Below are 267,056 nucleotides of genomic sequence, written 5' to 3'. Positions count from 1 at the left end.
CTGCTGGGCTCTCACACAACCTGCCTGGCCACAGTGCCCCGCAACTCACGACTCAACCGAGCTTGCCTTCTGGAGGTATCTCCAAGATAATCCTTGGTTATTATTTGAAGCCACTAAGTGTTGGGTCATTGGCCATGTGCAGTAGATAACTCATACCCATAGCACTCCATCCTGGCCAGGGCTCCCGGAAGATCCCAGGGCTCCTTGCACAGCCAGTCCTGGATCTACTGTGTCAGCAAGCTTGTGTCACCAGCTTTTGGCAAGGACTTTGTAGGCACAGTCAGGGAGAACTGGCCCGAGAGACTGGACTTCCTTGTCTTTGTAAAGACGTAGAGTGGTACACAGGGAGGGGAGCCCTATACACTGGGGTCTATTGGGGGGAAATAGGGGAGGGACAGTGGGGGCGGGGAGTTGGGGAGAGACAGCATGGGGAGTAATGCCAGATATAGGTGATGGGGAGGAAGGCAGCAAACCACACTGCCATGTGTGTACCTATGCAACTATCTTGCATGTTCTTCACATGTACCCCCAAACCTAAAATGCAATAAAAAAAAAGACGTGGAGTGGGCTGGCTATTTCTATCTCATGCCTCTGAGGGAGAATGAATGAAGCTTGGGAGAGTAGAGGAGCTGAGAGAAAGTTGTCAGCGGGAGGGCCTGAGCTGGGTCTGGCCATGGCATCCTATTGGCCTCTGGGAAAGGGACGGGGCCTTACTTTATGCCTCTGTGCTGGGCTCTGCACTTTGTAGATGTCATTCTGAGCCTCAGGGTGACCCTGCAAAGTGGAGCTTGTTGCCCCTGCCTTACCAATGAAGGAATGGAGGCCATGACAGGTGACCGATGTGCCCAAGGTCACACTGGAGCCAAGTGGAGAGTGGAATTCTTCCCGACTCACCTGGCTGTGTGTCTCCAGCAGCAGGTGGGCTCTCAGTGGCACCTCGGAGCTGGATTGTGCCAGTCATCATGCCCTCCACTCTGCCTTTTCTTCCAGCTAACCTGACGCCGTGTTTAGTGACTGAGAGCTGTGATCCTATGTAGTCCTCATGAGAACTCTGCAGGAGAGGCTCTGTTGTCCCCACCTGATGGACACCAGGTGGCTGAGCTGGATTGGAACCCAAGCCTGGCTGACTCCACGTCTGCATCTTCTCCCACTGACTAGGTCTTCTCACCCTAGAGAATCTTCCATTGGCTGAGCCCTGCAGGATGACACCCAACAGTATAGCTGAGTAACACAGAAACACACACGGAGTTCATTTACACAGTCCCCACCCAGAGTCAACAGGAAAGTACCTGGTCGGCAGGACCCACGAGATTGCCAAGTCCAGCCCAGATTTGTCCTTGCTGCATGCCCCATAGCCACCTTTATTTACTGTTTACTGATCTGCAATGGCTTTTCTCAATGCATCGCTATCCTCAGGAGAGGGTCCCACTGCCAGCTGACTAGGAATGGGGCCCGGGACTTTGTGGAGCCTAAAATGCTGCTCAGTCAGACTTCGCCTGAGCTCTGGGCTCTCTGCCTTGTGGGTGCAAGGAAGCAAGCAACCTCCACGTCTGCAGTTTCCCTTTTTCATCTGTTGTTTTTGTCTGTGCAATTTTCATAAATGCACTGAGTTGATCCTCTTAGCCTGTACTGACTAACTCACATTGATAATCTCTCCTTGCTCCGTGAGACTAAATCTTCTGGTCAGCAATGCTTACCTTGCGATTCATATGTCCACCTTCCAATCAATATGGCCCACCCTTGATGACAAATGTTTGTCTTTTTTTTCCAATTAAGATAAGCACCAAGATGAAACCCCCCCTCTACTAAAAAATACAAAAATTATCGGGGCATGATGGTGGGCACCTGTAATCCCAGCTACTCAGGAGGCTGAGGCAGGGAGAATTGTTTGAACCCGGGAGGCGGAGGTTGCAGTGAGCTGAGATCAAGCTACTGCACTCCAGCCTGGGCGACAGAGCAAGACTCTGACTCAAAAAAAAAAAGATAAGCACTATGGTAGCAATAAGAAGAATAGCTACCCTTCGCTGCACTCAATACACTGCAGATGGTAAAGATTTGTAACTATTTCTTAATCCCTGCATGGCCCTTGAGAACAAGTACTAGTATTAACTACTTTTTATAAATAGATCCTCCAAAGTAGACAGAAGTCATAAGCCGTCCAAGGTTACATGGGCCTTCCCTCGTGTTGAGTGAGTGGCAGAACAGCCTGTATAAGGCCTTGTTCTGCGTACGCCCAGAGCGTGGCTCCTGCCTCTAATGCTATCTCTGCTACTATTGAATTTTAGTACAAAAGGTCAGCAGGTCAGGCTGGGAGAGGCCTCAGTTTATGTGACAAAGATCTCAGATTGCAGATGAGCAGAGAGGCTCAAACAGTTGACCAACTCGCAGGCTATGTTCCTAGGACCGAGGGTCCGTATCACAGGCCCTGGGGCTGGGTGAGTCCAAGCAAATCCAGGTATCACTGCAGAAGCTCCAGCTCCAGGGGGACAGGCCCAGCCCATTCAGCAGAGTATCTAGGAGGAGGGGACCCAGCCAATCAAGGGTTTTCAGAGAAGCTCCAACTGAGACTGGTCATGAGAGAAGTGGAGCAGTGGACACAGTGCCCTCTCTAGAGAGATGAAGGCCGCACTGGGGCAGAGGCCACAGTGGGGCTTCATGGTCCTGACCAGGATGAGCAGGAACCAGATCTCGGTTCATTTAGACAGAAAGCTTTCTACCAGTCAGTGATATTGCAGAATGATACTTTGAAGTAAGACTCTCCCCATGGCTGGAGCTGTGCAAGACATCAAGCCGGGACGCCACAGAAGATGCCTGCTTGGAGTAAGTACAGGGGGGCAGGTGACCTGTCTGGCTCCTTCTGGTTCAGAGACTGCGATTTAGACCCTTTAAGTTGAGGCTGCTTGGAGGAACAGAAAGTGCAGGGTGAAACCTCAGAGTTTGGGGGTTTTTTGTTTTTATTTTTTGGAGACAGGGTCTTGTTCTGTTGCCCAGGCTGGAGTGCAGTGGCGCTATCTTGGCTCACTGCAACCTCCGCCTCCCGGGTTGAAGCAATTCTCAGACCTCAGCCTTCTGAGTAGCTGGGATTACAGGTGCATGCCACCACTCCTGGCTAATTTTTGTATTTTTAGCCGAGACAAGATTTCACCATGTTGGCCAGGCTGGTTTTGAACTCCTGACCTCAGGTGATCTAACTGCCTAGGCCTCCAGAGTTATTTACTGGCATATCGGTGAAAAAAATTCAACATGAAATCATACAAGCCAGAAGAGAATACTGATATATGGTTACCAGTTTCAAAGTGGTCAAACTTTTCTAAGCATAGAAGCAAATTCAAGGAAGTGTAAGGAAAAATAGGCAACGATCTGGTGGCATCCCTGGCTTAAACCTCTGCATTTCAGGGCACCACAGGCACAGTTGGGCAGAGCAACCTGTGTTTCTCTACTTCTCGCAGCCCTTTCCCTCCATGCTTTGGGGCAGGCAGGCTTGGGAAATAAGGACAAAGATGTCAGTACTTGGCTTTAAGTTTTTTTTTAAAAAAAAGTTAGGATACTTGCCAATTGGTTTAGAAAATACAAATGATCACTCAGCCGATCTTCCCTCTCAGACTTGACCTTCATTCACCCCCAACCTGCGAGAGACCCTCGTGGTTAGAGGAAGAAGGGAGTGGAGGGGAAGCAAAGGAGTAAGACCCATCGGGGGATGTGGGAAGCCCCACATGAACTCCAGGAACCCCAAAGCAGAGGCATCCTGAGCTGTGTTTCTCAGTAGAGCCAAGGAAAGGAGTAAGAACCCAGAGCCAGGCCCTTCTCTGCTGGGGAATGCATTTCTTTCTTTCTTTCTTTCTTTCTTTCTTTCTTTCTTTCTTTCTTTCTTTCTTTCTTTCTTTCTTTTTCTTTTCTTTTCTTTTCTTTTCTTTTCTTTTTTTTGAGTTGGAGTCTTGGTCTGTTGTCCAGGCTGGAGTGTAGTGGCACCATCTTGGTACAATGTAACCTCCACCTCCCAGGTTCAAGCAATTCTCCTGCCTCAGCCTCCTGAGTAGTGAGGAGGCCTTGAGAGGACTCAGACTCAGCCACCATCTGACTGCGGCCACCTGAGAACCCCGGGTGAGAACCACCCAGCCGAGCCCAGTCAGTGCTAAGAACTGTGAGAAAGGATGATGATAAATGAGTGAGGTTGCTTCACACCACTAGGTCTGGGTGATTTGTTACACAGCTGGAGATAATCAGAACTCCTGTTGAGGGTGTGCAGTGGATTCCTGATGGGGTTGACGGCAGCCTGGCTTCAGTCTGGGCTCTGTCCATGTGGCGGTTCTACAGAACCCTCAAACACCATAGCCCTGTGGAAAGTCATTATCCTTCCCCATCTACCCCACCTCTCCTTCTAGACACCCATGTCAGATAACAGTGTGACTACCCACCCAGGCGCCCCAGTACAAACTGGGTGTCATCTTGCCATATTTGGCTGGTGCATCCCCATGTAACTTTTTTTTTTTTTTTTTTTTTTTTTTTTGAGATTTGGTCTCCTTATGTTGCCTAGGTCAGCCTTGAACTCCTGGCCTTAAGCACTCCTCCTGCCTCAGTCTCCCAAAGTGCTGGGATTACAGGCATGAGCCACTGTGCATGGCCCCCCATCTAATTGACTCCTATCCTTTAACAAACCTTCATGGAGCACTCACTGGTGTCAAGCTTTGTGCCAAATGGACCTGCTTGGTCCCTGTTCTCAAGGAGCTTACAGTAAAGCAAAGAGAAACGTCAAACTATTCCTTACAAATGCAGCCAAAAGTCTCAATAACTGTCTACATTAATTAACCTAAATACTGTGCTGAGCTCTTCCAATTCATTCAATCGAGTACCCATAGTAATCACATGAGGAGGAGATTATTAATCAGAGATCATTAGCTTTGTTTCATGAGGAGGAAACTGAGGCACCCAGAGTTTGAGTGAGGTTATGCCGTCAGTGGGCGGTAGCACAGAGGTGAAGTTTCCTTCCCATTCCTTCCTTCTGCCGCTGCAGTAGCTGAGGTTCTGTCCTAGGGTCCTGTAGGAAGCACAGGCTGAGATATAGCTGAGAACCCACGTGGTTTACAGGGGAGTCGTGCCTGGTGAAGACCAGTGGCGAAGCAGGGCTGGGCAGGAAGAGCCTAGACAGCGATACAGATTTTCCCAGGCCTGGGCCAACCCAGCAGGAGTTCCTGAGCACAGGTGGCCATGATCGGCATCCCCACTGAGCTCAGATGGCCAGGCCTGCTGCTCTCAGTATTCGCTGGGCTGCCCAGAAGAGCATGGTCTCTTCTTTATGGTTGAGGCCACTCCCAAAGGGGCTGCACTCTTTGCAGCTGAGCAGCAAATTATTTCCTAAAGAGACCCGTGGGCTACCCCCATGGCTGCTATCCAGACTGTCAAACAGCCTTCTCTCTCATCTCTCCACCTCTGGGCACAGCCCTCTGCCCAAATTCTGCGTCTGGAGTGATGGCTCTAAAATGCACACCCTCCCTGGGTGATCCACCAGCCAGTCCCCATCTCCATCAGAAGGAGGAACAGGCTCCCTCTTCCCCCAACACCTCTTCGTGCTATGCGGACTCTGGGGATCAGAGAGCCTGGGCGCACACCTGGGCTCCCCACTGATATATGCTGTTAAGACTGGTAACTCCTCCAGAATTGCTATGTGGTCCAATGAGATGCCACAGGGAAAACGCTTAGTGTTAGCCTGCCACAGAACAGGCCAGAAATCACCTCCTTTAGGCCAAGACCTGCCTCTGGGTCAACTCGGCCACTGAGCCCAGGAAGCGCTGACTTTCAGCCAGAGTGTCTTTGTTACCCCTAAGTTCAGAGGGAAGAGGCTCTCTGCCTGGTGGAGGGAGCAGAAAGGTGGATCCAGTCACCCCTGGCAGGAGCGGGTGTGGTTCCCCAGGGCTGGAGCTGGCAGGGTGACTGTAGGGAGAGGGGCTGAGCTCAGGGGAGGGAGGGGAGAGGGAGAGAGGAAGGACTCTGCATGTGGGGCGTGCAGGCCCTGCTCACCCTCCCTGGTCCTGACCCGGGCTGCAGCCCCATCAGACTCAGCAGTTGAGCCGTTGCTCCAGGACTGGTCTTGCCCCCGCCAGGCCACTGTATAGAAGGCTTTGTGTGCTGAGGCTCCTGGTCTCGCCTGGCGCCAGCCTGGCCTGCTCAGCTCGGCCCCTCCTCAAGGCTGTCCCCACAAGCCGTCTCTTCCAACAAAGGGTCTGTGTCCTCAGGAGGTCAGGTGCTGCCAGGCAGGACCGCAGCCAGGCCTGCTGGGGAGTTCTGGGCGGTCGAATCTCAGAGGAGTGACCAGGGCCTGGCTATGTTGAGGACAGGGCTGGCAGCATCTCTGCTGTTTTTGTTGGTTTTGAGCCACTGCCCCTAGGAAGAGGTCAAGGTGAGGCAGGCAGAGGCGAGGCCTTGGGAGCTGGGGTACCTCTGCCCAGTCTGTGGCTAGAGTCCAGATGGGGGCCTCCCAAGGAGGGGTACAGGCCTCGTAACCTCCCTGCCACTATCCCGAGGCCCCACGTCAAGACCCTAGGCCAGGCGTCCCCAAACTTTTTACACAGGGGGCCAGTTCACTGTCCCTCAGACCGTTGGAGGGCCACCACATACTGTGCTCCTCTCACTGACCACCAGTGAAAGAGGTGACACTTCCTGAAGTGTGGCGGGGGGCCGGATGAATGGCCTCAGGGGGCCGCATGTGGCCCGCGGGCCGTAGTTTGGGGACGCCTGCCCTAGGCCCCGTTTGACCTGAGACCCAGCAATGACGAGCCAGAATCCACCCCATTTTCAAGCCAGGAAGGAGACTACCTTTTAGTCTGATCGCTTATACCCACCCCCATTTTCCTCTCTGCCCACTCTGCCAGCCTGTTGAAACTCCTGCTGAGGCCCACTGCCTGCCTCTGGGCTGCCAGACTCTGGGCTGCCTGCCAGTCCCACAGAGCCAGCCTTCAAACTCTCACAGCTGGTCAGTCAGCCCTGGGGGAGGTGGTCCCCCCAGAGGGGGGACACCTCTCTGAATACAGGCTGCTCACAAGCGAAATTTAAGCCAGGGCTGGCAACCATCTCAGGCCACATCAATAAAGGCGAAGTCTCTATAACAAGGGAGGTTAGGTTTTCTCTTTGCAGCTCAGGCCTGTAGAACTCAGACTGTCTACACATACTGGAAGGAGTGTCACAGAACGAGTACAAATAGATGAAAGTTTCAGAGAGTAATGAAGAAAGCTACAGACTTCAGAACAACTTAAGGGTAGATAAACATCTGTCAAGGATTTGTGTATACTGTGCTTTTCCCATCAGATCCTAAGCTCCTTGGAGGTCTTGTTCATCTCAGTAACTCCTCCACCATCTCAGGCTCTTAATACCTGTCATCACTCAGCTCACAATCATGGCAATAAATATTGGTAGATCAGTGGGTGGATGGATGGGTGAATGTATGAATGGTGATAGAGTATGGATGGAGGTGAGTGGGTGGGTAGATGCATAGGTGGGCAGGTAAATTGATGGACAGATGGCTAGGAGAGTGAATAACAGACTGACTTCTACATTGGAGCAAGGACAGAATGGAAGCTGGCATAATCCTTGCCAGCACAAAACTTAGGCTTCTCAAAGATGTCTTACAGAGACTGCAAAAGGCTTGAAATGTAAGAGAAAAGGCAGTTCATCCAGACTTCATTAGCGTTAGCAACTTGTGTCCATCAAAAGACACCATTAATGAAACGGAATTAAGAAATGAAGCTACAGGCTGGGTGCAGTGGCTCATGTCTATAAACCTAGTGTTTGGGGAGGCCAAGTCGGGAGGATCCCTTGAAACCAGGAGTTCAAGACCAGCCTGGGAAGCATAGCAAAACTCTGTCCATAATAAAAACTTGAAAATAAGCTGGACATGGTGGCATATGCCTATGTATAGTTCTAGCTACTTAGGAGGCTGAGGCTGGAGGATTGCTCGTGTCCAGGAGTTCCAGGTTGCAGTGAGCTAGAATCACACCACTGCATTCCAACCTGAGCAACAGAGGGAGACTCTTGACTCAAAAGAAAGAAAAGGAAGGGGCCAGTCTCAGTGGCTCATGCCTGTAATCCCAGTATTTTGGGAGGCCAATGCGGGCAGATCACGAAGTCAGGAGTTCAAGACCAGCCTGGCCAACATAGTAAAACCTCATCTCTATTAAAAATATAAAAATTAGCGGGGCATGGTGGCACATACCTGTAGACCCAGCTAATTGGGAGGCTGAGGCAGGTGAATCACTTGAACGTGGGAGGCAGAGGTTGCAGTGAGCTGAGATCGTGCCACTCCACTCTAGCTTGGGTGACAGAGCAAGACTTCGTCTCGGAAGGAAGGAAGGGAGAGAGGGAGGGAGGGAAGGAGAAAAAAGCTACAAAGACAAGATAATCACAATACGTCTGACTAAAATTCATGTTCAGTACATACAGAAAACTTACATCAATCAATAAGAAAAGGTAAACAGCCCAATAGACAGTGGTCAAAAGACTTGAGCAAGCATTTCACACACACACACAAAGGTATCTAAATGACCAATAAGCATATGAGAAGGTAGACAGATAGCATCTTTAGGCATCAGGAGAAAGCGAATTAAAGCCCCGGTGAGGTACTATTATATACCCACTAGAATGGCTAAAATTAAAAAGGGTTGCTGAGGATACGGCATAGCTGGAGCTTTCATACGTTGTTAGTGGGAGTGTCAGTTGGTACAATCACTTTAGAAAACTGTTTGACAGTTATCTACTAAAGCTCAAAATATGCTTACCTATGACCCAGAAATTCCACTCCTAGGCATATATTTAAAAGAAATGAGGGCCAGTCATGGTGGCTCATCCTTGTAATCCTAGCACTTCCTTGGGAGGCTGAGGAAGAAGGATCACTTGAGCTCAGGAGTCTGAGACCAGCCTGGCAACATAGACCTTGTCTCTATTTTTAAAAAATTAAAATTAAAAAAAGAGAAATGAGCATATATGTGTGCACAAATACTTCATATGAATATTCATAGGTGCCTCAAACTGGAAAAAATCCAAGTGCCCATAAGCAGTAGGGTGGACATATGCATTGTGGTACATCCATACAGTGGAATACTACTCAGAAATAAAAAAGAACAGCTACGGGTGCAGGCAGCAACATGGATGAATCTCACAGACATTATATTGAGAAGAAACAAAAATCCTGGGGATATGCTGGATGATTATGGAAAGTGCAAGAGTAGGTGAAATTAATCTGTGATGAGAGAAGTCAGAATAGGGACAACTTTGGGGGACAGGGTCACTGGAAGGGAGTACAAGGGAGCCAGCCTTCTAAAGTCCTGGAAATGCTCTAAATCTCAATCCACATGGTGTTCGTTAGTGTATATTTACCAAACTCTACATTGATGATTTGTGTATTAATATTTTTGTTATACTTCAATAAAGCATTTTAAAAACACACATTTCCTTTATTCTAGAAGAGTTCAGTGTGCTGGCATAGAAGTGGACCCCAGAAGATGTGTTATCTCATCCCCTTCAAAGAAGCTTGGTTCTCAGGGCTCAGCATAAGACATCTCAGGGGAATCGAGAAGGGGCTCCTTGTCTGAGACAAGGGGCCTGGGCCAGATGACAAGGAGAAGATGCTCATATGGGGAAGTCCCCAGGGTGGGGTAGAGGACAACAGGATGACACCCGCCTGGGACTTTCCCACCAGCTCTGCCCAAGGCCACTGCACACTTGAGCTGCTGAGGCACTCTGGGCCGGCTGAGGGTGTCTGTGCCTCCCCACCCTAGTGCACTGTATTCAGATGGGGCATGACTCCTGGGGGCTTCCCACCACTGCCCTCCTATGGTCTCCAGTGTGGGCCACTGTGCCAGCTGCAGAGCTGAAATTGGAGGGAGAAGATAGGAAGAGGGAGGGCCTGGAGCTACCTCCTGCCCTCTTGGGCCTCAGTCTTCTCTGTAACACAGAGAGGTTGTGCTACACTTCCAAGGCTGTTCTCAATGCAGGATCTGAAAGTTCCCTGGGTACCCCAAGCCACCCATGAGCTGAGGTGGGTTGCCAAGCACATCTGGAGAACCAGAGGGCTCTGTCCGCTGACTGCACAAAGCCCAAGTCGTCCGGGCTTCTCATCCCATGAGTCAGGAAGCATCACACGACGCTGACAGGTGAGTCTGTGAGGTCGGCCGACCAGGGCAGGGCACGCCTCATGGTCAGAGGTGAGTCAGCTGGGGCCTGGCTTCACTCAGCCAGGAAGCCCATGGGATGGAGCTGGACCAGGCTGAGGACTAACCCATCACAGGTGCCAAGAGATGAAACTGAGTCACCCTTGCCCGCTGTCTCTCCCACTGACCCCACCCCTGCCCATCAGGCACCCACCCTTTCCTCTATACCTCCTTATCATCCCGCTAGTCCCTCCTTCCTCCCCATTCTGCGGCCCCCTACCTTAGAGACTGCAGTAGCCCCTCCCTGTCTTCCAGTCCTAGCCCCAAAGTCCAGTCTCCTTCATTCTTCCAGGTGGATCATTTCCCCCTCCTTTATTTAGGCATAACTGACATTCAATGCAATGCGTGGATCTTAAGAATGGAGTTTAGAGTTTTAACAAATGCTGGCCCATCTTGGTGGCTCATGCCTGTAATCCCAGCACTTTGGGAAGCTGAGGCAGGCGGATCTTGAGCTCAGGAGATCAAGACCATCCTGGCTAACACAGTGAAACCCCATCTCTACCAAAAATACAACAACAACGAAAAAATTGGCTGGGTGTGGAGGCAGGTGCCTATAGGCACAGCTACTCAGGAGGCTGAGGCAGGAGAATCATTTGAACCTAGGAGGCGGAGGTTGCAGTGAGCAGAGATCACACCACTGAACTCCAGCCTGGGCAAAAGAGCAAGATTCCGTATTAAAAAAAAAAAAAGGTTTTGATAAATGCATACCCCTGTGCAACCAATACCCAGTCACATCAAGGCATAGAATATTTCAATCACCTTGGAAAGTTTTCTATACCCCTGCCTCCAATCACCCAGCCTACATCCAAAAAACCTCTGTGCTGACTTCTGCCCCCCAGAAATGAGCTTTGTGGGCTCTTAAGCTTCATATAAAATAGAATTTTCTAATAATTACACAGTAATACTCCTTTACCTCTGGATTCTTTCACCCACTGTGCTTTTCGTCTTCATCCATCTTTTGTGACTTTCATTGTTGGATAAGTTTTGATTTTATAAACATAATTCATTTATTCATTCTTATGTTAATGAACAACTAGGCTGTTTCCAGATTTTACCATTATGGATAATGCTGCCCTGACCACTTGTGTACATGGTTTTGTGTGGCTATGTCTTCATTTCTCTTGGGTAAATTCCTATAAGTTAAATCTCTGGGATATATAGTAAATATCTGTTTATCTTTATAAGAAGCTGCCAGGTTTTTCCAAAGTGGTTGTACCGTCATGACGCCCAGCACTAATGTATGAGAGTTCCGGTTGCTCCACGTCCACGCCAGCACTTGGCATTTTTAATCTTTTTAATTTTAACTATCCGAGGATCTTTTTAAAAACCACTTCTAAACATCCCAAATGTCCATTGACTGGCAAATGGACAGACAAAAGGTAGTACATCCACACAACGGAATACTAATTGGCAATAAAAAGAAGTGAGGTACTGTTACATGACAGGAACAAACCCCGAAAATGTTACACCTACTGAAAGAAGCTTGTCACAGAAGACCACCTTGCGTATGATTCCATTAATATAAAATGTCCAAAATAGGGAAATTCATGCAGACAGAGAATATATTGCTGCTTTTCTAGGGCTGAGGGGATGGGAGGTTGGGGGATGGGAGGTTGGGGGATGACACCCAGTGGGTGTGATATTTCTATTTGGGTTGATAAAAATGTTCTGAAATTTGCTTGTAATCATCTAATCCCTTTAATTGACAAAAAGATTTTAAAAATGTTCTAAAATTTATTGTGGTGGTTCACAAATCTGTGAGTATACTAAAAACCATTGAATTGGACACTATCTGAAAAACCAAACCCATCACATCTAATTAGCAGGCTACCCCCTACAGCTCCCTAGTTTCCTCAGAGTAAAGACCCAGATCCCCAAACCCAGATTCCCTGACTTCGTCTTCCTCTCCTGCAGACCCCGTGGAAATCACCACTTCCAGATACACTCTCTGCCATGGGCCTCAAGTGCCCGCACCTCCTGTTCCTGCGTCCTAGACTGTCGGTCCCACCTCACCTCTGACTTACCCTTCGTGGTTCAGCTCACCTGACAGCCTTCCTTCCCTCTCTTTTGTTCATTCATCCGTGTATTCATACAATAAGCAATTATTAGGCACCTCTTGTATGCCATGCTCTATTCTAGGCACTAGGGACACAGCAGCAAACAAAACAGACTCAATCCCTCATGGCATACAGGAACTAGTATTAACTGAGGACTCAGTCAACCTGAAGTGCGCTGCCCCAGCCCCTGCCTGCCGGCCTTCTCCACACTCCCACAGTGCTTTGTAAACACTTCTGTTTCAACACTAACCCATCTGGACTTCCGCAGGTCAGCAGTGGGTCTCCCTGACGAGGCTGGGACTTCGTGAGGGTAAGGGCCAAGCCTACCTCTCCTGGGCATCAGAGCAAAGGCGGTGTGTCCTCTGTACACACAGTCCCCCACAGTCCATAGAGCCCTCTCACAGCCCTGGTCTTATCTGCTGGCTCACCTGCTCTGTTCAGCAAGTGGGGATTGTGGAGAGGAGATGTGAAGGCAGGATGCTCACCGCCCCAGTGAGGCAATGAGGCCCTGAGAGTGCATGAGGCCACATGGCTACAGAAGCATGGCAGCTGGCTTCTTTCACTCCCTGCCCTGGGCAGGCTCTAAGGGCCCAGGATTGATGTCACCATACCAGGAAGTGATTCTAGGCCCAGCAGGAACCACATGGCCCTGTGGGCCACCATCTCAGGGCGTTGCCTGAGTTTCCATCCCTTGGGCTGGGCAGCATGTGGCGGATGGTCAAGGAGCAGCAGCAGGTCTCCCCAACCTCCTTCCCTGCCCTCGGCCCAGCTCAGGTGAGTCACCAGCACCTGATCATGAAGTCGTCCTCAGAGCTCCCTCTCTCGGGAGGTGTGCTGTCACAAGGGAAGTGCGGGAGGGGAACCTGCGGGGCCTCCTTAATGGTATGACTAATACGGGGTGATGGTGGCTCAAAGCCCTTGAGGTGACACCTTCCTCCAAGGCCTGACACACGCATGGCTCCTCTGCGCTGTATCCTTCTGGTCTAGTCCGACAGCAGCAGAGACGGAGGCTGATCTTCAGCAGGCAGCATGGGGCCACTGGGGCCTCTCTGGCACCTACATCCTCAGGCCTTTCCAGCGTCTTTCTTCGTGAAGCCCCTGAGGACTGATGAGATCGCCCACCTGGAGTTACTGTTCCTATCTCCGGCTTTTGGCAATGGCCAGAGGGGAGGGTGCCCCATTATCCAAATGGCCCCAGTGGCTGCTGGTGCCCTTCCTCTTCCAGCAGCACCAAGCCCTCGGCCCTCCAGACAGAAGGAGCCCTAGTCTCCTTCCAGCCCCCTCTGCCCCTGGAGTCAAGGAGGTCGAAGGACATGTTCTCATTTGTCCATCTGCATGACACTAGGGGCAGGAGCCCTGCTCAGCTCAGAGGCCACAGCAAAGGAGAGGCTGCCTCCTTTCTGGACCCAACAGAACCTCTCCTCAACTTGTAGCTCCAGACTCTCTCCTACCTTTCCCCAGGATGGGGCTGGGTGATAGTTTTTTGTTTTTGTTGTTGTTGTTGTTGTTGTTTTGTTTTGTTTTGTTTTGTTTTGGTTTTGAGACAAGGTCTTGCTCTGTTGCCCAGGCAGGAGTGCGGTGGCACAGTCATGGCTCACTGCAGCCTCAAAGTCCTGGACTCAAGGAATCCTCCCAACTTAGCCTCCTGAGTAACTAGGACTACAGTTGCTTGCCACCATGCCCAGTTTTTTTTTTTTTTTTTTTTTTTTTTTTTAAGTTTTGTAGAGACAGGGCCTCACTATATTGCCCAGGCTGGTCTCAAACTCTTTCTTGGGCTCAAGCCATCCTCCCACCTCAACCCCCCAAACTGCTGGGATTACAGGTATGAGCCACAATGCTCAGGCTTGGGTGATGGTTTTGAAGTCTCAGAGACTTTGGGGCTAGGAGGAATTGGTCAAGGTGCCCATCCTAGCACCAGAATGCTCTCCTCACAAACAGGAGGGTTGTGTCCTCTGCCAGGTGGATGGTGAGGACCTTGTCACACCCCTGGAAAGCTCTCCACAGTTCCCTCCCACTGCTTCCATCTCTTCCCACCATCCATCTTTCTTCTCTTCCCCGGGACACCCCACCATTCCCTGAAGCCGTGATGAAAGCCTGGGCCCTTCTGGGTCCTCACACTACCACTGAGCCCAGTCATCCTGTTTGGATGGTCCTCGGGGTTCCCAGGAGAGGATGGAGAGGGTTCACCCCCATCCCTCCGTCCCTCGAGCCTGTGCTCTTGACAAATGTCTGCAGATGCAGCACATCCTGCACAGCTGAGACGCGTTTCCTCCAAGACGGTGGTTTGTGTTTCTATTGCTGCACGTTGAGCTAGTCCAGAACAGCAGCTTTAAACCATGACAACTGCAGATTCTGCTCAGGGATCTGGAGCTGGACTGGACTCAGCTATATGAATCTTCCTCGAGGTGGCACACAGCCAGACAGTGGCTGGGCTGGGGTCATCTTGGAGGTTTCTTCCCTCACAGGTCCGAGGCCCAGGCTGGAAAGACTCAGCCTGCAGGGCCCACTGAGCATCTCTCCCTTTCCATGTGGTCACTCCATGAGATCTTTCTACACAGCTGCTTCAGAGAGCAGGACTTCCCACATGGTGGATGAAGGTGACCAGATCTATAAAAGATATTCATATTCTCCATTTTACATCAACGTGACCCTTTTTCTGACAGTAACTCTGACTTTCTGCATTTACAAAGCTCCCACTCCTTCCTGCTCTGAATTGCACTGCAAAGCATTGCTTCCATTAACCAAAGACAATGAAGAGCATCCTGTCCAAATCATGTCACCTTAATTCCTGGGTTTCCTCCTAGATGGCAGAACTGGTGGGGAGACATCTCAGTTTGAAGACACACACACACACACACACACACACACACACACAGAAACACACAGAGAGACACACGTGCACAGATACAGACACACATGGACACACAGAAAACAGACACATATACACACAGACACACACACACATGGACACACAGACACACACATAGAGACACACAGACACACATAGAGACACACCCACAGAGACATACAGGTACCCATGGAGACACAGACACACATAAACAGACACACACAGACACACACAGAGAGAAACACAGATACACAGAAAGACACACACAGATACACAGAGATACAGACATACAGATAGAGGCACACACAGACGCACAGAGATACACTTACAGAAACTCACAGACACAGAGACACATACACAGACACACACAGATACAGAAACACAAAGACACACAGAAACACACCCACAGACACACAGATATACACAGAACCACACACACACACACAGACACAGATACACACAGACACACAAACACACAGATACACACATAGAGACACACAGACATAGAGACACACACAGACACAGATACAGAGACACACACACACAGAGACACACACAGACACACACACACAGACACATACAGGGAGCCCTCCTGACACACACAGACACATACAGAGACACAGACACACGCACAGGGCATACAGATATAGACACACACAGACCGCAGATACCCACATGGAAATACACACACACACACACACACACACACACACACACACACACACACATAAACTCACACAATCTCAGCCATCTCTGGCTTACCTTCCTGTCTTCCTAGATCAACGTACTCAGAAGACTAAGCCCTACTGTATAAGCCAGGGGTCTACACACTTTTTCTTAAAGGGCCAAATAATCAATACTTTAGGTTTTGTGGACCAAGAGGCAAAATGGAGGCTATGATGTAGGTATTTATACTATCATTTAAAGTGTAATCACTTAAAAATATAAAATCGATTCTTTGTTCAGGGGCCCTAAGAACAGGAGCTTGGCTGGATTTGGACCCCAAAATTGCAGTTTGCTAATCCTTGGAATAAACTAAAGGGTCCTTGAGGCACCTTCCACCAGACCCTTTCCACTCACCACCAGTGAAGAAAAGGTCTGTGGGGTGGGGGGCAGTGTATCTATGCCCTCAGCTTGACCAACCAGATGCTCTCTGGCAGGATGTGACACCCAGAATGGGAAAAAGGTGGACTTAGTTCATTCTTTCCGATATCAGCGCCAGATAAGGCCACCAGATCCTGCTGCTAAGCCTGTCTGGGGCAGGCTCCTGCCCATTCGAAGCTTGTTTTCCATGTTTCCCTCCACCTCTCCACTCACCCACATCCTACAAATACCCTTTCTCCTTCCCTTAAGGTGATCAGGATTGGTTTCTGTTGCTGGCACGCAAAGCTCCGTGACTGACAGTTACACTGGTGATCTCGCTCCGTCCAGCCACAGTGGAATCTTCTTAGCATGCATTCTAGGGGGCAGGGGCCCCAAAACCGCTCAGGATCCTGGGTCCCCATCACCAACATTCCTGGGATGGGTGCTGTGGTCCCAGGCCCTGACCCTGCCCAGTTTGACCCCAGAGTCTCTGAGTCCCAGGGTGGACACCAGGCAACTCGCCCCTCTTCTTGGAGTGGGATGGCCTGGCAGGGAGAAGGGCCAGCTAGGCCTGCCTGTGTCCATATTTCTCTCACAGCCCTTGAATCAATCCCATGTCCATCAGTCCATCAGTTGCACCTTAGGCTTGCCAACCAAAAATTAAGGAGCTGTATTTGTCAGATGTTTCTCCAGAGCAGGCGTCCCCAAACTTTTTACACAGGGGGCCAGTTCACTGTCCCTCAGACCATCGGAGGGCCGCCACATACTGTGCTCCTCTCACTGACCACCAATGAAAGAGGTGCCCCTTTCTGAAGTGCGGCGGGGGGCCGGATAAATGGCCTCAGGGGGCCGCATGCGACCCGCGGGCCGTAGTTTGGGGACGCCTGCTCCAGAGGCTAAAGCAGTTGTGGTAGAAACCCAAGTCAAATGTGGGTCTCTGTGAAAGGAGATTCACTGGCTCATGTAACTGAGAAAGACACAGGTGTGACTGAGATATACTAGCACCAGGATGGAAAATCCTAGGGATTGGTGCACACCCCCGCAGACCAGTCACCGTGGTCTGGAAGGCAGGGCTGTATTGGCTCCCGGGGGACTAGGTGGCAGAGACTGGTTGTGACAGGTTGCAGTTGTCTGCCCTGCGTTTTTCTTCCCCTTATTCACGCTCCTTGCAATGTGATGCCGTAGCTCCCCTTATCAAGAGAAGTCTGTTTTCCCAGGCCTTGAATCTCAGCTTGTCTTGGGACTTGTTTTGACCAATGAAATGAGGTGGAAGTGACGCCGTATGATCCTGAGCCAACCCTCTGAACGAGCCCAGGCTAGCCTGATGGCTGATGAGAGACAGATGGCTTGGTTACCATATCGCTCCAGTTAACTGCAAGCCAGCTACCAAATATGCGAGCGAGGCCATTCTAAACTAACCTGCCTGCTGGCCGCAGACACACGAGTGAGCCCAACTGAGATCATACGAGCCTGGCCCAGATTGACAGAACTACCTACTCAACCCACAGACTCAGAGGAAATAAATGAATAGCTGTGTTAGGCTGTTAATAATAAACAGCTGTTTGTTTTGCAGCAAAACCTAACTGATACATTGGCTAAATGTTCACTGAATCCACGGGAGCTGATACAACTCTGCCTTCCAGTTCAAAATGACCGGCCAGGGAGTGGATACAGAACCCAGCTGGACCAAACAGAATCTTTTTCCCTAGGACTCTGTCTCCTGTCTAGGCACAAAGCTGATCTGTCTTTCCCTGGGTCTTTGCCTTCTCTTTGAAGGCCTTCCCTGCTACCTTTGCAGTTAGGTGTAGCTAACTGTGAAATTGTAGGTCAATCATGTCATGAGATTGAACTCTAGCCAAAAAATGTGGGCCTGGCCCTAAACTTACTCCCTGTGGGATACTCACTCCTCCGGTTTTCCTCATCTTCCAGACAAATGCAGACAATTTTAAGGAGGGCAGAGCTCCCAGATGAGAAGGGCTTGGGTTAGCGAGTGACCCACCAGGGGCATTCACACTGGGCTGCGTCATGCGCATTGTCCTGAGCCACTGAGAGTTCAGTGCTTATTACAGCAGCATAGCCTGGTTCACGTATCAGAGAGGGGCAGGAAGAGGGGTAGAGCTATCAAAAGGGGGTGCATACGGTTCCCCGAAGAAGGGAGGGGTGCCAGGCAGGCAGGATGTCAAATGTTCACTCCAGAAGGAAGCTGTGAGTGTCAGGCTCCAGTGTCAGACTCTAAAACCAAACCACAGAGAGTCTGGGGAGCTGCCGAAGACGGGACCTGCAGTCTCTGTGATGTCACCAGCAGCACTCAGGCTGGGCTGGTCAGTCTTGCCCCTCAGGGAAGACACTAGCTCCAGGGAAGACTACTAGTCCCTGGTGGTGAGGGGACAGCACCGGGCCGGCCCTGGGTGGTGCAGGGAAGATGCCAGGCCCTGGATAATAAGCAGTAGAAATAAGTAGAGAGGGCTTTCAAGACCACCAAAGCTAGGCCCCTGTCTCTGTTTGACATATATTCCCATTATAACTGACATCCTTTCAGTTAAAAGCGAATAAGCTCCCTCCTTTTGTTCTTGTGACAAGGTCGACAGAAGACTTGACTTTTGATATAAGCAAAGTCATCAAAAGAGAAAGGGAAATCATGCAGCCTGGAGGGGAGGGAAAAAGTCAAAGACAAAGACTGAGCCTAGTCACAGAGATCCGTGGAGAGCGGGGAAAGAGTTCAGAAGGCAGGTCAGGCCTTAAATCCAACCTGGGCCACAATGGCCAGCTGCAGTCTTAGTGCCTCAGGCCAGATTCTTGACTGGGATAGGGGTAATATGATTGGTCACTGGCCAGCTAGTCCTTCGGGACATGTGTCCCTCCTGGTCTAATGGGCTGAAGTCAAGGAGGGTTTGGTCATGTGGGTCAAACATGGCTGCCCTTCTGCAGAGGCAGGTGGCAGTTTCCAGGGAAGGAGGATAAGGGTGCGCAGGCATTCCCAGAAGTCTAGAGTGGTATTCCAGGAGGAGGGGCAGGCATTGGCAAAGATATGGACATGAGAACAGGGTCGTGTGCTATGGCGGCCAAAGACAGTACGTCCAGGGCTGGGGATGGTGCAAGACGGGTCCGGTCCTGGGATCTGCAGACCATGGGTACCTCTGAAGGGCTTTAGGCAGGGACTGATCTGTCCAGTTAATCTACAGGTATAGAACTTGGTGGTTAAGCTCTGGAATCTCACGGGGCTGGGCTGCCTTTCAGTTCTGCCACTTAAACCAGCATGTGGCCCTGGGTTAGAGGTCAGGGACTGGGGGCCATCGAAGCAGATGCAGCTCACATCTGGACTTCACTTGGGCCATAGGTGTCTGTACCTATTTTTGTTTGCTTATTTGCAAGAAAACCCTGCGTTTCTAGATTCTCTTGGAAAATCAGAAGGTCTAGCAACAGCTGGGTCTGCATCCTCACCTGGCAACAAACACCTAGAGAAGCAGATGTCCCTTGGTCACAGCCAGTGCCCTCTAGTTGTCACACTCTCTGCTTCTCTCAGTTCCCTGCCCATACTGCTGCCCTTGCATCATTAGCTCTCAGCAGCGGCTTTTGGTTCTGTTGTGTTCAGCAGAGAAATACTTTTTTTTTTTTTTTGTAGCCAGGTGAAGCTGATTTATTCACTGAAGGTACTACTGCCCAGAAACAAATCTGTAAGAGTGAGAGAAGCGGGGTAAGGAGGGGGAAGAGATGAACAACGAGAGAGACTTGGGGAGAGGGTACCCTTGGCTGGATCATGGCATAAAGGCTTTGGAGCATAAGCCAGATCCTTAAAGCAAGAGGGCAGGCACTTTGTGCTCTAGATTAGTGATTTTTTGTGGACCACATCCGGAGGGTGGAACTTCCCAGGTCAGACAGCTCTAGTCACCTCAGGGCAATTCTCCTGAGAAAGGGAGCTGCGGCTGTGAGCTGTGAAGAGCCAACACTCACAGCCGCGGAGGGGCGGGGGGGTGCATCGCCCTGCAGAAGGGACTTGGGCAGGGTGCCACAGCATCTACTACAACCCACCCCTTGCATGTTCAGATCCACTCACTTCTCATATTAAGCTTATTTCATCTATTGATGGGGAATGGGGGTCATTGATTTAGTACATATAGGGCAACCTGAAGGATAGCACCCCATATCCTTCATACTGACAAGGTGTGACACCCAGTTGGTACCTCAGCTGTGTCTTTAAGAGGCAACCTTATCCCCTATAGATTGGCAGATCCTAGGTGGTGTGAAATGTGTAAGGACCAGTAGATCTTACAGTCACCTGCCCACTGCCATGCAGTCCTCATGGTGACTCAGCTCTCTTGGTCTACAGTGATGTTGACTAAGAGCCCCAGTGAATCAGATGCTTGGTGAGCCATAGTGCCAATGGCCTAAGGCTCCATTGGAAAAAGAGGCGAACCCATACGTAGAATAGGCAGGCATCCATCCTGTCAGGGCAAATCACTGGCTTTCCCATGAGGGAAGGGGTCCTGCGTAATCAACTTGTCACCAAATGGCTAGTTGGTCTCATCCTGGAATGTTATCGTATCAGGGCTCAGCTTGGGTCTCTGTTGATGACAGGTTGGGCATTCAGCAGTGACAGTAGCTAGATCAGCCTTGGGGAGAGGAAGCCAAAGCTGTTGGGGTTATATATAACTTTGTCCCTGTCACCATGGCACTGTCATGAGCCCATATGGTGCAAGCACTGGATGGAGGATGACGGGTGAGGACAGACTGGCTGATGTCCACTGGCCCCGTCATCCTGTCCACTTGGGTGTTTGGTGTTGCTTCTGCAATGAATGCTCTTTGGTGTGTGTTGAAATGTGATATGTGATCGCCACACGTTTTGCCACTCTCCGAGATCCGCCAGCCTCTTTCCCAGTCCTCTTTGTCTCTGAAAATCCAGTCTTGTTTTCCCAGGCCTCCGACCGATAAAGAGCTCAGCCATTCACCACTACCCATGTGTACGTGTATATCCTTATTTCAGGTCTCTTCTCTTGCCATGAGATGACCAGGTGCTTTGCCAGAATCACTGCGTATTGGAGGGATTTCCTCTCACCAATCTTTCAGGGCTACCCTTGGATGGGGCTGTAGTGCAGGCTCAGTCCATTTTCGGCTTACACCTGCATGCCAAGTCGACCCATCTGTCACTCAAACTCCAGAATCTCCTTTCTCTGTCAGCTGGTTATAATAAACATTTTTTCATGAGAGACATTGGTGTGGCAATTCTCATTCCAAGTCTTGGTGTCTCCTTCTCCACCAGGGGCCTGATTCGGGTATAGGAGACCTGCATTGATGGGGAATTCAGTCTTCACTCAACTTCTGTTGCTCTTGCAATGAGTCCTCTGCCTGACTGTCCCTCCATTTGCCCTCTGGCTGCAGAATGTAAGTGATTTCCACTGCTTCCTGCCAAGAGGTTTCCTCTGACTCTCATGCTCTAAATCGCCATTGTATCTGTAATTTTCTTTCTTCAATGCATCGGTGACATTTAGCAATAGCCACATTTAGCAAGTCCATAGTCTTCATAGTTATTCTTTGATCATACCTCTCATCTGCCAGAGACGTTGCTGCCGCTGGCGTAGCTCCCTCACCTGTGTCCCATCCCAGTTCACCACAGGTGCCCACTGCCACCCGATTCCCGCTTTCCTCATTGTCATCTGGTCAGTGCTACCTCCTCAGCATCCTATCCTCGGGGTCTGCCTCCCAGACCCATTCCCAGCACCCGCTATCTTAGATCTGGATAGGAGCAGAGCCTGGGACAAGCACGCATGTTCCAGGATTTATTGAGGGACTTATCTTGGGAGAGACCTATGAGGGAGGCAGGCAGAAAAAGGAACGGGAGAGAGCGGAGTAAGCAGGTGGCCTCAGGTAAAGTCTAGCCCCTGACCTGACCCACAGGGAGGATTCGAGAGCACCAACTATGCCCCAGCAAAGAGGCCTTTTATTTCCTGTGGCAGTCAATTTTGGCTGTGGGCTGCCTGGCAGGGGTGTGTGTTGCGGATAGGGGGCAGGTAACCTGTCAGGCTGGAGGCTTCCATGTGCTGAGGGACATTCTCTGATAAAGGGACACACTGTGGGCTGTTGGCAGCCAACACGCATGGCAGTGGCGGAATGGGTGGGCCAGCTGGTGAAGAAGATCCTGACGAAGCACCACAAGGACCTCATTACCATAGGAACCTGCGAAGAAGACAAGGACGACACAGCCAGAGGAATGCAAGAACTAAAGACATGAAAGAGGGAGCGGCCGCGGAATTCAGGTGTCTTCCTCTATTTTCTGTTGCTGTAACAGAATACTCGAGACTGAGTAATTTATACAGAAAAGTGGTTTATGCAGCTCATGCTTCTGGAGGCTGGGAAGTTCAAGATTGGGTGGCTGCATCTGGTGAAAGGGTCTCATGCTGCATCATAACATGACAGAAGGCATGGCATGGCGAGGAGGGCAAGCGCGTGCCAAGCTAGCTTTTATAACAGAGCTACCCGTGTTAACCCATGAATCTACCAACTCACTGATCCATCAATCCATTAATGAAGGCAGAGCCCTTATGACCCAAGGGCCCACCTCGTAGTACTGTTACAGAGGATGAAGTTTCACCATGAGTTGTGGAGGGGACAAGCATTCAAACCATAGCACCAAGAGAAGAGTGCTTCAGTGAAGAAACGGCACTGTCAGGTGCAGCTGTGAGGTCATCTCAGAAAGCAGCATGGAACAGCAACCAAGAGGCCATTGGTGAGCTTGCAGGAGAAGTGTCAGGGAACCGGTGGGGCGCAAGCCAGGCACATGAGGGGTGACAGACAAAGAGAGTGAGCGGTGGCAGCTTTATGGCTGGGAAGCCTGTGTGTGTGGGAAGGAGCAGACTGGCCGTCGAGGGGTGGAGTTGAGCCCAAGCTGAATCCCACAATGCCAGAACCTGGGCCACTAAATCCGGGGAGGCAGGAGGCAGAGGCACTGTCAGGGTTTGCTAGCTGAGAGTGAGGTTTCTTGCAGAAGAGAACGGGGTGATGGTGTAGGGGGCTGGGGGAGGGGTGGCCCCTACTGGGGAAGGGACACCACATCCTCTGGGCCTGGGTGGAAAAAGATATGGCCAGGGTGGATGGAGATAGGTCTGTGGGTATCAGTGGGGACAGTGGGGAGCTGGGTGAGGGTAAGGTAACCTGCCGAGAGCAAGGTGGGCGTGGTTAGCCGGAGGCTGGAGCAGAGAGAAATGGTGGGGGGCCATTAAACACTGAGTACCTTAGCATTCAGTGAGGCTGGGGACCCCAGTGTGTCCTGGCATCAACCTGTGGGGCTGAATGACCTTCCGCAATAGCACCCCATGGCCTTACGTGAATACAGTCAGTGGATTCAGGGTGGAGGCTCTTTGCAGCGTGCTAGAAGAACAGACTAAGGTGATCCATGACGTCTGGCCCCATGTGCAGGGAGGCTCAGCTGGGAACTGCCTCAAGCCAGGCCCCCTGCTGGGCTTTTGGGGTGGGGGTGGATATTTCTCCGCACAGGGTTAGGGCCACAGAAGGAAGTCACCCGCTTGGGGAGGAGTTAGCTGGGATGGGGCCGGCTGTCTCCATGCAGCCTTGTGGGGCAGCCACAGGCCGGTATCCCAGGTTCAGAGTCTCCAGCTGAAACACCAGAACGTTTGCTTATTATCATGAAGTTAGAGGAGCACACTGCCCTTCCTCCCTTCCCCTGCTCCCCTGTCCACTTCCTGCCTATAAGGCAATGGCATTCAAACTTTTTGTTTTTAACCACAACCCACAAGAATTAACATCATGACTCAGCGCGCGCGCGCACACACACACACGTTTCTTGATACAACGATCTCACTCCTGTTATTTTCTACTGCATTCTTACCTGTTTTAATTAAGTGCTGGTCGAGTCCCACCACACTGGTCTAAGGCACAGACAGCTGGGCGTATCTCCCTCGGGAAAGCTCTCCCGCACACTAACCACCCTCCTCTCTGTTCAGACAAGGGGATGCCCGTCCTGGCGATGCTGGCAGAAGGCAGTGCCTGCAGCTGAGCGGCGGCCGGTGTTCCATTATTCGATGCAAAGCTTTTCTCCTCCTCACCTTCCATCTCCCTCCAAAAGGAGAAACTTCAGACACCTCGGAGAGGCCCCAGGAGCGGGGACTTTGGGGCACCCAGCCCCCTACGGGTAGCACCCTGTGGCCTCTCCCCCACCGCTGGCTCCTGCACACGCCCCTCACTCTCCTGACACCTCCCATTCATCTGAGTGGAGGTCTCTGGGGTGCCGTCCTGGCCCCTCTCCCCTCCGTGGACAGTCCATGTGGAGGGAAGGCCGTGGCGGCCACACTTGCTTTCCTCCTAAGATCAGGCTTCGTGGAGGGAGGGCAGGGACTGGCTTGGGGTTATGTCAGATGCATGTCCCTAAAACTTTAATCCGAGACATGCCAAGTGCTGTGTTTATGTCAGTGCTGAGGCTGGAAGGATGGTTAGAATCATGGCCTGGGCAGGGCCTGTGAGACAGAACCCCATGTAAAGCATGCTCATGGAGTAGGCAGAGGCCAGGGACGCTGAGACACCAGCAGGGAGCATGGCTGCAGTGAACACGCACTCTCCATGAAGCCACACTCCTGAGTGCTCTCAACAGCACCCTCTGTGGCTTAACATGAGTAGGCTCCTGCTCCTTAAACCCAGCACAATCCACAAGGGACCATCAGACGGGCACATGGCCCCGTTCAGCTACCCTCATTCCCCACACCATCCAGCCGCACATCGCACTTGCCTCACCAGGAGCTGGTTCCAGGGACCCCCAAGGACAGGGGCTCCTCCAACTCCACTCCCAAACCACGTGCCTGCTTTCTTCTTCGTGTGTGCAGAGGGTAACGGCAGGTGTGGTAGTTCACAACAAAAGCAAAAACACCCAAACCACTCCTTAACATCCACAAAATAGCTAATTCGCCAAACCTTCGTTTTTGTCCATTTATTTAGAAAAAAATTAACATGGGCAAATGAGATACCTCAGTGTTACAACAGAGTATAGAAATGTCTAGCAATAGTCAAATAATTTGATCTTTAAATACAAAATAACCACATGAACACCTAATATACAGGTTTCATCTGAATACATATTTATTAGATAAATATTAGAGGTTGTCACATCATCTAACTACATACAGCTTTGCAAGACTAGAAATCACAATTAGTTTTTTGACCAGTTTAAAGTATGAAATGATTGCATTGTACATACGATGTACAAAGACAATGATGCTTTCTGCAGGACTTACTTCAGGCTGCACTGGTGGGTGTGTTTATGTGTGTACGTGTGAATCACCTGTGATCATGATATCAAAAATTATACAAAGTATGAATTTGGTTACAATTTTCTTCTGAAATCCCCGTTTCTTTTCATTATTTCCATAGCACCCTAAAAATACACAGGTGGCAGGACTAGTACACTGAAGCTAAATAGTACATGTAGGTAAAATAAAAACAGAACAAAAATCCCTTTCCACGCAGGGTCAGAGTATATTACATGAGCGAGAGAGACAGACGTGGAGAACTCACAAATGCTATAACCAACAGGATCTAGTTTTTCCACGTGATGGAGTTCCAAGCTCTTTTTTTGTTTTGTTTTGCAAAATAAAAACAATACACATTCCGAGAGAAATGAATGCATCTGTTGACACGTCTCTATTTCTCATTTACATATATACACACGTCCCTTGAGTCGCTGCTGCTGACACAGCCCTGTGTGGACGAGTCAGGCCCGAGGCCCTTCGGGGGCAGACCTGTAGCTCTCTGGGGGGTCAGGGCTTCCATTAGGGAGAAAGTATTAGCAGTTTCTTAAAAAATAAAATGGCTACAGGGAACATGATACATGGATAAAGCTTCAAACCAAGAAGATGGGGGTGATTGCCTGTACTTGGCCCTTCCCGCCTGCCTGCTGGCTCCCTGTCCATCTCACGGAGTGGTGGCAGAAACATGCCTGTGTGCCGGGTGGATGCTTGGCATGGAAAAGTGGCTTGCAGAGGCGTTTTTGCTGAGGTTACTTATGGCTCCAAGTAGTCGTCCAAAAGGATCGGGGAAGGATCTCTCCAGAGCTCAGGACCATCTTTGCTTATGGGCGTTGTCTACCTGCATCTGTCATCACCTGGGGCTTGCTCCCGCCCCGGGTGCTCTGCACCTCCCCCACACCCTGGCCTGGCTCCAAGAGCACTCCCGAAGAGCTTGTCCCCGGAATGTGGGCTGTAGGCACCACGCACAGTTCAGAGCCGGCCAGAAGGGAAGCTCTGGGCTGAGCTTGCTGGTGGAGGCTTGCTGGAGAGGGGACCCAGGAAACCCGCCTTAGGTGCCGAGCCGAGATGGTTGTGGGAGGTGCCGGGGGTCTGGGCGGCAGGGAGCATCTCCACTCTGCACTGGAAAGCTGTGGATTCGCCTGTGAGCAGAGTGTGGACACACCCTGTTAAGAACCAGAATGAACCCCAGGCCTTTCTGGGGCAAAGTATCAAGGCAGGAAGCAAGAACTCCTAAGGAAGGCATCTGTAAGTCTGTCTGGAGCTTAATTCCCAGATGGTCCGACACAGAGCGTGGCCACTTGCCAGGCCACAGACACTGGGCAAGGGTGGCCACATGCTACCTGGCGTTGGCTCGTCCCTGCCAGCTGACTGAGGGATGGCTCTGAATAGCGGCTGCCGGGTCTTCCAACTCCCGGTATAGCCACCCATTCTGTTCGCCCCTTCAACTGTACAAATAGCCCTGGTTGCTTTTTTTTTGTTTAAAAAAAAAAAAAAAAGACTCAGTCTTTGTCACTGAGTCTAGGTATTTTAAAAACACCAGCAAAGGCTATAACCAGGTCATGAAAATGTTGAATATTATCAAAGACGATACTAAAATATTCACAAAGATATTTACAAAAGCGATTCTTAAAATAATTGATTTGCATATTGAACAACACGCTATTTGAAAAAACCTCGACGACAACGGGACAAAGGAAAAAAAGGGGCTGGGGCAATGGCAGCTTTCCTACGGAAAACCTTGTGTCGTCTGGGACAGTGACTGGAAGTCCACAGCTGGGAGCTGCCTTTCCGGTAAAACCCACAGAGGAGTGCTGGGGACCACCCACAGCGGCCGGCTGGGAGAGCAGGAAAGGGCCCCAGGCAGCAGCCGGGAAGGACGCAAAGAATTTACAGACGGGACCCCAGTGGTGGGACAATGTGGCACCACCCCAGGCCATGCGGCTCACGGGGCACAGACCAGCCTGAAACAAAGTGAACACAGGACAAGCTCCCCAGGAGGCCCTGGAGAGCCATAAGCCAGATGGAGCAAATCAGTGGAGGGAAAGCCAGAGGCTGCTTTTGCTTCAATGAGCAGGAGTGTGGGTGGGATTTTGGTGGAGAGGTGCAGTGGGCAGGTGAGACTGGCAGCCAAGGGCAGTGTCTGGGGCAGGCCCAGAAACACACTCCCCTCCCCCATGCCTGCAGGTACATACTGGTGCATGGCGCCACAGCCTGGGCCTCAGCCAGGGGCAGCTGGAGCACAGGGACAGAGGGAGGGGCCGGACAGACACCATTGCCCTGGGCTCCAGTTCCTGCACCTCCCCGGCCTTTCCACGCACTGACCTTGCTGTCTGATTGGACAAAGAGAACTAGGACACAGCGGGAAGCGGGTGTCCCACGGAACAGTCTTGGAGAGGTGGCAAGAGAGGGACTAGGAGTAAAACAGAACACAAGGAGAGAATGGTTTGCTTGCTGTCCAAGCGCAACGTTCCTTTTCTCTAGGTGACTTCATAGCTTTAAATTGTTGCTGTTTAAAAAGAGTGGCTTGGAGCACAGAAGTTGCCGCTCCTGTTGGATTCGGATAGGTGACATGCTCCGCCCCACAACCAAGGGCACAATCACTTAGGTTGGGAGCATACCTGCTCTCTCTGCCCACAAAGGCTGGGCCCTGTCTGAGCTTGGAGGTGGAGCCTCAGAGATGTCCTGGCTTAGGGAGGCCCTGGCCCTCTTTGCCACCAATCCCAAAGCAGGAATGGCGGACCCCCCTCTCAAACACAGAATCTTGTCCTTTTTCTCTGCTTTCTGAGAGAGTGTGTTTACGGGGTATCTTGGCTTAGAGGTCAGGGGTCAAACTGATGAACCCCGGCCCCCGAGAGATGTTGTCTTTCTTCCCCAGAGGTTTGTGCTTTTCTGTGGTGGGTGGTGGTGGGCGGGCCGGTCTCACTGCCACCAACTGTCAGCGTTTCTCCAAGGCTTGGGGCCCATGCTGGGGCCCAGGGGCCTTCTCAGGCTCCACAGTCACTTGAAGGAGGCTCCGGGCCGGGAAGCAGGGAGGCAGAGTTACAGTTTAGAAGATGGAAGAGCCTTGGGGACACTGGAAGGTCGCCTGGAATCGGCACACGCAGAGGGACCGGGAAGCCACGTCGGCGTGCGCCCTCTTACTGGGCCGGTTCCTCTAGGGAGGGTGGTCTTCAGGCCCGCGCTGGGCATGGGCCCAAGCCCAGGACCTGGAGGCGGGACGTGGGCTCCAGACCCACGCAGCTTTGCACCCTCTCTGCCCCTCCGTTCTGAGAGGGCTGCAGCGGGGGAGGGCTCCCCACCCCACAGCCCATGGCTCTGGTGTGGGACGGTCTGAGGGCACAGGCTCCCAGGTGGCAAAGTGTGTGGGGCGGGTGGGGCAGGAGGCAGAGTGTGGAGGGATGGCCCCGACCGGGTGGCCTTCAGTTGTTCTCAAACAGAGACAGGAGGTCATCGTTACTATTGCTCGGCAGGTCGGGGGGGTCCAGGTAAGACAGGAGCTCATCAGGATTTGTGAGTTCGGGAAGGAGCTGGAAAAGAAGCAGTAACCAAGTTCAGGTGAGGCGTGGCCGAGGCAGGCTCCGGGTGGGGAAGGCAGGGCGCCCTGGCCCATCCCCCTCCACCTGCCTCTCAGGACTCTGGCCAAGAGGGAACGCGAAATACCTTGGGCCCGGGCTTGCCGGGCGGCCACATACACCCAGGCCACTGCACCGAGTGTGGGGCACTCTCATGCTCATTTCTAGCCTGGGGAATGGGACCCGCAGCCCACCACCTGACCCTTTTCAGGTATGGACTTCAGCCCTAGGTGCTGGGGAGGCCCCATGGCGGGCCACTTGGGCCTCTCAACTGAAATCACATGCTTCATGTGTAAGCACAAGGAGGTGGTCCCTGCACCCCTGTACCCACCATCCCTCTCTTGAGGGCTCGCCGCGCTCCTTGGTGAGCCTGTGCCTGGCTGGCAGCCATCCTTCCCCATGGCCCAGGAGGGGCTGCAGACTGTCCCTACCCTCTGCTGAGATGTCCTTGGAGTCTGTCACATGGGGAGCCTCATGACTCTAAAAGCAGCCCCACTGGCCTGGTCTGGGGGTGGGCACTGAGTGAGGACCTGAGATGGCTGCACAGTGAGTGAGTCCTATCTAGCACAGAGCCCTCTGATGCTGTTGGGGGTGAAGGGCAAGAGTGGCCGAGGACAGGCCTCCTCCCGAAGCCTGGCACCAGTTCTGTGGTGGGCATGGGAGGGGCTGGTGCTTGGTCCCATCCCACCAGCCCTGCCCCATCATCCAGGGTGACCCCCGGACCGCCTTCCAGACCTCAGGGTAGAAGCCCTGGCCCTCGCTGCTCACGCTGGCTTGCGGCCCCTGGCGGTGACCCAAGGCTGTCCCAGCTGCCCCCACCTTCTGTCACCCACAGGGGGGCCTCTCGAAGTGAGCGATGGAGCAAGCGGAAGCAGGGCATGGACAATACGCGGACAAGAAAACTGGAGACAGACACACACCGGCGAGGCAGACAGACAGCCTCTCCCTCCAGCCCTCCCCGCCCGGCCAGCTCACCATCAGGGGGAGGGCAGGGACCCTCCCGTGCTGCACGAGGGACCCTGCAGGGCCTGGGGAGAAGGTGGGTCAGGGCCGAGGCTCAGGACTTTGGCCAAAGGGACTAGGGGGACGGGGGGGGGGCCAGCAGGGCGGGGACCCTCAGTGGTGACACTTCCCCATCGTGGGGCTTCCTGGGCTGGAGCCAGGCCTGCCTGAAGCCCTCCCGCCGCCCACCCACCTCCTCCCCTCGGGGCCTCGAGCCCTCACACCCACCCCTTCTCTCGGGCAGGTCCCGGCGCCAGGCCTAGCCCCAGGCCAAGGCGAGTGGCGACCCCAACTTACATCCAGCGAAGGCTCCGGCATGTCGGATGCTCCCTGCGCTCCGGCCTGACCCTCTAAGGCTGAGGAGGGGTTAAAGGTCAGGTCGCTGTGTGGATGGCTGCTGGGAGCGGCCTGTGGCGGCTGCCGGGGAGGCTGGGAAGGAGGAGGAGGAGCCCCACTGTGATGTAATGGAGGCCCTGACTGGCTGCTGGGGTGTGGTACGTGCAAACCTTGTTGTATGGAGGGGTGGGGCTGGTCAGAGCTGCCAGCGTGTGGCATCTGTGGAGGAGGAGAGAGCGGGAGAGAAGAGAGGTGAGGTGAGGAGGCACGGCAACAAGATGCCTGGAGAAAATGAACCCCAACACAACCAGGGAAGTCACAACCCCCGAAATGTGGCCGCCCGGTACGGTTACAAGGCTGAACGTTGTTTCTGGGCAGAGAAACAAAAATCTCTCCCCCAAAACTGCCCGTCGGGGAGGCTGCAGGGGGACGGACGGCGGGGACCTTCCAGGCCGCGTGGGGCCCCGGAGGTGGGGAGAGCTTCCTCCACACAAGCACAGACACAGGGAGCTGGGCCTGGGCATCCCCCCAGGCCCCTCCACCTCCCCGCCCAGACAACGAACAACAGTGAGGGCAGGATGGAGAAGCAGAATGGGCATGTTCTGGGGAGCGGGAGGCGGGAGGGCGGCGGCCGCAGTGTGGTGCAGACCCCAAGCCGGGCGGCGGCGAGCAGACACAGACAGACAGCATCGGGCAGGCGTGTGGCTCAGGACTGGGTCTGCACCTCCCAAGTGGGCCCTGGGCAGGGGTGACACTGGGCACGAAGGCACCTCTGCCATCCCAATGTGTGCAGCAGCTGGAGCCCTGGCACAGTCCCTGTGGCCTGGCTGGAATTTGGCTGTCAGAGGAGCAGGGCTGGGTGGGCAGCTGGCCAACCTGGGCATCTTCACACCCTGCCAGACCCTCTTCCTAGACATCCCACTTGGTCGGCACTAGCCCTCAAAAACAGGGTTGTGAGGGAGGCAGGCACCTCTGGGACTCCAAGGACAAGGGGACCGAGTGACGGTTTGCCAACGGTGGCTGCCTTGCAGACGGTGAAGCTGGTGATGCCTAACACACACAATAGAGGACCTGCACCCTCTCGTGGGCATGGGCACTGAAAACTGCGCTGTGGTCCGGTGGGTGAGATGTGAACATTCCCCTGCTAGCCTGTTTGCTGCCCCAAGCAGACCCTCCTTCAAAGTGAAAGGCCGGGGAATCCTCGCAGACCAAGCCCTGATCCCGGCTGCAAGCATCCCTGACAGCCCCCCAGCCGCACTTTCTCTCTGCCAGTCTGTGGGAGCATGGCTGCTCCAGGTGCTCCACTGGAACAGCAGCCTGGCCCACACTTCCTTGGTCTTTTCATCCCCTTACCCCGTCCCATCCTTGGGCGGCCGCACAGAACACACTGACATGTTCTTCCGGTGTGTGTTTAGAACGGGCAGCCACATCATCCTCAGTTTTTGCCAGACCTCTGCTTCCTCTTCCTGTTTCTCCTAAAACTACTTCCCAGGCCTTGCTATGGGCTGGCCTCTATCCACGGTCCAGGTGGCCTCTTCTCAGGGTGCCGGGCCCCACCCCGATGTGGCCCTAGGGAGCACATTACCCTTCTAGCCCAAGCCCCAAGAATGGGATGACCTCACAACCATGATGTTGGAGACCTTGGTGGACCCATTTATGAAACGCACACAAGAGGCGGCTGGAGGAATGGGCCACCACCCATGGTCAGCGAGAGGCCAGATTGGGGGCTCCTGCTCCTGTAGACGCCCTCAGTGCCCACCCTGGGACAGCAGGGAGGGGCTCCGCACTCCGGCAGTGCAACCCAGCTCAAGACGGACAGTTCCTGGATCTTCAGAGGCAGCTGTGCCTCTCGGCTCCGTATCTGGCTGGAATGTCTCTGGCCTGGAAGGGCAGGTGCTGTGGGAGCCCTGCTGACACACCTGTCAACCTGCCACCAAGTACGGGCAGTCTGTGGGGCAGCAGCATCTGGCTGGAGTGCTCTGGCCATTCCTCAAGGGCACAGCAGTGCCTCCCAGCTGTGTGCGCAGCTGGGGGTGTGGCTGCCTCCACCTGGGCAGGTATGGTAGGAGTTTACCTGTGACTTCCCTGCCCCACCAGCCTGGCACAGCTATACTTCTATGTCTGCTTGCCCTTTAGTGAGAGCTCAGAAATGGACAGGGTCATCTCTAGAGCATATTAAGGGGCTCTGAGGTCAACTCATGGGCTCAGGTTCCGCCACACAGAACACAGACAGCAGGGGTCACAGGAGGCAGGAGTTGTCAAGAGGAAGTAAACAGCATTCCTACTCCATATTCCTGTCAGGGCTCAAGGGGTGTGTGTGTGTGTGTGTGTGTGTGTGTGTGTGTGTGTGTGTGTGTGTGTGTGTGTGTGTGTGTAGGGCGGTGTGATTTTGATGTCTTCTGGGAATGGGATGCCCTCAGAGCTGAGGAAGGGGCACGAGGAGAGAAGCCCTGCCAAAGTCACAAGCCCCACAAGGCAGAGTAACTTTCAAAAACGTGGCCAAAGATCCACAAAGCATCTATTTTCGACTTGGACTCCTGGAGTCCTGAGTTTGGAAAGTGGCTGCTCCCTCACCTAGGGCCCTGCTGCTTAATTTCACCCTCCACGAGTTAAGAGTGGCTCTGGCAATTCCATGTCAGGTGTGTGGAGGGCAGTATAATCCGGAGGCTCCTTCCTGTGCAGGCCACCAAGCCCACTGCCAGGCACTGGCGGGACCTGGGTCCTCTCCCTGGCTGATGTAGCCCAGGATCCACAGCCATGGGTTCAGCGACGGCCCCTCCTCCCCAAGATGAGAGCCCAGAATGACTGAGACCTCAGACACACCATGTCAGCCTCCGGAGGCCTCAGTTTTCCCAAACCCCATCTGTTCTTCCTGTATCCACACACTGCCAGTTTTGCTCCATTAGTGTATGGCCTGTCTTGCTTATACCTGTCACATAGCCCGTGCAGCGCATGGCTCAGAAAACGTTTGTTAAATTGAGTGGAATCATGTGGCACTCACTGGATGACTCCAGAGGACAGGAGGGCCTCCTGCCACTGCCACTGGGGCCACAGGAAGGGAGGGCCTGTGGACAGCACAGGACACCTTACCCCACGAGGGGCGTCCTCAGCCACAAAGGGTATAGGTCCATAAACGTGAAACAGATTGAGAAGTGAATGCTTTTCAGATAATGAGACTTCATAGTATTTCTGTTGGAGGGGGTAACACCCTGAATTCAGATCCTTGGGGAGTTAAGTGCCTGGGTTTGGAGCGAAAGTCAAGGTGGCTGGAACCGTGTTAGGTGAGTGTAAGAGTGTTCAAGTGGGCGAGGGAGAGGGCTGGTGGCGTGTTCATGCACGTGTGTGTGTCCGCACGGGGGTGTGTGTGTTTGAAAAGCCTGAAGCTTCCCGCATCTCCAGAGAATCCGAAGTCCTAGGTAAAACAGCCAAGTCCAAGGATGCTGAGAGGCCACGACCCAGCCTCAGGCAGATCTCTTATTCCCTTCTGAGCCCACACACTCAATTCTTCATTCTCCCCACTTGCCTGGGAGGGAACACAGTATCCAGATCCCAAGGCTTCAACCCCAAAGGCTGGGGAACGGGGTGGGGCGAGGAGGAGGTACTCACAGTTTCCTGCATGGGGTGGCTGAGGGGTTTCTCGAGGGCGGCCATGTTGTTGGGCATGTCTGGAGGGTGGGAGAGCTGGGGGGGCCCATGCATGAAGTCATTCATGGATGTCCCTCCGGGGTTCCCGTGGGGGAAGTCAAAGTTGCCATGGCCTTGGTAATTGTTGCCTAGGAAGGGATGAGATGGGGAGGGGAGGGGGTTCAGCCAGAGGGAGAGTGGCCCCCTCCAGGGGACACAGATTGTGTAAAAATACAAGCCAAGTCCTTTTCTTCTTGCGAGGCTGCAGTTGCCCCAGCAGCCTCCCTCCCGGTATAGGATGGAGCAGCAACACAGCCCTGTCCCGTGTTCTGTGCTATCCCAGGGCATGTGCTGCTCTTACTGCTAGGGGCAGAGTGGGAGAAGGGGGGTGGGCAAGGCTTCCGTGGGGAGTGGAGGGCATGGCCTGAGCCTCCAGCAGACCTGCTGGGCTACTCCCCAACGTGGCCACTTGTCACACCCAGCAAGAGCCAGGCCCGGAGTGGGTGCAGGTTCTGCCAAGGCCGCAAAGAAAGCCACACCAGACTCACGATGATGCCCGCAGAGGCCAGCTGTCCAGCATCTCTGGTCACTGTGCCCTCCACCGTGTGGTGATGGCAAGGGTCAGAGGATCAGCAGGCTGGGCGGCTTGGCCTTGGTACACTATGGGAGTCTAGCTAGGTGGCCTAACCTCTCTGGGCCTCTCCCAGGGACCTAAGAGCAGGAATGCCAGTGAGGGATGTGCCACTCAGGGAGGGTACTTTCCAGGAATCAGTGGGAGTAGGGGTAAAACTTAGTCTGATAAGGGCCAGTGGGTGACCTTGGTGGCCAAAGGCTGAGGCTCCAGGAGCCTGTACTCTGTCCCTAGGAGAGCAGGAAAGTTGCAGGGACAATGTAGATATCACAGAAAAATACGGGAGGGCAGAGGGTAAGGCCAAGAACTCGGGTGGGTGTGTGCCACTAGTAGCCCAAGAACACTGGCTGGGAGGGGGCAGCAGGGGTATCTCCCACCAGGGCAGGCTCTGAAGCCCCTGGGCCAGGCCCATGTACCCTCAAGTCTAGCAAACTGGAGATTGTTTACTGGGGGGGTGGACTACTTCTCTCTCTTCAACCACGCCCCCCACCCCTGCCACCATCAGCTCAAAATTCTGTGCCCCTGCAGGGACTTGGGGCTGCCCTCCTCCCTGCCCCAGCATCACCCACCTTGGCTGCTGTAGTCGTTGGAGTTGGTGCCCCCTGGGGGAGGCGGGAGTGGGTAGGGGGACGGGCCAGGGCCCAGGGCTGCGATCATCTCCATGACGTTGGGCATGATCATCTGGCTGGGACTCATAGTCTTGAACCGCTTGGAGGGGATGCCATCAGGGTCGTCCTTGATATGCAGGTCCGACTTGATGGGCACCGGCCGCCAGCTGCACGTGGGGTCGATGGTGACCTCTTCAAACTCGGAGCTGGGGGAGGAAGGGTGGCAGAGCTGAGGCTCGGAGATGCCTGGCTTTGGGCATAAAAGCACCTCCAGACTGGACACTCAGGTAACCCTGTTGAGGCCCCCACCCCCACTGTCACCACACTCTGGACAAGATGGAAGCCTGGCAGGGATTTCTCTATCTTTGACATATGGGGAGACTGAGGCTAGAAAAGCAAGTGGCTGGGCACAAGGCAGCTGGCCTCAAGGCCTCTGCCTGGGGAGCAGCAGGTGGAGGGTGAGGGGGCACTGTCAGCCTCCTGCTCTGGCTGAGTTTCATCCTTTCTGGGAAGTTCTTTGGCCCCCAGGCCCAGAGGCCCCCGAGAGTAAGGGACAGAGAGGCGGGTCGCGCCATCGGCTCGTCTGGGAGGGCCGTGTCTAGCGCTATACATGGGCTCAACTTGCTCTAACCCAGACCTTGTCCCCCCGCTCCGCTGCCCCTCACTGGGGACCCACTTACTGTTGGATGGCATTCAGGATCCCCCACATGTACTGATCCACCTCCAGGCCCTCCAGCAGAGCGGTTTTACTGGAAAAAGAGAAAGGGAGATTGGCCTCTGCTCTGGGACCCAAGGAGGTGGGGTCCCACCCCTCCTGTTGGTTACTACTGCAGCCACCAGAGAGGGAGACTCTGGGACTGCTTGAAACCAAGGGACCACCCAGAGCCCCCATCACCTGAGCCCCTCTGCCATGTTTGGGTTCTGGTTTGCTTTTAGGGCAGGTGGGAGGTATCTGGGCCTCCCCTGTGTGGTTGGCAGATAAGGGAAGCCCCCTGCCGCGGTGGGTATCACTCACTTGCACACAGGACACCTCCAGGTCCCTCTCTCGCAATTCAGCTGCAGGTACGACTCCAGGTCAAAGCACTGCAGACAGACAGATAGGCGAGACCAGGATTGTCAGAAACTGCCTAGCTGTGCCTCAAGGACCCTTGGGATGACTTTCCCACCAGAGAGAAAGACAGGCTGTGGGAGAAAACTGAGGGCTGGGGCTTGGGTGGAGTGGAAGCAATGCCACCTTTCTGTCACTTGGAGTCCCGATGCCTCCGTCCCAGCATCCTTCACACCACCTCCCATGCCCAAATGACCCTGTGCCTACATCCTCTGAGAAGCCTTCCTGGTCCCCACCCCCAGCCGACTCTCAGTTTTTTGTCCTGTAACAGCCCCTTTCAACGAGGCTGGGGGTAGCTCCTTCAGCCCAGCCACCGAGGACAAGTCTGATCAAGTTCATCCATCTGTGGCAGACAGATAAGGTGACTAGTCCATCCTCTTGCCCACAACATTCCACTGGGGGGAGGAGGGAAACCTCCTGTTCCATTGCACCCTCAGGACCAGCTGCAGGTGACGGCCCTGGGCTCCCTCTGCACGCCCACACCCAGGTTCCACAAGACGGCTCCTTGCTCTTCTCCCAGCTGGGCTGCCCACCTTTTATTCATTGCTCTGTCACTGCCTGCTAAGACTGAGACAGTCACTCATACCAGGGCTACTTCTTAAACACCTGCTTGGGGCAAGGCCCTGGACAGAGGCATGAACTCAACAGAGGTGTCACCCTGCTCTTGGGCCCTCAACCAGCCCTGCCATGTGTGGAACCTCCAGCTGGCATCTGCCATCTGCCAGGGCAGGGGCTGTCCAAACCCATTTCTCTAGCCCCTCTGGCCTGAAGCATACAGAAAAGATGCTCAAAGATAAATGATGGCTGAAATTAATGAGTGACACTGGCTGCTGATCGCCATGACGTCGTCAGGACAATGTCTACGCAGGTCCCGTTGCCCCTCTGCCTACCCCTCACCGTCCCAGCCAGCGTCTAGGTGGCTCGCTGGGGCTGTGCTTTCTGGGGCCGCTCACCTGGACATGCTTGCAATCGTGTCCTCGAGCAGGCAGCTGGATGCGCCGGAATGTGATGGGGCACTTCAGAGACACCTTGATGGCCGTCTGCTCCACGCCATCCTCCCCGTTGAGGGTCGTGTTGCCCGAGGAGGCAGCCACGCTGCTGAAATTCCGCTTGACTGTGGGGCAGGAGGCACAGACAGGTGAGGATGGCAGGGCAGTCTCACAGAGGTGGGGGTCTGCACATGCTCCCCACTTCCTCTTTCAGCTGAGGCACACCCTGGTGCTCCCCCTAGCCTGCACCAAACACTGAGAAGGCCCACAGTGTGGCAATCAGAGGGCCAGATGCCCAGGCTGCCGCCTCCACATGGGACATGTGTGGTGTGTGTGTGCCTCAGGAGGCGGCCATGGCAGTTCCCCTATCTCGGCAGAGAAGGCCCTGCCTTCAGCAGGAAGGGGGACGTCTGCAAAGCTCATGGAAAGCCAGCCTGGCACTTCTCTGATTTACTGGGTCATTACACTTCACTCTTCAAGTTGGAACTAGAAATGGACAACTGCGTGCTGGAATCCCAGGGCAGCAACGTGAAGAGGGGCCCTGTACCTCCTGCACAGGGCCCTGGGTCCGTACCCAGGGTCGCCTTCAAAGGAGACCCCAATTTTTTTTTTTGTGGCAGGGTCTTGCTCTGTCGCCCAGGCTGGAGTGCAGTGGTGGCTTGATCATGGCTCACTGCAGCCTCGACCTCCCTGGCTCAAATGATTCTCCCACGTCAGTCTTCTGAGCAGCTGGGACCACAGGCACACACCACCACATCCAGGTAATTTTTAATTTTTTTTTGTCGAGACAGGCTCTCACTATGTGGCCCAGGCTAGTCTTGAATTCCTGGACTCCCACCCGGCCTCCCAAAGTGTCAGAATTACAGGTGTGAGCCACTGTTCCCAGTCATCTCTTGAGTTTAAGCATGAGCTATTGAAGTGGGAGGAATCTGGAAACCACCCTCCACGCCTTCCATCTGATGAAGATCCCCTCTTTTCTAAATCCTCCCATCCTTTAAAGACCTGGCTCAGGTCATCACCTCCTCCAGGAAGCCTGCTTCCTGGCACTTTGATCTCCCTCATGTCCTGTGCTGCCGTTGCAGGGACGCCTGTCCTGGCTCCCAAGCTGGACCTGCCAGCCCTTCCCCACAGGGCAGGTTCCAGAACCCACCCTTATGGAACCCAGCTGGTCTGATCATGATGACGGTCCAGGAGGAAGGCATGCGCCTGAGGATGGGACATGCTCAGGAACTCTCTGGGCCTAGTGGTGACGTGCACGGAGGCAAAGGTCAGTCCCAGGTAAACACTGACCACTTCTCAGTCCCAAACTCAGGGTGGGCTGGGGTCTGGCCCTCGCTCCCTGTCCCCGGCCTGACTCACTTTTGGTGATACAGTGCTCAGCGGGCAGGAGGCGCTTCTTGAGGAGGCCTTGCAGCACAGAGCGGACAGAGGGCCGGTGCACCAGCTGCAGCACGAAGAGGTGGGACTGCAGGGAGACAGCAGACACTCAGTTCCTGCGCACTGCCCCCCACGCCCCGCCCTGCTTGCAGCTCCAGCAGCCCTAGACTGCTCCCAAGATCCCACAGCCGCCCTAGGAGAGGCTCCCAAAGGGTGTGTCCTAGGACGTGTGAGCCTGGGCACTACTCTGGAAAGGCTGCCTCTGCTGTAGATGGACATGGTGGACTTTGAAATACTCCTTGGATGAGGTTATGGGACATGCAGCATTAGGCCTGGGTCCTGCTTTGCTTCCTAACCTCCCCTACCACTGCCTTCCTATCACGTGTCTTCAGCCCTTCCTGCCAGAGGGCTCATCCCCGACTTCACTTCTCCAGGAAGCCTTCCAGAACTGCACACCCCGAACATCCACCCATCAACCGCCTCACTCTGACAGCTGCGCAGCCTCGCACAGCTCATCACATTCCCCAGCCAGAGTGTGACGTGCTGCCCAGGTCTGTGCCCCCTATCTCTGTGTGGCCTCCAAGCCTCTAAGCTCACAAGGGCAGCATCAGAGTGTTTCCTCCTCTGTGACCCCCGAGAGAGGCCAGTGGAGTGGGGCAGGCCATTTGCTTCCGCTGGGGCCTGAGCAAGGCCTACACGTCGGGCCCTGATCTTCAGGGGACATGAGGGTAGCTGAGAGCTGGTACAGGTTGGAGGGACCCCAATACATGACTCTAAGACAAAAGGCTTGGGAAAGAAGGGAATGAGTTAACTCCAGGTTTGGGGGAGTTGGGTCTGGGGAAAGAAGGGGTGACAATGACAACTGTTGGTGAATGAGGCAAGCAGGACATGGCTTTGAGGGACGCGGACCAGAGAATGAAGGGTAGCGAGGAGGGGCCGGGAGGGGTGAATTGGAGGTGTGTGTGGAGAACAGATGGAGGCTCAGTGTCCAGGGGAAGAGGCCACGTCTGAAGCCAGGGCACAGTGGCTCTGAAGGCCCAGCGGTTTGAAGGTTATAGCACAGGCCCTGGGCGGGGAGCAGGTAAGGGGACGCTGTATCTTTGGTGGCTGTGGGCACGGGGTGGCGACCCAAGGACAAGGCTGAGGACCAGAGGGGGGCCGAGAGCCCCACACTCCCACACTGCGCCACAGGCCCCGCCCGTGCCACCGCTGCCCCTGGCCCGCCACACTCACGCAGCAGCAGGCCGTGACGGTGATCTGGATGGTGTTGCGGCCCGGCTGGCACACGTGCTTCAGGTGCAGGGGCTTGTGGGAGGTCTTGTTGTCCCCACGCTCGATGGTGAGGGGTGTGGCGTTCACGCTGACCTGCACCGAGGCCGGCCAGTTGGTGTTCATCTGGCGGTCCTCGTGGTGGTAACACTTGAACTGCAGCTCCAGGTCGGACCTGGGTGGGGCACGGTGGGAGTCAGGGCAGCTCTGCCAGGGTGGCCATCTATGGCCTCTATGACCCCGAGGCGAGGCCACACACCTCTAAACGCACAACCTCCGAGACCTTCAGGACCCCACCCCTGGCCCCAGCGGTTCCCCCAGCCTGAATTCTCCTCTCCCATCCTAGATACTCCCTCCACACCCAAACTGCCCCCAAGACTCCCACAGCTCTAGCTCCCATCTCCCTGGACTCTCCTCCCTGCAGGGGTAAACTCCTGGCTTCCCAGGACAGAGACAGAGGGACAGAAGAACAGGCCCTGCTGTGAGGCCGACCAAGCCCACCTCCAGACCTGCTGGGAGCTGTCTGCCCAGGCCACGGCCATTTCTGGTTCCCAGCACTCCCCAAGGAGGCCCCGCAGGACATACCTGAGGAGTAATGGGAACCAGCAGTGACCCCATATGCATGACAACCAAGCCAGGAACAGGAGGCCTCCCAGATGAGGACACTCTCAGATAAGGAGCGTGGGTAAGCAGGGTGCAGGCGGGCGGCACAGTGGTCTGTCCCGTTCCAGAAGCCTCTGCCCTCCTGCCTGAGTGTCACAACTCCTGTGTCCTGAACGCCCACACCAACTATCTGGGACCACCTCGCCCAGCCTGCTCAGCATGCTCAAGAAAACAGCCAGGCTGTGTGCACATGTGCCTGGCACAGACCCAGCTCCTGCCCCTGGGATGACCACTGGCCAGTTGAGGGGCTCTGAGTCACAAGCACAGTGAGACAGTGTGATCTTGCCTGAGGATGAAGGACCGAGGGATGGAGACTCCCAGGGTTGGTCCTGGCATCCTGGAGACCCAGGCCCAAGTCCCAGCTCTGCCCCTGGCTAGCTGTGAGAACTCACAAGCCAATTCACTTCTCTGGCCTCAGCTTCCTCCTCTGCCAAAAGGGAAAGTGTTGCTCATTTTCAAGATCAAAGTAGGTCACATGTAGAAGGTGCTGAGCATGGGCCTGGCTCAGCAGACCTCCCAACCTTGCGTTCCAGCATGCGCCTAAAGTGTCTGAGCAGCAGCCCTGCCCGATGGTCAGACCCCTGCAATAGGCGACCTGGGCCAGGCCCCTGTGCCAGCCTCATCTCTGCATTCCTGGCTCTGGCCACATGAGTCACACTCGAATTCTTGACTGTGTTCTCTCTTGTCAGCTCATGGCCTCAGATGGGAAACACAGCTCCCCAGCCTAGGTCTGAGCCAGCTACCTTTTCCTTGGGGGGTGAGTGACAGCTGCTCCCTTCCCTTGGACCATAACACCCTGGCTGCTCATCCACCTGTGCACCTGCAGACTTCCCATGATGGCCGCAGGACAGGGCCCTGTCAATGATGCTGAACAGGTGAAGATGACAGAAGATGCTGCTACCACCTGCCCAGGGCCACACTCGGGTCCAAGGGAGTCATCGTGGAGGGCCTCCGTCAGCTTGCCTGGGCTGGCACCCCTGCCCTGACACGTACCTCCACATCAGCGTCTGGTGGACCGTGGGCCGCAGGTGGAACACGTGGTTGCTGACAGCCAGGTTGTGCTCCAGGCGGAAGGGCTCCAGCACCACGCCATCCCGCACAGGGAACGTGAGCCGCAGCTCGTCGTTGTGGTTGGCTGGGGTGAGGAGAGGAGGTGAGTGAGCCACAAGTCCCAGCCGCCATGGGTTCCAGGCCTGTGGATGGGACTCGCTCACCCTGGGCTGCACGCTCAGAGGAAGGCAGGGGTGTGTAAACAGGGCCAGGCCAAGTGCAAACCAGTGAGTCATGGCTTCGACTCTACAAGGCCCCACCCCAGCCTCTCATCCCTTCTTCTTCCACCCACCTCCCTGCTTCCTTCCCTAGCTGTTACAGATTTCCTCCCAGCCTCCAGGCACCCAGGGAGCAGTGAGGAGGCCTGTGGGCAGCCCACCCCCACCTTGAAATTGCCCCTGGGTATACATCTCACCTGCTCTCAAGTCTCTGCCCTTTCTGCATGCCCACCCAACAGGCAGCCTGACTGCTAAGACCCCTGCTCCCAGCCCAATGAGGGGGCCCAGGAGGAGCTGCCTGACAGAGGAAAGGAGGGCCCTCACCTGGGGGTGGCGGCAGAGCGCTCATATTTGGCTTGATGTCAGGCGGGAAGGGTGGTTTGACGTCCTGGCTGGGGGACAGGTAGGGAGGGATGCTGCTCCCAGGGGTCATGGGGGGCGTGGGGTTCCCTGGAACTGGTGAGTGGGGATAATTTGCCACAGGAACTGGCCTGGGAGGCTGGAGGGAAAGAGAAGCCACACATAGGTTATGGGGTTACAGGGACAGAAGGGGCCTTGGCTATGGACATATACCACACTCACCCCAGGGGCCCGAGGCCATGAACTTTGCGGGGCAGAGCCTCCCCCAGGGAAACCCTTCTCTCTTACAGGTCTCTGCCCACCTCGGAACACAGTCCTGGGAAGGGCCTCCCCAGCCTTCATCTGGGTCTCACCACTGAGGCTCCTGTGTCAGGTGCATGCAGAGACCCTTACCCACTGGTGTGGCAAATGGGGACACAGAGACTCAGGGTGGGAGACTTGCTCAGCACAACCCCTGGAGGGCAGGACAGTGGGAATGAAGCCCAGGCCTCCTGCCACCCGGCCAGGTGGGCTTCCCACATCACAACTCAAGGCCATACCTTCTAAGGCCACCCCATCAGGGTCCCCAGATGGAGTTGGGGCCTGCAGAATCCGGGGCCCGGGTTCCCCAGGAGCCCTTCACCCTCTCCTTGTTTTCCAGACCAGCAAGGCTGACACTGTACTCTGGGGCTCACCCCACTGAAGCTGTGGATTTTCAGTCCTGGGCATCTCTGTGACCCAGGACAGAGGAGCAGAAGTGCACCCCCGCTCATGGGCCCCTCCAAACATCCAGACAGGCTGGAGCAGGAACAGTGAGAACCTTTAGAGGCAGCAACTGCCTCTGACTTAGGATTTTTAAATTAAATTGGAACATACCCTGTTGACATTCCCTTGGCTGTAGTTACTGTAGCTGCTTCCCGAGAACGTGTTATTTTGTCCATTAAACTGTTCCGGCTATTAAAACAAGATAAACAACGCTGAAATGGGGGCGGGGGGGGGGGCAGAAAAGCAATCAGAAGCCCACTCTCCCTCCAGACAGTAAAATCTGCAAGGAGCATGGGGATGCTACCAGTCCCACCATGCTGGGCTGCGGAGTGAGTGGGGTGGGACAGCTACTCCTCAGGAATAGCGTTGTGCCTCTCTCTGTCCCTAGCTATTAATTTAGGAGAAGTTACAAAAATAGCAATACCTAGTATGCTGAAGTCGGGGCAAAACTGGTAAACCTGTTTGCTGGATGGCCATTAAGAAGTTAGTATGATTTTTGGCAAATAAATGTAAAACAGTAAAGCGTCTTCTCTACTCCCGAGAACATACTTTACAAGAATCCTAAGGAAAGGAAAGGCTAGCTGCCTCAAGATACTCATCATAGTATTATTTCTAAAATGAAAAATCAGAGGCAACCCAAATGCCTAACAGAGGGAATAATAAAATACGATACGGTTATCTCAGCAGAATACTAGGCAGCCATCAAAAGTAAAAACCACAGAGACTCTGTAGCAGGAAGTACCATCCTTACTATTTCATGTTAAGTGAAAGGTACAGATTGAAAGTTACAGCTGTAGTAACAATTTTATAACATGTGAGTACCCACCTGCACATAAGAGACAAAGTTTAGAATGAAATGTTAATATATACAGAGTGTGTGCTTTTTTAAAAAAATAAAATATATTTCTTTTATTATTTTGTGAGTGCTATGAAGAAGAAAAGAAAATGAAAACGAAAACATATCATCCAAGACCAATGAGAACACGAACTGAGAAAAGCCAGTCTGATGTCCTGGCCACTGAACTTAGCCCTGAACACATGGGGACATTCAGAAATCACCCATCCCTTGGTGTCCTTGGGCAAACGCACGCAGGTCAGCGATCCCAGCGGAGTTAGGGGTGTGAGGTCGTTAGCAGGGAGGGGAGCCCGTGGGTGGTGGCGAGGCTGGGACTCACCTTGTAATACTGCCCCATGTTGACCGTGGGGGGCGGGTACTGCCCGGAGCTCGGCTGGCTGGGCATCCTCTGTCCCGGGTAGTTGGGGGAGGTGAGTGGCCTTGGGGGGTTGGGAGCCGGGTACTGGCCTGGCTGGGTGGGGAACTGGCTGTTGGGTCCATATTGCTGGTTTCCATAGTTGGGCTGTGGTGGCAGAGAAGGGAGAGGGGAAACGCGTTCAGTGTTGCCCGTGTCACACAGGCAGCTCACCCAAACACCAGGACGGGGCCCACCTCCCATTTGCCCCTGCTGTTTCCCACCCACAAAACCAGAGGATGCCTGGGCCCCTTCTTGTTCTGACATCTGGTGACATTGTGAGGGGGGACACTGTAGCTGCTTCCCGAGAACGTGTTATTTTGTCCATTAAACTGTTCCGGCTATTAAAACAAGATAAACAACGCTGAAATGGGGGCGGGGGGGGGGGGCAGAAAAGCAATCAGAAGCCCACTCTCCCTCCAGACAGTAAAATCTGCAAGGAGCATGGGGATGCTACCAGTCCCACCATGCTGGGCTGCGGAGTGAGTAGGGCGGGACAGCCACCCCTCGGGGATAGCGTTGTGCTATCCTCCCCTGAGGCCATTTTTCCTGGAGCACATGGGCCCCCTGAACTCCAGGGACACTTTCAGAGCCTCTTGCTCACACCATTAGGAGGGGCCTGATTCTAACTCCCCAACCTTTGTGACTCTCCTAGCGCCTGGTTCAGAGCCGTGCTCCCCAATCTGTACCCCAATGTGACAGGGGAACTCCCCCTGTACCCCCGCATTCTGAGGCTGAAACTGGGTGGCACTGTCCTCCTAACTCCCCTCTGAGTAGAACACACACCTGGTGTTCAGTTCTGGGCCATCAGCCACCTGCCACCTGTGCAGGGGCTGGGAGAGCCAGCTTGGTGAAGGGGCAAGACCACTTCTCCCAGGAGAGGCAATTTAGAGGCGAGGAGACAGCACCACCCTCCAGCCACCTTCCCTGTCTGGAAAATCAGGTGACCCTCAGGGCCACATGACATCCTGTGAGTTAGTGGTTTCTTCTTCCCCATCTGAGTGTCTCTCTTGCCTAGAAGTCCTGTTGGTGGCTATGACCCAGTGCCTGGCAAAATGCCCTTAATATGCTCAACAAATGAATGATGAACTTGGGGATAAATGTCAGGGAGTGTCAGTGTGAAAGAATCTATAAACATGGTGGCGGCTCTGGGTGACAGTGAGACACCCACCATGGGAGGTGCAGAAGTAGCTGGTGCCTACCTGCCCAACCAACCCATGCCCTAGGTTTCCAACAATTCAAAGACCGTATGAGCAAGCCACGGCAAGGGGAAGGCAGGCCAGTCTTCCCAGACGAGGTCAGGTTGCACAGGATGCTACCACCCAGTGCTATAGCTGGGGAGCAGCAGCATTCTACGACAAGGATGATTAACTTAGCAAAAACAGAGAGCCTTTGGTGTGGTCTCTTCTGGCAGGCAAGAGCCAGGAGCACAGCACTTGGTGCTGGTGCAGGGTGACACTAACGACCAGGAATTCTGCCACAGCCTCCTCCGAGATTGTCTCCTTTGGCGTGGGCTCACAGATGCACCCAGAGCACAGCCAGTGGGACACTGGGATTTTGAGCATGAGGTACGGGAGCCCTGAGGGAAGGCCTAGAAACTGCATGGGGGCTGTGTGCCAGGAGAGGTGCCAGCGGCTTGAGGTTCCTCCAAACCCAGGACCTGGGAGCCAATGGTCCTTCTCTGGCCCCTCCCTGAACTAGTGTCCACCAGGTGGAGGTTGGGGCTTGATGCAGCCTCTTGGATGCACGAGGAAGCCCCTGACCTCTCTCTCTCTCCCCGCTCCTGGACTCAGGACACCTCCGCTTGTTGCCAGGCCTCCCAGCCCATCCTAAGGTGGATACTGAGAGCAAATGTGCAGATTTTCAAGGAACTTAAGGTCTTTGGGATCTGAAGCCACTGTAAGCCCAGGCTGAAGGCAACAATGCTGAGAGGAGCTTGGAGGAGAAAACTGCTCCGAGAGGGGTCATGCAAGCAGAGAGCTGGGCACACCCTGCTCAAAAAGGGGCTTGGTCATGGAGAGCAGCCAGGGCAGGCTTCACAAGGGGCATCTGCAGAGCCACATCCCTACATCTTTTGCAGGTAAATGAAATCCTTACCTGGGCACCCCAATGGGCTGGCTCCTGCCAGCATCATTTTCTGAGCATTCAGCCTTGTGACACCCCCTCCAGGAAGCCTGCCTTCTCTGACTCACACTGAGTTCCGTGCAGTTTGCTGCGCATCATTCATTCCCTGGGGGGGTGTCTGCTCAAACCTTTCCTTTCCTGCTAAAGCCGCACTTCCCAGAGGGTAGGAGGTGTGGTTTTTACTTCCCTAAATCTTCCCCAACACCCTGGCTGAGCTGGGCTGTGCAGCCCAAGGGGCAGTGCCACTTCCTACACAGTGACCAACTAGACGGAAGCAAGAGCTAAGAAGCATGTCGCCTGTCCTCCACTCACTTCCCCAACGGGTCGGCCCTGATAGGCTGGAAGCATTTTGTCTCAGCTGTCTTTCTTGGAGAGGAGTTGGGGAAACCCTCATGTGGGCAGGAGGAACTAAACCCAGGTCACCCAGCTAGTGGCTCAACCGAGGCAAGGAGTCACTACAGTTAAGAGGACCTGCTGCTTGCCGAGTGCCTGCACACGCCAGCCCAGGGCGAAGCATTTCGTGGATGTCCCCTCTAGTCCCTCAAGCAGCCCTAGGAGGCAGGGTGACTGGCTCCAGGCCATCTAGTTGGGAAACAGCAGAACCAGGTCTCAAATCCAGCAGCACCCAACCCCCTAAGGCCCTGCCTCTTTGAGTGTGCTGGGGTCCAAGCCACCCCCCTTCCAAGGCCGTATCCACAGCCCATATCTGCAAGCCCAGGTGTCCCAGCTCCCATCGCCCAGCCTCCTGCTGCTGTACTCACCTCTCCAGGGTATGGCCTCTTTATGTTCTGAATAGGAAGGGACTGGGGCCGGGGGCCCGGGTAGGTCTGCTGGGGCATCCGCTGCCCGTGCGTGCCAAAGGGGCTGATGCCGGGCGGCCGGGGCTGGTTCATGCCCATGGGAGGGCCGCTCATCCCCGAGGGCGTCATGCCAGCCGCCATGCTCGCGGGGTTCATGCTGCCCCCCATGGAGGCCGGCCCCCGTGGCCCCGGTTGGTTCATGAATTGGCTGTTATACGCCTGGGTGGGACCCATCTGGAAAGAGGAACAGACCTTCAACAGGAGAAGAAAAAAAAAAAAAAAAAAAAAGAATAAAATGCCACATGCATTGAAAGTGCGGGGAGGGAAGGGTGGGGGAGGTGCAGGGGTGGGGAGGGGAGCACTGTCCTGTGCGGCCCACCATGACTGGGTACCAACCAGGCCCAAAGGGACCAGGATCCTCCCAGGCTCACTGCTGCCCTCTGCAGCCGCACAGGAGAGATACAGCTCAGGGGTGTTACGGGGTGGGGTGGGGTGAGGCAGTCACTCCAATGCACAGGCAGCATTTCCAGGGAGGGAGGCAGGCAGAAAACGAGGAAAGGGTGCAGGGATGGGGAGAGGCATGGGAGGGCAGAGGTCGATGAGAGTGGAGGCAGGAGCCTGAGTGAGGCTGCAGCCCCTTTCCTGGAAGCCCTGGCCCTGCCCTTGGTCCTGGGCCAGTGGAGGCGCACCCTCCATCCACAAAGGCAGCCTCAGCCCAGCTTCCACTTCTGCCCCGCTGCCCTGTAGTCCCCCCTCCTCGGCTCCTGTTCTGCATTCCTATGGGGGCCCCCCCTCTCCTCAGCCCCGAATCCCATCTTTCTGAAAATCAGGGAGCAGCACCGAGGCCTGGGCAGAACCATGGAGAGGGTGACTAGGAAGGCACTGGCCTCAGAGCCAACCCAGGCGACAGACCGGTCACCAGACTGTTTTCAGACACTGAGCCCACTCTTTGGTAAGTAAGGGGCCCAGAGAGCAATGTGGAACCTTTTCTCCATATGTAGTCACACACGAGCCACCAACACACACCGAACAAACACCACACCCACACGCCCCACTCTAAACACACAAACCTTCACATGCTTCCATAAAAGCCCAAATGTACCCTAATGCAGTCAGCTCCCCCAGCACACGTGGCCCCACAAGCACCGACGCCCCAACTCTGGCTTCCCAGGGCTGTCTGCCTGGCTGGCTGGGCGGGGCTGGACCAGATAAGTGGGAACCTTACCGGTCCATACTGGTTTATATCCTTGTTCTGTGTCTCCTGCAGGGCTGCCACAGTGGCCGTGGCTGTGGCCGTGGCTGTGGCCGCCGCTGCTGCCACTGCCGCTGCTGCAGCGGCTGCCGCAGGCTGAGTGAAGTCAGCAGGCGGCCTGGTGTGCGGAGGGATGCCCATGCCTGCGGGGGCATTAGGACCCCCAGGGTAACTGCAGGGAGATAAGGGTGGAAGAGTTAGATACTGTCCGCATCTGAGGGGAACCCAGGGCAAGCTGTGAGTTGGAAGGGAGAAGATAGGGCTGTACCCAGAACCTGGAGGGGACGGGGCCTCTTGGGACTGGCAGCCATTCATTTGTGTCACTTGGCAATGACCATGCCACTGTGCTCCTGGAGCCCTCAGGGGTGCTTATACCCTCACTGTATGTTCTTGGGACCCTGGTGACACCATCTTCTGAAGGACACTGAGTCTCAGAGAACCTGAGTAACTTGCCCAAGGCCATTCAGCAGTGATGGTGGGGCTGCGGCTGCGGCTGAGGGTGTTTCTGACACCTGTGTTTAACCACCAGGTCACACTGCTCTGTCCGCCCCAGGCCAGAAACCCAGCCAGGGCCTTTGAAGGTTGAGGCCAAGGTGAGAGACTTGGGCAGGGCGGGGTGGAAAGAGAATGGGTGCCTCTGCTTGCCTCACACCCCTCCCCAGAGCTCCATATCCTGGGAGTCCCTGCCCCTTTCTCCCAAGCCAAGGGAATCACAGTCTCTGCAGAGCTGTACTTTCACCAGTCAGTGAGGCCGAGCAGATCTTTCCAGACTGCTTCAGTGTCTCTGGGCAGCTGGACCCCACTATACCTGCTCTTCAATGTTCCCAATCCAGGTTTTCTCAGTATCTTCCAAGTTATTAAAGACACAATTCAGAGAAGGGTCATTTTGAGGAATGAGAATGTCACCCTTCTATTTCCACGAGCCTGAGGACTACTGGAACACAGGCCAGCTGCTGCGGCGCCTCATCTGCAGGCCAGCCCTGGGAGCCAGGGATGACTGGGCCCCTCCCACCCATGGGACAGCAGAGGATAACTTCTCAGGGTGGAGTGCAGAGCTGGGATTTAAATGGGATCTTCCCCGCTGGAAGGAGGGAGAAGGGCGGGGTCCACGGCTTCTACTGCAGGCCAGCCCCCTCACCTGGCCCCAAAGCCTCCGCTGCCGGGGTAGTTGGGCCGGCCGTACATGCTCTGCTGGATGTAGGGCTGAGCCGGGCCAGCCTTGGCTGAGAACTGCTGCTGCTGCCCTGCGAACTGCGGGGAGTTGAGGCCGGGGTTGCTGGTGGTCATGCCCGACGCCATGGGGTTGCCGCCTGGATTCATGGGGTTGTTGGCACTGGCCATAGGGTTCCCAAGGACCTGTGGGAAGAGAGAGAGGTTGTCACCTAAGGTGCTACCCCAGGCAGCGTGGAGAGGAAGAGGGATATGAAGAGGAGAAAGGGAGAAAGAAGTGGAGGCAGGGCATCAGGGAGAAGCATGGGGAGTGATGACCGATTCTGAGTATACCGGTGACAAGGGGCAGGCCTGGGTGGCAGGTGGAGCAGGGCATAAGCACGTCAGCCTTGTCATGAAACAAGCTGAGGGCAAGACCAAGCCCCATAAAGCCAGCTCAAGAGGTCCCAAGGGGGTCCCCAGAGGCTGTGCCTGCACCAGGTGGGCATGGGGAAAGCCCTGGCTATGCAGCCTACTGCCTCACAAATAAGCCTGGAGGCCAGAGTCTTGCCACACAGGGGCCCCGAGGCCCCCAGCTGCTGCTCTGTGAGGACCAAGAGGAACCCACCCTGCTAGCTCTGGAGGGTGGCAGGAGCTGACGACAACAGGTCAGCCCAGAGGTTCCCTCCAGGGCCACCGGCAGCCCTGAGCCTTCCATGTGGCCACGGCCCAGGCTGGCAGAGGTTAGACGGGGGGAGACCCGCTGACTGGACAGAGGAGGAGCGGAAGAAAGAGGAAGGAATGAGAGGGAGTGGGGGAGTGGGGCTTGACTAGGGCGAGGGGGGGTAGGGAGCTGTCAGAAGTCCAAGGCACAACAGTTTGATGAAATTTAATTCAGGCCATCCATTTAGGGCCGGAGACCGCAGAGTTTGGATCCCTGAGGCCAATAACACAGAGAAAGTTCTTCTGCTATCCAGAGCAACTGTGGGCTAGGGAAGAAGCCCTTGCTGTCTGTCAGACAATGCCACTCCCCCAGAAGGGCCCTAGGATGGGGAGGGTCCACAGAGGCTGCCCTCCTGAGGTGCGTGAGAGCCTGCCAGGGGTAGAGGCGTGTCCACAGCTGGGTATGCCCTGGAAGCTGGTCTTCCCCCCCGGGCAGGGCCTGGGAGGGCGAAAAGGGCTGGTATGGCTCCAAGGGTCAAAGGACACTCCCGCCTAGAAAAAGATGTGGCTGAGGGCAGTATAGGCTCTTACCTGGCTCTGGGATGTGTTGGTCACTCCCCAAACCGTGGTGACCACGGAGAGGGAGCCGGGAGGCTGGTTGGTGTTCTGCTGCCAAGGGACAGAGTCATAGGGGAATGACCCATCACTGCAGAAGGAGACAGAGGGAGATGCTGAGGGCCGGGAAGGCACAGGCTCAGACGGGCCATGCCCAGCACCCCACCAAGCGACCCGCGGCTCCCAGTCCTAGGTAACCCCCATCTGAGTCAGTTCTGGACCCCTCAGGCCCATCTCAGTGCCCAGTGCACAATGTGCCCTGCATGGTGACAGGCTGTTCAGAAGTGGTCACCTTTCCCCTGATCGCTGCCGAGAGCTACTTCCACGGCTATGTGTCTCCCCTTAGCCCCAAGTCCACAGCTCATGCAACAGATGAAGTGGTGTGAACTGAGGCCCAATCTGAGCTCCTCCTCTACCCGGACTCTGACTCCACGTGGCTCTCCAGGAAGAGCCTGGGCTCCCCCAAACCACCTTCCCCTCGGAACTGCCCGGTCCCTTCTCAATGCAGGCTGGAAGGGTCCAAGTCGGAGGGTATCAGTTCTTCCCTCTGCCTCCCAGCCGTTCACAGCAGGCTGGCTGCCTGGGCCGTGGGAAGGCAGGCTTTCTTCCAGCACCCTTCCTTCCCAGCCCCCAGCAACGTGGGTACAGCCTTACCCGCGGAGCACCCTCCCCTGCCCCCACCCCAATCTCTCGTGTACATCCCCCCCTGAGTTAATCTCCCTCGAACACCTAAGAGCCTGGCACAATCAAAGACCTTCAGTGGCTTCCAGTGTTTACAAGGCAAAGTCTAAACTCTCACTTAAGAGTGACTTACTCCTCTGCTGGACCCCACCCTTCCCTCACCGCGCTTTGGCTCTGTCCTCTGGCGGAGCTGCCCCTAAACACTGCCTCCTCTCTACCAACCAGGACCACGTTTCCCCCGCTGCCCTCATCAGGTCCAGCGGTACCAAACACATGTGTGGACATCTCCCCAAAGAGCTCTCACACATCAGAAGCAGGGAGTCAGCCTTCAGCCCCACCCCCTGTGCCTAGGCCTAATGAGTGTCCAGGGACACTTCCTACTGACTGCTGGCGTGCACAAGAGTGAAGCCAGCAGATCCCAGAGAAGGGCAGTCCATGAAGACCTGCCAAGGTGCCAGCTCCCAGGAGTGTGGGGCTGAAGCTTCCTCTCCCCCTAGAGCCTGCACTGGCTCCCTGGCACTACCTTCTCACCAAGCCACAAAATTCTAGATGTGGAACCAGGAGGAGCAGAAAAGCACAGCAGCCACAGCTGTGGCACTGAGGAGGGCTGGGCAATAGGAAAGAGCCTCATGCCTCTGTCTGGCTTGTGTCTTAGTCACAGGAGACAGCAGATGGCAAAGGCTCTCAGTCACACCTGGAAGGCTCACATCCCGGCTGAGGGGCCAGTCCAGCCCTAGCAGCTGGGCGAGTGGGGATAGAAGTGCTGGGGAGGTACCTCTGGGGATGCAAGGAGCCCAGCCCAGAGGTCAGGACTTCCCAGAAGGAGGTGGAGGCCTGCGTGACCCGCGGGCAGCAGGGACCAGGGCAGCCAAGTCTCATGCTCTGAGCTTTGCCCGGTTGAGCTCTCAAGTTGCACGGGCTCCTGCAGAGGTGACCAGCCTAGAGAGCAGGACCACGCCACTGTCTGCTCATACCTGCCCCTCCCCTGCCTGGTGGCCCTCTCCCCTAGATCTCTCAGCCTGGCCAGCCCCTCACTCTACGAGATCACTGAAGGGGCCTCCCCTGCCCTCTTCATATAAAAGAATAACTCCTACCCCACACCACCTGCCCCTCACCCGGGCACTGGAATTTTCCCCCCAGCACTCCACCACTGTCCTAATTACATATTTATTTGATTATTGTCCATCTGCCTCTAGCACAGCTTTGTGATGGCAGAGACGGACCCTGGTGCAAGTTTCTGCACTCAATCTCCTCATCTGTAAAATGGGCATAAGATACCTCCACTCTACTCAGTGTTTTCCAACTGCGGGTCACAGAACCTGAGTGGGTGATGACATCCAACCAGCAGGAGGGAAAAACTGTCAAGCAGAAAGTGACTGAGTGTGAGCACAATAAAGATGAGTACTAGTCCTCGAGTGTCTTAGTTTTATACACAAATACACGTGCACCTTGGGTCAAGGTGTAATATGTGCATTTGTATTGGTCTCGGTCAAATCAGCTTGAACACTGGTTCAGTCACCTAAGTCTGAAGTGGCTCAAAGAGGAGAGTGCATCAAAGGGCTTTCCCAGCCGGGCACTGCCCGTGATTTCTGGGGAAACTGCAGGACTCGCATTTGGAGTAGAGGAGCTGTAATCAGGACAGTCAGCTGGCCAGGCACGATGACGGGTAGTGGCCCGTTGGAGACCCAGATGCTTGGGCCAAAGGTGACAGATGGTGACAGACTCTGCTCTCCAGGTGGCGGGTTAGAGACTGAGAGCCCAGAGGGAGTGGACAGTGCAGAGAGACAAGGAAAGTAGCAATGAGCCTGCTCCTCAAGAGAGGCTGCACTGGGAGGTCACTGGGGACCTGGAACACCACCTGCTCCCAGAGCTGGCACACCCAAGTCTCACAGGGAGGCTCTATAGGTCACGCTTCTACAAAACAAAGAGGAGACCCCCTGGACACCTGGCGTCCCCAAGGCCCATGTCCTAGGTGTGCTGGGGTGCCTACAACTGAACAAAACGCAAGCCTGAGCGCCTCCTCTGCCCAGGCCTTCTGCCCCACCAGTTCCCGCCAACGTTCCAGGCTCACGGCCTTCAGACCGAGGTGCCTGTCCTTTGAGAACAGGCCTGACCAGACTCAGGAAGTGAACCCCCATGGGAGCCCCCAGGGGCCGGCAGGGCCCTGCCTGAGACCAGGGAGTGAGCAACTGCTGCCTCCCCGCCTCAGCCGGGGACGCTCCGCAGGCCCACAAACCAGCTCCCTTTGCCCCGCAGCTCCGTGTGTGGGCCTTGCGGGCGGAAACCAGCTTCTTCCTGTTTCGTCCCCTCTGCCCCAGACTTGGTGAGAAGCAAAGCTAACCAATGTTCCCAAACTGGGCATCCCACTGCCTGGCTGGCAGGTTCGCTGGCCCAGAGCAAAGACGCACACAGGCGTATGGAGGACACGTCCACGCACATACACGGGCCCTGCCGGCATGCCGCCCGTGCGCTGGGGAAGAGAGGCGCAGCGTGTGGGACGGTCTCAGCACGAGCTTGCCTCCACACGCACCTGCTGCAGAAGCAGAAGTGGCAGCCGCACCGACGGGACTGTGACTCATCTCATTCTGGGGGAGACGGGCTTCTGCTGTCACAGAGAAGGCTCTCGCCCCCGCAGGCCCTCCCAGCAGCCCTGCTGAGGTGATGCCACTGTCTGGACTCAGATGCACCACCGGGGGAATGCCCGGTCCCTGTGCCCAAGGATCAAGGACCGGCCAGACCCCTGGGCTGCTACCAGAAAGGCAGGGCCTGGCTGGGATGGAAGGAGGGTCTGGAGGGTGCCTGAGAGCCCTTTTCCCCACCCCTGCCCCGGCAAGCATAGTTTAACCTGCAGACATGCTTGGCCTGGTCACAGGTGCCTGGCATTTTTTAATAATTCTGCCACGCTCTGTACCACCTTAATCCAGCATGGCCTGCCCAGTGTCACACACAGCACAAGCCACATTCCTATCCAGCCAAAACTGCCCCGACAATCCTGCTCCATCCACAGAAGCATCAAAGCCAGAAGCCACCTGCAGCGTCAGCAGCCACCGTTCAGCTTGGGAAGTGCTCCCAAATACCGGGGCCTCTGTGCCTCTTCTCAGGCTGGCAAGTTCCATCCCACCTTGAAAACGCCATCCATCCTTTCCAGGCTCTTCCAAAGGCCACCTCCTCTGGGAAGCCCTTGCCCAAGGTACTGAACTCCAATGGCTCTTCGCATTCTTGGCAGAAGTGAGAACCCTCTGCCTTCTCCGTTCTGCCTCAGGAGCTGTCACCAAATTCTTGGGCTCCCTGGGCCAGGCATGTTGTTTTCACACACCCATAGGGCTCAGGAAGCCTTTGATAAAAAAATGTGGCAGGGAGAAAGCACCTCTTTGCTCTCCTCTTCGGAGGGATGCTAAATGTGCGTACGCCCATTTCATTAAGCCTGACACTCAACCACCTACACAGTGTGCCTGTGGCCACCTAGCCACTGGGGCCCAGGAAGTGAGAGAAGGACACAAAGGGAAGCGATGAACCCACTGCTCACTCTCTGTATGCCTCAGCAACCTCATCTGTGAAATGGGGCTGATTCGGCCCCTCCCTTTGAAGGCTGCCATGAGGATTAAGTTTAAGTGCCTAACAAGTGTGAGGCCCAAGGAACAGAGTCCTGCACATCTTGGACACCCTGAAACTGTTGTTCTGATTTACTGAGTGACTTCTAGATGCAAGGAATTTTGTGAAGTGGCCTTCACTTAACTCATTCGGTGCCCTATTAAGTGGGCCCCACAGATGCCCGTCTTAGAAGCTGGGGCTCACAGAGGTAGCAGAGCCAGTCATGGGCGAGACTGCCAGGTCACTGGACCGTTATCAGGCTACCACCGTCTTAGGAACTTAGGATCCAGCAAGGCAGCGTTCCCTGTCCAGTGATGGCCACTAGGAAAGGGAGCACACTGCAGAGGCCACCAAGAAGCCACAAGAATTCCAAGAAGGGCTGCATCTTCCTGGAGGTTCTTGGGGAAATCGCCTAGCATGAAGGGACAGGATGGGTGTAAAGACAGGCCTCAAAGGGCAGCTGCAGAGAAAATACAAATCGTCTTCCAGGGAAGAACTTCTTTATGCACTAAAATCATCTGCTTTGACTTGGACTGGGTGCGCTGGCAAAAATTCAGGGACCCCTTTTTGAGGTTGATATTCAAGCTACAGAGGGAAGCGCACCGAGAGGTTCCCTCTATGGGCTCTGGAGTTAACTCTTTCTGGAGTCAAACTCTGGCTCTGCCACTGAAGCTTTCTGTGGCCTTGGACATGTTACTTTCAGTCAGCCTCAACATTCTTATCTGTAAGGTGGGCCTAACACTTTTCTGGTAAGAAACACGAGAAAAAAGTAAAGTTTAGCACAGAACCTGGTAGAGAGACCCTGCTCAACTGTACTTATACCTCTCTCCCCAGTTCTCCAGCCAGCCATAGCATACCCCTGTTCACTTGAGGATACAGTGAAGGTGGCTTGGGAATTCTTCCAACATGCTACCAACGGGAGGCGCCACTTCCATTCCTGCCTGTCAACTAGGAAGAATGCGTTTCCCAAGCCACTGAGACTTTCTTCATTTTTCTTCTGCCTTCTCTTCTCCAGCCAGCAAACTTCTATCTATACTTCAAAGCCCAACATGCATACTCTCTTAAAGGACTCTCCTCAGCAGAACCAAGGACATTTTCCTCTGTTCCCTCAGCACTTCTCTCACGGGTGTGATAGAGAGCTCTCTGCACTGCAGTCACAGGAGACAGTGTACGCGTCTGTACCAGCTCCACGGTCACTGCTCGAGGTTTTGCTGAACCTGAGAAAACCAGCGCGGCCTGGGATAAGGCAGTGATGATTCCTGGCTCCCGCGTCCCCGCTGTGGCAGCATCTACGCACACATTCATGGAAGGAAAGCAGGGGGAGGGCTGAGTTATTTCCTCCCTTGCACTTGTAATAGCTGCTTTATTTGGGAGAAATAACCAATTCCCATTAAGGGTATTGTCAGACCTTAATTAATTTCCCTGATCCAACCATATTGGTCCTGTCTCCATGCTAGGCTGTAGTGTTACCGCTAATGAAATGCCAAGCCAGGGAGGAGCTGAAGCTCCCACCCTCTTTAATTTAGGGGAACCATTAACAACGTTCTCCATCATCACAATTACTGGGGCCTATTTCCTTCCCTCCCTGCGGTGAAACTTAGAGAGGAACTTGTGCGGCTAACTGCATATTAGAGGGTGTTAAAATTTTTCAATGGGAAGGAGGAAAGGAAAAAGATCCTTTCCATCTTGGCCATCTGGAGCTGATGGTACAATGATCTCTGGGTCTTTTAATTCTCCCCTTTCCTTGTTTTTTGTTTTAAAAATGTTCTTGGGGCAAGAAGGGCGTAATAGAAACTGAGCTTTGGTGAAGCTATGCAAAAATGAGCTACAAATGACAGCTGTGGAGACGGTGGGACGTGGCTTTGGGTAGACCCCTTCTTTCTTGTCGGGCCATAAATGCGCACCTAAGACTTTAATGGCACCCGGCTGAGGGGCAGGGGAATAATGACCGGTCCATGGGCTCCCAGTCTGCCAGGACCTGCAACAAGCACACAACTCCTGCCCCTGCTGTTACTCCCCCTCTACAGATGAGGAAACCAAGGCACAAGGAGGGTAAGTCACTGGCCGGCTACCCAGCTAGAGTATGGCTCGGCTGAAACTCAAGGCCCGGCAGCCTGGCTTCAGGCCCTGTGTCCCCCCACCTGCTACACCCAGGGGACAACAGGGGTCCTCCCGCCCAGAAGCCTCTCTGTTGGGGTTCCTAAATCCCACACCTGGAAGGAGGAGGATGGCACCTCTCAATCTTGGAGGCTTCCCCAGCCCTAGCGAGTTTTGATTGTAATCAAATTAACAGCATAAACAAGATTTATTAGGCTCTTAATTACCTTTGCAACACTGATTTGCATAAGGACAATGTGCTAATCACAAATGGCTTTTTTAGCCACTCATTAAAAATCTGGAAGAAGGCAGAAAGGCTTCATTGGCTTCAAGTCCAGGTCACTGCAGGGACTTGGAAGCTGTCCTACTTGCCCAGCCGCTGGTCTCAGACCTTGCCAGGCGGCCCTCTTGTATAGCATCCTGGGCATCTGTGAGTATAGATGGCAGCCCCACTGCAGCCAGTGATCAGGACAAAACAGGGAGCAAGGCTATAGCCTTTCACAGACTGAAGATAATTAGTATTCCTTGTCACCACTCTTGCCCTCAGAAATGGCTGCGGGGCTGTGGCAGACTGACCCTCTCCTGACTTACTGCTCACGCAGCGCCACGTCACCCATCGGCGGGGAATCGTGAGGCCGAGGGGTCAAAGGCCTTGCTGGCAGCCACAGCGTCTGCGTGGAAGAACGCAGGCCCTGACTCACAGCCTCATGCTGCAGCACCAGACCTCGGCAGCCTGCAGCAGATGTGACTGTGACACCCGAGCTCTCCAAATATGACAGTCACCAGGGACCCTCTAGGCATCTGCCGTCCCTAAGGGCAGGGCGGGGCTGTAAGTGTCCAGGCTCCACGTTCCCTCGTCCTCCCTCTCCCATTTGTTCTCAGAGCCTCAGACAAGGACCCAGAGCCTTCAAACAGCCAGATACCAGCAGGCATCAAATCTCAACTGTCCCAGCACACCCAAGCTCACCTCCGGCTCAATGTCTCCTTAATAAAAAGGCAAAAAGAGCTTCCCCCAAGCCATTCAATAAAATTGTGGAAGATGATAGATTAAAACAGTATGCTAATTGTGAAAGTGCTCAGCTTTATTTTCCATTGTTTGGGAAATTGCATTGAGGACTTACGAGGTGATGGACCCCGTTGGAGATTCCCCGGAAATGAGGAATGTATCCTTTGTGAAATTCATAAAGGTTGCAAGGAGAGGGTGTGTAACTTTCAAGTGCCCAACCACAGCGTGTCCTCAGAACAGCCTGGGGCTTGGAGAAGGAGCACGGGCTATAAAAAGGGAAACAGGTGAGCTGTGGATCAGAACAGTAGATGACCCTCTTCCAAGAAGACCCTCCAAATCGGGTTAACAACTAGACACCTACCACCTTGTTTGGCCTTGAAGGACCAGCTGAACAGCAGAGCACTGTGTGCTGCTTAACGTCTTGCTCTGCCCTTTACTGGTTGTGTCTTTTGGGGCAAGTCACTTTCCTACTCCGCCCAGTTTCCCTTCCAATTCTGCCATTCAAAGTGTGGGATATTGTCTACCAGCCTCACCACCTCCCTGTGCTCCCATGAGGAAGCCTCGCTCCACGGGACCGACTGGTTAGTCACCAGTACTCAGCGAGTCGTCCAGCCCACACAGCTTTCCTTTCTCTGACAGACTACCCAAGGCCCAAAGAGTAAGTGCCAGCCTGGTCTTCAAGCTTTCAGACCACTGGCTTTGCATTCTCAGTCATTCTGCTGGACTTACAGAGAGCTGAGGCCATGGTGGCAGAGGCAGCAGGGAACTGGGTGCTGGCCAGTGGCTCTTTGGCCCACAGCGTTTCTTAGGAAAGCCAGCTTGACTTCATAGAATGCACCCACCCCTCCCAGCCCAAGTCCTTCAAGGTCAAGACTCCCATCCTCTGGGCAGCCTCCTGACAGTCAGCCCTGTCTATCTTCCTCCTTCTGAATCCCAAAGCCATGTCTGCCTATCAATGAACCCTAGCCCTGCCCTGCTCTGCCCTGCCAGATTACAATGTGGCCTCATTGAGTCTTACTTCCCAACTACCTGGAGGCCACTCCTCAAGCACAGACACATCTCATCTCTGTTTAACCCCAGGACTGAACAACCTCGTGCCTTAGCTGGCAAAGGGCCGGCCGAGATCCAGATCTGTGGCACTCTGTGGCCGAACAATCATGGTCAAGCAGGTCTGAGGCTGGTCTCTAGTGGGGAACTGCAGGGCTCTGGCCCACCATCAGCAACAACTCCACGAAAATGACTTGGAGAGAAGCTTGGGAAGGTCATAAGACGTGAGATGATGAGAGGAGGACGAATCTGGAGGGATGGACAGCTGGGCTAGAATTAATAAGGTACAGCTTCCCGAGGGCAACTGGGAGGTATGCTGCTTCACTGAATGCAGCTGCAGCCTGTACTCAGGGGCTTGGTTCAGATGAAGACAAACTGTGGCTTTTAGCAAAAGGTGCGCAGAGGGAGGCGGAGGCAGGTTTTGTCTCTCTAGAGCAGTGGTCCTTAACCAAGGGTGAGACTCCCCTCAAATGTGGGAGGGTACTTTTGTTATGACAATGCTTAGAGGAGGAAGGCAGTCATTAGAAGAATGGAGTGGGATTAACCAAGGGGTGGGCATTAAAAAGAGAGAGAGAGAGAGAGAGAGACAATGGAGAGGGCAGGGACCAAGACGCTAAATGCCTGCAAAGTCCTGCACCATGAAAAATTACTGTGTCAGACACGTGCACTGGCACATGCTTGTAATCCCAGCATATTGGGAGGCTGAGGTGGTAGGATTGTTTGAACCCAGGAGTTCAAAACCAGCCTGGCAATAGAGTGAGATGCTATCTCCAAAAAAATTAAAAAGAGGCCGGGCGCGGTGGCTCAAGCCTGTAATCCCAGCACTTTGGGAGGCAGAGGCGGGTGGATCACTAGGTTAAGAGATCGAGACCATCCTGGTCAACACGGTGAAACCCCGTCTCTACTAAAAATACAAAAAATTAGCTGGGCATGGTGGCGCGTGCCTGTAATCCCAGCTACTCAGGAGGCTGAGGCAGGAGAATTGCCTGAACCCAAGAGGCGGAGGTTGCAGTGAGCCGAGATCGCGCCATTGCACTCCAGCCTTGATAACAAGAGCAAAACTCCATCTCAAAAAAAAAAAAAAAAAAAAAAAAAAAAAAAAAAAAAAAATTAAAAAGAAATAGCCAGGTGTAGTGGCATGCGGCTATGCTTCCAGCTACTCAGGATACTGAGGTAGGAGGATCGCTTGAGCCAAGGAGGTCGAGGCTGCAGAGAGCTACGAGAAAGCCACTGCATTCCAGCCTGTCCAACAGGGTGGGACTCTGTCTTTTAAAAATAATAGGCCGGCATGGTGGCTCACACCTACAATCCCAGCACTTTAGGAGGCCGAGGCAGGTGGCTTGCTTGAGCTTAGGAGTTCGAGACCAGCCTGGGCAACCCCCTCTCTATTAAAATACAAAAAAGTAGCCGGGGTGGTGGTGCATGCCTGTGGTCCCAGCTACTTGGGAGGCTGAGGTGGGAGGATCACTTGAGCCCAGGGGGCGGAGGCTGCAGTGAGCGGAGACTGAGCCACTGGGTGACAGAACCAGATCTTGTCTCAAAAACAATAACGTTAATAAGAAAATAAGAAAAAATTATCCTGTGAAAATGCACTAAGAAACACTGCCACAGAAGGGAGGCTTGGATCTGCTCAGCAACCAGACCCAGGATCCAAGGAGGCAGCACCCTGGGTGGTGGTGGGCTGGCAATGGTACAAAGGGCTTATGACTGAGGCAGGCAACCGCATGTCAGGGGGCCCAGGCAGGGCACTGGACATGATGAGCGCTAAGGTCTTTTCCAGCTCAGAAAGTCAACAAGCCTCTAATTCGATTTGTAAAGCGCGGCTGACACCCGAGCTCCTGGCAGCGCCTCGATGGTGCGACCCAGGTCTGCCTGCGGCGTGCTCTGGGCTGCGGGTCCCTCAGTCAGGCTGGATAATGAGAGCCGCGCGCTGACTGCAAATGCCCCTCCTGATCATTAGCGGGGACACGCGAAGGGGAGAGCAGACAGCATGACAGGCCCTGTTGTTGCAGGGTCAGCCTGCAGAGCGCTCAGAGAGAGCATCCCCAGCTCAGCAAGGGACTCGAAAGATAATTAACTGGAGGAATTGCCAGTCCTGGCCACGTGCTCCTTCTGAGGCTGGCGCAGGTGGACTGGACAATCCCTTGGTGCTGGCGGCCTCCAGCAAGCCCATTCCTGCCTGTGACCCTGGGCTTCTGGTGGACCCAGCCCAGTGTCACTTGGCTCCAGGGTGGCTGGCCTGGGCTGGTTCTGTCCCCATCTTGGCTGAAGCCACCAGCCCCGTGGGCCTTCCTGAGACCCCTGTCAACCCCTGGTTTCTCTGGGTTTGCCCAACACCCTGGTCAAGAAAGAGGGAAGGTGCTGAGCTCAGAATTCCTAACATTTTGCCAGATGCCTAGAATCTGAGGAAAAACAGCCCCCATCAAAGTGACAAACTCAGTGCTTTTAACCTGTTTGAGAGGGAGAAGCAGGGCTCGCCCACGAAGACGTAAAAACAACCGCGCCTTAGCAAATGCAGCATCCTTACGGTTGCAGAGGGCCTAACCCAGAGACACGTCCAAGGAGATCTGAGACCCAAGGCTGTCTGCTCAGCGCCTGCCCCCATGGCACCTACCCACTTACCTGTGCGACAGAGTGGGTTTCATGGAGCTCATGGAGCTGAGGGGGGGCTGCATGGGGAGTTTCCCAGGGGGGTCACTCTGGCGGCTCTTCTGATGTCGGAGCAGCAGCAGGCGGCCGAGCTCTTCACACCAGGAGGACAGCAGGGCTGCAGGAAGGACATCACGGTCAGTGGGTGCTTGTTCATCACACCCTGCCACACCAAGATCCCTCCCCGCCCTTCCCAGACTGGGTGCTATCCATGATGGCTTTGCTCCCAGATTCGTGTGACAGCAGAAGACTCACTCGGCCTTCTTGGGAGGCCTCAGTGTTCTCAACTGTAAAATGGGACTGACACCCTTGTCATTATCAGCCGGTCAGAGGAGGGCCTGTTGTAATGGCCGAATGCGGGATGTACTGGTCGGAGGCAGCAAAGAGGGGGAGAGTCAGGATGATGGGAGGGGTGGCAGAGATGGTGCCAAGGGCAAACCGGAGGGGCGAGGGGGCCTGGCACAGACCGTGAGTCAGGGCAAGCTCAGCAGCTGCCCGCCACCCCCTCGCACTTTGATCAGAGGGGAAACGTGGTTCAAAAATCACAAGGTTTGAACAAAATCTGTAGCCTTCTTAGAATCTGTTGACAACCCAGGAGCGTCTGAAGGGCTGTTCCTGAAACTCTCGCCCAGAAACTGTCCCCTAGCACACACCTCCTGGTCACACCCACAATTGGTCCCTGCTCTGCTGCGCACAAATGCGTGGGGAGACAAAGGGTGTCCAGAGCAGAGGGTGGCTGGGGTGGCAAGGTGCCAAGCAGGAGATAGCCAGGGGTGCCCAAGGCAGGAACCTGGAGCAGCTGTGCATGTCCAGGCTGAGAGAGCTCCACGTGAACTGGGGGCTAGGGAAAACTGCCATTTTCTTTCATTGTTCACTGTCCCTATGTGGCCACAGGAGCCAAAAGCGCCCCCTGGGCCAGCGTGTCTCAGCCTGGGCTCTGGCCAGCGTGTCTCAGCTGGCCTGTCCTCCTGAAGTGCATGACGAAGCTGGGGGCTGGGGTAACTGGAAGGCTGCACTCCGTCACCCTCTTGCTGTTGGACTCCAGAAGCCCACAAGACCCTCTCTGAGCCTCAGTTTACCTGGAGGTCAAAAGGAGTAATGACTCCTGCCCTGGCTTCCTCCCAGGCTGCAGGGAGGGACAGATAGGGAACTGCTGGGTCTGTGGGACTGCTGGATGAAGGGTGGCCACACCTCAGCCGAGGCCCTACTCCTGCTGAGTGATCTAAGCGTTCTGGAAGCAGTCAATGGGCAAGAGTGGCCAGGCATCTTTTGAATCACAACTGCTCAGCATGCGGCTGGGTGCAAAGCCGACTCTGCATTTCAAGGGGCTCCCATCTGGACGCTGCAAAACGTGCCTCTGCACCCTTTTTTCTCGACCATCCAGGACATCATTAGCTATTATTATCCTCATTCTACAGATGAGCAGACGGGGCCTGGGCAGGCAAAGCTGCTCACAGTAACCACAGCCAGAGTTGGCAGGAACAGACACAGTGCTCCTGCCCTTGGTCCCACGCCCTGGTGGTAGAGCCTGAGGCTGGACCAGAAGGTGGGGAGGAGAAGAAAGCCTTCAGAAGGCAAAATCCTAGGTGTTCATGGCCCCCAGCCCCTCTGAGTCAATAAGGAACCCCTGAGGCATCTTCTGTGTCACCATGTTCAGCTGGCAGTGGTGGAAGACACCCATATGCACGATGACAGGAGTGGCTGGGCAGACTGCCACCCTGAGCCGCCCAGACAGGGTTCTGTCAGCCCAAAGCCCCGAGAAGATGCCAGGGCCACTTGCTCCATTTGCTCAGCTTGTGTGGTGCACAAAGACGTCCAACCAAGGAGGCGAGCAGAGGCTATGGTCCCCCAGGGGGCCCCTGCTTCTCCCTCCAGGAGTGGGCCCGGTAGATGAGCTAAGTCGTAAAAGATGTATTCTGTGGGGTCACCTTGCTGCCACCCTCAAAGGGAGGACAGTATCAGAGAAGAGGCACTCTCCCCTGGCATGTACATCTGCCCAGAAACTGGCAAATACCCCTATGGGGGCGTCCAGCACACATCTGCTGCAGCTGGAGAGGCAGCCTATTCAGGGAGGCCAGGACAGACAAAAACTAGCCTCCAGCCCGCTCCATCCTTCTCCCAGGCCCCTAGGTACTGCCTCTTGTGTGGGGCACTGGGCATCTGGAAACTCATTTGCACTCCAAGCACGAGGCCCACTGGATTGCAGCGATGGAGGGATCGCTCCACTGCCAGCACAAAGGACGGCCGCAGATGGTGCCGCCTGCTGCCCACCCCACCCCTCCCAACCCTCGCTCCTCCTGGGGGCTGGCCCGCCATGCAGGGGGCGGAGGCACCCCGGGGGAAATCAGGGCTTTCCTCCAATGTCACGGGCCACCCCCTGCTCGGCCAAGGACAGCCCTTGTCCTCCTGCCCCTAGAGGAGTGGTTTCCATAAAGGGAATAAAGGCAGGCTGGCTGCGCGGCAGGGCCTGGCTGTACAGTCTGGCATGCCACAAACAGGCATGATATGTGGATCAGACAGCCACAAAGGCCATGCTCCTACAACCAAGAGGTGGTGAAAGGATGGGGAGGCACCACCCCTCACCCCTGAGGCTGGTGAGCGCAGAGGCCATGCTGGCAGCCCCATGCGGGGCGGTGGGCCTTGTGTGTCTCTTCCTCGTAGCGCAAACCAACACAAGTTGTTCTGAGGAAAACGTGGCAACACACGGGAATTCGCAGCCAAAAAGGGAGTCTGGGCACTGTCAGAGAACCAGGAGGGCCGGCAGGAACAGACAGAGGCAGGCAGGGGATTACGCAAGGACAGAGAGTGACACCAGCTGGGCGGGCGTCTGGCTGCGCCTGGATCCTGGCCATCACTCACACATTCTGTACCGGGAACCCTGTCTGCTCTGATTAGGCGGGTCTGGCCTGCCTGCCTCTCTGACCTGCATGCCTTTGGTCTGTGCACTTGCTAGGACAGCATAAATAGTCCCCGGGTGAGTGGGAGAGACAGGAGGACCTGGTGTGGTGTGCACAGAGCATACCAGGCAATGGAAGGGCAATTTCAGTCCTGACCTGAGCCCCTCTCTGCTGCAGGGAAGGTCAGGAGTGCCTTCTGCCTGGACAACCAACATGGCCAGCCTGTCTCTTTGTCCCGTGGGCCCCACTTACCGGTGGTAAGAGGGCTGGACCCAAAGGCCCCTTTGCATACAGAGGGCTCCAACTTTTAAATTAAAACAGCAGCTAGAACTCAATGTCCCTTTCCTCATTTATAAAGTACAGCATGCGTGGGCCCAGGACAGCCTTGGCCAGTACACGTGACTGCCTCTCTCCTGCTGACAGGCGACAATTGGCCTCCTGCCTGGTGCTCCCACGGCCGAAGCCCCATGTACACATCACTTGCACAGCTGTCGGTGAATGCCATTAGACCCACGGCCACCCTCCGAGGGGCTAAGCAATTGGCAGTGAGATACTCCAAAGCCTGCCAAGGGGTGTGGAGAGGAATTGTAGCTCCACTGCGAAAACTTTCTGGGCCCCTTCCAATCTGGGGTGTCAACATGGGGAGGCCTTCTGCCTGTCAGAAACCAAGAAGCAGGGGCTGGGCGTGATGGCTCACAGCTGTAATCGCAGCACATCGGGAGGCTGAGGTGGGCAGATCACTTGAGGTCAGGAGTCCGAGACTAACCTGGCTAACATAGTGAAATGCTGTCTCTACTAAAAATACAAAAATTAGCCAGGCGTGGTAGCTGGCACCTGTAATCTCAGCTACTCAGGAGGCTGAGGCACAAGAATTGCTTGAACTCAGGAGGTGGAGGCTGCAGTGATCTGAGATTGCATCACTGCCCTCCAGCCTGGGCAACAGACAGACTCCATTCCCCCCAAAAGAGAAAGAAAGAAAAAAGAAAAGAAACGAAGAAGTGGGAGGGGCTATTGGGAGCAGAAGTTCAGCCACAGAAAGGGGGTCGGGGTCAGGAGGGGGCCTGTGGAGCTGGCTACAGGAGGTCCATGGGACCACCCCCTCCTGGAGCTGATGGTGTGGTTATGGCAGTACCCACTGCCCCTTTCCTCCAGCAAGATCTCTGATGGGGAACTGTCTTCTTTGGGGGAGGAGAAACAGAGGCACAACCGGCTGGAAATGCACCGCTTCTGACCCCTAAACAAATCCCCTCCCTGCCATCACTCACGGCAGCAGGCTCTTAACAAGCAGGTGCTGAGCTGGGTGCAGGTATCCCAGAAACTGGGCTCTTAGGCTCCTCACCAAGCCCCATCCCCTGTCATCCTCTCCAGCTTGTCCAGGGGCTGGTGCCGCACCAGGGAATCGCCCCAGACCCCAACTGCCAATGCTGAGCCTTAATCCAGATTTCTAAGCACCCCTCAAGTGTCTCAGCATAAAACGTGCAAGCATGCACCACCCCATCCGTCTATTAAGTGAACCCACTGGGCTCCCCCATCTCTCCAAACTGATCCTCGTGACCAGACTCCCTCACCTCGATCCATTCTCACTTTCGGCATCAAGGTGTTCTATCACTCAACCAACCTTCATTCAACAAACGGCTGCTGAGCACCTACTGTGTGCTGGTGGTACTGCGGTGAAGCAGGTGAGGCCGTCGTCCCTGCTGAACCCTCACACGACCCCCACCACTTAGGATGACAGGCAAAGCTCCGCAGGCTGGGAGGAAGCCCCGGCGCCCATCTCTCCTGACCTCAGCAGGCAGCTGCCACCCTGTGGTTCAGGGCAAGGGACTCTGAAAGTCTGGATTCGAAACCTTATTATTCCCTTCACAGCTATGTGACCTTGGGTAAATGACACAACCTCTCTGGGCTTCAGTTTATCTGCCAAATGTTAATCCTTACCCCTTACGGTTTTTGTGCTTTTGATTTTTATTTTTTGAGACAGTCTTGCTCTGTTGCCCAGGCTGGAGTGGAGTAGCTTGATCTTGACTCACTGTAACCTCTGTCTCCTGCATTCAAGCCCTTCTTGTGCCTCAGCATCTTGAGTAGCTGGGACTACAGTTGTGTGCCACCATGCCCCGCTAATTTTTTTTAATGTTACACACGTAAAAAAAATATTTAGGTAGAGACAGTTTTGCCATGTTGGCCAGGCTGGTTTTGAACCCTTGGCCTCAAGCAATCTGCTCACCTTGGCCTCCTAAAGTACTGAGATGACAAGCGTGAGCCACTAAGCCTGGCCTTATCGTGCTATTGGATGACATTAACACCTACAAAGTGCTTAAAAGTGTCTGGCGTGCAGTTAGCACGAAGTACTCGTCAGCGCTGCGTGTGTTCTGCCTGTAGCAGGCAAGAAAGAGTCTTCCAGAGAGGCGGTGGTCTCTTATTCGTAAGCCCCCTCTGCCCAGCAGGCTCCAGGCCCACCTCTCTATGTGCTGGCCCCAAAAGACACCTCACAATTTCATGCCTCTTTCCTTACAGAGCTTTCACATCTTCAAGGTTCATCTCTAAGGGTGCTTCCTCCAGTTTCCCATCTATACAATGGGATTAACAGGAGCTGCCTGCTTCATAGAGTGGATATGGAGTGTAAATTAGTGTTGCCAACCCATCCCAGTGGTATCCAAGCAGAAGGCAGAAAGCGTGCAGAGTGGGCAGAGGGCCAAGGACCATCACCAATCCCCACAACCCCGTACTCACCTCTGCATCCCATAACACTGGGAGAGCTGCGGAGGCATAGCCTGAAACATACCCACAAGACCTGATCCCAGTTGTCCCTGTGACTGTGTGACACCTGAGCAAGGGACTTCATCTTCCTGCACCTCAGTTTCCTCATCTCCTAGGGCAGCCATACAGATGGGACTGCGTTATCTCTGTGAAGCACAGGGGAGGCAGGCACACAGTCGAAGCTCTGCATGTGTTCATTACACCACAGCGGGCCTTACTGCCTCAGTCAGCAGAGAAGTGACCAACAGGGTGGTCCTGGGACCTTGCATCTCTGCTTCTGATCACGGAGCAGAGGGCGAGACAAGGGCCTGGGCAGGCATGAAGCTCCAGAAGTTCATGGAGATGGTAGGGGCCCTGAGCAGGTGAGCAGGCCTGCGTGCTCATTCAGCACACGTTCCCCTGCCTCCCTCCAAGCTGCCTAGGGGTAGAATGAGGACATCGAGTGTCCTACTCTGAGACACAGGAAGCAAAAATCAATTCCCCATTTGGAGGCAGCTGTGCCTCTGCTTCAGCTGGTGGCAAGGCGCTGGTGGCCCTGGAGGGAAGGCATTCCTTCTTCTTTCCCTAGGGCACCCCATGGGTCTCCCACAGCAGCCCTCAATAGCGGCCATCTTTTGTGGGGGTAGTGGGGACAGTTCCCCAGAACCCAGAACAGCCCAAGACACAGGCCCAGCATCCCCCTTGACCCCCTCTAGGACCTTGGCTTTTAGTAGCCAAGATCTAGACAGTCACGGCCACATACGCAGGGAGGCAGCAGCTCTGAAGGGCCAGCAGAAGACACAGCTGAACTCAACAGAAGGGACAGTTGACTTCATGCTCCTGCTGCCTGTGCTAGTCATTGTAGCTTCTCCAGGAAGCCACAGGGACACCAGGGTTCCTACTCCACACCAGCCGTGACTTAACCAAGATCACCGACAAAACCAAGATCACCGACAAGAAGCAGGCGTCCTACAGTGGTGCTGTGCCACGGTGTGATTGGCGGCGTGTTCTTCCCTCTCTAGTGGTATATAAAATAATGGGGTGTGTGACCAGGAGTGGCATCTTCTATAAACAGGACCCAGTGGATATGTTTAAAGGCCCTGCCCCAGCTGCAACCAAGGATGCTATGGCGAAGGCAGCGCCAGCGCCAGCCAGTGACCCTGTGGTCACCCATCTGAAACAGAAATGAGAGTGAACCAGCACTGGCTGAGGATCAGGAGGGAACCAGGGAGGAGGGAACCGAGGAGAAGCCAACTTCCCAACATCTGCTTCCCCAAGACCTTTCCAGCAACTCCTCTACAGCCAGCAGCCCCCATACAGTCTGTCCTTTGGGGGAAGAAATAAAACCAGATGTCGGGTAAGGCAGGCTTGAATGGAGAGCCGGGGACAGCTCATCCTGGCTTGCTCAGGCGTGCCCTCACCAGGGGCAATAACGGGCCCCGTATTTGCCCCTGTACCTGTAGCTCCCAGCAGCACAGAGGCCAGGACTGGCTGACCAAATAAGGAGGCAGGAGGCAGAAGGAGTGCAGCCCTAATCAGGAATCGCCTGGGTACCAGGTGAGGAGGGTGGGGATGCACTGTCCAGACAGGCCAAGTGACTAGCCTTTGTTAGCATCGATTGGGTCAGGTGTTGGAGCATCAAGGGGAGCAGGCACCCTCACCTGGGCACGTGGAAAAGGCTTCATCCCCGTCAGGCTGTACTTGGCTTGCAAAGGAGCAAGAAAGCAGAGGGCAGCCATGGTAGCCACAGGGAAAGAGGCGCTGCTGGTGGAGCCAGGTAGGGGAAGGTGTGGACAGCGAGAGGGCTGAGATGCTTGCTCCCGGTAAGAGCTGGCAGTCAGGAAGGAATGAGAGCAGCAGTGGGGCGCAGGGGGAAGCTGGGAGGGATGAAAGGCCATCTGGAGGAGGGAACAGAGGCCTGGATGTACAGCTGGGCAGGAGAGTCATCGTACGCACAGCAGCCTGGGGAAACCACACGCAAAATGAAACAAAGGCCTAAGTATCAAAGAGCATCAGCGCAGCTACAAGGCTGCTGGAGAATAGAGGAAGTGTGTGTGGGGGGAGCGGGGCTTGGGAGGGGTGCTTCTGAGACCCAGGAGACCTCCAGGGATGGGGCAGCACACGGCGGCCCAGGAAAGTGCTGTGAAGCAGAGGAGGCAGCGTCTTGAATCAGGGCCCTCTCATCCTCAAACCAAACCCTGGCAGGTGGCAAGAGGGGTTCATTATTCCAATAGAAGTATGAATGATACGTTTTCAGATGCTTCCCTCCCATGAGCTTATAAAACGCCACACAAGACCCTCGGAGGCGGCAGCAGCAGTGAGAGCGGGGCCGCTCTCACTTCCCCAGTGGGGAGGGCTGGGTATGGGAGCTACAGGGACTTGCCTGGTGAGTCAGGGGCAGGAGAGCCAGGCCCCCACACTGGGCCCCTTCAGCCCACCTCTTCTTTCCTCTCTGACATGTCCCAAGTTCCTGCTCCCTCATCCGCTGGTATCCCAGGGAGGACCTTGAGCTGCCTCAGGAAGACGGGCCCCTCCCTGTCCCACCGCTGGTTCTCACATCCCGATGATCTCTGCAGTCTGTTCCCTTTGCTCCTTGCCTGCTCCAACCCAATCACCTTCTGCAGCCCTGCCGGTGCTCCCCTGAATTATGACAACAGCAGACCATCAGTCATCTGTCTCCAAACCTGCCTCCCACCAACCTGCCCTCTGCAAGACGGTCAGAGAACTTTTTCCACCCATGCATTCTGATCACCTCTTTTTAAACTGTGTCCCCAGAGCAGGCATCCCCAAACTTTTTACACAGGGGGCCATTTCACTGTCCCTCAGACCGCTGGAGGGCCACCACATATTGTGCTCCTCTCACTGACCACCAATGAAAGAGGTGCCCCTTCCTGAAATGCGGCGGGGGGCCGGATAAATGGCCTCAGGGGGCCGCATGCGGCCCGCGGGCCGTAGTTTGGGGATGCCTGCCCCAGAGGCTGCACAGGGCCAGGTAGATGGTGGATACTTGATGGATGCCGACAGGAGTCTTGAGCCGAGCTACCCAGGGGGATGCTGTGGTGCTCTGGAGGGACAGCATGAGCCCCTGGGGCCACGATGGGATTCGGGGGCTTTACTTCTACAACCCTGGCACCCAGCACGATGTTTAGCACATGATTCGCAGCCAACGCTGACATGAGTCACAGCTAGAAATAACCCAATAAGCCGAGATGACTGGGAGGCAAGGACAGACAAGAGATGCGGAAATCGGAGCAGTATCTATGACCTGGTGCCCGGTGGCCTTTAAACCCACCAGCAACTCCCCATTCCTGGGGGGCAGGAGACCAGCTTCAGAAACAGGGCTCTGAAAGAAATCCTATCAGGGATGTATCCAGAGACTGGTGCTGTCATCAAAGGAAACCTACAACTGAGTCACATGATACCTGTTTTGTGACATGCACAGCCACCCCAGTCACGGGGAACAGAAGGTAAGCCGTTTACAGCAGCAACTGTACCTACAGCGTGGGGGCCAGCCACAGCCTTGCTCGTCCTCTGCTCAGGGGCCAGCGCTGCTGTTCCTGTTAGTGAGATGTTCCCAGCATCTCACCTGGGCCTCCCTGGAGAGGGCGCTGCATGCCCCCCTACCCTCTCTGCTCCTCCTCTTTCAGCTCCCAAACACAGGGTTCTGGGACCTAGACCCAGGAAGTCTGGGAGTTCAAGGCAGTGGGGTTTCCTGAATATCCGTAGGACCCCGGGTTCTGTAGGCATGCACAGAAAAGAAGGGGTGGTAAGGGCTCAGGAGGGGCGAGAGAGTGCAGCAGATACAGGGGTTTGAGTCAGCACAGGCCTGGACTCCTCATCTCATCTCAGATGGATAGACACTGAGAGGAACCTTTCCTGCTCACTGGCCTGGTGTGAGGAACCACAAGGTGAGGAAGGACCCACGCTTTGTCACCACATAGGAGAGATGGAAAATCTCACATCAGAGTCCCACCTAGAAACCGAAAGCAGCCTCCTGCCTCCAGGAGGCAGAGTGACCAAGAACACAAGCTCTGGAGCCAGGCTCCAAGCTCAGCCATGTAGCAGCTGCGTGGTCTTGGGTAAGTTACTTCAGTTCTCTGTGCTTCCGTCTTCCGTTCTGTAAAACGGGGATAAGTCGCACCTACCACCTAAGTTACCACAAGGATTAAATATGTTAGTATACACAGAATGTTGACACAATCCCAAGTATGTAGAAAGCATTACATGGGAATAAACCGTTAGCAGTGTTGTTGCAGCACACGTGTTCCCTTGGGATGGAGAGGCTGCCCCATCTCCCCACCTAAGTACTGTATAAAATTGCTCAGATACAATTTCTCTCACCCATCTCCAAGAAGATCATGCAGATGCTCAGCCTCACACCGCACATTCATACTGGGTGCTCCCTGGTGCAGACAGCATCCCCTCCCCCACAGCTGGGTGTTCCCCAGCATCCAACTGTGTCCACATCCAGACACCCTAGACCCTCACAGAGCCACCCCGACAGCCACTTGCTTCTGACTCTGCTCTCAGGCCCAACAGGGCCAGGAGGCTGGTCTAGCCAGACCCCTTCCTCCTCTGGAGCGTGTGCGTGCAGCGGCTGGAGGGACTTTGCAGCTGTCCTCGCCACATGGGAGGTCTGGGCAGTGGGCAGAGCCCCAGCCCCTCCTCAGCCCCACCCCACTGTGTCGAGGAGGTGGTGGGAGGCAGGCAGGAGCTGGGATTGCTGCTCCGATTGCTTTGCTCAAAGCAGGAACGAATGGTCTGACTCATGAGACCTAAGAACAGAACTGGACATAGAATTGTGACTCTGCCTGGCTGGAGGCTGGGGCTCTGGGGCCAGACTTCCTGCCTGCAGACTCACCACTGCTTGGGTGCCCCAGAAATAGGAAAAGGGGCCCCCTCCCTGCCAGCTCTCTTGGGTCACCTCCTCCCAGGAGGAAACAGCACAGGAAGCACATGACCACAGAGACTCGCAGTCCTCGGGCCAGGGGCAGTGACTGCTGGGCCCCAGGAGACCAGGGTTGGCTCTAGCGAGGTCACCGCACTATCAGTGCAGCCTCGGGGCCGTGTGCGCGTCTGTAAGAGGGGGCATCCCTTCTGGCCTGGCTCACCCTGCTGCGGGTGATGAGGACCTAACAAGACTGTGGGAACACACAGACAACCTCTTGGTTCTCCCAGCCATGTGGTTCTTCCTGCTTCATTCAAACCTTCCAAGACCCAGCTAGGCCCCTGCCCATGATGATACTACCTGTATTTTACAAAGGGGAAATCAAGGCCCAAGAAGAGGTGATTCAGTCACTCCACAGGACAAAGGCCCTGCCCACTGTTGGTACAGGAAGGCCGCCCTTTCATGCCCGTAATTCTGTGACGTCACGTCTAAGAGCAGGCATGTCCCCAAGAGACAGCTCTGCACCTCCCGCCTGCCTCCCATTCTTAAAACTTAGTGCCAACCCCAGCTTCTTTAACTTACTGTGTGACTGTGGGCAACTTCCTCCCCTCTCTGGACCACATGTAAGAGACAGGGGATGGGCACTGCTCTCTGAAGGCTGTGTTCCCCTAAATCAGCCCTGGCTGCCAAGCAGGGTCATGTTTCTCAGGGCCCAGGCCAGACTCCCAGCTCTTCTCAATCCGGCAGGAGCTGTGGGGTGAGCGGTGTGTCTGCACACTTGGAGTGGACTGCCTGTCCATCCCGCTGGCGGGGGTTACAGATAGAAGGGGTTCCAGAGAGGCAAGTGGATTCGCTGAGGTCAGACAGGTGATGCAGGCAGGACTGAGCGTGATGGGGCCCCAGGAGAGTGGACGGGTGGGGAGCACCCTGCAGTCTCAGCTGCTGGGTCTGCTGAGGGGCTAGGCCTTCTTGGTTGTAGAAAACATCAGTTTTGGGGTGTGTTGTGAGGTGGAGTGTGGTGGCCCTGACAGCTGGTCCTCGGAACCTAAATCAGATAGGTTTTCCTTGGGGGAAAAATCTCACTCTCCTGCAGACTGATAGTATTGCTGCCTCAGCACTAAGCTGAACTGAGTCTCAGCTGCTCCTGGTTTTCCTAGATCACTCCCACGTTCCGCTCCCTAAGCCTCCATCACCATCACTTGTGGGTAAGAAAGGCAAAAAAAGGAGCTGTCTGCTGCTGCCTGGGCTGCAGGTAACCCTATCCACGTCTGCCACCCCAACCCCCGGTCCCCACACACGCTCAGGCCCTGCACATAGTGGGGACCTGCTAGTTCAGTGGTGCAGCTGGCTCGGGATGTACAGGCAGGCCCGCAGCACGACCCACCGCACCCAGCCCTACCTGCTTCCCTGTGCTGGGCAGGTCCTGCCGTCTCAGGTCCTGAGGTCCAGTCTGGCCTGAGAGAGGGCCTCCGGCCGGCCCCTCCCTCTAGGAACACTCCTCACACGCCCGCCCCCTGTCCCCAAGGGCTGTCTGGGTTGGCAGGAGCTGGGAACTGGGAGCCTCAAGGCGTGTGAACTCATCCTGGGAACTGAACTCCAGGGAACCTTGGAGCAGCCAGGGCTAGTTTTGTCAGGGCTGTTTCCCAAACCGGTTTAGCCATGCCCCACCCAGTGGAGGCTGGGCAGGAAGCACGGGCCCAGGACAGACGCCACACTAAAACCCCAGCCCAGAAATTCCCTATCACCTCACACTGTCATCTCTAACTCAGGTGCCATCAAAGACACCCCAAAACAAGCTCAAGAGGGTGTTGTAGGAGGCTGAGGCAGGAGAATTGCCTGAACCCGGGAGGCGGAGGTTGCGGTGAGCCAAGATCGCGCCATTGCACTCCAGCCTGGGTAACGAGTGAAACTCCGTCTCAAAAAAAAAAAAAAAAAAAAAAAAAAAAAAAAAAAAAAAAAAAAAAAGAGGGTGTTGTCCACAGAAAGGGAATGCCCCTTTCCTTTCGGAGGTACCCCAATAAACGCTTCTGCAAAGTGCCCCCTGAGTCCTACCGTGCACTTTCAGCTGAGAAGTGCTCTCAGGGGCTATCACCATGTACTGTGCCCTTTCGAGGAGCTGGCTCGCTCACACTTCCTCGTTTCTCAGACCCTCACAAGCCCCCCCGGGGGTCACAGGTCACAGCCCCTATCTTGGAGAACGAGATCCTCTGCCTCAGTGCACTCCTGAGTGTGTGATAGGCCAGGGCCAAGGCTGGCCTCCGTCACCTTACCCTAGGGCTAAAAATTTGCTGGCGGCAGGGCAAGGGTGGAGGAGCTCGAGACCACCTCAGTGGGAAATGAGGCAGCAGTGACAGCAAAGCAAGCATGCTGAGGAGGGGAGAGGCGCCCCGAGGTGGGGGGGGTGGCTATAGTCCCCACATTCAGGACCCCAGCAATGGACCTCAGTCCTCCCTCCTCCAGCGATAGACTGAGGCCAAGAGATACCCAATAACGCACTGGTGTCCGTGGTGAGGCGTGACTGCCGAGAGCCTCGCAACCTCCATTTTGCCCCCAAGGACTGCTGGGCAGGACAGAGGCGAGCCCAGAGGCAAGGTGGCAAAGGTCGGTCCATGCAGGGAGGTGAGGAGGCAGTCCCCAGGCTGGCCTGGGCCAACACTCCCAGTGCATCTGCAAGATGAGAACTGAGCCGCACCCTCCACACCCTCGAAGCAGGAGCTTGCACTCCAGCTCTCATTCCAGCAGGAGCCACTCCAAGCGTGTGCTTTCCATTCTGCATGTAGTTTTTTCCTCGGGGCTAAACACCACTGCCCGTTGCTGGCTCTCAAGGAGCTGGAAGGGTAAGGAGGGCTATGGGAATCAATTTCTTCCCTGCGTAATTTACTTTTCTGAGGAGGTTCCCCTCCTTACCCTTCCCAGCTGGATACAGACACTTTAGCCGCGTCCTCTCCCACCCAGCATAAGGAGGAGTGGTTGGGGTGAGGCTGGGCCTTTCCTAGGGTCAAAAAGACCCTGGGGTCTACACATCATGGCTGTCTGGCCTTAATGGATGGCAAGAGACCATGAGTTTGAGCACTGAGAGGCCTTGTGGTGTACTCCCTCGATTTGACCTGGGTCCTTAGTGTCCAATTCCAAGCCCTTGGTTTTTCCTCCTGGTGATAACCCCCAGGACTCCTCAAGTGGTTTGATTCCACCCAGCCTGTGCTCATGAAACCAGAGTACGGACTCTGTCCTGGCAGTCCAGTGCTGAGACAGCCGTGGGGAGGTGGTGATCCTAAGGCATCACTGTTTCTTATAAAGAAAACACCCGCAAAGCTTCCCAGACTTGAAGCGTGAGTAAGGGGATATATGCCATGGTAACAAGGGGCAGGAGAAGGATCGGGGTGGGCTGTGCTTTGCTGGGTGATCCTGCTGACCAGACCCCACCATATCGCCTGCAACCATTTGCACCCTCACTCCACCCACCCTTCCCTGCTTACCCTGCACCTCACTGACTTGGTTAACTGCCAAAACTCTCAGGTTCCCAATGCAAGAAATGCAGAAGGCGAGTCCTTCCTCCAACTCTGAGCTAGTGCTCCTAAGGTCTAAACCCGGTAAAGACCGGAGCTGCAAGGCCGGGCTCCACGCCAGCTGCACCCACTCTGGAAACAGGTGTTGTAAACGCCTGTCTCCGCCACCGCAGGCACATGTGGTGGTATTTAGGTGCTCCCTCCTGGTCCCGTGCTATGGGAGATGACAACCTTCAGGTGGGTTCTCTATCCACAACCCGTGGTAGGGTTTTCCCTCTTATCCATTCATCCAGCAGGAGCAGCTGATGGCTGGCATATTACATGTTTCTATGTCTTGACTTCCAAATCGGGCATTCCATTTCTTTTCTAAGAAATCCAGAGTATGGAGGCTTGGCAGCCCTGGAAATCACCCATGCCTGGCTGCTATTAACCCTGTCCAAGTGCCCAGTAGATTGCCCAGTAGATGTCCACTGGCTGGCCCAACACCAGACTGGCCTCCGTTCATCGCTCTGGGCCCTCCTTCCCAGCTGCAGGGGTCCCTGTACGTTCTGGAGAATACGTGTCACTCCTTTAGCATGCCAGCTACTGGTTTTAGTCATGTACAAGCACACGCCGTTCAAGACAACCTGAGATAGGGACTGAATTTATAGAACACTGAGGGGCGGGAGGAAATGAGAGGGAATTTCTCTTTTTGTAGAAGAGTCTTTACCTGATGAAATGGTTCTCTGTGAGGTTTCTTTAAATATCCAGTTGCCTTGTTGCAATGAAAATCAGAATGGTTTATAAGAATGCCATTTACATCTGCTGCTTCCTGGCTGCACCTGTTACTCAGTGTAACACACCTGGGGTGATGTCTGGATGGTGCTGTCCCAGAGCAGGGCTGAATGATTCACTGCAACCTGGGCCTCCAGGCCAGGGGTTCTCAATCTTGCCCATGCATTAGAATCATCTGAAAGGCTTGTTAAAAGACAAGCATGTTGGGCTCCACCCCTAGTGGGGTTTCTGATTCACTGGGTTTGGGGTGGGGCCAATGAATGCATTTCTAGCCAGTTCTCAGGTGCTGCTGATGCTGCTGACCTGGGGACTCCACTTTGAGAACCACTGCTCGAGACCAGGGGACGAGCTCAGTGCCTGCAAGATGTAGGTGCTCGGTCACTCCATGAACAAGATGGGGGGGAACCATTTTTCTCCCTTCTGGGTTCAGGACATAAGCAAGTTCTTAGGGCCAGCAGAAGCATGTGCTTGGCAAACATTCTGATACTGCTGTGGACCTCCCCTGACCTTTGCATTCAAAGCTCTGGAGGTTTGACCCTGAACTCTCTCTCCCTGGCCTATGAGATAGGAGACAGAACACTTGGAAGGGAGTCAGGCACATGGAGCCCTGGCTTTATCCACTAGTTATAAACCATGTGATCCTGGCGGGTTGTGTGCACGTCTGTTTCTTTACCTGCATGCAAACCTGTCTCACCTCAGTGCCCTAACGGTTTAACAAGGTAACCTTGACAGTGGTTATGGATGGAGAACTTGATTCAGACCAGGTACTATCCTAGGCACTTTGCATGTGTGGTCTAATTAAAGCCTCTACTCTGAGAGGACACTGTTGTCCCCCACCCCCAGCAGCTCTCAGTAACACCCTTGCTGGTGTCCCCCAGCCCTCTGCCTTGCAGCCCGCTTCACAGAGTGGCTGTAAGAACTGAATTAGGTCCTGCAGGCTCCGCCTCACTGTCGGCTCTAGGAAGCAGCCCCAGGTAGGTGGGGGACAGACAGCAGCCTGGGCCATCTGCAGTTCAGGCCCGGCTCCCTGTTTCTCTTCCAGAGCAGCTGGGGGAGGGAGCTATCATTTGTTTAGGCCTCTGCAGTGTTTAATCAGCACGCAGCTCTCTCCCTCCTCCCACTCCAGCGCCTGCTCTCTCCCTGCAGAAAACAGCTCTCTGCCTTCTGCCTCTGATGGAGGCCATGAAAAATTAACACAGCATGCAAAGAGAGGGACGGAAACACGGGGCCGGGAGGGGCACAGGGGCTGGGTGACCAGCTGGCCTGAGCCGAGTGGGCACCAGTTGGGCAAGTGTGAGCTGGAGGGGCCTCCAACCACCCAGAAGGGCCACGGGGTCTTGCATGGCGCTCAGCCTGGGGGTCTGGAGCACACCCAACTACCCCTGGAGGAGCTGGAGTGCAGAGTCTGGGCCTTCCTGGGGTCTCGAGCCCCTGGAGAATCTGATGATAGGGATATAGTCTCTCTCTGCCCTGAAGAGAGCCAGGTCACGCAGGGACGTGTCCTCAGGAAGGTCAACTGCAGGCTAAGCAGAAACGAGACACGTCCACTCTCTCGGTTCATTTCCCTGATAATCCTGTGGGTACCAGAAGCCTGATCTGATAGGAGGAAACTAGTGTTCAGAGAGGTTGAGAAACCTACCCAAGGACAACCAGCGAAGACAGCAGGGTGGGATCTGTTTATAGTTTTAATTAATACAATTACTTTTCATTTGCATAAGTACTACACAAATCCATTCTCCTTATAAAGCTAACGTTTCCCCAGCCTCCAAACCCAGCTTTCCCATTACATCCGATGATTCCACCTCACTGTTCCATTTCTTAACTTTGAGATGCTATTTTGAAGAGGTAATATGGGCACGTGATTAGAAATATACAGAAGTCGAATAAAAGGCGTGCGTTGAAAAACACAGTCTCCTTGACGCCTCCCTGTCGCTGTTGTTTCCAAAAGGGAACCACTGCTGCTGGTTTTGGGTTTTTCCTTCCAGGGTTATTCTATCCTTGGCACCTACGAGGGACTGTGCTGCCTCTGCCTGGAAGGTTCTTGCCCTGGACAGCCACGTGCTTCACTCTCTCACCTCCTCATCCTCACTCAGCCAGGGTTTCCCTGACCTTCCCGTTTACGAATTGTAATACCTCCCCACCATCGACTCCCTCTATTTTCAGCCCCTGCCTCAACGCTCTCCGGAGCACCTATCGCCACCTGCTTTTAAAGTCCTGATTCCCCTCCCTCCACACTGGAACAAAAGCTCTACCAGGGCTGGGGTTTCCATGAGCTGCATTCGCCAGCACATCCTCCACGCCTAGAACAATGCCTGGCACAATGAACGCTGGGCGACAGTGAACACTGGCGGAAGGCAGGGCACTGTAGGTACACAAAGCCTGGCAGAATACGCATGCTGTTTCAAACTCAAACTCACTGTCACGCCTCTGCCTGTTTCATCTCTTGTCTCTTCCTAGGACCCGGCTTTGTCTGGGGCACACAGCAGACACTCAGGGCTCAGAATGACCAGACCGGAAACTTGACCCTTACCTTACACCACAGACCAAAAAAAGGCAGGTGGGGGGTATGGAGAGAAGGGGAGCAAAACAATGTACTGTCTAGAAGATAACAGAGGAGAGGCTGGGCACAGTGGCTCACATGTGTAATCCCAGTAATCCCAGCACTTCTGGAGGCCGAGGTGGGCAGATCCCTTGAGGTCCGGAGTTCGAGACCAGCCTGGCCAACATGGTGAAACCCTGTCTCTACTAAAAATACAAAATTAGCCACGCATGGTGAGTGCCTGTAATCCCAGCTACTCAGGAGGCTGAGGCAGGAGAATCACTTGAACCTGGGAGGCGGAAGCTGCAGTGAGCTGCAATGGTACCACTGCATTCCACCCTAGGCGATTAAGCGAGACACCATCTCAGAAAAAAAAAAAAAAAAAGGTAATAGAGAAAATCTTCATGATCCGGGGGTTGGGGAAAATTCTCAATAAACAAAAACAAGCACTAACCATTAGGGAAACTTGATAAATTTTCCTATGGAAGAATGTCCTCCATTAATGGAGTGACAAGCACAGGGTGAGGTGAGTCTGCATGGACCAGAAGCCACCCAGTGCCCAGTCAAGCCCAGTTGAAGGGTTCCGGGGAGCTGCGTTCCCCAAGTCTGCGCAGTGATCCGAGAAGGCTTCTTAGAAGAGGCATAAGGTAACTCCCTCCCACTCCTGCCCCAGGTCTGGCCTCCTCTCCCTTCTCTTCCTCCACGAAAAACCAGAGGCTTAAAGATAGACAGAAGAGCCCTAGCCCCCCTTCTCTGCCCCATGCAGAGATAACCAAGCAAGAAAAAACAAATTAAAGAGTCCAGGAGCTGGGCAGGGCCTTAGGAAGTTTGGCTCGACAGGGCAACAGCGTTTAACAAAGCTCACATCATCCATCACTTGGGCCCAGTCATTTAGATACTGGGCATTTGATTAAACTAATACGGGTGGCTGGGGCGAGGCATGGCTGGGCGCTTCCTCCCCTCGCCTACAAATTAGACCGTCACACACAATCCGATTACCTTGACTGCCACATTTATCTTGGGAGAGGGGCCATCCATCACTCCTCAGCAGCTGGCTCTGCCCTCCCCACATTAGCTCTACCAGGAGGGGAGTGAGTTCGCCCCAAAGTTTCAGCAGACTATGTTCATTCAGTCATTCCCTCTATCACCCACTTTAGATACTCACCCCAAAGTGCCTGCCCTGGGGCAGGCCTTGGGCTGAGCACCAGGGTGCAGAGAAAACAGTCTATGCCCTGTAGAAGCTCACAGAAGGCTCGTGAAAGGGGAGGTCTCTGGGCTGGGTGGTAAAGGAGAGCCTAGAACCTTGGAGCTGAAAGCTATGTTGCACTGATGGGCACAGATTTATGTCCCACTCTGCCTCATCCAGCTGAGACCCTACGCATGATAATTGCTCCCCATCCTCAACTTCACACCTATGAAATGGGATGGTAACAGCACAGCGCTGGCCAACGGAATTTCTGCAGTAACGGAAATGTTGATTTGTGCTGCCCAAAACAGGAGGCAGGGGTCACACGGGCTACTGCACACCAGATGTGTGGCCAGTGCCACTGAGGAGCTGAGTTTAAATTTCATTTAACCTTTTTCTTTTTTTTCTTTTAAAGATAGGATTTCGCTCTATCCACCCAGGCTGAGTGCAGCGGTGTGATCATGGTTCACTGCAGCCTCCATCTCCTGTTCTCAAGCTATCCTCCTACAGGCGTGCATCACACCACCTCTGGCTAATTTTTTTGATTCTTAGTAGAGATGAGTCCTCGCCATGTTGCTCAGGCTGGTCTCAAATTCTTGGGCTCAGGTAATCCTCATGTCTCGGCCTCCCAAAGTGCTGGGATTTAAGGCATGAGCCACCATGCCTGGCCCATATAACTTCGATTCACTAAACATAAGCTCCAATTAGCACACGGGAATACTGGCTCCCACACGGGGCCCTACAAAGCCTGGCACACGACAAATGCTCAACAAAGACGAGGTCCCTTCCCTCTGGGTTCTGAGACCAAGGACTGTGAGGCTGTGATCTGAAGAGCCCTGGACTCAACAGTAATCACCTTTGTGGTCTCAGAACACAGCAAACTGCAGCTTAGAATTAAAGGCGGCGCGACCATAAAGTGGCAGGGATAGAATGTGAGTCCAGGTCTCCGTGGCTTGGAACCTCATCTTTCCACTAGACACCTGGCTCCCCAGGAGATGGACAGCAAGAGCAAAGGCTCCAGGGTGGGGCCTGGGGAGGGCAGGTCTGCCTGGCAGGCAAGGACCAGCAGCCTCCTCCCTGAACATCGCCATAGTCCCTGAGGCCAGATCAGTCGCCTCCCAATGCTAGTACCGAGAGGGGTGCCAGGCACAGGGTCACCCCACAGCCTGGCTTGACTCAGCCTAGGTTAACACCAGTGCCTCCCAGACTCAGTGCAGAGCTGGAGCAGCCAACAGACTTTCTAGTTCCAGATACACCAACTCTAGATGGTGCCCGGTCCTGAGGCTTTTGCAGAGCAACCAAGATAGCTCAACTGAAGCCCTCGGTGGCACCAGGTGCAAGAGAGCTCCGGGTCATCCGGCTTCTCTTGCCTTCCAGGGTGCATGAGCAGAGGCTCAGAGGCTGGCAGAAGGGGGGCATATCAGCTGCTGTCACCAGGAATCTGAGGGCTCTGGGGGAGCCTGGTCCCCACACTGGTCCTTGGTCCCCTCACGAGGGACCCGCCCATCCTATCACACGGCTGCAGTGGGATAAGCGGAGCTGACATGTGAATACACAGGTGAGGACGGAGCATGCGCTCCCTTGGGCTTGTTTAAATTACTGGCGTTGTCTGAGGTCTCAAGGCAGGTCAGTGACAAGGTGAGACCCCGGTCTGCCTTGTGCAGGTCTGGGGAGGCTGCAGAAACAGTATCTAGGAACAAGCAGTCACACAGGAGCCTGAAGACGCCACTCTTCACCGATGGGCTATGCCACCTGGAGCAACCCATGTCACCCCTCTGGTCTTCCCACCTCTTTGTTTTTTAATGAAAGACTAGAGTAAAATCACAAGTGTGCGGAAACCCTTCTGTGAGGATCAGATGGGACATGCCAAAGCGCGTATGACCTGGATATGGACGAATGTGAGGGGATCTGACTGTATCAGTGAGTGGGCAGGCTTTCCTGGTAATGTCAGAGCAGCCTGACCCTGGAGAGAAGTCATCTCCCAGAGCAAGACATGGCCTCTGCGGAAACAGCTGGAGCTTAAGAGCGCAGTCTTCAGACACTCAAGAGGGATCCTGCTGGCAGGGGACTGCTCATGAAACCATAGGCTGGAAAGGAGCAGACCCAGGTCAATCCAAGCCCGCCTATGATCCGCTCTCGGTACTTGCTGCGGGGGCACCAGCAGGCTCCCTCCCTGGAGTGGCTGCCCTAGGCCACCTGGCTGGGACTGTGGCCTCCAGTTGGCCTGGGTGGCTGGGAAGAATGCGGGGCACGCACTGCAGCTGTACGAGGGAGTGGGCTGCCCTGAATGGGATGTGGGAGATGCTGGCCAGAGTCCACCGAGCGCTGGGAGATGGTGGGGAAGGCTACTATGTGGTGCGTGCCAGGCCAGGAGCACAGAGGGATGGGGTGACATGGAAGAGCCAGAGGTGAGACGGGAGTGGAGAAAGGGGGACACTGCGAAGCTGAGGAGGTCCCCCAGAATTCCCTCCACCAGATTCGCCCCTTTCTGCTGTCCAAGTTCCAAGGTACACTTAGCCACTCACACATTAGTATAAATGAGTTTATGACAAGCTGTGCCAAGGGAGCAGTAAATGAAGGGAAAATAATGGGGTGGGGGAAGGTGGCAGGCAGCTCTCTCCAGCAAGAGCCTCCTCAATGCCAAGGAAGGGGCCCTGTGGGGGTTCCCAGTGGGGACCTTCTGCCACCAGGACACCCGAACTGCCCCATCCCTTTCCAAAATACCAAAATGCCAACACTCCTTTGTTGCCACTTAAACCAATTTGGGGGTAATTCTGCAGGCAATTGTCTTCCGATTTACAATGCCACTCTGTGATTGCATCCAGGCTGATGGTTCAGGCTGTAATTGTATGGTAATCACTTCTGTTTATGATCGATGCGGAAATCACTATTGTTTTCCAGCAGGCTTGTTAAATCAAAAAAGTGCAGGGGTAGGGAGGGAGGGTTTATTTCTGTGAGTTGGAGCCCCGGGAAAATGAAATTAAGTAGAACAACTCAATGGGGGTTGAAGGGGAGGTGGCTCTGATGGCCAAGGCATCCTCATGAGATCAGCATGCAGAGACAGAGACAGGCAGGAACACAGAGACTCTGAGAGACATGGAAGGTACACTTGGAGAGGCACAGAGAAACGAGAAGGGGTAGGGATGCCGGGGAATGCCCGGGGCCCAAGACAGAGATAGTCAGGAATGCAGATACACAGAGTTGCCCAGAAAGACTCCACTCCTCACACCCACAGAGAAACCAAGATAGAGACATGCTAGGGGGACCCCCTTACCTACTCATACCCACGCTTCAGCAGACCTGCTCGCACTCATTTCCAAAGAAGGGTGGGGCAGCCCAGGTGCCAGGTGGCAGGCCAGGTACTACCTGCCCCTCAGGGCTAGAGCCCATGCCTTCCCCATCTGGGATCTGCCTGCCTTCTCCTTGCCCCTGCCCCAAGGCCGCCTACCTGCCGCCTGGAAACAGGGCGGCAGATGGCACCTGGGGGCTCAGGTGGCAGGAGCAGGGCAGGGTTGTGAGCTGAGTGGCTGCTGCGGGGAACAAGGGGACCTGCCCACCTGGCAGGCAGAAACCTGAATCTCCCCAAGGCTACAGGGAATTGGCTTGGGCTGGGTGGAGGGCAACATCTTCCAGGGTGGCCACAGGCATCTTTGGCACCAGAGGACCGAATCAGCCCAGGCTGGAGGCCCACAGCCCCGTGGGGTGTGAGTAGGCACCAGCTGTTGTGGGTGGCTCAGGAAGACCTTGAAGCTGCAAGGCATGTGTTTCTTCAACCACATGCCCTTCTTCCCCAACAGGAGTGGATGGGGATCGTCGGGCAATGTGCTGAAAATCACAACTGCGGTGAAACGTATCAGATGTTTAGCTTTGAAAGCCAAGAAGGCTGAGGTCCCTTGCTTGGCTGGCTCTCCCTGCATTGCCTGGCACCCCCACTCACCAATGCCCCCGCTCACCTGTCTAAATTGCCCTTCAAATTTCTCAGTTTTGCCTCGCCCCGCGGGAAGGCCATCCCCCGTCCAAGTGGGACCCATGGCATGGAATGTCACGCTGACTGCAAGGCAGGACTTGGTCACCCAGACCTGCTGGAGGGGTGGCCCTGGCTCTAATTACTGCAGTCCTTTTGTGAGCTTTAGTTTGCTTATCAGTGAACAGGAACCAGCAGGCCAGACCAGACCCCATCATGGGAGGATCCCAATTAGAGCAAGAGCAGCACTCAGCAGCCTCCCCACCGGATCCCTCCTGGGCAAAGGCCAACTAGCCCGGACTATGGGGCTTCCCTAAACCCAGGGTGCCCTGACTCTGCTTCTGTGGCCTGCACTGATGTCCCCAAAGGCAGCAAGTCCTTGACATGTCGCGCAATGACCTCAGTCCACTCCCTGAACAAAGAGGACCATCCGCAGCACCCTCCAGGTCTACTTGGGGTTCTGGCCTTGAGCTTCCCCAAGACTGGCCCTCAAACGGGCCACCCAGAGCTCTGCTGGGGCCTGAACAGGGGTGCGCCTGGCTCCTAATTAGGGGCTCAGCAGGGCCTGCTAGGAAGCGGCTGGAAAACCTTAGAAGTGGAACAATCACTCCTAATTGGACTTGTAGGATTCAGCTTAAGAAAACAGCCTCCTTCTCCCCCAGGGACTTTGTTTCTGAAGTATATACAAACAAGTGATAGTTACTCAACATTAAAAACAAAGCTGGCTGAAAATGAAAATTTAGGCTACAATTAAGTCTTCTGAACAGAGAGAAAAACCCCAAGGGTGGGGTCCCTATGCATGAGTATGTGCATGTGTGTGCGTGTGTGGGGGGCCACGTGTGCAGGCCCATGCATCCACACAGGGCATGACGGACAGTGAGCAGATGGATATCTTTTGGGGTCACAGTCACCCTTTCCTTTGCTCAGGAGCTCCTCAGAAAGTCCTGGATCTAAGTGAGGCTCCTGTGTCTGGACCCCAAATTCCCCAGGGCACTGTCAGGGAAGTGGAGACAGGACCTCGCCAGACCCCTGTGGACACTAAAGCCTCAGACTTGGAAGGCAGAAGGCCAGAGGTCAGGCTGCACCTCCACCCGCCAGCCCCCCACACACCCTGACCCTCAGTTCTCTCCACCTTGCTGGGTGGGGAGAAGCCACCACATCTGGGGAAGTGCTCTTCTGGACTCTGAAGTGCTCTAGAAACACCTAAGACAGTCCAAGACAGCCCAGCATGGCAGGGAGGGACAGTGCAGGCACCTGTATGCCCCAAAGGGCTTGGAACGTGTCAACACATTTACACCACCCAGCTCCCCATGTGCCCCTCCCATGTCACAGACACACTCTGTAATCTCTGCAACAGGCTCAGCCCTATTTCTCACCCAGATGCACGTGTGGGCCTGCACACTTACTGCCTTCCAGCCCTGCCATCTTAATTCTGGGACTTTAAGCTCCCAGAGGGCAGGGAATGTGTCTTTTTCCACCTTCCCCATAGTGCCCGGCCCAGACCCAGCTCTTCTTTTGTTCATTCACTCATTCAAAAATATATTACATGCGTCTGTTGCCTATCTGGACGCTCCCCATACAAACTTGAGTGAGCTATAGTCATAGTCACGAACTTGGAAGAAATGCCACATTCCTGCACATACCGAGGGCTGCACTAAGTGCTGTAGCAACGGTGCAGTGTGCATGGTAAGGGTCACAAGTGCATCTGTTAGTAAGGGCACCGGTAGGGTCCCCAGCACATGCGTGCACACATTCACACACTCAGTGGGCAGCCTATGCGGTGACTCCTGCTGCTATTGCAGGCCTGTGGGGGAGGGTATCCGCGTTTTGCAGAAGCAGTAACTGGATATAGTATGCTGCTAGGTGGCCGAGGGGCATCTCAAGCCCAGGATCACTTGGGTGGGGTGAGAGCTGGGCTTCCCATAGCAGGTGCCCAAGACCAGGGAGGTGTCCAGGTGAGTGAGCCTGGGTCAGGCCATTTCAGAAACTGATTTCTATTTAGGTAAGAGCTCGGGAGGGTACCATGGAGAGGGTATGGGGGAAGACACACTCTCACAGAGGACAGAGGAGGGGATGACCAGGAAAGCCACACCTGAGAAGAAACCCCAGGGCAGAAATCTCCATCCCTGAGGCTGTCACCTGAGGACAAAGATCTTATCCAGGTCATTAAATGTATTTCTCAGAGAAGGTACAACACCATGTAAAGCTCTGAGAGGATTATGGGCGCCTGATCGGCCTGATGCTGGAAAGGCTTAATTCTAGGCTAGGTGGGTGCAGGGACTGGCAGGAGCCCAACTCCTGAGGCCCACCTGCTGTCTAAGGGTGCCCTTGGGCAGCAGCAGTCAAAGGAACAGCAGGCTTGGGGGCGGATGGAGGACCTGCCTCCTTTTCAAGGGCCAAAGTTGGCCTAGGCAGAAGGAGCCAAAGCCTGAGCTCACAGTGGAAGCCACGCGCTCGGCCCTGACCCCTTCCCCTGTCCTGATGCTGCCCCTGGGAGACCCACCCCCAGAGTGGCCTCTTAGAAGCCACTAAAGACCCCGTGGTGGAGGCTGCCATGGTTCTAGTAAGGTGGGGGTGGGGCATTTCTCTGTTTGGGTGCTGCTGCCCTGAACCCCCGGGACAATGGTTTCTGTCCTCCTTCCAGGGCACCCCAGGACTGCCCAGTAACTTTATAAGCCTGTTGTTGGCAAATCCAATGAAGACATATCTGAGGGTTATACAAGCTGTCCCTCATTCTCTGCAGGGAACACATGAGCCTTTTCTCAGCAAACACTGAACGAGCCTTGAGCTTCTGGTCGAGAGCCCTGGGGTCCTGGTGGGAGGCAGGGGGACAATTTGCTCCAAGATGCCTCAGGCTCTTGGGGAAGATGGGCATTCTGCATGTTCCACCAGCTCAGGGCTCATGCTGGAGAAAAGGTACCCCCGACAGATGCAACGGGGGTTAGAAGAGTGTGTGGATAGGCTGGGCTGCAATGGACAATCACGAGGCCCCCAAGCTGGGGAGCAGCAGGAGGAGTGACCCAGAGGAACACACCTCCCCCAAACACGAGGAGACGCATGCAGAGCAGCAAGGGGGGCTCATGTTTACTCAGGGCCGATGCGATCCCAGCACTGCGCTCAAGGCGCTGGCTGGAATCAGCCCTTTAATCCTCCCACAGCCCTAGGAGATGAGTCCCAGTCTCTGGTTCTGCAGACGGAGAAACTGAGGCATAGAAAGGGTGAGAGGTCCCAGTGTGCGGAGAAGAAAGGAGAGGAGGGGGCAGATACTGAGAGCAAGCTCAGGAAAGGACCTTTGTGGGGTGAGGGCCTCTCGCTCCTAACAGTGGGAAGCCACAGGAGGGCCATCCCATCCCCACCTGGAAACCCCCCACTTCACTTCAGTGCCCAGTCTTCACCTCATCCGTCTCTCCGATGGCCACGAGTTCCCAGCAAGCCTCTCCCTTTGGCCCCTCAGCTGCCTGTGCCCTCTCCCTGCACGTAGTCTGTTCCCCAGGATGGTCGTGCGGCCTTGCCCCTGAAGGCTGTTCTGTCTCCCAGTACCCATCCTGGCACCAAGGACACCGTGGGTGTCAGGGCCTGGGGCTGGACAGAGAGCGGTGTGCTGACTCCTGGGATCATTCCCCAGCTCCCAGAATTTCCTCTCAATGAGGGCTCCTCCTTCCACCCTTTAGGCATTTGGAAGCTAAGGCTGGGCTCACAGTCCTTATTCTGAGAGCCCACTCTCACTAGGATGGCTGGACCCCAAGGGCCACCTCAACGTGGCTCGATTCACAGACCCTCTGCCCGGAAACGCAGAGGCTCACAGACCCTGACAAACTATGGGTGGACCTCAAGGGAGAAATCCTTGCTGTCTTGACAACTCCAGGGTGCAGAATCTCACCGCTCATTCCCCAAGAGGGAAATGAAAGTGTGCGCGTGAGTGCCGACCACGCTCACTTCCTCCAGAGCTGACATACGCCGGGGCCTCCCTGATGGGAGCAGCAGGCAGAGCCCTGTAGCTTCTCTCTGGGACGGACAAGTGATAAGCACACTTGTGCCCCTCTGTCCCCTGGCCTTCTCAGGCTGTCCTGTTACAGTGGCCATGCCGAAGGCAGGGATAAGTCCCCGAACAGCCCCACCCTCCGCAAGGCACAGCAAGGTCTCCAGCTGCAACACAGGGTGAGGACAGGCGGGAGTACTACACAGACGAGGAAACTGAGGACCAGACAGAAGGGGTGGAGCTGGGTCAAGAGAACCCAGTCTCTTGGGCTCAGGAACTCAAGGGGAACCAAATGCCCAGCTGGTTTTGGAACTAAGCCCACGCGGCAGGGGACAAATCCACCTGATGGTGATGAGCACTGCCAGCTACTGAGAAGTTACTATGGGCCAGACATCGACCTAAGCGCCTTTCGGCCCCATCTCATTTACTCCCCACTGCAACCCTGCCCTGCAGGGACAGGGAGCTCCACTGCACTGATCAGGAAACAGAGGCTCAGAGAAGCTAAGTGACTTACTCAAAGTCGCCCGGTAAATGACAGATGTGGGTTTCATAATTACTCTCTGACACTGTCTTGGGAAGGACACTGGGTGGCCCCATAGGGGCCCCAGGGGATTGGGCAGGGTCCCCTGTGTATGGGGGGGAAGGGGGAGGGGCAGCCACCAGGGCTGCCAACAGGAAGGTAAGGCCAGCCCTCTGGCTTTCAGGCCCCCAGGCCACAGAGTGACCACTTCAGGTACCACACTGCCAACAGATCTTCTACCATCATGGGAATATTCCACCGCTGCACTGTCCAATCTGGTAGCCACTAGTCCCATGGGGCTACTGAAAACCTGAAATGTGACTATTGTGACTGAGGAACTGAAAAGTTAATTTTACTAAAATGCATATAAATATATGTGTGGTTATTATACTGGACAGCACAGTAAATCCCAGGCTGCTCCTTACAAGCAGGAACCCCAAGAAAGGAGGGCACCCCTCACATCACACAGCCAACTTGGGGAGCCAGAGCTGGGCCAAGACCTCAAGGCTCAATTCCTGCCTGGGTGACCAGGGCTGCCACTTCCCTAAGCTCTGGGCTGGCCATTTGACAGACGTTTACACAGTGCCCAGTGGGGATGCAAATCATAGACCACCTGTCCTTCAGCTCAGTGTAGTGGGCTGACACCCAGGTGGGCAAGGGATCACAGGAAGCTACTGATGATGTATGGCGCTGGGTCCTGGATGTGCACAGGCGCTATGGACCGCAGAGTGTGGGGAACCAGGGAAGGCTGCCTGGGTCATGGCATTAGAGCTGGGCCTGGAAGCAGCAGAAGTGAGAGGCAGTAAAAAGGGCTCCTTGGGCTTCTTTTTTCCTTCCTCTCTGAAACATGCCCCCCATTTTTTCACAGTCCTGCCTCCCACACATAGGGGTTAAACTAGACCTTGCTAAATCTTCTGCACACAATGAAGCTGCCCATCAGATCGTACGCTCTTGGGAGGCAGACAGGCTACGGGTAAATTACCAGTGCCGCAGGCTCTGACCCAGGGGGCAGGGATTCCATATTGGAGCCCTGGGAGGGCAGGAGACCAACTGTGCCAGCCCAGAGGCTACCCACTCAAACACATCCACTCCAGTCCCAGCCCCAGGGAAATGCACACGTTGATTTAAAGCCTCCTGGGTCTGGCTAGAATCCCCTAAGGGACTAGGGAGAGACTCCACACACAGGACTGCCTCTCTTTTCCAGGAGAGCAGAGGGCCACTGTGGGGAGGTCTGGACAAGCTCCATCCAGTTCCCGGAGCTCCTCAGAAGGCAGAGCTGGCTGCCCTCACCCCCCACCACGGGCAACCGCAAAACAGGAACCCTGAAACAAGACGAGGCTTTCCATTGCGTCAGCAGGGGCAGGGACATTCCCCCAGCAGGATGCCGACCTTGCACTACTCCCAACTTCCACGCCTGACTCCTGCCTGCTACTCAGCAGCAGCCCTGCTCCTAGAAGCGGGAATCCCAGTGCCTCTGAGGCTCCAAAGCCTTTGATGGCTCCCCACTGCCCTGAAGTTGCAGCAGCCTCACTTAACCTCTTGTGGAGCTCCTGCTAACCTCCCCCATGTCACCTGGAGGGACATCCTCTTTTCTCATCAAGTGCCGAACCTCTTCTGCTTCCCACGCCTTCGCAGCTACCAGTGCCCCCACTTACTAGTCCTCCCACCCAACAGTCACTTCCTTTCTCATCCTACCCATTTCCAAAATCAAGTTCTACCTGGGAAGAGTTTCAGGCCACCGCAGCCCGAAAGTCACCATTTTCCCCTCTTCTTTCTGCAGCTCTGGGGGGTGTAGAGCATAGGCCTCTGTTCATTTAATTCTCTCTGGCCATGCTGCACCCTGATATTTCCCACTGCACCCCCAGATGTGGGTGATGGCACCCAAAGATACTGCCCAAGCTTCTTTCTCACTTTCCTCTCTCCCCATCTCCCTGGCACGGGGCTGGTATTGAGGCCCTGGAGTGGAGCCTACCTTTTAGAGATGAGATAAAGATGTGGCAGAGATGAGACACTCAGGCCGGCAAAGGGGAAGTGACTTGCCAAAGGTCACACACGAATTGGGCACCAGACCATAGATACTATTGTTTCAGTGCTAGGCTTTAGGAGACATGGTTCTACCTATGGCATCAGAATTAACCTGGGGAGCTTTCGAAGCCAAATCACAGGGGCTGGGCCTCCCCCACCAACCCTCCAGGGTGGTTTGGGAGCCTCAGTTTCAGAAATCGCGAGTGTCCTGGCTAAATCACCATTTCTCCATTCACCCAATATACACAAAGCAGCACCACTGCCCCAGTCCAGGCACTTCCACAGCCTGGCCTCACTCCACGGTGGGTGGAAGTAGTTGGGGAAACCAGCAGGGTCTCTGGGGCTTGGAGAACCCCAGGGTGGCTCTAAGGAGAAGTCAGGGCCATGGTTGGGGCTACCGAGAGGGAAGAAAAGGGTCCTACTTCCTGAGCCTGCCTGGGCAGGGAGGCAGCAACTGCCCTGCCGACCCACCCAGAGGTCCTCACGCATTGTGCTCTGGGTGATGGGGGCAGCGCCCAGCTCTGTGCATCAGTTTGGAAAGGCACACAGCCCATCAGATCCTGGGGAACAAAGACTCGTGGGCTTCCCCCACGGGACTCGCTATGGGTCCTGGAAGGGCACACCGGAAAGGCCTTGTCAGTTTCTCCCTCTAGAGGACTGGAAACCTGGGAGTGCCGCCAAAGGTTCTCGCATCCCTCAAGCTGCCCCGACGGGACTTGAAGACCTCCCTTTCCAGTGTGCCGGGGTCCCTGCAGAAAGCCACCGCCTTTTCAGACCTCCTGTTTCAGTCATATCAGGGCCATGGGAGCTGGAGGTTGCGGCAAGGCCTGATGCTGGGGGAGTGGGCACCTCGGTACCCGGGGACGAGGCCACAGGAAGCTAACCCTCACCTCGGGGTTGGAGCAGGAAACCAAGCAGCAGGCACAATGAAATCATAAACCCCACGTTCCCACTGGGATTTGCAGTGGCCCGGGAGAGGGCATTAGTTCCATCCACGGCCTCTCCTGCCATGTGACCTTGGGGCAGGAAGTCCCTTCGGCCCTCTGGGCAGTGGGCTGGCCTTCCTTCCTTGTCTGTGGTGACTGGCCAGGGAGCTCCCTGGGAAGCTGCAAGTGCTTCGAGGGTGGGGGCCTTGTTTTTCCCTGAGCAGGCTCCCTTGTGAGGCAGCTGCTGCTCTGCCAGGCCCTGGGAGAGTTTCCTCCCGATGCCGAGGCTTGGGGAAGGAGGGCGAATGAGGCCCAGCCGATGCCCCGTGACACGGCATGGTGGAGCGAGATCGAGGGTGGAGACACTATACCAGTCGAAGGTCCCCAAATCCTTCTCCCTGCTGGGCTCAGGCCTGCAGCCCTCTCTCTGAGGTAGTGCTAAGGATCCCAGCCACGGGCCCCACTGAGGAGTTCCTTCCCCGTGGAGGAGCCAGCCTCTCCCAAGGGACCCACGCCGCATCGCTCAAGGTAAACACCTCCCTTGCCCAGAGAGCCTCGAGCCTGCTCCTTCCAGCTCTGCCAGCACGGAACTCTCTGTTCCTGAGGACCCGAGGCTGAGCTGGCGCTCCCGACCGATCGATGGATGACTTCATAGAGACTGACGCCTACCGGCACCAAGACTGTCCCTCAGGGAGGTCTGAGGCTGTTCCTGGGACCGCTGCCCACCCGTGCCCCCTGGCTGACCTCTGCTGGATGACACAGTGCTGGCCGAGGGGTTGGAGACCTGGGACTCATGCCACTCTCATGCTGGATGACCTCGGGCAAAACTGAACCTCAGTTGTCTCCCGTGTTAAATGGTCTACTCCTTCCCCGCAAGGAGGCTGCCACTACACAAATGCTAGGGAAACAGAAGGTCTCTTTATCGAACAGACTTGCCTGCTCTGTTACACTCGCAGGTTCTGAGCTGGTGTCCTCACTGCCCCTCTACCCTAAGTCTATCCTCCTGGCCACGCTGTCTGTCGTCCATGAAGCTTCCTGTTGCGGTGGACACGTTCTAGAGTCTGAGCTGCCCAACAAGGCGGCCACCAGCCTTCGGTGGCTACTGAGCACTTCAAGTGTGGTCAGTGCCAAGGATAAGCTGAACTCATCCCTTTAATTAATTTAAATTCATAAACAGCCACATGTGGCCAGTGGCTACTGTATTGGACGGTGTAATCTTAGACCCAGCTCAACCACTCCTTATTCCCCAGGGCGACATTCAGGAAACCCCAGGCAGGACTTTGGCAGAACCTCTGTGGGAGCACCTTTCTCCCTCCAGCTGCCTGACTCCAGACTAGAGACTCATCTCAGAGTTCCCAGCAACTGCACATGGACTGGTGTTCCACCAATGCAGACTGTGATCTGGAAGTGCTCTTTCAATTCCTCTGCCCCCTCCACTCCAATGGGGAAAACACAACCAACCAGCCTTCCAATCATGCCACCATCATTCAGCAGCCACTGGGCACCCAACATCTGCCAGGCACCACGGTTAGCACTGGGGCACACGGTAATGAGAAACACGCGGTCCCTGCCTTCAGGAAGCCCGCGGGCAGTCAAGATCTTGCTCCTGTTGGAGCCATGCCTGGCAACCTACATCCCCAACTGGATGATCTCAGGCACATCAGTTTTCCCATCTGAAACTGGGGCCCACAAGTCCCTGAGCACACAGGTTGTGATGAGAACCAGCAGGCATGAGAGAGGTGCAGGGGCTCTGAGCCAGAGGAGGGCTGTGCAGGGCAGTGGAGGCAGCCTTATGAAGCGAGGTGTAAACTCTGTGCAGGCTGCGCTTCCGGTAAAGACGTAGATTCTCACCAAAGCATCGCTGTTTGGTGGTTTCTCACTAAGGAAGTTCAGGGTAAAAATAGCTCAGGAGGGGACTTGAATCCAGCTAGTTGGAGGGTAGTCACTGCCTGGCTTAGACACAAAAAAGGGGAACAGGCTTTTTAGGAGCCACGTGGACCCCTGCCCATGGGACAGGGCCTTTCCTCCACGGTGAATGGGAGATGAGCTTCAGGCCCAGAGTCCCATAACTGGAGGAGCCAGAGTCCCCAGGTTACATTTGGGGTCACCCTGATTTCAGGGTGGCGTGGCCTTTTCACCCCAACTGACTCCTCAGCCAGGTTTCTGACCTGATTGCACTCCTCAGCCTGATTTCTGTGGCCACTCTCAAGGATGGGCCAGTGAGCAGCACACTGGCACCAACTCCATGCCACCTGCCACACAAAGCCTTCCCTGCTGCAAGAGCCTTCAGCCATGCTCAGCACTCATCTGGCAGTCTGGCCTGATGGTCAAGAGCGAAGGGCCTGGGTCCCCACTGTAAGAATGACAGTCTCACGAAGCCCATCTAAAGAGGTGCCACTTGACCTCTCCTAGTTTCCCCCCAGAGGGCTTCTGAGCCCAGGAACTGCTACCTATCTAGTGCCCAGGGCACCATGGCTCGGCTTCTAAGACACCAACACCGAAACCACATGCTAAGGACCTCAGGCAGCTGTCCCTTAACCCCTATCAAGGGGCCCTTTCTCCAGGCCTTGTACAAGGTCCTCACAGCCGCCACCTCCCGAAAGCCTGCTTCCTGCCCTCTGGTGTAAACCCACCTCTCTCCTCCAGCCAGCTTCCCAGCAAACACTTGTCAGAAGTCTATTCTGCACCCACCACCTTTGCGAAGGGCACCCTGCCGCAATGGTGGCATCACCATGCCCGTGGGGTCTCTAGGCGCTGGCAGCATCAGGGCTGCATTCTGACAAAGGAGCAGCTTGAAGTCGAGGACCCTCAGGCACTGCCTCCGAAGGCATCCTGGCCGATTCTTATTTTTGCGGCAGGAGCCGACTGAGCACAGAGCCTGGTAAAATGTCTGCTGGAGAGCGAACACTTCACCTTCAGGGAGCTGGGCGGGGGCACACGCTGCCCCCTGGCCTCAAGGAGAAATGAAGACCCCGTCTATGGGCACACAAAACCGGCCCGGCGCACGCCGGTGCCACTCTCGCGGCCAAGCCTGGGGCTGACACCATGCAGCACACGGCGCTACCCACAATGCACCGGCCCTCCTCTGTCACACACTGGCACGCACACTCACCCCGCGCCCAGAGGGAGCCCGGGGCCCGGCCCGCGGGCGCCCAGGCGCCGACCCCTCCGGCCCCGCACTTACCTAGAAGTTGCACCGGTCGCGGTCCCGCCCTGGCGCCCGCGGGGGCTCGGGGCCCGGCCGGCGGCGACCGCGGCGAGCGACTCCGGGTAGGATTCAGCCGGCGCCGAACAAAGGCTGCGCGCAGGCAGCGGGCGCCGCCTGCATCCCCGCTCCGCGCCCGGGCGGCGGCGGCGGCGCGGGGGCCCGGGCGGGTCCGGCGCCCGCTCGCTCCGCGCTGCCCGCTCCGAGGGCGCTCCGGCTCCCGCGCTCCCGCTCGCTGCTGCCCGCCACCGCCGCCGCCGTCCGGCTACCGCACCGCACACATCAATTATTCATCGCCCGTCTCCAGCTTCCAGGGCGAAGCCAATCACAGACGGAGGCTCCGCTAATGGGGCCGCCGCCGCCGAGGAGGCAGCCAGCCGCGCGCCCGGGCGCAAGCGACAGCCCTCCGGGGACGGGGATGGGCCGGGGGCGCGCGGGGGGCGGGGGCGCACGGGGCGCGCCGGAGAAACTTCCCACGGCCCGCGCTCTGCGCCGCGCTCGCGGACCCTGCGGGCGTGACCACCCACCCTGCGTGTGCCCGCGTGGGGCTGGGGGCTCGGGGGAAGGCCAGGCCAGCTGCGGCGGGGGGAGGGGAGGGAGGAGGAGGAGGAGCGCGGGAGGAAGATGAAAGGCGAGCAGACCTGCCTTGGCGTCTCCAGGGAGCCCTGGCTCGCGCGCGCCCTCCCCGCCCCGCGAGTCTCGCCGTCCGCACCCCCGCCCCCCAGCCCGCCGCCCGCACTCACTCGCGCGCGCAGACCGTCAGCCCAGCCACTTCGCTGCAAGGGAGCGCGAGCGAGTATGAATCGGAGGCAGCTCACATTTCAAACTTGCACGCAGGGGTGGTGCTGGTGCACGCCGCCGCCGAGCGAACGCACGACCCGACGAGCAGCGCTCTAGCCTCCGGGAGGGGGCGGCGACCAGGCCCCTTTCCTTCCCCCGCCTAGGCAATTAATTGGAAGCAACACTTGTGCGAGTGGGGCTCCTGGAGCGCTGTCGCCTGAGGAGGCCGCCGGGAAGGCGCTGGGGGTGGATGACTTCGGGTGTCTCCCGAACCCCAGCGAATCCTCCCAATTGGGCATGCTAATGAGGGTCTACCGCGGGGAGCGGGTGGAGGAGGGAGCTGAACTGGAGGGGGCCTCTGCCGGGGGGGAGGGGAGGAGAGGGCGGGGCTGGGCATTCAGATTAAATCTCGGTTTAGAGGATTTTCGGAACTGGCTACCGGGTGGAGAAGGTAGGCGGCCCGGCATCTTACTTCCCTGACCCTGAGTGCCCTGGCACCCCCGGGATTCCCTGAGCGAGGGGCCCAGGACAGGGTGAACGCGCGCACATACGCTCCGGCTCCCCGACTTCTGGGAGTTCCTGTGACCAGGAGCTGGCGGCAGGAGGGAAGCCGGGGGCGGCTGCGCGCGGCCCTGCCCCGCCCCGGGAGCTGCTGCCTTCCTGACATTGCATCCTGTGGTGGCCGCGGCCTCTTCCTTCCAGCCTGTCTGTCGCAAGGGCTCCGGGCTTTGAGCAGAGCTTGCTCACTCCCCACCCCTTTGCCCCGCAGACACCCCGGGAAGCCCATCTGCTGTCCCACCTCCAGAGATCTTCGCCCCTCCCTCTTTTATGGGCACTCCCCGTCACATTACCCCCTCGGGAGAAACCGTATTTTATAGCCCCCTCACCCAGCCCCACCCACCTGCCAGTGAAAGTTGCTTGTACCGTGACCTAACTGCCCCAAACAATTAGGAAGGTAAGTGAGGCCCCATCATTCATCCCCAAAGAAGGGCAGCCAGGACGGTCTTTAAAATCTCCTCTGTATTGGACTGCCGTGCCCTGCTGCCCTGGCCAACAATGGGAGCTGACCAGGTTCACTGGCCTTTAAGGTTGCATCTCCTGACGCCATCCCCTCTTCTCAGCCTCAGCCTCTGGCTGGCCCCTAAACCTTCCTGCTGGCCCTGACAGTGGCTGACACAAATCACTTATCTAGAAATTATGTTCTTGCTCCTTGTTTGACATAAATCGTTAGCAGGCTCTAATCCCACCCACTGCCACTTGAAATATCACTTTGACGACGGCATTTGGAAATGCAGTTGTCATGGGCTTTCCCTCCGAGGAGCTGGTTAAATGGATTAATTCATACTTCGTAACTTGCGCATTTTGGACAAGAACTCGATTCCTTCAAGAGAAATTAATTGGCATCCCCTTACTGGCAGGCCAACCCTAGGGCAGCCAGGGGAAGAAAGACTTCCCTTCAGCTCTGCACACATTCCAGGCTCTGCTCATTCTCACCTTTATCTCATCTCCTTGTAGATTATGGCTTCTTTGGAGACGTCATTTACTCACTGAAACATTCACTGGGGCCCTGCCCTCCCAAGCAGCGCTGCAGTCAGGGGTCCAGTGAAGACTCTCCCACCTCCACACTACACATCCTCCAGATGACTAACTTACTCTAAAGCCCACTGCTCAGCAAGTGACACCCAGAAAATAGATGGGGTTGGGCAATAGGGCTCATATGTCCCAAGAGAACACTGAGATGGATGTACTTAAGATCTGGTTTCTACCGTTAATCTGATTTTAAAAACCAGAACACACCCCCCTTGCCTGTTCTGTGCAGTGACAGTTCACTATTCTAATCTGATCCTTAGTGCTTTCTAAGCCACCAAAGACCTACGTGTTTGAGACTACCAAGTTCATTTTTGAAGATCCTGTGTGTGTGGGTACCATGTGGCCAGCCCCAGAGGTTCAAAAAAACCACTTGGGTAGGTTGAGACAAAATCTGGACTGAAATTGAGCAGAGGTTTATAGCACAGGGACACAGACCTGGTGGCACTGCCCAGGAAACTTTTTAGTAAGACGACCTGCCAGTCTCCCTACCCCATCTCCCAGTTCTCCCAGGGACCCACTCTGAGAAGTCATAGGGTGAGGCTGGAGAAGAGAATTAATATACCTATTTAGGCTCCTCCGGCTTGAGACCAAAGGTATTAGACTTTCCCCAGGTAAGCCAAAAAAAAAAAAAAAAAAAAAAAAAAAGATAAATACTCTTCAGTAGATTTACGTAATTAAGAAAACAAATTGTTTTCAAGCATCCATTCACCAGACTGCATGGGAGGCCTCCAGGCCAAAGCTGGGGTTTTCACATGCTAATTTCAAGGCTCTCTCCTGCTCACTTGGTTAGCAAACTCTTTCTATTACTTGCCTCGGGTCTACAGAAATATGGGCACTCCAACCAGTCTCTGCTTCAGAGGACTTTCTCCACTTGTTCTGAGTTCCAACTCCACTTCTCCAACTTCCAAAGATTTGCTCAAAAGCCTGGGGCCCAAAGCAGCCCGCTCCACCCCCTTGATAAGGATCTACAGCAAAGAGGCCGCAGACAAAGGCGCTCTCCACCTCAGCTCGCAGGCACTCGGCAAGCTCTCCGAGTGACCTCGGCAAGGGGGGCACAGCCCCGGGGGAATGACTTGGGAGAGAGAAGAAAGGAAGAAGAAAGGGCGAGCTGCAGCCCCCGAGCCGTGGCTCCTTGATGAATGCCTGCCAGCGCTCGGGAGGCCTGACGTGGGGATCAATAGCGGGTGGCTTTTCTCGCGGGTGTTTGAACTCCTCCTGCCGTGGGCCCTGGCGAGGAGGAGCCGCCGATAAATCACGGCGCTGCAGCCAGCAAGGCGGTGGCAGCTCGCTCGGGAGAGCAAGGAGAGGGAGGATGCTTTCCCTGGCTAGAGGAGCCTGCCATGCAGAACCCACCTCTGCAACACCAACTGGGTGGGGGTGGGGTGGGGTAGGGGTGGTAGCAGGAGGAGACCCCCTCCAGTCAAGCTGGGGTTGCAGAGCCTTCCCCAGGGCTCCCCTGTTCACCCAGATGTGTGGGTCTCTTTGGATCTCAGCTTGGTCCCAGCATTGCCCAGTAGAAAGAGCCAAGCCACCTATAATGTAGGTCACCCAGGGGTCAAAGTGGCTCTGGGCTGAGTCACCTCCTGTATAAGGCTTTGTGTAGTGGGAGGCCTGGGGGCTGAGAGGCCATTAGCAAGGAAGGACCAGCATACAAAAGCCAAGCTCTCTCTGACCGCAGAGAGGGAGAACAATGAAGCCAGGGACCGCTCTGCTCAGGGGCGCTGGGTTCTGAGCCACAGAGCTTCTTCAGGGAGGGTCTGCTGATTCAGCAGGGCTGAGCAAGGATCCTATGACTCGGAGCTGTCACCCATGTGGGCGCAGGCATTCGGAGGGTGAGGTGGACAAGGAGGCCCCAGCCGCGTGTCCACGTGAGAATGACAGGCCTGAGCTCAGGCCCTGGGAGCTGCCTGGAACATCCACCTTCACAACCCTGGTCCTTCTCAGGACATGTGGGAGTGTAGGGCACGTGGTGGGCATTCAACAAATGATGCACACAGACAGGGGGCCTGGCTATGGAGAAGCTGTCACACAGACAGCTCAGCTGCCCAAGGAAGGTTCACATAGCAGCCTTGGAAATGAGACAACTCAAGGGCTCTGCCTCCAGAGACCCCTTCCTGGGGCTTCTGCCCACCTCGAGGGGTCAGGGCACAAAATCTCATGTGTCTTATGACACTGTTCTCTCTCTGCCCCCTCTCCCTTTCCTCCCTCGCCTTGGTCAACCTCCTCGAGTGTTCTCTTAGTCCTGAAGATGAAAGACACAGTGGTGGTTGAGCTCCTGGCCAATGCAGGTGCCCCAGCCAGATCTCGGAACCCTACCCGTGTCCACACACGGGGTCACAAAGCTAGGGGCCCAAGCAGGATCCTGGCCTCTGCTCTCCTGGTGTGACATGCAGCTTATGGTTACTGAGACTCTGCTGGCTGGCAGGCAGCTTCCAGGCATTTTCCAGGTGTTACCACACACAATCGTCATCACCAGCCCTTTCTGATAGGGACTGTTTCCACTATACAGAAACTGAAATGGAGGTGTAGGGAGGTTTAGACAACTTGCCGAAGGGTTTAAACCGTTCGGCAATCCTTTTCGAAAGTATGCACTGATAACCATCACATATTCCCAAGGTGGGACTCTAGGATCCAAAGGAGGGTGACCTCCAGGTCACGAAGTAAATGATAGCCGCTGTGAGGGCTCATGCCCCCAATTCTGATTTATATTCCTTCCCTCGTACCACATCACAAATACTGAAACATTTCTTGCTTCATGTGTTTCTTTTTAGAGTTTAGCATCTATGCATTTGTAAGCATTTACATGACATTTCCAGTTTGCTGGTGCTCCACCTGAGTGGGGGACAGGGACACGATGCACAGTGAGACCTCCATGCTTCTCAGCCTCCTGTCACTGCCCCCCATCCCTTTCCTGGGCGTATCCCCCAGCAGAGCCACTCATCCTGGACCCAGGCTGCATTCCCGGAAGTCTGCATTTGGCTTCCACCCAAATCCTATAACCCTTTCATTTTGAAAACAGTATCAACCCCCGCCTCACACCTCCCAGTACCTTCGAGAAGTTTTACAAGGTCAAGGTTACTGAGGTTCCAGGAAAGCCTCCTGCCAGGCTGAAGGAGAAGAGAGGATTCTGAGGGGAGGGGGCCCATGAACCCACAAAATGGTCATTCATGGAGCCTGCTCCACTACCTGCTCGGCCCCAGGCTATGGAGCAGAGGCTGGTAGAGCTTGGGGCTGTCCCCAGGGCTGGGGCGGAGACAGGAAGGGGCTGGCCATGCTCTCCTGGCTAACTGAGGGGCTGTGGTGGGAAGGGGGGAAGCCTGGATTTGGAGGCTGAGGCCCAGGAAACAAGTACTGACTAGCTTAGGCTTTCTGAGCCTCCGCCTACCAGGTCCTAGGAAAGACCAATTGAGAAGCCACGGTGTTAGGGAGTGAACTGTGTCCCCATATAAAATGTTGAAGTCCTAACCCCCAGAACCTGTGAATGTGACCTTATTTGGAAGGAAGCAGGGCCTTTGCAGATGAGGTCATCAGGGGAGGCGGTAATCCAACAGAACTAGTGTCCTTACAAAAAGGAGAAGTTTGGACACAGAGACATGCACGTGGGGACAATGCCACGTGAAAAATGAAATTATGCTGCCACAAGCCAAGAAATTACCAGAAGCTAGGAGAGAAGCCTGGAGAAGATCCTTCCCTAGAGCTTTCAGACGGAACTTGGCCCTGGTGACACCTTCCTCTGGGCCTTTAGATCTCCAGCACTGTGAGACAGCCAATGGCTAATTGTGTAAGCTACACGCTGTGCGGCACTCTGTTATGGCAGCCTTAGCAAATTAAAACAATCCTGTTAAAACCTAAGTCACAAGACATCACACTGCTTAAGCCCCTTCCTCCTGTTGCTCTGGCTCTGCTGGTGTCAAAGGCAAGTCCTTGTGGCCGAACCCCCGAGTGACCCAGCCTCGTCCATCTCTCTGACCTCCTTTCCCTCCAGTCCCCCTCAGCTTACTCTGCTCCAGCCTCACTGCCCTTCTGGCTGTGAATGCACCCGATACACCACCAGGGGCTCTGCCAGGAATGCTCTTCTCTAGGTGGCCCCAGCTCCATCCCCACATCCCTGCTTCCTGCAGGCTTTCCCTCAGGGGAACCCTTAACGGGGAAGCCTCCTCCACCACGCTGACCACAACTCAGCCCCTCCTGACATGCCTCTGAGTCTCTGACGTGGCTCTCTCTTTAGCATTGATAGCTGGTATATTTCAGTTATTTACCTTCATTAGTATTACCTTCAGTTATTAACGCTGTCCCCTTCACTAAAAGGCAGGCTCCATGTCAACTGGGACTTTTGTCTGTTTGGGATGTGTTGTATTGGATGTTGGATGTGTTATATTGACAGTATCTAAAATATGCCAAGCAGATGCTTGATAAATATTAGCTCTATGAATGAAACGAGGACCAGCTGCCTGAATGAATGAGTGAACCAAGAAACAACTGAATGAATGCACAGTGAACAATCACAGCCTCTAAGGGTGTGTGTGGTGGTCCTGCTGCCCTGCCCTGAGCCTAGACCTCAGACCTGCTTCGTAGTACCTGGGTTGTTTCTCAGGAGGAGGCAGCCTGTTCAGACAGGAAGCTTAGGCTGGTTAACAAAGGGGCTGCCGGAGGTGGTGGGGAGCGTGCCACCCAGGTCTCTAATGAATCTCTTTCCATTGATTTCTGGAGTCGCCTTTGAAGGGAAGGGACTGCGAAGGCAGCTCAAATGTCCGTGCCTCAGCAGTTCTGGGGTTTCATTGCTTCTCCCAGGACACAGCTTTGATGGGGGCTTCCGGATGGCCCCAGGGCTGGACTGACATAAGCTCCCTGCAGTTGGAAATGCAATTTGCCTTCCTGCTGGAGCTGTCTGCTGCCTGCCTGGCTGTGCAGCACACCTCCTTGTCTGGGCTGGAGCAGCCAAATTCCATTCCTGATGCTTCCCAGACAAAGGCTCACAAGGCAGCTAAGCACAAAGCTTCCACTTTGCAGGGGAAGAAAGTGAGGCTCGCTTTGGGAAAAGACTTGAGGCCACTCACATGCTCTGACTCAGGCTGCAGGACCAGGCAGGGCTGCTAGGCTGTCCCAGCCACCATCGGACCCAGAGTGTCTAGAAACCTTGTGTGGCCTACTGCTTCCAGCCTCTTTCCTGACAGAGCCTCTACCTATCCATTTGGAATCGCCAGCTCAATCGGCATCAAAGTAAAGAGACCCTTATTTCCCTCTTCAAATCAGGAAACAGGTTCGAAGAGGGGGTGGAGGCTGCCTCCAGTCACATAGCAAATTAGTTGGAGAGCCAGGACTAGAACTGCCGACTCCCGGCTTGTTCCTGGGCCCCAAGCTGTCTCTCCTGGTACTGTATTCCTGCCAACTGTAGCTTCCAGGGCATGCCCTGCAATCTGTAACGTGCTAGATGGATATGCTCTTCAAGCGGACTCTTGTCCATCAGCTGCCTCCTTTTTCCAGCACAGTGTGGGATTCTGATGGGATGGGTCCGCCCCACTCGGTACCTCCTACTCACAGGAAGGTCGGGGCTAGACCTTGACTTGTCAGCTCTTTCCCTCACCTACTGTGGGAGTCACATGCATCGTGAAGATGGGTGGGGGAACCTGATTTGGACTGAGAAGAAGGAAGGAATTTCTGACAGTCAGGGCTGCCTGGGAGTAGCAGGGAGCAGCTGTCATCTAAGGCCTATGAGCTGAGGATGGAGAATTGCAGAGGGGACCCTGCATTCGTAGGCTTATGGCCTCTGAGGCCTGCTGTAGCGGTGCTAGGAGAGGTAAAAGGACCGAGCACCTCGGTGTGCTCTGGGCAGCCACAGCACAGTTCAGGAAGCTCCCAAGCCCATGAAAGTTTGCCAGGCGGCCTTCACCACCTGGTGTGGCCTTCCTGCCTTCCTTTCCTGATCACCCCATGTGAGACGAGGTTCTCCAGGTGCCTGTTCCCTTCCAGTCCCTTGTTCCTGGCCCATGGCAGATGAGGGGTGCTAGCGGCTTCCTTCACTCCCCAGTGTGGTCCCAGGTGTCCCCCACCTCCAGGGGCTCTGGACATGAGCTGACAGGCTGCACAGGAATGTCTGGGGGAAATCCAAAGGTGGCCGCCAGGGCAGGGCAAGGAGTGGGAGGTCTGATGTTGAAATCAGGACCTGCAGAGCTGGGCTCGCAAAACAGCGTGCTCCTTGGCCCAGGAGGCCGACTCCCTAACAGAGACAGATGGTACCTGGAAAGAGGCTTGGGAGCTTGCTGTGTGACCAGATGCAGGTCACCATTCCTCTCTGGAGCCCAGTCCCCGCTCACCCAGTAAAGACATCTAGTATAAGATGCCATACCTTTCTTTGGTGCCAGGGGCCAAGTCTGGCTGGATAGGCTCTGAGAAGAAATTGAACTGACTCCTGCTAATTCCCTGTAAAGGCCGGAGTAGGCTGACAAGTGATCCAGGCAAGAGGTCTACAACACATCATTTTGTCAAGGCAAAGACGCTGGTTCCAAGGCAGCAGCCCCTCTACGGTTCCATTCTCCTGTATTTATTTACAGTTTATCTGTTAAGTATATTTCCCTATTAAGTATGTTACATGTTTCTTGCATGATTAATGGATATTCACCAAGTTATTCCACAGTGGTGGGATGTCAGCTTTACTTTCTTTATAATTTTCTGTATTCCTTGATTGTCCTACATGTAATATGTATTATTATTGTACGTATAAGAAAAATTCCATAAAACCACTTTCATTTCAGAATGAAATGCAAAGTGAAGACTTTTTACCTGGGAAAGGTGCTGTGTACCAGCTTCAGAACTGGTAAGTCAAGAGTCAAGCATAAAACAGCTCTTGTCATCACCTGAGCTTCTGAGGCCCAGGGCAGGGCGGGGGCACAAGGCGTTGCTGGGGAATCACCCTCTGCTTCTCTCTCTCCACACACAGCACACTTCCACCCCAGCAGACTCATGTCCGGGCAACTGCACCAGCCTCCAAACTATGTTCTCTGCCTCTAGTACCCAGGTCCCTCTTCTCTAATTGTGCTGAGGCAAATCCGATCATATCATCCCACCTCATCCCTTGTCTAAGACCTTCCTTGGCTCCCCAGGACTGTCAAGATCAAGTTCAGGCTTCTTCGATTGGCATTCAAGGCCTCAAATGATGTGGCCCCTAGAAGTGTCATGCCTGGTCTCCAGGAGGGCCACCTTGCTGCCCTTGGCCTGGGTTGCTTCCGCCCGATTCCCCTGGCAAGTCTCTTGAAGGCATTTATACACTCTGGTTTGCTCAACTCCACTGGAGCCCCTGCTCTCCCAAAAGAGCCACATGCCAATCAAAATGTTGGGCAGCTGGGTGCCCATCTGCAGCTAGCAGGGGAAACTGCTGCAAATCCAGGGGTGACAGGGAAACTGAAGTCCCCCCAACCTCCTAGGAATCTTTGGGCTTTTCCAGGGGATGAGGAGTCAGGCCTCCACTGATGAATTTGAAAGGGAGGGTGAGCTGTGGGCCAGCAGTCTGGGGTGGGGCTCTCAAGGAGGGGAGAAAATCAGGCATGGTGCTCTCAGCCCAGGGGATGCTATGGTGTGGGGTTGCTGTGGTCTGAGTGTTTATGCACCTCTAAGTTAACATGTTGAAATCTAATCCCCATTGTGATGGTATGAAGAGCTGGGGCCTTTGGGAGAGGATTAGTTCCTCAGGGATGCACCTTCATGAATGGGACCAGTGCCTTATGAAAGAGGCTTGAGGGTGCTCTTTGCACCTTGTGCTACATGAGGACACAGCCAGAATGTTCCATCTATGAGGAGCGCCCTCTCACTGGACATCAAATCTGCCGGTGCCTTGCTCTTGTCTCTGGAACAGGGAGCAATCAGTTGGTTGTTTGTAAGTTACCTAGTCGAAGGTATTTTGTTACAGCAGCCTGAACAGATCAAGGCAGGGGCCAAGCAACGGTGCCTGTTCCCTGCCTCAGTTTCCCCAGCTGCGATGCAGGCAGTATTCTGGGATGCACAGTGGGAAGACCCAGCCCTGGGAGCCAAGCTAGTGCTTCTGCTGCTCCCCCTCAGCAAGGGGAGCCCACGCCCCCCTTGGGCACCAGACAAACCTGGGAGTGTAGTGTGTAATTGAATTTGGCCTAAATTACCTAATTGTACTGAGGAACAACCAGTACTGACAGAGAGAGGCCTTGGTGTGGGGGGGTGGCTGGAAGCCAGGAGCCAAGAGGCAGCCTCCAGACTCCCCAGGCATTCATGGAACCAGCACTGGGCAGCAGTGCTTCGTATCACTTAGCCTCCTGGATGCTTGGAACCCCAGGGCCAGATGGTGCTGTTCCCATCCCACAGATGAGGAAATGGAGGCAGAGAGTGGCACTCTGCACAGGGACACTAAGTCAGAAGAAGCAGAGGGGGGCATTAGCTCACGTTCCTTCTGCACCTGCACCTTCATATTTACGTAAAGCTGAAAGGAGAGGAGGTGCATGCAGTCTTTTGCCCAGCGTCTAAAACATGGTGGCTCCTTAATTGACTGGCAGTAGCAATAGGATAATGGTGGCTTTTCACATAAGGGGAAGGTGGCAATAAGAGCAGGAGTAATGCCAGCCTCACCCCTGGTACAATGAGGGGTGCCGGGAAGATTGTGTCCCCCGCCCTGGGTCAGTCTCTTCTCCGATTAAAATGGGAGGCTTGGGCCAGGTGATCCTCAAAGCCCTTTACAGGCTGACATTCATGTCAGAGAATAACAGCAACAATAATGTAACACTCCCACCAATACTTATTATGTATGCCTATGAATTATTATGTTCCTTGTCACCTCCAAAAAGGCACTGTCCTCCTGCTTCCCCTTTTCTGTCCAACACACAGTATTTTCCTTCCCACCCCAACCATCTTCCTCCCACAAGTGATTTTTTTGGTAGGTCCACTCACCTATTCTGTCTCAGTCATTGCAATGTAGCACACAAGACACTGAGTTTTCACTCGGCGCAGGGCAGTTTTACCTTATATCCTCTCATTTAGTACTTGATGCAAACGACACTGAGAAAGGGTTACAGTTAGCCACATTTCCTGATGCAACAGCTGAGGCTCAGAGAGGTTAGGTAAATTCCTTAAAGTCACACCGCTCTAAAGCAGGAGAGCAGGAGGCAAGCTCAGGTGGCCCACCTCCACTAGATTCTCCAGAAACGAACTTTCCTCCCATCAGTCATGGGTCCATTGTTCCTCAAATGATTTCAGCTCAATGCTTCCACTGATCACCCAAGAGCCAGCCTCAGCCTCACTGGACTGATCTCACTGGACTGGTGGCACAAAAGTGGTCAACAGTATTAAAAGCACCAGACTAAGCCGGGCCCACCCAGTGGCTCATGCCTGTAATCCTAGCACTTTGGGAGGCTGAGGCAGATGGATCACCTGAGGTCAGGAGTTTGAGACCTGAGGTCAGGAATTCAAGACCAGCCTGGCCAACATGGTGACACCCCATCTCTATTAAAAAAAAAAAAAGAAAAAAAAAAAGAAGCCCCACTCTCTACTAAAAACATAAAAATCAGCCAGGCATGGTGGCACATGCCTGTAATTCCAGCTACTCAGGAGGTGGAGACAGGAGAATTGCTTGAACTCAGGTTACAGTGAGCTGAGATTGCACCATTGCACTCCAGCTTGGGCAACAGACGGAGTGAGACTCCATCTCGGGGATGGGGGGCAACAAACCACCAGGCTTCCTAGGCTGGTCACGGTGACCCCTATCTGTAATTCCAGCACTTGGGGAGGTTGAGGCGGGTGAATCACCTGAGGTCAGGAGTTCAAGACCAGTCTGGTCAACATAGTGAAACCCCATCTCTACTAAAAATACAAAAATTAGCTGGGCATGGTGGCAGCTGCTTGTAATCCCATTTGCTCAGGAGGCTGAAGCAAGAGAATCGCTCTAGGAGGCAGAGGTTGCAGTGAGCCGAGATCACGCGATTGCACTCCAACCTGAGTGACAAGAGTGAAACTCTGTCTCAAAAACAAAAACAAAAAACAAAAAAAAGAAACCCACCAAGCTTCTTGCAGAATCACAAGTGCTGGCAGTGCTGGGTATATGTCGTGCATAGCCTCAAGTGGCCCTTGTGTAGCAGCTGTCACTTGTCCAAGATCACTTCCGTATCTTCAGTGAGATGCCATCTTTGTGTCACCTGCCTAGCTGTGTGGACATGCGACTCTGACATGGAGCAAGGGCAGCCCTCTGCACCCCAGGAGGAGGCACAGGACTGGAACCTCAAAACCTAGCCTTGGCCCAGGCAAGGCAAGAGTGCCCTCGGAGGAGGGGTCCACACCCTGGGCCTTGACCCATGGGGCCGTCTTGCACCTGTGCCCTCCTTCTTTAGAGTGGCAGTGCCTTTCTTCTCCTCTTTGGTTTTTCTCCTTCCACAGTTCTTTTTTCATTTGGAGAGGGAGGAGAACCAGGCACAGAGGCCCTGATTCCAGGGTACGACACTCAAATCTCTCCCTGGAGACCACCGAGATACCCGGGCATCCTTGCTCCTCCACACGGATGGACAATCAAGCACAGGCGCCACCTCCACCTCCTCCAGCGCGCTTCACAGCGCTGGCTTCCCCAGGGAGCTCAACAGTGCAGCACTTTCCCGCCGTCTGTGCAGCGCGAGGAGTTCCCATTTTCTCTCTTCTGAGACCCTTTTGAACAGACATGGGCGCTGCACACAGGCGGGCCCCTGGCTTCCCGGCAGACACTTAATTGGGAGGAAGTGATTCTAAACATCTGGGGCACACATCTGAGAGTGGGCTCAAGACCACACGGAGCCCAGAGGAAATGGGAATGTATGCAATGATGTCACTTCCTTGGCTGAGGGTCCTCAGGTGGGGGCAGAGCTAGCAAAAGCAGGCATTTCTGGGGGCGTGGCCCAGGGCTGGAGCAGGGCAGCAGACCCTGAGCAGGGAGCTGGCCACCCAGAGCAGATGCTGCAGATGACAGATGACCCGGGCAGAGCTGAGCAGCAGGACCGGCGATGCCCGGAGCAGTGGTCCCGAGGGGAAGGAGGAGAGACAAAGGAAATGAAGGAGAGCAGAAAGGGGAGAGAGGGAGAGGAGGAGAAAGGAGATGGGCGGGCGAGAGTGAAAGAGAGGAAGGAGAAAGGAGAGGCAAGGAGAGAGAGAAAGAGCCGAAGGGACAGAGGCAGACAAGTGTTTTGCTGAGCTGGAGCCTCCTAGGGCAACCCATGGAGGAGGACAGCTTCCCCACACAGGGTACAATGAGTCAGTTCTGATCCTGGCTCAGTCCCTTTCTAGCTGTGCGACCCTAGGCATGGGACTTAAGCTCTCTGAGCCTCAGTTTCCTCATCTGAGAAAGAAGCGCAGGGGACCCCTGTTGCAGGCTGTTTTAAATCAAGGGGTTCACCTATGTAAATTGATGACAGATGACTACCCCTGAACTGTCCCTCACTGTCCCAACCCAGTCCAGGTTGGAAACTTCCTGCTGGAAGTGACTGGTCCTGCCAGTCTGTTTCCCCACCCTACAAGGTGGTTCTGTGTTGCGGCTCTGTTGACACCGTCTTTTCCTAAGCATGCCCCTGCTGGGTCTGGCTCTGTGAGCTCCTTGGGAGCAGAGACCATCTCTAGGGTTCCCTAAGTACGGATCACAGAGTCTGCACATAATAGGTACCCATGAGCTTACACTGAAGGGGTGAATTTAGCTTATCCTGTGCGCTGAGTTTCTGCCTTCATTATAATTACGTGCCTGTCTGAAAGGCAGACTGCTAATGTTTCCCCCCAGTAATTCCTGTTTCCTGCAGAGACAATAGTGTCTCTTCATCCCAAACAGGTGAGACTGGGTCCTCTGGAATTCCCTACAGGAGTCCAGCCCCAGGCAGTGTTTCTCACCTGGCCAGCCTCAACAAGCCAGGAAGCATTCCTAGGAATATAATGAAGCATCTGTTATTAACTCTTCAAGGATAGCCATTGGCCAGACTTCCCGAGCTCGGGGTTCTGTGTCTCTCTGGGCCCAGGACAGCACGGGCAGCCAGCAAGGAGGCTCTGCTTCCCTCCAGCCACCTGCCTGGCCACCGCCCTGTCCCCAGTCAGGGGAATTACCACTGTGCAGAGCTTCCACTGCAAAACACAAACACCTGGTTGCCTGGGCTGCACCTTGTCAGGGTGAGGAGGAGATCCAGATGGTCCCTGGAGAGACAGCTGGGTTACCATGGAAACAGAATTGCTGCTGCTCCAGCCAGGAGACCTGGATTCTAGGTCTGTGGGACCCCAAACTCAGAGGAGAGAGTGATTTGCATACAGTCACACAGCAAGTAGGTTTCAGAGCCTGGACTGCGAAGCAGGATTTCAAAATAATCAAAACTATGACGTGCAGAGCCCTCATGAGATGACAGGTTACGTTACGTACTTCGTGCCTGTCATTTCACGAGAGGCTGGGAGATGAGGCCAGGGTTACATCTAATATGGAAGTCGCAGAGCGAAACCAGGCTCATGCCAGCCTGTTGATAGCCAGGCCCACGCCAGCCTATGGTGAAGCCCAAGCTCGGGTCCCTGCCCTAGGCTACCCCCAATTCTGGTTTCCAGCATTGGGCTCTACATAGCCTAAGACCAGCCCTGCACCAGAAGCTGGCTGGTCCTGACTCGGGGACCACTGAAAGGGTGAAGGCAAGGAGGGGCTAGGGGCCTGCAGGCAGAAACCCACTTCCAAGCCTGAAGCCCACCTCCAAGCCCATGCTCCGCTATACACACTGACCTGGGCAGCTCACAGGGGCAAGAGGGCAGGGGTCTGTTGGCCTGAGACATCCTCCCTGCCCCTGTGTGCCAGATGGGCCCTGGCACAGGTGAGAGGCACATTCACAAAGAGCCTGATCCCAGGGAAGGAGGAAGAGAGGGCGGCACAGCCACAGAGGAGGAGAGGAGCAGCGCACCTGCAGCTGGGGCAGGCCCACACTCCTCCTCCCCCAATCTACTGGTTCTTCATTCTTCTCTTCGGACTCAAGGGCCCACACATCCATCCACTCAGAGCCATGTATCCACTCATGCCTTGCCTTGTTATACAAAGGATGGAGTTACTTTGGACAAGTGAATAAATCTGTTTGAGCATCAGTTTCCTAATCAATAGAATGGGTTGGATTCTCTCAGGGATCATAAAACACCCAGCATGGCATGAAGCAGGAGCTCAATAAATGGGTACCGTAAATGTTACTTTCTCTTCCTCTTACCAATCTTTCAATCATTTTGGGCTGGGCTGCTGGGAGGACTTGGTGAGATAGAACCCCTCAAAGCTTCCCCTCACCCAGGGCACAGGCAGGATGGGAATGGTGAGACAGAGGCCCTCAAACACCCCTTGGCCAGGCCGCAGACAGGGTGCTGTGGGCCCTGCCCAGCCTCCCTCTGCCAGCTCTCTACTTTCTCCTCCCGCAGGGCTGCCTGCCTCCTCATGGGACTGGACTGTGGGTGTTGAATGAGCCCAAAGATGGGAGGGTTTTTAACCTACCAGCAAGGACAAATCTGAGCACAGTGGCTCAGATTCTTTTTGGGGAGAAAAGGGGATGCATTCTTAACCCCATTTAAACCTCTGCTGTCTTGGAGACCCCATTTACCCCACCTTAGTTAACAGGGTCCCACTCATCTCCACAGCCTTGGAGGGGGCGTGGCTGGCATTTACCTTGGCCCTAACTACACATAAGGGCTCCTTATTTTCACCACACTAGGTTTTGTGCTACCTCCAGGTATGAGAGGCATTCCAGAGAATGCCAACACGCTGGAATAAAATTGCTAACACATATACAGCATGTCCTCTACACCCGGCCCTGTTCTAAGCACTGTACAGACATCCCCTCACTTAAAGCCCATGATGCACGCATTATAATAATCCCCTTTTGTCCAACGAGAGAACCACGGCACAGAAGCTAACTGACTCTTCCAAGGTCTCAGAACTGGCGAGTAGGGGGCTGGGCAGGATTCACACCCAGGCAGGCTGCTCCAGAATCCACGCTTTTAACGACCACTCTTCTCCATGAAACAGACGAACGGCTGCTCAAAACAATATTTGAAATTGGGGCTGACCCAGGCTCTCTGCTATTCATCATCCATGGGACTGTGAGTGCCGAATGAGCTCAAAGATGGGAGGGTGTTGAACCTACCAGCAAGGACAAATCATTGTCAAACCTTTAAGGTCTCCACTTGCAAGCAGTTCAGGTGATCTGTGGCAGCTCTCAAATCATCATGTGTCTTTCCCAGGACTTCATTTTAACCTGTTCACAGACAGCAGGTGAAGCTGATGGCTTTGGGGTTGAATATTCTCATTTGAATCACAATTCTGGCTCTTTTTGGCCAGAAAGCCCTGGTCAAATTATTTAACGTATCCGAACCTCAGTTTCCTCATCTGTAAAATGGGATAGATATGAGTACCTGGGATCACCAAGTGGGATAAGTGAGTTTATGGATACTCAAGGCAGTGCCCGTTACAGAGAAAATGCAGACCTTAGGCTGTATCATGAATGAAAGGGGCTAGGGATCAGATCTTTTCCTAACCCAGATGCCCTTCCCTGACTTGCCCTGGCTATGTATGTCTAAAGAGGCAAAAATGATGGTAACCGTACCATCATTAATGCCTATCTGTCTGTCTAACCCGGAAGATATATACTTTGGTATTCACAAGGTATTTACAAGGCTGTGCCTTGCAGCACTTGGTTAAAACGTTCCACAACCAGCCTGCCTGCCTTCTGCCGAGGCCCTGCTCCATTTCACTCTCACACCCTCGAATCCCCTGAAATCCCTCCTCTGGGGGTGAGAATGCTAAGCTCCATCTTAAAACCAAAGCTCTGGCTTCCTTAATCCTCTTACCTGGCTCTTTCCTCTGCAGAATTAATTGCTGCCGATGGCTTTATTAACTCCTCGGGCAGCCATGGCATCCTCAGGGCAAGCTGAGGCGATGCTGGTGGGGGGTGTTTTGGCAGGACCTCTGTCCTAGGTGCATCTGTGGGTAGGACCGCTAGAGGCAGATGCAGGAAGGCTTGGGAAGGCATGCCTGCCCGGTGATACCTGTGGCCAGGCCCTGCATCTCCAGAGAAGCTGCTCCAGCTCCCTGGGAGCACCACTGAGTCCCTGGCGACGCGCAGAGATGCAGAGATGGCCTGGCCAGAGCTCTGGTCCCACTTCTGCCCCTGCCGAGACTACCTCCCAGCCTCTAGGAGCCTCCGTTTTTTCCTTAAAATGGGAACAAGCAGGCCAGGTGTGGTGGCTCACATCTGTAATTCCAGCACTTTGGGAGGCAAATGCAGGCAGATCACGAGGTCAGGAGTTTGAGACCAGCCAGGCCAACATGGTGAAACCTCATCTCTACTGAAAATACAAAAAATTAGCTGGGCATGGTGGTGGACATCTGTAATCCCAGCTACTCAGGGGGCTGTGGCAGGAGAATCGCTTGAACCCAGGAGGCAGAGATTGCAGTGAGCCGAGGCCGTTGCACTCCAGCCTGGGACACAGAGCAAGACTCTGTCTCAAAAAAAAAAAAAAAAAAAAAAAAAAAAAAAGGGAACAAGCTCACCTGGAGGAGTCATGGGGTTGGACATGGAAGGGAGTGAGACGGGCTGTGTGGCCTGCACAGCGACTGTCATCTGCCACCCACAGAATGGGAGCATTCCCTTACTGCAAACCAGGAGAGAAGGGTGGTGTGTGTTGCATGTGTATGTTTGTAGGCCCTGTGCTCAGCATGGGGCGGGCCCGGCACAAGAAGCTTATCATCCCTCGCCCTTAAAATTCCAGTTTAGTGTTTTTTATTTTAAGAGGCACTCTCACACCCACAGCCTCATCATTCTTCCTGCAGCCGTGAAGGCAGAGAAACGGTGTAGGTGGACCACACTGAGGAGGAGACGGCTGCTGGGCGGGGCATAGCCTACCCCAGGCCCCGGAGCCTCCTTCAGGGCTGAGCTTCTTGACTATAGCATCCTCAAGTGTGGTCTAGGTGATGTGGCCCCGCTACGTTGCTTAGATAGTCACAGGTCCCAGTGGGAGAATCACTGCTACCTCAGCTGTCTTCCCTGTCTTTGGGATGTTGCTGTTTCTAAGAAGAGAGGCTCATAGTTTGGTGCTCACTGGTCTTTACTCACTGGTCTTTAAGCCTTTCCGAAACCCCTTCACCCTTCACCTCCCTTTTTGTTTTTTTTAATTAAAAAAATTTTTTTGTAGCGATATCTCACTGTGATGTCCAGGCTGGTCTCAAACTCCTGGGCTCAAGTGATCCTTCCGCCTTGGCCTCCCAAAGTGCTAGGATTGCAGGCGTGAGCCACTGCACCTGGCCACCACCTCCCTTTTTAACTAGCAGAGGACTGGCTTACCCGCTAGTACTGAGCAGGCATCTGTAGCCAAACTAGGGGGCAAGGCACGGTTTCTATTGTCTTTATTCTGGCAGTTTCTACATGTGGTAAGAGAGACTGATCTGCCAGTCAAGGAGCCAATATAAAATTTCCTCTAAAAAATATTAAGAACATAATCGTAATACAAGCAGTACTGAAATATGGCAGAGATGAAGAGGGTGTGATGCCAGGGACTGGGTCTGGAAAATGTCCTGTTGCAGGCCCCGTGGGTGCCTCTTCTGCACAGCCTCTGCTTACTGCACACACTGGGACTCTCTGCCTGGGCGTTTTCTGCTAACTCGAGTGCCGAGGGCTCATCCACCCACTCCACCTCAAGCCCACCTCACCCAATAGTGGGGGAGAGATGGTGGAGAAATGCCTCCTCCTCCTCCTGGCCTCTCAGGCAGGTAAGGGGCACATTCCAGCTGCCAGTGCTCCTAGCAGGACTGAGCCCCAGGTGTCCACAGCAGATTCCGTACCTACCAACCATGCTTTTCACTGACTTCCTTCCCTTCCTCATCTCATTTCCTCCACTTCTCCATCCGGGCTTTCTGGGATCCTCCTAAAGGAACAACCCGTGCTGGAATCCCCACTGCAGGGTCTGCCTCTGGGCACTCACACGCAGGCCACCACGCCTCCAGCGGCCTGGCCTTCCCTACTGCAGACCGCGTTAATCCCGACTCGCTCACTGTGCATAGCCGTGTCCCAGTCAGGTGACCGTGGGGCGGCAGAGGGCAGAGGGTGTGGGTGGGTTCCCAACTGGGACTCTGGACTCGGGCTGCTGAGGGCCAGGGAACAGAAGCAGGCCCTTCTTAGGGTCCCATTCTCCAGGCCCCCTCTCATTTCAGACAGGACTGGAAAGCAGGTCCCCACTGGCTGGGCCCAGGGTGTCCTTGTGTACACCCTGGCTCTGTGGGCAGGGGGGCCAGCGATGAGCTAATCCCCAGATGAGAGGCCTGTCCCCTGGGGCTCTCAGGGAACCAGAGAAGGCTGCCCTAGGAAAACTGCTGAGCCAGCCAGGGGCCGCCACTCCCCTTCTCACCCCGCCCCTGCCAACTTCAACCGAACTCTGAAGAAACCCATGGCTGCTGCTGCTTCTGCTTAAAAACAGAAAGAAGAAAATGTGGGAAACAAAGAAAAGGGTCGCCCCTCCCCCGTCCAGACAGATCCATTACTTGTAAGTTGACATTTTGGTATATTCTCTTCTGCTGTCTGTGCCTGAATACATGTAGGTTTTGTTTTTGCACCTGGCTGGGATCACACTAAGTCTAGCACTTTGTTACCCTTCTAGAAAATTAATATTACACGTAAGCATTCCCACAAAGTCATCATTCTTTGGAGACCTCGTTTTAATGACCGTAGAAATAGCCTGGAAGTTGTTTCCACATCTGCCCTTTCTCACTCTGGGCCTGGCAGGGCCCCTCCCCACTGCTCATTCCTGGAACCCCAGGGACCATCCCAGCTGCCCCTCCCCCCACCCAATTCCTTGGCCTGGGAACACTGTGTCCATAAACCATCCCTTTTCTACAAGAGCAGAATGAGGCCACCGGATCTCAGGCCTCATCCCTCAGGGAGCTGGGGGAGGGGATGGGAGCCAGGGCCCCTGGCCCAGGCCAGGCCATCCACCAGCTCACTCAGGGTCACTCAGCGGGAGGTGGTTCCCTGTGCTCCATATCTGACCATCTTGGAAACCAGTCCTCCTTCCGGCACCAGAAGCCGTATGACCTGGGTGTGTGTCTTCTCTCAGAGCCTCAGTTTCCTCCTCTGTAAGTGGGCATGCTGATAAGAGTGCCAGTGGCTTTTCCCACGGCACTGAATCAGAGGGAGGTGAGCGCGTGAACAGGTTTCGTCCACTCAACAAATCTGACCGTGAGTCAGTTCCGAAAGGCCGGGTGATGAAATCCAGAGCCCTTTCTAGGGGCACCTGACCCAGGGCGGTGGAGACAGCCCAGCAGGAGGAAGGAAGCCAAATCCCTCCCCAACATCCCAGCTTTGCTGAGCTTGGATGTGGGGGTGGGGCCGGTGTCCAGGGGGAAGTCTGTCCCGGCCTTGAAAAGGTGCCCCAGCCTGCCAAGCGGCTGTGATTTCAAGGGCAAGGGCCCGTCTGCCTGCTGTCTCTGGGGCGCCAGCAGCCGGTAACAAATCCCCTGCAATTTGCACCCACCAATCCCGCCTGCTCACTGGGCGGCCCCGAGCTGTTTTTCACGCAGAGCTGCGCACAGCTTTGTCTTTGAGAGACAGCTCTGGCAGGGTGTCCCTGAATAAGGCCATTTGTCCTCCCAGTGACGGGAAGGCGGGTGCATGTTCTGGGGCGGGCAGAGGCAGAGAGGGGTGGGAGCAGCCACGAGGAGGCGTGAGGGGGAGATAGGAGTCAAGCCACCCACAGAGACCAGGAATGTCCCCACCAGCGTGGGGCGGTCTGAGAGTTTGCCATTCAACCAGCTTCCTTTCGAAGATAGGTTGAAACAGTGTTTATGATCTGGCTTAGGGGGTCCTGGGCAGAAGAGGTAGAAATGAAGTGCCCAGCCTCTCCCAAGCACTCTCTCCATGGACCACAGGCCACAGACAGGAAAGGTGAGACAGGGACCCTTTTGAATTCCTAATTCTTTACCTCCCAGGCTGGACAGGGGCCCAGGGCATATCTCAGTCCCCCTCCTGTGATCTGCTGACATTTCCCATGGCTGTCAGCTCCTCTGGGGACTATCAACACACCAGGGAAACCAGGCCAAGGAGATGTTTGTGGACATAAAGTAAGCGATCCACTCTGCATGGGACCCAGGGCTCGAGTTGCTGCCTGGGGATGTGAGGGCATGCTTGGAACAGAGGTCAGAAACACTCATGTTCACAGCGCTGGTTTCCAGCGGTGGGGCAGGCCACGGGCATGAGACAATAGAGAGGGATGGGGAGGACACTGCACTTGTCCCAGAGGTGATCCTCCGCCACCCAGTCAGTCCCAGTGAGCCTGAGGATGCAGGTCCAAGATTCCCACTCAAAGGAAGCCAGGCATTTGACTCTACTGTAAAAATTTCCTAAACAGCAAATGCTGGCAACTTGTATGCATTAAAAAAATACACTGAGTGGTCCAACCTTAGGTGTCCGTGGGCCACATCTAAGCCACAGGCAGCCAGTCTGTGTGCTCTGATTGACAGCTACCAGCCACTCAGCCCTAAGGAAAGCTGGCTTCTTCCTCTCTTCCGGTTCTGACCACTCGCCTGAGTTCTGATGACCTCTCTCCGGACATTCCAGGGAAGCCCCAGGCCCTACTGTACCTGCTGCTCTCCCTGTGTTTCACTCTGCCGATAGCAAGGGGTTGGGAGCCCACAGCTATGGGGCCTGCCTCAGGGAGACAGGAAGGATGTGAGAAGGCGGCAGACGTGCCGACTCTCCTCTGGACTCTGGCCCTGCCTTGCTAGGACTTGGGGTGGGTCCTCTCCTTCTCTGGGGTCTAGGTTCGGGCATTCCGTGTTCTATTATTTCAACAGCGACTGGCTGCTCACAGGGGTCAGCTGAGGCCACATAGCTTTCTTCAAGCATGGATGGGAGCTGAGGCAGGCAGAAGGCTCTTGGGGACCTCGACATGGCGACTGCCTGGTGCTTGGCGCCCACGTCGCCAGCAGGCGTGGGACTGCTTGGTGCCGAGGAAGCTGACATTTCAGCGCTGCCCGCCAAGTCGCCTAGGGCTGGCATGGAAGGTGGGGGCGGGGCCATGCTAAGGCCCGGCCTGGGGAGAATCAAGGGAGCATCAGGATGCCGGGCTGGGCAGGTGACCTTCTGTACTGAGGAGGGAGGGGGCCTGGCGAGGAGGAGGATCCCGCCCGCACACGTGCTCCCGTGAGCGCGCTCTGAGGCTAAAGGCTTCGCCAGAACAAAGAGTTGGGGGCTGGGCGTCCAGGGCCGAGTGGAGCCGCCTGCCTGGCAGCTGCTGCTGCTGCAGTGACTGCCTATGCTCGCCTCCTGCGCACTCTCCCAGGACTCACACACACACACGCACACACATGCACACACATGCACACACGTGCTCCTGCACCACGGCCGGCTCACTGCCAGCTCTTCTGACAAAGCCCCGCTCCATGCTCGCTCACTGCATGATCTCATCCTGGCCCTCCTTGGCTGGCCTGGCCTCCTGACAAGGGAGACAGACAGGGGACGTGGTGCCAGGGGGACACACACAGGCATGCACCCACGCACAGATAACATGCATGCATACACAGATAGGCATGTCCATACACACAGCCCTGCACACACACCATGCAGATACACACAGAGACACATACACAGGTACACATACATCATAGACATACACACACCATGCACACAGACAGCCATGTACATGTACATAGCCACACACAGCATGCACAGATGCACACATGTACACAGCCATGCACGTAGACACACAGACACACACAGAGACATGCACATGTACACAAGCACACATCCACATACACAGCCACATACTCCCCGCTACAGAAACACACATGGCCACACACATACCATACATACGGACGTGCAGAGGGAGAAAGTCTGAGACCCAGAGAAAGCCAAGAAGGCAGAGAAAGCCATGGGAAGCTAGCCATGGACAGGGGCTGCTGCACAGAGACAGACCTACAGACACCCGAGACCAAAGAGGGAAAGGAGAGGGGAGCCTTGGGAGGGCAGCTGCACTGGGGAGTCACACAGGCGTGGAAAGGCAGGAGGGTGAACTGGTGGCCCAAGCCGGCTAAAGGGGCTTGGGGGCTGGAGCGAGTTCTGGACCTGCAGAGGCCTCCCTGGGAGCGGGCTGGGCAGGCAGGAGCAGCCATCCCCACACAGGCACAGTGGGATGTGTCCAGGGTCAGGGTCGCTGCAGGTCATGCACACCCACAGAGCCAAGGGGAGACAGACTGTGGAAACAGGCTTGCTGCCGCAGAGAGGGACTGAGACAGGCTGGGAGCCACATGGGCTAAGAGACAGACACACGGAAGCAGACGAGGAAGGCCGGAGGGCCGTATGTACTTGGCCCCCAGTATGTGTCAGGTATTAGCCGGGCCCCTCCCTCACTCCCATGATTAGGGGATCCCACTGAATCTTCACAGGCAGCCTATGACGTGGGCAAATCAGCTCTCTTCACAGACGAGGCCATAGCTCAGACAGGTGGCCAAGTGGAGGCATGGCGCTGGTGCCATGTCTGGGACTTGGGGTCCCAGCTCTGCTCCTTACAGCCTCCACCCCTCGTAGGGCCCAGCCTGCCCCTGGCAGGCCCTTTACCCCTCGAATAAAACCAGCAGGTGGAGGCTCCCCCCTTAGAATGACCCCTTCTCCTTTCCAGAAGATGGGCCAAGCCGGGGGTGGCTGGGCTCCCGAGAGCCAGTACGTCCAAAGGGGTGGCCTTCAAAGGTAGTTAGTCATAGATGTGGGCACTGACTCCTAATAAGGAAATTTGAGGATGGACAAGCCACAGACACTGCTGTGCCTCGGTGTTCTCAGCTGCAGAATGGGTAGACTGAGAGCTCATCTCCTGGGAGTGTGTAGTGTCAGAGTGCCACGTGAGTTTATAGATGCGATGCTTTCTAAATTATCAAAAGCTGTGTTCAAGTGGGGGTGCGGATGGAGAAAAGAACAAATCCCTGTTTCAATCGAAGAAGTGATGCTGGAACGCCACTCAGAGGCCCTGCTGGAGAACGCTGAGCAGCATGAAGGGCTCTCTCCAATGGAAACAAAGGGCTGCCCAGGCCTGCTGTGATGTAGGCAGAACCCTGGGCCTGCAACCAGGAGGCTGGGAGTTCAGGTTCCAGCTCCATCACTTAGGAGCTGGGGACCTCAGGGAAGTCATAGGACCTCTCTGAGCTTCCATTTCTTCATACATAAATGCAGACAGTACTCCGTGTCTCATAAAGCTGGACACTGTCACGAAACATATGAGAACACCCAGCCCAGGGCAGCAGGGCAAGGGTTTCAGTGACGCTTTGTGGAGGGGCTGCATGGAGACCTGAGTCTCTCCCGCTCCACTGGGGAGCCGCTCCGGGAGCAGTCCACTCTCCAGATCTTCTCTCTCTGTGGCATAGTTTTGCCTCTTAACTATCCCTCTGTCTCCATTCCACTCGCCTTCCTGATCCAGCCACCATCATCCTCATCCCGACCTCCCCCGTGATCTGTCAACTGGCCACCTACACCCAGGCCGGCCTCCACCCCCACGTGCAAGCTGTTTTTTTTTTTTTTATAGCCGGAGCTGTCGTCACAAAATGAGCATTTAGCCATGTTCCCATTACTCCCAGGACAAAGATCGTGACCTCCAAGACAGGCCCTGCATGTTCCACTGCTGACTTCCCCAGCCTTGCCTTTGCCACGCATCCCCCGCCTGTGGGCTCCAGAACCACTGCCCTTCTCTTATTCTGACAAAAAGCCATGCATGCTTCCCTTCCACCTCAACACCTTTGCACAGGCTGTTCCCTTTACCTGCAAAGACGCTCTTCCTCTTTTTCTTCACTTACTCAAACTTCGGGTCTCGGAGGAGACTGCTACCACCCCAGAGTGGTCTGTCCCGACCAGCACTCCCTTGATACCCTTCACCTTTTTTTTTCTTCAAGGCCTTATTACAGCTTGAGCTCTCTCTCTCACACACACCCCTCTAATTATTTGATCAATGTTTTCCTCTCCTCCTAGACTAGGGGTCAGGACATACAGTTAATCACTTGGTTTTATTGTTATTGTTTCTTGGTTGTTGTTGTTGTTTTGAGACAGGGTCTTGCTCTATCACCCAGGCTGGAGTGCAGTGGCTCGATCTTGACTCACTGCAACCTCCACCTCCCAGGCTCAAGCGATCCTCCTATCGCAGCCTCCCAAGCAGCTGGGAACACAGGCATGCACCACCACACCTAGCTAAATTTTGTTTGTTTGTTTGTTTTTTGGTAGAGATGGGGTTTTGTTATGTTACCCAGGCTGGTTTCAAACTCCTGATCTCAAGTGATCCACCTGCCTCAGCCTCCCAAAATGCTGGATTATAGGTATGAGCCACTACACACAGCACTTGTTTTCATAAATAAAGTTCTGGTGGAACCAGCCACCCCCATTCCTCTATGTACTGTCTATGGCAGTTTTCACAGAGCCCCTAAAGCCTAAGATATATACTATCTGGCCCTTGATGGAAAAAGCTTGCTGGCCCCTGCTCTGGGCTGTGTCTCAAGGCAAGACCCTTTCTGTCTAGTTGCCCTTATAACCTCAGCCTCGCCGGTGCCTACACAGAATGGACACTCAAGAGGTACGTGTCTTTGACAAGTCATTTCTACCTTGTCAACATTGTATTGACTTAAGTCATTATGAAAAACTGCACATTCCAACAGGAATAGATGTCTCTGGTGAGATTCCAAGATCATTTTCTAGCAGGCAGTTCAATACAATAGCAATATCCCAATGCAGGAGGGCATGTCAAGGGTTTCAGAGCAGCTATTGGCTAATGAGGCCGTCACACACGCATGTCTGCAGCGTCATCCACGTGTGCAGACTAGAAACGTACATGGAAAGAGGCGCAAACTCGCACGCAAGAGATTACAAATTGAGCAGACTTATGGAAACTCATTGTGAGATGTCCTTTCAACGTTTTCCCGAAGGCTGCATCCATATACACTCCAAAGAACTGATTGATGAATTCAGTGAAAACATCCGCTTTATTGTCATACAGAGGAAATAACTTTTTTTTCTTTTCCAACTGCTTATCCTGACTCCATAAAGAACGTTAACAATAGCCAGACACGGTGCTAGGCACTTTACGTATTTCTAGCTCTTATGATGACCCCTGCAAGGCAGGGGTCTCATGATCATTCCTGCCTTCTCGGAGAGATCAGAGAGATCAACTGACGCTCAGAGACATACACTTAGCAAGTGACAGGTCTCCCTGGCTTAAAGCTAGCAGGGCGCCTGGGGCCTAAGCAAGGTTATGAGGATGTGGGAAACGTAAAATAAAACTGTATTTTTAAAGTGCTCAAAGACCTCCCAGGCAGAATGCTGCTCGGCACTCTCCATGGCCTCTGCTTAACACAGGGTCAGGAGACCGCAGGTGACAACAGAGTTGCAATGTGACTGCAGGTGAGGACAAAGTTGCCATATGGAACCCTGACTGTACTGATTGATTTTGTTTCTAATTTTGTGTTTCATTAGAATGCTGACTCTGAAGTACAGGCCTGGGCTTAAATCCCTGCTCTGTTGCCTTCTAGCTGTGTAGCCTTGGGAAATCTCCTCAGCATCTGTGAGCCTCAGTTTCCTCATCTGTAAAATGGGGAGATCACAGTGCTTATGCGAAAGGGTCACTGTGGTAATGGAGTGAGCTGATGCTGGTCCTGCCTGTAGCTCAGTGTCCACTGCTGGGGTTTGGTGTGCCTCGGGACCCTCTCTGGCCCTGTGGTATCCCCTGAGGTAAGGACACTCCCCGGGAGGGGCATAGGGACAGCCCTGTCTGTGGCTCCTACATCCTGGTGGATGAGTTGCTCTTCCTCAGGAGTTGTCACTACACCTAGACAAATGCAGGCACCAGCCAGTGGGGGCGGCAGACAGGCCTGGTTTAGAGTCAGCTCCCCTCCCCACCCCTCCATGACATCGCGGAGTTCCCCAAGGACACCTACCGGCAGACTTCGGGGTGAACTTGTCTCGGTTTGCAGCACACACAGCCAGCAGTCTGTAGCCGAGGTCCAGGTCGAAGCCTTGCTGGGCTGCCACCCGGCTGACCACCTGGCAGCAAGAGGGGAGGAGGGCAGGTGAGTCACAGAGCCCTGAGCCGGTGGACATGCCCGTTTTGCAGGTGAAGCGGGAGAGGTGGGCAGAAGAAGGCAGGCCCCCGCCATCAGGCAGAGCCGGGACACCACAGTGCCTTGTCCAGTCGCTCAGCAAATACTGATGAACACTTCTTTTGTGCCAGGCTGTGGAATCCTGGCCCCGTCCTCAGGGGTTTCCCAGGCTGACGATGGGCCTGACCCCAAACCCATAGACCCAAGGACTCAGATCCAACCACATTCTAGAAGTTGGCTGGGGAGCCTGCACCACCATCCTTAGGATGGGTCCAGGCCACGGTCTCTGCTCTACTGGGTTGCTCTTCCATCGTCCTTCTATGTCCTGGGTCCTCAGGAACTCCCCCCACCCCTCACTGAGCTCCCACAACCACTGCTGGGAAGGGCTCACTGCCCCTCCTACCCCAGGCCTATCAGCATCACAGAGGGGCCTGTTACAAATACAGACTCTCAGGCTCAGCCCTGCCCCTACAAGTCAGCATGCATCTCATCTAAAGCAGTGATTTAGGTCAGGTGTGGTGGCTCACACCTGTAATCCCAGCACTTTGGGAGGCTGAGGCGGGTGGATCACTTGAGGTCAAGAGTTCAAGACCAGCCTGCGCAACATGGTGAAACCCTATCTCTACTAAAAAGACAAAAATTATTTGTATTTTTGGGATTACAGGCCATGGTGGCGGGTGCCTGTAATCCCAGCTACTCTGGAGGCTGAGGCAGGAGAATCACTTGAACCTGAGATGGAAGGTTGCAGTGAGCTGAGGTCGCGCCACTGCACTCCAGCCTGGGCAAAAGAGCGACACTCCTTTTCAGGAAAAAAAAAAAAAAAAAGGCAGCGATTTAGAACAAGCTGCTTCCCACGGGGCTTCAGGTCAAAGCTGCTCAATGGGCTACGGCTTCCTGGATGGGGCGGGCGTCCTAATGCTGCTCTGTGCCAAGCACCTGCAGCCCTCAACCTTAGCTAGAAACCGCAGGACTCCCACATTCAGCCTAGGGTCTGTCATCTAGTGCCACGCCCCAGCAAACAGGAGGCTTCCATAACAACATCTGTGTGTCTGGAGCCTGAAGGTCTTACCCATCTCCTTACAAATCTCTGATGTAGGTAGGGGTTGGCAGGGTGAGAGGCGAGAGACTGGGAGGACCATCAGTCCCTGGGGGGCAGTGTGGGATGGGGCGCTCCAAGGGCTCCAGGATGGCTCTGCAAGCTCGTGCCCCCGTGGCTTCACTCTGTCCCCACCCATTCCCAGGTGTCCCCCAACTGCCAGGTCTGCTCCCTCACACCCGCCTTCCTCATTAACAGCAGCAAAATTAGCTTTCTTTATTAAGAAGGAAGGATCTTGGAAAAGGGAGTCGTTTAGAAAGCAGCTGGGGTGGCTACGGCTGAGTGGGGAGTGCACCCAGACGTGGTAGGCTAGTGCTTCTGAGAAAGGGGGGACTCAGCCGACAAGTCCCCAGAAACCACCTGCTCCAGAGGTGCCTGGAGAGCCCTCAGGCTTCTATGGGGTTTGGCCTGGCCCCTAGATCCAACAAGATTGTTCTCCATTGCCTGCTTTGTATCTTAGGGATCTGTGAAAGGGGCTCTGGGGCTAAAAGGGGTGGGAACCCCGCTTATCTAGGCCAATTTAAAACACAACACTGGAGACTCAATGTCCCCTGCTGAATCAGGGAGGAGCCCATGGGTTTCCCTTCCCAGGACCACCAGTGACTCTTGAAATGGGGCTGTGGCCCTCCCTGCACCCCCCTGTGCAGGGATAATGTTTGAGCCAGGCTGGGAGGAAGAAGACTGTTGTCAGGTAAGGATGTTTACTCAGCATCTCTGCTGCAAACAAAAGCCCCTGGCACAGAAGTCTTCCACACTCCCTGGGCCTCTTTCGCCTGGGCTCTGTTTACCCTCTGCATGTCCCGGTCTCGGGCCACCCCAGGGTAGAGGCACCCTCACTGTCTCACTGTCCACCTAGAAAAATCAAGGTCCCTAACTCTTTCTGGCCTGTTGAATATTTCCAATCTGCAGGCAGACCTTCCTCCAGAGAGTGAGGAGGAAGGTTCTGAGCTGGAGGGGCCGCTGCAGCTCATACATGAACTCTGGCGCCCTCCCTCTTTGTAGGAGAACGTTTAGGTGGATGCCTGTGAGCACAGAGCGGCCTGTTTAGCCCGGTGCAGTAGTGAGGCTGCCGTCAGTGAGAAACACTGATGCTGAGGAGCGCTGCTGGGAAAATGCTGGCTCCCGCCGACGTAAGTGCTTTGCATGTAACAAAGTGCAAATTCTTCTAGCAGCTCCACAAGGTAGGTATTATTATTATTATTATTACCTCTGATTTACAGATGAGAAAACAGAGGTCGAACAACAGCTCAAAGCTGGTCAGTGACAGAGCCAGGATGTGATCCAGGCAGTCTAGCTGAAAAATCTATCTTTCTCTACTGGGACTTCTTTCTCAGTCCACAAAGGGTTAACACCATAACTTCCAGCCTGTACTGAGGACTCCTCAGGCCCTGGGTTCAGGGAAGGAAGGCCGAAGTCCCATGTTCGGTCAACACTGACTAATCCTGTTGCTCTAGTTAAAAAGAACAAAACACTAGCTAAATTGAGCTATAGGGGCCTGGTGCTGTGTGGCGGCTGCAAGCCCCCCCGTCCCAGCATTCAGAAGGGTCACTGGCACCAACAGCCTCCTTTCACTGATGAGGGAGTTAAGGTCCAGAGAGGGCAGGAGCTTGCTCAAGGCCACAGAGCACAGAGCACACGCAGCGTGAGTGGAACTGAATCCTGTGAGCCTGGAGTGCTTCATGCGTTGCTATCGCCTGGCTTCCTCTGGCCCAACCTGAGGACCCCCAGGAAGTCCTGTGAGGCGGGGTCTGACTGGCAGTGGTGGTCTCAGCTCTGCAGAGAGGCCTGCTCTCACCCCAGTGAGCGGGTGTTCTCTGTGAAGGTCCAATGGGGTGCAAAGACCCCTCCCCATAAAGGCCAGTGAGAATGGCTGGGACGCTGCAGCCCTCTGGGGGCTGCCCAGGCCCTGCCACTCGACCCATGGTGGAGGGGGCTGCACAGGGGGACACACTCCTGAGGCCACTCTGTCATCCTGGCTGCCTACATCTAGACCCCTGGAGCCAGGGGACCTCACAGGTCAGGGAGCCCAGCCTCATGCCACAGACGGGGAAACTAAAGTCCAGACACAAGTCGGGGAACTTGGCCAGGTGTGGTGGCTCACACCTGTAATCCCAGCACTTTGGGAGGCTGAAGCAGGACAACTTGGATCCAGGAGTTCAAGACCAGCCTGGGCAACACAGAAAGATCTCGTCTGTACACAACTTTTGTTGTTTTTGCCCAGGCTGGAGTGCAATGGTGCGATCTTGGCTCACTGCAATCTCCGCCTCCCGGGGTCTTGCAATTCTCCTACCTCAGCCACCCGAGTAGCTAGGATTACAGGTGCGTGCCACCACACCTAGCTAATTTCCTTTTGTACTTTTAGTAGAGACAGGGTTTCACCATGTTGGCCAGGCTGGTCTTGAACTCCTGACCTCAGGTGTGCTTGGGATTACAGGGGCAAGCCACTGTGCCAGTCCCATTTGTACAATCAACCTTTTAGTCTGGTGCAGGCCTGTGGTACCTAGCTACTTAGGAGGCCAAGGTGGGAGGATCACCTGAACCCAGGAGTTTGATACCATCCTGGCCAACACAGCAAGTCCCTATCTCTAAGAAAAAAAGCAGCCTGGCATGGTGGTAGGTGCCTTTAGTCCCAGTTACCTAGGAGGCTGAGGCAGGAGGATCGCCTGGGTGGTTAAGGCTGTAGTGAGCTATGATTTTGCCACTGCACTCCAGCCTGAACCACAGAGCAAGACACCGTCTCTAAGATAAAATAAAAAAAAATTTTTTTTTTGAGATGGACTTTCGCTCTTCTTGACCAGACTGGAGTGCAATGGCGTGATCTTGGCTCACCACAATCTCGGCCTCCCGGGTTCAAGAGATTCTCCTGTCTCAGCCTTCCGAGCTGCTGGGATTGCAGGCATGTGCCATAAAAAAATTTAAAAAAACAAAAAGAAGACGGGTGGCTTGGCAAGGTCATGTGGTGAATTACATTAGTTCCACAAAGCAACTGAGTCACCCTGAAAAGCATCCAGCCTGCTGGCCGCAAAGCAGGAGGACAGGCTGTCTGGGGAACTGCTGGAGAAGGGGTCTTCGTTCCTGGCAGGGGGCGGGACCTGCAAGTTCTTTCTGACTCTGAAGCTGTGGGGCTTCCTCATTGGCGAGATGAGGGACAGGCCTGCTGATGTGAAACCTGCTTCGCTCCAGGACCTGCTCTCCCACCGTCTCCTCTGTCTCCCTGTCTTGTGCTATTCCCTAAGCTCAGGGGAGGGAGAGGGTGCCCAGAGGGACTGCTCTCCCTGGCTACTGGAGGAGGTAGAGCCTGCTTCTGAAGAGGAAGTGGTGACGCGGGCTTGCACGGGCTCCTGGGGCAGGGCCTGGGGCTCCTGTACCTCTGCATCCAGAAGTCCCAAGAGGTGAAACGGAGGGGAGGGCAGGGCTAGGCTGGGGGCACTTTAACTGTGCCCGAACTGCTTAGAAGGGACTATGGCAGAAATGTGTCCATTTGCTGCTCGTGGCTAAGTGGTTTTTAATTTATATTCTCAAAGTAAGCTGGATTGAGGAATCTGGAGTTTGCTTCCAGAGGTCACCCAGGGGATTGCAGCAAGCTGGAGGGTTCAGGCTGACACCTGGATGGGGTGGATGCGGTATGTGTGGGGGGCGGGGGAGTGGCAGCTGCCTCGCTCCACCTAGGTCCCTTGGGATCTCTGACCTCCCACATCCCGTTCTTCTCCATGGGGCAGGGCTGGGCTGAGGATGCCTTGGGAAGAGGGCACTGGCAGCAGGGCCCGGAGGCTCCCAGGGAGTCTGTGAGACCTACCTGCGACTGGGGTAAGCTGCTCCCCCTCCCAGTGGCCTTCTTTGTAAAATGGGAGTGGCGACTCCTTCCCTGCCCACCTCAAAGGGTCTTTATGAGGATCCAAAGAGACAGTGCCTCGGGAAAATCCCCACTACCCTCCACCAAACTCCTTCACGCCGTTGGCTCTACTGATCTCTAAGGGACAGCCAGACTCAGGTCACTGTAACCATGACCTGGCTGCAGGGGTGGGGGTCATTCTACCAGATGCCTGCCTTATACAGGGGGCAGGGAGCAGAGGCCCAGGAGAGTAGGCACTGTCTACACAGCCTCCCCTGCCTGGGAAGCCATGGTCTCCTCTGTCCAGCCAGGTCCCATGGGACCTTCCCTGGGCTCCCTCCTCCAGGAAGCCCTCCATTCTGCCCTCCAAAGATGTTCCCCTTCAGAGCTCCTGCACCCACACAAATCATGGCCCCTGACTCTCCTGCTAATAATCCTTCAAGGCTCCCCACTGCCCTCCAAATAATGCCCAGACTCTTCTGGCTTGGCCTGTAGGCCTGCATTAGCTGCTCTCTGCCTCCTTCCTCTGCCTCAACTCACACCCTTCTCCCTTCCCTGGGCTCCAGCCGCCTGAGCCTTCTTTATGTTCATAGAGTTCAAGCCTCAGGGCCTTTGCACCGGCAGTTCCCTCTGCCTGGAGCACGCTGCTTTCTCATCCTCCCAAGGAGGTCATCTCAGGAGACAGTTCCTGCCCTGTGCTCTTGCCCCCTCTCCCGGAGCTCTGGCATGTGACCCTGTTTGCACCCTTGTGGGTTTAGTGTCAGGCTCCTCCTGGCGGGCCAGCCCCTTGAGAGTGGTCCCTCCATGGCCCAGCACAGGAGGGCCCCCAATAAGAGCCCCGCGAATGTTCACTGAATGAACGCATGGACAGCAGGGCCGAGGCGGGGCCAGTTCCTGGTCCAACCAGGCCAGCCAGGGCCACTATCTGATTCAGTCTTGAGTTCCCACACCCTAGACAGGGTCAGGCTTGGGGCAGTGTGCTGGAGACCGTGGCAGCCTGGCTGGCCACACATCCTCCACCCTCAGCTGGGGTGGAAGTGAGGGGGCTCTGGCAACATCTGTCCCTGCCCACAGGGCTTAGCCTGGAACCAGATCCCCACAAAGAGGATTAAGGGGGTTGGGAGAGAGAGAGGGGACCCATGGGCTGAAGGACGAGGAAGACTGGGCAGTGCAGGTGGCTGCCCGATTTGGCCCGGTGGCCTGAGGGAGCCAGATGGTGCTAGCTTCTGACAAGCAGAGGAGCCCCAGGGGGGTCTTGGCTGCGTCCCTGTCTGGCATCCCTAATGGCCAAGGGCATCCCCTCTGGAGGCAGGCAGGCCTCGGCTGGAATCCCAGGCCTGCCTCTAAGGCTGTGTGCCCTTGGGAAGTCAGTTACAAGTCTGTTTCCTCCTCTGTGGAACAGGGAGGGTTGCAGGCCAGGTTCACTGAGGGATTTGGTGGGACGCCATATTCCATGGGCGGCTCCTTGCCGGGCACAGAACAGACGGTTTGTCACAATGGCCGTGTGACCACTATTTCTTCCTCTGCAGGCCAAGGCCATGTGGGCCTTTGTCTCCTTGCAACTCTTCAAGAAGTCTGGTGCCCGCGGGCCATGCCCACTGTTCCCGCCTGGCTAGGCATCCTCCTGGTCCCTCCTCTCCCAGGCTTGGGATAAATGGGCTCCCCTGCCATCTGTTTACCTATACTCCCTTCCAAGCAGACTCAGGGCCTTCTGAGCAGCTGCCCTCCCTAGTCACCAAAGTGTCCTCACACTTATGGACACAGGCCACATGGCTGGGGACATTCACAAGCTTCCAGTGACTTCCATGGTGCCCTGTGGGCCGGCAAGCTCCTTAGCCTAGCCGATCACATCATAAACCCTGTGCCTGACCTCTGTGCACCTTGCAGCCTCAAGCCTTCCGGTTCTTCGGATTCCACTGGGCCTCCGGCCTTTTGCAGATGATGTTCCGAGTGCCCAGAGCACTCCTGCTGCCCTCCGCTGCTTGGGGGACTCCTACACAGATGGTGGCTCCTTTCCTCAGTTTTCTGCACCCTGCCCTGCCACCCAGGTAGTTCAGGATCCCCTTCTCTGTGCTGCCTTCACCGTGCACACGATTTTCTTAGTCACTTCTTTACACATCTGCCTCCTCCACTACGGAGGAAACCAGGCTTGGTGAAGCCTTATTCATCTTCTGTTCCCCCGGACTTAGCAGATCATCCATGATCAATGAGAGATCAATCAATGCCTATTTGGCTAGATGGATGGGTGTCAGAGGGGCTTAATCAATGCTGACCTGAATGGATGGATGACTACAGGAAAAGCTCCATACATGTTTGCTAAGTGAATGAATGAATGAATGAATGACTGCATAAGAACGGCTGAAAACCCTAAGAGAATCTCTATTGTGCTTACGACAGAACAGTGACCCATAAAGTGAGCCTGTGTCTTTCTTATCAAGTGTGGGAACTCACATGATCCCTAGGGACTGTGTCCTCAGCAGCTCCAGGTCCCCTGGGGGTATGCACTCGGGGGACACACCCAGTAGGGCCATGTCCCCAGCACCAGTGTCTTCCCAGCTCTCTCACTGGTGTCACCCCCACAATGTGTGACAGCCTCTCCAACACCTGGACAGGCACGCTAGCCCTCGGCCGACCTTCCTGGGCAGGAGTGTAGGCAGACAGCGTGCAGACTCACCGTCAAACAGCCCATCAGGCTCTGCTCGAAGGGCCGCTGGAAGGCCCGTGGGTCTCCACACCAGTCCAGCAGCTCTGTGGCGGCATTGTGGAAGTTGGCAGGATTCTGTAAGTGCTGTGGGAAAGGAAAAGGAGGCGGCTGAGGCTCCAGGAACGAGGCCAGCATGGGCAGCGTGGGGGGCGGGGTCTGGGACAGGACGACCCCAACCTCACTGGGAAGGAGGTTCACGGAAAGGGGTAAAGGGGTAGTCGGGATCGTTGAGTGTTCTCATGCTTGCTTTCACCCCCTGTGCTTGGCATGCCTGACCCACCCGTTCCCCTAACCCGGTGGATTAGTAGTCCCATTGCAAAGACAGGAAAACTGAGGTCTAGAGAAGGCTGATGACGTCAGACAGCAGAGTACTTTCCGGATGCTGGTGGGGGTGGGGGCAGGCAATCCCTGCAGGGGTCTGGGGGTTCTCCCCGCTGACCCCGGAGCCAGGACAGGCTGGCCCTGGAGATTCCTTCCTGACTACCCCCACCTCCCAGCCCTCGCCACCAAAGCCCGGGTCTGGGCTCCCACCAGCTCTGGCTTTGGAGCCTGCTCTGCCATAGCCACATAAGGTGAGGGGTTTGGGGGAGGCCACAGCCAGCTGGGAGGGTGAGGAGCACATGTGCCTAGACCATTGTCCCACTAGGGTCTGCTGTGTGTGACTTACTGGGCCCTGCTTGGATCCTCTCAGGGCCGCTGGCATGGTTGGGGAGGTCAGCCTGAGCTCAGGCCCCTGCCAGGCGAGAGTCTGAGTCAACAGAGACGAAATTCTGGTGCCAGGGTGCCGGGGCCTCCTGGTTCTGCTTCAGGCCCAGGCTGCAAGGCTGGTGGGGTGGGTAAGGTGCAAAGCGGAGGGGTGGTTCCCATGGCCCCCTTCACTCTTAACTGTTTCCCCAGGCCCTCTGAGTTGGGCACTGAATTCAGGAGACAAATGATGTGGCTAGGGACAAGGAGCAGATTAGAGGCAAAGGTGAGATTCTGGGATGGGGCTCTTTCCTCATTTGGCTGTAACTGGCACCTTCTGAGGTCCCGTTGCCTTCGTGCTGGGAGAGACAGCAGAACAGGAGCCACACAGGGCAGTCCCTCCATTCCACCTGCAACGCGAGCCTGCCCCAGGGCCAGGGCAGGGAGGGCCTTAGGAGCTGCGGCGGGTGGGGGGCCCAGAATCAGCAGGGGAGCTATGGGAGCCCACACTCTGCCTTCACGCCTACAAACCAGTGACCTAGCATGGTCCCCTCACTTCTTGGAGCGTCAGTAGCCCCATCTGTAAAATGGGGATGACAGAGCATGGCTTGGTGGTGGAACTTTTATTTCTTTTGCTTAAGTTGCCATGACTGTTGCTACAATGTCATTCATGCAAGGCAAGATATTAAAAAATCGGTGGAGGAAAGTGAAATGAATGAGAATGTCCTCCTTCCATGGAAGTAAAGAGAGAAAGAGGTATAGGAGAGAAGAGGACAGGGAAGTCACAACAAAGCCCCCCCGTCACAGGGCCACAGTGAGGCTTCAACAAGAGGAGGCTTATATGGCCCCTGGCAAAGTGGCCGGGGCATGCGGCACTCCCACACGGGGCTGCCCTTGGCCCTGACTCTGTCTCCCAAAGGCTCCCCTGGAAGCACAGCTGCACATGGCCACCCTCAGCCCCGGCTCCTTCTGCAGAGGCGACACTCTCTGCATCTGACCTGTGCAAGATGGGAGGAACTTCAACATACAGAAATAAGGGAGAGGGCGGCGGCGGGTCCTCACCTCTGCCTCCTGTGCCCGTTCTCTAAAGCATGCCCCTCAGAGGCCACAGCTGGTATCTCGGCTCCATGTGGAAAGCTATGCCAATCGGCTGATTCCCGCCTACCAGCTGCCCCTGCTAACTGAGTTGTTCCGTTTATTTCAGTGATGTCACACCCAATTAACAGGGTCGGGAGCCACTGCATGCTGCCTCAGAGCTGCCTGTCCCCAGCTGGTCACAGCACCCCACTTTGGGGCTCTGGGTGCATTAGTGGCCTCTGAGGTCAGTCTCAGAAGCCCAGTCTGGTTCTGGCACCTGAATGCTCAGCCTTCAGTGTCTCACCAGTCTCTGGGACCCTCTGCTCTCACCCCAGACAACTTGTGTGGCCTGTAGGCTGTGGGTACATCTCACTGCTACAGAAAACATCAGGTATCCCATTTGCTGGCTTTTTTCTTTTTTCTTCTTTTTGACAGGATCTCATTCTGTCACCCAGGCTCATAGCTCACTGCAGCTTCAACCTCCTGGGCTCAAGTGATCCTCCCACTTCAGCCTCCCAAGTAACTTGGATTACTGGTGTGCACCACCATGCCTGGCTAATTTTGTTGTTGTTCTTGATTTTTAATGAAGATGAGATTTTGCTGTGTTGCCCAGGCTGGACTGAAACTTCTGAGCTCAAGCAGTCCTCCCACCACGGCCTCCCAAAATGCTGGGAAGACCCTGCTGGCCCTTCGGTGGGAAGACCCTGCTGGCACTTTGGTGGGAATACTCTGCTGGTACTTCGGTGGGAAGACCCTGCTGGCACTTTGGCCTTGGCCAAGCCCCTCCCCTCTCTGTGCCCTTGTCACCCACTGCAACCATGAGGTGCCTGAAGTGCACAGAGAGACAAAGTGGTCTAGTGAAATTAAGCAGGACAGACATGGTCCAAACCCCATCTCAGTTGTTGAGCCAAGCAGCCCAGGAGACGTGGCTGCCCATCAGATCCCTCATCTGTGAAATGCGGTGGTGACAGCATTCCGGGCTGCTGCGAAGTTGAGAAACCACGAGGAACTCACTGCAGAGCACAGTCCAGGTAAAGACTGCTATTGCTATTGAAGCCAGGGCCCGTCTATCATTCCCTGTTTCTCTTGAGGGGAGAAGCAGCCTCCTGTTCACCTGGGGAACCTCAAAGGCTGGCACAAGGCTGGGCCCCATGGGAAATGACTGAGGAGGAGTCACACAGTGTGTCTGCTCTGTAGGCCAGCAACGTGGCCACTGCAGAATGGGCCCCAGTGGCACGTGGAGGAAGGGGCCAGGGCAGGGCAGGGCGGAGCTTGGCCAGCCATTGATGGACCGGGGATGGGAGCACATGTTTGAATCATAGGCAGAGGCCTCCCTAATTGTGGTTGTTACTGGACACTGGTACTCTGTTCCCCACCAGAAAGCCTGCCCATCTCTATAATTCCTCCAAGGAACTGGGCTATAACCAATGGCCACTGAGTCTGCTGGAGCAGGAGCAGGGCATACCAATGCCTTGAAATGATGAATTCATCTTATCAATCTACCTGTCTACCAGTCCATCTGTGAATCAGATGATTCATTCATCCATCCATCTATGCATGTATCCATCCATCCATCCATCCATCCAGAATGAATCAATTCATCCATCCGTCTGCTTGCCAACCCACCCGTTCATCCACTCACCACTTTATCCACCACTCATCCATCCCTTCATTCATCTACCTATCTACCCATTCATCCAGAAGTTAATTTATCCAGACACCCACCTACCTGTTCGTTAATCCAGTCATCATCTATACACGCCAAGCCGTCTAACCGTCTGCCCATATGTCCATCCATCCATTCCCTTATGTATCCATCTATCAGTCTACCCCTCTCCTCAGCCCACCCAAAATAGGTGGGCCCCACTCTGAGCTGGGCCCTATGCTAGACTCCGTGATTGTGAGATGAATATAGCATGTCCTCTGCCCCCAAGCCTGGTGGGAGACCTGATGTATTCCTATAGGGCCCATAGCTCCAGGGCGACCGAGGAAGTTAGGTGAGATAGCTGGGTGCCCAGGAAGTGTCCAAGCTCAAGGATGGGGTACAGATGCTCAGAAGGGCTCCTGGGTTCAGGGCAACTGCTGAGCAGGAATGAGCTGATCTGCAGGGCTCTCAATGTGGGCATGTTGCAGAGAGGGAGCACTGGTCTCCCAGTACCAAGAGGCTGAGAAGGGGCAAAGGCAGCTGAGATAGAGGCTGCAAGGGACATGGGCAGCAAGATGCAGAGGGCAGGGGTTGGTGAATGCTGGTAAAGGCTACAAGCAAGGTGAGGGCCGGAAGGGAAGGCTGGTGGAGAGGGGAGGGAACCACAGCCCCTGCCAGCCTAAAGTCTGCACAGCCGACACATCCATCGTCCCAGCATGTGCAGACATGCTTGCCTTTCTCTTCCGATTAGGTTACAGGATTCCTGAGAAAACAGTCCCCAGCCAGCGAGGCTGCCCTCTAGGGCAGCTGTGAGCAGACAGATGTCAGCACTGAGCTATGTCTGACGGGAGGTGTGGCAGGAGGGGCACGGAGTACGCAGGGAGCTCTGGATGGCCGAGGGGGCATCTGGGCAGGTTGCTCACACTCACAAACGCGCCACTGTCTGGTTCAAAGGCAGAGCCCTCTGTGTGTGTGCATGTGTGTGCTGGAGCAGCTGGGGAGGGTGGTGCAGGCTCTGGCATGTGCTGATTGAGTGTGCATTCATTATGATGCCCATTTTATAGATGAAGGGAGGTGAGGCAGCAACTTAAGGCTGCATAGTTTGTAAGTGGCGGAATGGTGACTGAGCTGTGTGCCATGCTGTGAGGGACTTCTGGTGGGCCTCTGCCCCAGCTGGACCCAGGGAGGGCCAAGGAAGTGAGGTGCACCCTGACCCCTGGTGATATGGAGCTGGGTGCCGAGAGGAAAGAGGCTGAGAGCAGGTCTCAGCAGGATGCCACGTGGGGGGCCTAGGTACAGGAGACATGAGCATCCCATTGAGGGGCAGGGTGACTGCCACTTGAGCCAAGGGTGGGAGAAATGGGCTGAAAGGCAGAGCTGAGAGAGAGCCCTGCAGAACCGAGCAGGAGGAGGGAGGGCGGGGGAGGAGGGAGTCTTGGCGTCTGGTTTCTATTCTGCCACTGTGAGCAGAGGCGCGTAATTGGCGTTTGGAAGAGCCATTTGGGCTGGGTTCAATCTGTAACAAGTCTCCTTCAATTTCCTCTCTGCAGACTCCACACAGGCTTCAAGACTGCCCTGCTCAATGCTAATGAGAGGACATGCATCCCTCATTCCTGAGGAATAGCCTCAGTTCCACTGGGCAGGCACCTTGGCGAGGCTCCTTCTGGTTCTTGGCCCTCAGGAAGGGAAGGCTGGATGGGGAGGAGCTGTGAGCTCCACCTTGCTGGAGCCGGGGCCCAGCAGCCCACGCTGGTTGCCTGAGCTTCCTGTTAAGCTGGTCCAGGCCAGAGGCCCGAGCCCCAGCACTCCCTTCCCTGTCACTGACATACTGAGGACAATGGCCACCACTGCCATTAGCTGATCACCACCACACACCAGGGCTGGGCTACGTGCGTCACCTGCAACATCCTCACAGCATCCTATGAGATAGGCCCCATTTGACACATAAAGAAACTGAGGCTCAGAGAAATGGAGGACTAGCTTGAGATCCCACCGTGGGTCCATAGAAGAGTAAGGACTTGAGTCCAAGTCGCCTGACACCAAAGCCCGTGCCCCTCTCGCTGTACCCAGTCCTTCCGGGAGTGAACAACATTCCTGGGTCTGTGCAGGGAAGCTGCCAGCTTGGGCTGCCAGAGCTGGGCCCAGCGGGCGGGCGCGTCACTCCTGGCCACCGCTGGGGGGCGCCCCTGTGAAAGGTTCCCCGCCTCCCCGCAATCCAAACAGAGGAACTCCTGGGCAGCTCACTTCTTGGGATTGGTACGGGCTTCAGCAGGGTGGGGACGATGGCACTCTCTGGAATGAGGTCTTCCCAGCACCAGAGGGGCTGAGTGGACTCAGGTTACCCCCGGCCCCTCTCTGTACTTGTTTCCTTTTCTGTAAAATGATACAATTTCCTTCTCTTGTGGGATTTTCTTTTCTTTTTTAAAAAATAGAAATGAGGTTGCCCAGGCTGGTCTCAAAGTCCTGGCTTCAAGTGATCCTCCTCCCTCAGCCTCCCAAAGCGCTGAGATTACAGGCGTGAGCCCCTGGGCCCAGCCGATAATGGGTTCTTATTTTTAAATAAATTAGTAATTTTTTTTTTTTTTAACTGACATGGGGTCTCACTGTATTGCCCAGGCTGGTTTCAAACTCCTGGGCTCAAGCAATCGTCCTACCTTGGCCTCTCAAAGTTCTGGGATTAAAGGTGTGAGCTGCCACACCTAGCCTGCCACACCCACGTTGCGGCTCTTTTTTTTTTTTTTTTTTTTTTTTAAGAACAACTAGAGTAAAAGGGCGAGGAGCTTAGGTCTGGGAGGGAGGTGGTAAAGGGAGATGGTAGTGCCAGGTGCTTCACAGCATCCTTGTACACAAACAGAGATCAGAGAGGCCACAACACTGGTCCAAAGTCACACAGCTGGGAAGGCTGTGGGAAGGGAAGGGACAGGGCAGCATTGGAACTAAAACCCGGGAATGTGATTCCAGCATCAGACTGGTCGGTGCCAGCATGCCATCTCAAGACAGATGGTCAGGAAACCCCGACATCCGCCCCACCAGGCACCCACCAGATGCCTATGCTGTGCCTGCCCCGTCGGCCCCACCCTCGGAGTGTGCCTCACTCCCACACCCACCTGCTTGATGCACTGCAGTCGGTCATTAGTCTGCTGGATGTGCCTGTCCATAGAATTCATTCTGGCCGTTTCGCTGGGTTCTACCCTAGAGCCATGAACGTTGTCCAGCCTGCGAAGAGAAAGGCGAGGGTGTCACTGGATCATGCCAGGCCTGCCAACCTTGCACCAGCCTCCCAACTGCCCTCTGGCCACAGTACTGGTAGGTTCCAGAGCTCTTTGCTGGGCCCTGTGGGGCCACACCTGGGGTACCCCAATGGGCTGAGGGCAGGAAGTGCTTCTGGGTGCTTTCCACGTGTGACACATGTGAGCACTGTCCGCCAGGCATGTCCACCAGGGGAGAAGGAACTGCACAGACAGGTGCACACATTTCTTTTCTCTCTTCTTTTGTTTTTGTGTCTAAAAAGGTCATTTGTTTGCATGGTTCAAAAATCAGAAAGTCCACAAAGGTATCCATTCTTGGGTCCAGACCCCATCCCCAGTCCCCCAGTGAGCTTCCTAGGAGAACCAGTGCCATCAGTCCCCCTTCTGGAGAGTCTCATCTAGAAGCAAATATCTACACACATTATCCCTTGCCACTTTTTTTTTTTTTAATTATTTTTTGAGAAGGAATCAAGCTCTGTCAACCAGGCTGGAGTGCAGTGGCCAAATCCTGGCTCACTGCAGCCTCTACCTCCCGGGTTCAGGTGATTCTCCTGACTCAGCCTCCTGAGTAGCTGAGATTACAGGAGCATGCCACCACGCCCAGGTAATTATTGCGTTTTTAGTAGAGACGGGGTTTCACCACGTTGATCAGGCTGGTCTCAAACTCCTGCCCTCGTGATCTGCCCACCTTGGCCTCCCAAAGTGCTGGGATTACAGGTGTGAGTCACCGCGCCGGCCTTTGCCACTTTTTAACAAACATAAAACAATAGCATTCTATACACATTATCTGGACCTTGCTTTCTTTCTCCTCTTAATGATACATCTCAAAGTTTATTCCACATCAAGACATAAGGAACCTTTTCATTTCTTAATGGCTGCACAGTATTCCTAGGCATGATGAAGCATTATCCAACTAACATCTGACCGGGTGCTCTTCTAAGGCCTGAGGCCCCAGACAAGGCCCCTCTGCTCAGGGGACCCACGCTCCAGCCTGAAACGAGGGACCCTGAAGTTGTTTCCAAATGTTCATCAATGCAGTGCTGCAGGAATAACTTTTCACACTGGCACATCACATGTGTGTGGGTTAGTCTAGAGAACATACGATGAGAAGTGGAGTTGCTGGGTCATCTGGGAATTTGCCCGTTTGAGAAGTGCTTTCTGGAGCTCTCCAGCAAGCCAGGAAAAGTGGGGGTTCTGCCCATATTTAGTTCTTCCACCCTCACCCTGCCAACTGTCCATTCATCCCACCTGCCACCCATCACACCTGACGTCCAATTTCTCCACCCATTATTTATCGAAATGCCTGCCTGGGGAAGGAGGAGGGGGTGAGGGAGCACCCACAAAGAATATTTAAAAAATAAATAAGTAAAAATAATAAACACAAACACCTGCCTGTTCCCGCCCACCCATCCACTGAAACACCTTCAGTCTCCACTTGCTCATCCGTACATGCTTCCACTCTCCCAAGAAATGTTTTTTAATAATGACACTGTGTGAGGTGCTAGGCTAGATGGATTGGGCATGTGGAGATTAGGATGAAATCATTTTGTGTTCAAAGACATCTTCATCCAAGCCCATGTTTACCTACTAGAGGACTATGTGCTGAGCTCTTCCTAGGAGTCAGGTACTGGTCCAGGCACGGCACAGAGAAGAGAAAATAGTTACATCCCCATTTTACAGATGAAGAAACCGAGGCTTGGAGGTTACAGCTTGTTGGGTAGGAACCAGCTCTAGAATCCTGGCTTTCCCTTTACAATTTTCTCTCTTGAACAGGTCCTGGGGAGGGGCCAGGGTATGTATGTATCCATACAGATATGTGTGTATGTGTTTGTGTGTGTGGTCCGGGGTGGCAGGGGTGTGATCAGGGCAGCTTCACTTGCTACTTCTGTAGGCCCCCCAAGCAGGGTCTGAATTTGTCCTCCTGAGTTTACCCCTACAGACTCTCAGCCAGCATCCACCTGACAAAGGCCCCTGGGGCCAGGGACAAACCATGGTGGGGAAAACAAGGACACAGAGAGCCCAGAGCAGTAGCAAGACAGTGCTACCTTCAGCAAGGCCATCTCAGTTCCTAATGCCAGGCCCCGTCAGAGCCAAAGGACCCTGGTGGTCTCCCAGCACCATGTGATACCTAGGCGGTGGTGAAGACCTGGGTCCCAATGGAGAATACAACTTCCGTAAACAGCTAGGACACGGAGACCCTCCCCACAAAGGCCTGGGTTGGCTCAGCTCCTGGCGGGAGGAGATGTTAGAAAGTACAAAGAAACCTCATGCCTGCAGGTCTTCCTCCCCCACGTCCGCAGGCCACTGCCCACCAGGACAAAGGGCCATCGGCGGCCCAGACAGCCAGCAGGGGGCGCTGTTGACAAACCTAAGTGAACTGGGGGCCAGACCTGGGCACTGTGGAGGTGCCAGGTATGGTTCCCAGCCCTTCGTCCTCTCTCTCCCTCCAGTGAGCACCCAGGTGTCCCCAGCCAGGATGGGCTTTGAGTGGGCTTCTCTGGTTTCCTGGCCTTGGTTTCCCCATCTGCAGAACAGGTTGCTGCATAGGGGTAACTCAGTAACCTTATAAGGGTCTATCTCTGAATAGGAGTGTTCCCCTAACATTGTGTCCAGGGGCTGAGCCCTTGGGTCTTGGTAACTGATTGTTGAATGACAGTGCCTGGAAGCCCCAGGCAGGCATAGGTGCTTAGGTCCACCCAGCTGGATGGAAAGATTCTGGGCATATTAAGGGCCAAAGGTGCTTTCAGGTCCCCCGCCTACTCCCCTGCTCAGCTGGTTTTATTCTGAGGAGCCTGGGGCCCATCAGTGGTTTGTTCAAGGCCACAGGGCACTAGGCACTTGAACCTGGGAGGCGGAGGTTTCAGTGAGCTGAAATCATGCCACTACACTCCAGTCTGGGCAACAGAGTGAGACTGTCTCAAAAATCAATCAATAAATAAAAGAACAAATGTCCAGCTGATTACAGAGGCCCCTACAGGTGAGGTGACATTTTTAAAATGTTGAGGTCAGTGATGCAAGACTGGGGTTCCTAACCCCAGGAATGGAGGAGACTGGAGGCTCTAGTCTCCGCAGTAAAGGGGTCAAAGGTCTAGAGGGCAAGGGGTCCCAGGCATAAAGAGAGGAAGGGTGGGCTGAGGGAGGTGTGCAAGAGACAGCTTGTTGAGGGGCAGGCTGGGACCCTCCATTTGCTCTATACCTGCCATGTTCAGGCACCAGGCCAGGCCCCGTGCAATGCTAATTTTCTTCATCCTTAAAAGGCTCAGAGAGGTGAAGCAAATTGCCCGAGGTGACACAGTCAGAAAGCTGCTGGGCTGAAATTCTGCCTTTCCAACTGTTAATGTGCTGTTCTTTCCACTCCCACGACTGGTGGTCAGGACCTCCTGGTAGCTCCCCACCTCGGGCTGTGACTGGGCCCAAAGAGATGCCCTCCTTGTTCCACCCAACCGGCCCGAATCCAGTCACCTGCACCACTGGGCTCCTGCACACTGGCCGGCTTTGGGAGGTGGCATGCACCTTGTGGCCAGCAGAGGTCACCCTTCGCCACAGGAGCGCCTCTCCGCTGGGCTGCTGCCTCTGCCTCCGGACGCCTGGACTCCCTTTAAGCCTTTACAAGTCGATACAAATCCTCTGTGCCTACAGCTCTAGAGCCCCCGAGGCCCGGCTCCTGTCCAACAGATCACTGTCAGCCTGGTCTGGATGCACCCCTGGTCTCAGCCCTTTCTACTGCCCCTGAGTGGGGGGTGGGACCAAGCAGGCCACCCCATCCTGGCTCAGGACGCCCCCTCCCCCGCCCCACCCCACATCTCCTGGTTGGAGCAGCCAGGAGCCATGCAAAGCTAATCAGCATGGGAGATCAGGACCCTGCTCTGCTGTTGAATAAGACAGAGCCCTGGATCTCCGTTTCGCTGCCTGCAAGGCACAGGATCCGGCTGGCCAGCCTTTGGCAGCCTGTCAAATGCCAGCCTCTTAGGATTCCCCGTGAGGAGATCCGGCTGTTCGGAAAACTCCATCCCCACAAGAGGAGAATGCCTGCCTTTGAAGCTACAAAGCCTGTCCCAAGGCAGGTCCGTGGGGAGGTCCAGGGCCACTCTTCCAGGGCAGCCCAAGGCCACGACTCTGCCCCTTCCGCAGCTGTGCGCGTCTCCTCGCACCTTACGCTTGGCTGGGCTTAGCTTGGTAAATGGAAGTTTTTGGATGGTGACATGGGGTCAGCTCGGTCTTCCCAATTCCCGTGGGGCATCTTTCAGGACCAAGCTTCCATTTACACTTCTTACCACCCAGCAAAGCGAGGGTGTCTACCCTAGGCGGCGCCTAGTCTAGCAGACCTGCTCAAAACGTTCACCGTTATTATGCGCATAGGGTTGCTCAGAGAATAGACTCTTGAGAGCTGAAAAGGCCTGGAACACCTGCCTTGTGCCCTCAGGCAGCAAGACGGGAGGCGGAGGTGGGGAGAGGAAGAGGACAGGAGGGCACCGTGAGCAGAGCTGGCCTGGAGACCCTCTGGCAGGTCCAGGTAGGGCCCTGGATATCTCCAGGTTGCCGAGTCAGCAAGGAGAGAAGCATCTCTCCTGTCTCAGCGGCTGGGGGAGGCAAACAGCCCTCAGCAGGCTCCTCCCTGGACACGGGGATGAGGTGCTCCTAGCTGCCTCATAAAAATGTGGAGCTCCGCAGGCAGCTGGCTCCCAAGGGTGGCAGCCAACCGAACAGTCAGCTGTCCGAACACAAGTGTTTTGTTTCCCACCTTTGAGGCCTCACTAGTTTATCAGTCCACATTAATGCCCAGAGCGCCAGGGGTTTGCACAGCACACACGTGTGCGTAGGCACACACATACGTGCCCCCTTGCACACTTCACAGCAGGTATGTGCCCGTGCTGGATGCCAGCACAGAGGCACTTGAGCACACACATCTCATGACAGCTTGCACAGGCAAGTGGGGGGTCCCCGAGGAGCTGTGTGAGCAGTGATGTGCAGAAATGATTCAATCACCGTGCACATCTGCAGCTCAGGTCCCCTGGGGCAAGTGGTGCCAGTGGCAGGAGTGGGAGGCTTGCCTACAGCCTCAGTGCAGAAGCTGCGTTCCAAGACACGGCCAGGATGGGGAGCCTAGGGGGCCAGGACATCCCAGGCAGCCCCTCTACCAGCCTCAGAGTACCAGAGGGACGGATACCAAGAGCCCTGGGCTCAGGAGTGACCTGCCAACCTTCATGTGCCAGCATCAGTCGGGATCCTCCTCAGCCTGGCCCCAGCCCCCGCCACTCCCAGACACATCCCTCATCACCAGGGTGGGGCTGCTCCCTGCCTCCCGGACTGCTCTCAAGATCACACCTCCATGCCTTTGCCTCTGCCTGGCTACCTGCCACCCATCAGGGTCTGGCTCAACTGTCACTCTCTTTCTTGGTTTCCACTCCTATCCCCCATGTCCCTGTCACCCCCCCCCCCCATCTCAGTGGCACTGGATCAGGGCTGGCTGCAATGTCTTCCAGTTACAGATCCCTTAGCCTAGCCCAGGACTCGGTACCCAGCAGGTGCTCTCGATGGGTGAACAGGAAGGTGTGCACATGGTTACTGCTGGGTATACATGAGATCCAGGGTAGTAAGAACTGAAAGATCCATGACTTAGCCAGAATCCAAAGATCCTGGGACTCAGAGAGACGTTGGTTACCTCGCTGACGGCTCCAAATGAGAGAGACAAGCACTGCGGGTGGAACAAGGATGACTTTAGAAGGTCCATGGACAAACCTTTTACATTTTCATAGTGAAGTTTTTGGACTGATGAGCTCATGAATATTATTATTTAGGATGCAGTTAAATTAGGTAGCAATAGCAGACCTAAGTGAATTAAAGAATCATTTGAGGCCGGTCGCTGTGGCTCACGCCTATAATCCCAGCACTTTGGGAGGCCGAGGCGGGTGGATCACGAGGTCAAGAGATCGAGACCATCCTGGTCAACAAGGTGAAACCCCATCTCTACTAAAAAATACAAATATTAGCTGGGTATGGTGGCGCATGCCTGTAGTCCCAGCTACTTGGGAGGCTGAGGCAGGAGAATTGCTTGAATCCAGGAGGCGGAGGTTGCGGTGAGCCGAGTTCGTGCCATTGCATTGCAGCCTGGGTAACAAGAGCGAAACTCTGTCTCAAAAAAAAAAAAGAAAAAAAAAAAAAGAATCATTTGAAACAGTATAAATGGGATGAAAGTGACCAAGGTTAGGCAAGTGCTGATGTAGACCGATGCCTTCCTCACCTTAAAGCCTAATGAGTGGAAGCTCGGAGAGGTGTGGGAGCTGCCTGTGGTCACATGACAGGTGGCTCGTGCATTCCCAACCCTCGGTAGCCTGCCTCAGGCACGCAGGCTGGATGCAGAAGAAGAGGGTGGTGGCAAAGCAAGGACAGTAGTGTGGAGAGTGACTTTGTGCCTACCTCAGGGAAGTCGGAAAGAAGGGCAGAGAGACGGGGGACGAGATGGGGAGAGGGACGGAAGAGGTAGCTCCGGGCAGCTGCACAGGGCCAGCTGCTTCCACTCTTAGCAGGACAACTGGAGCAGGCCCTTGGGCCCGCCTGAGTCACTGCACAGGGCGGGGCCCCTGGGTAGGCGGTGGTCCTGAGAGCCAGACCTCCTGGCTGTGAGGCTGCGGGAGGCCGCTGCACCTTCCTGAGCCTGAGTCGTCATCTGTCAAACAGGAAAGTGCATCTCGTCCTGCCCCCACTGCGTTGAGGAGCTGAGCAAATGAATACTTAGGGGACAGTGTTTCAAAAACTAAAATTCTGCATTCGGACCACAGCTCTTCAGAATTCAGTCCCTCCTTCCTCAAGCAGGGCAGGGCTCCTGTGCCAAGGCTTGACACGGCTCCATGCTGCCTGACCACAGATGCTTTGGCTTGGCACTAAAAGCTTCCGGAAGGGTGGACCCACTTCTCTCCATGATCCAATCTCCCAACAGCCATCCTTGTTCAGGGGCGCACCCACTGTCAGTGTTAGCTAATGGGATAACACAAGGCAGTCTTGGCATTTCAGAGCAGGGGCTTCATGAGGGTCAGCCCCAGGTGGCTATGCCGAACAACCTGCCCTGGGACACAGAATTTAATCCAAGAGTGACGGTTTCCTGGGGAAACACTCGGAGATGTGGCCCTGACAAAGGGGCCTGCCCACTGACCCTGCCCACACTGGGCTGGGATCCCAGCTGCACTTGGTGTGCCCTGTCTTTCTGGGCACATGACACCTTAGAGGGTCTAGGCCATGCCCTTGAGGCCAAACCCTCCTGCCATCCTCTGGCCATACTCCAAATCCCTGACCTTACAGTGAACTTCTCTGACAGCTTATCTTTCCAAGAGGTAAAAGAAGGCTGGATTCAGCTCTGGAGAAGCCCCTGTGGGCTTTCTCTAACTCCCAAGGAGGCCACACCCCTACATTTTGTTTCCTCAGAGTGGAAAGAGGTACCCAACAACTATCGAACCTATGCGTGCTAAACACTAGGTTCTCTATGTCTTAACAGTTAAGCCTCAAAACTCTACCATGCGGTTCCAATTATTATTACAGCACTACGGTTGAAGAAACTGAGCCTCTGAGAGGTCCAATGACTTGCTCAGGGTCACACTACTGATAAATGCCAGGATTTCAACCCAGGTCTGATTACAAAGCCCGTGCTTTTCTGTATCATGTTTTCCGTGGCAATGTGGCAGATTTCTCTCGACTAGACACTGCCTTCCCCAGCCCCACCTTCCCTGAGTGAGAGGAAGGGGACTAGTGCTGCTGGGGAGTGCTGAGGGGGATGCAGACAGGGAGTCACAGGCCTGTCTAGTGCTGGGCCCAGGCCACAAGCCTCTCGCAGGATAGCGGTGCTCATGCAGTGGCCCTGTCCTGGCTCTGCCTGGAGGCTCTTGTCTGTAGCTCCACAGGCTCAGATGCTATGAAGTGGGGAAAAGGGGGTGGGAACAGTTACCCAAGGGTCTTTGGAGGATATGGGGAAGGATGTGACTGTAGACAGAGGTAGGACCCCCCCGACCACCAGCTGGTGCCCTCTAGAAGGCTGTAAATACCTAGCAGATGTTCCTATACCCTGGCTCCAGCGATGATGAGGTATTCTCCACTGTCCCCTCTCTACCCCCAGCTCCCCACGGCTCCAAATCCCACCTGGCATTCTGCAGGAGCTCCAAATAGGGGCAGGGTCAACGGCACCCCTCCCAGGGAGAGTCAGACAGAACTAGATCAGCCCTTAAGGACCAGCTGACATAGGGATGGTAATGCTGGTATGCAGGAGGTGAAGGTGGCATCCACACCACCACCCCCCACCTCCCACACCGATAGCAGGCACGGGCTAATCAATCACTGCATTCTTTCCAGTGAGTCCAGACGTGCCCAGCCAATCCTCCACACACACTTCTGCACAGCCACCGTTAACCACCTGGTACTAACACATGAGAGATGAAGTCTTCCAGGTGGTCTATTTTTGAAAGGGCAGCCAACAGAGGCCCAAAGCGGGAGGGCTTAACTTGAGGCCACCAAGCAGAACCACACGCAAACTTTCCGTTTCCTGACTCTGCTCTTTCTCCTAAACTGAGAGTCACAGCCGGGTTCTTTTCAAGCTAAGAGCATCTGTGGACAGTGAGCCAGTTTCAAGCAACCTTATATCACAGTCTCATCTGCAAACAAGTACTATTCCAGTTTGCAGATGAGTAAGTTGAGGCTCAGAGTGGGTAGGTGATTTTTACCTAGCCACACAGGAAGGTGTGGGTGAGCCAGGGCAACGACTGCTCTTCCTGAGCCTCTGCGTGTACTCCTTTAGTTAGCTGCTTTTCACTCAGTATATTTTAATTTCTAACAAAAACAGAAAATTGGGGAAATAGGAATCAGTAAGCGGACATTTGAGCTAAAAGTGGTAGACGGAAAAACAGTGAACAGTCCTCACGACTTAGATCTGGAAGTGATCTGGGCATCTGCTCAGGCCTATCCTAACATTTACAGATGAGGAAACTGAGGCCTGGGGCAGGACAGGTAGAGCAGAGCCTTGAAGGCACCACTGTGGATGAGAGGCGGGGCCAGGGCCCACAACAAGGCCTCAGGAGCCCCAGCTGCCCTGAGCTTCTCAGCTCTCTCTGCCCCAACCACCTCCAGTCCACCCCTGCTGATGCCTGCCCAGGCCAGCCCTGCGGTCAGCCCACAGACAGCTCAAACGGGCCTGCCCTGGGGAGTTCCAAGCTGCCTTAGGCGTGGGAGTGGGGTAGGACAGGGTGCTCATGCCAAGTGTGCTGGGAACAAGAGCTTGGCTCTTACTGGGAAGCGGCTATGGCTCCTGCAGAAGCCCCGGGCCGCCCCCATGGCTCCCTGTGGAGATTTCCAGCGTTCCTAGATCTGGGGCTGGCACACTCTCCAGAAAGCCTATAGCTTGGGAGGGGTGGGCAGCTGGATCTGGCCCCATCCTCATTCAGGGGAGTCTCTGGGTGTGGGGCTACTCAGTGGACCGAGCCACCTCGGCCCAAGAGTGGAGAGCCTTCATTCCTGGAATCCTCCAAGCACAGGCTGGGCACCCCACAGGCAGCCCGAAAACACGCCTCCCGGCTGCCTGCTGAAAGCCAACAGAGATAAAAATCATGCGAGGTGCTCCGAAGCTGCCTGGTGACTTGACACTCTAATGTGCACAGCACTCTACAGTTTACAAAGCTCTTTGGTATCAGAGCCTCACGAGTTGACCCATGTTTCACCCCATCTTAGATGGACATTATAGCTGAGTGCTTAAGGACACCAAGCTGCCTCGGTTCTGATATCCCAGGTTCAAGTATCCTGGCTCTGACACTTGCTGGCTTCGGTGCCCTGGGGCACAATGCTAGCCTGAGTATGCCTCAGGTCCCTCATCTATTCATAGTAACAACAGTCATCATAACTGCACACCTGCATAGGCTGCTGTGCTGATTCACTGGTTAGTGACTAGGAAACTTAGCCCAGCCCTGAGCAGGTGAGCATTCACTCGACAGAGTGCCCTGGTGGGCCTCATCGGCTCCATCAGAGGCAGGAGGAAGCTGGAGCCAGAGGCTTGGGTGCTTCATTAGGGAGTTAAATCCCACCACTCCACAGGCCCTCTGGGAACCGAACGATGGCTCAGCGGGGCACCTTGGAAGTCGTGGGTGGCTGCAGGTGAGAGGGAGGCAGGGGTCTCATGCCATTAGCCAGAATGCCAGGTGGAGGAGCTGAAGGGACTCTGTTCTAGTGGCAACGGACAGTCACAAATGTTCCAGAGGGAAGGATGGATGAAGATAGGAGCTTTCGGACAAGTGAGATCCTCCAGCAGTGGCCTGGATGCCCAAGTGGAGTCTGCCTGGGTGGGCCCTGTCTCTAGTAAAGCAGGAGACCAGAGAGAAGCCACGCTGGGTTCCGGTGGTTGGGACACCCCAGATGGCTCTGCCCAGATCTGTTCCTCGGAAACCAGGTCCCATGAGGTGCTCCTGAGCAAAGGAATCCCTGGTTAGATGAGTTGGGGAAGGCTGCATCTTCTGTTCTCTCCTGGGAGATCGCAAAATCGCGCTCACGTGGGAAGGGCCTTACCAAACCTGGCTTCTCCCAGCCTTACTGGATTGCAAAAATGCTTTTCTCACTAAACGCATTTTAAAATCCTACAGAACTAGTTTTCCCCAGGACTTGCTTTGAGAAACACTGACCTAGCGGGAGTGGCCCCAGGGTGGAGAGGCTGGAGGAGAGGCGGAGAAGAGGCAGGGAGGGCCTGCTGGCCGGTTGAGAGGCTGGGGGAGAGAGGAGGCCCTGGTGTAGGGGACGGGAGGACGATTCCGAGCTCCAAGCTGGGCTCTGGCCACAAAGGTGGGACCAGAAACAAAAGTGTCTGTGCGAAGCGAAGCCACAGAAAGATCTGAATCCTGGATTCTGAATCCAGTATCATGTCCAGCTTCATGAAAGCCATTGTCACCTCGGATACACCCAACCAGCCAGGAGCCTGCCTGAAGGTCCCCTGGGCTCCCTCCCGCAGCAAGACTGGCCCGGTGGGAAGAGCGGCCCGGAACACTTCCTGGAAGGGCATAGGCCAGAGCAGGAAGGTCACGTGAGCTGCCTGAGGAGATGACACTGCCCTGTCCCACTCAAGCAATGACTGTAGCCGGAGGGACAGGAGCCAGGGTGTATGCAGGCCCAGGTGGCCCAGGCAGCAAGCAGGACTCTACCTGAAGCCCTAGAGGTGGGTGGCCCTCCTGCAGTCACCTGACATCTCCAATCATAATTCCAGATGGTAACAAGACCAGTAGGTGCATCCTTCATTACGTACTGTGCCAGGCAGCATATTTGGTATTCTATGTGAATTCTTTTTATAACAATATAGCCAAAGGTTATATTGAGTCAAATGAATGAGTGGCAGCACCTACGGATGGGAAAACTGAGGCTGAAAACAATTAAGGAATTTGCCCAAGGTCAGGAGATGGCAAAACTGAGATCCAAACCCAGATCTGTCGGACTTCAAAGCCCAGTGGCTATCCCCAAAACCGAGCTATCTCCACACCATTCTGGGGCTGGGGACCAGGGAAGCTTCATGGCAGACTGCCTGACTCCTGGCTGTGCGCGGCGGGATGGGGGAAGCCCTTCGGTTCATTCATTCTCCAGGCACTGCTCTGGGTCAGCTCTGCGCCGGCCATGCCCAGCCCAGGAGAGACACAGGACAAGAGGTGTCCCCTCAGGGGGCTCCTGGCCTGGGGGTCCCAAGCAGGCCAGCACGTGTACTGCACTGTGGACACATGCTTGGCCTCTCTGTGCCCATTTCCTCAGCCCCAGAAGGAAGGGGCTGATCAAGATGTCACTGGTTTTTCCCTGCACCCCAAACCTCTGAGGATGGCTGGGGTGCACTGAGCTTTCTGGGAGTTCACTTGCTGCACCAGGCCCCTTCACATATGCCATCTCATGGGATTCTCACTCCAACTTGGCAAAGTGGGCACCACAGCTCAGACTTCACAGAAGAGGAAACTGAGGCCCAAAGAGGTTACACAACTTGCCCAAGGTCACACAGCTGAGCATAAGGTTGCTGGGACTGGAACTTGGCTTTAGCTCATTTCAAGGGTCCCAGCCTAATCACACAGCTACCCTGGCAGTGTCCACCGGACTAGAGCCAGGCACGGGAGAGGGGATTTCTGCTTGGGCCAGGCCGTATTGTGGTGTGACTACAGTGCACAGACCTGGACTCCCTGGCCTTGGTGAAGTGGGGACTGGGGGAGACGATTTCTAAGGCATCTTCTAGCCTTAACACTCTTGTAGGAGGCTGGGGGAAGACAGCAGTAGACAAAAAGAGTAAGACGACATCTCTGACTTCCAGAAGCCTAAAATCCAGGTGAAGGCAGACAAGCAGTACCCAGCTACCTGCTGGGAGTGCCCACCAGAGGGCTAGGGCCAGGAGGGGTGGCTTCCTGGAGGAGAGGTAGAGCCAGGCGCCAAGGGCCAAGGGGTCATGGCCTCCAGCAGGGGCAGGGTGGCTGGGCAGATGGTTAAGACAGTGGGCAGGGAAAGCCTGTTCTTATTTTGGAAATAAAACCACATGCTCAGTGGCTCTTTGACCAGTCAGCCTGGCGGGTGGCATGGGGGTCCTTCTTAAGGGAGAAGGTATTGAAACGAAGCAGGACTGTCTCCATTCATCTGCTTTTTAATTAACTCACCCTGCTGCCTTAAGTGATTCCCTGCTCACGCTCATTCTTTTGAAAATTCCAAAGTGCTATTTCTGACCTGTGATTTACTATTGCTGTATGTCTCTATAAGCAGTGTTTTAGCTTAAGTGGCAGTTGCATATTAATTACAAAGTTAATTATGTGCTGTGTAATCATGCTGTAATTCATTAGTTTACTCTATACTCTGAGAGCCTCATGCTAATAGCGAGATCTGACAGGGTTTCGGGAGTCAACAAGAAAGACCCGCTGGAAATCCCAAACGGGGCTGAAAAACACTGGAGACCCCAAGCCCCTTCCCGCCCAGGGCTTCTAGCAGGCACGCAGTCTGGGACACGAGTCTGTGGGGGATGGTGAAAAACCCAGGTGGGTCATGTTTTCCCCATGGAAGTGCAGGGACAGGAAGAGAATTTGTTTAAAATTACTTATGGAACAGAGAGTCACTCTGAGGTGAAAAATTAACTGCCCAGATCACCCAAAGTGGCCCTGAGAGCACAGATCACGGGGCAGCCCAGGGAAGGCCTTGGACAAGACCCAGGGCCAGGTAGTTGTTCAGATGGGAAGACCCAGGCCAAAGGGCGTGGGCGGTGGCTGTGAGTCTGGGGTTTGGACGGAAGTCTCTTCACACCCTTTCTCCCCTCTACAGCATCCTCAAAAACATCTAGGGACCCGAAAGTGAACACTGGACACATTTCACTCCCTTCTTTCCTGTTTGTAACTCTTGGGGTCATCGGGCCTGGCTTTGACTCCTCTCCACTCCTCAGACAGCCCGGAAACCTTCTGACCCAGGTGAGAGCTCCCAGTCTCCCTGCACAGGGAGCCGATGATGGACAGGAACGGACACAGACACTCCAGACGCTGCCCAAACCTTGACTGCTCTCGGGTTATTCCAGGGGATTCTTTTTCAAACCGTCTCTTCCAAGGTCCAGTGTTGTCAGCCACCGAAGAATCATCCACGATCCTCCAATGGCATTTAAAAGTCAAAGTGGGTAAGACAGGCCTGCTCCAAAAAGTCTCCCTTCACCCCCAACTCTGCAAATCTGTGGATCCAACTTCAAGCCTTGTTGAGGCAGGAGAAGATACAAAGGCTGTGACCTACCCCGGACATAGCGATCTGGTGGCTGAGACCCTCTGCTTTCCAAATATAAACCTGCTTGTTTTATTTCTGCTGACAGCTGAACGAGGAAAAAAAAAAAAAAAAAGATGTAGAAGTCCTTTCCCTTCTGGCTCCAGTCAACAATTGGAGAGAAGGACTTGGAGCCCCAGCTGGCATGGGAGGAGGATAAATAAGAAAAAACAAAACATGTCCTTGTGCTACAGTGGAATGTTTTAGAAAGAGGTGAAAAGCACAAGGTCGGGGCAGATTTCATTTTCTATCATTTCAGCAGGCTCCGGGAGAAAGCAAGATGCTGCCGAGTCGACAGTTTTGGGGCGAATCCGTTTTGGAGGGAACTCATTTTGGGGGCGGGGGGCGTCTTAGCAGCTAAGGTGCTGTGGTTTCCTTTCCCGAGAACACACCGGTTTCCCTGGCAACAGAGAAGTCCAGCCTCCAAAGTTCGGATGGGAGACCGAGGCTTGGCCTGGGATGGCTCCCGACAATTATCCACAGCCAAGGCTTCACTGTCCTGCTCGCCTGGGCAGTGAGTCGGGGAGGAGAGGTACAAAAATGTCGGCTCTGCAAAAATGTGGGCCCTGGCCCCTGTCGTTGCCGCCTGCACTTGTGCGAGCAGCTACTCATCCCCAGATTCATCACTTTTCAGGGCTTTATGGCTGAGCAGGTAAAAATCCAGGAACAGCTTGGAAGCAAGCCTTCATCTGACAGCAGCTGAAGGCCCTGAGGAGTAAAGGCTCAGGGGTGGGCAGCAATGGACCAGCAGGGGCTGGGCTTCGTGCAGAGCACACCTTGGCCCTTGTGCAGCTGGCACAGGGGAACTGGATCAGAGGATCAGGTTGGGATTTCTAAAGTCCTCTCTCCCTCCATCCACTCTCGCTCACACAGCTCCACTGGCACCTCCTAGACTTAGAGCCCGTCTTCCCAGAGAGAAAGATTGAAAGGTCTGGCCTGGAAAGATGCAGTCGGTGCATCAGGAGTGGGAGGGAAGAGGGGTGAGTGAGAGTCAGAGCTAGGAGAGGAGGCGGAGAGCGGGCTCGCGACTGCATTTGAATCACACTTATCCGGGCACCTCTGGGAGCTGTGCTAAGTGCTCCACACACATTATCTCATTTAATTCGTTCTCCAGCTGCCCGGTGGGGCAGGCACAATTATCCCTCGATGGAGGGAATTGAGGGGTTAAGTGACCTGCCCAAGGCCACCCAGTCAGTGCATGGCAGAGCCGTGAGTCACACCTGCCCGTCTCCAAGGCCTGTTCTCACGCTCACAGCTTACAATGCTGCGTGTGCACATTGGGAGGGGGGTGGAAAAAGAGACAGGGGCAGCGAAAGCCACTCTGGCCAGCGGTTCCTTTTCCTGGTGGTGAAAGGAGACAGAGATTCCTGGAATCCTACCCTCTGCTCCCCTCCCCAGAACCTCCCCTTTTCTTCTAAACAATCCGCACTCTGTCCTCCCACAGGAAGACAGGCCATGGAGCAGAGCCACCTGGAGACTGAACCAGAGGCCGTGTGCAGAATCCCACCTCAAGGCAGAGGCAACGCTGGCCAGGGTTTCCTGAGGGTCTGATATTGCACCCTTCACCTCCTTTTAACAACCCTATGAAGTAGACAGGAATAATCTGTTACTGAGGAGGCACTGGAGGCTAGGAGAGTGTCATGAGTATGTCCAAGTTCACATAGCCAGTAAGAAGTGGAGCTGGGATTCTTGCCCTGGTCTGACCTCCAAAACCCAACCCTGAACTGATGATGATGATGATGATGATGATGATGATGATGATGATGATGATGATTCCAGGCTGACCCCCGCGCCTTCCTGAGCTCTTACTGTGTGTTCTGCCCTGCTTGAAGCTCTCAGCATATATTGATTTGTTTTATTCTCTCAACCATCCTATGTAGTACACGCTATAATTAGCTCCCTTTCACAGACAGGAAAACAGACACAGCTTTGAAAGCAACACAGCCAAGGGCATTGCTAGTTAAGTCACAGTGCCAAGGTTCGAACCCAACCAGGCAGACTCCAGAGCTCACACTCGTAACCCACATAACACACTCTCTCCAACCACGGGGATACGCTGTCTCCCAGCCTTGCATCCTTTATTCTAGACGGTTCTGGGACCCTGTTAAGGCAGGCAGCAGTTTGGAGGCCCAGAATTTTCCCTTCATAGAGCTTACCAACCTAGAGAACTGGGGAATATCAAGCAGGACCTGGACTGTGTCTCTGCACACGTGGGCGTGTGTGTGTATCTGTGTGTGTGCATGCACAAGCCTCAGGCCTGTGCTGCATCCTGGGTGTGCGTGCAGCTGATTTATAACCCTCCAAAAAAACGGAATTGCAAATCTCACCCACAAATCTTCCTTATCGAGGTACTTGTGACAGGCAGACACGTCGTGAATTCCCAAGAACAGGCAGGCCTCCCTTCAGCTTTGGCTCCCTCGTGCTCCCTGCTCCACGGGGCCTGAAAGGGGCCAAGGGTTGGCTCTGAGAGGTCCCTCTGGCTGCCAGCAGTCTGGACAGTTCACCCCTGGGAGTGGGTGCCAACCTAGGATGACTTGGTACTGCTTATGGGAAATGCTGGCTACATCAGGTACAGTTACGGAACCCTCCCAGCTGACCCACGATACTAACTGCCCTACTCTGGGTCTCCCTGATCAGATGGTGAAGCACCTACAGAACTGAGGAGGAGGAAAACATGCATCTAATGAACACGTACCATGCACACACCACGTACTGTGCTAAGTGTTAGAAATTTACTTCATTGGGCCGGGCGCGGTGGCTCAAGCCTGTAATCCCAGCACTTTGGGAGGCCGAGGCGGGTGGATCACGAGGTCGAGAGATCGAGACCATCCTGGTCAACATGGTGAAACCCCATCTCTACTAAAAATACAAAAAATTAGCTGGGCATGGTGGCACGTGCCTGTAATCCCAGCTACTCAGGAGGCTGAGGCAGGAGAATTGCCTGAACCCAGGAGGCGGAGGTTGCGGTGAGCCGAGATCGCGCCATTGCACTCCAGCCTGGGTAACAAGAGCGAAACTCCGTCTCAAAAAAAAAAAAAAAAAAAAAAAAAAAAAAAAAAAAAAAAGAAATTTACTTCATTGAATCGCCATGGAGACCCTGAAGACAAGGCCCAGAGAAGTCAAGTGACTGGGCTCGTCCCTGGAAGCCAGGCAGGCTGATTCTAGAGGCTGAGCTCACAACCACGCCACCATGTTCTCCCCAGCCCTGGGCCTCCTCAAATCCTCACACCCCTTAGGGTTCTCAGGCCTTGTCCCTGGCATATATACCCTTACCCACTTTCCCCTAGAGGGGTTTGGGTCTGCTGGGGGCACCTTGCTGGTATTTAATCCCATCCCAGTGTTCACAGATGTGGGCCACTGGGAATGGCTCCTGTACACCCAAAATCAATGCTGCTGCACTCTGAGCCCAGCTCACACTGTCCCCCCTAGACCCAGCCCATACTTCACCCACAGAGCCCTCTCCAGCAGCAGGCCCCCTCTGGGTCTGCAGTCACCCAGTTGATACTCCTGGCCCCCACCTCCTGGAGATGAGCAAGGAGGAGGCAGGCACATCAGGCAGCAGCCGGAGGCAGCCCAGGCTTGGCTCTGCTCTAACCTGCTGTGTGACCTGGGTCAGTCCCATGCCCTTTATAGTTTTGTCTTTTCCACCTGGAAAATGAGCTGGGCTCGCACCCAGGAGGATTCAGTTGCGTGTGCAGGAGAGACAGCCCTTGCCCCTCAGAGGAAGTACATCTATGCATGCACACACACATGCACACACGCATACATGCATGCTTGTGCATACACACACACACACACACACACACACACACACACACACACAGTCCTGGTAATGTCAGGTGACTGAATTCTCCATCCCAGCCCAAACAGAGCCAGGCACTAGCCCACCCTTCCTGTGAGGTGTTTCTAGTCTCTCTCTGGCTTGGCACTGGGTGAGTCCTGGCTCCTCCTCCTCCAGTCCAGACTCCTGCAGCCCCAAACCTGTAATCCCCAGCAGGGAAAATGACAGCCTTGTCCAGCAGCCGCCCTCAGCTGGTGTTGGGGAGCCGGGCGGTGGCGGTGGTGGCTGGGAGGCGGGCCGGGACACGCAGCCGCCAAGTCAGGGGAGGTCAACGGCGGGGACAAATGCCATGGGGACTGTGGGCTGTGGGTAGAGGAAGGATGAGAGAGAAGAGCAGGGAGGGATGGGCTCAAAGCCCCAGGGCTGGCCCGAGGCTGGCCTGAAGCAGGACAAGACCCACAGAGGGTCACAAAGGGGTGTGACCCGGACAGCCAGGCTCCAGAGGGCGCCAAGGTGAGCACTACCCGTGGTTTGGGGTTTGGGGAGCTACAATCACACTGATGCCTGGACCTTGCTCCGGCTCCCTGGGAGGGCCTAGGAACCTGCATTTGAGAATGTGCCTCTGCGGTCTGGTTGCAGCTGGTGGAGAGGTGGCCGCTCAAGCCCCTGGGTTGCCTCTGCCTCAGGGAGGTGCTGGGATCGCTCCTGCCTGTGCTGTCACCCCCACAGAATCCACTGCCACTTGGCGGGAGGACAAGGCTACAAACAGCACCAGTGACACCACAATCGCGTCTGCACAGCTGGTCACCTCCAGCCTCAGAAGCAGGCGGCCCGTTTGTAGGCAGGGCCACAGGACTGTCCCCATTGACTAAGGCTTGGAGAAGAGAATGCTGGCCTGAGTCAGCCCCTGAGCCTCCTCCCGGACCCCTCCCCACTGGGAAGGGCCATCAGGAGGCTGAAGCCTGGGTGCTCCCTGCGCCCGCCCAAGCCTGCTCTAGCAGGAAGACTCTGGACGCAGGGCCACACGGATTCTCAGTCCATCTCAGTGGGAATCCACGGCTCTGCCTCTGGGAAAGGAAGATCCCACACACGGCCACGCTGTCCTGACTCCCTCGTGGCCTAGGATGGGTCACTTCCCTTCACTCGGTCTCTGTTTCCCCATCAGAAGAAAGCAGTGGGAGGAGGCTGGATTTGGGGAGGCACAGGCCATGACGGGGGCATTCTAGCTGGAGCAGAAGCTGGGGTGGGAGAGCAGCTGGAAATGTGTTTCGGCATGCTGGCCCCGAACGCTGGGCTTGAGCTGGGGCTGGGGTCAAAGCTGCAACTGGACTTGGGGTCGGCACTGGGCTTCTCTGACTGGCCCTGTCTGAAAGTCTCTTCTGGGCACTTGATCTCCCCTGAGCAGGGGCCCCATTGTCTCGGTCACATGGAAAGACCAGCTGAGGCTGCCTGCTCAGAGGAAGGTGGCAGTGTTTGCTTAGGGCCGCCACAGAGGGGCAGCTCAGGCTCCCACACCTCTGGGGAACTCGGAGGAGGAAGGGGTGCTGCCTGCTTCCTTTGGGCAAGCCTGAGCAAAGTAGGGGCAGGGCCTCAGCCTACCAGGTGTTACCCTCAGATGCAAGCCCTGGGGTGACAGTCCATGGGACAGAGGAGGCAGGTGGCACTTAGGCCCTGGAAAGAGGAGGGTTCATTTTGGTATCAGGGAAGCTGGCTCTGGCCTGGGTCAGGGTCATCGGGTGGACCCCGTCCAGCTACACTGGGCTAGGACCCACTGTGGTCAGCCCCACAGCCACCATCACTCACAGTGTCCCAGTGGACACTGGAGGACCCAGCCTCTTTAAGGACGGTGATGCTGGTGGACTTGCCACTAGGATGACCCTGGGGCATTCCTTCAGTCCATGCCCCTCAAGGGCCCCTTCCCCCGGGACTGTCCCCGCTTAGGAGTAGGCCATGCTCCATCCTGGCTCCCTCCCATCCCCTCTTCCCTCCCTGTCTCTATCTGTCTCCTTCATCTTCGGGGTGCTGTAGGGCACCAGCTCGTCTCCGCCCTCACCACCCTGCAGGAAGGGGATAGGCGGACAGGAGACAGAATGAGTGAATGAGGGGCAGGCCAGTGGACGACAGTGCCTGCCTGCCCCATCAGCCCAAGGATGCTGATCTGACACTGGCCTCCCAGAGAGGGTGGTGGCACGCATGGTGGTTGTCCCTGTGGCCTGCCTGCCTGGAGTGCCTGCTCACCCACTGCGTGGTCCCCACCTGCCTTGGCCTTGCCAGCCCCTCCCCTGCCCCCTTGCGGGCCTGAGATGGCTGTTGCCATGGCAATCCTGCTCATTCAATCCAGGGATAATGAAGCCAATGTGTTTTTCATTTCCATGAGCTGGAGTGCGGAGCAGAGCAGAGAGAGGGGCTTTCCCCTCTTGGCCCCTCCTTCCCGGGGAAGAAGCAGACTGCAGAGAGACAGTGCGTGAGGCCTGACCGGCAGACGGACACATACCAGTGGGAAAAGGCTGAGACCTGGAGCCACCCAGCTCTCTCTCAGCTCACCACAGTGGGCATGTGGCTGGGCGGTGCCAGCTGGATGGCAGGCCTCTTTGCCAACACTCAGCCTGGAAGAGGCGTGGTACCCCAGAGACCGAGTAGGGGTGCAGAGCCTGGCAAAACGGGGCTCTGTTTCCGGCTGTGTGACCTTATACTAGTTACCTCACCTCTCTGGTCTTACTCTAGTAGGACTGAGATCACCAGGCACTAACTAGGTCCTATGTGAGTGGCTGGCCTTCTGTGGTCCCCAGGGATCCAGACAGAACCCAGACAGAGCCCCTGTCCTCTAGGAGGCCGCAGGTTAGTGGGAGAAGGAATTCCTATCAGGCACCCTTCTCAGCTCTAAGACTGAGACCGGAAACTCTTACCTGCTGCTACCAGTAACAGTAACTCTTGGAGTTACCCTTGGAAGGCCGGCACATACAGTAAGTGTTTCATGTGCTAGCGTCCCTCCTCTTCTCCATCGTGGGTCCCTGGCCTGCAGCACAGAGATAGTAGATGTTTAAGGAATGTTCATGTGTGAGTCAGCAGTCACAGCTGCCCCGACTCCTCTATTTCCTCCCGGGCCTGGACTGAGATGGGCCCGCTCCTCTGGAGGTGGAACCCGGGCCTGAGCAGAGCAGCACTGGACTGGGCAGGAGCAGGGCTCCATGCGGCCCTGGCTTGGGAGAGCAGGGCTGTCTGGGAGATCCATGGCCCAAGGTTGCCACCACACACCTCCCCCAGCCCCTCTCCAAGGGCAGGAAGCCAAAAGCACTCACGCAGAAAACCCTGGCCTGTCTCCCCCACAATAATTCAATCACCTTGGAGACCAGTGGCCCTCTCTCTGGCTGGGCTGACAGATTAGAGCTGGAGGGAAGGAAGCATGTGGGGGTGGGGGAGGGGTGGGGCAGGGATGCCAACATGGAGAACTCAGAGCAGGGCCTGAAAAGTGAAGACATGAACCCACCAGGAGCAGACAACCTTAATCTGTCCTCCATTAAGCTGTCTTGGGGCCACCAAGGATGTCAGCAGGGCAGAAGGGGCTGAAGCTGGCTTCTTCTGGGGCCCCCTCCACCTCCACTCAGCTGGGCTCCAGCCCCAACTGGTGAGGGGTCTGGGAGGAGGGAGGCTGGATGGGCTTGCGGATTAAAAGGGGCAGGAGCATAGGCGGGGCAATGGTGGGGAGAGTGACGAGGACAGCGCTTCCGGTGGGCGTCACTCACCAACACACAGTAGGCACTCTGTTTACGGACCAACTGAGTAAGGGAATGTGTGACCACACCTGCAGGTTCTCAGCAGGCAGCGCTGTGGTGGCAGGTTGAGGGGGGCCATGAGCACTCAAATGGGGCCCAACTGCTCATTTCACAGATGGGGAGATGGGACAGGCATGCCAGAGTCACAGAGTTAAGAGACACTGGGACTTCCGGGACACCCCTAGCATGAGGGGCCAGGCCGAGCTGCCCTTACCGTGAATTATGCCGCAGAGTCAGGGCATCTCCCCAGGGTCCCCAGCGGCACCGTGTCACACCCGGCCCAGGCCAGCAGCAAGCTGACTGTGAAGAGGATACTGCCCCGGCCCCTCCTAAGGTCCTTCCACGTGGCCATTAAGAAGCATGTCTAATAGGAGCCCTGGATGGCCTGAAGCCTCCTCATGACTTAAGTCCAAAAGAGAAGCAAAGAAAATTATAAGGGGGCCAGAAAGAAGTCCACTAAAATGACAACCGGGACGGCCTCTGGGTGGGAGGATTACAGGGCAGTGCTGTTTTTCTGCCTTCATTTCTCTGACTTCCAGACTTTCTGCAGCAAGCATGCATATACTTTACAACAAGAAAAAAAAGGGCAGTATTAAAGTTTAAAATAAATCACGGCCACTAAATGTGCAAGAGTCTCCATTTACAGGACAAAGTCAAACTCATACTGGGTTAGGCAGCAGCTCTGCTTAGGTACCCAGGGCCACACACAAGAGCCTCCAAGTGTCCCAGGCCCTGTGAGGACACTTGGGGGCAGAAGGCCGGGTCCGTCTTCCCTTGGTGCTGCGTGTTGGGCAAGTCCAGTGCCTCTCTGTGCTCTGCCCATCTCCCCACACCCTTCCCACCTCGCAGTGAGGATACCAGGACGAATGGTCTGGGTGTGCCTGAACTCACCCTGTAAGCCTTTGTCAACTGAGGGCACAGGGCTTCTCCAGTTAGAGGGGTGCTGTCTGGGGCAGAGAGGCAGCTGAGGTGCCTCCAAGGACAGGGCCGAGGGGTCTGGCCTGAACCGCTCCAGGAGGCCAGGCCAGCTTTCCTCCCCTGTTTACGGTGGAAACAGACTTGAAAAGGCTTCACTTTTCCACTGTTTTTGTGGCGGTGCTGTGGGGAGCAGGGCTTCCTGAGAGCGAGGCCAGCTTTCCAAGGCCACACTGAGTCCAGCCCCAACAGGAAACATCATGTTTTCAATTTACAGGTCCCTGCCAGGCGCTGCGAGCAGATCCACGCTTCCCTGGCCTGGCTGTGTGGGGAGAGCAGGCCCAGGTCCTGCTGCAGCTGGGAACCAAGGTGGGCCGGGTGGGGCCCCAGGACCCAGAGGGCCTCCTGTGGGATCCTGGAGGGGCCTCGTTCACAGTGCGCAGCACAGTTTATACCGTTTTGTTAGCAGCGGATGCACCAGAGACGCAATGGCACAAACTCCAATCCCCGGCCTCCTGGCGCTCACATCAGCCAGTCTACCTTCCTACTGAGCAGATGGGGAAACTGAGGCCCACAGAGAAAAGGGACTTCCCAATGCCACCAGATTATCAGTGAAGAAAGTCTGACCTTAACCCAGATTGGCAGATTCCCAACGGAGTCCCCTGGCCAAAGGAGACTGTCCCATCCCCCACTGATGACAGTGATCACAGCTCACCTCCACTGCACGCCTCTCACAGGCCAGGCCCTGCAAACTCCAAAAGCCTTGCTATCAAGCAGGGCCTGCCAGCCCCTCCTATCCCCAGGTGCTTCTGGGAAATTCCTGGTAAAAACTGAGCAATGCTTGCAGGAGGGGTGTTCACTCAGCCCGTGTGCACTGAATGTTATGCCGATGGACGGTGTCTTGGGACCAGGAGGATGGAGGGCTGACTCCTACCTCCCCGAGTCTCGGGGTTCCAGTAGCACAATCAGAAGGGCGACTGGGTTGGACTGTCAGGAAGGCCTCAGACCTCTAAGATCTATGCCTCTCTCCTCCCTGCCAGACTGTCAGCTCCATGACACAGACACCTGGTCTCCTGCTCAGAGGTATCCCAAATACTCAGAAGAGCGCTGGTCCATCATAGGTGCTAAATAAAAATCTGCTAACTGACTGAGCAGTGGTGGCTGGAGGGGGCTCCGCTCACATGGTGGATTTGGAGAGGCCTGGGAGCTCTCCCCACTAGCCATGTATTGATGACATTTCGAGAGAGAGGAGACACATCCTGGCCTGTCAGGCCTCCGGAGCCCGTGTGGTCTGTGTGGCTGGCCCCTCCCCTCCACAGCCCCAGCCCAGGATGCACAGTGCCCTCCCTGTGCCCCGTTTCTCACTTTCTGGGACTCCCTGAGCTCTAGCAACAGCCAAAGGGCACATTTTCAGGGAACATAATCCCTTGTTTGTTTGTTTGATTCACAAACTCTCCCCTCTCCACCCTTCCCATCCAGGCCATTCCTGCTCTCAACCATGAGCCACTCTCCAGGCCGCGGTGGTGAGAGGGGCCAGTGACGGCCAGACTCACACCGGCTCCTGAGAGTCCTATGGGCTAGGCCTAGAGGGTCTGCTGCAGCCAGGAATACAGGGCCTGCAGGCGGGGAGGGCGCGGGGGCTGCCTGCAAGGAGTGGGCTCCATACTCTACACTCTGCCTGCAGGCTGCCTTCCTGCTGGCTGGCCCACGGGGACCGGGGAGGAACCTGAGCCCAGCCCAAGGTGAAGCAGAGAGGTAGGTATGTGAGGGGTATGGTGGCCAGGCGGAGGGACACACACATGCCGGTCTGTATATGTGTGTGTACGCGCGCGCGCGCGCACACACACACACACACACACACATACACAAAGAGTACACATACTAGAGAAGTCCTCAGAGACAAGCAAGTTCCAACGTGGAGCCCAGACCAGACCAGCCCAGAGACAGAGAGGAGGCCTCCTGCGGGAAGGGCACCTTTACCCCAGCTGCCTGGGGCAGGATAAATCCAAGTGAGAGACAAAGCCAGACAGACCAAATGGGTGAGCAAGGGGTGATCGTGAGAGGAGTCCCATACACAGAACAAGGCAGAGCCAGAGCGAGCGGCAGGCGGGCAGCTGCGGTTGCTGAGAAGCGTGAAGGGGGCAGGACAGAGACTGGTGGGCAGAGCACACCCTGGGTGCAGCCGCCCCACGCCTGGGCAGACTGCTTGGGGTTTCTTTCGGGTTATGAATTGGGGTAAGGCTTGCTGCCACCAGTGGTCTCCCTCCCAATCTGGCTGCTGTGACATCAATGTCTGAGATGGGCCACTGAGTCCCCACTGGCTCCTGCAAGGACCCCCTTGCTCTGCACCTTTGAAGCCTGGTGAGCTGCCCTGGAAGATACACACTGGCTCTTCTCTTTCCTAGCTGGCTCCAACCCTCAGCATCAGCTCATACTCAGAGAAGAGGCCTGGGAGGAAGATCAAAGACACACGATGGAAGGAGGAAAGCCCCCAGGGGAGCCAGGTGTCACCTAAGGATGCTGTGCCCTGCTCTGCAATGGGCTGGGCCTCTTCAGGCAAAGCCCCTTATGTCCTCAGTTTCTCCCATTCAAAGGGGGTGGGACTGTTGGACCTTTGAATCCCCCAGCCTCTGGCATCCAGAATTTTACACTCAGCCCGCGTCCTGTGTGTGCTGCGGGTTTTCTGAGCACTCCTCCTTCCCACCTCAGCTGCATTTCTGAACTAACACTTTGAACTCTTCTATGTCCCACACCAACTTGGCTTGGATTGTGAAGGCCAGACTTGCAGAACGACATCTCAGCTACAAAGGGGATTCCCAACATGACCATCCCTTCCCCGCCAGCACCCAGAGGGCCGAGCCACTCTCCCGAGTGCACCTGGTCTCTGTCCTCTGGCATGCTAGGTTTCTATGACAGCTAGTGAGAAACGGCACAGTCATTCTAGAGATCAAAACCTTCACTGGCTCCCCACTGCCCATGAAATGGAGGCGCAATCTACCAGCACGGCCTCACCACCTGCCACTCCTCCTTCTCACCCCTCTGGAGCCAACAACTGGCAGTCCAGGGTTTGGTGTGCCTTTGTCTTCGATAACTCTGTTCTGTCCAGTTGGTCACAGCCTTTCCCTGCCCCTTCCAGCGGGAGTTGTGTGTCCTCGGTGTCCCCGAGGCTGACCCTACCTTGGCTGAGAGAGCTGTCCTGGGTGATGCTGGAAGGGCTCTGAGCTGCAATCTAATACGGGCAGGAGTGCCCCACAGCTGGTGGGTGCAACTGTGCTGGCCGCTTCAGCAATCCCAGCGGAATCTGAGGAATGCACCCACGATGCACCTTACCCTCCAAACACCCAGCAAGGGGCCCATGCTCCAATCTGAGGATGAGCAAGAGCCCTTGGGAGGTCAGGGAACCTGAAGTTTACAGACTGGCTCCATTGGAAACAAACTGTGACATGCCCTTCGAGAAGCTTCCCTGATCTTTCTGGTTGGCAGGGATCTCGGACCCTTGGGGTGGATGCTCTGTGCCTGGGTCTGGCTGAGGGTTCAGGCTTGAAAGTTAGACGGAGCCAGGTTCAAATTCTAATTCTATCTCCCAGTGGCTGTATGACTACGAGCATGTCACTTAGCTTCTCTGTTCTACAGTTTACTCATATTTGAAACAGATTTTTATGAAGATTAAATTAGATAATACATATAAAATAACTGGGGTACGTGCTAATTAACACAACTACCATTAAAATTTCCCTAACATTGCCAGTGGCTCATGCCTGTAATCCCAACACTTTGGGAGGCCAAGGCAGGCAGGTCACCAGAGGTTGGGAGTTCAAGACCAGCCTGACCAACATGGAGAAACAAACCCTGTCCCTACTAAAAAATACAAAATTGGGCGGGTGTGGCTGGGCGCGGTGGCTCACATCTGTAATCCCAGCACTTTGGGAAGCCAAGGTGGGTGAATCACAAGGTCAGGAGTTCGAAACCAGCCTGACCAACATGATGAAACCCCGTCTCTACTGAAAATACAAAAATTAGCTGGGCTTGGTGATGCGCGGCTGTAATCCCAGCTACTCAGGCGGCTGAGGCAGGAGAATTGCTTGAACTCGGGAGGCAGAGGTTGCAGTAAGCCAAGATTGCACCACTGCACTCCAGCCTGGGCGACAGAGAGAAACTCTGTCTCAAAAAAAAAAAAAAAAAAAAAAAATTCCCCCAACATGTAACACATACTTGGCAGGGTAACAGTGATTAACAGCAAAGGCTAGGTCTTAAATCCTGGCTGGGTAGTCTTAGGTGGGTCACTTGCTCTGTCTGCTGATCAAGGTATATTCTTTAAATTCTTCCTCATTACACTCCTGGAGAAGTCCTCTCCCTCACTGTCCTCTACGGCCTGAGGGGCTTCCTAGCAACAGAGAAACCAGGGTGCCCTTGGACCTTCGGTCCTAATCTGCTCTCAGAGCCTCTAGGCCAGGGGTATCCAATCTTTTGGTTTCCCTGGGCCACACTGGAAAAGTAATTGTCTTGGGTTACACAAAAAATACACTCACAATAGCTGATGAGCTTAAAAAAAAAAAAAAAAAAAAAAAAAGTTTGCAAAAAAAAAATCATGTTTTAAGAAGGTTTACGAATTTGTGTTGGGACACATTCAAAGCCATCCTGAGCCCCGTTCACCCGTTCAGCCCATGGGTCGGGGGCTAGACAAGCTTGCCCTAGGCCAGGGCCACCTCCCTCCCTGATAGTGCCAAGCAGGCCCTGAGCAGCCCAGGCCCCAGCGTGTCCTGGGTCAGCTCATTCTTGGTGCACAGCCAGCAGATTTGGAAAAAGCATATTGTACTGAGAGTAAGTGCTTTTCATTCCTGTTGAATCCCCCATCTGACTCACTGCCTCCTCTCCTGGCTGGGCCCTCAGTCATTACCGTTTAAACACCTGTATTATTAAACTGCCAGGCACCAAAGGCTGGCAGAGAATTTACTTCTGTACAAAAGACCAATTCGGGGGAAGGGCCCGTTCTCCAGGCACTGATCATCTTTCTCGCGGAGCTGGGAAGGTAGGAGAAGGACCTGTGTAAAGTCTGATAATGGAAGACTTGAAATGATTTTTTTTGGAGAGTTCGTGTCCTCCTCCTCCTTTGTGTCAAAAGATGCAACAGTGGCCCTCACATTCCACATGACAGCAGTGAAGGTTGGATGGGATGCTCCTTAAGTTGAGTGACAGGCCAATCCAAGGCCAGGCTGGAGTTTAGGGTCCAAGGACCTAAGTTCCTATCCTGTTCTGCCACCTGGAGACTTTGGCTTTTTTCCTAACTTTCCTCTGCCTCAGTTTCCTCATCCATAAATTGGAGATAATACTGTTCCCTACTTCATAAGGTGTCACTGGGAATCAAATAAATGATGCCCTGGCTGCCAACGCTGTTGTTATTATTACTATTGTAAGCATGACCATCTTGGGGCTCCGTAGCTGGCCTGTCCTCTGCCCTTCGGTGACGGACATGCCACAGGCAACTCATTTTCCTCCTGTCCTAGAGGATCCAGCGAGGGTGGGTCTATCTGGGGCATATAGCAGATGCTGGGTACAAATGTTCCCCAGGGAGGCTGCCACTGCTCTGCAGCTGGGCCCAGGGCGTCCTCACCTGCCATGGGCCTGCTTGGTCAGCCGTCAGTGTGACCTTAGGAGGGCGACATGTGGCTCCAAAGGATGCCTCTAGCAGGCATGCACTACTCTGGGTTCCTGAACCAGGAATGAACGAGGCTGAGCTGCTCCTTGTCCCTGCTGCCTCCTGACCTGAACTCTCGGTTGCTCTGTAGATACTTGAGTGTACCTGATGTACCCTTCATTCAGTCAGCCTTTATTGAGTACCAAACTACATTTCTACACTTAAAAAGCAGTGCTCTGTGATGCTCATCCACTTCATAGGGATATGGCCTATGATGTACCAGGTCTCAGCCTGTGGCTGCCTCAACAACATGGCTCCATCCTTGCTGGGCCTCTGTCCCAGGACAGGGCCAGGTGTGTGCCCAGTGATGCTCTGGTACAAACACTATCACCTGTCCCAGCCCCTAGCCCCATCTGAAATTCTTGAAATTCTCTGAGTGTCAATCCATTCCAGTCAGCCTCCTCCAGGAAGCCTTCCACAGCTCCTCACTTTGCAAAGACAAAATCTTTTGATTTCAACACATCCCTGGCCCCGCGGACACGGTGCATCACAAATCCAGTTCCTGCATGTGGCCTATGGTGGCCTAGACGGTGAGCTCCCATCTGAAGAGCTGAACACAGACCTACACAAGCTGTATTTAGCTGCCTTACTGACTGCAGATGGAGACTGCAGTAGAGAGGGGCTGACTTGCGCAGAAGCCTGAGACGGTGCTGTACCAGGCGCCAGATGTGAACTAAGGACCCAGTGGGGCTCCCTCCGGGAAGGAGACAAAGCTGCCCACCCTGACCCCACACTTAAGGTTAGCTGTGCAGGCAGGATGCCAGTGGTCAGGGGAGGTCTGGCTCCTGGCATCCTCTGAGCAACAGCCCAGAGCAGCCCCTGGGTTCTAGGCCCGGGCCTCATCCCTGGTGGAGTGAAGGCCTGGCAGTGAAGAATTCCTTCTGTGGCCTTAGCCCAAACCCAGCTGCCTCAAACAAGGTCTCATTAGGACAGGGCCAGCTTTTTCACTTCTGCTTGTTAACTCCCCTGAGCAGCAGTGAGTGGAAAACCGGAGGAAGCAGGGAGTGTGAGAGCCTTTTCATTTCTGGAGCTCGCCGCCCTGTGCATGGATATTCCTGGAAAGCTTCCATGGGGACTGCCCTGGCTTCGGTGAGAGGACCCATGGGCTGGGAGGGGGTTGTGGATTTAGGCTGACAGTAGGGGTCCAAGAAGGGAGCAGGCGGCCCCTCAGACCTGTCCTGAGATGGCTCTGTCTTTTCCTAGGGGCTCAGCAGCTTAAGTTGAGGGCTTAAGCCTGGCAGGGCTGCCCATCCTAAATGAACCACACAAGGAGAGGCATGGTGGGTCGCATGGGGTGGCCCAGAGACCAGACTGTGAGCCACACAGAGCTCCCAGAGCTCACATCATTCTGGCACACGTTTCCCCCGCCTCAGTTTCCCCATCTGTAATAAGACAGGGCTCTGCGGGCCCATCCTGCAGTTCCAACACTGCGGGCTTTCATGTCTGTTAACTAATAAGGCTCCCAGGGGCCTCAGAGGAGCTGCAGGACCACCCTCACCCACTCTGGCCTCCACCCTACCTCCCCGTAGGTACCAGTTAGTGATCCAGCTCAGCTTACAGGAAAGATCTCGGATATGAGCGGACTCCAGTGATGCCTGCAGGTGGGGCCTCCTGGAAGGCAAGGGAATGGCCAGTAAATGGCACGTGACACCCAGGGAACAGCTTCTCTAACCCCAGGGCTCTGGGGCTGGCAGCAGAAAGGCTCTGTGGCTAAGAAGGAATGGGGTGGAAACCCACAGATTTGCCCCAGGGAGCCTGGTAGAGGGGACAACAGGGAATGTCTGATTGTCATGAGGTTTTAAGAGCAGGAAGATCCCTGCTCATCTCAACCCCTGGTTTATGGGTTCAGGTCTCTAGGCCAGCTCCGCTTTGCAGGCACCAGTGTGTCCCAGATTGTCCAGATCGCAGGTTATTTTCTGGGAGCATCTGTTAAAAATTCAGAGATCTAGGCCCAACTCCAGACCTGCAAGAATCAGACTCCAGGAGACGGGCCTTGTGATCTACATTTAAACAGGTGTCCCACATGGCCTGGGACTGTAGTGTGCCTGGGAAGCGTGACATCTCCATCTCAAAGTATCCTCCTGGAAGTTCCCACTTGATGGCTCAAGAGAGGTCCTGGGGGTCCAGTGTCTCAGGAGAGGGAAGTGACTGGGTCCAGAGCTAACAAATGCGAACTTCCAGTGGATGCTCCTGTCTGGGGGGTAGGAGGTATCTCCCTGAGGGCACTGGTCTGCTAACAGAGCGGACCGGTGCCATGCAGCTGTCACTGCCCTTTATTCTGCCAAGTGGGCGCACTGCACCCTACTTTACAGACGACGAAACAGGGGAGTCAAGAATGAAGTAACTTGTCCAGACTCACCCGGCTGATAGGTGGAAGAACAGAGATTTGAACCCAGAACTGTTCGTCCCTGAAACCCACACTTTGACCACACATCGTACTTTATCCTTTATCACAGTGAATTTACATGAGTGAAACTGTGGTGCCTTCTCCAGCCATGGAGGTGTGTGGGCGGCAGCTGGGGGAGTCACTGCCGGGCCATCCCATGCCAGCCTGTCCCACCAACCTGAGGGTGGGCCAGACGGAAGTGGCACCACGGGAGCATTCCACAGAGGTTATGAAGCAGAGCCGTTCCCCTAGGCCCCAACAGAGGTCCCTAAAGATGCCTCAGGGGAGCAGTGGCAGGTCCCAGAACAGCTGCGAGCTTCCTACTTCCCAAACTGGGGCTGAGGAAGGGTGAGAAGCACCTGATGGGGGAGACAGATGTGAGGGAGACGCTTCCGAAGGCTCAGTGACCACACAGCTCCTGCTCTCCATTAACCAGTCAGCTCCCTGGGGGCTCTGGAAGGTTCTCTGAGGCCCAGCTCACCCAGTGGCCAGAGTGGATGGACACCTGTGGGGGTCACACTGAGGCCCCTGCCTCTTCCCTCCTCTTGCACTGCCACAGCCCAGAGCTGAGGCATGAGTCAAACAGACCTGATATGCAGGGAGCAGGGCTGAGAGCGTGCCTGTGTCCAAGGCAGTGGAGTCTGCACACAACCTCAGAATCCTTCTTTTTTTTTTTTGAGATGGAGTCTCATACTGTCGCCCGGGCTGGAGTGCAATGGCACAATCTCGGCTCATTGCAATCTCCACCTCCCGGGTTCATGTGGTTCTCTGCCTCAGCCTCCTGAGTAGCTGGGATTACAGGTGCCTGCCACCACACCTGGCTAATTTTTTTGTATTTTTAGTGGAGATGGGGTTTCACTATGTCAGCCAGACGAGTCTCGAACTCCTGACCTCATGATCTGTGCTGGAATTATAGGCATGAGCCACTGTGCCCCGCTCCAAATCCTTAACACAGCCCACGAGCACAGAAGCAACTAGGATGGTAGACAACACCTCATTGTTATCCCTGGAGGAAGGTGAGGGTGTACAATTTGGGTGCCTGTGGCTTTCTGCTGCCCTTCAGCACAGAACTGGCCAGGGACTGTGCTGGGGACATGGTTCACAACCTGCTCTGAGCTTTCAAGGAGTATACGGTCCAGTGGATGGCTGGCTTGGAGAAGCAGAGACAAGGAAAGGCCACAGGGTGTCTGTGTGCAGACGAAGGAGGGAATGGGCTGGGGAAAGAGAGGTCAGGGGTTGTCGGCTCAGTACACGCAAACTCTACAGCCCCTGCTGGTGGGAACAGATAGGCCCCCAAGGGAGCTCTGCCTTGGTAGTGGCACCAGCCCTGTCTGTGGTGGAGGGAGATGAGCACCTGAACCTTCCGTGACTCCCGCCACACTGCCTGAGCACAGGCAAACGAGGTAGATTGTAAATGGAGCGTATAGCCAAGTGCAGCCAGAGGGGACTTGTGGGTAACAAAGAGGAAAATCAGCTCCAGAGGGTGGAGGGCTCTGGAGGGGCTGTTCTGCTGTTGGCCTGGCTCCTAAGAAACACCCCACTTTGGGAAAACCCTCTACGCAAGCAGGTGTAGGGCCGGGCTCTGTGGAGTAAATCCCCCTCTTCTCCCTCCGGGCCTTGGAGCCATCCCTGCTGCAGGCATCCTCCACTCGCTGGAGACTGGGGCTGCTTAACAGGACACACCCTTTGGGCACCAGACTCTGCTGGCTGATGTGGGAGGGGCTGGAGGGCAGGGGTGACCTTCCCTGGGAGGGGCCGGGGCTCTCATCCTCCTGGCTCCATCTAGGGTGTATGCCTGCTGTCAGGAAGTTGGGAGGGATGAAGGGCAGGACTGGGCAGTATGTGGCCCAGACTGTGACAGCTGCTTGGTCTGGGGCTGTTTGGGGGCATTAAGTGTGCGGCAGCCTCAAGCTCTGAAATCTATTATGGGTGGGGCAGGGGAATTAAATCACTCACATCGCCTTTCCTCTATTCATTTCAGGTTCGTCGCCTGGGTTCTAGCCATGATCCTGCCTGCCTCAGTCTTTCTCTAGGACAAGCGCCCAATGCCTCAGTTCCTTTTATTTGTCCTGCAGGGCAGTGGTGGCCTTGCCTACAGAGAGAGCACGTGCTCTGCAAACTCACCTGCAGGATTTCCTTCCCCAGGCTTCAGCTTTTTCACCTGCAAGGTGAGGAAACAGGACTCTCCAAGCCCGCGCCGTGCAATACAGCAAGCAGTGGAGACTGCAGTGACTGGATTTCAAAAACTTAGTATGATAAGGAATGTAAAATATCTGCCCTGTGAATTCAATATATTACCATCCCAACATGTAATCAATGCAAAATGAAAAATAGCCTGGTGGGCAGTCTGATGCACACTTTAAAGGGCATGAAGAGCGTTGAGGGAAGGTTCTGGATTTAGGAGGCGTGTCCAGGGAGGGCTGCGGGGCCTCCAGGGGGTGCAGGTGTGGCCGGAGCAAGGCTTCGGAGGCTCAGGAGCGAGTGCAGGGTGGGAAGGTGTGATGAACAGGGGCGGGGGGCGGCGCGGTGGAGCTGCAGCCCAGGGCGCTGGCAGAAGGCTAGCGTGTGATGTGGCTGTGAAAGGAGGCTGGGGCCAGATGGTGGCGGCTTCGAATGCCAGGCTGAGTCGGCTGGGCACGCAGCAGGCACTTCCAGGAAGACTGACTGACCAGGGCTGGGGATCTAGGGAGCTCCCCGAGGGCGTCCAGGTGAGAGGTGGGGCCTCTGCACCTCACAGGCCACTGAGACCCTCTGGGCCTAACCCCTCCAGCTTCCTCTCCCCTCAGGAGAGGACAATTTATTTATTCATGAGCATACAAACGCTCCCACCAGGCAGCCAGCTCCTGCACACCTCACTTCTAATTATAGCAGGAATTTCATTAATGCTGGAGGAGATGCCAGGTTTCCAACCACCCCTTGTTAGTGGGCACAGGCCGCCTCTCGTTCTCCTGCTGGAGAACATGCCCAGGACAGTACAGGGCAGTCGCAGGGTGGGCTAGCAGGCTGCACTCGCTGAGCCAGGAGGTGGCCAGCACGGCAGGGCCACGGGGAGGGGATGGCACCTGCCCCCACCACCTGGCCACATACAGAGTGCAGCCTCCAGCAGCTGGGAATGTGGGGCTGCCTCAGACCCGCGAAAGAGCGGGGGCGGGAGGGGGTGGCATGGTGGCTGCAGCCAGATTTAGACGAAGGCAGCAGGTAGGGAGGCCTGTGTTGTGCAGAGCTCTGAGGATGACAGGAGGAGGTGACGCGGTGACGTGGTGCAGCTGGGAGGCCTGGGAAGGAGTGGCGCTGAGGAGAGCAGAGGTGAGGAGGTGCAGGGACTCTGGGATAGGCTGCAGTCAGGGAGGCCTGCTGCCCAGGAGGCAGCGTTGGGGATGTGAGAAGACAGAAGCTGGGCAGGAGAGAGAGCAGGGAGAGCTGCGGACAGCCAGCCACAGGGAGACGGGATGGAGACACGCAGAGACCCACCCACTGCCTCACCCTGCAGGGACAGCCCAGACATACAGACACACACACTCACTCACACTCACGCACACACATGCACACACACACATACACACACACTTGCTCACACTCACGTACACACTCACATATACACACACATGTACACACATACACTCACATATACATACACACGCACACACACATACACTCACATATGTACATACTCATACACACATTCACACACACATACACTCACACACACACACTCTCACACACAGCTGAGCTGGGGCTTGGAGGCCAAGGCCAGAAGTAAAAAAATGACTGTGCCAAGTTGGGCTTGGCTGCTCACAGAGGACCCCCCTAGCTGACCAGGAGGGAGCTGGCTGGGCCCACCCAGAAACTTCGGGCCAGAGGCTCAGGGTGTACGCCTGGGGCAGGAGGCATGGCCGCCAAATCCATGCCCTCCTATGACCATGGGGAGCTGTCAGGGCCTCCAGCTGTGGGCGGGCAGGTCAGAGCTGTCAGGCCTGAACGCTTGGCCCCCACGCTGCCCCTCAGTCGGCTCCACTGTGGTCAGCAGGACCCCCCAGGCCAGTCTGAAAGTGGGGCCAGTGTGCACATGGAGGTCTTAAAACACAAGGGAAGGGAGGGGTCTCCCCTTCCCTTGAATACTCACGAATATTCACCCAGCCTCACATGCCGTCCTGACCAATCACACCCACACACAGGCGCACGCTAGTACACAAGCACTCACACAAGCACACAGCCACTCGCCTCCCTCCCTCCCTCCCTCTGGAAGCTCTGAGCCTCCCAGAGCCACTACTCAGGCTAGGGTGCACTGTCATCCTGGGTCTCTGGGCAAGGAACCCCAGTCCCACACCAGGGCCAGAACGAGAGAAGCTGCTAAGAGGAAACCAGCTTTGTCAGGCCCAGCTCCAGCTCCCAAACTGAGCTCACCCGGGCAGGGGAAGGGTTGCACAGGAAGGAAGGCTTGGAGAACACACTCTGTCTGCTGCCCTCTCCCGAAGGATCATGGCCCAAATTCCAGAAAGGGAATGGGAGCTGCTGAGGTTACACCAGACAGACCAGCGTACCAGACCTAGGTCTGAGGGCCCCACCACCCACACAAGGGCTTTCTATTCCTCCCCACCCCCTTACCCAACCCACAGCCTGTTAGACACCCCCTGATGTCAGGAGTGTGGATCTTTCCCTCAGCCCTGATGGAAAGTGGGGCCAGTGCCCTGATGTCCATGCAGTGGGGCCAGGGAGCGGGAGCAGGCACTGGTACATCAGTGCCCGTATCCTCTTCCAATCCTCCCCTGGGAGCTTTGGGAGGGGGCTGGGGGAGGGGGGACAGGCTTCCTCTCCACCAGTATAGCCTCCCCAGAACCATCCTGGAGAGCCTCATGCTCTCTCCCAGACTCAGCGATGCCCCCAAGCCCCAAAACCCACTGTCCAAGTGGCCCATACAGCCCCAATCCCAGTTTGCACACTGTTTAGTGATGAGGAGTTCACCACCTCTCCTGGAGGCAGCTTTTTAACATAAACTTTCCAGATAGCTCAGACTCTTGAAAAGTTGAACTGGAAGATGCCGAGGAGACAGCATGGTTGCCACTGAGGGCCTGAGGTCTCCGGGCACAGAGTCCATCAAGCAAGACTGTCCTTTCATCATTAGCTTGGAAGTGACACAACTGGCCCACCACCCTGTCACTATTATAACAGAGCTACAGTCACAATGTCCTGTAGCCAGTACCACCTCCTTCACTCAAGATAGCTAGCTAGGACCCACGAGAGTCATTCGCTCAGTCACCCAACTAACAGATCATCCATGAGGCCACTGCTCTCTGTCAGGCTCTAAGACGTGGTCCTGAACGAGGGTTCACTCAATGTTTTTTCCAGCTTAACACTTGTCCTTCACCCATTTTACAGGTGGCAAAGCTGAGTCCAGGGAAAGGCAACAACTTCTCAAAGCCACACAGGGAGCCAATGGTCAAGAGTGGAGCCCTACGCTGCTGCTGCCAGCCCTGGGAAGTCTGCCCAGGGAAGACAGTCTGCCAGCCCTGGGAAGAAAGAGAGAAGGCCGCACGTCCGCCGTCCCCAACCCCGGCCATTTCTAGGACACCAAGGTATTGATTACCACCTTGCCTTGGAGTGGTTTTCTTTTCTTTTCTTTTTCCACCAAGGCTTTCTGTTCCTCATTTTTTTTTTTTTTTTTCAAAGAATCAACTCAAAGCCGCTCCTATGATTAATTACCAGCTGCCTAATGCTCCGCCGCTGGCAATTTCTGGAAAAGGAATGAATTACCTTGAAAAACATCCGAAAAGAGAACCCACCGTGAAGGAGAATTTCAAAGGTTACCAGACAATTAGCAGAGGGTTCCCCTGGCCTGATCGAGTTGCAGGCAGGCCCCATGAGGAAGGGGCAGGCCACCAGTCTCGGGGGTCACCCTCTGGCTCCAGAGAGCAGCGGGCTTGCCGGGCTGGGCAAAGGCTGCAGGGCAGAAACAGCGGGGTTTTCCCCAAGCAGCTCCCAGGCTTGTCCTGGGGCTCCGCCCCTGGTCTCTAAGGCCTCGTGCGCTGGTTAATCCTGACGGACCTCAGTTCAAATCCCCATTCCAGCACTTACGGCTCTGTGGGTTTCCTAACCACACCGAACCTCTGGAATATGCGACATTAGACAACCCCCCCGCCCCCGTGGGATTCTTGCAGGCAGAAAGATGTATTAAAGGAGCATGGTGACTGGAACACACACAGCAGATGCTCACGAGGCTGTCACATTTAAACGCATTTACGGCTTCTAAGCATCCTCACAGCAGCCCTGTCAGCAGCGTTGGTGTCATCAGCCTCATTTTCACGCAAGCAAACTGGCTCTCACACAAGGGAAGGGACTGGCCCAAGGTCATGCAGCCGATCAGCTGACAGTCGGGATTTCCTGAAGCGGGAAGGGAGACGGAGCCTGGCTCTCCAATGTTAGAGCCCGACTGAGGCTCGCCTGGCCCTGCCCTAGGCCCCTGGAAGCACTAGGCTCCAGGAGGAACGCTGCGGGCAGCAGGGGATGTTAAGTGGCACCTCTACACCAGGGTGAAGATGTCCCTCTCTCGGACTGCCCCAGTGTCACGGTGCCTTGGGACAAAGGGCTCTGGCCCAGGTGAGAGTTTTGTGAAGCCTCTCATCTCTAGGTTGAGAGTCGCCGAGTAAGCAGGGATTACACAGGCACCCCCCCGCCCCACCCCCCGGGCACAGGGCCAAGTGAGACCAACCCTGAAATGCCACCCCATGATGAAAAACGCTGCAGCGTACGACACAGCTGGGCTCAATCTCAGGACCTGCTGTTCTGAGCTGCTTCTCAAGGGGCTCTCCCCAACTCATCAGGCCACAGGTCTAGTTCGTGTCTATTCTGGCACTAGTGGGTCCTCAGGGGGAGCAGGATGGTGAAAACTGAGGTACATGGGGGAAAAGAAGGTCCTGGCACCTTTGAGGAAAACAGCTGACACGTTCCCAGTCCTTGCTGTGTGCAGGTGTGCCGTCCCCTTACCATGACAGTGGGGCAGGCACTGCCGTCTCATTCCCATTTGATACATGGGTAAACAGAGGCACACAGTAACTACACGTGCCAGTCAGGATTTGAACCCAGTGGTCTGACCCCACGCCCAGTGTCCACCTCAACGTGTTTGCGAGAGTGGGCAGCAGGGGTGGGTAGCTCTGCACTCCTTTCAGCTGACATGCCCCTCCTCACCTGGGCCTCCTTTGGTGGGGCTGCCCATATCCCAAAGGGCTCAGAGTGCTGCAGCAGGGCTGCTGTGCCAAGACCAGGCAGCCAGACCTGCCCCTCTCCCCAGGCAGACCTCCAGTCCCACCCCTAGCAGCCACTCTAGAGAAAGGCCAGGACAAGAGGTCCCTGGGTGCCAGTTAGAGGGGAGGCCCATCTGGAGCATGATGAGGTCCCAGCAAAGGTGTCCCATGCCCACTCCTGCCCATCAGGGCTGAGGCTCAAGTCAAAGGTGCAGCGTGCCAGGCCAGCAACTGCCTTCATCAGGACACACCTGCGTCCGACCCAGCCACCTCCCGCCAGCCCAGTGGCACACCTACCTCAGTGATCCGCAAATCACCAGTGTCCCAGGCGCTGGTCAGCAGCTGGAGGCCCCTCCACCTCACTCCAGCTCCATCCTGCTGCAATGAGAGCGGGACGTCAGTGGGCCCACCCACAGCAGGGGCCCCAGCACTGACCATGAGGTCACCACCCAATGCCACTGTACCATTCCCATCTGACAGAGGGGGACTTCAAAGGGACTTGATGGGTGCCCCGGCATAAACAGGCCCCTGACCCCCAACACCTGCCAGTTACTAGTTATGTGATTACAGAGATGCGCTCAGACTCTCTGGAGTTCGGTTTCCTCATGGGTCGAAGTGGGGTCAAAATACTGTCTGAAGGTCACCAAGAGAATCCATGGAGACGTGATGACAAAGGCACTTGGCATTCACTCATTCATTCAGCAAACATGCCCATGTGATAAGTGATCCCTGCCCTTGCGGAGACTCAGAAGAGAGCAAAGAATCAAATAATACAAAAATAAAAGCGGTGCTTGCCAGAAACAATGAGTCCAGGAGCTACACAGCACAGACTCGAGGTCCCAGGTAGCCTCCCTGGGGAAATGCAGTTGAGCGACAAGCCAGGGGGAAGCAGGTGGAGATGCAGAGGACAGAGGGAACAGCATATGCGAGGACTCCAAGACGGAGAAAAGGGCCTGGCCCAGTGGAGGACTTGGGGACCAGGGGCCAGGGACAGTAAGAGAGAGGGGGAGCAGGAGCCACAGCAGCGTCTGGGCAGCCGAGGGATATGACCCTGGTTCTAGTTGGGGAAGCCCCCATGGCTATGAAGGGAGAAGGGCTTGGAGGGATAGGAGGAGGCAGAAGAGCAGTGGGGAGGCTGCTCCAGAGTCCAGGTGGGAGACGGTGTGCTCGGGGCAGAGACAGCAGCAGGCGGAAGTGCAGGGCCTGCTGGGGCGCTGGGCACGTGGGCATATGACCATCCTTGTTGGGTGAGGCTCAGCTGGCCCACCTCTTTAACAGCCCACCAGTACCCTCCCCCAGTGCTTACAGATCCTGAGGACAGGAGGGAGGATGAGGCCCTGAGACCTGGCTGATAGGCTTCTCTGGGGTCTCAGCTGGAGGCTGGGATGTGCAGCACCCTGGATTCAAGCTCTGGTATGAAGGTGCCCCCATGCGTGGCTGGGAACCATCACTGTGCCTGTCTGCACCGGAGTGCCTGCCTCTAAAAGCCAGGAAACCTGGCTGCAGGGCTCACCTCCTCTCAGAATGAGGCTCATGGCTCACAGAGGGAGGAAAGGTGCCCGTGCCACGTGAGGCATGGGCCTCCACACATGCTGAGGCGCTGGGTAAGGGCCTCAGCCTGGGCCCACCTCACTGTGCACAGATAGGGGCTCCCAGGGAGAAATGGTGTCCTCAAGAGGCAACCAGGCCTGGTGATTGAGAGGCAGGCTCAGCAGTCACAAGGATCTGCTTCCAATCTTGGCTTCACCCTTGTACCAAGTGTGTGGCTTGGACACGTTTCTTCAGCCGCTCTCTGCCTCAGTTTCCTCAACTGTGTTAGGGGATATAGAAATAACGAGAAGACTTCCCTCAAAGAGCCGTAAAGACTACGTAAGGCAGTGCAGGCGAGCGCCAGACACCGTGGCTATCCACACACGTCAGCTGATGCATAGGTGACTTCACAGGGGCCAGTGCTGGGCTCCATGAGTGCTGGAACCCTACACCCCAAGCTCCCAGAGCCAGGCCCAGGGTCCCCACCCCAGCCATGGCGAGAGGAAACAGCTCTACACCCTGACCTTCTGGCTCTGGCAGCCCCCAAATTCTGCTTACCTAGGAAATACAGTTTTAGGGTTCACTGACCCCAATTCTTCCCTCTCACTGAGGAGGAAACTGAGGCCCAGAGATGGGAGGCTTTTGCCCTCATTTGGGGTCACACAGTGAAGCAGTGACGGGGGCAGAACTGGAGTCGGCCTCCTGCCTCCCCACCGCCCACAGCTGGGCCTTTCCCAAAGGCAAGCTGGCCAGCAGAGCCGCTGACAGAGAGAAAATAATTATCTTGGCAGCTGAGACGGAAGCCAGAGCCGAAAGCCCTCGCTCCCTGGCAAGCATCTTCCAGGCCCCGAGAAATGGTGTCGGGTCATCAGCCTCTCAGGCGTACTCAGCTTACGACATACATATGTACTTTACTGCCCCAGCCACCCCAGCCCCTTGGTGTTGGGCTTATGTAAAGGAGCAAACTGAGATCAGAGAGGGCAAGGGATCTAGCCAGGGACACAGAGTCATAAGTGGGGGTGCTAGAATTTGAACTCAGGCTCTGGTAGGGAATTGTGAGCCTGCATTGGAACACCTCACTGGGAAAGGGAGGGGGAGTAGGAGGGTGCCCTGTATTGAGTCCATATTGTGGATTGTGCCTTGGACATTTCCTTTAGCCCTCAGTGAAATGCTGTGGGGTAGAAACTGACATCCCTGATTTCCACACAAGGCCAAGAGGGTCTATAACTTCCTGAGGTCACACAGCCAATCAGGAATGCACGGGAACACAGCCGGGATGCGAGTGAGCAGCCCATCCTCGCACTCTGTCCACTACACAGCAGCCAGCCTGGGAGTCTGAGCCGTGCCCGGCCCTGGGAGCTGCTCAGGAGACCTGCCTCAGGCCCAGACAGCGCTGGGCACTGTTTATGATAGAAAAGGGGGGCTCAGAAACCAGGACGCTGTGCCATGCTGTGCACACCCACCCCAGCCCTGCTGGTGCCTTAGCCGAGGCTCACAGCCTGTGTGGGCTTGGCCTCCTGGGGGGTTCAGGGAGAAGAGAGGGCAGGAGATGAGGTGTAGCCCCTTTTGCTCCCAGCCTGGTCAGACCGCAAGGATAAACCACAAGAAGCTAGAGGGGAGTGCTCTTTTCTGAAAAGGTCTTGGTACCATGGAGGGGGTGCAGCCTGAGCCTCAGGGCCGGTGGAGGCCCACCCAATCTCCCCACGAGGCAGGGACCCCAATGCCCAGATAGCTCTCCCAGGGATCCTCAGCACAGGACTCTCAATCCTGGGGTGTGTGAGACCCTGACCACTGGGCAGCTTCTCACTGCCAGGCCAGAAAGGGCAGTGTGCAGACAGGAGCCTAAAATACCCCTCACTCTCACGGTGCCTCTAAAACCCCAGGGAGGAGAGGCCAGGACCCGCGCCTGCTTTGCAGAACGTGACACTGAGAAGGATAGGGCTGCCAGAGGAGTCCAGCTGCAAAGTGACAAGGCCGGGTCTGAGACAAGGCACATGACACTTGGGGTAGGGACTGTCCTGGGACCAAGAGGGTCCCCCCCCCATACCTACCTTCCCAGCCCCACCTTCTCCAGGGAACCCTGGGAGGACCTGAGTATGGGGTTGGGTAGAGGCACTCGGCCAAGCTGACTTGGGGCTGAGTCTGACCCAGAGAGATCCAGGGTCAGTCAATCCACGATTCCTGAAGGGCAGAGGTGCCCCAAACATGGGGTATTTAGGACCAGGGTTGGCTCTAGGCCTGCAGCTAAGCAGCCAGTTGATCTCTACAGCTGCCAAGGCTTGGGAGTCCACACTTGGGGCTGGAGGCCTGGGCCTGGCCTCAAGGGTTAGGGCAAGAGTGGGCAGAGCTGGGTTGAACACCTGCTGGGTGACCTTGAGCAAGTCACTAGGCTTCCCTAAGCTCCCAGCTCCTCTCTAAGCAGGGGCCAACCGCCCTCCATTAGCTCTCACCAGGGGAGGCTCCAGGCGGCTCTGGGGGAGGGGGCAGATATCCTTAGGCACTGTGCTGGGCAGGGTCTACACCAGGGCACCCCTCAACCTGGAGTTCAGGGCTTCCATCACAGGCTCAGCTCCTCATGCTTCCTGCTGAGCACACACATGCCCCTGGCCCTGGGAGCTGTCAGACCTTAACAAGATACGGAGTGTGCAGATGCAGGTAGAGGAAGAGCTCAGCCCGTGGTGCCCACTAAAGCCAGGGCAAGGGTAATTGATCAAGATCATAAGTGGCCAAGTGGGGATGAGAACTGTGGTCACAAGGGTGTCCACTCACATCTGGTCCAACCTGCCACTCCCCTGGCCGAGCTGGCAGAACCAGCTCCCACTACACTGACCCTCAGGCGCCTGAGCTCTTCCACACTCATTTTACAGATGTGCCAAACAGCTGCTGGTCAGGCGACCAGCAGACTCTTGGGGTGACAGGGGATTCCGCACCTTGGAGAACTCTGCCGCCACACACATCCCCTTACATGACCCCAGGGACAGGCCCCTGTCTTCCCCTGGCGGGCCAGTGCTGGCTCCAGGAGCAAGGCAAATATTTACCCCATGATTATCCAAATGGGGCTGGCTGCCCCGCCTCCTGCATTCCTGAAATACCTGTTCCCTGACCTCACCAATCTGGGGGTGGGAATCCAGACACAGAGAAGAGCCAGACCCAGGCTGGGCCAGGGTGGAGGCCAAGGCACACTGGCCAGAAGGATGAGGCAGCCCCAAATCGCCCCTCCAGCCAAGCACCCACCAGCGGAGGCTCCAGGCTGCTCTGGCAGAGCTGGACCATGGCTGGAGCATGGACCTCCCCATGAACAATGAGGAGAGTTGGTCGCACTGCCCCAGGGTGCTGTGGCACCAATGCCACCTCAGAGCTCCTGTCACCAGGCCCCAGCTGTTCACACTTGCTGCCAATCAACCAAACACAGACACGTACACGCGCGCGCGCGCACACACACACACACACACACACACACACACACACACACCTTATGCCTGTAGACAGAGCCTGCTCCAACGTGGAAGATTCTCCCACCTGCTAGGGCCCCTCCTCAATAACCCTGGCAGCTGTCACTGCCCCACTCCACCACTCCATCCTCAGCACAATCCTGTCACCAGTGAGCTGTAGGGTCCCATTTTGCAGAGGAAGAAAGTGCTCAGCAGAGAGCAGAGGCCACGCAGCACACAGTGCCAGAACACGAGCTGCGGTCTTCCATGCGGCACCTTGGGCAGCTCTGCGTCCCGCCATTGTCCTTTGGAACCCTATCCACCCTTCCATGCTCAAAGGCCACCTCCTCCATGCTGCCTTCTCTGAGAGCCGCCTCCAAGGGATCCGCAGGCTCCCTGAACTTCAGACAGGCTGGCGTTTCTTTTCATTTGCATAATTAAAATGAGGTGCCTGTTTATCTCTTCAGCCTGGAGGCCCGTGAGGACAGGGACCTGGTCGTTCTCATTCCAGGCACAGCAGAGCTGAACCTGGGGACGTGGTGCTCTGGGAGGACTGAACATCTTCTCAATCTTTTCCTCGAGGAGCAGTCATTACAGTTGGCCTCAAGGAACAGAAATGAATGACGGACCTGGCAAGCTAGTGGTTTGGGGTGCACGAGAAGTCCTGGGGGGCGCTGCCCGAGAGTCCTGAGGGACCCATGGTTCAATCATCCTGTCGGTCTTCACGCCTGTGAGGAGGCTCCGGGGTGCCCTCCAGCAGACAGTAGGCACTGCCTTCCCACACCCAGCCCTGGAAACCCAGCCTGCCTGCTGGGCCTGCTTTCCGCTCCCTGCCACATGCCCCTCGGCTGCCTCACCTTCCTCTCTCCCATGGGGAAGGCTCGAAAGTGGCCAGGGAAGGGTGGACAGACAGCTCTGAGCTGACCTGCTGGGAAGGCAGGAACACCAGGCCAGAGAAGTGCAGGTCTGGCGAGCCGAGATCATGGGGGGTCGCGCTGGCACCTGCTGCTGGGTCCTCAGGACATCTCCATGTGGGGAAAGTTCCTGTGGCCAGAGGACATGCCATGCACACCTGGGGCTCCACCCTGGCACCGTGGGGGCCCAAAGAGTGGGAACTGGGGAGGAGCAACGAGGGGTCTCCAAACTACCCTCTACACCCACCTAACATCTCCGCGACTTGGTTTCCTCATTTTAGAAATGGGGCTATAGGCGGGGCATGGTGGCTCACGCCTGTCATCCCAGCACTTTGGGAGGCTGAGGTGGTGGACTGCCTGAGCTCAGGAGTTCGAGACCAGCCTGGGCAACACAGTGAAACCCCATCTCTACTAAAAAAAATTAAAAAAAATTAACTGAGTGTGGCGGCGTGTGCCTGTAGTCCCAGCTACTTGGGAGGCTGAGGCAGCAGAATCGCTTGAACCCAGGAGGCAGAAGTTGCAGTGAGGCGAGATCATGCCACTGCACTCCAGCCTGGGTGACAGAGTGAGATTAGGTTTAAAAAAAAAAAAATGGGGCTATAAACTGACTTCTAGAAGTTGTTCATTTCACTTATTCATTTCTTTATTTAAACAACTGATGACAATGCCTGCTGTCTGGCAGAGGAGGAAAAGAAGGAAAAGAGGCAAAGAGTTGGGGTGGGGAGGGGTGGGGACCAGGCCAAAGGCCAGCACCTGCCCAGCCTTTATGCTGGGCACGCAGAGTGCTCACACGCTGTGACGCCAGCGGGGAAGACACAGGAGACGGGTAATCCTCGGACAGCTAGGGCTGTGTGCACAGAGTGCTGGTGGGCCTGCCCAGCTCGGCCTGGAAGCAAAATGGGGGTCAGGGCCACTGTCCCTTGGGCAGTCTTTCAGAAAGGAGGATACCTTTCCCTAGGCAAAGGCCCAGAGGCTTTTTGGGAGAAGAGCTTCGGACTGAATAGAGAGCTGCAGAGGGCATCAGTGAGCAGGGCACAGCTGCATTCGTGGGGCAGATCCCTGGGGGCCTCTCCAAGGCTTCGCTCCTTGTCCAGTCCTGATCTATTGTGCCCTCAAGGCCAAGCTAGAGTGGCGCCTCCTCCAGAAAGCCTGCCACGGCCAGAAGAGCTCCCTTAGGCAGCACTGCCCAGGCCCCAGGAATGACTTCTGCTCACCCCGCCTCAGCCGTGCCCTGGCTGGTGGTGCACACGTGTGGCTTGCCTGGCCTCCGGCCCCTGCCAACCTGGCCCCTTGGTGCTGGACTTGTACAAAGGGACAAACTGAGACCAGAGAGAGGGAAGGACCCAGACGAGACGGCACAGTGATAAAAAGGGCAACTAGGATTCAGAAACAAATGACTCGGGCCCAGTCAGGGACTGGCTACCCTTCCTTTTGAGTTTGCATCAGACCCTGAACTGGGAAAGGGACGGCGAAAGCTATCCCAAGTGGCCCAGCTGACACCTCCAAGCAACCAGAGAGGCCTTGAGCTCTGACAGGTGGGCCACTCACACCCGAGGAAGACGGATGGGGCTCCCTTCTCCCCAAGTCACCAAATGAACAATTTCAGCTTTAATCAAGGGATGACGGCACAGCATAGAATGGTTCCCTCTCGGGATTCCAATGCATCAGGGTTCCGATGTATCAGGGAGGCCTCAGCTCTGACACTTATTTAGCTGGGCTAGGACTTGGGTCGGTTTTCTCATCTGTAAAATGGGGATACTAAAAGCCACTACTCTCACAGCGTTGCTGAAAGATGTAACAAGGTTAGGCCCACATGCACGTGCACAGGAAACGCTTTGTGAACAGGGGCCATGACTATTACCACTGGCTCAGGGCTGCTGCCCAATGCAGACTTGGGGTCCTGTCCAGGGTGGGGACACTGAACCCCATATCACAGAAAGACCCAGGGCTCTGGGAAGATGAGTCTGAGGCCAACTCAGGAGAGGCTTCATGGCACCCTCACAGCCGGGCTTCACAGAACCACCTGCTCCCAGGAGAGTGTCCTCACCTCCTCTTCCACAGGAGCAGCCTGAGACCCCCAGCAGCCTCCCAGTGCAAAACCAGTGACAGATACTCCCTTCCACATCCACCACTCATCAGGCCCCATAGGGTGGGCACAGCTGCCCCTTTTCCAGGGACTGGAGTCTTGCTTGGAGGGACACCCAGCTGAGGGTGACCAGACAAAGTCCCCCAGCACCTATCCCGGCCCTTGCCACTCCTGATGCCAGGGATCTAAATGGAATTTCCTGCTGGTGACCTCTCTCAGGAGTTTTGCCTCTTGCCTCTGCTCACCCTGCTTGGTTCTAGTCACGTGGCCCTGTCCTTCTGAGGGCTGCCCTAGAGGGTACCCCATCTCACCTCTAGGAGGCCCCCAATCCTAAATGCCCTGCAGCATTCACAGGGCCTGGCAGAGGCTCTCAGGAGAGTCCCTGGAGGTCCTTGGGAAGCTCTGAGTGCAAGCCTGCTACCCTACAGCGAAGGGGACCCAAACCCAAAGGGGGTTTGTAGACCAGCATGGAACCCAGGTCCATTCTGGTGTTGGAGGTCCAACTGAGGACCCAGGGAGGTCCAGTCGTGGCCCACAGCAAGTCACTTATCCCTCCAGTCTATTACCTCAACTGGGGCTAACAGCAGCTCAAGGATTAGATGAGCTGGCATCACAGCCATGATTGGCACCGGAAGGTCACAGGGCTGAAGGGCGCGGGCACTGTCGGCAGCACACACAAACCACCCAGCACTGAGTGTTCCCGATGACCCCCTTCCTGGGCCAGGCGCCAGCCCCCTGGTGGTCACACTTCCTAAACAGGCATCCCTCTGGGATTCTGGCCACACGTGGGCCAGGCCAGTCTCAAGTGATGGCTGAGAGTCACAAATGCTGGACAAAGGAAAGTACTGTTCTTGCTAGCGGGAGGTGGTGGGTCTGAGCACGGGCTCTAACATCACCCAGGCCTGGGTGAAATCCTGGCCGGCTCAGAAGCCACATGGCCTTAGCCAAGTCCCTGTACCTCTCTCTGCCTCAGTTTCTTCAATGGGTCATGAAGAGGGAGAAGGTGTAGTGGGTGACAAGTACATGGTCCAACCTCTGGCTCTCAGAGCCCAGGCGACAGGAGCACCTGCTATTTATAGGAACATCAGCTCTCTCCTGCAAAGACAGCCCGTGGTGGTCTGCCAGGGACCTTCTGGAAGGCCAGGGAAGAAAGGGGATGACAGGTCTGCCGATCACGTTTTAGTCCCACCAGGGCAGATTCCCAGAGAAGCTCGACTTTCCCCACTGGGGTTTTGTTTATACAGAGGTGGGGTTCAAATCCAGCCTGTGCCATTCACCCCTGACCTCGGTAAGTGCCTCTCACCACTTGAATTCTCTGTCTATCTGCCAAACAGGAGGAATGATGCCTGCCAATGCCCCGGGCTGCTAGGAGGACCATGGGATGGACATAGTCAGGGGCTGCAAGAAGGGTCCTTATTCTGTTCTGTTCACTGCCAGCCCTGTTTGAGCCAGCATCCGCCCAGAGCATAGCCCAGGGCCCACCCCAGAAGGCACTCAGGATCTCCCCAGGGGCTTCCCAGCTGAGGCTGTCAGGGAAGTCTGAGGATGCCCCTTCTTTCTTCTCCTTTGAATCTGGGGTCTCCTTCAATCTTTCAGAAAGAGGGATTCCCTCAGCCCAGCAACGCAGTGAGATTCTCAGGGGAGTCACCCTTCACCTGCCCATCAATCCTCAGAACAGACAGAACTCATCCTCTGGGGCCTTAGAGAGGCCTAAAAGGCTGGACCCCATGGTGAGTGTCCTCTTCCTGCTGCCACAGCACCCAGACAAGGCTGGTAGGTCCAGGAACCCTCGAATGTTTGCTGGAAGAACAAACTAGCAGGGAAGGCAGCAGTGGTGCGAAACTTGTTTAGATCAAAGAACGTGGCAGCTGACACGTGCGCAGATTTTATAAAGTGGGTAGTGTTAGCCCATGTCACAGATGAGGAAACAGAGGCTCAGCGGCATGAATTCACTTGCCCAGTATTAGAAAGTGGTAGAGCTGTACTCAGCACAATTCACTTGCCCAGTATTAGAAAGTGGTAGAGCTGTACTCAGCACAGGCCCTGGGGTCCAGAAGCCATGCACTGCCCACCATGCTGCCTGGGGATCTGGGGAGGGTGGAGAGAACAGCTGGCCAGAGGCTGTCCAGACCAGAGGTTCCAAGCCTGGCCGCTGGCGCTGCCCTGGAAATCTGATTTAACTTGTCTGGGGTGGATTATCTTTTTTTTTTTTCTTTTTATTGAGACAGCATCTACCTTTGTCAACCAGGCTAAAGGACAATGATATAATCTCTGCCCACTGTAGCTTCGACCTCCTGGGCTCAGGGCATCCTCCCGCCTCAGGCCCCCAAGTATTTGGGACTGCTAACTCCCACCACCACACTCAGCTAATGTTTTATATTTTTTGCAAAAACGGGGTTTTGCCATGTTGCCCAGGCTGGTCTGGAACTCCTGAGCTCAAGTGATCCTCTTGCCTCAGCCTCCCAAAATGCTGGGATTACAGGTATGAGCCACTGTACTGGGCCGGGTTATTTTTCAAAGCTGCCCTGGATCTCATCTGGGGCCATGGCTGAAAGCCCTTGGCCAGCCTAATATCCACTCTTCAATGGGGGGATCTGGCTCAGAGAGGAAGGGGACGTGCCCAAGGTCACCTTTAGTGTTGGGGGAGTCCGGGACCTAGAGTCAGGTCTGACTTCTCCATCCTAGGTTTTAAACTCTTAGGAAACATATCAGAGTGGGCTGGGCATGGTGGCTCATGCCTGTAATCCCAGCATTTTGGGAGGCCGAGACAGGCGATCACAAGGTCAGGAGTTCGAGACCAGCCTCACCAACATGGTGAAACCCCATCTCTACTAAAAATACAGAAATTAGCTGGGTGTGGTGGTATGTGCCTGAGGCAAGAGAATCGCTTGAACCTCCAGCCTGGGCAATAGAGCGAGACTCTGTCTCACAAAAAAATAAAAAGAAAGAAAGAAAAGAAAGAAACAGATCAGAGCACCATCACCTGGTGGAGCAGCCCAGGGGGCCCAGATGGTGGCGGGTGAGATGAGGCAGACAGGCGGGAGGAGCCAGCACAGCACGCAGCCAGATGACACACTGGCCCAGCAATTCCTGACTCATGGCCACCCAGCCCGTGACTCCACCCACAGCCAATGCCCCCACCCTGGCTCCCACCCCACAGCCCACTGCAGCCTCCAGAGTTCACTCGCATTCAGAACTAGAAAGCCGCGGAGGGAGGGACGGAGGAGCAGTGGGGCGCACCCAGGGCTGAGTGAAAAACCCAGACAATCCCACGCTGTTGGGACTCAGGGGCACCGGAGGAAGAAGGAGGGGTGGTGGTGCCAGCCTCAATGCTGGCTCCGAGCAGCATGACTCCCCAGCCCTGCGGACAGGCACCCAGCTAGACGAGGAAAACTGAGGCTTCCCAAGCCCAGCTGGTGCTGACACCCTCTTGGGCCAACTTTCTTTGCCCTGTGACTCCTCTTGAATCAGGGCCCCAAAACTGGATGAGTGTGCCAGGCTTCTCTGCTGCCAGCTCTTCTCCCCAATGAACTCACTACTCCTCTAAGAACTCTCAGTGGCTCCCTATTGCTTTAAGAGTTCTAGCCCTAACCCTGACCTGTAATACTTCCCTCACAGGGAAAAGACCGATTCAAAGGGAAGGGCCACAGGAGGCCCAGCACTGTGTTCCCAAATCTTAAGGCCTTTTCACAGCACCCTAAGGCTCTGAAAGGTCTCCACTCACCAGATGTAGACACTGAGGCTCAGAGAGGCAATGCAGCCAAGGCCACCAGAGTCTGAGCTGTAGCCCCCTCACAGCAGGGGCTTAGCTGCTCAGGTGCCTGGACTTCCTTGCTGCAGACAAGCTTTCAGCTTGCCCAGGAGCTCGAGGTGGTTCCTGGGTCTGTCTTAACCCATCCAACATCACGATGACTTGGGTCCTTCCCCATGGTGCCCTGACCCTCTGCTTGGCCCTCTTTAAGACACGGTTGATTCCTTAAGCTGCTACCCCTGCTCATACCGAGGTGGGCTTGGGCTTGCTTGGGATGGTGGGTCATGGGCCAGAGAGCACCTACCAGAAGGGAAGAAGGAGGATGGGGTTGGGACGGTGGTGGGAGAGCCTGCCCCTCAGCACTACCCTCTCCCTGCTTCTGGCCCACAGGCCTACTCACTTGGCCCAGCTTCCTGAACAGAGCCGAGACCCAGACATGCTCCATCACCCGGCTCCTGGGAGATGGGAGGAGAGGGGCTCCTTTCCAGGGAGGCAGGGGTGTATGGGGAGGTTATGTGTTGTCACCCCCACGCCTGGCTGCCTTCACAGGGCATACATTCAACCCACCCCCAAACATTTATCCCCTGGCATGCTCGTCACTGGGCAGAGCGTCTGCCTCTCCCCGTTCTTCTACAGATGAGACCCAGAGTGGGTGAGTGACTTGCCCCGGTGCGCCAGCAGGCTGATGGAAGATCCCAGATCAAGAGCCCTGGCCTCCTGGCTCCCAGGCCTAGCCCCACTGTGAGGTTTCTCCTGCCAGGTCCCCAAGGGTCACAGGCTGTATCTGGGAGAGGGTAAGTCATCAGCATGTGTGAGGGTGCAGGATGGGCGTGGGCCCAGAGCTGCTGCCATGGGGAGGCCCAGGGAGGTGGTCAGAGCAGCCAGAGGCAGGGCGGCCTGAGGTCAGGCTTCCTTTCTCAAGAGGGCACGATTCCTGGCAGCAGCTCCCACGGGAAACAGGAGAAGTGCCAGCCGTAGAGAATACGGGGTGGGGCAAAGGTGGTGTCTGGGCAGGGCTTCCTGTTGGGTGGGCGGGTGGCCACTCGCTGAGGCCCAGTGACCTGCTGCAGCCCGGGGCCAGCCCAGGGTTGGGTTTCGCCTCATCCCTGGCTCAGGCCCAGGCCACCCTGAGTCCCATCCTCCAGGACCGGCCTGGCTTCCTGTCCCACTGGCCCCACCCAGCCCAGGGGAGAGGAAAGGCCGGAGGAAGCCTCCTCAGAAGCACCAGCATTTTCTGGGGGCTGGAGTAGGCAGGCCAGCCTGGCCTGCTGAGTGGCCTTTGGCCTCTTATCTCTAGGCCTCCCACCATTCATTTTCCAGTGTGAGGGCTTGACCATGGTACCGCTGGGTTTTCCTCCCAGGAGGGCACACTTCAGACAAAGCCAAGCAGGGGCCCCTGATGGAATCCCTGCCTTTCCAACTGCAGATGGCAGAGTCCCCTGGGAGAAGTCATGCCCAAGAGACCAGGATGAGAGGAAAAGCGAAGCAAGGCCAAGTCCAGGCTTCGAATGCAGAACGTCCTGGAGGCTGGGGTCCTGCAGAAGGTGTGCCACCCCACGGGGCCACACAGCCCCACATGAGGACAACGTGACACCAACTACAGGCACAGCCCCCAGACAAAGACCCCTTTGCCCACCCCAGCTTGACATGCCCGGTCACTTGAAGTGTCTGAGGGACTGTGGGTGGGAGGGCAGCATGGTCCAGAGGCTGCAGGGCTACCCCCGGCCTCCAGGTGAACCCAGCCCACTCCTTGTGGCCTCAGGAACTGGACGCTCACCCATCCACAGGCTGGGGCTGTGGCAGGAGAGCAGCAGTTGGCAGTCCGACCCAGTGAAGGCAGGGATTTGAAGAGAGGCCCTCGGCCCTCTCCAGACACCTCTTCTGCCCACTCACGCACAGCTTCTCCCAGGGCACAGGCTCTGGGAAGCAGCTGCCCCCCAGGTCTCTACCAAGGCTGCTCGGCCAACAGGCAACTCAGAAAGCAAATAGGCCAGAGAGCGAGGAGGACTCTTCCAGCTGGCCGTGGGCCCACCAGGGACAAAAGCCTCTCGGCTTAGTGCTGGGGAAGAACACAGATGGGAGGGGGTGTGGGCCTGCCTGGGACCCGGCCTTGCTCGAGATTACCCCAGGGACAGGGACAGGGACAGAGCAGGGATCCAGGTCTCCTGCCTGTACCAAAGGCAGCCCAAGGGCCTCCCCATGAAGGCAAGCCCGCAGCAGTCCCTCCTGGCCCTGGGAGCTCCTGAGTGGTGAGAAGGTGGGGCGGCCCAGCTTAGGCAGGAACTGACTTTAGCCACACCCTGGCCGCCAGAGCAGCCACTGATGACTTGTCCAGATTACCCCAATCAAACAGGCCCTGGTGGGGCCGTGTGCAGGCCCAGCTTGATGCTCTGCCTGCAGGGAGGCCAGGATGCCATGTCCCAGGAGGAGCTACAGAATGGCAGTAGTAAGCCCCATCACCCCAGGGATATGTAAGCTGAGGCTGGGGACATACAGACCTAGACAGTATTCTGGGAGGTGGCAGGATGGTAGGCCTGCATCACTCTCAGCCCTGGCCACCCAGCTCCACCCCTTTTCTGGACAGGCGTTTCCAGAACAGTCTGAGCACATGAGCCTGTGGGACTCTTCCAGGTTGAATACCCTAGATCCCATCACAACAGAGACAAGGGCTGATGATGCTCTGTGTGGCCCTGATGCCGGCTCTCTACACCCCCTTGTCTCAGGCACCTGGTGGGCTCTGCTGTCAACCATGCCCTGCCCCCTAGCCAAGAGCCAGCTCTCTCTTTGGCCTCACCTGGGCCTGGCCCCGGCCCCACCCTGGAATGTTGCTGGATAGTTCAGCAGTGATCATGCAGGGTGAGGGATGCATCTTTTGTGGAACACGGGCCGAGTATGGACTTGGCTTCCAGGAAATGTTTGTCAAAGGAAGGGAACAGGGAAGCAGCAGGGAGGAGGGGGGACAGACAAGATACATGAATGCAGGTGGGCTCTTAGAAACATGGCCCCGAAAAGCTACCACAGCCCTCCTCCTCCCGGCCCCTGCGGACAGTGTCATCTATGTAAGACACAGTGAGCAGGCGGACAAACCTCGATGAAGGTCCAGGGAGGCTCCGCTCTGCAGCTGCCGCTTCCCCCTGGTGCTCTGCTGCCCACTTGGGCTCTGAGAAGGCCCCCAGGTATCTGAGTCCAGGGCCGCTGTGTTCTGCCCACATGCACACATTTGCTCTGGAAGCCCAGGCTCTGGGTCCCACCTCCCTAGAGGAAGGGGACACTCTCCCCAGCTAGAAACACCTGCTTGGTCCATGGGAGACTCAGCGGTGTCTCTCACTGCTCTTCCTGAGCCCTGCACCAATGGAGGGGTTGCATCCTCCTGGAATGGCAGTGGGGTGGGAAATGGCCAGCCCATAACTAGAACAAAGGGGTTTTGCAATGAAAGGAGATTCTGCCCATCCAACAGGAAGAAAATACCTCATAGAGGTGAGGGTTGGTGAAGGTTCCAGAAGGTCTGTGTTCTGACGACCCCTACCCCTGCCCCTGCCCAGCCCAGGTACTGGCACACAGTAGGTGCTGATAATTGAGTGGCCTAATGGATGCATGAGGGAGGCCTAGCTTCCACACTCCTGCCTCGGAGGCTGGGGCGCTAAAGCACGCTCTAGGGGCCATATGCCTGATGGTTGTGCCCATGCATGCCCCTTTCTCTGGTGAGGACCTTGCCTTTCTGGGGTCCCCCGGTCAGAAGGTGCCCACCCTCTCCATTTAGGGTTGGGAGCATTCTCTGTTATCAAGCTCTGTATCTTTTCTTGACAAGTTGGTGGGGTGGAGAGGTCAGAGGTCCAGGGAGAGCAGAGGATCTGAGCAAGGCCATTCCCTAACCCAGGGCTCCCCATTCCAGATTCTGAGGCCCAAGAGCTCTAGGACCTAGCTCAGGGCTCCCTGATGCGCATGGCAATCCTTGCTGCCACCGCCTACACCAATGTGGCCCTTCTCTTGGGCTCTGTGTCACAGCCTCCTGGCTGCAGCTGACCTGAACTGCTTACTTAGACAAACGGGGAGAGAAAGCGGCCACATGACGGCTAAGGTTTCCTTGACCAGGGACAGGAATACACACACACACACAAACACAAACACACACACACACACACACACACACACACTACACACACAGAGGTCAGGTGGTCATGCTGCCCAGGCTTCTGTGTCTCTGAAAGGCAAGTGACTGGATGCCCTTCTTCACCCAGAAGAACGCCCTCCCTGAGCACTTGTTTTCTGCTTTCTGGACGTGCCAGGGGTTTGCAGGGTGGGAAGCCCAGCGGAATGGGGGAGGAAGCGGGAGCAGAGGGAGGGGCAGAGCACCCGCCCAGCCCCAGCCCTGCCTCTGTCTGGTGTTTTCCTTCCGCCCTCCCCACCCAGAAGGCAGACGTCCGCTGGGAAAGTGTGGCCGCCCAGCCATTCCCTGACTACAGGGACAATCCTCAAACCCAGGGAGAATCCTAAAGCCCGACGCTGGGGCCATGCAGGAGGGGAGCTGAGGCTCAGAGAGAAGTCCCTGTGATCAGCGGCAGAGCTGCCAGTGCGCTGCGCCTGGACCAGCGGTTTTTTAGCTGCAGTCCATGGTAGAGCCTTTGGGACATCTAGGGGGTGAGGGAGGGTAGAGAATGGGGTGTCTAGTCCAACTCAGCAGAAGCAGCTCTCTCTGCCTTGGGTCTGTTGCCTGGGAAAGGTGTGTGGACCAGAGTCTTGAGGACTTTTCCAGCACGGGGGATCTGTTCCTCTGCTACTGTCCCAGGGTGGCAGGCCTGTCCTCACAGCCTGAGACAGGCCCACTAAGACAGAAGGGGGCCACATCTCTTGACAGGCAGAGCTGAGACCCAGGTCTAGAGGAGGAAGGCTGAGGGGCAGGGAGCGGGGGGTGGGGAATGCCAGCTCTATGGGGTTCTGCAGCCAGCTCCCACCCTGCCCTGGACTCAGGCCTGACCCCCAGGACTCCAGAAACTCACTGCAGATGCATCTCAGGAAGGCCGCAAAGAATGAAATGCACGGCCAAGAGTTCCCAAATAAAAGCGAATTCCTGGGCTGGGTGTGGTGGCTCACACCTACAATCCCAGCACTTGGAGAGGCTGGAGAAGGAGGACTGCTTGAGCCTAGGAGTTTGAGACCAGCCTGGGCAACACAGTGAGACCCTGTCTCTAATAAAAATTTAAAAAGTTAGCCAGGCATGGTGGTATGCACCTGTAGTCCCAGAAGGCTGAGGTGGGAGGTCAGGTGAGCCTGGGAGGTCAAGGCTACAGTGAGCTACTGCACTCCACCCTGGGTGACAAAGCAAGACGCTGTCTCTTAAGAAATCAAAAAGGCCATCAACAGTGTGGTGGCTCACGCCTGTAATTCCAGCACTTCGGGAGGCCAAGGCCAGCGGATCACGAGGTCAGAAGTTCCAGACCAGTCTGACCAACACGGTGAAACCCCATCTCTACTTAAAAAAAAAAAAAAAAAATTTGGCCAGGCATGGTGGTGGATGCCTATAATCCCAGCTACTCAGGAGGCTGAGATAGGAGAATCGCTTGAATTTGGGAGGCCGTGAGCTGAGACAGCGACACTGAACTCCATGCTGGGTGACAGAATGAGACTTCGTCTCAAAGAAAAAAAGGAAGAATGAAAGAAAAAAGGTCAATTCTGGCCAAGCCCCTCCTTCCACTAAAGCCCTTCACATGTTATCTCACTGAATCCTCACAATAACTCTATGAGGCAGGTAACATGATCACCCCATTTTACAGATGCAGCACAGAAATAAATGTGAACTAACCTGAAGCTCACACAGTTAACAAGGGGGGTGGGGTGGGATTTGAACCCGGAGACCTCAATCCTAGACTCTGTGTTCTTCACCAGTCCCCCACCCTACTGCCTCAGGGCTCCTCCGGTGGCCCCAGCCCCTGGCCCAGCACACCTCTCAGGCTCTGTCTGTCACGGGCACTCAGCCCTGCGTGCAGCCTGGTGAAGGGCAGCTTGGAGGAGGAGGGAGACGGGAACTCAAGAAAGAAAGGGCACCGGGACGGAAAGGAGAGCAGAGAGGCAGGAGACACACCTGGTGGTGGAGAAAGACCCAGAAAGGGAGGAAGAGTGAGAGGCAAGGGATGAGAGGAGCAGAGAGAAGGAAGATACAGAAAAAAAGGGAGGGGGAAGAAGGCAGCAAGAAGGTAAGAGAGGAGACAGAGAAGAAGAAAACAGAAGGTGGGGGAAGGTGCAGCCGGGCAAGAGGGAGAAAGAAGGAAGGAGGAGGGCAGGGGATGGATGGAGGTAAGGCGAGGTGGGAAATAAGCCACCGAGAAGCAGAAGGGGACAAAGAAGCCAGGAGCGACAGAGACAGGCAGACGGCGGAGAGGAGGTCAGGGCGGGAGAGGGTCTTGGAAAACCGAGAGGCAGACGGAAAGCAAGCCCGCCCACCGAACACTGAATACCTAACAGGAGATGACAAATCAAATGGGAATTACTGTGGTAAAAACATAATTAGAAACTTGATTGAAGTTAAACAGAATTTACATAACACTGCAAATTAACTTTACACGGAAACTATTCACTGGGAAGGCAATGAAAAGGCATTTCATTAGTAATCTATATTTAAACAATAGGCACAATGGAGCCTTCTGATGAGGAACTTGGTACCTTCCACCGGAGCCGGTGCCAAAGACTGTGGGAAGACCAAGCACAGTGGGTGCTCCAGGCGGACGCGGGCAGGGACCAGGGGGCATCCCTGTGCCTGCTCGTGGGGTGGGGTGGGAACACAAACAGGCCAGGTGAGCTTCTGGTGCCAGTTCTGTCTTTGACTTGCTATGTGGCCCTGAGCAAGTGTCTTACCTTCTCTGAGCCTCAGTTTCCTGACCTGCAAAATGAGGTCAATGGAGAGGCAGTTTATGATGGTAGAGGATTATAAGATCGCAGGTTTTGGAGTGAAACGCAGTTCCAAGATCCTCCCTGTCCCTTGAGCGCTATGGTATCGTACAAGCATTTTCCTCTCTAACGCTGTTTTGCCCATCAGTTCAATAAGTCCAGTCCAGTTCCACCTGATGTCACCAAAGCAGTACGAGGATTTAGGGGGAGAACGGGTAGGGGCAGGCTTAAAGAAAAGTGAGTCTAAAGGCGCGGGATTACTCGTCCCCTCCGCCGGGCACACTAATGAGATTACCCGAAGCCTCCTGCCACCACCCTGCCACGGAGCCATGCATCATCAGAGCAGCTGCTGCTGCTGCCCTAGCCCCCGATGCAAAGTCGGAGGGGCATCTCCCTTGACTCCTGCCCGAGGAAGGGGGGCCCACAAGTCCCTGCCTGGCTCCATTCCATTCTCAGCCTGGAGAAGTCTCCTGAGCCTCCTCTCACGTCCCGGTCATGTCAGATGCGCTCACTCCGCAGACATGCTGGACCTTGCTCCTGCGGCTCCTTTGCCTGGACACACTCTTCTCCACCCCCACCCTGCAGCCCCCATCGCACCTTGCTCACCTGCCCAGCCTCTGGCCTTGTTCAAGGAAGCTGTACTGAGCGCAGCCGTTCCTGACCAAGCTAAGGCTGTTCTCTCTGAGCCTGTGGTCCTCGCTGTTTGCTGGAAGGTGTGGGTTTTTTACTTGTCCCCCCACCACCCCACCTGGACTGCCACGTCTCAGCGGAGGGCTCCTACACTGTCATCTCTGCACACCCTGACCTGAGCCCTGCATTTGGCACAACACAGGTGCTTAGCAAACACTGGTTGACCTCAGAGTGGTCACGGGAGGCTTCCTGGAGAAGGTGGGACCAGAGCTGCACACTGAAGGGGGAGAGGAACTGACAAGACCCACACCTCTGCTGCGGAGGGAGGGGTGAATGGGCCCAGGGTCAAACCTCAGCCAGAGCAGGATAGCTCAGAAGCTCCTGGGTCTGTTTCCACTGAGTCTTGGGGTGCCCTCTCCTGTGAACTGCAGCACAGGGCAGCTGCAGTGCCCCAAGACATACTGCTGGTGGGTGGCAAAGCTGGAATTCTAAGTCACGCTTAGGTTCCTTAGCACCAAAAAGGTACGTCCCGGAGCTAAAGGAGAGATGGAGCGGTGGGGAACTCCGGGAAGGTCGGAAGTACACCTGTTCCTCGGGATCCTACCCAGCCTGGGACCTGGCCTAGAGCGGGCACTGCTGATGTTATTGGTAGAGGCTGAGAAAGAGAGAGACAGAGACGGAGAAAGCATGAAGTGAAGCAATACTGACACGCAAGTACACAATCGCCCACCAAAGGAGAGAGCTCCCCCAACGGGAGGAGGTGCTCTGACACTTAGGACGTGGGAAGGGGTCTCCTCTTTTAGGATAAAGGATCCACACCGGCGCATGTGCTCAATAGGGAGCTGCTGGGTGCCTCGCCTGCTGTGGGCAGCACGGGAGCTGCCACCTGGAGCCCTGTGTTTTCGGACAAGTGCCCCAGTCAAGGGGGAGAAACCCTGGAGAGGAGGAGAGAGGTCCACAGTGCTAGCTGAAAAAAGTACAGAAATACACGGACAGGGCAAGAGGCTCAGCCGGGGTCAGGGAGTGTCGGCCAGGGTGACAGGAAGGGCCCGGGTATGCGCTCGCCCACAGCCCCTAGCCCCTGTGTGGCTAAGTGTGAGCAGGAAAGCAATGTGGTCCCTCCTCCCTCTCCATCAGCCCTGGCCAAATATGGCTGGTTTACTGAGGCCTCTGAGCTTTGTGTAGGCTATTCCCTCTGCAGCATACAGAGTCCTTTCCATGCACTGCCCAGCAGAGTCTTGCTTGTCCATTCAGGGCCTGCTTTCTGTTCCCTTCCCTGGTTGCACCTTCTCCAGCTCCTCTGCAGACCCCTTCCCCACCGTCACTCCCCAAAGGGCTGGGTGCCCTGTGACTCACACTCAGGCTCCTGACCCTCTCAGGCACCGCATACTCTGGAGTGATCTCATCCGCCTGACGACTTGCAACACCATCAATCCACGACAACTCCCAAATTTATACCTCTAGTCCAGGACCTCTCTCTGCCTTCCAGACTCATATATCCAGCTGCCCACTCAATCTTTCCACTTGAACGTCTCAAAGGCATCTCAAACTCAATGTGTCTGACACAGAACTCCTCAGCTTCACGCAACCCTCCCCAGCCATTGTCCCTGGCTGAGCACCTCCCTTCTACCACTGGCTCCTGTCCCAAACCCAAGGGCCTTCCTTCACTGTCCCGTCTTTTAAAATCTTCCACCTCTAATCCGCCAGCAAGCCTGCCTGCTGGGTCTCTGAAATATGTTCAGCCTTCAATGGCTTCCTCCACTACCCCTTTGTCCCCGGTCCCATCACCTCTACCTGGATGTGGGCAGCAGCTTCCCAGCTATCTCTCTGCTCCACACTTGTCCACATACAGGAGTGGGTCCTCCATGATCTCTCCGACTTCGCCTCCAACCCTGACATCCCCCCAGCCACATTGGATTGCCTGCATTTTCTTCAACAGGTCACGTGCACCCCTATACACTCCCTGGCTGCACTCAGGTCTCTGTTAAAAAGGCCACCTTAACAGAAACCTTCCTTGGGCTAGGTAGAGTGGCTCATACTTATAATCCCAGAACTTTGAGAGGCTGAGGCAGGTAGATCACTTGAGTCCAGGAGTTCGAGACCAGCCTGGGCAACAGGGCGAAACGCCGTCTCTACTAAAAATGCCCAAATTAGCCACACATGGTGGTGTGTGCCTGTAGTCCCAGATACTCAGGAGGCTGAGGCGGGAGAATCACTTCAGCCTGGAAGGTTGAGGCTATAGTGACAGAGTGAGACCCTGTCTCAAAAAAAAAAAAAAAAAAAAGCAGCTTTCCTTGACCTGTGAAAGAACACCTTACTTTACACTGCAGACTCTCAGACTCTTACCTGGTTTAATTTCTCTTCTTCAAACTTAGCATCACCTGATCTATTTACACATTTATACATTCACTTTTTAGGTATTTATTCTCCATGCCTCCTCACGAGAGTACAGATGCCATGAGATCAGGGAGTTCTATCTGCTTTATTCCCTGTAATATCTCAGAAACTTCAAGAGTTCCTGACAGATTTTCTCGGTAAACACCTGGGGAGTGAATGCATGAGCAATGTTGCCTCATCCTCCTGAGGGTCTGCCTGCAGAATCAGCCAAAAACCCACCCCTGGGCAACAAAGTGAGACCTCCATCTCCACAAAAATTTAAAAATCAGCTGGATGCGGCGGCACATGCCTGTAGTCCCAGCTACATGGGAGGCTGAGATGGGAGAATCGCTTGAGCCTGGGAGGTCGAGGCTGCAGTGAATCATATTTGTGTCACTGCACTCCAACCTGGGTGACAGAATGAAACCCTGCCTCAAAAAAACAAAAACCCCAAGCCTTAATACGGGCCTGGCCTGGTGCGAGAGTCGGTGAATGTTTGATGAGTGAGGTAAAGAGTAAGTGGGCTGGGGGAAGAACAGCTGAGTGGATGGGGGAATGGGTGACTAAGTAGGTGGATAGAAGGATGGACGAGTGGTGGAGGGATGAATGGGTGTATGAGTGTGGGTGGACAGAAAGAAAGAGGGATGGATGGAGAGATGGACAGGTAAGTGGTTGGATGACGGTGGGTGGATGGATGGGTCCCACAGGCACACTATACAGACGCGTGGCTGCTTGGCCTCAAATGCAGAACCTCTCTTGAGAGGATGAGTGCAGCAAAAGGTCAAAGGAAAAGCACAGAAGCTGGTATGGCAAATAGGAGAAAGCCGAGCTGCCGCGGCGTGTATGGCAAATAGGAGAAAGCCGAGCTGCCGCGGCGTGTATGGCAAATAGGAGAAAGCCGAGCTGCCGCGGCGTGGCCAGAACTCACTGTGTGATCCCCGGCAGGCACCACGAACTTCCCTGTGCCTTCTTCTTGTGGGCTGAAAATGCAGATAATAATTCCTGCCCAGAGCTGCCAGGGAGAACTTTGGAATTTTGAATGCTGCCACCAAGGGGACCACAGCCACATCCCCAGCAAAGCACGTCTCCAGCTAGCTCTGCCTTGGAAAATCCTCTCTTCTTAAGCCCCACGTGGCACTGTGGACCTCGTAGTCTCCGAATCCTGCATCCACAAGGGCTGGGACCCCTGGCTGCAGCCCTAGAGTCCCAATGGAGCCAGACTGCGAAGATGGTACAACTGAATCAGACACAACCGGCTCACAGACTTCTGAAGAGCTGGGGTAAGTCTAGGACCAGAGATCAGTGCCGCATTTTGGAGAGAGACAGACTGACACCCAGGAGACTTTTCTGGCAGAACGAGCACCCGACAAGGAGTTACACAGAGGCCCTGCAGCCAGGACCAGGAAAGGCCAGGAGAAGCGGCTGCAAACCCTCTGCTCTGGTCCGGCGCATAGTACTTCTGGCTGCCTGGGCTTGCCCTGTCTACACTTAGGCAAAGGTGATGGTATGGCCTGGGCATCAGGGGCTAGTGTTACCTTTCGGGGTCTGGCAGCTCAGTGAGAAACAGCGGCTCCTCTCCTCACACCCCTTGCAGCATTGGTCTGACGCCAACGGGCCTCCTCCTCTTCCTCCTGGGTACACAGAAGAGAGACGGAACGTGTGTGAGGGCAGCCCGGTGTGCAGACAGCCATCCCCTCCCCTCCCACCTCCGTCCCTGCCGCCGAGCTAATCTCAGCGGCCTCTTGGGTCACTTCAACACACCCGGGACGCCTGATTTATCAGAGTTGCCCGTGTCTGCCCCGCCCAGCTGCACTCCAACCAGCCAGCCGATTCCTCTGAGTGTGACTTTAAAAAACAGATAAATATAAGTTTCGTTTCTTCCAGGGCTGGGGACTTTGTGTTGTTGTCTCTCTCCTCTTAGTAAGAAAAGCAGAACGCCATCACTTTCCTGTGCGGCCCCCAGGCGGGGTGACAGGGAGAAGCTGTCGGAGTATTTTTAGCCGGGCGCATGAAGCCCTTGCCGTGGCCTCTCTGCACCGTGCCTGGCTTCGGGGAATTATCTCACACGGCCGGCCGGCAGCCACTTCCAAAGCCACTCTGTGACCCCGGCCTGAATTCTTTCCTCATTATGAATTGCTCACCAGATCCCTGACCAACACTTGGAGCCATTTTATGTGTGTACGCACCTCCTCGGGAAACCCAGCTCACTCCCTTGCCCCTCCTACGAGGTTCAGGGCTGGCTGTTTTGCTTCTAACTGGGAGAGAAGGCCCAGACGCAGAGTTTAAAGCAGAAAAGAGCCCTGGTGATGATCTGGGTTGTGCGCCTCGAACTTCAGCTGTTCCCCCATGCTCTTTGGGACTCTTGATCTGAGCTGAGCTCTACCTGTGTGATGACTTAATTCATGTTTACCTTCCACTCACTTTTTTTTAAAGCTCCAATAAATCTGGCCTTGTCCAAAGCAATCATGCTCTGGAAATAATCGATTTGATAGGCTAATTATGTATTTCTGATACACTTTAATAAATTGTAACTAATAAAACAAAAATATATGCTCTTTCGGGTACTACCTAATTCTAGAATCTTGCCGTAGACTACCAGAATTACATGGACCAGGCTCTGGCAAACTCCCTCCTGTCCATCAACCCTGACGTTGTGCAGAAGGAGAAGGCTGGCTGGCGGGGCCCAAGAACTGGTCAGCGCATCAGGCCAAGGGCAGTAAGAAGTCAGAGCCATGGTATGCTCTAGTCTTCAGTGTGGTCTCTCTTTCCAGCACTGGGCGAGACCATTTGAACTAGGCTGGGAGGATCTAGGTGGATGGGCACGAGGCATCTTAGGAAGAGGGTGTCCCAAAGGAGGGCAGCAGGCCAGGCCAAGGCCCAGGGCCCAAAATGGCATCTTTTCCCAGCATTCTCTGAGGCCTCTCGTTCACTCTGCCCCTCTCGTCAGGCTCCCCTTGGCTAGAGTGGGATCACAGGGGCCAGAAGGCGAATTCTCCCCTCTCTAGGTAGATCTGGAAGCACAGAACATGCCCCTGAGCCCGACAACCTGTGCTCTTGGCTCTCTGACCCTGTGGGCTCCTGGGGGCCCCGCAGCAGCTCTGGGCCTCGGCCTCCCCGTGTGTGCCTTGAGAGGAGGCTGGTGATGGCGGACACCCCACAGCGCTGGGGCCTCACTGCTGCTCTCCATCCTCTCCCACTCTGCCCACAGGTGGGAGACCCTAGCTGGGCCCCTGGCCCAGTGCCCACCGCCTGCCCCTCCCGCTGAGAACAGGATGTGGGTGTCAGGAGGTGAAGGAGAGTGTGGGGGTCGGGATGGGGAGTGGCCTCGGGACGGGACTTCCTGAAGCCAGATCGGTTTACCACAGTCAGTTGGGCCCAGGACCGCACAGCTGTGAGTTATAAATGTCCCTGTCAGAGCCCAGGCCGAGAGGCCTGCTGCAGGCAGAGGCGCCAGGGCCCACAGTGCCCACCCTGGGTCCCCCAGCCGAGGGCCTGTCCTCTTGGAGGCCCTCCCCCAGTGTCCAGCCCTCACGACCTCTGGGCTCTCCTGCCTCCTCTCCTAGAGAGATGGGTCTAGCACAGCCTTCCCCTGCTCACCCCTTCCTTACCCTTCCAGGTGCAAATCTTGTGGTTCCAGCTACCGGGAGAGCTCCCAGAGTGCAGGGACCATTCTGGGCCCGCACCAGGCAGGAACCTCCTGAAGTTTGGCGCACAACCAGCCACCCAACGACTGCGACAGGGGTGACTGTTTCAACTCACCAGCTTGCTTCCCACAGTCCCACCCACCCCTGCCCACCGCGGCACACACAGAGAGGGAGCGGGAAGAGACAGGGGCCCCACCTGCCACAGCTGGCCAGCGGTGAGTGGGGGCAGCAGGGCTGGCCACCAGGCCTCTGGGTACAGGGCTCTGTGTCCTGCACATGCAGGGAAGACTCCTTCAGAGACCTTCCCTTAGGGTCCCATTTTCCCCGTCTGCCCCTCAGGGCTCCCTCTGCCTGGGGTGTGAAGTGTAGACCACAGCTCTGAAGCCAGCCTGCACCTGACACCACTGTCCACAGGGTGAGAAGACAGGCCCCTGGGACCCCAACGCTGGACCATCCTGCCAGGGCCACTGAAGTGGGCTGCACAGGGCTGGACCACAGAAATCCAATCACAGTCACAGAAACTATCACGAGTGGCTCAGGCTGCAGAGCCTGAGGCTTATGCAATTTTGGAGGTCCTGTTTTAAAAATCATTTCAAATTACAAATATATATTTAGAATCAGAAAAGAAATCAAAATAAATTCCTAGGGACTTAGGAATCCATGCCCCTTTCTCATGAGGCCCCTGTTTAACAGTTTACCAGAAATGCCTCTACAGAAATGTTCCTGTTTGCAAACTGCTATCCCTCCCACCTAGAACACTCTATAGCTCCCTGCGACTCCCAGCCTTCACCAGGGCTGTGCACAGGAGACACCAGGACGCCTAATCTTCACGGGCTTCCCTATAAGCCTCCCTCTAATCATAATAAGAGTGATGAAATGGATAGTGATATTTAACCTTTAGCTGTACTATTCTAAGTACTTTATGTAAATTAATCCATCTAATCTTACCACAACCTATGAGGTAGGTACTGTACCCATTTTTAACAGATGAGGCAACAGAGAGGTTAAGAAACCAATCTAAGGTCACACAACCAAGATGTGAACCCAGACAGCCTGACATGGATGCCACTGTCCGCCCTTCACCACTTCTATCCACCTCCCTCAAGAAGCCAGAAGGGTTTCCTTCCCTGAGACGCTTCTACAGCAGCAGCCGCCCAGGGCTGACACAGAGTAAGCCCCCTTCTGATGAAACCATTCATTCATTCCATACAGACGCACTGAGCACCTAGCAAGTCCCAAGATCTCGGCAGGAAACAGGGGCCTCCTGCTTACCTCACCCCACACAAGGCAGGGCTGGGGTCCTCCTCACAGGCAGAAGTGGGCACCATCCTGACTTCCCGGGACAGGCTGGGGGTTCCTAGAGATGGGCTGGGCCCTCCCAAGGAGACCCTGGAAGGCGGGGGGAGTGGGGAGGTTTGCCAAAGGTCACATGGCCTGTGGTCCAACTCTCATTTTACGGATAAGGAAAGGTGGCCTGGAGAGGAGTGACTTCCTGAGGGTCCCCAGAGAGTGGTGACCCTATGTGAGTTCTGAGGCTATCTTTCTGGAGGGGTGGGGCAGATCCTGGAGGGCTGGGGTGGCCAAGGCCAGGCCTGGGGGAGGAGGCAGCTGCCTTTTGGCCCCCTAGGAGCAGTGCCTTTGTTTTCTCTCTTTGTTTTCCATCTGTCCACAGCCCCAGCGGCCTTCCAGGCTTCCCCTGATTGTGTACAGCGCGATAAAGGGGCTGATGAGCCGGAGGTCTCTGGCAGCACAGACACAGTGGCGGCGGGTGGGTGGGCGGCCGAGGGAGCCCCTGAAATGAGGCTCACTGCCGGCTGTGCCGAGTCTTCCCCTGAGGGACACTTTGCACATGGCTCTCAGGCTCCGGGAAGCAGCAGTCAGGCCTGGAACCCTGGCCTTTGGACCCCAAAGCCTCGGGGATATCCAGTGGGCCATGCTGACCCTGACCCTTAGCTCTCTGGCCACCCAGACAACACCTGGTCTTGTCAAAGCTGTTCTCCCTTTAACTCAAGAACTGGCCATTTTCAGATTGGCCAGGAAGAAAGAGAGCAGGGGCGCAGTCAGCGTCTCAACTATCAACACCAGGGAAACAGGGGCGTCAGGTGTCCACGTGAAGTGACACACTCGCACCTGGTGGCTTGGTGGGACATGGGGTAGTGTCTCCCAACCTCCTGGCTTCCCTGAAACAGAGTCCCAGTGAAACTGCCTCTGGGAGGGCAAATGACTGCTCTCCTGTGGGCTAATTCTGACCAACTGTGGGGCTGGGGAGAGAAGGGCACAAGCTAGGGACACCATGTGCCCAATCATGGGATGGGGCAGTGGTGGCTGCACACCTGGCCCACCCTGCCCCAGGTCACTGCTGACCCTGACCTCATCTGCCTGGTCTGCTGACCTGGTCTTCTCAGACCCTTCTCAAGGTATCAAATAACCCACCTTCAGTTATTAGGTGCTGTAAGCCGTGTCTATCTTCCATCTTAATTCTTTATGTATTTAAAACTGTATTAGTCAGGCGTGGTGTCTCATGCCTGTAATCCCAGCACTTTGGGAGGCTGAGGATCACCTGAGGTCAGGAGTTCGAGACCAGCCTGACCAACATAGTGAAACCATGTTTCTACCAAAACTACAAAATTAGCTGGGCATGGTGGTACATGCCTGTAATCTCAGCTACTTGGGAGGCTAAGGGCAGGAGAATTACTTGAACTCGGGAGGCAGAGGTTGGAGTGAGCTGAGATTGCTCCATTGCACTCCAGCCTGGGCAATGAGAGTGAAACTCAGGCCTCAAAAAAAAAAAATAATTATTATTATTATTATTTAAATCACTTTAAACCAATTACTTTCTTTTGACTTAGCCTCACCGAAAGCAATACGATCTGTGAAATCATGGGTTTGATGTATTAATTATATTTTTTTCCTAAGTTACATGAACATACATACATAATGTTAAAATTTGAAATTCAGATCCTTACATGTGTCCTCACATAGCCCATAGCGTGCAAGGCCTGGCCTGAGCACAGGCCAGTCCCGGGGAAGTCTGAATCTAGGCTGGGAGAACGCCTTGCTCAGTGAGGTCAGGGTGCCGTGGAGCAGAGCCCAGGGCTGCCCAGGGAAGCAGAAGGAGGCAGAGGTTTTCATAAGGGCACACAGAGGGTTCAGTTTGGGCCATGGGCTAAGTGCCCCTTTCTTCAGCATGGGCTGGAGTTTGGTCCTCATAGTTCTTCAGCAGCAGATAAAGCCACCTCCCTGCAAATTCCTCCTGGGATGGGCACTGGAGTCCAGTCTAGAATAGCAGTATGACTGTCCCTGGTCACTGTTTTGCTGGAAGGTGGTAGGCCTCTGTGGGCCTCCGTTTCTTCATCTGTACAAAAGCAGTGGGTGAGCCAGAGGTTCCTCTCAGCTCCACCAATCGGACTGCAGCACCTTCCCCCACCCCCACCCCAAGCCCCAGTGGCATCTAGTGCTCCTGGTGACCCTGGGCTCCAGACAGGCCCTCGAACCCCCCAGGTGAGCCTCCCCTGATCCCTTCCTCCCATACCTAATCAGGGGCCTCAAGTGGTGTCCAGGGTGCATAGGAGAGATAGGGCCATCCTGTGTGACAGCTATAAAATCTGATAATCAGCTAATCACCAGCAAATTAGCATCCCATCTTTACATAGAACAAATATAGTATTTACGTAAAAGTTGTTAGGAGTTTCTCTCTTTTTAATTAGCAGAAATAAATGCAAAATGAATGGTAATTAGGCAGCTGATGGATTCGTAGTACAATTATGCCTGCGGCAGTGCCCCAGTCCTTAAACACTGCATGCTCTGAGGAATCAGAGGAGCCTATTTATATGATTTATTTATAAAACAAAGTTAACAGGAACAGAGGGGCGAGGTCTGGGCACTGCTGGAGGAAGGGTCTTGGTTGCAGAGCAAGGCCCTGGGAGGAGAGGGAGCTTCAGTGCCTAAGGAATAAGGGGGAGGGGGCTGCTCAGTGTTGAGCTATGAAGAGGCACCACCACAGCCCCCATGTGTCTATTTCAGGCCAGGCATGCGTTGCTGGGAACGGCCCCGCTGGCAGGAAGCAGGCTAGGGCAGTGTGAGGGGCTGGGAGTGGCTGTTTTTATACTCTTTGTCTGTCTCTTTCTCTTCCCTGGTCCCTACTTCTCTCTTTTTTGCTGGCCCTATACTTTCACTGAGCACTTCTCTGTGCTGTATGCCTGAGGTGTAGAGTGAAGGGAATATTCTTCCTTCCCTCCCGGAACTCCGGGGAAACCAGATCCAGGAATAGTGCAGTTCAACACAATGGGAATAAGTTCCAGACCAGCAGAGCACCCGATGCTGTGAGAGGACAGAGGCAGGAGCCCAGAGGAGGCAGTCCTGAGGAAGAGGCACAAATTGGGTTTTGAAGGGTGCTCAGGAGTTTTCTGAGAAGGTGGCAAGTAGCCAAAAGACCTGCCGGTGGAAAGGCAGGGAGATAGGAAACAGCATGATGTAACTGCAGGAAAAGAGTGTGCTGGGGGTGGGCGATGGAGAAGCATTAGATGCCATTCATTCTAAGGGTTTGGACTTGATCCTAGAAGCTGTGGAAAGGTCTGAACCAAGGGAGTAGGCAGCCTCTTTCCACTGACAGTTCTTTTCTTAGCTTCCCCTCCCCCACCTGAGTCAGCAAGGGGGCCAGGTCGACAGGCCATTAAGAGGCAGCTGGTCCAGCTCATCGGAGCAGGAGGCTAACCTGATTACAGGGACAGGAGGTCTGTCTGCGTGGGAGGGGAGGGAGGAAGGGAGAGTAAAGGGAAGGGGGGCATGCTGAGCCACCCCTGGGTGTCCAGAGTGGGGGGCCCTCTTCCCTAGAACATAGTCCCTGGCCCTGCCCCCACCCCACTGCCTCGCCAAACCTGGGGGAGAGGAGAGGGCACTGCCTATGGGGCCTCATCGCCTTCTCTCTGACCCAAAACCCAGCTCACCACTGATGAGTGCTGTGATCTTGAAGAGCCATTCCCAATTCTGGACCACACGTTCTAGTCTCCAAAACAAAGTCTTCAATTCAAATAGGAAAGAGGCAGCAAATTCGGCCCCCAGTCCTATCCCACGTGGTCTACTTTCATGAGCACGGGTTGTCTAAACTTTTAAGAATTTAGGTGGGGCAGACACTCTGCAGAATGCCACAGTCCCCGCCGCTCCCTCCCGCTTCCCTCCAGCCCAACACAAAGGCTTGTGTGGTACGCTGCAGGCAGCAGCTGAGTGGAGACACCTGCTTGCGGACCTGGCCTCAGACGGACAGAAAGCCCCGCCAAAAAGGCTGGTGATCAGAGTAGCTTCCCTGCCATGTATGGCCTCTGCAGGAGGAGACGTGGGAGCCGCTGCTGCACCCAGGGCTTGGAGTGGACAAGCAGCCCTTCCCTCTCCAGTCACTACCCTGACTCAGTCTGCCGGCCTCTAAATGGGAACAATATTACCTGCCCACCCAAGCCCCAGGGTCATTAGAAAGCTCAGAGAAGCCTGGGCAGGTGGCAGTGATCTGAAAGTCAAAGCCCTGGGTGGTGGTTTAACTGTGACTTTGAACACTGCAGGTTCTGAAGGATTTCACAAAGGGAAGGTTTGCACTCCCCAGCACAGACAGCTCTCAAACCTCCAGAGCCTCCCTTTAAAACAGCAGTGCTCAAAGGTCTTTCAGCAGCCCGGCAAGGTCTAGAAATGGTGTCTGAGCTGCTGTGTGCCATCACTCTCAGGAACGCGCTCTGAACTTGTAAGGGAAGACAAAGATCACACCGCACCACTTCTCTGCTCTGTAACTTGCGCTCCTGCCTTTGGCCAAAATCAATACAAATCTGCACTGTGATTGTTCCACCAGCACCGGGCCAGGCCCCTTTCGATGACACTCCAGCCCTGACCGGCAAGGAGGGTCTCCCATTATCACACAACTTCAGCCCCAACTCAGAGGGCAGCGGGGTGTGGGGTGGGGGTGGGGTCGTGAATGAGGGGGACGGCACAGGGGAGAAGCAGAGGGGGCCGTGCAGAGCTGCTCTAAGTGCCTCTCCAAAGACAAGCCTGGTGCTATTCATCAACTGGTTTTCAGGGCTGTGAGAAATCAATGGCATTTGTGCTGCAAACTCATCATTAGGACAGGAAAAACTCTGCAATGGAATTGATTTGTTTAAATATAATAACACAATTTAACAGAGAACTCTGGGGGTGGGGAAGGGACCGAGGCCCAAAAAAACCCGGCACGACAGCTCAGAGAACAGGGAGGTGAACCCCTGAAAAACCCTCTACTGTGGCTGCTGAGCCCCAGCGCCACCCCCACCTGTCCCCCAAGCCCCTGCCACCAAGGAGGGCAGAGCGGGCATGTGCTGTTCCCCTGCATGAAGCAGCGCAGGAGTGGTCTCAGGTATGTTCTCAGTGGCCTGTGGATGGGCCCAGAGGCCTGGCTGGTCATCGCTGCATTGTTCTTGGAGGTGACTTTGCTTGGTGAATATTGGTTCAACTCAACAAATTCTTGTTAGGCATCCACTGTGGTCTGAGCACCTGTGCAGGGCTGTGGGGGACACGGGAAGAACTCCTGGCCATAGCCTGGAGGCATTCCATGGCAATGGGGTGGGTTAGGCGAGAATGTGAGGCTGGGGCAGGCTGGCTTCCTTCGGGTCTCAGCAGATGTCAGGCAGGGGTGTCGGGGGATGCTAGGGCAGGAGGAAGACAAAGAGGGAACGGTCCGGGCAAAAATGCAAGGACCCTTCTAAGAACTAGGAGGGCCCCATTTGGAAGATGGTGCTCATTTCATAGGTATGGTACGTGCCTGATGATGACTGATGGGAGCTGACTTTATTGATCCTTAAAATGTTCCAGGACCCCGCAAACACTTTCTAAGTGTCACTACATTGAATCTCACCATCCTGTGAAGGACGGACTACTGTTACCCACACTTCACAAATGATGCCATCGAAGCACCAAGAGCTGAAGTGACTGCCCGAGGTCACACGGTGCATCAGTGATGGAGCGGGAATCAGAGCCTCATATGTATGGCCCCAGCGCCTATGCGCCAACCGTGGCACCTTCCCGCCATCATTGGGCCTTGGCCTGCATGTGAACTGGGGAGACAGACAACGGTTGCCCGCTGGGAGCTGGGGCATGAGATGCACTGGGCAACTGCATGGCAGCAGCTCAAGGGGGAGTCTGAGAAGGACACAGAGGGGGCACTGTATCCATGTGGCACCCAGCTGCAGCTCTGCTGTGGGCTCAGCCCTGCATACGGGGTAGGGTTGGAGTGTTGACTGGAAGGAGCTGGGCCTGGTACTCAGGGTGTCCCCAGACCCTCCACATGACCTTGGGGGTCTAGGGTGGAGGGCACAAGCAAGCCGATATCAGGGAAGGCCTGGGCAGCTCTGGGCAGCCTCTCTGAGCTCAGGAAGGGCCTTAATATCAGCCTGAAAATTCTGACTTTATGCATGGTGATGGGGAAGCCAGGGAGGGGAGTGGAGGGCTGGGAAGGGCTCAGGTATTCAGAGGCAGGTCGATGGTCATCAGCAGGGGTGGGATGGTGAGGGGGGGTCACAGATCCAGAGATGGTTAAGGGGGCGAAATTGACTGTTGGATGTGGGGGTCGGGGAGTGAGGTATCAAGGATAGCCCGGGCGTCTTCCTGCAGCCCTCTGAGGGCTTGGATGCCCAGCTTCGCTGAACTAGCGTCCATCTGCATCAATATGAATTGAGTCAGGAGCCCTGGGAACACTGTGCCCCTCCCCCATGGAGCCCTGACTTCGGGGAGAGCACTGTAGGCCAGCAGGCTGCCACCAACTCCGCTCTGTCCCCCTGCTGACCTTTCTCCTTTGTCAGCAGCGCACTCCATCAATGCACCGGAAGGGCCCATGCAATCCCTCCCAAATGTCCAGGCCAGGGCTGGGGGCAGGGGCTTGCTCTAATCTTCCTCTTTGAAGGAAAAGGTTTCCTGAACGTCTCTAGAAAGCTGGGAACAAAGCCGCAAAAGCCCTCAGTGCAAATGGGGAGACTGAGGCCTGGTGAGGGGCAGCTCAGAGTCCAGCAGACAACTGCCGTCACAGCCTTGAGCAAAGAGCCCACCAGGTGTGAGTCATGCCCCTCCTGCTGGCAGAGGGGAGGGAAGAGAGGATGCTGCAGAGGAGACTGGAGCCAGGCCTTGGGGGATAGGCAGGCAGAATCTGGCTGGGCGAGGGGGTCTATGAGGGGTGGGAAGGGGCCGACTGCACCAGCAAGCCCCTGAGCCAAGGAGAGGATCCCGTGGGTTTCGGAGTGGGGCCGGTGGACTCAGGCAGGCCTTTCGTGGTCAACCATCCTGGTTTGCCCGCAAGTGACAGGTTTCTGGGACATAGAACTTTCCATGCTAAAATCGAACGGTCCCAGGCCAACCGGACGGTGGCCACCCTGGTGGGGCTGATGCTGAACTCTGGTTTTCAGTTCAACCACTCTCTGTGTCTCAGTTTCCTCATCTGGAACATAGAGCTTATAGCTGTTCCTTGCGTATGGTTGCTGGGAGGTCGGGAAGAGTGACATTAAATAATGTATGTAAAATGCTTAGCATCTGCACAGCATCTGATAAAACTCATTAAACAAACGGCAGGTGGCCGCTGTTATTACTCCGAACTGCTAGACTATTCTTACTACTAGGAGTACCAGCTAACACGTACCAAGTGCTTACCCTGCACCAGACTCTCTAAGTGCTGTGCATATGTTGCTAATCTAATCCTTACAATACTTACAGGGAAGGAAGTATTATCATCCCCATTTTCAGACAAGGACACTGACGTGCGGACGGGCTGAGCACTGCCCATGCTCTCACACCTGCCAGGCACAGAGTGCTAAAAACCACTTCTTTTTCCACTGGAATGACCCCAAAGCCTGGTAGATGTCGGCCAATGTCAACATGGTTCTGGTCACACTGACCCAGGGCAAGAACTGGACAAACACCGCAGGCCACTCTGGAGGTGCCCTTGGGATAAGCAAGCACCCCCTGTTTTCAGGGAGGCCGAGTCCCTAATCCTCAGCCTGGGTCTTCAAGACATTCCCCTTCTGGTCCAATCAATCTAATTTAGTTGGGTTCCAGGGTCTATTTACACAGCAAAAGAAAAGGAACACCCCACGATGTGCACAGGCCTCCTCCTAGCCCCAGGGGCTCAGCTCTTGATCAGGCGTGTTCTGCCCACTGCGATTCATTCTGCAACAACACTGCAAGGTCCTATTCACGCCCATTTCCGCGATGAGAACAGAGAGGTTTGGAAATGTGTTATGGTCGCACAGCTGGATCTAAACGTGTCCAGCTCCAAAGCCTGGGCTCCTCTTGGTGGCTGCTGTGACAGGATGAACACTAGCATGAGGGCAGGGGGCCACACCTTATATGTCTGTGTCAGGTACAGTGCAGGGAGAGGTGAGCACTAAAAACTCCATGGAGAGGCAGAGTCCCCTCTCTTAGAGCCCAGGGAAAGTCTGGCAGCTCAAGTACCCAGGGGTGGAGTAGCCAACCTGGACAGGTACTGCACCCAGGGAGAAAAGGGGAGAGAGACCAAGGCCGAGGCAGGAGCCCACCACCCTGCTACCTGGAGAGGAGGGAGGCTTGCAGAGACCCCTCTTCAGACTCAGAAGCTGAGCATGCAGTGCCTCCTGCCCCAATCCCTAGGAAGTTCTCGGTGCAAGGAACCACAGGCTTGCAAAGCAATTAGCTTCCAGCACCCAGGAAAAAGGTCGCTGACGGGGCAGGTGGGTGCTGGCTGAGCAGGGGCCCTGGGAAGCTGGGCCGGTTATTTTTAGCATGTCAATTCGAGGGAGGAGGCCCTCCTTCCCACCAGGTAAATGTCAGCGCCACTGGCAGCCCCAGCCAATTAAAGCGGCTGGAGCCAAAGAGGGAAGACACAGACTGGTGGCCTCTCCTGCTGGCCCCCAGTAGCTCCTGCTAAGGGCTTGCTCCCGACTCAACCTGCCTCCTGGCCCTGAACAGGAAACCCTGGCTCAGTCCAAAAAGGCTGACCAGGGCCCTGGCTGGAGTCCTGGCTGGGCCCTGTGAGCCTGGCCAAGTCTCATACCTTCTCTTCTCTGACTTTAGTTCCCTCTCTGGAAACCACCTTGCCTCCAAGCCCACCTGATACTATGAGGGTGACATGAGTCAGGGGTTGTGAAGATAAGAGAAGCTTGCCACCCGCTGCTGTGGGGTGGCTGCTTTATTATTCCAGAAAAGAATAGACTTCCCAAGCAGGAACCTGGGCCAGCCCGAGCTGAAGGGGCCTGAGCTGGCCGCTGTGCAAACTGCTGGGGGATTTGCGCAATCCCTGGGACTTGGGAGTCTAAGGAGCCCGTGGCTGGCACTCTGCTGATAGGAGAGGCATGAGAGAGAGGCCACTGAGGTCAGTGGAGGCTCTGCAAACACAGACCGGGCCGAGCCCAGGGCTACAGGGAGGGGCTGCACCCAGAGAGGGCACCAGCAACCCAGATCGCCAGCAGCAGGCCTGGCACTGGCATGGCATCTCCTCTGCATCAGGGTCTCAGCCTGCGAAGCCTTAGGAGGGAATACTGTCCCCTTCCTGTCCCCAGCAGGAGGGATGGAGGCGGAAGGAGGGAGGGAAGAAGTTGGTTACAGAGAAGAGAGGGGAGGCACATCTCCCATTTTACCCTGGGAGCCAGATCCTCAGTCCGTAGTGGGGGCTGCCCCAGGGACCTAATCCCTCATCCTCCCAGGCTGGTCCAGCCTGGCAAACCCCAGAAATCACGGGGGAGAAGCCCCGGGTCTAGAAGCAGCCTCCTGAGTCAGGTGAGGAAGCCCATCCTGCCTTCAGATCCACAGCACCAACTCACACCCTCCAGAAGCGGACTCTTCCACTGAGGCACTTCCCTGCCGTGGCTCCCAGGTGCCTGAAGCTCAGAGGAGATGCAAGGGAAACTGAGGCACACAAGTGGGGCAGTGATCTACTCAGGGGCATTTAGCAAGTTAGAAGCAAAATATAACCTTCCTCCTTCTGCCGTCTCCACCCCCCGGCACATGTCCAGCCTGATTTCTTTCACTGCACAGGCCCAGCCTCCACAAAGCCCCCATTATCTGCCTGCAGTGTGCCTGCCGCAGGGTCTTGGCCCAGCTGTTCCCTTTGCGTGGAATGCTTTCAGTTCAGTTCACAGTCTGGTCATTCTTTGGGGCCCAGCTGGCACTCACCTCCTCCAGGAAGCTCTCCATGACCCTTAAGGCTCTCACAGCCCCTAGACCATGCTGCCTGTGGTCAGCGGCCTCCCAGACCATGAGTCGACTGGACATTCCACTGTGCCCTTGGCAGAGGGGGCTGATGGAAAGGGCAACCCTGGGTTTCCTGAGTCTACTTTCCTTGCTCACCTGCTTGCCCCTTGCCAATTTCACACCAGGTCCTGATTCCGAGACATTGTCTCTGGCCCTGACTATCAGGCCTGCAAATCCAGGCCTCACTGGGGCTCTCTGGGTAAACTGGTGACAGGATAAGCCCTTGCTCACGGTGGCGAACCTCTTACAGCAGGAGGCAGAATGCAAATGTGGCTCCCTGGAGCCAGGTCTGCGGACTCCCCCGCAGCTCTCAGCCCCAGTCCTGGGTGGCTCTCCACAGGTCCCCAGAACTTCCTTGGCCCCTTAAGGTCAGTCTTGCCTTTCTGCAGATAGAAGGCTCCTGTCAGTGCTGCTGCTGGTCCCTGCCCCTGCCAACCTCTGCATTCCCCTGTAGACTAAGCAGTGTAGGGTGGCCGTGCACTCAGCTGAAAGCCTGGTGGGACACCATGTTGGTTACCTTAGGGCATGCTCTCTGGGCCTCAGTTCCCTCATCTGTGCCGTGAGTGGGGTGGGCAAAATGATTTCTAAAGACCATTCCTCTCAACATGAGACAGAGGCTGTGGATTTGTTTTTATTCCAATAAGGATCCTGCCCTTGTGGCCCAAGCCAGTGTCTATTACTTGCTGCAAGGTCATTGAGGCTTCAGAGCTAGGAGCACAGGGCACGGGCACGGCTCTCCTCCACCCCAATGTGTGGCCTGGGTGTGTGGCTCATGAAACAGAGACAAACTCCAGAGCTCAAAAAGAGCCAGGGGAGCAAATATCAGCGGGAGGGAGAAGTGCCCTCAGTAAGTAATACCTAGGCAAGTCTTTACAGCCTCACACACCTCCCAGAGCGAGCACACACCATCCATGAGGCATCCCTAGGACTCTGGGAAAGCCAGAGGGAGACCCAGACCCACCTCTCTTGTAAAAGAGGCTGCCTACCTGCTCTAGCCTCTGTCCCCACCATGAGCATACTGTGTGCCCCTGGGCTGGTCTCTGAGCCTCTCTGATCCCACCGAGTTGCTAAGCAATGGCCACCCCAAGCTCCCGAGCTGAGGTCAGGCCCATGGAAGATGGGGTTAGGGGAGGTGTATAGATGGTGGCACCTGGCTCCACCCTCAGTCGCTTTATCTTGCAGCATTTGAGAAGACTGGCTTTTCCCTTTTGGTAGAAAGCTCTAGTGCCTGGCCCAGCAGAGGTGCCTGGGTTGCTGAAGGGGCCATGGTGGAGCATGAAGGTCCGGCCAGTAGACAAGCCCCCAACCCTGCTCTTTCTGCTGTCACAGTTCCTGGGTGAGCTGGGTCTTAGACCACACCTCACCCTTGCCCCAGCTGGCAGGCTGAGGCCGGCCCTCCTAGCTCTCACAAAGGAGCTGCCACTGCTTTACAGTCTCTTTTAGCTCCCCACTCCCTGAAGGATCATGGCCAAACTCTGTAGCCCAGAGTTTGAGGCCCTCAGGGGCTGCCTCAGCTCCTGCTTCCAGCTGTAGCTGAATGAATCTTCCTCTCCAGCTGGACTGCCCCGATCAAGTTGTGCAGAGACCTCAGGAAGACCCTACTCTTCCACTCTGTATAGGACCCCCCACTCACTTTCCTCCTCCACCAGGCAGTCTTCCCTGGCTGCATCCTCCAGCATGAGGAAAGAGCTGCACTTACCTAGCAACCCTGCATGAGACTGTGACCTCTGCTCAGACTTCTGGGCCTGGGGCAGCGCTCTCCCAGCTCAACCGCAGATTCGCTGTTGGACACCGACGTCTACCACGGTGCGGGAACATGAGGAAGTGTTCAACCCCAACCTGGCTGATGAATGGATCACCCACCCAGCAAACATGTAAGTACCTATGACAGGCACTTTGATATGGTAGAGAAAACGCATGTTATGGTGTCAGATAAAACTGGGCTGAGTACTAGCTCCACTAATAACCCGTGCGACCTTGGCTAAGTTTCTTAACCTCTCTGTGCTTTGAGTTTTCTCATTTATACAATAGGATAAGTCCCAAGTTCAATGGGTTGTTGACTCCCTTGAAGACTGCAGTTTGTAATCCCTGACCCACCCCAATCCTCTGGTTTTACAGACCAATAAACAGAGAGGGGCAGCAACTTGTCCAAGGTCACACAGCAGTTCTGTGAAGGGACTGAAGCTTGAACATAAGTCCTGCTCAGAGGGCCCACCAGGACAGTAGCCCCACCCTGCTGACCCAGAGGGGCATCCTACCTTGAGCAGGAATAAGCAGTGAGCTGCAAACCATTCCCAGCTACCAGGCTGGGATGGGGGATTGTGGAGTCAACGCAGGCTGCAGAGGCCAGGGTGGAGGGCCTGGGCTGCAGGCCACAGATTCCACGCAGTGGGAGAAGAGATGCGCGTTCTCAGCTGGCGCTGAAGACTGACAGGCATGCTATATGCGGACCCTGGAATCCCAGTTCTGTGTGGCCACGGGCTGGGCTCTGGCCAGGCCTGCTGTGAGCTGGGCTTGGCATTCAAGGTCTTCACGGCCAGCCCCAAACCGCCTGTGTAACCCTGGAAGTCTGCTGACTGACAACTTAGGGTGTGCGTGCTGGCAGCCTAAAGCCACACGCGAGGGGCTGGAGGGGCTGGTGAGGACAGCGCAGCCTTCACCCCAGGTGGCTGCCCACAGAGCTCTGAGCAACAGCTGTTCGGGATCGCCTGGTATGAAACCCAAATCCAGCCCAACCCCAATCCCCGATCTCCCTCTCCACCTTTTCTTAAAGACCACACAACCCTGCGGCTCCGCAGAGGGAAACCCTCCTGTGTGCCCACAGCTCTGGAGTCTGCCCCTCCCACTCCCGCTGCTGCCACCTTCACCCCACATGCTAGAAAGTGCCGGAAAGCACTAACCATGCTCCAGGCATGGCTGTGAGAGTGCCCTGGCTTACTTCGCGGAATCCCTCACAACTAGAGGGATAGTCTCCCCATTTTACAGATGAGGAAATGGGGCACAGAGAGATGAAGTCCCTAATCAGAAGCCACAAAGAACGGAGTAGCAGAGCTGGAAAACCTCCACCCCTCAGCCCAGTCTACAGCCACAATCGCGCCAGAGTCCTCCACACTCTCCACCAAGCATGCTTTGAGTGTCTTTCGTGAAGTGCCAGCCATATGGAACCTTTTTGTTTGTCATGCCCCTGACATAACACCCTCTCATCTGGGGCCAGCCTTTGCCCGCGGTTGCAGCCCAGGCCAGCTCGGGCCTCTCACCTCTGCCCCAGGCTTCGGAGCCATGTATACCTGACCCTAGTGTGCCAAGCCACGTGAACTGGGTCACATCACTTGTGGGGAAAAACAGCGCTGGGCTCGTGCTGGACCTCCACGCTCCACCAGGCCCTCTTCAGCGACCCACACACCTCTCCTGGGCCAGGGGCTGGAGCTGTCTCCCAGAAGGGAAAAGCCAGTCTTCCAAAATGCTGTCAGACAAGGTGGCCGAGGGTGGTGCCCAGGTACCACTCTCTGCTGCCACTGTCTACACCCCTGCCCGATGTGGGTCTGACTTCAGCCCAGGAACTTAGGGTGGTTGTACCTCTGAACCCCTGTTTTCCTATCCAGCAAATGGGAACGGGGCCTTTCAAGAGCTCTCAAGGGTGTGAAAGGGCTTTGCACACTATAGAGAACTATAGTGCAAAAGGTCACTGCTGCTACTGAAGGTATCACAGAGCAACGGTTGGAAGGGAGGAGCTGGGGGTCAAACAAGTCTCTATGACACTTAATTTGCAGGAGTGAGTTTGCCAAGGAGAGATGGGCAAGTTGCAGTCAAGACGGACAGCTCTGTGATAAAACATACCCTCCACATACACACAGAGCTGCAGCTCAGCCTCCGCCCAGGCTGCCGAGAGCCCCCAGGAGCTGCTGGAAGCTTTTGCCAGTGAACAGCTATCAACCTCGGAACTGCCTGCTCTTGCTGGAACGCACCCCGCCTTGTGTGTGTGTGAATGCCGTGTGCTTGCAAGGGCTACGAAACCGTGTGTAGTTCCAACATGAGTTTGTGAATGTGTATGTGAGCAAGCATGTGCATACAGGTGTTATCTGTGTGCATTCACCTGGCATGCAGAAGCGACACCTGTGTACATATGTTTGTGAGGAAGCGCGCATTTGCACGTCTGTGTGTTGTAGCTGTGCACGAACTGCCATTCATGTCTGTGTGAGCATGCGCACCTACCAGGCTCCACCCCGTCTACTGCTTCTGTCTCCCACGCTGTAGCTCACTTGAGGTCACCTCCCCAGAATTCCCCCCCAAGCCTCTGAACCCTCTCCACACCACTGCACGTCACTGGGATCTCTCTGCTTCTCCACGGAGCAGAGAGTGGGACAGGCACCTTTCCCTCGCACTACAGTCGGTGCCTAATGCAGGAGCTGGTACACAGTAAGTGTTTAATACAAGCTTAGGAGAACTTACTTGAGGGGTGGAGGGAAAAAAAGCCTTATTCAGCCTACACACCCCTCCTCTAGAGGGGACCCGGGCTGCCATCCTGGAGGCACCGGGAGGCCAGGCCTGGTTCCTGCCACATCACATCACAAATGGGTCATGACCACAGACCCACCAGGAGCCCGTCACCTGATAAATGCCCCCCCCTCCCTTTTTCTTGAGTTGGGACAGGATCCAGCACTTCCGAGCATACCCATAATTGCCCTGATCCCCACCCCCAAGAGGAAGCCAGGAGAGGGAAGCAAGGCCAGAGGCAGAGTAGGCCGGGGGCAGTGGCTGGTGCACTTGGAGCCACACACACCGGGACTTGAACCCTAGGCTCAGCCAGGTGTGTCGCCTGAGGCAAGCTGCTTCCTGAGTGCGGTTCAGTTTTCCCACGTGTACACTGCTGGTGATTACAGCAGTGCCCTCACCAGGCTGCTGTGATGCTGAAAGAGGTACTAACTCTACAGTGCTTTGCACAGTACCCAGAATACAGTTAAGTGCTCGTCGTGTTAGAGGATATCACTGTTTTCCCACGGACTAGAGTAGAAAGCTGAGGCCCTGTAGAAGGAAAGGACTACCCAAGGGTACACTGAGAGTTGGCAGCAGAGTAAAATCCAATGTCCAGGTCCCAGGTCAGGGTACTCACCACCCTCTACTGTGGCTTCCTTTGAGAGGAAAAGGCCAAGGAAGAAATAAAGACGGAGAAAGAAGCCCCATCCCCTCCCCAGCCCTCTGGACCCTGAAACAGCACCACGCACTCCAGGTGGCCCGCACGCCCTATCTGCCCCGCATCCACAGGTGCAAGCACCAGAGAGCCAGCCCATCCTGCTTACCTGCTCAGGCCTCTGCCAAAGGACCAGGACTCAAGTCTGCTGAGAGCGTCCGGAGGAGGAGGAGGTGGCAGCCCCAGCAGCAGTAAGAAATCAGAACACAGCTGCCGTGGGTCCTATGGGAGAGAAGAAAGAGGACGGTGAGCTCCAAGCTCTGACCCTGCGGGCAGGTCCTCACCCACTTTACGGACCTCTACATCCTGGCTGCCATCTCCTGGAAGATGGAACTGGCGCCCCAACGTAGAGCTACCCCTAGACACTGGATACTGAAACCCCGCCACTGCCAAATAAAGGTGCAGCTCCTGAATGTCACATCCGAGGCCCCAGCTCCAGGCCAGCAGCCTCGCACCCGCAAGCCACGGACCACAGCAGCAGCCAAAACTTCCCGCCTGCCACTGGGCCCCAGTCAGCCCAGCCCCCCAGACGCCTTGCCCTCCAGCCTTGGCACACGCCATGTGGCCCGCTCAGAGCGCTTCTCGACACCTCTGTCTTTCAAGGGCCCGAGACTCTGCTCAAGGGCTTCCGTGGAGCCCTCTCCCATCTGCCCCTCCTTGCCTGTTCGTCCCCAGCGGGCTGTGCACCTGGCTGATCCTGCCTCCTCCCACCTCCTCCCGCTCTGCACAGGCCGATCTCCTGCTCCAGGCCCAGCTCCTGAACATCGGAAGTGAGGTCTAGTTTCTCTCTGTCCGCGGAGCTGGTTAACAAGGACCACAGGGACTCCCTGACGGATGAATGGTGCAGTGAAAGTGTGCAATGAACAAATGGAACAACACGGTCGACTGAAGTCAGGAGGCCTCCCCCGCCCCTTCCTCTGTTCCATTCTAGAATACAGGGTCAGGTTGATAAGAAGAAAGAGACTTGGTGAGGTTGATACTTTTCCCTGTCATTTTACAAATGAGGAAACTGAGGCCCTGAGAGGGAAAGGGTTCCTCCCATGACAAGAGGCAAGACTGGAGTGAAGTACAAACCTCCTCAGGGACAGAGGCTGTGTGGCTGTCTCCCCCCAGCTCCTGTGTCTGCAGCCTCCTGGCCTCCCTGACTATCGAGGGTCAGGTCGGCCGGGAAAGGCAGCTTCTGGACAAGGGAGAAGGCAATGGGAGGCCCCTGGGGTGAGAAAAGGGCAGCAGGAAAGCTCATAATCAAAACAGAGCGATCAGCCTCATGGCCCTACTTCCCCTGACCTGGGGGCCTGAGGCTCAGGGCAGACAGAGGGGACATCATGGGAAGCCTCTTCCCGTGTCCATGAGATGCACCTCCAGCCCATCTTCAGCTGGGTCTCAGTAAAGCCCCCTTCTGCTGGTGGGGCACACACTAGTCCCACCACTTTGGAGAACAGTTTGAAAGGGTCTCTTACCCTGCGACCTCTCCCATGACCCAGCAACTCCATGTCCACAGAAAAATGTGCATACGTTCACCAGAAGACATGTGCTAGAATGCTCATAGCAGGGCCATTCATTAACAGCCAGAAAATGAAAGCTTCCCAGATGGCTGCCAACCACAGAATGGGTCAACTGGTGCTTCCACACAACAAACTGCTGGACAGGCTTGGAAGTGCGTGATCTGCAGCTTCATCTAACAACATGGGTAAATCTTACAAACATAATGTTGACTTAAAAAGCCAGGCACAATAGAGAATGCACTTACGAGATCCATTTATATAAAGGTCAAGAAGGGCATAAAGATTCTACGCTTTTAATAGATGAAATACGGCAGGGGTCCTCTGGAGTTCCTCCTATCAAGAGGCGGAGTCTATTCTCCACCCGCTGAGCACGGGCCATGACAGTGGCTTAGATCAATAGGATTCAGTGTGAGTGACATTTTGTGAGTTACAGAGACTAGGCCTCAAGAAGTCTTGCCATTTCCGGCCTTGCCTCTTTTGGGAGCTGCAGGCCATGGAGGGAGGTGTGTGTCTTACTGGAGGCTGGGTAACTGCCCTGGCAACAGCCAGCACCCACTGCCCCTGTGACTGAGGCCATCGGGACGTTCCAATCCAGCCAACCCTCAAGGTGACTGGAACCACATGAGCCCAAGGGACTCAGGGGGGAAGCCCAGCCAAACCACAGAATTGTGAGGTTTCATAAATGGTGGCTGCTTTAAGCCACCAAGTTTTCAGGTGGTTTGCTGGGCAGCAGGAGATAACAGCAGGCTGTTGGGAGTCAGGACAGTCAGATCCTTGAGGCGGGCAGTGACTAGAGGGCACAGGGGCTCCAGCAGGGCTGTAATGCTCTGTGCCCTTCAGGATAATTTGTCAAGCTACAAACTTAGGAGATACACACTTTTCTGCATGAATGTAAAACTTCAATAGGAATTAAAGACAAATCTTTCCATGGCTCTCTGCCCAGGTGAATCAGGCCAGCCTCTGTAGCCCATCCCCAGTCCTGCAGGCTGTACCTCACTCTTCTGTGCACACCCACAGGCTGCATCACTACCTCGGGAGGTGGTGAGTACCTCATTCGCAGAGGCATGCAAGCAGAAGGGAGCTGCCATGTGGTGCTGTGGGTGCTGTAAGCACCAGAACAGAGCTGGACGTGTAGTTCCCAAAATCCTCTGAGAAGAATCCCCTGGGCTGATAGTTAAACCCACAGATTCCCGAGCCTCTCCCCCAGCAATGGAAGTCGATGGGTCTGGAAGGCAGCCCAGAAATTTAAATTTTTAGCAAGTCCTCCCAGGTGATGGTCTACATCTGGAAAGCTTGGGGGAGCACCGGCAGATGACCCACCAGATCCCTCTGAGTCCCTTACTCCACTCCACCATCCACACCCCATCTGGAAGACACCACTCGGGCAGCAGTCTTACTGCGTCGTTAAAATAAAAATAATTTAGAGGCTTTAGGAGGAGGCAAAGATGTCAGGGGAGGGGAGATTCTCAGGCCACAGTGATACCGGTGGCAGCTCCTTCCTAGCCCCCCTGGACACCCCAGAGCAATCCAGAAAAAAAGCTTAGCATTGTGGCGGGGGGTGCTAACAGCTGTTCAGCTGCTGCTCAGTGAGGCCCCGGAAAAGCAATTATCTTGCTCTTAGCAGAGAGGAGCTGGCTTTTACCCGCCCCTTCCCTCCCTCCCTCCCTTCTCCCTCCCACCTTCACACACACACACACACACACATACACACCCCCCCCCCCCCCACACACACACACACACCCAGGCCAAGATTCTGCGGCTGGCTCTGAACCCACCTCCCCCCACCCCGAGCCTCCAGATTTGTCCGACTCACTCAACCTCCATCCTCAGAGCACATTTCCAACACTTAAATCATTTAGCCCGCTAAACCGGAGACGGCGAAATGGGTGCTATTTCTTAAAAACATACAGAGAGCATATTAAATTATTGATAGCCATTAAACAGGGGGAAAAAATTAAACAGCTCTCAGCTCTTATCAATCATTCATGCAGTTTCCACTGGGGTGTTTTCTGGAGAGTGATCACTCCGGCAACCTGGGGAGCCGGCTCCTGCCGGGCAGGGAAGGCTGCCGCTGGATGGAAACGGAGGGGGCCGCCCCAGTCCCCAGCAGTCAGGGGGGCCGCGCTGCCCTCGGAGGCAATCGGGGGCAGGGGCAGGCCGGCAAGTCAGCCTCTCTCCATTTCCAAACTCCCGCCTCCTCTTCACCACACCACTAACAAAGGGAGACTCCAGCACCACCTTCAGGAACCCCCTTAATTAAATCCAGCCTGCTTTATTGAGCTAATATTACACATGAGTCCTGTAGCACCCACAGAGAAAAAGCCTCAAGGCACTCACACAGGCGAACGGGCTCCAAATGTGAATATACTACGCTGTCACAGTACCCGTCCACGGAGAGGGGGCTCAGAGGAAAGGGGGACAGCCTTGGCCAGAGTCAGGGTGCCAGGGAAGCCTTCACCAAAAAAGCTGTTCTTGGGTACATTCTTGGACGAGGAGCAGAAAATCGCCCAGACAACAAGTTGGAAAGGGCATTCTAGAAAAAGGTGATAGAATAACTCAGGCAAAAGCACAGCATAGGGCCGTGCCGGTGGCTGAGCACCCACCCTGCCAAAAACAGCCGGTGAGTGGGGGCCTGAGCAAGGCAGTGGAGCGTGGAGCAGGCGGGAACCTCTCCTCCAGGCGCTGGGCACATTCAGGCCAAGCCAGGGGAGGGAAGCATGAGGCCAGCACCCCCAGGTGTGGACAGGCAGGAGGTTGGGGTTCACCCCAGCTGCCTGGGCAGCAGCACCTCCACCCCCGCACAGCAGATCCATTTCCTGGCTCTGACTCAGGACACCTAAGCCAGAGTGACGCAGACCACGGAGACTGTGGGCACAGGATGCTGCCGGTCTCTCGGCCACAGACAGGCCTGGCAGAGCCGCCCTCAGGAGACAGGCTCCCTCCTGTCACTGAGCCATGCCAAGGACCTCGGCACCGGGGCTGTGGGAGCCAGCAGACACCTGATACCACCCAGCCTCGCTGCTTGGGGACGATCCACAACCAGAGGCCACTTGAGGCTCCGAAGCCAGGCGGGCTGCTGCGGGGAACAAAGAGGCTAGGCCTGTCCCTGCCCAGCACACAGGGCCAGCTCTGCATGCTAAAAGCTGTTCAGGAGCCTCCACTTGCTGCCTTGCTCAAGAGACCAGGAGCTCAGGAGCTGGGAGCCGGGAGCCAGGAGCCAGGAGCCGGGAGCCGGGAGGAGGCGCTGCCAAGTGTTGATAGCACCCTCGCCAGAGAAAGCTGCTGTCACAGGGAAACATTCTGGGGAGAGTGGTTGTTTACCACCAGTGCCTGGGACTGTCAAGAAATAATCAGAAGAAATTAAATTTGCTAAGTTGTGAAAGATATAAAGGAACCCTCCCTCTCCAAATACCCAGATGTTTTGACCCAGACAATCAGGCTGTTCTGTTTTGCCTGGTTCCAGGAAAGTGTCTTTAGATCTGCAGGAATGGGCAGGTGGTGGGATATGTGTACAATCAGCCAGGATTGGGAGACAGGGCCCCAAGTTCTGCTTGGGCTGTGCCATCAACCTTCCTCTCTCTGGGTCTCGTATGCCCCCCTCCCCTGCACATGACAGATACATATTCCAGGCTCCTTGAGCCACGCTGATCTTACCCAGCAGGGGTGGTTTCCAGGCTGCCTGTCCACAGAGCCTGCCAGGAACACAGAGTTCCTGAAGCCTACCCCAACACCTCTGCTACCTCACTTGGGCTTCAGGAACTTTCGGTGATGGAGCCCAGTGGGTCTGAAGTCATCAGCCATTCCCCTGCTCCCGCACACACCCGCGCTCACACCTGAATTGCTACAGGTAACCCCCTCCCTTTAGTTCAGCCTCCACACAGGTACAAGACCCATGCAGAACATGGGTCCGACCTGGCACGGAGCAGGCTGTCAAAGAAGATCTGCTGACCAGCAGAATCAAGACAGGAATGGGCAAGTGACCCTATAACAGAAATCAAACACACTGGTCCCCGCCTCAGGCACCAGTCCCAGCACGTCCCACTGCCAAATTCTCAAGTCCTCCGAGTCCTGCACCTTCGAGTTGTGTCCACACTTCTAGAAGTCTCTCTCATCCTCTACACTCCAACTATACCACAATTACTCATGCCCTGGATGTTCATGCCCCAGGGCCTTTGCATACGCTATTGCTTTTTCAGCCCAGCCAAGTCCTACTCTGGGTCAAGCTCTAGCTCCCCCTTTGTAACTGCTACACTTTACGCTAGACCGAGTTCTGTTCACATTCATTCCAAACACTCAAACAAACCACCCCAGCCCCCAGCCCGCAGCCCTAGCTCAGTTCTTCCTAATAGCTAACCTAAATCACACCTGCTGTAATTTTAAAAACCATTCCCTGGATACTGGGTGAGGTGTTCTCGGCCAAGTATAAGTGAGACTGTATTCTTGGAACTCCCTAAGCTGAGAGAAGGGGCAAGCTTGGGAATTTCCAGGAGAAGCCAGGAGAAATTGGCCACAAATGAATCATTAATTCTCGAGTCAAGAGCTCTGAGCAGCTGGTGCCAAGGTCTCAGGCTCTGGCCTGTGTGGGCCCACTTGGCCTCTCTTGGCTCAGGCCTGAGGGTTTGCCTCCCCCGCCACCCTAAACTCTGGCGATCTGCTACACCCCACAGCCACTGGCCATCGATAGCAAAGACTGTGTGGCCAGAGTAGGCCAAATGGCTTCCACCTTTCCCCAGGAATGACTCCAAACTTTCGCCTATACACTTCTGTCCTGGAATACCATCTCTTCTGGTGAGCTAAATCCTCTTTGTCCTTCAAGGCCTGGCTCCAGCCTGGCTTGCCTCCTCCCTTGCCTGCTCACCTGGATCCCATGACCTCCGAGCCCCTGCAGCCCTGGCTGTGTCTACCAGCTCTCTCCTCCCTGCCCTGGTCTGGGTGCCAGGGCCTTGTTTCTTCAGTGAAGCCCCTGCTGGGATGGGGACACTGTATCCTCTACTCGACCCTAGCAGCTATCATGAAGTTGGGCACAGACTGGGATGCCCACAGCTGATGGGGACTGCTCATGGGCTGTGTGCACAGGGGCCCTGGTGGTGGTCAGCCCAGGAGCTGTGCAAGGGGAGCAGGTGGGCTGGCAGCCATCTGCAGAACTGTGCGAGCAGCCCCTCGCTGCCAGTGGCCACTTCATTTGGAAGCACAGTTGAATATATGGCAGATAATGTATTGATATCACACTGGGATACCTGTTAATGCGGTGTCATCTATGTGTCCACACTTCATGGCCATCGGTCACGAAGTTCATGAGTTCAAGTCCTTATTCCAGGCAGCTTAGGGAACTATGGTGAAACTGGAAGCCCCAGACTGCAGTGCTGGCAGGGGGGGATGCAGTCCTCACCTGGCTCAGGTAAGACATCATGTCCCCTATGGGCCTTCTTCCAGAGGCTCCAAGCCAGCTGTGGTGCAGCCACCACGTGGTTCAAAAGAAAAAGGAGTAAATGTAACCATTGGCTTCCTATCGCGTGGCTGGGTGGCTGCGGGGAGCACAGCATTCACAGTCCCAGGAACCAGCTCCTTTGCAGTACCAGCCCCCTCCTTCCCCCAGGCACCTCTTGCAGGCTGAGGCTGCCAGTTTCGGCATAGCCCTCTAAGCCCTCTAAGTTCAAGAAAAGCTTGAACTCTTCTTGGGTGGGACTGATGGACATCAAGTCTGGAAACACAAATTAAACCTCACTAACAGGTATCCGGTGTGATATTAAAGCACCACCCGCCATGCATTCACCTGTGCTTCCAGACCGCATGGCCACCGGTATGGCAATAAGGCCGGCAACAAGAATAACAAATGCCACCGATTTGAACAGCTGCTTTGCGACGAACTCTGTGCTAAGCTCCACCCGCATTTCTCCTGAATCCTCCCACCATGCCATGAGGTCGCCACTACTCTGAACATGGCTACTGGAAAGACGAGGAATCTAAGGAAAACAGAGATGCAGACGAAGATGAGGTAAGCTTCCCGCAACCCAAGGCCAGAGGGTGGCAGCATGTGAGTTTGGATGCTGGCATCGGGCCCCGGCCCTGCATGCCCCTCCACTGCCAAGTCCCCGGCACCCCTCATCTCCTTTGCTCAGAGCTGGAACCAGTGCTGTGGAGACCACCCTCCAGCCTTCACTGAACCTTTTTCTCATCTGATCCTCAAAACATTCTGTGAGACCACTGGTGAGGGCCATCATTGCCATTTTACAGATGGTGAGACTGAAGTCTGCTGGGAGAAGGAACTTGACTTCTCTAGCAGTTTCTGCACCCCCTTAGTCCTCACAGTAACCCCATGAGGTGGCTATTGCTCAGACCATTTTGCAGGTGGGGAAACACTGAGGATGGTAGAGGCAGAGGGGCTGTCCAGGACCACACGATGGCAACAGGGCCTGCGTTTGTGCACTGGGCTGCCTGACTCTTGACTGGGCTTCTCCCACCACCCAGGGCTGCCCTCAAGGCCTGGCCCAGAATATGGGCGAGCATGTGGGCATAGTGGGGAGAAAATAAAGGGTGGATGAGGAACACAGGGTGGGGGGTGGGGGCGGGGACCACATCCCTCCCTCACAGCCTTCCCTCTCTAGCACCATCCATATGGAGGTGAGGTGGAGATGCTGAGCACAGATGAGGCTCCCTCCCCACATGCTTCAGGACTCCTGGGCTGGGGCACTCCCACACTCATTTACAATGGCAGAGAGTCTTATCCGTGAGCCTAACAATCAGGCAGGGGCAGCCCAGCCACGCTGGGCACTGGGTGTGTATTACACGCAAGGATGTGAGTATGGACAGCACCCACAGTGAAAAAGACAGAATGGGGTGGTAGCTGCATGCCCACACGTGTGTGCACACAGACACATGTGCACAGGCACACCTGCACAGAGGTGTGTACACCCCTTACCAGTACACATCCACACTGGGACACACACAGGACAGTGAACAGACATCACCTCCCAGAGCCACCAAGAGATCGACCCAGAGAGAGGCAGCCCAGAGGACATGGGCACATGGCTGCCTGCAGAGTGCAGGTAGACACATACGTGTGTGCCTGGGCACACCTGTGTTCATCTGCACACACACCTGCATGCTGGGCTAACACAGCTTATGGGCTGTGGGCTAGAGTGTGGACAGCCTCAGGTGCACACACATGAATAGGGGCCTTGGTGGTGGTCAGCCCCAGGAGCCAGGCAGGGGAGCAGGTGCGCTGGCAGCAAGGTGGGCTTGCAGAACTGTGCAAGAAGCCCCTCACTGCCGCTGTGCTGATGTACTCAGGCCTGTCCAAAACAGTCCCATAAATCAGGATGCTGCCTGCTGCAAGCATTTAAATCACTGTCCCTGGGAGGCAGAGCTTAGAACAGAGAAGCAGCCAACATCAGGCCCTGACCTACCATCTGTGTGTATTAGGAGGAGACAGGTGGTATTTGGCTTTCCTTCCACCCAAGGCCACCTCCTCACCCTTACCCCCATGAGACCCCGGTCCTGCCAGCCTGCTATGTCCGGCCTCCCTCACACCTTTCTTCCCCATCCCACCTTTCTTCCTTCACTCTCAGCCTGAGATCTCAAAGTGCACCACCAGCCTGAGCACTGCCCTCCCATCCCCAGTGCTGAACGCTTCTCAGCAATTGGTGCACTAGGACCTAGGTATGGGTGGGTGGGGTGAACAGTCCATTTCCAGACCATTTCCAGACAGTAACACTGCAGGCTGTCGTCAGATCGGAGCTCTGAGCGGGGGTCCATACCCAGCTCCACCTCGGATAAGTCCTCCCGCTTCTCCCAGCCTCACTTCCCCTGTCTGTAAAGTGGGGACTGGAATGGGACCTCCCAGGGCTGCTTGTCCTGAGGATCTGCTGCCTAGGGAAAAGCTCCTCTGTGGATGCTGATTAATTATGACTATTAATAATACAACCATCTGTATCTCACAGTGGAGCGAGGATGATTAAAACTGGGCCCTATGCCCCAGTGGCAGAATAAATGGGTCTCCGGGTGGGCTGGGGTGTCAACACTAGCCTGGAAGCAGATCACTAGTGACTGTGTTGGGAGGGGTTCTTTATGCTGCGCAGACAGATGCCAAAAGGAAGGACGGAAAGGCAGACAGCCGGAAAGAAGATGGAGAGCTGGCTTACTAGATGATGAACAATAGACAATTACCCCATGCCAGGGCTCCCAGGCAGGACTCTGTGCCTGCCTCTGGGACAAAGCAACTGGGTCTTTCCACCTCTTCTCGACCCCACCCCCACCCCACAGCAAGGCCCAGATGCTCCAGCTGCGGGAGGTAGTGAGTGCCATCCTCTGTCCAGAAGTAGCTTTGGAGGCTGCTCTCTGCGGAGGTCAAGCCAGTGCCCTCCCTGCCTCCTTCAAGCCCTGCTCCAAGTATCGTCCATGGATGGAGGAGCCTTTCTGAATGCCTCCGCATAGCGTGGGAGTGATGGAGACCTTCCACCCACTGCCAGACGGGGCTCAGTCTACCACAGACCTCGCCCAGCCACTTGAACGCTCCTTCGTGATGAACACGTCTGCCTCCCACCTCACGTTCACTAGACCAGGTGTCCCCAAACTGCGGCCCATGGGCCGCATGCGGCCCCCTGAGGCCATTTATCCGGCCCCCCGCCGCACTTCAGGAAGGGGCACCTCTTTCATTGGTGGTCAGTGAGAGGAGCACAGTATGTGGCGGCCCTCCAACGGTCTGAGGGACAGTGAACTGGCCCCCTGTGTAAAAAGTTTGGGGACGCCTGCACTAGACTGTGAGGTGCTCTGATCAATCCACCTCTGTGAACACCATCGGCAGGTCACCCAGAACCTTCTTCCTGAGGCAGACACTTAACCCGGTAATTCTCACAACCGCCCCATATGGTGTTTACTCCCGTTTTACCAATAAAGAAACTGAGGCACGGAGAGATAAAGGAACTCACCAAAAGTCACATGGCCAGGAAGTAGTTGAAATGCAAAGCAGGCTGTTTGGTGCCTAAAGGTCTAACCCACTAGGCTACAAAGGCTGACAATGAGTAAGGCTTCAATACCAGGATGCAGAAAGTTTTCAGCTTTCTAAGTGGAAGGTGAAGTGGCCAGAAGAAGGGCATCATGGGTTCAGGCCAGATCTCTGCATTAACTGGCTATGTGGGCTCAAGCAAGTCACTTGCTCACTCTGGGCTTCAATTTCCTCACCTGAAAAAAGTGAGCAAAGGGGGTTGCCCCATCCCCAGGCCAGATGCAAAGGCGGTGAAGAGTGAGCGCTCTGAAAATGATCAAAGAGCGTGATCATGAGGGCTATATCCACAGCAGCCAGGACTTCCAAAGCGGAGCCCAAATGCCTGTTCAGGCAGGGGCACTCAAGAACAATGCATGAAGGATCTGAAACCAGGGCTGTCCTAGAAAATCTGGGGCACTCGGCCACCTGCACGATGCCGGCAGTGAGGTAGTGTTACATGGGCTGCCGCCAAGCCAGGCCGAAGCACCTCTCCAGTCCCCTTTGTCGATTATTCTTGGGTCTCATCAACACACTTTCTGGGTACCTATGCCGCATCCAGCCTTAGCAGGGAGGGGGTATGGAATGTACAAGGGCTTCCCAACCTCAAGGGCTGAGTGTTGACCCTCCAGGGTCTGCAATGTGGCTAGGGGATGCCCACACACAAGGATGCCCAAAGATCACCGGCTAAGTTCCTACCGGAGCTTCTGGGCTCAATCACCCACTGATTGCCAGGCTGGGTGCTGGTGATGCAATGGGGGTAGGATCTAGCTTGGGGGAGCACATGAGTCACAAATAAAGGCCTGTGTGCCCCCAGGCAGGCATTCCCACACCATGGCAGGCATTACCAATTGGTCCCCACACTCTCTTACAGAGCTCCTTGTGGCTTCAGAATTACTATTCTGTACAGCACTCTAGGCTGTCAGTCACAGGAAGAGCATAAAACAATACCTACAGCACTAGATGTCCCCGTCAGTGGAGCACCTACTATACATTCTGCTGGGGTCAGCCATGCCTGGGAGAGCTAAGGCCTGGTCTTGGTCTCTGGCCTGGGAGATGGCAGCTGGCTGGTATCAAGCTTAGACCCTCAGTTTGGGAACTTTAATGGAGAGGCACACAGGGCCTGGGGGTAGGGGGATTTGGTTTTGCTACAAAATCCCAGCTTCTTGGCCAAGACTCTCCACAAGAGTGGTTTCCCCTGGCCTGGACCCCAGGATAGGGCTTTCTGTAGGCCTGCTGTGTTAGGGAGTGTGGCGGTCACCTCTGGGTATTGCACAATGGGAAGACAATTGACCAAAATGTCCCTTCAGCATTTGGTCAACTGTCTTCCCATTGTCTCCCTCCCCACCCATTAGTGCTACAAGGTCACAGAAATCGGTGAGCACTTAGGGAAAGGGCAGCCTGGACAGTCTGCAGAGCCCATCACGTCTCCTCCCCATCGTCCTGATGTTTGTCATTTCCTTCTGCCATCAAGACTGCCATTAGCTTAATAATCAATTCATAACTTTTGCCTAAATACATTTATTTTTAAAAGAACTTTATAATTCTACCTTAAATACAGAATTAGCCTCACTCACCAAGGATAGAAGTTCAACGTAAAAGCGAATACGAGGAGAACAGACAATAGCACTGTTCTGCTGCCTGCCTGCTGGAAGCTCCAGGTCCTGCAGGTGCTCTCTGGTGAAAAAGGACACCAGCAGGTATCCAGTCACTGGGGGCGTCCTTGACACAAGCAGAGGGCCAGAGGGGATTGGGGACGGAGGGGTTTTCTCAGTCCTGATTAACGTGAACTCCTGAATGCCAACAGTAACTTTTGTTGACCTTTGAGGAACAGAAAGCAGCTCAGCTCAGTGGCACTCTCAGGATCGAGGCGGCCTGTAACAGGTCTGTGACACAGAAGAAGTTCAGAGAGGTGGGCCCACTGGCCCTGGGTCACACAGCAGTGAGTGGCCAAATCCAGCTTCCGACCCTGGTCTCTTGCCTGAGCACAAAGTCCCTCTTCTCTGCCACCGCCTTTTCTATGCCACACGGAGGCACTTCGGCAGGGCAGAGTCGCTCTGACCTGCAGCTGGTGCGGTAACACTTTTTACACCTGAGGTTAACAGCTGTGATTTAAGAGGTTATTTGTCTAAATTTTTGGGAATTAGTTTCTCAGGGAGGAGATAACTAACACTTCGGGCCTGGGAAGCTGGTCTTTTTAGAAAATATTTATAGCATTTCAAGACAGTTTGGTGGCAATTGGATCTAGCATCTGCTATTTTCCTCACTTTCCACCATGGCTCTGAAACCCATGGCAGTTAAGACACACACACACACACACACACACACACACACACACACACACACACACAGATACACACACACGGATACAGACACACACACACACACACAGACACACACACACACAGACACACACAGACACACACACACACAGAGACACACACACACAGACACACAGACACACCCAACAACAGCAACCACACTGATAGGAAATCGAGGCCCACCGTTTCTTTGAGAAACAGAACATGAACCTGGTATGATTTCGGAAAGCTCATTACTGCCTCTGGTTAAAACCCCAGTGCGCCTCCTGCTAGCAATACCTAAGGCTGATGCTCAGAGCGCCGTGGCCAGTGGGCCAGTCCCCAAGGCTACGGTGAGGTTCATGGCCTTCAGAGTTGGGTTTGGTAGGACTCCCAGGCCAGGGGCTATGGCTCTCACGGGAAGCCCCAACAGCAAATAGCCCTCCCTTGAAATTTGGATTCCGGCTATAAGCTGGAGAAAAACAGGGAGAGAAGGCAACCTCCGGAAATCAAAGACCAGGCACTGAGCTGGCCCATCTCTGTACATTACCTCGGTGAGTATTCACCCCTGTGACCTCAGTGACGTCCACTGCACCCATTTTGCAGATGCCAAAACGGAGTCTTTAACAAGCCGGGAGACTGTCCTGAGAGCACAATGGCTTATATGGGAATCTGGTCCCTCTGAACAAACCAGGAAGCCTGGTGTTCCCACCTCACCTCCGGTGACCACCCTGCACGTGGCTTCTATGCACGTGGACTCTATACTCACCTGCTCCCCAGGGTCCTGCAAGGTGACTGCCCAGACCAGCCTCCAGGCCTTTACTCACACCATGACCCTCTCAATACCAAAGCTCTGTTATCGAAAGGCTGCGTCTCACACGGAGGCCCTCAAGACCTTCTACCCTACCCCGGGACCTCAGGTGGGGATTCTGAGGCCTAGAGAGGGGAGGGGTCACTACGTCGTCTGGTGACCAGATGAAAGTGAATCAGGTCTGCAATAAAAAAACCCCAAAGCATGTCACTACTGCTGCTGTCCTTCCCAACCCGGTCCAGGCACAGGAGGGGCAGCTGCTAGTTTATAGTAAGAAGTCAACCCAGCTGGGCAAAAGGTTGGTAGTGACATCAGGGCTCACAGCCAGCCAATGGCAAATGGTGCTTGAATGACAGACCACCTTCCAACTTGTCCAGGTCTGGTAGTTTGGCAGAGCCATCAACCCCTCTGCACCCCCACGCACACCCGCCTCCAAGCCAGGGGACCCGAACACCCTCATCCCTGATGCACTGGGACAGAACCCCAGGCCAGGCCCCCAGGGAGGCACTCGCCCACACAGCCTGGCCCCAGGCTGGCAAAGAGCCCGATGCAGCTGCTCCCCTGGGGCTGCCCTCTCTACTCCAAGGTCAACAGACACTGAAAACCTGTGTCCAGGTTGGCATCACCCTTTGCCCCACCCCTCAGATCCTGTTCTCCCTCTACCCTCCTTTTGGATCAAATGCCCTCTTCACCCCCACCCACCCAGGCATCAAATCCAAAAGTCAAGGAACCATCCTGGTTTCTGATGCTCCCCCTTCAGCCAAGCCATCTGCCACTTCCACCGCTCCCCCTCCCCGCATGCGGATCTGCCCACTCCTCACCAGCTCCTGTGCCTGGGTGGGGGCCGCAGCCCCTCCTTGGCCTCCCACTCTCACTTCCTTCCTGCTCTTCCTTACAGCTGTAAAGCTTTTCCTGTTTACAGCCCCTCACCCCAGGCATCTCCACGGCCCTTGAGCCCCATGCAGCTGGCCCTGCCTGCTCCCCTTCAAGGGTTCCCCACGTCCTCAGTTCTTGGGCACCAAGCATATTCCTGCCCACGGGCCTTTGCACCTGCTGTTCCTGCTCACCACCTCCACCCGCAGTGGCTGGCTGTTTTACAGTTTCTCAGGGGGTCCTCCCAGACTACCCTCATCTAAAATACATGCCAACTCCCAGACCTCAGCCACTCCGTCACACACCACTCAACGTTACTCCCATACTGCACGCACTATGGGCTGATCACTGTGTCGTGTGCACTTAGTCTGTCCCTCTGTGCCCCCAACACCTGCTCAATGATGTTAGCGCCAGAAGGGTCAGCACCTCCTCAGGCTGGTTTCCTGCTTTCCATCCAATGGTTAGAACACTGGCTGGCACAAAATTGACATTTAATCAATGTTGGTTGAATGAATAAGTGAGTGAACATTTACAATTGTGTCAGCTCACTGTCACCCCCTCGGTCCCCTGCCAGTCAGGTTGGGAATTGTCCCACTTCTCAGATGAGGCCACTGAGATGCAGAGAGGTACTGTGTGGGGCTGGTGGCCCATGGTGGCAAAGCAGCAGCACGGCCTCCAGGTGCTAGGCTAGCACTGCTTCCCAGGTGGCGCTTGGGACTCGCCTCCAGCCAGACCAGGAAAGGGACCAGGATTAGAGAGCAAGAACCCATGGAAAAGTCATGAAATTGGGTGGCTCCAATATTTCTGTTGCAACTTGAAATGCTGCCTCTCTGAAAACCACATCCTGTCCCCGTGAGCTGGTCTCAGCCTCAGCTCCTGGCCCCGGGCAGCCTTGCTAAGATTCCCCCCAACCACCACCCAGTTCCCTCTCTCCCTGGGTCCTGGAATTCACTGGCCCAGCCCGGAGGCTGAAGGAGCAGAAGGCGGGGCAATGGAGGCCTCCTCTCCCGGGTGAGGCAGGAGGAGGGGGCTGAGCCAGATTCAGGTCACGCTGCTGCGCCCACAGCCCTCTGAGGGCTAAAAATAACCATGTTTATACACTTCCAGAGCTGGGATTTCTGCCTCCCTGTGAGAGGGGCTGCAGGCCACGTTCCCCACTGCACACCTTCTGCTCCAACTGGGCGAGGTCTGGTCCAACAGGCTGGGACCTGGCTTTCTGGGTTTGTTCCCTTGGGTTGTTTATAGGTGGAGGGAGGTGAGGAAAAGCTGAAAAAGGAAAAGCTGGTGACTCCAGATGGGAAGATCTTATTGCTAGGGGACAGCTCTTTCTCCCAGGGGGCAGGAGCCAGAGTTACAGAGAAGGGAAGGAAATTCTGACCCACGTGGGGGCCCTGGTGCCATGGGGCGGCTGGGAGCCGGTCGGGGGTCCCACTTTCGATGTGACCTGGAGCTGGCCACTCCTGCTCTCTGGTTCTCAGCTGCCTCCCTGCATTGTGGCAGCTGACAGTAACTGACAGCTGCTCCTCACATCACATTCTCAGAGCAGGGAGGGACAACGGTGGAGTCTCAGTGTGTGTGTTTGTGGTGGGGGACAGTGTGAGAAACAGCTTCAGCCCCTGAGGCCTCACGGCTGCCTTCATGCCAGATGACAGAGCGCACCTGCCCGGACAGCCGTCACCTGGCCACCCGCCTCCCTCCCTCCCTGCCCTGGTTCACCCAAATGGACTTTGCCACCAGAGGGGCAGATGCCATTTGCCTACCTAGAGACTACCCCTCCCTCTGCACAAGTAGGCCCCTCCCCTGACCCCATGGCTCCACGAACGTGCCATGCCAGTAAGATACATGCAGGCCACCAGACGTCCACTGAGCCGAGGACCTCAGACGTCCCAGGATCCAGTAGCCTTGGCCTTTGTTCTCTGACTTCAGAGAAGAAAGCCTGGTTGACTTGCTACCCCTCACCAGCAACAAAGTCCATGCCCGCTGGCCTGGCTTCAAGAGCTGTGCCGCTCTGACATCATTGCCCCAGCACTCTGAGCCTTTGCATGTACTGTTTCCTCTGCCTCAGATGTTTTTCCCTCACTTTCAGACTGGGAATTTCCCACTCATCCTAGAGGACTTACTCAGCTGCCCTCTTCACCAGCACAGTGAGCTCGGCCCTTGCCTATGCTGTGAACCCCCTTCCATTAGACAGTCAGTAGTACCCCTAGCACCAAGATCTTGCCTTCCTCGCCCCTACTGCAAAGAGCTGCAACTGTATGCTGAATTACCCATCAACGGAAGAGCTTGGTCCTCCTCTTCCCTTGCTGTAGTCAAGTCCACGCCCTGCAGCCTCTCCGTGGGCCCTTCAAGATTCTGCAGTCTGCAATCAGTGCCACCCTCTTCCAAGGCTCTCGTCCTCTGGGGACCTGGCCTTCGTGCTCCTCAACAGACCTGCAGTTTTCAGCCAGATTTCTAATTGTACCTGGCCCAGCTGTGCTGGGATGAAAACAGCCTCTGCACGTTTAATAGACACCCAGGGATGCTGTGTGCAAAAGCCCTGAGGGGCAAGGGCTCCCCCATGGCACTTGGAATTCACTCCCTTCAGATACCACAGCACCCAGTGCCCCCGGTGACCACCATCCCCACCGCCCCCAGCCACATATCTGCAGCACCGTCTGGCCCATGCCCAGGCCCGTACCAGCCAATGATGAACCTCATGCCTGCTCTCCTGGAATGCAGCAGGGCTCATGGGACCCCTGTGAAAACACTCTCCAAGCAGTCACCACAGGTACTGGTCTGCACATCAGATCTGAGGACAGCACTCTTCACCCCAAAATCTTTCCTTGTTGACCCTGAGTCAAGGACAAACTCCATCCAGCATTCAAGGCCCTCTCGGATGTGATCAGGCCCCCACTGAGCTCTCGGGTTTTGCCTCCCACCCATCCAGGCCTGATAACCTCACCTGCCCTCTTTTTTTCTTTTTTTTTTCGGAGATGGTGTCTCACTATGTTGCCCAGGATGGTCTTGAATTCCTGGGCTCTAGTGATTCTCCTACCTTGGCCTCCCAAAGTGCTGGGATTACAGGCATAAGCCACCATACCCAGCCCTCACCTGCCCTCTTTTTGCTGAGCATTCCCCAACTCATCCTTTGGGCTGATGCACAAAGGCCACCTCCTCTGGAAGGCCCTCCTTGAATGCTCTCCCACGGTAGGCTGACCTGAACCTGTCCCCTTGGGACTCCCCTCAGCAGGGCTCTCATTCACAGACACCAGCCTCTCATGCTATAGGCCAGGCGTCCCCAAACTGCAGCCCGCAGGCCGCATGCGGCCCCCTGAGGCCATTTATCCGGCCCCCTGCCGCACTTCAGGAAGGGGCACCTCTGTCATTGGTGGTCAGTGAGAGGAGCACCATATGTGGCGGCCCTGCAACGGTCTGAGGGACAGTGAACTGGTCCCCTGTGTAAAAAGTTTGGGGACGCCTGCTATAGGCAGTATCTGGCCAGTCTTATTCCCTAGTGAGGCTCTAACCTCCTGGGGTTGAGCCAGGGCCAATCCCCCAGGGCCTGGCACTCAACAAGAGACATGCTCTGAGCATCAGGGCGTGTGGTCAGGCGGGCATGAGGACGTGCACTGTGGTGATTAGTGACATTCAGAGTGGTTGGAGACCTGTTTGGGTCATAGAAGCAGCAGCGGTGGGACCCACACCAGGTAGGACCACGTCAGCACCGTGCTCCCACCTGCTCCCATAACCAGGACCTCCTGGTGGTAAAAGAAGACCCACCTGTTTTTTCAAATGCCCCTGCAGCTCCTCTGGGTGCCTCACCCAGACCCCGCTCCTCTGGCAGGAAGGGACCTCCCTCCAAGCCCCAGGCACAGGGGGTTTATGGAGAGATGCTTCCCAGGCACATCACGAGGACCCGCCATCCTCCACCACCCAACAAGTGCAGGGACCCGGGCTCTGGACTGGGAGGTCCCAAGCAGGGCATGGGGGCTCAGGGAGGTTTGGAGGGAGCCGGAGAGGGGATGGGGGCAGACCTGGGCCAGGAGGCCGCCACTCGCTGTCCCCAGTGCAGTGCAGGCCCCTGTCTTCCACACCCCAGTCTAACAAGATGGCTTCTTCTTTTCTGAGGCCCCGGGGGCCTCCCAACCTGCCTTCGTTAAAAGGCAAACACAAATGCAGAACCAGCCAGGAGTACATCCTAGCGTTCTGTGGCGCCATGGGAAGGGGAAGCACCTCAAAGGCAGCCTGGGGGAGGGCCAGGAGCACCCCTGCTCAGAGGAGTGTGGGGTCCCTGTGCTCAGGGCACTCCCAAAGAGCGCTGGCCTCCAGCCCAAACACACTGACTCCCAGGGCCTCACAGCGGGTCCCCAGCAGGTGCACCACAGCCATGGCTGCATCAGAATGTGCCCTAGACCCAAGTCACTCCCACAGCCTAGGAACCTCCTGCTCTGGGATCCAGAGAACGTGGTGTTCCAGGGAAGGTGGGTGTCGAGGAGGGAGGTCAGGGCTTGCTGGGTTTCAGGGCCTGCTCCCAAGCAGGTGTAGCTGGGAACATTGAAACCCTGACTCACTTCTGGAATTTGCCACCAACATGGTTCCCATGTGGCTCCCCTGCTACTCACAGCCACCTCCAACCTCCAGGGGCCAATGAGACATCTGCATCACAGTTAAGTCCCCAGTCTCAGAAGTTCTCCAGCACCCAGAGGGCTAATGACAGACAAAGGCTGAGCTCACTCATTGCCCATCCAATCTCCTCGCTAATAATGGTGGCCTCACAGCCCCATCCTCAGTAGGGTGCTGGGCCCCCAGCCCCATGCCACCTCCTCCACATGGGCACCCAAGGCCCACCCTGCTCAACCCCAGCCTCAGTAGCAGCTTAGAGATGCAGGTTTTAAAATCAGCTCTGTTTCCGAGCAGCTGTATGAGTGCGGAAGCCCTACGTCAACTCTCTGAATCTTGCTGTACGGCTCTCAGGTGGGTTCACTGAGCTCATTATGCAAGAGTAATGCCAATTATTTATCAGGGGCTTGCAACGGACCAGGCACTCATACAAGAATTAATTCATTTATGCTCACTAGAGTCCTTCGAGGTAGGTGGTCAACTATCACCACCTCCATTTTACAGGTGAGGCACAGAGCGGTTGAGTCACTTCCCTGAGGTTGCCCAGCTGCTAAGTGTGGGAGCTAGGTTTCGAAGCCTCCCTGTCTGGCTTCAGAGTGCTTGCACTAACCACTACACGACACTGCCTCCATGCACTTTCCGCCTTTTCTCCAATGCCACCGGGGCCCGGCCGAACTCCTCACTCCCACGTAAACTCCAGGCTTCCTCGTGCTTCAGGGCCTGGGCCCACACAGCTACCCCATCTAGCAGCCCCATCGCCTAGTCTACCTGGCAGACACTTCCAGGCTAGCTCACACCCTCCTTCCATTTACTCCTGACTCTTAGGAAGGAACGATCATTTGATCACATTTCCCACAGCCCCATGCCTCAGGTTTTCATCAAGTCCTCAGGAGCCCCCAAAGGCCTCCGAGGGCCCGATGGCATCTTGAATCCAACAGGGACTCAATCAATGCTTGGAGAGTGCCTGCATGACGCATGGCATCGGGTCCCAAGGCTTCGCCCATCCACGTCTGCCTGAGAAGGCCCTGGTCATGAAGCCACAGGGAAGGGCACCAGTGCTGCCGAGGCCCCTCCAGGAACTCCTCTTCCTCACAGCGTTGGGTGGGGGGTGCAGTTAGCATCCAAGCAGCCCACAGAGAGGTGCCATGAAGACCACATATGTAGTGAGCACAAAAGCCCAAAGTGACAGAAATTGATAAAAACTTCACCGCGCCACTGACACCCCATATATCAAAGGCCCCAAATCTCATTCTCTGCTTGCCTCCAATTTCTATCAGAGCTTGCCAGCTGCACATTTATTGAGAAGTTTGTGATCTGACAGGCACTGTATTACCAACATTAATGATGCATCAGTCTCTAGAATTACTGGGGAAACAGTCCAATTGATTTTATTATTATCTCGAGTTCGTCACATTGCATTCCAGGCAGCTTGCTACCAGTTTTGAGCAGGGCCCAAAGTAAATAAATAAAGGTTGCAGGACCATGGCTGACCCTAGGCGGGAGAACCTGGGCTTGTCCCAGGACCCTTGGTGACAGCCCTTGTGCCCCTCAGCCTCCTCTGCCCTCAGTGACAGCAGGAGGGTCACTGAAACAGCAGGTGATATTCAGTGGCAGACAGCCAAGCCAGGGGACCAGTCAAGGGCTCGGGCCAGGCCTCCCATTCACACTGCCAAGATGGAGGCGGCCGGTGGGACGCAGAAATAGCCAGTGATGTCATGTGTCATGTGTCCCTTGGCTGAGACAGGGAGCCAGCCCCATGTGGGACCCACCAGCAGATACAGGCATGTCCACACCTGAGCCCATGCTCACAGCAGGCCGGCAGCACTGCTGGTGACCCGGGGGCAAGTGGAGCTGGAAGATCTGCACGGTGCCCACAATGTTTCAGCTGCTCTACCCCTGCCCATTGTCCCCAGGGCGCATGCGACCCTTCTCTGTCTCTGGCCTTCGCACACGCTGCTTCCTCTGCCTGCAGGCTCTTTTCGCACCCCATCATCTCACGGCCCTCTTCAGAAAGGCCTTCCTGTCTCAAGGCCCCGCTCCCACCTCTGGGTGGTTTTCTATTCAGCACTTGTTTGTTTCTTTCTTGGCGATTGTCATAATTTATAAAGGTGTCCTTGATTGCGATTGGCTTGTTTACCTGGTTTCTCTCTGGCTCCCGGTAGACAGGGATCTTATCTGTTCTGGCCACTGTCCTACCCCCAGAGCCTAGCGAGGGGCTGGCACTGAGCAGTTCTGAGAGCAGGCACTGACTGAAGAAGCCGGTCTCTATCAACTCTTCAAAGCAGCATTTTGGGTCAAGAAGTGCTCAAGAAAACCGCTGGCGGTTTCAGAGCCCTTCCCACCCTCACCTCCACCAGCCGGAGGTTCTCTGCAGCCGTCTCATTTCTAACTCCTTGTGCAGATATTCCTCGTTCGGGGCTCATCTCCTGCCCCTCTCCTCCAGACCCACCCTCCACATTCAGCTTCCTTTGTCCAGCAACCTTCAGTGGCAGCAGGGCTGGTGGCAGCTGAGGACCTGAGTCAGGCCAGAAGCCAGGTCCAAATCCCAGCCCTGCAACTGAAACAAAGCATGTAACTGTCCTAAGTTCTGCTCAATTACCTCCCATATGAAACGGAGGGGAGAGGCCTGCGGCCCCACCTGCCTCACGGGGATCTGCAGGTTCAGCAGCAGAGGAGACACCTCTACATGGCCACAAACAGGCACCTTCAGCGCTGCTGTCTGCGGGTGCTTCAAACCGACCGCCAGGACACAGACTCAGGGACTCCAGCAGCCCCAAGATGTGGATATGAGAAAGGCTTAGAACAACGAAGTCTGGCCCCTAAGGAAGAGATCGATTGCATCCTGAAGATTAACCAGGAGCCACATGGGGTACGGGGGCCACATGATGCGTCCGGATGAACAGGTACCGAGGCGCCTCCTCATGGCAGCCTTTGTTAGGTGCATTCCAGGCCCAGGGTAACAGACAGGTGCCTGGAAAAGATGGCAGCATAGGTCTGCACTCAGAGCAGTCAGGTAAGAAGGATGAGGCCTCCCTTACGTGACTGGAGAGACCTGCCGCACACCCGGAAACGCCGCACAGCCAGGCGAGAACTAGTTAGGTCAGGGGAGTGGGATTGGCTCTGCACAAGCGTCATTGCCAAAAGCAAAGCAGCAAAGAAGTGGGCCTGGAAGGGGTGGTCCTCTGTCAGTATCATGGTTATTGTTTTTTTATAACAGTACTATTGAAATGAAATCAGGAGAATATTTAACTTAATAGTGTTCTGCCCTCAAAACAGATGTTTTTCCCTTGAAATGTATGTTACAGACATGACTGATTTATGAGCATTCACCATGCAGCCAGCCCTGTGCTGAGCACTAAGTATACAATTAGCATATTTCGTCTTCTGACGACCTGAACTGCTCCCACTTTCTACCCACGAAAATGCCTGAGGTCAAATGCCCAAGGTCCCACAAGTGGAAGACACAGGATATGAATCTGGGCTGGTCTGAGAGTCAGAGCTCCTGCAGCCAGCTGGGCAGGGACAGTCCCCTCTGGCCCAAGGGTCCCAGGCCTCTGACCAGCTTCCAGCCCCACTGCTTGCTTGCTTGCTTTCTTTCTTTCTTTCTTTCTTTCTCTCTCCCTCTCTCTCTTTCTCTCTCTCTCTCTTCAGGAAGAGCAGGGTCTCACTCTGTCCTCCAGGCTGGATTGCAGCGGTGCTCACTGCGGCCTCGACCTCCTAGGTTCAAGCAATCGTCTCATCTCAGCATCCCCAGTAGCTGGGACTAAAGGTGCGCACCACCATGCCTGGCTAATTTTTCTATTTTTGGTAAAGACAGGGTTTCACCGTGTTGCCCAGGCTAGTCTCAAACTCCTAAGCTCAAGCTATCTGCCCACCTTGGCTTCCCAAAGTGCAAGGATTAGAGGCGGGAGCCACCGCACACCTGGACCCAGCCCCATTGCTTTCTGAAGAGAGCTGTGAGTCCCAGCGAGGCCTTGGTCTTGTCCAAAATCACCCTGTCATCCCACAGCAGGGCAGGGACACCGACAGATACATCTACTGTTGACTACATCTCACTTCATTCTCAAAATAACCTGGGAAGTCAGTAGTACCCATTTCATTGCCAAGGAATCTGGGTCTAGAAAGCCAAAGTAACCGATAGCGGCAGAGTGAGTGAGAGTTTGAACCCAGGCAGTGGAGCTCTGCAGACTGTCTGGTAGCCTCTGTGCAATGACCCAAGTTTCCTGGGACCTGGCTGGGGCTCCAGCTCCCTCCGGGTGGTCGGGAGAGCAGCAGCCGCCCTGGCCCCAATGCTCACGGCCTTCTGAGTCGCTCGCGGGCTTTGCACTTGGCATACCATGCCAGCAGCCTCAGTAAACAGGCCCGGCTGCAGCCGGACTCAGCCGGCTCGCGTGTGCCGAAGAAGCCAGGTCAGAGGAAGGGTTCCTTGGCATTTCCAGCAGCCGCGCTCTCTTACTCAATTAGGCCCTTTCTGTCCAAAGGGCAGCCGTGACGTGCAGAACAGGTCTGTGGTGTCAATATGAACCCAGCATTGTACAGCTGGGGACATACAATGCCCTCGGTCAACTGTTTATTTATAAATCCACCCAGCGCTCACCGCGGCCTTTACACTCAGCTCTTTCCCAAAATGCAAATTGGCTTCTTCCTGTAAGTCAAACCGACTTGCTCGAGCTGATAAAAATCATCCCAAACGGGCTCTTTTATCTCCCCAATACAGAAAGTCCTCTGCACCCACACCTCCTAGAAAGAGGAAGACTGTCTGTCTGCACAGTGCTTGCGGGGGGCAGCCCAGAGAGAGGCCCTGAAGAGGCACACAGGGGCATGAGAGGGCCTACATACGGTAGTGGGAGCCGGGATCTGAACTCGCCGGCCTGCATTCAAATCCTGCCTACGACACCTGGTCCTGTGGCCCTAATCGCTCTGAGTACACCATGTACGTGGGTGTGTAAAACTGGGATACAGGCCAGGCGTGGTGACTCACAGCTGTCATCCCAGCACTTTGGGAGGCAGAGTTGGATAGACCATTTGAGGTCAAGAGTTCAAGACCAGCCTGGCCAACATGGTGAAACCGTGTCTCTACTAAAAGTACAAAAATTAGCTAGGCGTGGTGGTGGAACCTGTAATCCCAGCTACTGGAAAGGGTGAGGCAGGAGAATCGCTTGAATCCAGGAGGCAGGGGTTACAGCAAGCTGAGATCATTCCACTGCACTCCAGCCTGGGCAACAGAGTGAAACTCTGTCTCTAAATAAATAAATAAATAAATAAATAAATAAATCTGGGGTATAGGCTGGGCGCATGGCTCACACCTGTAATAGCAGCACTTTGTGAGGCTGAGGCAAGTGGATCACAAGGTCAGGAGTTCAAGACCAGCCTGGTTAAGATGGTGGGACCCTGTCTCTACTAAAAATACAAAAATTAGCCGGGCATGGCAGCACATGCCTGTAATCCCAGCTACTCAGGAGGCTGAGGCAGGGAACTGCTTGAACTCAGAAGGCAGAGGTTGCAGTGAGCTGAGATTGGGCCACTGCACTCCAGCAACAGAGCAAGACTCCATCTCAAAAAAAACAAAAACAAAACAAAACAAAACAAAACAAACAAACTAGGGTACAGCAGTCCTTCCTACATAGGGGTTCTTTACAACAGTAAATGTAACATACATAAACCACATGGCACGGTGCAGAGAACATAAAGCATCCCCTGAACGTGGTGGTGGGTAGGAATAATAATAATTAACTGAAGCTTGGATCTGTCACCCAATCACTTTCTTGCTGGGTGCCCTCTGCACCTCAGTTACCCCACTGCTCGGTGAACCCCCAGGACCCTCTCTCCTACTGGCTGGTATCTCAGCCCCTCAACTGTCTGCATCACATTCAAACAGCTTTGGGGGTGCTGCTTCCAGTACTGTCTCCTCACTATCTCATGGGTTCTTTTATCAGAAAAACAAAATCTGTTCTTAAAAAAAAAAAAATGATCTTATAGAAAAGTGAGCTACCTGACTGCCCCTCTGCCAGCTGGTGTCCAGATTTCAAACAGTCACAAGCATCACTTAAAGGCACATGCCTTGTGTAACGCTTGCTGGGGGATACCAGGGATCTGATACAGGTTTGTGACCAAGTAGACTAATCAGGGGCCTCCAGGAGTGGGCAGGAAGTACGAGGAAATGTCAAATGGGCCTAGAAGTCACCAGAGACCAAGAAACACACACAAGAACCTCTTGGTGGAGGTTCCAAGGCTTATAAGGAGGTGCTGCAATGCTGTCGTGACGACAGGTGTGGGGTTCTGCCCACAGGGGGACACCCCTAACTGCAGCCCACGCCTGGGTCTCCTAGCTCAGAACACCAGCCACGCCGTGTGTGGCAAGACTTAGGCTATCAGCACAGAGCCATTAACCGAGGAGAATACCAAGGCCTGGAAGAGGGAGGTGACTGACCCAGGATCACCTGGTTTGTTGGTAATGAAACCCAGATCCTGGGGTCGCCTCCAATCTGGAGAACAGAGGGAAGCCAGCAGCTGCCAATTTTCCAGAAGGGGATGAGAACAGACAATGTCAGTTCACAAATAATTTCCCCTCCCTGTGCCTCCTTCACGCCTCACAGCAGCAGGCAGACAGGTTGGGTGGGCTTGTAGAACCTCCCCGTTTTGCAGGCTGAGGACTGAGGAACAGGCCACCCCCTCTCCACGAGGAGTAGCCGGGCCAAGCCTGCACCCAGACCCTTCAGAAGCCCCAGCTGCTGCTACTGCCTCCTCCCCAAGTCAGCATGGAGGGGGTGGGAGCAGCCCCAGCCCCTAAGCCCTGCCCCATCCCACCCAGCACAGGGCCCCTGGTTGGTCCTGAAGTGCACCTGAGGGACTCCACTCATAAGCCTAATTAATAGGCTCCGATCTCCTCCAACCCAGGTGGCTCCCTGTCACTACATCTCCTAAAACACTGCTCTGTCCTCGCCCAGTCTGTCGCACACCTCCCCCTCCCCACTTCTAGGATAAGTGTCCCCTCTAACCCAGGTTTCCTTCTGGGGTCCCAGCCATCCCTAGAAACTTGGCCTCTGTTCCTCACCTCAAGTCTCTGGGTGCTGGCTGAGCCGCGCTAAGCACCCCGCATGCACACCTCCCTTCCTTTGGTCATGTCGGTTCCACCGCCCAGAAGTACCTTTCCTCCCCATCCTCCTTGCCTTGTTCTAGCTAAAGCCTCTCCATCCTCAGTGTAGCCCTCAAATGCCCCCTCCTCCAGGACGCCTCCCCGACCACTCTAGCCATTCTCTCCTCTCACTCCTTGCAACTTCTAAGCCGACTTCTCTGAAGCTTTCGGCACTTATTATAGCTATTCTGCTGAGTAGCCAAGGTTGTTTCTAATGCAGACCGTGAAACTCCTTGAGGTCAGGCTCTGAGGACTTTTGTTTGGCCATCCTTCTAATAGAGAAATATTGCCTTAGCCTGTGCCGTTACGGCCCCTGTGCTAGGGGATAAGAGACAGGGCTCCAGCTTTGCAGAACGGCTCAAGACTAAAAGTAGGCAGTTGCCCACATAAATACATTTACCTACTTAGGTACCCACAAAATTTTAAAATTTCAAATTTAAAAAAAAGGCAGTTGGCATTGCACATCATGAGGGCTGGAAGAGGGAAAGCAAAGAGGGCTGTGGGAATGAATGTCAACCAGCCCGGCTTCCCAAGCACAGGACCCTCCCCTAGAAGATGCGAGAGAAGGTCTCCCGGCGGACTGTAATTGCTGCAAGTGATGAATCTGTCTGGGCTCAAGACAGTAGGGGTCTAGGTGGGGAGTGGTGGAAGCAGGACGAGTGAGTGCGGGCCCCCAAGGCGGGGTCCTCTATTGGCACAGACAGGTAGGTAGAGGAGAGACCTGGAATCCCAGCAACAGGGAGGAAACCCTCGACCTGGCGACAAGGCCAGTGTATCCCGATAGAAAAGGCAGCAAGACCTGAGGCTGTCAAACCTGACATGGCCCAGCTCTGACAGCCTCAGGCCCTGGGCACATACATCCTTGGCTCCTCAAAGTGGGCACCTCCGAGCCTCAGCTCCCGCAGTGTGCTTCGCCAGCCTTGTGGGTGGGCGTCTTTCCACTCTGGTTTTGTGAGCCGGCTGCTCCAATGGACCCGGGAAGGGAAGCGCACCGCTGCCTACTGCTGGCTCTTGGCTAGCAGTCCCGGCCACTATCTGCAACTCTGAATATCTCAGCACATGGCTTCATTGTTCTTGCACTCCAAAGCTTCTCTGGAGGACAGAGATATCTGGAGAAATAAACAGGATCCCGCAGAACAGCAGGACACCTCTGACCACATTCCCACCTCCAGATTCCTGTCACCAGTCCCCCACCCCACCAGCCCCACACCCTAGGAAGGGACAGAAGGTCCTTCTCTCGCTCCAAGCACGTCTCTTCTTCCAAATGGGGTCTCCCTATGGGTCTTGAGCAATCTTGCCACAGCCATAGGGGGGGCGTCCAGGTCCCCACGGGGGATGAGGAAAAAACCCTCCAAGTCCCATGCCCATGCTCGGTTACTTTCAGCAACTCCCCCCCAACCCCCACTGCTCAGAGATACCGGAAAACACCAAGCACCCAGGGCTCAGCCGCTGGGAGTCCCTCCCCGTCCTGGGATTGTTTCCCCACCTGGGGCAGCTAAACTCAGTGACGGCAAGCTCTGTCCTGGGTCCCCACTTTCATTCAAACTGAGCCTTCAGACACAGCGGTAGGGTCATTCAGAAGGGAGGTGAGCGAAAGAAGGAGGCAGGATGAGGGAGAGGTGGGGTTGTCCCTGGCTGCAGAAGCCTTAAAAGCTGGTAAAAGGCTTAATCCTGCATAATGATTTACAAAGTGACAAGTAAAATAGATTTACCGTGACAGCTTGAAAGGAGAGCCACAGAAACAAAATTACACTCCGCGCATCCCATCTCTACAACCTGTCCCCTCCCTTCGGAAAGCCAGGAGCTTGTAAGGGCACACATGGACATGTGCACGGGTAAAAAGGAAGCAGGTGGCCTGGGGGGTGGGGGGTGGGGGAGTGAGAGAGGGGGAGGGACAGAGGAAGGCTGTCCTGGCTGTGGCCAGCAGAGTCTTGCTCATGCCCGTGAAGGTGGAGTCGGTGGCCCTCCAAACAGGCACAACCTCCCTGGGAGTTCACCTTCAGGGAGCACGCAGCAGGCACCCCAAGTGCCCCCTGCACCCAGAACCCCCAATTTCTACTGGATTCCTCTGATCCAACACAGCAGCCCCGGTGCCCCTGAGGTTTTCAGGGTCCAGGGAGAAGGGTCCAATGCGTCCGCTGGAAGGAGGCAAGGACTCCAACTGCACCAGACCGAAACCAAACGAGAGCGAACGGGAGAAGGCACCACACACCCCGAGCTGAGTTTGTTTCGGAGAAGGACAGAGAGCGGGGCAGATGGGTAGCACCCGCGTTGTCGATGCCACCCTTCCACAATCTGTGTCTGCGCAAGTGCCAAGGGCTACTTTTTCCTTCACTGACATGGGGCCCGCATGGTTCCATCTGGGTGGGGAGAAGGATCTGATGTGCAGAGGCTTCGGCTGCAAACCACAGAGAGTTCTCCGTGGCAATGAACTCCACCAGCTGCTTCGGGCTCTGAGGCTACCTGTCCACCTCCCCAAGTGTGGCACTGGCCCAGGCACCTGCTCAGAGCTGCCCTGTCAGAAGGGCAGGGGTGGCCACCGGATACTCACTGGTACCAACAGCCATGGCCTGGAAAAGAAAAATCAAGTGGCCTCACGCAGGGAGTAGAAGACCCGATATCCTGCACAGCTGTGGAAGCTGAACACCCTCAGCCTGAAGCTGGCTGAACAGCTCCAGCTCCCTCCTCTGCAAAACGGGGTAACACCAGCAACTTCAGAGGCGCGCTGCTCTGACAGTTTCCACACCCCAAAGTACCAAGCCTGGTGCAGGACGGGTGTCCCCAAGGATGTGAACTTGCCTGGGGGAAGTGAGGACTGAAATGTATTTGCAGTGGGGATGGCTAAATGGAAGCTCTGGTCTCAGACCTGGCTTAGGAAATGCACCTGCTCATAGCCCACCCACCTTCCCCAGGTCCCAGGGAGCAGCCAGCATTGCAGTGGAGAAGAGACCACAGAGACAGAACAGCAGTCCTGGCCCAGGGACCCCCAAGCCTCCCACAGCCTCTGCTCAAAAAGCCTGGAGGGGCTGAGTCCCTGCGAAGGTTGATGGAGGCTCCCATATGTCACTCTCTGTCACCCTCTCACTGGCAACTCGCGGATCAACAAAATGGTGTCCTGCACCTTTAACCGACAGAACCCAGGGCCGTGCCTAGGCAGGCCTGCACACCGGTGTTTACCCAGCACCATGGCAAGCTGGAGCCCATTTGCCCGCAGACTTGCCTGGTGCACAGGCTGTGCGTACGAGGTCCCTGCCCTTGGCCCTGCCTGGGGAGTTTTGCCTAAGAAGCCCTGTGGCCTGGCCCAGCCTGCTGTTGCCGAGCCAATTCTCCCAGGAAGCCAAGTTTGTGCAGTGGCAACGCAGGTACAGCAAGCTCACAGGTGTCCTCAGACCACAGTAGCTTTGGGGAGGGGAGGGGAGAGGAGGGGAGGGGAGGGGAGAGGAGGGGAGGGGAGGGGAGGGGAGGAGAGGGGAGGGGAAGGGAGAGGAGGGGAGGGGAGGGGAGAGGAGGGGAGGGGAGAGGAGGGGAGGGGAGGGGAGAGGAGGGGAGGGGAGGGGAGAGGAGGGGAGGGGAGAGGAGGGGAGGGGAGGGGAGGGGAGAGGAGGGGAGAGGAGGGGAGGGGAAGGGAGAGGAGGGGAGGGGAGGGGAGGGAAGGGAAGGGGAGAGGAGGGGAGGAGAGGGGAGGGAAGGGGAGGGGAAGGGAGGGGAGGGAAGGGGAGGGGAAGGGAGGGGAGGGAAGGGGAGGGGAAGGGAGGGGAGGGAAGGGGAGAGGGGAGGGGAGAGGAGGGGAGGAGAGGAAAGGAGAGGGGAGGGGAGGGGAGGGGAGGAGAGGAAAGGAGAGGGGAGGGGAAGGGAAGGGAGAGAAGAGGAGAGGACAGGACAGGAGGAGAGGCGCTCCTGGGAGCCTGGCATGGCCCAGCCATTTCTCTGGCTCTAGCTGGGATGGGTAAGGGCAAAAGAAGAGGCCAGGGGTCAGACCATGCGCACAGTCCACGACACAAAACCGACCAGCTCTGTGTAAAGGGTAGCCATCATTTGTTATTCACCTTGCAGGGAGCACACTGGAATGTTTGCTAGATCCAAGTGCCGGGGGAGTCAGAGCCTGGCTCTGGCTGGGGTATTCTAAAGGTAGCTGCGATCCTGCCAAGCAAGGGCTGCAACACTGGTCAGGAAGCAGCGCCTGGGGAACTGGGGCAAGGGGAGGACCGATCCACTTCACCTGGCTGGTGCGTGAGTGCAAGCTGAGGCCTGGGCAGAGTGCGCAGGATGCCTAGGAGTTCTCCAGGCAGACAGAGCAGAGAGGAACATGATGTGCAAAACACACCCAAGTGAAAGTTCATCTGCAGCCAGAGAAGGAAGGGCACTGAGTGTCAGATGGTAGGTAGTAGAGAGGCATGAAAGAGTTTTAAGCAGAGTGGAAGAGGCGATAGATCAGGAGTGCCTCTTATTCAGGCTCACACTAGTAGCCAAGTGGAGGGACGATGGAAAAGGGGAAGCTGGAGGTGAACGCCTGAGGGAGAAGGCTGCTCCCTTGGGACGTGCAGAGGAGAGGCTGCTTTAGAAACATCCAAAAGGTGGAGTCCAAAGACATCAGTTCCCTGACTACATACTCCCATAAGCCATGCTCTGAGCAGGGCAAGGGGGACATGGAAACCCAGTGTCATGGGGTACAGTTTTGGGGAGGGGTCAAAATGACTTCCCAATTTCAGCCAGGTTGATTCGACAATGTCAGCCCACTCCTAATCCATGGTGGCTATATGAGGATTAGAACCAGGCTCCCCTTTCTCAAAACACTTTACCACCACCTGCCAGAATATCATCTAATACACATATAATGTGAGGGGACTAAAATGTGAGTACCACCCCCAAGTTGTGCAGTGCGCAACCTGCACTACCACACACAGCTGTCCTAGTAGACACAATGCCACTGAAAAAGCAACGGGAAGATGGAGGGTTAGAGACCTGGGGTTAAGGCAGGTAGGAAAGGCAGATAAAATCTAATCTAAAACACTAAGAAGTTAAAAACACTTAGCAAAACAAAGAACAACCAAAGCAGTGTTTACTAACCCTCCCTGCCTTTCTGGCATGAGAAATTCAAATAAAAAGAGAGGTGGAATTATTTGCTGTATGGAATCCGAAAGAGAAAAAATAGTCGCACAGACCAGGTAAATAAAGGAAATGCAAAAACGCACGTCAGAAACCACTGGTTTTAAAAGGAAGAGGTTGGCCAAAGGTATAGAAAACCAGTCCCGACCACAGAGCTTCCAAAAAGATTATCTAAAAAAAAAAAAAAAAAAGAAAAAAAAGAAAAAAAAAAAGAATCCCACCAGCTTAGGCAACAAAGCAAGACCCCCGTCTTTACAAAAAAAATTTTTTTTTTAATTAGCCAGGAGTGATGGCTCGTGCTGGTAGTCCCAGCAAGCAGAGATGGGAGTTCGAGATTGCAGTAAGCCATGATCACACCACTGTACTCCAGCCTGGGTGACAGACTGAGACCTGGTTTCTAAAAAATAAAATAAAATAATAAAAATTAAAAAGGATCAGGTGTGGTTGCTCACGCCTATAATCCCAGCACTTTGGGAGACCAAGGTGGGTGGATCACGAGGTCAGGAGTTCAAGACCAGCCTGGCCAAGATGATGAACCTTCGTCTCCACTAAAAACACAAAAATTAACTGGGTGTGGTGGTGGGTGCCTGTAATCCCAGCTAATCAGAAGGCTGAGGCAGGAGAACACTTGAACCCAGAAGGCAGAGGTTGCAGTGAGCCGAGATTATGCCACTGCACTCCAGCCTGGGCGAGAGTGAGACTCCATCTCAAAAACAAAAAAGATTTTATATGCTGAACAAGCAAACATAACTGTGTAAAATCTGAGAAAACTGGGCTTTATGGCCAACTGAACTATCTACATACCTGACGGATTTCACTCTGTCATTCAAGAAGTCATCAGGCTTTACTGGGCACCTTCTCTGCTCCATGTCTTGTCTGGGGACAGAGGAATAAGACCCAGCTGGTACCGGGGGGAAGGTGCAGGCTGAGGGCTGGGGGAGCCTGTGAGGCAGGCTGAGGCCTCTGCCGACTCTGACCAATGGCACGTGCAAATGGCAGGTGGGAACTCAACTGCAGGCCTGGCGTCATGCTGGGCATGTTGGTCCCTTGACCCCCACCCCCAGAACCAGGTGCTGCATGGCTGTGAAGGAGGGTGCCAGCCGCCAGGCTGTGGTTTTGTGCTTGGCTAACTCTTGGCTTCTGAGCAATGAAGTGGAGAGAGAAGAGACACAATGAGAACACACTGCCCACCCACTCAGCCCAGCTACCACAGGCAGCAGGCAGCCTTTAGGGCCACCCTAGGACCTGTGGCCCTCAGGGCACAGGCCGGGGTCTACGTGGTACAGCAACAGAACGCAGAGTGGGCAGCGTCCGGCACAGCCAAGCGCCCCTGGCAAACACTAGCTCCCGCCACCTTCAAGGTGAAGAAAGGAGACCCGGGGGCCCATGCAGGTTCAGGCCAGAGTGAGCCGGCCTGGATTCTCCTACCAACCCACCCTCCGGCTGCCTCACTCCCCCACCCACGCCCCGCCACCCTGGAAAGCAGGACTTCCCTCTTTGTGCCTCTGCAAGTCACAAGAATCCCAGTTCAATCATCAACAGCCAGCCCAGCCGCTGACCCTGAGATTCTGGAGTTGGCTGACTCAGGCAGGTATGTTCTTGAAGGAGAGAGGTCAAAAAAATGGGGAAACTGAGGCTCAAAGAGGGCAAAGGGTCTGCCTGTGGTCATACAGCAGGACTGGAGGCACAGGGATACAGAATGTTAGAGCAGAGAGCCAAACAATCCCAATGCCCTCATCTTACTGATGGGGTAAACTGAGGCTCAAGGATGGGAAAGAGCCTGCCCAAAGTGACTTTGAATTAATAAGAACCTCAGGGTGGCCATCTTGGGTTGATCCTGTGTGGCCAAGATACAGCTGCCCTCTTTGACCCCAACCTCAAGTTCAGGAAGTTGCAACACTTCCTTGTTTCCATAGTAACCAACTACTGCTCCAGGAATACATTGAAATGTTTTTGTTCCCTCCTCTGTGCCGGCCCTGGGCCAGGCTGTGAGGACACAGAACAGAAAGAGGGGGCGTGAAGGAAGGCAGAGACCCAGCCCCATGCAGTTGATCCCTTGCAATAAGAGTGTGGGAGGGAAAGAAAGGAATAGAATTTTCAGTGGAGAAGAAATCCTCAGCGCCTGAGAGTGTCAAGGGAGAGAGTTCAGAGACGGCAGTTTTTGAGCTGGGCTCTTAAAGATGGGTAGGAGTTCACCAGACTGGAGAGTGGAGGTGGAGGAATTGACATATGCAAAAGCCTTGAGGTAGAGACTAAACATGCTGGGAAAGTATGGTGCACAGAGTGGAGGATATGAACATGCAGGGCTGAATGCAAAGGAGTCAGCCGGAGAAGAGGAGAGAGAGACCGAATGCAGAATGTCAGAATTCCAAGGGGAGACGCGGGTATCAGGAACACCCACTACGCCTCTATTTTTCCGATTGTTAAATGGGCACCTGTGACAGAGTGCAGCACAGGAGGTGGCAAGCAGAAAAGGAGAAGCGTTCATGGACAGGCATTCCCAACAGGCTCCTGGCCACAGCCTCAGTCGATCTTTGTGTGTGTGTGTGTGTGTGTGTGTGTGTATGTGTCTGTGTGTGTGTGTGTGTGTGTGACAGAATCTCGCTCTATCACCAGGCTGGAGTGAAATCTTGGCTCACTGCAACCTCTGCCTCCCGGGTTCAAGGGATTCTCCTGCCTCAGCCTCCCGAGTTGCTGGGACTACAGGTGCGCGTCACCATGCCTGGCTAATTTTTGTATTGTTAGTAGAGATGCATTTTCACCATGTTGGCCAGGATGGTCTCGATCTCTTGACCTTGTGATCTGTCCACCTCGGCCTCCCAGAGTGTTGGGATTACAGGCATGCGCCACGGCACCCAACCAGTCTTTAAAATACATTCAGGATCTGACCTTGCCTCACTACCTACACTGAACACTGGTCCAAGCCACCAGCATCCTTTCCTGGGTTCCTATAAACGCTGCCCAGATGGTCTCCTTGTGGCCACCCTTGTCCCTTCAGTCTATTATCAGCTCACCAGCCAGAGATCTTAGAGAACACATCTAGTAGCCTCAGTGCTTTACTTACAATCCCTCAGTGGCTCCCAAATCACTGAGCATGAAGTCAGAAGCCCTTCCTGAACTTGATAAGGCTCTCTGTCCCTCATCCCCTGGTCCCTGATCACCCTGTTGACTTCCTCCCTGCTCCCTCCTTTCCTCACTCCATCTAGCCACACTGGCTTCCCTGCTTTTCTTATAGCACGCCAAGCATGTACCTGCCACAGGGCCTTTGCCCATGCGATTCCCACTGCCGGGCAGGCTCTTCTCCCAAATGTTCATGGAGTTCATTCCCCTGTCTCCCTGAGGTATCTGCTCAAATGCAGCCTCTTTAGAGAAGCCTTCCCTGCCCACCCCATCTAAGGAAGCTCCATCACCCACTCATCTCCCTATATACACCTTATCCTGGTTTATTTTTCTTCAAAGCACTTACTATAACTCAGCATGACATCACGTATTAAGTTGCTGACCTGCTGACTGTCTGTCTCACCTACTAGAATGTAAGCAGGGCCCCTGTCAAGGTCCCCAGTGTATCCCCAGGGTTTGGAAGAGTGCTTAGCACATAGTAGGTACTTGATAAACTTGACGAAGGTATGCCTTAGTCCACCTTCCTTGAGGAGCTGGGCGAGGGCAGGCGCAAAAGGACCCCAGACTCTGCCCTCCCCAGGGGCAGAGTGCCGGGGGCTCAAGCCCAGCCAGGAAACCTTGTTCTCAGGCTGGCACAAGGCCCCACCAGCAGGACCCTCCCAGTGCCTAGGCTCCCCAGACCTGGAAGGACACAGGGTCTGGCAGAGGCCTGGAGGAGTCCTAAGGAAAAGCAGCAGTTGCTACTCTGTCCATTGTCCCCTATCGTCCTTCACTCCACACAAAGCCTGGGCAGGCCAAGGACAGCATCGGGGACAGAGGGCGGAAGCAGACAGAGGCCAGACCAGCGAGGCTGGGAGGACACGGGATACTGCCTGCAACTCTGAGGCTGGATTCCTTCCCTTTCTGGCCTCCAGGCTCCAATCCGGGAAATGGGATGAGAAGGGGATTCAGTAAACTGGCTGCTCAGGTCCCCGCCGCTCCCATAGTCTGGGCATCTTTGGGTCTTCAGGGCCCTGGAAGGGGTCACAGCAGGCTGGATCTCAGACCACAAATTCAAGCCATCGTCCAGGCCACGGGAACATCCTGTGGCCAGATGAGCCAAAAAGCTGGGTGCGGTGTCTCAGGTGGGCTCCTGAGGACACTGTGACCACCCAAGGCAGAATGCCAGGCAGCCTCATATGAGCCAGGAAGCGAAAGAAAGTGTCCTGCTATAGGGCAGCGACCCCCAGCGGGCCCCAGGCTGGAGGAGCCAGCTGTCTCACCAAGACCACAGGGACACCTGCCTGCCTCTAGGCCCAGCGTTTTTGGTAGGCACAGCTGGAGCCGGAAGGCCCAGCTGCTCCGCAAGATGGGGAAGGTGAGTCCCAGGCCAGGCCAGCGCCACCGCCACAGCCATGGAGGCACCTCTCCCATGCCTCACTTCAGCAAAGGGTTTCTGTGGAATAACAGGAGGGGCTGGGCACTGGATAGATGGTGGGGACACCTGGATTTTAGCTCCAGCTCTGCCAGGGACTTGTCATGTGACCTCGTCCCCTCCAGGGTTCGACTCACCATTTAAATGAGAAGGTTGGCCCTGGATAGTCTCCAAGGCCTTTCTGTGCTGCCATTACCATCACTGCACATGGTAATGAAACATTACACTACCTGATACTGTGACGCTGGACAGCATGCAAGGCGCTGGCTCTCCCCTCGGACTCGTGCGACGGCCACCAGTGATACTGCCGGGATGAGGCCAGAAGTTCTGCACAAAGCCCAGGTCTCAGGGGCCTGCAGACACGCAGGCAAGATGCGCCTAAGTGGCAGGGGGCAGGGCCAGGCAGAGGGGAGCTCAGTGAGGAGCCGGGTGGTGGCTGGCAGCGGAAGAAGCACTACTCACAGCCCCTGGCTACCTCCGGCGAGGGGGCTCTGGTTGCAGTGGCAGGCGAGCACGCTGGGAGAGGCTGGGAAGACAGACTGCCTTATCAGCCTCCTGGAATGTCTGACCCTGCTTGACAAGCAGAAGCCAGACCACTTTCTTCCCCTAGGGCCCCGGTGAACCACTGCTGTGGCCTCCCCAGCCTACTGCCATGCCTTACGACCTGGGCTAGGCTATTTCCAGGTCAGGCCTGAGGTCTCCAAGCTGCCCAGGCTCTTACCAGAAGCAGAGATAATAAGGCCCAGGGGATATAAGGCCACCTCCTCCAGGAAGCCCACTCTGCCTACTCCAGCCTTAGACTCTGCCTAGAGAGAAGTCTCTGAGGAGGATACAATCTCTGAGGTAGAAAATAGAAGCTACTTCCTGAGAACTGAATTCAGCACATTCTGCAAGATCCTGAGAAGAGAACTAGGGGAGAAGTATCCTTCCATGCTCCATACAATGTGGAACTTTCTAGACGGAGGGAGCTGCTGGGGAGGCAGGGAGCAGCCTGTCCGTGGAGGCATGCAAGCCCAACTGGGAAGGTGCTCTGTGGGGATGCTGCAGACGGGGCATAAGTTATCTGTACGACAGGCATCAGATGAAGTGGTTGCCAAGGACCCTAGTGGTCTTGGGAATCAAAGGTGCCAGGAATACCAGAAATAGGAGCATCCAGAGCCTTCGGGTGGAGCAGAGCTGCCCAGGCCCCTCTGGGGAGCTGGGTAGGAGGGAGACCATCCGCAAGGCAGAAGACCCCAAGATTTCCGAAGCCCATGAGGATTCCAACCCCCATGCAGATCCACTCCTTCTGCCTGAAGGGGTCAGCCCCGCAGAGGAAGCACAGGCAGAAATGCAGGCGTCAACCCAGGCAGGTGGGAGGAATCAGAAGGCCATCCTTTTGCAGGAGATAAACGGACACCAAACACCAAACAGGAAATCACACCTGGGACCGGGCACAGTGGCTCACGTCTGTAATCCCAGCACTTTGGGAGGTCAAGACAGGCGGATCACCTGAGGTCAGGAGTTCGAGACCAGCCTGGCCAACATGGCAAAACCCTGTCTCTACTAAAAATACAAAAATTAGCCCAGTGTGGTGGCATGGGCCTGTAATCCCAGCTACTCAGGAGGCTCAGGCAGGAGAATTGCTTGAATCCGGGAGCTGGAGGCTGCAGTGAGCCAAGATTGCGTCACTGAACTTCCAGCCTGGGTGACAAAGAGAGACTCGGTCTCAAAAAAAAAAAAAAAAGTCATGTCCAAGCTTTCTGCTCTTCTCCCAGGATCCGAGGCTCAGGGAGGTGGTGGGGCTCGGGTGTGCCAACACACAGGGCAGAGAGGCGGATGGCCCAGGAGTCCCTTCTCTTGCTCCCAACCACCACAAAGCCCACTTCTCAGGGTCCCAGGAAGGCAGGGACATGAGGACTGTGAGCAGGGAGGCGGAGTGACTCATGAACAATTACAGAGTGCCCCTGCCCGCATGGAACCCAGCTTGGGCCCACGGCTCTCTGGAGGCCCCAGGCTGCCTCGCCCTACCAACAGCATGACAGCCCCAGCTAAGGGCTCCTAACCAGCTTACACCAGCCAGGCGTTCTGAAGATATTATGTGCCCCTCAGTGTAAGTGCCAGTGCTCCCCACATCCCCCAAAGAGGAACCATGAACCTGGGCGGGACCCACACGATGCAGCCTGCAGAGCTGAAGCTGGCTTCCTGACCCAGAGGAGCCAACTCCTAAACCAGTCCTGCCCAGCCTTCTTAGAAGAGGGACTGGGCGGGGACTTCCTTCACCCCAGTGCCAGCTCTTTCTGGGACACTGAATCCCAACATCCCAGGTAGGTCTCACAGAGGACAAGATGGGCTGGCTTCGCAATGAAGTCAGCTGCTGCAGGAGGCCACACCTGCCTGCCACTCACTCATCATCCCCTGGGCCCCCCACACCCAGCCCCAGTACCAGACCCTGTGGCCTTGGCCAAGTCCCTTCACATCCCTTGGCCACAGATTCCTTGCCAGGAAAATGTCAAGCTGAATTAGAAGCGGGGGGTGTGAACACAAATGTATTCACACCTACAAAGGTCACACAACTGAGATGGAATGGAAGGAGGGCAAGAAAGGCAGCATGACAGTTCCACTCCATTCAAGGACCAGGGACTGCAGAGCCTTGGATTAAGGCTGTAGGTTTTTTTGTTCTTGTTGTTTTTTGTTTTTTTGTTTTGTTTTGTTTTGTTTTTTTTGAGACAGAGTCTCACTGCTTGCTCTATTGCTAGCGTGCAGTGGTGTGATCTTGGCTCACTGCAACCTCCACCTACTGGGTTCAAGTGATTCTCTTGACAGCCTCCCAAGTAGCTGAGATTATAGGCACACACCGCCACGCCGATCTAACTTCTTGTACTTTTAGTAGAGATGGGGTCTCACCATGCTGACCAGGCTGCTCTCGAACTCCTGACCTCATGATCCAAAGGCCGTAGTTCTGACACTGTTTCCGGGTGTCCACACGGACTTAAGGATCTGAAATAAGGCTTCAGACCACCTCTCCACGAGAATGCACGTTCGCAAAGGCTTGCCCATAGGTTCTGGGGGTTCACAGCCCCCACAGGTGAAACAAAGCCCTTCTAGTTCCGACAGCCAGCAAACCTCCGGAGCCTTCCTCTAGGGACATGGCAGAGGCCCCACCCCTCTGCCCAGTTGGCCTTGCTTTCAGGACTGCCCGACCACAGATAGATTTGTGGTCTGGTAACAAAAAAAGGAAAGAAGGAGGCCAGCAAAAGTGATAAGACATGTGGAGGCTGGAGGATGGGTCAAAACGAGGTGGAGATGCGGAGGAAGCAGGCTGAGGCACCGTCCCCTCCTCCCCTCTGTGAAAGGGTCCCCTGGACAGGTGGTTCTTCAGCAGGTAAACCATCCGCTGGACAGAGCTGCAATGCTGAGCTGGAAGGGACCGTTTAGGTGGTATTTCCCAAAATGCTCTACTGGTCTTCTCCGTAGTTATTTTGCATTTAAAAAGCATGGGGCTGGGCATGGTGCTCACGCCTGTCATCCCAGCACTATGGGAGGCAGAGGTGGGCGGATCGCTTGAGCCTAGCAAGTTCAAGACCAGCCTGGGCAACATGGTGAAACCCCATATGCAAAAAAAAAAAAAAAAAAAAAAAAATTAGCCAGGCACAAGGCGCATGCCTGTAGTCCCAGTTACTCAGGAGGCTGAGGTGGGATAATCACCTGAGTCCAGAGGGTGGAGGCTGCAGTGAGCTGAGATTGCACCACTGCACTAAAAAAAAAAAAAAAAAAAAAAAAAAAAAAAAAAGTAGAGGGGTGGTGTCTGTAGGCTGGGGAAAGGCTGGGTGAGGCAAACTATTTACTCGGAGGTATCTCCTTCAGGCAAATAGGTTTGACAATTTCTGGAGGGCAGGGGTGTTCTGCTGCCCTCCCTTTTGCTTTTGGGGACTGGTGGTCCTGAGAAGCCACTTTGGAAAGCGACGATGTTGATTCAGCTCATGGTCTTCAGATGAGGAAACTGAGGCTCAGAGGGGCGAGTGACTGGCGAGAAGTCCCAGCTATCGTTCACAGCAATTCTGCATGATCGTATACAGTTGACAAGCCCAGTCCCTCTGCGGCCTCCTTCCCTTCCCATGGGAAGAGTCTAAAAGGGAGGTATTGTTATGAGCCTCAGTTTACCAGCAAAAAGAAAAAGCTTCTCAGGCAGGAGTCCAGATGCAATACCTGCCTCTCGAACACCTCTCCAAGGGGAACCTCCAGGTTGCCCTGGTAGGTTGAATTAAAATGCACTTGGGTTATGACTGGGGGCCTCTCAGAGAAGACGGGCCAGACCTTTGCGCTGCACAAGTGTGGGAAACGGCAGGGCGTTGGAGATCAGGAAGCCTGGGTGCCAGCAGGCTGCTTTGTGTGGGCCCCAGGCGCCACGTGACCTGGCAATCGACTTCACACTCTCATCTGTAAATCAGAGGTAAAACAATAGGAACACTGGTGGTGACAAAGACTAGGGCTACCTTTTCTTGAGCACTTATTACGTGCCAGGAACTAGGCATCGTCCATCTTCTCAACTTATGGGGAAGATAGTATGTTAGTTATTACTACACTGTTAGTTAGCCTGTTTTACAGATGTGTAGACCAAAGTCAGAGAAGTTAAACATTATTTGCCCAAAGTTACCGAGCTCACCAAGAGCGGAGCTGAGAGCCTCACCCAGGCAGTCTGAGAAGGGCATGAAACACATTAGTTGCCCAATAAATGCTGGCCATTATATTTGCAGCAGACCTTTGGCAAGCTGTTTTAAGGATGTAAACAACAGCCGCACACCAAAGCAAGACATCGATGGAAAACCCACCTCTCCTCACCCAGACCACAGAGCCCCCTACTCTCAGTGAGACACCCCGCTGCATGACCCGCAGTCAATCACCACGTCTCTGGGCTTTGGGTTTCCCCACCTGGAAAATAAGAAGGTTGGACAGAGACCCTGTAAGGGCCCTTCCCTCCTGCACACACCAGGAAAGGGTTTCAGGACTCTCCCCAGAGGTCTCTGCGCCCTGCCGATCCTCGGCTAGGTCGCTGAATGGTTAGAGCTGTGCCCTGTGCTTCCAGCGGCGGTCAAGGTCCACCAGGGAGTAGGGGTGGGAGTCTGGGTGGGAGCCCTGTGGACAGGGCAAGGTCCAGGCACCTGGCATCTCCTCCCTTGTCCTGAGCCCAGCTGGCTCTTCCTAGTGTGCTCTCACCTGGGGTGACAAAGGTGACTCTGAGCAGGTGACTCCTAGGGCGGAATGAGAAGGCCACCTCCCTGCTTCCCTACACACAGAGGAAGTGCAGGCAGGACCAAGCCAGTTGGCCATTCGCTCAGCAAAGGACAAAGGTCAGCTCTTGAAGGACTGGGTGTGGGGGAGAGGGGAGGTATGGGAAGCCACTATCCTCTTAGCTTAAACAGGTCCTGGCTGATGAGGAATCTCGTACCCTCCCTAGAAGGTATCTGTTTTACATATTGTTGTTGTTGTTGTTTTCAGACGGAGTCTTGCTCTGTCGCCCAGGCTGGGGTGCAGTGGTGCGATCTCGGCACGCTGCAACCTCTCCCTCCCAGGTTCAAGCGATTCTCGTCCCTCAGCCTCCTGAGTAGCTAGGATTACAGGTGCACGCGACCATGCCCGACTAATTTTTGTATTTTTAATAGAGACAGGGTTTCACTGTGTTGGCCAAGCTGGTCTTGAACTCCTGACCTCGTGATCCACCCGCCTCAGCCTCCCACAGTGCAGAGATTACAGGCATGAGCCTCTGTGCCCGGCCCTGATTTACTTCTCTCAAATTCATAATGCAACCACTCTGTAAAGACACATGCTGCTGAGCAGGGGCTCTAACGCCAGCCCAAGAGTGTTCCATGCTCCCCAGGCTGCAGAGGATCTGAGAGTGCCACTGAAAACTTCCCATCCTTCCTCCTCACTCTGAGCACTCAGAAGTGAACCCCACCCCCACGGTTCAGCTGGGCCTCTCGAGTCAGAGCCGAAGAACATTTATTAATGAGCTCAAGAGCGGCTAAGGGGGCTGCACAGGGCCAAGAGCACACACTCAATACATGTTTCATGAGCTAATGGGCTGGCGGAGACGCGGTTCCAGGCCCAGCTCAGTCACCCACCGCTGCTGACCTTGGATGAGACCAAATGTTTCTTTCCCTGGTTCAGTTTCCTGGGCTAGGGAAGGAAAGGCCAGACCAGGTAACCCAATGAGTCCTCCCTAATTTTATACTACAAGCTTAGCGGTTCAAAACCCAGAGCCAGAGAGGTTCAGAGTGGAAGGGGTTTCTAGATCTCTCCTGGAAGCTTCACAGCTAAGAGGACAGCATCACACGACCTAAGCGGGAAGCTCCGGGGCACACCATCCCCATCCTCCCTGCCAGCCAGCCCCTGGGGACTGGGAAGTCCGAACGGGTTGCAGGGAGAGAGGACAGATCTCCATTTAAGCCAGACGCGGAAAACAGAACTGTGGAAGGAAGAGCTGGGGAAAGTACAGTGTATGCATTTATTTAACACCCTCACCCATCAAACAGCTTGGCCATTTCCTGATCTGCATTGAATTGGAGGCTCCAGGAGGGCAAGTGTCTGGGCAAGACTGGCTGGGGAGGAGGGAGAGAGCTCTCAGGTCTCAGGGTCCCGGGCCAGGCAGCCTGAGCCCTGGCAGAGGCCCTGGCCAGCAGGGCCAGGGTGTGCCTATGTGTGCAGGTGTGCACACAGACAGGGCTAGGGGAGTACAAGACAGGTAACTGCCAACTGGGGAGCAGGCCTGGGGACAAATGGAGCCCCCAAACCCCTATCTCTAGGGGCAGAGGTCTCTGGAAGGCTCACTAGTTCCTGGAAATTCCAGACTTTCCCTAAAGTCCCTAGGGACAAATATCCCAAAGTCAGACCACTGGTCTCTGATGCTTCACCACTACCAGCCATCGAGGTTCTGAGCCAGTCTCTTTCCCTCTGTAGGCCTCAGTTTCCCCATCTGTACAGGGAAGGGTTTGAGCTGGGTGATTTCAAAGAGCTGTGTCTACTCTGACAGTCCACGATGCTGAGATTCTATAGAAAAACACGACACCCTTCATCACTCAGGCCCCCATCCTGGAGACCTAAGAAGGCAGTCCCCAGGCCCCCAGCCGGCTGTCTAGGGGTGGGGCTGGGGCTGGGGCAGAGCGGAGTCCCCACACCGTCTGTCCTCAACAGCCTGCCACAGTCGAAACCTTCAAGTGGTTACAATTACAGCTGGGCTAACAGGATTAGGGGAGCATTGAAATCTAAGAAATCTAATTAGCTCAGACACCCCAGCCTCCCCCAGCACAATCCTGCAGTAACTCCAGTGGCTGGGCCTGACAGGCTCGGGGCCCTCCCAAGCCACAGTCATTACCTGCACAGGTGTGCCAGGCTGGGCCAAGCTTCCTGGGGAGGTGCCAGCTCAGCCTGCTTGGCTGCTCCCTGGCCTGAACCCCGCCAGCTACAGCCTTGTCCTAGCGTGGCACTCAGCTGAGTTCCCAAAAACCAGGCCCAAGGGTGCAGGCTGCAAGGGTCAGAGGAACCCAAGGTCTCCCACGGAGTGGGTGTCCCATGTAGCCTGGGGACTGACTCAGCCCAAAGAGGAAATACAGAAACCATAGCAACCCGAGGAAGTGTACTGGGCCTCGCAGGGACTCGGGGGCTGGAAACACCCCTGCCTCCCGCTCCAGAAAGGCACGAAGCCCCATGCATAGGCCTGTGTGCCCCGGGCAGCCAAGGCAGGGTTTGTGGCTCAGAGCAAGCTCTGTCTGTAAGACATTGTGCCAAAAGAAAGGGACACAGCTGCTGGGGGCATGGACCATGTGCTGCCATATGGGAGGGGGAAGACAGGTGAGGCCCATCTGTGACCCTCCCTGGGAATGGCTCCTCCTTCACCTCATTCCCCCAGCCCCGATTTCTGGAGCCTGTACTGACTCTGCACCATATCCCAGCCTGGTTGGAGCGCTCACTCCGTGGACTGGAAAGGAGGCAGCGCAAGGCGTTGCCATCGATACGGCCTGAGGTTGCCACAAGTTGCTGGACCTCTTGAACTTTGGTTTTCTGCTCTGTTAAATGGGGATAATTCCAAGTAGTAACTAGCTTACACTGTTGTTACTGGGGTTAAACAAAGATGGACAAAGCTTCTAAATCCATCAAGAACCATACAAAGGAGAGGGGCTGTGGTTATTACTGTCATCACGCGCCCCGTGGCAGGCAGCCAGCTGGTAGTGGTTAATTATTTATTTGGACTGATCTTCCTTCCGGCACTGGACTGTGGGCTCCTGAGGAACAGGAACTGCCTTCCACACTTCTGGTCTCTCCCAGGACACTATCTTCATCCACAGTCAACACCTGTGGCATCCGTGAGCAGCCCCTGAGCCAACCCCACCCCTCATCATGCACCCCCTTCCTTCTCATACCCTGCTCCAAGGAAAGCGCCCAGAGGCAAACCTGGCACACAAGGGCAGATGACAGGGGGATGCCCCCTGGCAGACTCTTCCCCCCACAACAGGTCATTCCCAATAAGGGCTAGAAGCAGCCATCTGAACGTGTCTCCCTACCTAGGAGCCAGCCTAGGCAGCAGTCTTGAACCCATGATCATTCAGGAAAGAACGAGTCTATGGTCTGGAGGGCCTCCAGCATCTCAAAACCAGAGTAGGGTCAGGAGTGGATTTGCAGAAGGCATGCAGCAGAACACGCTAACACGCACAACTGCCCACTGAAGGCAGAGGCTTCCAAGAGGTAATGAGTACCCTGTCTTGGAGGGCATGCAAGCCAAGGCTGGACAACCAGCTGCCACATAAGTAGGTCTGGATGAGAGCAGCTTCTGGAAAATGCTTCCAGCACCTCCAATCCAATCCCTCTGTGTCCTACCCATTCTGTACCCAGAGCCTCCCAGGCCTTCAAGGGACACATGCCTAGGGGACTCATGCCCACATCTGCCTCATTCTCCCAGCAACCAAGTGGGATGGGCCAAGTTCTGCCCTTGGACCCATTTTACAGATCAGGAGACTGAAGCCCACCACAGGAGAGTTACTGGCCCAACACAGATAGACAGCTACAGCCTCCTGCCACCTTGGTTCTCTCCCCCATCTCCTCTGGTAACAGGGGCCCACTCAATCATGATGGGGTCTGGACTCTCCACAGAGCCTATGGCTATGACTGCTTTTCTCAGCCTCCCTTCAGACCCTCTCTAAAGGTAGGGCCCAACCTCAGAATCCCATGGAGCTTACAGCCAGGAGGGTGGCTGCCTCCCCATCCTGAGAGACTCTTAAGGACAAAGAGCACTTCTCCACAGGGCATGGGCAGAGGGCACTGTGTCCTGCTAAGAGGTCAGAGCTGTCGCCAGGCAAGGCTGCAGCGGTGTCCTGGGTAATTGTGGCAGCCCTGCCTTTGTTGTCCACACAAAATCTAAGGAGCCTCATAAAGACCAAGCAGCAGCGACAGGAGCCAGGCCAGGGCCCTGGGGAGCAAAGTTATGAATGAAAGTGTAGGGGACCCAGCCACGACCCACGGGCCCTGCTTCCTGGTCCCAAGACCAAGTGTTCACAGAGGCTTCCGGAAATTAACTAGTTGGTGCCCAAATTTCTTACAACAACGCCTCACCCTGAGGCCAGGGTCATGGCCACTCACTGGACCCTCTAGGTCAGTGGCTTTATATGCAGGTACTCTTGCGACAAAACTCTCAGGATGCAACAGGCCTCCAAGTGCCTTCCTTCCTTGATCCCTCCACCCCTCCCCCATCAGGAAAAAACAGGAAAAAAAGTGAAGTTTGCAGTTCTTCTCAGTTGGGTCCTCGCCCCTGCAATTTTCTGGAATGAGTCAACGGTGGACACCTGTCCTATGTTGGAGGCATGTCTTAGGGGCCGGGGATGGAGACAATATTGTGTTACTGTAACTAGGGAAGTGAGCGTGTGCGCGTGAGAGTGAGAAACTGTAGTTAAGTCGCCAAACCCCACAGTTTCTGGACCTTTCTTCATTTTGCTCCTGGCTGTGAGAGAAACAAGAACTCTCCTCCCCCCTTTCCTTAGGAGGGAAAAGGGACATTTTGTCCCCACGAAGAAGCCAGCAATCCTTTTCTGCATAGACAAGTCTATTTATTCATAAGACCTGTGATTTCTTATTCCCAACTCTTCTCAGTAAGCCCTACCCAAAATGCCAAATCCACCTCTTGAATCCACTCCCTACTGCTCCCTTCTCCTCCCCCCGCCCCCCACCTCCAGTCACTGCCACCAACTCTCAGAAGTCTAAACTTTTGAGATTTACATTTGAAAACAGCGTTTCATAACCTCGTGATTTGGGACAAGGAGCCGCTTCTGTCCTTTGGGGGAAAACAAAACCCAACCGAAATCATTAGGCTCAGAAGAAAACACCATCTCCCTCCAAATGCATTCCCCGGGCCCCCAAGTCACACGTGCTCTGTAGCAGATAGGGCTTTCAATGTGTCTTTTGTTTGATGCTGGTGTTTCAACATCCTCGACTTCAAGAGGGAAAGGTCAGCCCAAGGCTCGGGGTATTCACAAACCCACCCGGCCTCTGCACTGGGGCCAGGAACCGGCGAATGAGGGGCCAGGAATTTCCCCCTCTCGGGACCCCCTCACAAAGCGGCCGGGACAGAGAAGGCTAAGAGCCTGCTCTCTCATCTCAACTTCCCCGATAGCTCAGCAGCAGCTTCACACTCCCGGGACCCTACCAGCGCCAGCGAAGGCAGGCTGGAATTCACCAGCGCCAAGCTGCCCGGCTCTCCAGCCCCAGCGCCTGACTCTTTATCTACACCTTCAAAAACAATAATAAGCAAACCCAGGCACCTCTGGGAACAGCCTCTGGCCTCCCGCCCTGCCCGGTGTAACCAGCCTGTCCTCACACCCACCAGGGAGGAGGAGTCGGCACTGGTTAACCCTCTGGTCTACCAGGCCCGGTTCCCAGGTTGCAGCAGGGAGACAAACTGTTGCTCAAGAAAATCCTTCAGAAAACCCTTGGCACCAGGAGGCAGCTCGGAGCGGCTCTGCACCCGGCGCGGAGCCAGGGGCTTCCACAGGCGGTCGTCCACTGTCCTTTTAAATCACTGGGGCTGGGCCCTACTCTCCCATGCCCTGGGCTGTCCACCCAGAGGGCTCCAAATGTCCGTGGCAGAGCAGAGAGGAGGGAAAGGCTGGCCGAGCCGTGCCCTCACCCCGCCAGCCCAGCCGCCAGCTTCTTGGAGGACCTCTGAGAGAACATTTGTTTGGGCTGCCAAGTTAAATCTTCCTCCCTCATGTCAGGGCATTGGAAAAGCAGTCAGGGGAGAGGAGAAGGGGGAGAGCGCGCGGGGGAAGGAGCAGCGGGAGGGAGGGAGGGAGGGAGGCAGGCGGGCAGGCTCAGAGCCCCAGTTACTCGGGCACAGCCAGCCCAGGAAGCTGGTGGCTCCCGGGCAGGCGCAGCGGGAGCTCCGGGCACCGAAGCAGGGACCCAGTCGCCAGGCCTCCCCCGGTCAGGCAAGGGTACCAAGCACCCTTGGCCCACCCGAGAGTGGCTCTCGCTCAGTGACCTGCTGGAGGGGCTCGAGGTGGGAAGGGAAGGCAGAGGACGAAAAAGTTTGCTGCAGGTAGAGGGGTAGGGCAAGGCGGCGGTGCCGACGGGCTGTCCCCCGGGGAGGGGTGGGGGGCCCCGCCTGGGTGCCCTGGCGCGCTCCCGTCCGCCCGCACTCCCGCCCGGGTTGTTTACATTCCTGGAGTGTCTTTTAAACCCCGGGCAGAGGCCGGCTCCTGGCCTTCTCCGGCGGCTCCGGGGCAGTCTCCCGTGAAAATCTGCTGGCGCACAATGGCCGAGAAGGCGGCCGCCCCTCGCCCGCGCCCCCACCGCTCCAGGGCGGGGAGCCTGCCCTCCGCACCGCGTCCTCTCCCCGCCCGGCCGGCTTCCTGGACAGATGTCCCCGGCGAGGGGGCGACGCGCGCCCGCTGCCCGCGCCCTAGACGCGGAGGCCGCGCTCCCCACTGTTTTTTTCCCAGCCCAGACGCCAGGAATGTGAAACAAGCTTCCAGAGCCCGCCTCCCCCCCGACCCCGGCTCCAGCCCCGGCCCCCCAACCGCCGCCCCGGCCGGCCTCCCACTCCCTCGGGGCCACCGCCGCCGGAGACGAAGAGGAAGAAAGAACACCGGGATATTACTTTCGTATTTGCAACGCGCGCGCGCACACACACACGCACATCTTCCCCCTGGGCTCTCCTCCTGGCCGGGGCAGCCCCGTCCAGGCGTTGGCCTGAGCGCCCCTCGGGCTTCGGAAGCCCTAGCAGAAGCCCTTACACACACTCCTCCGCGTTCCTCGTTCGTACCGCGCGCCGCCCTTCCCCGGGCAATTCCCACACAAACAACTTAACCGCGCCCCCACCTACCATTTACAAAAGTGTATGTTTTCCCTGGAAATTCAGACGCACAACTTAACACCACCACCCCTTGCCACCCTGAAATCCAGAGCCTTCCCCAGTGGTTCCCGTACACACACTGGCGCACAACTTCGCATCTCCCCAGAGGAGGCGAAGGAGACCGAGGCGGTCCTTCCCCGGTCCTTCCCTCCCTCCTCCGATTCCCGGTCCTGCCCGGCCCCCGGGTGTAGAGAGCGAGGGCTGGAGGCGCGCCGGCAGGAGGCGGGCACCGGGTCCGCGCGCGCACGACCACACTTACGCCCCGCACACCCCGACAAACCCGGCCCCCGCGCGCAGCCCAAGCCGGCTCCGCACAGCCGGGAGCTCGCCGGCCGCTGGGCCTCCGCCCCCCGCCACCAAGGGGAGCGGAGCAGAGCCCGCGCCGCCAGCCGGTCGCCCCGCTCCGGGGGACTCTTTAAGGGAAAAGCCCCAGAACCCAGCACCCCCACGCTTGCGCCCCCAGTCCGCCAGGAGCCGGAGGTAGCTGCGGAGCCAGCGGGCGCCTGGCTCTGGCCCCAAACTTACCGGGCGCTGCGAGCGCCGCTGCCGCCGCTGGAGGACGCGCCGCCGCCACCGCCGGGTAGGGCAGGCTCGGGCCGGGAGGAGCGCAGTGAGGGCGCCGAGATCCGCTCGGCTCCGGCTCCCGCTCCGCGCCGGCTGGGGCTGGGGTCACCGCGCTGCGCCGGCTTTGCTCGCTCGTTCGGCCGCCCGATCGCTGCTCGCCCGCCTGCCGCCCGGCCGCTCGCTCTCCCCGGCGCCCGCCGCCGCCGCTCGCTTTTTTAATGTCCACAGACAGTGAAAAGGAACTCGGCGTTAGGGGGTGAGTAAGTGAATCAACTCGCCCGGAGCCGAGCAAGTTGAAGTGTCAGATTACATTGGCTATTCTATTTCCAAAGGGCCCCGCGCCGCCGGCCGCCCGCAAAAGCCGGTGCGGAGTCAGGCCGGAGCGGAGCGCCGCGCCGTGCCGCCGCCGCTAACAGCGCTCGGCTCGACTCTGCTCCGCTCGGCTTGGCTGGCGCTCTGCGCTCTAGCCGCGAGCTCTCTTTCCCCTTTCCTTTCCGCCTCTCCTCGTTCTCTCCCTCGCCTTTCCTTTCCCTGGTCTTCCTCGCTTTCTTCCCCGTTCCTCGGTGCCGGCGCTCTCCAAGCTTTTCTCCTCCTGGCTCCCGGTTCCCCGCTACGCAGCCCGTCCACTCGCCTCCCTCCTTGTCCTACTCCCTCCGCTACTCCCTGACGCCCCCTGCAGCACCCCCCCCGCCCCCCTGCAGGCCACGGCCCCCGTAAGTTTGGAGAGGGGAAGAAATGTGAGCCTAGGTAGGGACCACCCTGGGGGAGGAAGCCAAAATCACCCGGCTCACCCGAGAGCCCCTGCCCCTCGCTGGTGCGCCCCCGCCTGGAGTGCACTCGTGGCCTCGGGCACTGTCAGGTACCCGAACTGGGGGTGAGCGAGTTGTTAACTGGATTTCCAAAGTGTTCCCCTGGAGGAGATTTTGGAATTGTTCCTACAGCCCGGGGACTGGCGGGTGGGACGGGAAGAGGACCACCACCGCCAAGGATGATGTTGGGGCGGACTAGAGCGCGGCCCCCGACAGCTGTGGGGGAGCAGGGGGTGCAGTGAGCACAGTCGATCCACTGCACCTAGCACAGTCCAGAGACGCGTGGATTCTCGGAGGCCCGGCACGGAGCGCCCGGAGCGCTGTGCGCGCGGGTCGCGCGGGGGCTGCTGGGTTCGCGCCCGGCCCTCCGCCCGGGTCTAGGCACCGCCTGAGGTAGCCGAGAGCTAAGGTACTCACGAGGCGCAGTTGGGTGCGCCCACTCGCGGGAGTTCCCCTAGCAGACCCACACCCCGAGAGCATCCAAGTGCGCGCCCACTTTGGCTCACGTCCATTGCCACTCTCACGGAAACTCCTACACGAACAGCACACACGTTCGCTCCCTCAGCATTGCAAACACGCTCCCCCCAACCAACGCGCCCCCACACACTCGCTTACTTTCCCTCACAAAGATGCCCGCTTACACGGCCACAGCAAGCACGCTCAGAGACACGCAGTTGCACACTTACACACATCGCTGTATACAACCCCACACACACTCAAAACACAAAACACGAAACGTTCCCCTGGGCACTAAATCCTCGCGTTCACGTACACACACAAACGCACGCCCTCCTCTCCCACTCCTCTTCCATACCCCTTCCTCAAGGGCCCCCACTCATGATTTTCGGCACCCCAAGTCCCAATCATAATCGGCGCCCGCGTAGCCCCCTTTGGACACACACACAGGCGCGCACGCACGCGCTCCCCTCCCCAGCAGGCGGGGGCGGCTTCGGCCCGGAGCCCGCGGAGCCCGCTTCGGATTCCAGGTGTGGCGGCGACTCCGCGCTCCACGTTTTGCAGGCCGCCGCCGTGTTGGAGGCGAGGCGAGGAAGGGAGCTGGAATAACAAAGGCAAGTTGGGGAGAGCGCAAGGGGGCGCAGCCCTGGCCGGGCTGCGGGGGGAGCCCTGCGCGGCCGGGGCTTCGGAGGCTGCGGGGTCGCGGGCGCGGGGAGCCGGAGGTGGGGAAGGAAGGGAGGGGGGAGAGGGGCGGGGCCGAGGCGTGACGTCAGAGAACAATGACACTGCCGGGGGGCGGGCACCCGGAGGCAGCCGGGGCGGGGGGTCTCCCCCGGGGCCTGGGGCGGGCCGAAGATGTCCTGGCCGGGCCGGAGCCGCTGCCTGGCTGACGAGGCCCCGCAAGGGAGCGGACGTGCTGCACAGACTTGCGGGTCTCCCGGGGCGCTTGGGCGATGATCAGCGCGGACCTTGGGCCAACCGGGGAAGCAGGCCGAAGCACTACCCCCCCAACCCCGTTTTAGAA

The 267,056-nt window shown here is 55.5% G+C and overlaps 1 protein-coding gene and 1 long non-coding RNA gene across 13 annotated transcripts in view; one reads left to right on the top strand and one right to left on the bottom strand.

The window, feature by feature from the left end:
* Positions 1 to 25,101: 25,101 nt before the first annotated feature.
* Positions 25,102 to 265,384, bottom strand: ZMIZ1 (zinc finger MIZ-type containing 1). 10 transcript variants are annotated; one of them, XM_039477944.2, is made up of 27 exons: positions 264,729 to 265,384; positions 216,094 to 216,206; positions 197,465 to 197,560; positions 174,627 to 174,707; positions 157,229 to 157,338; positions 152,869 to 152,981; positions 136,637 to 136,745; positions 130,094 to 130,207; positions 122,330 to 122,435; positions 61,881 to 62,025; positions 50,813 to 50,927; positions 49,548 to 49,765; positions 48,383 to 48,581; positions 47,119 to 47,409; positions 44,159 to 44,341; positions 43,095 to 43,172; positions 42,204 to 42,378; positions 41,605 to 41,746; positions 39,913 to 40,123; positions 38,662 to 38,767; positions 37,267 to 37,427; positions 36,221 to 36,288; positions 35,886 to 35,954; positions 35,167 to 35,411; positions 33,949 to 34,115; positions 30,304 to 30,561; positions 27,621 to 28,959 (listed from the first exon to the last, which is right to left on the bottom strand). In XM_039477944.2, exons 7-27 carry the CDS (start codon positions 136,694 to 136,696, stop codon positions 28,852 to 28,854), a joined length of 3,219 nt encoding a protein of 1,072 aa, XP_039333878.1. In that variant the 5' UTR covers positions 136,697 to 136,745; positions 152,869 to 152,981; positions 157,229 to 157,338; positions 174,627 to 174,707; positions 197,465 to 197,560; positions 216,094 to 216,206; positions 264,729 to 265,384; the 3' UTR covers positions 27,621 to 28,851. The 10 variants fall into 10 exon arrangements, with proteins under 10 accessions (XP_039333881.1, XP_039333878.1, XP_039333877.1 ...); XM_039477943.2 differs by lacking the exon at positions 152,869 to 152,981; XM_039477947.2 differs by lacking the exons at positions 152,869 to 152,981; positions 157,229 to 157,338 and having other exon boundaries at positions 25,102 to 28,959; positions 47,119 to 47,391; positions 264,729 to 265,383.
* Positions 265,385 to 266,799: 1,415 nt separating this feature from the next.
* The window catches only part of LOC141580602 (uncharacterized), a 16,421-nt gene continuing 16,164 nt past the window's right edge, over positions 266,800 to 267,056 (top strand). For all 3 annotated transcript variants that reach the window (XR_012512855.1, XR_012512856.1, XR_012512854.1), the window contains exon 1: positions 266,800 to 267,056. This exon is cut by the window's right edge and continues 189 nt beyond it. This is a non-coding gene — a long non-coding RNA (uncharacterized LOC141580602).

The sequence above is a fragment of the Saimiri boliviensis genome, chromosome 12, assembly GCF_048565385.1.
Source record: "Saimiri boliviensis isolate mSaiBol1 chromosome 12, mSaiBol1.pri, whole genome shotgun sequence".
NCBI classification, from domain to species: domain Eukaryota; kingdom Metazoa; phylum Chordata; class Mammalia; order Primates; family Cebidae; genus Saimiri; species Saimiri boliviensis.
Note: the sequence above shows the minus strand (reverse complement) of the source record. Positions and strands in the feature narration are given on the sequence as shown.

Coding starts and splice junctions, on each gene's coding strand:
- ZMIZ1 (XM_039477944.2), bottom strand. CDS start 136,696: ATGAATTCTATGGACAGGCACATCCAGCAGACTAATGACCGACTGCAG. Junction 41,747..42,203: donor CGCTCTGCCGCCACCCCCAG/GTGAGGGCCCTC, acceptor TCCTCACCCCAG/CCAACCACAACGACGAGCTG. Junction 36,289..37,266: donor ACGATTGCAAGCATGTCCAG/GTGAGCGGCCCC, acceptor GTCTGTCTGCAG/TGCTTTGACCTGGAGTCGTA.